Below are 226,437 nucleotides of genomic sequence, written 5' to 3' on the forward strand. Positions count from 1 at the left end.
GGGGGCGATTTGAAACCGTCCAACTAGGATTTTAAACAACTGGCTTTGGCTGTTCCTTTATAGACAATCACACCCTCTACCGTCTCACACACACACACACACACACACACACACACACACACACACACACACACAACACACACACTGCGCAAACAAGTCTCGCAAATACAACGTGCATTTGCATCACTGTTTATTTACCAAAGTGTTAAGATATCCATATGTGGAGCAGAGCATGTTGGAAACAGACAAGCACTACTAAGGGCCTGTAAACAGCACACCCAGCATGCACAGGGAGGGTGCACAGTGGGAAGATGTGGTCACAAAAGAAGCCTTCCTGTACACACATGCTTGAAGCACTGTCACTGTGCAGCTGCTCCACCACCGACAGGAAATGTTTGGGGAAACCACTGATACTTCAGTTTCAGATAAATGCAGTAGGACATCGAGGATCATCAGTAGAATGTAAATGGTGACCTGTTGAAGTAACTGATACGTAAGGGAGTTTGTTCAACAGGTGGAATCCTGTAAAGGCCTCACACATTGATGCGTAGTGCTGAAGATCATGGGACTGACACAGGTTTTTACTAAAACACAGAGGTCACCATGACTGCATAAAACATAGCCTTCTTTACAGAACATTGTGTGTGTGTGTGTGTGTGTGTGTGTGTGTGTATTTGGATATGCAGCAGGCAAGAAGTGCTATGTCATGCTGCTGTCCAGTATGGCAGCTAGCAGAGAGGAGGGTTCACTCTACTGTCACAATGTACTTATGGCAAATCTATTCAAGACCTGAAAAACACTACACCCTGTCTTACAAAACACTTGATTCCCAGACAACAATAAGCTCTGGAAAGACACAGTGAGTGTGTGTGTTTTTGTGTGTGTGTGTGCGTGAGCGTGCGTACATGCATGGATGCATGCGTGTGCTAAGGGCATAGCACAGGGGCAGCAGTGTTTATGCTTACGCAATGCTCCCGTGATGTGACCCAGTTGGAATGGATGCACACTGCCTCATTCTCTCCTGCTCCTCCGTCTCTCTGTCTCTCTGTATCTCTGTCTCTCTGTCTCTCTCTCTGTCTCTCTGTCTCTCTGTCTCTCTCTCTCAATGCCTCCCCATGTGCCAAATGAACCCCCTTCCCCAGGGAGAGAGGCAGAGGTTCTATTTCAGACAAGCAGAACTTTTGGTTTTGGGATGAGTCCCCTAGGGTTGATCACCATGACAACCACTAGCAGGCGATAACCATGTGTTCCAGAGGATGGCGGAGGAGGAGGAGGGGGAGGAGGTGGAGGAGGAGGAGGAGGAGGAGGAGGAGGAGGAAGGTGAGAAAGAATGAGGAAGAGAACTAGAGCTAGAGCAAACCCTGATCTGATTGGGTCACCTGTTTGTTGTTATGTTTCAGATGGTTCAGGTAATATCATGACGTTCATATGTGCATTTATTCAATGATCTGTCACCATCCTCATTACAGAGGCTGGGATTAGAAGGAGGGAGGAAGACTGTGTGATTAGATAGATAGATAGACAGACAGACAGACAGACAGACAGACAGACAGACAGACATACAGACAGACATAGATAGATAGATAGATAGATAGATAGATAGATAAATAGATAGATAGATAATAGGAGAGTTGTAAGTGGAGGAGGTAAAAATCATTCACCAGCCCATTTTCTATGCTGAGTTGACACGGTGCTCTGATCCTAATAAACAGTTAGCCTCTACTGAGTACAGAAATTAACTTCCCTTCCCCCTTTGTTTTTGCCTCCCCTCTTTGCTTTCTCTCTCTCACACACACACACTCATACATACACACACACACACACCACACACACACACACACACTCACATACGTACACCCCTGGTTTTCTGCTACCCCTTCATCCACTTAATTCCTGTGTGCAAAATTATGATTAAAATCAAATATCATGCTGCCTTGGCATGAATAGACAGGGACTTGCTCCCAAATTATGCTTATTGAGATTACAAAGCCAGTTGGCAAGGAAAAATACTCAAAAATCAATGAACATCACCAAAGCTGAAATGATTACTCGATAAAAGTCGATGGACAGAAAATTTATTAACAACAATTTTTATAATGGATTATTTTTCATTCATCAAGCAAATATGGCTATCCTCTACTATTATCACTTGCTCAAATGTGTGGATAAAATGCCCTTCTATGGTTTATATAGTATTACATTTAAATTATTATTATATAAATTACATTTGAAACAAAATAAATAAATAAAAGACATCACCTTTAGCTCTTTGGGATTCGGGATGGGCGTTGTTGACTGTTTTCTATTGGATTTATCACAAAAAAACAATGTTCAACAATGTAAATAAAACACAGTATCTTATACTTTACTTCAGTATTGATTATTTATCAGGTGTTTTTTACATTTTTATAAAACATAACAAGAAAATAAATGAAGAGAGGATATAGAATCTGCATCTTTTCCGTTCTCTTTTCGTTTTCCTATCTTCCTGAACATGGTTTTCCCAGGGAAAGGAAGCAGCACAGAGTTCATGGTGTCTTACTGACTGATAAACTTGGCAAGATATTGGCTGACTGATGGACTGATGGCCGGCTTGTTGACCAACTGACTGACTGCTGATGGACTGACTGACTAGTAGGTGTCCCAACTGGCTGGATGCCTGGAAGGCAGGCTGGCTGATGCGCTCCATCATAGGGGACTTAGCTCTTTTCCCATTGACGGTGGCTCCGTGGAATCTGTGGACCTGTGGTGACAATCAGAACTAAGCCCCAGCATGTTACACTCCATCACGGAAAAGCACAACTTCAGTCAGGAGAACAAATGATCTGATCCATAGAGCAAGAGAGAAAAAGTGAGGATGAGACTAATCATCCCACTAATTTTTCCAAATGTTATTTTAGGATATATTTTACAACATCACTGTTTGCAGTTCCACCTTTATACATTGCACTGTGAATGCTATGCTTCTGTTAAACATTTCCCTCTTTCTCACTAGCCTTGAGGACAAAGACTGGAGGACCAAGTCAAACTGCAGGAGGAGGAAGAAGAAACAGATACACGCAAGATGTTCTGGTTATTGCAAATCTGTTTATCAGTAAAAAAATGTGCTAGGATTGTTGACAGTAAAAGTACCACACAGTAAAACTACTCCATTATTAATATTGTTGCATCAATCTGAAACTCTTTTTCAATTACTTTGCAGTGGTTTCCAACCTCGGGGACAGACCCCCTCTAAAGGATCACAAGATAAATCTGAGAGGTTGTGACATCATAAATGGGAGAGAAAGAGAAAAAAATTGACTTTATTTTTTGGGACTATTTACCAAAGTTGAGTTTTGATATGAAATATTTAGACCATTTTACCTCCTTTGGCCCTGAGCAGTTATTTAAATGAAACAAGGATAATGTCTCTTTGGCGGAACTGCTAACAACTCACTGACATCTGAAACGTAAGGGGTCCCCAACTTTATGCAGTTTTTTTTAGAAGGTTTCACACATCAAAAGGAATGGTAAAAGCTGGTTTAAAATTTAAAAATTCACTGCATTTGAAAGATTATCATACATTTTATCTTAATCTGAAAAGTGGCTATAGCTGTTGAGTACAAAGCCCAATATTTTCCTCTGAAATGAAATTGAGTAGATGAATAAAGTGGCATTAAAATAGAAATACTCAAAAGTACAAGTGGTTCTTAAATACCATATACCTAATAAATGTTCTTAGTTACTTTCCACCACTGGTCATGAAAACAGCATTCATACAGTACATCTGTCAGATAACATCACTCTCGATGATCCCCTCCATGTCCTTCTCTTCCTCTCTCCTTTTTCTTTCTGTCTGTCTTTCAGCCCACCCGCCACTCTCAGTTTTGCATCGCCAAGCCATCTGTCTGAGGTCACCTACTGTATTCCAGTGTGTCCAGACGTCAGACTCAGCACTGTCCCTTACAAACAAACCAACATGTTCACTTAAGTCAGGTTAACACGCAATCTCTGTGGGCCACAGTCTCTGTCTTCTGTCACTCATTTTACACATAAATGCATGCAGACTCACACAGACAAATGATAGATGTGCCCCTCGCCAGCTTTACAACAACTGCTTTGGCAGTTTGGCAAACAGCCTTTGTTTACTGAGCCTGTCAATGGGCTATGTAATCGTATATTTCCACTGAGAGTGTCTGTTAGCAAGGACGCTAATTAGCAAACGATTAAGCTCTCACACAAAAGAGGTTCTTGAGATTAATTGGCGCTGAAGTTTACAAAAGCTTGTGGCTCAGTAAATAATTTAGCATTAACAGTAGTACACCTTGTCACATTGTGTTTTGATTGCAGATGAGTGATTGTTGGTGTCAGGACTGAGGATATGTCACTTTTCAACAATGACGCTCTAAAGTGGACGGCAGAATGCTATACATGATGATAGAATGGTGACAATGCCTGAGGACCACTTTTATTTAATGTGAAAAAAAACAGCACAGGTTAAATATTAGCATAGGGTAATATGTAAACAGGCTTTGAGCTGCAAACAGGTTAAAATATAGAAACTCCCCTCTGTTATTCTACTTCACACAGCATGCAGCTGCAGTATCCTCTGCACCTTAAGATCTTTACACCGCCTCACCATCTGCACCACCTCAACCTGCGCTAAAATGGACCACGTCTGTTCCCCCTTGCAGAAAATCCTCTACCTTGTGAAAGACTAGAAGAAGCTGCTTTACAGTCTTGTCAGCCCTGCAAGTCACACAGACACACACTGTATACACAGTCCCACACACAACACAGATGCAGACACATCACATGCTGCTGCGACACACGTAGTCAAGGAGGAATCACATTGTCAAATGTGTGCATGTAGGCTCACACATGTACAACACAAACACATACATAGTACACAGGAGAAAATAAACAAAAGTCTTTGGTCCCAGTCTACTCTGATACAGGGGTGTCTTGAAACTGCCTGCTCCAAACAACATTTGTGATTGCCTCCTCCCCCTCCTCTCCGCTGATGAAGATGGTGTCCCAACCAGGGGTTTTGTTAACGGTGGAAAAAGTTACAAATCCCACTCTAAGACTGGCTACACAATTTAGAAATTGCTTTCATAAGCACTTCTAATATGGGCTACACATGCAACTTGCCTCTGGGTGTAATTGGATTAGCAGTGTAAATAGGAATAAACTTACAAACTGGTCACACAGTTTATCTAACAGGAATCAACATGAAAATGTTGCAGCCTCAAGATCGTCCAGGCTGGGCTGTGAGATAAACCTGGCATTCAAGGAAAAAAAACATGTTTGCTTTCAGCCGCTGATGCAACAGGAAAGCAAGAGATGCAAACATCCTAATAAGCATGTCTAGTAACATTCTGTGTTTTGCTGATTTAACATACATCTAAAGTTAAGCGGTCCTGAAAATGTAGGCCCTGCTGTGCCAACTCTTCTTTCTTCTGTTTTGCTAGTTGACTCAAAGGATTAATGCCTGTTTGCAAAAAGCCTGTCAGTTCTTTGTAGGGAATCAACCAACCGGTGTGTGTTTGGCTCAAACTGCGATTCAAGAAGGAACTTATCAGAGATGCAATGATGTGTACTGTATGTGTTTTTCAGTGGTTCTCTATTGCCCATTGGTCACTTTTGGACTAAAATACAGACACAGTAGCAGTGTATATAATGGTGTTGAAAATTCTGCGCATGTGGCTCTGATTCAATCATATTTGTTTTCAATTTGGCCGACACACTAAAAATTGTAATAGGTTGTTAACATTTAGTCTTTCAGCTGCTCCAAAAGATGGAGACATAAGAAATTAAACTTCTACATTAGAGAGAAGAGCATTCCCTGTATTTGTTAGATTTGTTAGACATTTTATTGACTATGATGGTGATTCATACAGCTATTAGGCAGCTGTTAAATGGCTTATTCCGAAAAAGGCCTCTGGCATTCCTACTAAACAGATGTTCACAAATCATACAGATGATATCACTTTATTTTGATGACTGAGTTATATGCAGTGATGCCACTGAATAAATAAAATGAGATGTGGTGTTAATGGTTATGATGCAGATGTAAATATAAATTCTAAAAGCCATTGTAATAATCACTAAATAGTCAAATTTTGCCATGATGATTGAATATACGTAAGGGGGCAGAAAACAAAAGCACCCTGATTTGAACATGCAAAATTAGACTTTTCTTATGTATTGGAGATTTTACTTCTGCAGTTAATTACACTGGTGAGATGAAACAGCATTTCATCCTGGGAGTGTGTAGATAAAAAAGCACTGTTGAGCCGGGGTGGAAAACTCCATCACAATTAGATGTATGCACAGCCTTTTTCTGAATTCTGTGCAGCTTTTCCATCGGTGAGATTCCTGATGATCTGAGCTGGGTTGAGCGTGCGCTGGGTGCTGATGTGACTAACAGAACACTCCAGCAGCGGAGCGTCGGTTGGGCTGCTGCAGAGGACTCTGGGTAATAAGGCTGCAGATGAGTGCTACCAAAAAAACAAAATGGGAGAGTGGGGATTGGATGTGTGTGTATGTGTGCATGTGGGCAAAAGAAACAACACTTCTTATGCCGCCAGCCAAAAGCACACTCTCTGATCTGCAATACTGAGATGACCCCGAGCCAGACTTCTCCAAAGATGCTTAAATGAAAGAACAGACAGTACTGTGGGCATTCTTCAGGTGGTACACACACACGCACGCACGTACGCATGCACGCACGCACGCACACTTAACTCAACAGAAATGGGGGACTTTTTTATACTGTACACACATGTGAGGTATAGTGTAATAGTGCAAAATGAAATGCTAACTATACTGTAAGGTCAAAGTACAGTAAAGGATACATTTTTAAGAGAATGTGTAAAAAATTGTAAAGCTGCTGTGATCAATATTTTTTATACTAGTACTTGTATTTAAATAGGGTTGCTCATGCTGGTTCAATGTGGCGGACTCTGAGGAAGAGGACCCACTGCACATGTACATGTAGATGTAAATGATTCATTCTAAGGTTACAAAAACACAATTGCTATTTTTTTAAAGTGATTTTACACTGATGACATACATATTAGTATTATGTAACATTTTGTTGGATCAATATCTATCTATCTATCTATCTATCTATCTATCTATCTATCTATCTATATTCCATTGATGCCATCAGATAACCATACATCCTGGGCAGTGAACCTTTACTGTAAACTGCAAAAGTAAGAAGCATTTTTGCGAGGTTTGATGAAACTGATTACAAAATAATGTATGTAATATTCTCATATGCATGTAAATCTGTCATAATAGCATAAATCTGAGATGACCGAAAATTACATATTTAATGGGGTGATGAATTTTACATCAGTGTGGTGACATTTTTAAAGTTATTTTATCATAACAATAGCAGCACTAATTGATTCTCAGTCAGGAAAGTCGGGACAGAAGCTGAATACTGGCTAGGACGCGGAGGCTCTAACCTGGGTTAAGGTGTCCTCTATCTGGATACACCTCTCAACCTCATCCCCTTTTCTAAGCCTAGATGATGAATGGTCCTGCATCAAGGTCAGGACAGAGGTTGTGTGCCCATATTAACTACCCTCTTCCACTGATAGACTGTCAGACCCTTTGTGCCTGGAAGCCTCCCTTTGGCCCTGATGTAAACAACTGCAGCAACAGTGGCTGTGTGTTGAGAGACAGGAGGGGAGAGCGGTCCCTAACATACATCATGTGACACAACATATATCACAGGCAGTTTCCTGGAAAAAAGGACATTTTCAGTTTTTATTACAACTTGTCTTTTATGATGTTTTAGTGCCTCATAATGCGATCAAGCTGTATTCCCCTCAAACAGGAAATGAGAACACGTTTAATAAGAGTCAGGAGGACTACAGTGGTTTAAAGGGATGGCGTCTCTTTCTTCACTGGGTCATAAAGTGGAGTTAAGAGGGGAGATCAACTGGATTTGATTTCAAGGATCTCTGTCATAGGCTGGACGATTTGTTTTGAAACAGCTGGACAGCTCAAGGCAAATATTTGACCCAGCTTTGACAGACAACTCTCTAATTCTCCAGTTGCAATGCTTCAGGTTGGGACTTTAAAGCATGGGGTGCGTGTTTTTTGCACTTGCATTTTTGTGTTTGTAGGAAAACAAATACAATCAGTGCAGTCCAGAGAGCTGATGGATAATTATTTTCTAACATTTCACATTGACTGGCATGGGTGGATAGTTGCACGGACACACATATGTAGATCTTTTGTTTTTGAGTGACATGTCTTAACAACTATGAGATGGATTGCCATGAAATGTGGTACAGAATCCTCATGACTTTACCTGTATTGCCACCACGAGGTTGACTTTTGTTGTTTTGAGTGAAATGTTGGATTACTGAGGATCAGCACCTCTAAAACTGAGACCATGGTTCTCAGCCGGAAACCGATGGAGTGCCTTCTTCAGGTAGGGAATGAGTCCTTATCCCAAGTGAAGGAGTTTAAATACCTTGGGGTCTTGGGGTCTGAGTGAGGGGGACAATGGAGCAGGAGATTGGTTGTAGAATCTGCGCCACAGGTGTAGTATTACGTTCAATTTATTGCACTGTTGGGACAAAAAGAGAGCTGAGCCAGAAGGCAAAGCTCTTGATCTACCAGTCAGTTTTTGTTCCTACCTTCACCTATTGTCATGAAGGTTAGGTCATGACCGAAGGAACGAGATCCAGGGTACAAGCGTCTGAAATGGGTTTCCTCAGGAGGATGGCTGGCATTTTTTTTAGAGATAAGGTGAGAAGCACAGTCTTTCGTGTTGAAAGGAGCTAGTTGAAGTGGTTTGGGCATCTGGTAAGGATGCTTCCTGGACGCCCCTCTAGGGAAGTGTTCCAGGCACCTCCAGCTGGGAGGAGGACTTGACCAGGACTAGGTGGAGGGATTATATCTCCAACCTGGCTTGGGAACGCCTTGGGATCCTCCAGTCAGAGTTGGTTAATGTGGATCGGGAAAGGGAAGTTTGGGGTCCCCTGCTGGAGATGCTCCCCCGCAACCCAATGCCGGACATGCGGACGAAGATGGATCGATTGGATGGATTATAATTGCATTTCATACACACGGTAATCTTCCCCTCAGGATGACTTGTAATCACATTGGGGAATCCATAACTTTCCATTTAGCAACACCATCATTTAAAAATGTGCATTTGTCAATTGTTTGTTTATGACCAAATATCTGCAAAGCTAAAGAGAAGGTATTGCCTTCAGCCTCAAATGTATCTACTTTGTGTTTAATGCTAGCAAATGTAGCATGGTAACAGGTGATATAGGTAAATATTACCAGTTGGCAGTTAGCAGTTAGCATGTTAGCATGGTGACATTAGCAGTTGGTCATATTGTATGTTGGCATCTCATATCTCAAAGCACAGATTCATGTAGCCAATCAGGAGTAAGTGCAGAGTAGGGAGCTTTGCTGCCATGGGAAATTATTGTCATTTTAATGCAAAAACAATAAAACACATAATATATATATATAAATAAATGAGGTCTTCTTCTGTGAGATCAGCATCAGGAAAAGAAATTCTTTATTTCATGCATTACATTTCAGTACATTACATTACAGTTCACATTACATTTATTTGAAAGGGCCATTTTACATATAGGTTAAGTGGGCAATAATAAGATCCGGGGAAAGAGTAAAAGTAAGAGTTAAGAGTCACACAATGCCTGAAATTATACCCGTATGTCTGAGAATCAACATCTCTCTCTTCCTACTGTCACATCATACCATTCATTAGTTGTTCTGTATTAAATGCTAAACATTCATAGTCAAATACAGCTTTGTCTCAAAAAATCAATTATATTTCAGAAAAAATCCTAATCCAACAGCGACACATTCTCTCCATGGACAAAATACCTGCAGACACCAACAGAAGGGCAGAATCCTAACATTTTGTTCAAAGCTTACAGTAGAGCCAACTGAAAGAGAAGAGTGAGCGCCTGTGTCTTCATGCTCCACTGCCTGCTTTAAAAGAGAGAGTGTGGCTCTGTTCCTGGCTGAGGTCTTTGGAAGGTGAACGGTAATTGCTGAGGGAGGATTTAGCCTGACGATGGAACAAAGCACCTCTTTTGTTTGACTGAGGTAACTCTTACACTCTAAGATGCAGCACTACTTTAGACATGAACTTAGACATGAATATAACATGTGGGTTGACGGTTGACCACTTTGTGTTGTAGTGTGTCGGGGTGTTTGTGTGTTGACCACAGGGAGAGAGACACAATGACCGACAGACAGAGACTGATTTGTAGACTATATTTTGAGATTGCATACTGTTCCAGACTCAGTAGCTGCAGTATTGGCCCTGTGGTAATGACATCATGGTGGCAGTATTAGCTTGTAAAGTCTGGCCGCAGGGTGGGTTAACTATGATGCTCTTTTAAAAAAAGGATTCTTTCACTGTGACTTCATCATGTGGTAACATTTTTAAGGCAAACAAAGGTCTTCTCCTGTTGTTTTACTTCTACACAGCAGTTAAGGGATGGACAGACTGTTACTGAACTAACATACAGACAGACATGGATTTAGAATAATAGAGACACTCTTTCTCTCACACACTCAACAGATGATACACAAACAGATTATAAATGCTTTGGTCCTGAAAGAGAACCGTTTTACATACTTTAAATAAAAAGGAAAGAAGCAGAGAAACAAAAGAAAAAAGGGATGACGGTTTTACAGCAACTAAAATCTTTTCCTGGTAGTACATGAACATGTCTGAGTGTTGATCAGAGGATGACAAAGATCTTGGCTCTGCCTGGTTGTCGGGTCTTTCAACACCCCTCTACAGCCTCATCAGCCCTGACTGGCATTGTTTGTGGAGAAGAAAGCTATCAGAGGATCTGCACAAGATTAGGGTAGCCAACTGTTCCCTCTGTGGCTTCCTGTTTGGCTGCAGGAATTCTTCTAGTGGGTGCGAAAAAAAAATGCACATAACTGCACCAATCTGACATAGTTAACCCTTTCCTCTTGACATACTCCTTATTAGACAACTTGAATACTTAAACACAAGATACTTTTGTGTTTTGCTTTGGGTATCAAAAGATGCTTCATTCTGAACTGAAAAATTAAAGGAGAACTATGCAGTTTTTTTAAATCTTAATTTACCTTAATTGAGCAGCTTCGGAGTAATTGGAATAGTCATGTGACTTCTTTTCGAGCTGTATGGTGGTCGTCTTGCTTCCCCCAAGCGCTTGTGAGCAGAAGAACCACCCTTGCAACTTTGGCGAGTGGCCGACCGAAGCATCAAGAAGTATCGCGTGATATCCGGTCTCTCGATGTGACAAATTACTTCACGACACTGCACATATATGTCTATTCAAGAACTGGCTAACAAGGTAGCGATGGAGTTTTTCTACACTATCGTCATGAAAGAAACAGAATGACAATTGAACAGAATGACATTGACAATTAGAATATGTAGTTGACTATGAAGTTGTACATGAAGTTACATGTGACTTTTTCTACTGTAACAAAAAAAACACCTCCCAGTACCTCTGCTACCTTACTAATAAGAACATAATTTATTGTTTTTGTTTAATGAAAAATCTGAAAAAATAGGCATGTTGCCATTATTTTTCGAGGCTATATACTGTTGTGACCATGAGGTTGTTAGGCAACCAGAGGAGACTCCAGGGAAGTCATTGCTCCCAGCCTAGATAAAGTCAGGCAGATAACCCCCATGAACAGTGTTTGGGGAAAAAAAAAAGAAATGGGGAAAATCTTTTTCTTTCGGACAGAGCCATGCTAGCGGTTTCCCCCTGTTTCCATTCATTATGCTAAGCTAAGATGGTAGCTTCATAGCTATTAAATGGGCCAGAGAGAAGTATCAATATTCTCATCAATCCCTTGGTGATAAAGCAAATAAGGATAATTCCCATAATCTCAAACTATTCATTGATGTGCTCGCTTAGTAGTGATCGCTTAGTATTCATACTAAGCAAAAGCTTTCAAATGTATTTATTGTGAGTATTTATTGTGTGAGACATATCATAACCCAATCAGTAGAGTCTCTCACTTTCTGTCATTCAAATCCACCTATTTTACATATTTTTTTCTTTTTCAAAACCATTTTACTGCAGTGCACCCATCCTCTTGCTGTCTCTCTTCCGCCTGTTCTTTTTATCCCTAATCTCTTTTACCTCCTTTCCTGTAACTCTTTTCAGCACTCCTGTTCCTCTCCCGTCTCCCTCTTCCTTCACTTTCCCCACTCATTTTCAACTCCATACACCTTCTCCTCCTCTTCTCCTTTCTCTCTATCTAAATTGCAAATGGCAGCAGTGCCGACTGCCAGAGGAGCTCCTCAATGTCATTAGAGCTGACCCTGTAGATTAACTAGAGGAGAGAGGCGGTGTGTAGAAACTACAGATCAATAATGCGTCTTATCCTCTGGGTTCTTTTACTTCACTTTGGATTTAGATCTGATGAGGTGAAATGTCTACTGTGTTCCTGTAGCTTACAATACACAACAGGCTTATACATGGGTGACATAGTGAAAATATAAATTGTTACACAAAGATTGATAAATGGGTGATCAAATGACAGGAATTGATCCCCAATTAAGAATTGACAGGTACAGAAACATTGACGATGGGGGAAACATGTTGCACACACCAGCTGCCTCTTTATGGGAGCTGATGAGGACTGTTAAAGAGATTCAGAAAGTCAATAGAAATATTCTTTCCAAATCCATTTGGTAATTTGCAGTAAAGACAAACCACACAAAGAGGAAATTAACCATGACACAGAAAAATAAAGTTAAACCCCACCAGTACTGGACACTGCTACCCCCGCTGCTGTCTGGATGATCCAATTAACAACGTGATGTGATATCTATGAGATAAAGAGATAGATGGAAAAGATAGATGTGTGTGTGTGTGTGTGTGTGTGTTGTGTGTGTGTGTGTGTGTGTGTGTGTGCAGCCGTCATGCTGTGTCTGGTTGGTTTACCGAGTTGGCAGGCAAAGTCAAGTCACTGTGAGCTCAACTAAACCTGATAGGTGCCCTTATCAGAGACAGCTAAAGCCAAAGCCTATTATAAATGGTCGTGTGTGTGAGTGCAGTCGGCCAAAGTTACCCACACACATTAATGTCCAGCATGTAGATCCGCATGAAAAGATCATGTTGCTAAGACTCTTACTTGATAGCAAAATGTGCCAAACAGTTATCTACATCAGACTTCCACATTTACAACAACCAGCCGCCTTTCACAAAACCATGCTACCATTACCTCTCAGGAGCCAATGTTCTCACAGCACAAAAAAAGATTCACTACTTCAGGACTTTATCATGTCACACTACAACATAACAACTCAGGGTTTTGAGTCAAACGTTTTTTATTTCACATAAAATAATCTACGAAGGCATAAAGGCAACACAAATATCACACAATGTATTATTTCAAGTTGTCTATTGTTTCTTATTGCTGACTCTGCCCTGATTAATGAATGCAAGCAAATAAATGCTAAAGAAGTTATGTGACAATAAGATGCATTGTGCAGCTCTTTCTTGTCGACCTGTCAAACATAGGCTTTTGACACTGTTGATTGTCTCACAATCCTACGAAGACCATCAGATATTGGCACGGACTTTAACACTGAGGTAGTTTAGCAACTATCAGACGCACAACAGCTGGCCATGTAAAATGTGAGTTGTTTCCAGTGACAAGGGACGTTCCACGGGGTTCCACCCTAAGTTACAGTATTATTCACGATGTGTATTAATAACGTTGGCATGTCCATCAATTGATGTCATTTTTATTTTTGTGTCATGCATTCAGCAAGCTCTATCCAGTCGGCCACAATCTACAACTCTGTGTGTACAAAACTGTGTGCACTATTTAACATTAAACTTGTTTTAAAGGTCCCATATTTAAAAAGTGAGATATGCATGTTTTTTTAAATTATAATACAGGCCGAGGTTCTGTATTAATACTGTGAAAGTATAAAAACTCTTAATTCACAGAGAAAAGCACACAACCCATATTCAGAAACTGTGCCGCCTTTAAACGAACCGTTAGGATTACTGTGCAGTTGTGATGTCACATCTTTACCACACATAGGTAAAAGGTGCAGCAACAGTGTCATTACAGTTATCGACAGGGAATTAAAAAAAGTAGTTGGAAGTTTTATAGATTTTGGGTGTAATCACATAATATGCGTATATTTGTTCCTTGTTTACTCATGCCGAGGGTATTTCTGAAAGCATTTATTTATAATTTGTCATGCTGTTGTCTATGTAAATGTATATTTAATTTTTGTTCTTCTTTTTTACTATTCTCTTTCTGTCACATCATTAGTATTCATTTTTATATAGTTTAATTTTTCCCTGTACTCAGGTCTCACTTGTAAATAAGATCTCGATCGCAACTTCCTGAGTAAATAATGTATAAAAATATATGTCAATAGGCTTTCCAGGAGTGTTACGAGTAATACTTAACAACATCTGAGAGAAACAGCTGGGATGTTGATTTCTTGTCAATGCCGCTATCTGGTTCTCCCTGTACCATTGTGCCAATAAATTCCTTCCACTGTTTAAAAGCCTGAATGTTAAGTCTTTGTGTAGCTAATGGACAGTTAGATTAAATAACAGACGACGATGATTAAAGTTTGTTGATTGAAGCGACCTAAACTTGGAGCTGTTTCTGTTTTAAAATGCAGTTACAGAACATACAATTCTGACCTAAATGTCACATACTGTCGTGACAAACATAATTTAACTTAATAGAGTCCCACACAAACTCCCAAACACTTAGCAAACAGCAAATGAACCATAAACAACGGATGGTTTTACAAACCTTCTACCAGGGGTGTGGTGAAATGGAAGTAGTTCCAAAATAACTTCCTAAAGTTCTTAAGCTGAATTCTTTCAAAGTAAAGTTACTACTGATAGCAAATGTCTGTGTGGTTTAGTGTTTACAAAACCCCATCCTGTGTCTGAGTTTTAATGTACAGTGGAGCCGTGACACACGATGGTGGGTCTAGTGTTGCCTAGTAAGCAATGCACAGCTTCTATACGTCTGTAACAGGCCAAACATAATCTCTGACAAGTCATTTTTACAATGTGTTGTGCCTCACTACACTCCAAAGAAAATCTCATACTTTCAAGGAAACTGCTGGCAGGTCTATTCCCCTCTCAAATAGAGCGAGACAGCAGGTATGAAAAGATGTGTGGTCAACTTAACTTGTGCCAGGAGTTTTTATATGCCTTGTGCTGTCAGTTTTAATGGGTCGTTAGCGGCATTTTATGGCTGCATTGAGCACTGTAAACCTATCAAAGTGCACTTGTTATTAAAGCATTACAAAAATTATGTTTAAAATGCCACCGTTAAGCTTATTCCAAGAGTAGTTGTAAAATAATTGATCTGCATCTTGAAGAGACATGACATTTGGGATTGTAATAACAAGTTATGTTGTTAGAAAGTTCTGTATAGTGTATGCTGTATTGTTCATACTGTGTACTGCATAGTGAGCATCAGAATAAGGTATTGAGTGCCATCTAGTTGTTAAATGAGTTCTGGGTCAGCACACCCAAATTTAAAAAATCATATTTTCTCACTTACCTCCTAGTGATACAAAGATTTGATTTTATTTTCACTTTTTTTTTCTATCTCTGACATGCCAATAAAATGTAAATGTATATTTGTTTGCGCTACTGAAAGCATTAATGTCCCCAATCCTCCAACCTCACTGGACACAGTTTGGGAATTTCTTTTTACAAAAAAAAATTAGTCCCTGTGGAAATGGTAGACAGGATGTTATGTGGGTTATTAACAGCAACAGGGACATTATTTGGAGAAAAGAGATTTATGTTGAATTATAAAAAAAAACACTCCAGTCTTTAACCACAACAACACAATTCTTTTTATTTTATTTTATTTTCACCATTAAAAGCGGATAAAAGTCTATTGTCCTGGCTGATCGCAGAGCACAGACCACAGCAATTTGGATCAAACCTGTTTAGTGTTGAGTTTAGCAACACTGGATACACAGAATCCTGTTTCTTTTACAGCAGAAATTTCTTTTGAGCAACATATTTTTTTTCAGTAAGCCTCCTGGCAGAATGAGATGCTTTTGGGAGTTCACTGTTTACACCAGAATCTTGACTTTCATTTCAAAGACCTACATTTTTATTGTGATCATTTAGAGCCATGAAGTGTGTAAACCTGCATTACTTTTGAAATATGAAATGTGCTTGAACGTATTTAATGAGAAAACAAAATGTTCTACAATCTTCTCATGATAATCAAAAGATCATGATTTAGAAATCCTCAAAGAAATCCCATTCAGAACACCACATGTTTTGTGATAGCCTATACCAAATGTACCATAGAGTTTTAAAAGAAAATATGTTTGTGCTAAAATGACTCAGAAATTTTCACACAAATCACTACCCTCGGACCAGCACATCAGGATTATTCTTTATTTCGATAATGTTTTTGCAAAGATGAAGAACAGAAGGGAAAAAAACAAATCATGTTCATTGATGTCATCAGATGAATACCCTGTAGAGCATATCACACATATTATACAGTGCAGTTGAAATATGTACTGTCTCCAGTCTCTGTCACCAAGTTCTCACCTACTCAAATAAAAAATACCAAATTTACAAGTTCATCATCAAATTACCATCAACATTTTTTTCTTTCAATTCAATTAAATCTGAGATTAAACTGACCAGCAAATTGCTTGTATAAAGTGTATAAAAGCAGACTATTTAATAATATATTTTTTTAAATAGACTATAATTTGGGATGTAACAGAAATGATAGTGAAATGTGCAGAAATATGACAGACTACAGGTGGTTTAGTCTCATCCAGTGGTAAAAGAAGATCTCAATAGTTGTTTTTTTGAATATTAGTGCAGTAGAAGTGTAAAGTGGTAGACAAAAGAAACACTCAAGTAAAGTAGCCTAGAAATACCGCATCATGTAGGTTGTTAAGTTACTTTCCACCACTGGTTTTAGACTAATTTACAGTTCAATCCAGCAAATATGGACGGGGAGCTATGCTTGGCCCCATATTGTGACAATCTGCAGATTAATTCCCATGTTACTCAAAGATGTCGCCTGCACCCTCACTGCCCAGAAGCAATCCCCACCCAGGTCTCGGTCATGGTTCCACCAAAACATGTAGATAAACCTGATCACTAAATCAAACACACAACACTAAAACCCATGCAGGAAGGGGATGGGAAATTGTAATCTAAAAAGCAACTATAGTTGTCAGACAAATGTAGTGCAGTAAAAAAAACATTTACCTAAGATGTAGCTGAGTTGAACAACAAAATTGTCATCCATCCATCTTCGTCCTTTAATTCGATGTCGGGTCGCCGGGGGACAGCTCCACCAGGGGACCCCAAAACTTCCCCCTTCCCAAGCCACATTGACCAGCTTCGACTGGGGATCCCAAGGCGTTCTCAGGCCAGGTTGGAGATGTTATCCCCCCACCTAGTCCTGGGTCCTTCCTCCCAGATGGAAGTATATTTACCTTGCATTTGTTCTTAAGTACAGCACTTGTGTAAATGGTCTTGGTTACATTCCACTGCTAAAAACTAGAGTTTGACACAATGAACTTTTTCAAGACATGGCCTCATTAAGTGTGACACATTGTCCCAAAGTGCAATGCACAAAGGAAATTAAAGTTTCACTGCCATTAAAATCTAAATCTAACTAAATAAAATATTGAATATATGGAAGACCATTTCGCTTTTATGCATGAAGTTTACTTCTCAGTGGCATTCTGATGGTGCAGCTTGATAAAGTTGATTGAGTTTCCCTGTTAGTACAGATGGTAAGGAACTATACATCCCTGCATTAACTGCATTGCTCAGGTTGACTTATTTTTTCCTCAAACTTTAATAGCTATTTGATGAGATACAAAATAAACCAAATACGTTTTAAGATTCAACACATGCAGTTATGTTAATTGATTTACATGCTCTACTGTACTCTACCTCATTCACTGTGTTGTTGATACTGCAACAGAAACAGGTTTTCTACAGCCACAAAACAGGCCAATAGATGATGGCAGTGACAGGACAGCCCATGAAAGCTCACCCCTCTGAAGTGCACACTAGGATCATGCTCACCATTCCCTTGTTTGCATCACAGCATCATGGAGGTCCATTACTTTATTGAGGTTGGTACCTACGACAAACTGTCTGGTGGACTGAGGAGGGCAGGGCTATAAGATGCTGGAAGAAATCATTCATTTGGTTTTCACTTTAAATACATCTAAAGCTGATGTTAGTTCTTACATCTGTTTTGGATTTTCAGTAGATCAAAATTTCCAGTCTGTTTTATCTTGTTTTCTTGTAGGTACTATAGGTGAGCCGCAGCGTAAGAGCTCCCCCCGACCTCACAGGGCTGTTTCCCATCACCCTGTGTGACACCACTGTTAATGCCCACCAGCCGCCTTATTTGAGAGTTTCAATATGCATCTTAAACAAAAGGATGGTGGAATGCTTTTCTGTTTCTGGGAAAGATTATTATAATCGTAATAGTGTCAAACAAGTACTGTCTAAACAATAATGATGTTAAATGTGGTGGAAACTGCCCTACAGCAATATACTGCCTCCATTCAGTGGTCAGAGTGTCAGTTTTTTTAATCTATGAATTAATGTAAATGTATTCTGTTTTAGTTTATTATTGGGGGAAAATATGTTACAGTTTGAACATTTGTACTTTTGTATTTTATAATCTACATTTCATTTTCAATGTCTACTGTCAACATTCAGATACAATTCACCTGCTCTTCACCTGAAAATGGAAAATGTATAACTGTGCATCTGAATCTTCAAGGGATTGTCTCATATAGTCCAAAAAACATTTAATGTGAAGATCTGGAATATATTATTGTAAGTACATCTCAAGTTCCATCATATCTTTTAACTTTTTAACTGTTGTCATATGTGTGCTGTTTTCTTAGTAAAAACTTATTTTACTCTATAATCTGACTAAAATAGAAGTGTGGCTACAGTAAGATAATGTTCTCCATGATGTTGATGAAAATGATAATGATGTTCATGTGTGTACGTATGCATGTGTATGCACATAGACTTTTTATATACAAACTTACATCTTTACATAGTTCGTTTTCCTTGTTGTAGTCGTTTGTCTTATTTCTGTGTTGAATGCTTTGAAAGCAACAAAAAGCCAGAGTAAAATTTCTTGTATGTGTAAACTTTGACCATTAAAGCTGAATCTGATTCTGATAACAACAAAGACCTACAGGGCTGACAGCATAAATGCTAAATGGCCTGTATTTAATGCTTTTCTAGCTTGACACATGATAATATTCACACATACATTCACACAGTAGTGGCAGAGGTTGCCAAGGTGCCACCCTGCTCACCAGGACCTGTTTGTCTTGCTTCAGGACACAGGGATCAAACCAGAAACCTTCTCATTACTAGACACCTGGACTACCACCTCCATGTCCAAATGTGTCCCGTTTCTTCACCAAGGTCTCTGCCTTCTCTTATGGTGCTCCCTCTGTGATGTCACCACCTGATCCTTTAGTTCTTGGGTGTGTCACAACATATAATAATAATACTATATTGTCTTTATAGTTTTGTATGAAGTATTCTTCAATGTTGTCATACTATTGCAGTAGGATAAACATCTGTAATGTTTAAAAGAGGTGCAAAACATTTTTATATTTGTATGTTTTATGTCAAGAAGTTTTGTTTTATTAATCGTTTTTATGTCCAATTGTTATCGGCTTTTTACAGTAAAACAGATTTTGCACTTTTGCAACTGTGTCTTGGTTGCAAACATGGTGCAGTGCACCTTTGTTCCTGTAGGTGACAGCAACTTGCAGGGTTACAGCCACAGAATGTTTACTATAAATTAATTACATGAAGTATGTGGTTACAGCGTGGTTTCAGCTGCTAAATTTGGAGGCCTTGCTCATCATGCTCACTTTACCTTTTTTTGAGAAAAGTTTTCACTATGGAGCACTATGTAACGCTGGGTTTTCAAAAGTACTATGTAAAAAAAACTTTACTCTCAAGAACTGTTCACCAGAATAACATTTAAAGAAACATTTAAAATGATTTGGGATTCCGCAACACATTTGGGATTCCGCAATTTCTGTAAAAAAAAAAAAAAAAATAGATTTTTCTCAATGTTCATCCTCACACCTATAGACAAACCAAAGGTGTACTGATAGAATTTGCCAGAATACCACATAGTCATTATTTCCAGCAATGTGTTTAGCTTACATGATCCCTGCTTATGATGTGTTTGACAGGTGTTAGACACACACACACACACACACACACACACACACACACACACACACACACACACACACACACACACACCACACACAGAGCCAGCAGCAGCCTATGCTGTCAGCAGTTGCACACAGTAAGAATGAGTTCATTCATTAAATGGTGTTGTTTTCTTTTTCCAAAGTAACATTTTATATTCTTAGAGCCATGATTCTTCATCTACCAATCCGGTTCCAATCAGTAAGCAAGGTTTATTGAAGTATTGAGGTTTAATTATTAACAAAATCAGAGTGTCTATCTGCATGCAGAGACAATCTCCGTCCTCACTGTCTGACCTGAAACTTGCCTTGTGCTTACAGCTTTGCCTGGTGACACAGTATAACATGTCAGATAGGGTTAAGAGCTTTTCAGTGGGATATAATCCCATAAACCACAGTGACATCTTCACCAGTGGTGACTGTATTACAGGACACATTACACTAGAACTGTCAAAAGACTGCAAAATAGGTTCACTCAGTGTAAAGCTGAAGGGAAAAGCACAAGTCAAGTGGACTGAAACACATGGGAGGACAATTATAACGTATCGTAACAAAGAGAAGTACTTGTATTAAGCAAGTTATGATTCAGGAGGGCCAGGGTAAATGATGTCATTCAATTTAGAAAAAATGATTTACTTTATTCATTGTTTATTTGATTCCAGCGGCATACTTTAACAATACTTTTAAAGGCTTTTTGTGTTTTTTATGTATCAACTAGTGGTAATTTTCCACTGGTGAAAGAAATACAACATGCTACCATCCGCATTTAAACAAAAGTGAAAATGGATGTACTGTATATTATACATTATAACACTTTTAATGAGAGGATTTGGGTGTTTTTGAACCATTCACACAGACAGCAAAAAAAAGACAGCAACCTGTTGTTCTTAAAAAAAAATTCCCACTTCTGTCCTAGAAATGTATTATGTTCTAATTAATAAACATTGCCATAAGGAGTGCTACGTAAAGTTACTGTATTGCCTTTCAGGTAATAAAGTTTTGGGCCATGCCTCTCACGTCCACCATTACATCTTCCAGATTCCTGCTTATCAATGCCTTGAAACATAAACTAATTTAAGTGTGTGCTTCATTTCCACTTGACATGAGTAGCTACATAATGTTGTTGATATTGTTGCTTTGTAAGTAACAATCTGAGGTAACAACCTGATCTATAAATATAGTGCTACTGAAAGAGTATTTTCTGCCCATCATCCTGTGTGTTTTGTATATTGTGTTGTCATGTGCAAGAGACCAGCCAACCGTCTTCATAGGCTTCATAGACCTCTGAGCAGGTCGATAAGAGTAGACACCAAAGCTAAGGTGAACTTCACTCTCCTTTGCTACAGTGATTCATTGCTGATGGTACCCACCTTAAACATACAAACACACACACACACACACGCACACACACGCACACACACACACGCACACGCACACACACACAAGTGGCATCCAATGGGTTTGTTGTTTGACCTTGACTCTGCTGCAGTAATGAGACGTAACACTATCCATAACTAATTGTTCTTTATCTGTCAGACTCCACAGCACAGTATCACTAATGAAAAAATGACGCTCTTTACATCAGGGACAGATGGCATGGATGTAAACTTTGCACAAACCGGCTTCCACCGAGGTAATTTCATACTATGTGTGATCTACAAAGATGAAATTCTACACATACACAGACACTCCACAGATAATCATAACAGTGGGTTGCATTCAGAAATAAACTCTTTGAGGTTGAACCATGTCAAAGTCCTTTTGGAGTGTTTTATTGTCTAAAGATAAGACAAACGGAACACGTACCCATAGTATCGTCAGAGAGATAATCCAAATATCTTTTGGGTTCAAGGTTGCTGCTTTTGAAACAACACAAATGTATATTTAAAGCTATATTGGATATGCATGTTGACAGTAAGCTTTCCAATGCCCATTTGCTCCATCAGCACACTCAAGGCTTTTCTACTACAACTTTACTTGGTCTGGTATGACCAGTAGCCTATGGTGGCTAATGTTAGCGAATTTAAGATAGATATGGTTGCATACTTTTTTTTTTATCCTTATAGATTTTAATAAGTCTATTCCGTATTCCTCATTATAGACTTTTCTACAAAGCTGTTCAGCAAAACTTAAATACACTGGGTTAAAGTGATAGTTAATAATTTAAATAAGTGTATGATTGATATACCTCTAAACGGCAGGTTTCTAATTCGGGACGTAGATCGAGACAGATATGAGATACAGAGATGTGTCGACAACTACTGCAGCCACCTTTGATTTTGTAATATTGTTAATAGTTTAATATTTTTTATTCAGAATGAGATTATTGCTGTCTAAACTTACATGTAGGCATCAACTAGAGAGTAAGAGGGATCTTTAAATTTATGTGTTGTGTAACATGTTGTGTTTTGCAGGGGAAGGCATACAGGTTGCGGCATCCATTCAGAACAGATCATCTTGTGACATTAAGCCCAAATACTGTCTGTATTTAAAGTACAGTTACTTTGCAAAGAGGAAGAGGAAAGTGGAAACCAAAGACATCCTGAAAGGTCATCTGCAGGTCAGACTGTCACCAGGACCATCACCATCCCTCCCACCATCCGTCCATCCAAAACAGCAATCTCATCAAGGCAGAGTATAGACTCAGGGTGTGTATCCCTCTTCCCAAAACTAGAGGTCCTTATGACAACACGGGACGCATGATCGGTATGATAGTCTATCTGGATGTCTACTATGCTTCAGACCCCGAGATCAAGCTCCCCATAGAGATCCTGCCCGCTCCACAGGAGCTTGATGATGGGGAGCACCTGCCTGCTTATCCTACCTTCACCCTTTTTCTGTGTTATCCAGGCAAAGGGCGAGTATGATTTATTTTATGGATGAGTCTCATCATGTGACTCATTCATCACATGCTGATTGTGATCTAGTTAATTATGTAAATTGTTTCACCGGACTGGCGTTTTTTTCCCACCCAATGTATTTCAAAGAGAGTCTTTGCCTATCACAACTGATTTCATATGAACAAGACAGCTGTGACATTTAAGTGGTAATAACTGTGTGGACTTGTGGAGTTGATGGAAGGAATTAAAGAAGGCTGGGACGGTACACCTTCCCATCCTTGTTTTTTTCATATAAACTTTTATATCTAATAAAAAAAGCCATAAAACAGGTTAGCATTTTCAATAAAAGATTATTAGCTGTAATATTAACATCATTTATACACCTACAGCAAACAGTCCAATAAATTCTACCATAAAGAAACCATAACCAGAGTTATAGAAAAAGCTTTGTTGACACAACAGCCAAAATGTGAAAATAAAACACTGCCATTGAGTCTTAATATCATCACCTCTGTTGTAGGCCTATCCAACTCAAGTATAGCCTTAATGATTTAAATATCAATATATTATAGTAAAGAAAGAAAGAACCCGACTACATTTGTCTGAAAATGGTTCAATGGATCTAACTGAAACAAATAAGTGGATTAATAGCCTATAGACACAAATACGCTAGACCTAAGTAAAATGAGGGGAGGGGAAATATACCAGGGGTCCGATTCAGAAAGCAGGTTGAGAGACACGTATCATAAGCTTTAAATGATAATGAGCTCCACCCTGTCTTTTCCAAAGCCAATACATTTGGACTGTTGTCACCCAATTAGTAAAGAACAAGAACAGACCACATGAATTCAACTCAGCACAAGTATGAGCAGAGCTCGTGGATTTGGGAGAGGTTTTTCTCTTTTTCTACAGTCTGTTTTTCTATTAGTACCCTATGGCCATTGGTAAACTGAAATTGTAGGCAGTAGCCTACACTGTATTGTGTGTCTTGGTCTGATGCAGCAGTACAGACGATCAGGCCGCTGGAGGACCGAACAGCAAGTTCTGGTTATCATGTAGGAACATGATAAACCATGAAACCTGGTCTGGTAGAACTTCTCCACAAAGAGCTTATCCATAGCCATCTTCATGATGTGGATGTGGATTATCTTGCTATGCTGTTTATCTTACTTAGATTTTGTAAGTCCAATTATTTTTGAGTGAATCTAAATCAAGTGACAGCAAACCGTTATGCTACTTCAAAAACTCAGAACAACCAAACGGAAACATTGTGTGGAGGTACGGCGCTACCACAGGAGAAGTTACAGTTGGTTGGTTCTCTTAACGTTTGGGGAACGTTAGAACCCTGGAGGGAACGTTCCCTACACGTTTGTTTTTGGTTTGGTTTGAACTAACCTTTAGAGAACCATAAACTAACGTTCCCTAAACGTTCTGTGTTAGTGGGGGATGGACTTCCTGGCCTGTTGAAAGCTGGGTTTCCATCCACTTTCATCATTCTAAGCACATATTTGAAAATTTGACTGAAGGAAATGTTAGGGCGTTTTCACACCGACAGCCACAGTTCGGTTTAATCGAACTAGAGTTTGTTTGCCCCGCTGGTGCGGTTCGTTTGGGCATGTGAGAACGAGGCAATCGCACTCGGGCGCGCACCAACAGCTGACCAAACAAGCGTCCTGAGACCTGCTTAAAGAGGTGGTCTCTGTACGCTGTCAATCAAACTCTGGAGCGGCCCGTTTGTGGCAAGAACGTGATCCGTCCTCGAAACGCACCGGCTATTCAACCTCCGCCAGTCTGAGCTGATGTGTCCTGTAGTCAGGTGTGTTCAGCAGTCTGTGATGCAGCAGAGCAGCAAACTGTAGGAGCTCGCAGTGTTGCGGTCCAGCTCGCCGTCCATCATCTCCGTAGTCTAACCAGCTGCCGCTAAAGATGGGAGACAGACACTTGCGTCGCAGAGCGAAGTCTCGGTGACCAGAGCAGATAGTAACGTCTCAAACAACGTCTGATCATTTTAATGAAATGATCGAGCTGGTTTGACCATGGAGATGCAAAAAACACGCACTTACTCCGGAACACAGGACCTTATTGCTCCCGCCCCCAGAAACATCCGACCAATAACAGGAGTGGATTTGTAATGGTGCATTTTGGTACGCTTGGATTTTTCCAGGTGTGAAACCAAAACGACCAAGGGCAAATCGAGTTTATACAAGTTTACTAAACAAACTCACCAACTGATTCGGACCAAAGCAAACCAACAGGTGGGAAAACGCCCTTATTCCATGCATATTCCCTGCTGTATAACTGAAATAAAGGACACTGATCTCCTAATCAAGGGTGGAGTTGTAAACAGCTGCATGTTTAAAACTTGCAAACTAAAATGTCAAGGACTCACAGGTGCATAATAATATCATAATACAGTGGAAAAGTTGAAGTGAAACTTTCTTATTTTCTAATTCATTACACAGAAAAGGAAATAGGCCTATATATGACATTCTGCCATTAGACGACGTAAAAAACGGCGTTGTGACCGTTCATAACGGGCTACGTTAATGCTTAATGGAATACAATTTGGCGTTATAAACCTTTATGAAACGGGCCGCAGTTTCCACCAATCAATATACAGCCTATGGTTCCCACCTTCCTCGGTAGGCTACACTACACAACACACGACGCGGAAGTTAGATATGTTTTTTCTGCTCCAGGACGGTCAGAGTATTTCCTTGAGGCATTATGTCGCCCACCGTAAAGAGCCTAAAAGTTACCTATAACCCTATTAATGAGGAAAACACGTTTACGAGTGGCGACGTCGTTTCGGGTCAGGTCACGCTTGAAATGGCCAAAGACTGCCAAATTGCATCCCTGCTGATTAAATTCAAGGGGAAGGCACAGGTGTTGTGGACCGAGAGGTACGGACAAACTACTGTTGTTTACCACGCCAAGGACAAGTACTTCAGCATCAAACAGTACATCATACACGACAAAGATCTCACAGGTAAGTGTATCTAGGCTACATTTACCAAGATGTTGAATTCAACATAGACCTGCCTAACAGAGCCCAGCCCTCTTCTGCTGCTCTGTGGCTTGAACTTCATTCAGATGACACCCGGGTTACCCGGCATGTGGTTAGCCGTCTTACGTTACAACGCCAGGCCAAAAAGTTTTCCTCATTCAGATTGAGAAATGGGGAAGTTGGAACCAAGAGTGGCATGGTGATGGAGCACCCGTTTCAGACTAACGACGTCACGGAAGGTGATCATGTGTGTGGGTGTTTTGCCAATTTCCAATAGTGTTTTACTTTTTGAATAACAGTGTTTTCCAATGATTGCAATAGTTTTCATTCTTGAACAACTAATGTAAGCAACAACGTGTAGTGCAATTTGCAAGAAATATGTTGCAGAAATGCAAAAATATTTACCTGCCGTTTGCTCAGGTCATTTAACTGTTACGTGCCATTTTTTTTTTTTTTTTCTTTAAGGTTGGGTAGAATCTACTTCTGTGCTTGTGGCGCGCTTTATGTGTCAAATGTAATTGTAAACTGAACTGCGTTGGGTTCTACACCAAATGTTTAATAACATTAAACATTAAGTAACATTATTGCTGGTAATTTAGTGTGCTGATTTTTCTTTAGGAGATAACCAAACACTACTGGCAAACCAGAATGGAGAAACATGTAAGTATTTTTCAACAGCTGCTGGTAAAGCCCATTTACAGTAAATGAAATGGACAATGTGGCGCCGTACATTTCCACGGAGACCAGCGATAAGAAGCATTTTTCTGGTGATAGCTGAGCGTAGATGTGACATGAGCAACCTAGCTGAATGTTTTAAGTCTTCTGGTAGCTGTGCCAAGAGAAATGGAGCTTTTTATACATTGCTGTGATTCTTTAGAAATAAACAATGGACAAATCGAGTCTTTAAATGCTTCAGATGTAAAGTTATTCACTGTCAAAGTGGCGCACAAATGAACGGTAGTCAATGAAATGCTAACGGCGAGTGATGGCTTGATAGCATAAAAATGGTTCCATAGGAGATACGCTTTGTGGACACTCGCCTAGCCCCCTTGGGGGGCAAAGCCCATGCATTGAAAGGGCTAGTTAAAACTTAAATACAAGTGATTACTGGTGAAAAAACAGATATTTAAACATGTTCTTCTTTACAATTCATTGGTTTTCAGGGAGCAATGTTGTTTCCCCAGGATGCCATGTTTACCCATTCACCTTTCAGATCCCTTTTCAGTAAGTAGTTGGTTCCATTGTGAGCTGGACAGACCCTTATCCTCTCCAGACTTTGTTTTTCTAAACAGTGAAATTTGCATATTATATTCTGAAATCAAAATGCATAACCTTAGCAATCATAGTTTATTTTGATGTATAAACTATTTAGTCAAAGGTTGTAGTTTATAGACCTTCTCTAGCGTCTGTTTAATACTTTGTCTGCTCTCTTCCTGTATGTGTGGTGCATGAAAAATGTTCAATCCATTTATACTGTTCTTCTGCTCTTGTGCTTCAGGGTTATGCCCTCCTCCTTCGATAGCAGTATAGGTAAAATCGTGTACTTGCTGGAAACCAAGCTGAGCAGATCAATGAGAGTCCCTCAGAAAGATTCAACAAAGATCAACTTTGTGACAAAGGAAGATCTGAGAAGTTACCCTGAGCTAATGGTATTTGCTGAGTTACATCCTCATTCCTGTTAATATGATTAGACATAATTAGATGATGGAAGTTGAATGACTGCAATCCAGCCCTTCCTTAGTACTTGCCGATGTATTGAGCAATTGGCTTAATCACCAACTGCCTCAACGAGATATATCTAAGTATTTGTATTCAGCACTGCCACACTGTATGAACAAGCTTTAAAATTTACACAACATAATCAGTAACACTGTCACTTTGAGGCCAATTACTGAATTTGAATTTTTTTTTTAGTTTTCCTGTAGAGATATTATCTAATGGTTATTTTAGCAGTACACCTGTTGAATTGTCACAGCTTTGGTTGCGCTGGGAGGAACTGGAACGTGGACATGAGTGTTTGTTAAATTTAGCTTTTAATAAATCTGATCTTCATTCAGATGCCACAGCACGATTCTAAGGACAAGAAAATGAAATTTTTCAACTCAGGAACAGTAGCCATGGATGTGAAACTTGAAAAAACTGGTTTCTTCCAAGGTAAGAACCCTTAAAGTGATATTAACATTTGTTAGTCTCAGACTACGCTTACTCGTGGACGGCTATTTTCATAAATTGACATTTTAACCTCTTCAGTTTCAAAAATAACATTGTGCAAAGCTGTCAGTTTTCAGAAAAGTGTTTATTTACACGTACCCGTGTGTATATATGCCGTCAAGAGCATGCCAAACCTGTAGGTGGTAGTGTAACGAAAAGCTCAAGCCCACAATCAGAATGCCGAAAATAATAGAAACAAATCACTTCCTTTCTCTCCTCTTCCTCGGCTTCCTAAACCTCTGTTTGTCTCAGTTTACATGCAAACATGAAAATGAAGGTTTTCAAAATCACTCTTAGGAGTTTAAGAAAGACTTGTTTTCAGAGGTGAGTACTCCATTTTCGTGTAAACAAAGGGTACAAACAAAGGGAAATGTGTCAGTTTGTCTAAATAACCATGTACGTGTAAACAGGGTATCATACCTAGGGTTGTTTTGATTTTTCTGATCTGTTTTTTGCAGGAGAAGGATTGAAGGTTCTGGCCTTCATCCAGAACAACTTGTCTCGCCAGATCAGGCCCAAGTACTGTGTGTACAAAAAGCACAGCTTCTTTGCACGGGGGAAAAGAAAAGTATGGACTTTGGACCTCTTCAAAGAGGTGGGAGAGCCCATCGCACCTTTTACTAAAGAAAATGTCATAAAAGTCCTCCCGGTTCCATTTGATTCAGAGCCCTCAATCATCAACTGCAGCATCATCAAAGTGGAGTACAGACTCAGGGTAAGCATCTATATGGCAACAGAGATGTTTGTGCCCTGTCTTATGTGACTGTACACTAAAAGATGTCTCCTGAACTCGTCTTTATTGACAATTGTAGGGATTTTTTAATTCAATAAACATTTCAAGTTAAATTTTCCAATATAGTCCAAAATCACAAATGTGCCTGTAAGTTATTTACAGTCTTGAAAGCATATAACTCACACAAAACCTACCAAAACCTCAACTCTACTGAGAGGATGGGTAATTTCACTTTTTAGATCAATACAACTTAAATTTGCTAAAACATTATTGAGCAAATGGCATCAGAAAAAAATTAGCACATCTCTTAATAGCCAGTGAGTGCTAACTTTGTTTAAAACCATCATTAAGATGAGCAACTGCACCCACCCCTCTCGTCTTGTTCATGGTGTTATCTAAAGGAGTCATTTTTGAAGACAGGGTGTAAATAGACTTAGACTGTGACTTAGACTTCTCTTTATTGATCCTTTTGGGATGACTCCCGCAAGGAAATTGAAAATTCCAGCAGCAGTTTTAGCAAGAAAAAAGAAATTAAAAAATAGATTAAAAAAAAAGACTGTATAAAGACAACAAAATAACAATAATGATAATAACAACAATAAGAACATTTGTCAAATTTAAAACAAACAAAAGACCATAAATATATAAAGTGTCAGTGTTGGGGTCCAGTATTGAAGTGATAAAGTGATAAGTGACTAGGTGTAAATTTTAAGTCAAGGTGTGGATGTATGTATGTATGTGTACTGTTTTTGTATGTAGTATGTGTACTGTGTATGCATGTATGTGTACTATGTATGTATGTATGTATGTAGTAGTATGTATTGTCCTCTCTGCCCTATTTCCTCTCCCCCCTAGTGAGGAGTTGTTGGTCTGATGGCATGAGCGACAAAAAGGTCCTTGAGTCTGTTGGTCCGGAAACTTGGGAAGGAGCAGCCTTCCACGAAACCGGCCCCTTTGGGTGCTGATGACGGTGTGCAGGGGGTGGCTGGCATTTCAGTAATAGCCAGCAGTTTGGTCTATGTCTCCTCTCTGCCACCGTCACCGTGAGTCAAGCTTCAGCCGACCACAGAGCCGGCCCGCCTGATCAGTTTATCCACCCTGTGGGTGTCCTTCTTTGATATGCGGGCCCCCCCAGCACACCACAGTGTAGAAGAGGACACTGGTGACCACAGACTGGTAGAACATCCACAGCAGTTTGCTGCAGAGTTAAAGGAGTGCCCTCCTCAGGAATTTACAGCCGGCTCTGTGTCTTCCTGTACAGGTGGCTGCTGTTTGTTGTCCAGTCCAGTTTGTTGTCCAGCCACAGCCGAGGTATTTGTATGATGGACTGGGTCCCCCTCAACTCCCCCAACAGGACTGGTTGCGTTTTGGTCTGGACCTCCCAAAAACAACGACCAGCTCCTTTTTTTTTAGAGGTGTTGAGCTGTAGGCAGTTAGTGCGACACCCGAGAGCAAAGTCCCCCACCAGACTCCGATACTCCTCCTCCCTGTCCCCCCTGCGTACTTCTGTATGTGACACAGCTCTGAGTTGTAACAGAAGTCCGAGGTGTACAGGGTGAAGAGAAAGGGCCAGCACTGTGCCCTGGGGGGCTCCAGTGCTGCTGACCACAGTGTCAGACATGATGTCCTTCAGCCTGACGTACTGTGGCCTGTCGGTGAGGTAGTCTCTGATCCAGTCTACCAGATAGGGGTCCACTCCCATCCTGATCAATTTGTCCTGGAGTATAGGGGGCCGGATGGTGTTAAAGGCACTGGAGAAGTCCAAGAAGAGGACCCTCATTGTGCCATTCCCCTTATCCAGATGGGAGTGGACCCGGTGTAACAGGTAGAGGATGGCGTCCTCCACACCAACATCTGGCTGGTACGCAAACTGCAGGAGGTCCTGGGCGTGCTGTACCTGGGGTCTGAGGAGGCTGAGGAAGAGCCGCTCCAACGTCTTCATCAGGTGTGAAGTGAGCGCCACCGGTCGGAAGTCATTCAGCTCGCTGGGCCTGTTCTTCTTGGGAACCGGAACAATGCAAGATGTCTTCCAAAGGGTGGGCACTCTCCCTAGCTGCAGGCTAAGGTTGAAGATCCGTTGGAGCGGCTCCCCCAGTTCTGCTGCGCAGGTCTTCAGCAGTCTCGGACACACTTTATCTGGGCCTGCTGCTTTCCTGGGCCGGAGCTTCCTCAGCTGCTCTCTGACCTGGTCTGTGGTGATGTGGGGCGGGGATTGTATTGAGGAGGAGGACGGGGGTATTGTGGTGCTGGGGGGGAGGTGTGTAGACTGGGATGTGGTGGTGTCAGGGGGGAGGTGTGTGGAGGGAAGGGAACATGGCTGGGGTGAGGTTGGGGGCAGGGGGGGCAATAATTGTAGATCTACATAATGCTGTAGTATAATTCTGGTGACAAAATTAAATCCAACAATTTAACATCAACAATGTTTTCACAGGTCTACCTCGATGTCAAATATGCTTCAGACCCAGAGATCAAATTTCCCATTGTCATCCTGCCAGCGTCTCAGGTTCCTGCTGGGGTGGCACCACCACCGGCTGCTTCTGGGTTTGGATTCGAACCATTTGGGATCCCAAACCCACCAGCCTGGGGGCTTGTGCCACCACAACCACCAGCAGGAGCACCCCACCCTTCAGATCCCCCTCCTCCCTATGGAGCATATGGGATGGACCCTCCTTTGACGGATTTCGGCAATAAATACTAGTGTGAAAATACTTTTAAGGACAATAAATAAAAATGTTGTTCCACTATGTCATGACGTCCAGTATCTAATTAACTATTAACTGCTTCAATATAGCCTTGGCTGCTTTGTCCTTGACCATTCTTTTTTTTAAATTCAAATTTAAAGGGGAAGTTGGTGATGCTGCGAAAAGATTGTTGATATTTAAACTCAACTGCCAAACAACTCCTTCCCCCCCCGACACTGGTATTGATCAATACCAACGTTGGTATCGGTATTATCAATATTTAGATCAATCCGCCCACCACTAGTAGACGGTTCGAAAACGCCACTGACTGTTACATTTGAATTGTTACAGTAACTAACTTCTCAGCCGCTCCAGAACTAATAATAATAATACATTTTATTTATAATGCCCTTTACATTTCAAATGAAATCTCAAAGTGCTACAGTAGCAAGGAGTTAAAACAGTTCCCAGAATATAACAAAATCAACAAATAGCAATAAAACACCATAAGACTAAAATTAAAACTATGACTGTTAAAAGGCCTTTTGAAATAGTAATGTCTTTAGGCCCTTCTTAAAAATCTCCACAGTTTGTGGGGCCCTTAGGGTCTCTGGGAGTGTATTCCAGAGCCGTGGGGCGACTGCCTGGAAGGCCCTGTCTCCCATAGTAGAGAGTTTAGTCCTTGGTTGGTGCAGGCAGTAGGTGGAGATGGAGGAGCGGAGGTTTCGTGAGGTGGTGTGTGGGGTGAGGAGTTCACTGAGGTAGGTCGCGGCAGTTCCATGTATGCACTGGTGGGTAAGGAGACAGATTTTGTACTGAATTCTGTGTTTAATGGGCAGCCAGTGGAGGGATTTCAGGACCGAAGTGATAAGATCATATTTGCGCCTCCTCATCAGGACCCGGGCAGCGCAATTCTGAACATGCTGGAGCTTTTGCAGGCTCCTGCCAGGGATCCCGACGAGGAGGGCATTACAGTAGTCCAACCTGGAGGAGGCAAAGGCTTAGATCAATTTCTCAGCATCTGGTTGGGAGAGGGAGGGACGGAGTTTGGCAATGTACAATCAGTACATCATGTGTACTGGTCTAATGAGAACTCCCAGGTGGGTGATACTTCAAGTCGCGGAATGCTCGCCTGGTGTCCAGCGCTGCTTTCAGCCAACCATTGCCACTTTCCCAGTGGTTGGCTTAAACAGCGGTTAGTAAAAATTTCTTCATCAGCGTAGTAGAACGTACTAGCACAGCAAACATACTTGCACTAAAACTATAACCAAACAAATACTTTCCGTGTCACATTTACACCTGCAGTACCTTTCTGTAGCTTTTGGCCAAGAGAAGATATTAAGAGCCAATACTTGGTTCACTCAACTGTAAACTTTATTTGGACTTAAAATCTCATTATGTCAAACAGCATGTGCAAAATTTATAGTAGTTAGCGTGTTGTGTTCATTTGTCATGTAAGATATTTTTTTATTTGTTCAGTATACTGTGGTGAATTTGCATGGTTGAACACTACCAGTTCCCCTTTGTGCATGTGCTTCCTCCCACCTTCACGCACGTGATAAACCGGTTCAACAACATTCGCATGCCTGAGAACATATATAAACAGTGCTGAGCAGCTGTTCAGGTTTTACAAACCTTGACTTTCCTCATGGTTTCACAAGAGATTTCGATTTTTCATGAGTATTTCTCTGAGGAAAATGACCATCAAAAACTTCTCAATTGAATATGATGCCATCAACAGCAAAAACACCTTCTCAAATGGAGATACCATCAATGGTAGAGTTATCGTGGAGGTTTCCAAGGAAACGAAAATCCAGTCGCTTGTTTTTATAGCAAAAGGAAAAGCTCGGGTCTGCTGGTCTGAACATTACGGGGATAATCAACATCATGTGTACTGGTCTAATGAGAAATATTATGATGTCAAACATCATATTTTGAGAAAGGCAAGACAAGATGGTAATGTATTAAATGAATGCAATCATACCATAGCCTGCATTGTACTTAAGATAATGCAATGACTTTTAGATAATGAGCCATTATTGATATGATGTAAATAAAAGGTTCAGCAGGTAACCCAGAAGTAATCTTTTGTGATGTTTGCTGAAATGTCATACACTATGTATCAGTGGTTTTCAACCTTTTTGGTCTGGGGTATCCCCAGAGGAACTCATGTACTCCTTTATTGATTCCCAACGTACAGTATGTTAAAAATGTGTTCAGGTGTGACTGTTGACTTGTATTTTTTAATAATTAAATATATTCTTTATTCAAATCATAATTTAACATTTTTTAAACTAGTTGAACACTCTATTTTCACACACCCCCTTGCAACTGTACCCCTTGTTGGGAATCAATGTCATATAGGCCTATGACTATATGCTGACAGTATCACATGATACTGATAATCTGGGAAAAAGTTATGTTATGCCTCTCTCTAGTGCTTCTAATTTTATAAAAGTAATTTTACAGCTAAACAGTATACTAAAATATGTATTTTAGTAACGTAATCTTGATTTATATTTGACAGTTTGATTGCAGTTTTCTAGCAGTCATTGACACTGCTGGTTGTTTGTTTTCCTGGCGCCATTAGGAGCACCAGGAAGAGGCAGAGGAATGTGTTTTTTTCATAGATTATCTGATTCATGTAGTACTGTCAGGATATAGTGAGAGTTTGAGCAAATATGAAAAGGTACTTTCATTTTAAGTTACCAACTGTATCTTAAATAATTCCTAATTCTGTTCCAGGCACTGAAGTCATTTGTAAAGGAAGACATGCATTTCCCTTTTCCTTTAAGATTCCTGACAGGTGCCTATTCTTTAATTCTTTACTTTAGAATTGATGGTTGACTTATTTTCGCGTTCTTTAAATATTCTATTATTTGTATTTACAGAAAAATCCCATCATCTTTCAAATCCTCCATAGGCAACATTGTTCATAAATTAAAGGCAGAGCTTCATCAATCGATGAAGCTGAAAAAAAAGGTTAAAACCCACTTCACATTTGTGTCCAAAGCAGACATGGATACTCCCGGACTTATGGTAAGTAATCATTTAGGCTATCTTTAAAACTGCAACCATTGTTGCCTAAGCAAAAGAGACAATTGTCTAACTGTGTTAATCTGATGTGGGGTCTGTTCTTCTAGGAACCTCAGAATGGTTGCAAGGATAAATCTGTCAACGTTTTTGGCTCTGGAAACATTTCAATGGATGTTCACACCAAGCGGATGGGATACATGCAAGGTAGTAATATGAGTTACTTTTGTTTCGTATCACTTTACTCCTCCCAAACCTAAGCCAACAAGGTTGAACAGGTCCAGCAAGTTTTTGCCTTTGCCGCACTCTCAATGTAATCTACTCATGCCCCAGCCATGGAAATACATGCCAATCAGTACCAGGGCAACGTGACATTATGACATACACACTACTTTCGTAAGCCAAGTGGCGTGTTATCTGTATGCAATTTTAGCTATCCGCGTGTACGTCTACGCTGCATACATCGGGCGTAAACATACACACCACTTGCCGTGTTATCGCGAGAAGAAAGTGACGGTTAAGTTTAGGAAACGTGACACGTGGGTTGGGTTTAGGAAAAGAAGAATGGGGTTGGCTTTAGTAAAAAAAAAAGAAACCAACAATTGGGTTTAGGAAACGTGACACGCGGACAGAGATGGCAAAAGTACTCACTTCCCAAACTTAAGAAGAAGTAAAGATACTTGTGTTAAAAAATACTCTGGTAAAAGTAGAAGTACTGATTTAACTTCTTTACTCTAGTAAAAGTAACAAAGTACAGGCTTGGAAATTTACTTAAAGTATAAAAGTAAAAGTAGCCTTGTGAATGACCTGGACCACACACGTTTCTAGAGTACACGCTGAGAAACTTTAGTGGACATGAAAAAAAGGCTCTTTTTATGCCATTGCCTACATTGTAAATGGATGGCTGCCAATCGGCCTAAAACATCATATATTGTATATGATTATTGTGACAGAGACTGGGACTCCAGGTTAATGAGATTCTGAGCAAGATTCTCAGCAGCAAGATATAAATTAAATTGTGATTCTGTGAGAATTCACAGATCCAGTTTCCCTTTTTTAATTTTCCCCTTAACATTTAAAGGTATCTTCATGTATGCGTGTGTGCTCAAATCTGGCTTTTGGAAAGAAAATAAAGGATTAAATATGAATTACTAAACAGACGGCTGCAGTACCAGGAGCTCACCACCAGTGTTTCAGTTTGACTGTTTTAAGTGTTTATATAATTAAGAGGTATTTATTTAGAAGTAGGCTGGCTGCTAGTTAGCTAACGCTAGCTTCCGCGCTCAACTAAGGCAGCGCATCTATGACCGTGACACTGGTGTAATGATTCAGATGGACTCCCAAGACAAGATGGTGCTCACCCGACTGGACAATAGGAACGTGGCCCCGCCCATAACATTATTTTCACCTCGAGAAAAATCCTGAGGCGAGAGCAAAAATTTGCATCAAGAGCAAAGACTTAAACAAATGTTCACACTGATAGCCAAAAATATAATTTTGACAGTTTATAAAAGTATTTTGAGAGAGATTTTTTTTCTCAGAAATAGATTTAATAAACAAATTTCTATTTAAACTTTTTTTAGTCTCAAATATTATTTTTTGCTATTGGTATGAAAACATTTTCTCTCAAATATTTTTTTCTCTCATAAAATGCTTTTTTGCTATCAGTGGGATAAATTTTCTTTTTTTCTTCTTCTCTCAGATCATTTATTTTCTCGCCTGTAATAAAGAAACAAACCTAGCTCCATATCATTGTCGCTCTTCATACTACGTCAATGTACTGTTTCGGTTTAGAAATTGACTAGCTTTCTTTTCTCCATTTTTCACAGGCGAGGCTCTCCGAGTCACAGCTGAAGTCAGCAACCACTCAACTCGTTCAGCGAAGCCCAAATTCATACTATATGAGAAGAAGAGTTTCTTTGCCCAGGGTCACCAGAGTGTTTCCAAAAAGATTATCCTTAAGGAGAAGAGTGAGGCTGTTGCATCCTCCGCGAAAGAGACTGTGACCAAGGTTTTCTCCATTCCCACAGAGCTACCTCCCTCCATCTTGAACTGCTCCATCATCAAGCTGGAGTACAAGCTGAGGGTAAACTTCACTATATTGTCAAGTGATAGATCTTGTATTTGAGCCATTCTTCTGTTCATATGCTTGATTACTGTTTTACTTGAATAGCTAATAATAGGAAGCTTGTTGGCTTTTCTTTGCCTCTGTTTATATTGTTTAACATTTCTGATATGTGCTTTGTGAATGAGGTTTAATTTTTAAGTTACAAGTGACCTAAATAGTTCAGTTCATGTTTATTGTCCCCATGGGGAAATTATGTTGCAGTAAAAAATCATATCACATGGTATTAAAACATTAGGACAGATAAGGCAAGCAGGAAGAAAAACACAACATATGTACACTACCATATGTTGTGTTTTTCTTCCTGCTTGCCTTATCTGTCCTAATGTTTTTTTTTAAATATCAAATACTGATATTGCAAAAACAAATCCTGTGCCATGATCTGAAATAGATAGAAGGACAAAGGGAGCATTTTCTTCACTGACCGTTGGTAAAATAACAAAACAAATACTAAAAGTAACTTATAAAAAAAGGTAGAGCACACACAAACCTAATCAACTCAACATACTCTAGAGATAAAAACATCCAGTCAAAAAGAGGGCGCCTCTACGTACAAAACAAAGGAATAATGTAAGCTTCCTATTAGTAGCTATTCAAACAAAACAGTTATCAAGCATAAGAACAGAAGAATGGCTCAAAAACAGTCTTATTGTCTTACAGTCCACTGACTTGAATAGATGAATAGATTAGTACTGCAGAATATTTCTGGTGATGTAAAGAAGACAAATCCAACAATCTAACGTCAACAATGTTTTTCACAGATCTGTCTTGATGTCAAGTTTGCTTCAAACCCAGAGATCAAACTCCCGATAGTCATCCTACCTTCCTTTGAGGTTCCTGCTATGAAACCACCTGCTGCTGTAGGCTTTGGATTTAATGCATTTGAGGACTCAGACCAAGCACCCTGTAACACGGCATCACAAGCACAAGCAGCACCCCAAGAAGTGGATCCCCCACCTTCTTATGAAGTATATTCAATGTACCCTAGCGAATATACGAGTGCACTTTAAATATGCCACCGTTTTAGCATTGCACTGTGCTTAGATTAACCACATTGTAAGTACAGCACCATTAGTCATTTCAATCAGGAGAAACTATCGTAAAAAGATATATATATTTTAGAGGTTTACAATAACCCAGATATATCCCCCGATGGAGTCCAGACACTGGTGGTGGCGACTAAAAAAGGGAGCTGTGAGCCATAAGAAGACCAAGGACACTGTGGCTGTGCGGCTTGCACTCTCGTCTGAAAAGACAACTGACAGAAGCAGGGGAGAGAACCGATTTAAAATAAGGTTGTCATGCTGTGATTGGCTTGAACATACATGCCCTACTCTGATTGGTTTACACTAACGTGATTCCCCCAAAATAGCTGATCAGTATAAGAGGAGAGTGTTAACGTCATGCCACCTTGGCAGTTGCTAATGAGTATAAGTATATATATAAGTATATAACTATAAGTATATCCATCTATTTTTCTATCACACAACTAGTTTGCAGCGGACTTTGGCACCGCCCATGACAATTCTGATTGGTTTAAAGAAATGCCAATAAACTAGAGCATGTTTTTCCTCCCATCCCCGAATGCTATGCCAGACCCTCCTTCACCGTGCTTTGGAGGAGGGTCTGGCAACTTAAGACTTTGTAAATACTAACTTTTTATCAGCCTGCTTAAATCAATATCACAAGGGCCATGTTGAACAGAACTACTGTTGACATAACCTACAGTTACACTTTAATTTTTTTATCAATAGCTGGATTCAAAATGGTATACTTTATATCATTTTTTGGAATAGCTATAGTTAAGTTTATTTATTTATTATATCAAATATTACAAAAGGGAATTGGCTGTATATTCGTACTTGTATTTTGAACAATAAATATGCCTAAACTGAAACTTGTGTTTCAACTTATTGTTTTAATGATGTCAGTGTAAAAGTAAAATTCAATAAACCAACGGGTAAAATTTAATGTTTTAACTATATTCAGATGTGCATAGGTAGACAGCACTGTTATGGTCCACAGAAATCTTGATGGGTATTTTGTCTAAATCTGTAGCGCTAGAAGAAAGGAATATGCTCTAAATGCTTATGTGTATCTCCTTAATACGTACAAATTTAGCATGCATCATGCCTGCCTAAATCATCAATATATAAATGAATGTTCACACATATAGCATACTGGAATCTTTTGTCTTAGTGCATCCATGACGTCAATCTCAATTTATTTGGTCTAATTTAGACTGCAAGGCTGCTGGCTAGAGTTACCTGTGTGTAAGTGACACCTGCAGTTCATGATCAGGTGGTCATGTGAGACAGAACACAGCTTCTGGAGAGGTCCACTGCTACAGTGTATATGCCAGCCTTGCTTGATCCTTGCTCAATAGCAAAAGGCGCCACTTCAAAACCACCGTGGATCCATTCAAACCGGCTTCCAGTAGATTTACAGGAATCGTTCTACACAAAAAGGAGCAACGTCATCGTGCTTTGACTCCACAGCCTTTGGGAAGGTTATTTGATTTAGTATCATGACTGTAAAGCATATCTCAGTGGATTACAACAAGGCAAATGAACGAGGCACCTTCTCTCCCGGGGACATCCTGTCTGGCAGGGTGACAGTAGTGACCAGCAAGGAAACCAAAGTGCAGTGTTTATTGGTCAAAGCCAAAGGAAAAGCCAAGGTGACATGGCATCAACAAGAAGGACAATCCACAGAGATGCACAGTGACAAGAAGATCTACTTTCATTTTGAACATATTGTTCTTCAGGATAAGAACAAAGGAGATGGTTAGTATTGTCACTCATTTCTACCAAAAAAGAAAGAGTGCTTAAAGCTTTTGATTTGATATATATGTTATAGTATGCTAATAACTGATGGATGTGTATTTAACAACAACGTTTATTTTTGTTTTTTTATAAGGTTCAGAAATCATCCGCCCTGGGAAAAATGTGTATCCATTCACCTTTGTGATTCCAAATAAGTGCGTGTAAAGTATATATTCATAACCACAATATATACTTTCTAGCCAGCTGGTGAAATATAACAATCTCCCTTATGTATTTGGACTATTTCCCTACAGAGATATGCCTTCATCTTACGAGGGGAAATGGGGCAAAATTACATACAGTTTGCGAGCACAGCTGACTCAGTCAATCTGGCTCGTCCACAAAACCAAGACTGAGTTCCCTTTTCTGACCAAGTTCCCCTTTGCCTCTAAATCAGAAAGGATAATCATTGGACTTAAGGTACTTATGGAATTAATAATCATACTATGCTGTAATAATCTTCTATGCAGCTATTTGGTTTATTCGGCTTATGTTTCCATTTGGTAGGAGCAACAATATGCAACCAGGATTTCATTTTATGGCTCTGCAAAGGTTACGATCAATGTTAGTTCAGAAAAAATGGGAGTAAAGCAAGGTAAACAGATTTAAAAAGAAATACAAATTTGTATTTTCTGGATGGCCTTAACTTGAACATTAATGATGTTTTTCTCCTAAATATAAATAGGTGATGCGATAGGAGTCTCTGTAGAGGTACTGAACGACTCTGCACGCACAATAACACCCAAGTTCTACCTGTGTGAAAAGCACACCTTTGTTGCCCAGTCAAAGAGGATCATTCACACGAATGACACCCTCTTTGGTACAGGAGACCCTGTTCCCCCTGAGACCAGTCAGACCATGACCAAAGTTCTGAGCATCCCTCCACAGCTCCACACTACCTTCTTCAACTGCTGCATGATGAAGCTCGAGTACGCAATCAAGGTATTTACATTGTGTATGTTGTGTCATTGATGATTCATTTATTAAAAAAACACCTGGCTTGGATATACAGCGGCTGCAAAAACACATGACATTTTGTCAAGCTCAGAGGGAACATGACAACAGCACCACACCGTGGCTGTATGAGGGAGGAGCGACAGCGAGGAAGAGGGAGGAGGAGGGGTTAAGGAGGACAGGCCTCCTGGCTTGTCTACACACCAGTGATGGGTGCATGTAGGACACAGTGTCATATTACAGCCCAACCTTTTCTATCAGCTCAAAACTGATGTAGTGACAGAGAGCCAGAGCAAAGAAAACCTACAGCTCAATGAAAAATGGATATTTCTTAGGATGAATTATTAAAAGTTTTGTTTTATTTGGTTGCAGGTCACTCTTGATGTCCCTCTGGCAAGAGACCCAGAGATCAAACTTCCTCTGGTCATTCTGTTGGGTTCGCCAAAACCACATAAACAAAAACCAAAGAGATCCATCTGGTTTAGAAAGCTTCCTACTTAAAAAAATATCCATTAGATCAAGGGACAGTGGTGTGCATGTGCTGCTATAACAAGGAGCAACAGGACATAGAATAACAGTTCAATATAGCAACATAATAAATAAGTTTATCCTGCCTCAAATGCCTGAGAATTCACTGGATGTTCTCCTCTCCACTAGATGGAGATGTGTGTCACTAAGTAGCCTTCCAGATTCTTTTGAGTGTACAGTATGTACTTAATAAATCCAACTACTCAGATCCTTCACTTACAATAAGTAAACCAAGCAGTACCACAATGTAGAAATAATTCATGGAGTCACTTATGTATCTGGCATATTATCATCTATTACATTATTAAATGAATACTGATGCCTAGCATTTTACTGGTCGAGCTGGTTGAAGTGGAGCTAGTTTCGAGGTAGTTTAGTTTCCTTGCATCGGGGTAATAATGAAGAAAAAAATAAGTTTCCTGTAGAAATCTCTTCATTTTGGAATGTTGTCTAGTCTTTGCATTTTTTTGTAAAATATTTTATATCTTTGAGCACTTTTTAAAATAAAATTGTGTGAGAAGTTTAGGGAGAGGTCTCTTTGGTGGAACTGCTTAGCTACTTCCCATGACTGCACCAGAGTAGATACGACGTTTTTTAATAGATAAACTTGCTAAGGTGAGAAAGGATTGTTCTGTATAAAAGGCCTAGGCCTACTAATTAATTTGAACCAATAATAATAATAAACATAATATTAATGATCATTACATTTAAGAAGTCATTTTTCTTCTCCTCACAATCATGGCTGTTGAGAATACATGGCAGCACAGAGAGAAACGATGACTCAGTAGGATCTGAGAATCAGATGTTAAGGGTTTCTCACACTCATCCTTGTCCATGGACTCATTTTGCAACAGAGGGAAGTATTGAACAAAGGCACATTCATGATTCTAACAGTAGGCCTACATGTGTTACCCAACCAGTGGTTCTTAAGTGAAACCAGGCCCATGTTCTTGACAGAGACTCAGAGATCTTTCTCTGCCCAGGAGGGGAAACATGTTGAGCTGAGCATTTTATGGTTGGGATCCATCCTGGAAACATTAGATCTGGCTATGGTGAGAGAGAGAGAAAGAGAAAGAGAGAGACAGAGAAGAGTGTTTGGTTCTGGTACACAAAAACAGAGATCATTTAAATGTTCTACTATCAACAACAATGATGATACAAAAGCACAAGTCTTCAGATCCCACTGTTCTGGTATACATGTACTCTGCACTGCTGTTGTGGGAATTGAAATATTAAGCTCATGTTTCACCTCACATCTGCTGCAAATGACATGTCATCGTGTGTTAGTTGCGTCTGTCAGAAAATGTATTAATATTTGAGTGGAAACACATAAAATGTAATTGAAATAATATGTCAAACAGCCTTTAATGTATCACTTAGGGCAATTGTAAGTAGCTGTGATAACTTTGATAGTATAATGACTATGTGGGCAGAAAAGGACTGACAGCCATTGACATAACTCAGCAAATGTTGAAAAATGGAAAATAAATGCGTATGTCTGAATAGAAATTTGAGGACTGGTTTTATATAGCACAGTATGCAGTGCAGAGTTAATTCTGCCTGCTACACCTGCATAAAGATGTCTGCAAAGCAGCAGTGTGGTTTATGATCTTCAATAAAATAGAATAGAAACGTTCAGTGTGCTTTGGTATGATGCAGAACACAGCGTGACAGATTCCTCTAATCCTACACCTGCATGAAGACGTCTCCAGAGCAGCAGCTTCATGTCATCCTGCTCATTTTTGGCAGCAGTCGTGGTGTTGGCTGTGCTGTAGCAGAGCCTGCCTGGTAACAATCTGGCTCCGTGTACAGTGTGCAGACTGTCAGCCAGCTACCCCCCACAACCCCCCCCCCCCCCCCCCCCCCCCCCCCCACACACACACACCATAGCCTTGCTTGATTTTTGGAGAAGGGTAGGGAGGTGTGGCCTCTGGCACCTCCCTTATCCATAGCCAGAGCTAGTACCATGACAACCATGCGGGCCTGCTGGCGACTCCCTGTCTTCATCGGCCACGGTTGCTATGGTAACTCCCCAAAGGGGCTCCCGCAGATCAGCGGGATGGCCGTCCAGTTGACTAACCCTCTCCCAGCTGGGAACGGCTGAGAGAGCGAGCAAGAGCGAATGAAGGGGAAGGGAGGGAGGGAGGGTGTGTGTGTGTGTGTGTGTGTGTGTGTGTGTGTGTGTGTGTGTGTGTGTGTAGGATGGCACAGCAGAGCCTGAGGAGGAAGAGTGAGAGAGAGAGAGACAGCGTGCTACCTCAGAAAGAGACACAGAGACAGCTAGTCCGACCTGCTGAAGCGGCCTATCTTTGCCCACATGCAGCCTTCAGCTTGCCTGCCTGATAACAGAGTGAACAGAAAGGCTTTGATGAAAATACACATTGTGTTTTACACTAGTCACAAATATTTCTTAATTCACTTGTCCTCATCTCTTGGGAAAGCAGGGATAGCTTTGAGCCTTCACCCTCTTTTACCTAATTGTGCACATGCTGACTTACATGATTCAAATGAATGTCCTCAGTTACCCTTACTTTAACTAATTAGACATACATTTTTCTCCCAAATAAAGTTCCTGGTTTTCTGTCATCTTTCTTCCATTTTCCATTCATGTCAGTGACAAGTGCCACATTTTGGACCCAGTAGAGTAGGGCCACAGATGGCTCTGTGTAAGCAGTGCGGTTTGAGAAATAAATGGCACTACTAGGCCCGTTGGCTGCAGAGTACTGAGGGGCTTTTTCTACTCTCTAATTGCTGCAAGCTGTGTCCCCTTGTAGGCCCAGAGACACAGATTTCCATGTGAAGGACCAGGAGTAACCACCGCTGAGCCTATTTTAAATCAGTGTACATTTCACGCTCATCATTTTATTATTATAGTAACATATTTTCCTCTTTAAAATTACCTTTAAAAAAGTCCCATGGCATGAAAACGTCACTATATGAGTTTTTTTTAACATTAATAGGCTTTCCCCCAGCCTGCCTGTGGTCCCCCAGTGGCTGGAAATGGTGATAGGTGTAAACCGAGCCCTGGGTATCCTGCTTTGCCTTTGAGAAAAAGAAAGGTCGGATGGGCCGATCTAGAATCTGGCTCCTTGTGAGATCATCAGGGGCAAGGTCATCTCCCCTTTCTCTGCTTTGCCCCCCTAGAGAATTTAACCCACCCAAGGGAGAAAGACATCATGGCTTTCAAACGAGCAAAGTGGCAGTTGGTCAAGGCCACACGCCCGGCCTCCACCTTGCCCCCATCATCCCCCTCTCCTCCTCAAAAGCTACAGACTCAGAAATGGCACGTACTAAGGAAAGCTCATTATGGGACTGGCTCTAGTGGCTGTAATTATGCACCAAGGCAGAATTTTGGGAAAGAGCCTTCAGATATAGTATTAAGGGCTGTATAAAAGCATCCAAAAAGCACCATGTTATGTGACCTTTAATATTCACTATGGTGATGTTATCCATGCTTCTAATAAAACATAAATAAACAGGTGATTCAGTTAAGTACATCATAATGAAGTTTTTATTTTTGGAAAAGGAGAGAGATAAACTTCCCATAGTAAACATTTTATGATCTATTGTAAGTGCAGAACAGTTTGATTTTTTCTTTTTTTTCATATAAAATCCTTCTCATTATTTTAAACGTATAAAAAAGTGACACAAGGCAATTCTGTCAGTGTTACAGAAGGCAAGTTGCCAAATTCTATACTAATTCAAATATAATCTACAGTTTTTTAGTTTGTTTTCTCTATTATACGTGCAATAATACTTCTATCCTAAAACTACTCTACATAAAGTGTGTGACTATATTGTGCACTTGTAGTGGTAACCTTTGGAATTACAAATGTTTCATGTTTAAAAATGCCTTGACACAAGTCGTTTGATTACACAAAGTATATAAAAACAAAAACCAGTTCAATGTTATTTATGAAACTCAGAGAAGCAGCCTCCCCTGCATAGGTGGACATTGCATATCTTGCAGCCAAACACACTTTCGTGTCGCAGTCCCTTGTTGGTGCAGTTCCTGCAGCGACGAGAGCGCTCTGACATGCGCTCCAGGCGGTGTCCGTACTCTATGGGGGAATCTGCGTGTCTCTTGCGTGCTGCCCGCTCCATGCCCCTTGCCCCCTGGTAGTCCCCAATCAGCTGCTGCGCCAGGCGCACCCGGAAGTGGCGCTGGGTGAACTGCTTGCCGTTGAAGCCCGCCGGTGGCGTGCCCCCTCTGCTCTCCCTCAGGATGATGTAAGCGTTGACGATGCACAGATTGACGTAGAACCACAGGAAGAAGCGCCACCACTTCTTACATGGCCTGCCAACCTGGTAGCATTCCCTCAGCTGGTCGCACAGGTCAACACCCCTCATGTTCTCCTGGTACAACAGCAAGGGCAGAGGGCGGGGGACACCGTACGACAAACCGGAGCAGTTCATGCTGTCACTTTCGCCCTCCCCATCTGTCTCATGCAGCTGCCGGCCTGGACTGATACCCACAATCCCCGGAGCAGAATTGGTGGAGAGGCAACTAACCACCTTGACATCCCGTGTCACCGTAGCAACCAGATTGCCACGCTGGCATTGGTAGAACTCACCCTGTGAAAGCTTTCCGACATTACGGGGGCGCAGAACCTCTGGGTAACCTTTGCGCCCTGGCTGGGTGGGCCCGCAGGCGTACAGTCCATCCTTCAGCAGCCGCTGGAGGAGGGGCACTGAGGTGAAGAAGCTGTCCATGAAGAGATGGTGGTACTGACCCTCCAGGCCACGCACTAGGGAGGTCACCACCCTGTAGCTCAGGGAGGCCGTTGCTTCATCTTCACTGGGCTTGCCTACATACATCTTGGCTCGGTGGCAGTAGCCAGTGCGCGAGTCACACAGCATCCACACGGTCAGCCCTTTCCTCAGGGGCTTGGAGGGCATGTACTGGGTGGGGGAGAAACGTCCCTTCATGACAATGGCACACTTGTCTATGGTCAAACAGCGATTGGGCGTGTATGCATCCCACATGGTGTTCTCCACCACGTCAAGGACAGGCCTGATTTTGAAGAGGGCATCATACCCGCGCTCTCCACGCACAGGCTCAGACTCACGGTCACACAGCTGGAGATACTGGGTGAGCTTTTCGAAGCGCCTGGCTGTCATTGTTTTTTTAAAGCCTGCGTTGCCTATGAAAATGTCACTGGCCCAGTACATGCCAGTGTCTGGAAGCTGATTGATGCCCATAAGAATGTTCAGACCTACATAAGCTTTCATTTCTCTGACATCAGTGGGGTGCCAGTGGGGGTCTGATTTTCCACTCCTCCTTTGCCGATAGAGGGCGTATTTGTTTGTTTGTTCTACCATGTGTTCAAAAAGAGAATCTGGGAAGAGTATCCGGAAATAGTCACGGGTGTCAGCATCGTCCCCCAGCGAGTGCTGAGGGCCGCTGACAGCGGTGAATGGTTCGATTGAAATGACCTGATCAGGTTCGCCCCAGAAGTCGAGAGAAGTGCAGTCCTCGTCCGAGTCATCTTCCAAGCTGAAAAAACTCCTGCGCTCCTCCTCCTCCAAATCGGAGAAATCAATATCCGAATCGTTTGAGGTGGTATCTGAGCAGTTAGTGGAGGTAGAATAATAGCAGTCCTCTGCGTACTCCTCCTCGTCGTGCTTGATCCCATTGCTGCTACCAGTGACTAGAATTATGTTGCAGCCTCCTCCCGCGATGAAGCTGGCCGCGTCCGCAGTCTCCGCCGCGGCTGCTGCCGTGCTCGTGAATCCATTCTCCCCCTCGCCGTCCTCCTCCCGCACTTCGTCTTCCTCGTCCGAGTCTGGCTTTCTGTAAGGAATTTCAAACCACTTCACATCGGCTGAAAGATTAAGCGGAGAGTCTTGGCTGTCGCACGCCGTGCTACTTTCTGTGTCCGCGCTAGTTTCCAAAATAGTAAAAAGCTCTCTCCCTTTTCTTGCCGTCGCCATGTCGGGGTATTAAAGTGCCCCTGCATGAGTCTTTTTATGTATATTTTTTCAGCATGGAAAAATAAGCTCACAAACCGGTCATCCGAAATGAACTGATGAGCACTTAACGGCAGCCTCTTCTCAAAAACTTGCTGTTAGTGGTCCTATGCGGCGTATAAAAGCGTGATTCTCATTGTTTCCGCTCCTGGTTTTTCTGGGCTTTGTAGCGCAGTGTGGCCGCAGACGTCAGAAGCTGCATGCATGTCCTGCTTTGTAGGGCGTTTTGCGACTGCAGCTGGTGGGGTTGCTAGTTCGCTAGGCTGGCAGATGGCCGCTTGCTGTTCGAATGCCCGCTGGCATTCACCACTATCAATAAGCCGGATACCCATCTCTGAGGCCGCGGAGACAACAGAAACCACTGCGTAAAATGCAAACATCAAAATCATATAGGCCCACTGTCAATCAGCTGTCTAACCTAACAGTTGGGGATGCGGAAACTTTCTTATAGCTGCTCAACAATGTAAAGGCTGTCGTTTCAACCAAATCTCAGTTGTTTAAACGTGTATTAAGGCATTTATGTATGCATCCATGATAAGGAAATACGTAAAACGCACACACACTAATTCCAATGTAATGATGGATGTTTCCACATCACACAGGTTACACAGATTCATCCTTTTTGCTAAACAGACTACACACTGAATTCGGGAAGAGAAGCAGCTTGTTCATTCATAAACATGCTTCTTCCCTCTGACAGGTTCCTACATGATCTGAAGCCCTATAGGCTATTGTGGAATTAGGGACCTCCCTCTATTTTATGAATGTGGGCAGATACTCTTGTGTTTTACTCCAGGGCCTGAGGATGAAGAGCTTCCCTTGATGAAGTTGATCGATCCTCTGCCTGTTGAGCCTGCAGACCCACAATAGTCTGTACCAAAACCAGCCAGGTTTTAATTATCATTTGCATATTCACAACAAAGTCCATTACATTGGCACTGTTAAAGTAACACACATGTAACATTTGCCCACTGTAGTTGTGTTTATAATTCCATTATACACCTTTCAATATAACAATTTAGCTCTGTGTATTAACTGTAGTCATAGCTGTGTTTAATAATTACGACACATGTTTTTAGAACTATGTCAACTTTTTTTTTAACAAAACTCGACACACAGTTCCCAAAACTACACACACAAAATGTTTAATGCCTCATGTCTCCTTCAAAATTAAACGCTGCATTCAATATAACATTTTGGGATATACCATGTATGCACACTGTCGTTTTAAATCGAATGCACCTTTGTCTTTCATAGGCATCTACAGTTCCAAAGACTTTTCTAGAGTGAAAGTAATTTGCTAAGAGGGGTTGAAAAGTACACTGTAAAAACCAAAGCAATGTTGAAACAGAAAATAGTTGGCAAAACATTACTGTTGTTAACAGCAGCACAGTGTTGTATACCGTGTATACATACAAGAACACAAAACCATAAACATGTAAACGAAAATAATTATTTTTAGAATAAAGACTTTCCCAGAACATCACAAGCATTGTGCGTGTGTGTGTGTGTGTGTGTTCGCATTGTGAAAAGTGAAATTTAAAGTCTGATATTTTGCTGAAATTGTCATTAGATAGTTGCATACCTGTTCTCATTTCTGAAGGTTTGAATTATGGATTCTCAGTCTATCTTCTCTCATTGGTCTCGTCTCGTAGTTGATCACATGATCAATAAGTGTGGCCCTAATCTCAACAGAGGTGGCTCTCCTTCCTTCTGATCTTTGCCCTCCTCCTCCTCATCTTCAAACTCTTCCTCTTTGAACCTGTCCTCGTTGTCAGTCCCCTGCCTCTCCTTCCTACTCCCCTCGCTCTCTGTCCATTGTTGGCCTCCATTGTAAAAAACAAACAGGTAATCTGACCTTTGACCTATTTATAGCCCTATACTAAAGCAGTGGTTGGTTGGTCGGTTGGTTGGTCATCAGTTAAGCAATTAGTGTTTGGACATGTGAGAAATGGGTCTTTGACCTGGTGAATAAGTGTAGCATTTTCATTGGTTGTGTCTGAAAAGGAAAGCAAGTCACTTCAAGTTAGATTTTTGTGTCTTAGGTAGAGAATTGTGTGTAGTGTTATTTAAAGTCTTATTTTGCAATTGAAAACTGAATGAAAGACTGAGAACTATCTTATGGTTTCGGAGATTTGGTGTTTAGTTTGACTCTTTGAGTAAAAGTTTTCAAAAATCATGTGACATGTAAAGATGTTGTGTGCAAGCAGTTGTTAAAAAAATTGTTTAGCAGCGTTCTCCCTCAGGTGTAACATCGCTGTAATTGAGGGAGCTGTAAATAGCTTTTATGATGTGGATTGTCCACTTCATATACTGATCCAGGGTGTTTTACCATCACAATGTAAATTCATTGTAGTATCATTTATGTCTGCTGATCGATGCAGTGTCATTAACCACACATAAAACACGTATTCAATCACTTTCAACAACAGAGAAGAAAACGTAAAACGAGCGCTTGGGTTTGACTTCAAAACAACATGACTCTGATGGTGGATATCTTGCTTATTTGGGAGGAGACTGGTTAGGTCATGTCTTCAGTTATGGGGGGATGGGCTGCACGAAGGGTCCTTTCCAAATTCTTTTAGCTGTGGCCTGAGTCTGCATGGCTGGCTGGGCACTGGGTTGCTGCCCCTGGGCCCTGTAGCAGAGACACAATTTATGCGTCCTTCCACGCTCGCTTATTGCACAGATTCTTGTTGTCTCAGTGGTGTCATGTTGCCTGTCTGAGCTGCAGGCCTTGCTGCTGTTCGTATCTGCAGAGAAGGCGCTGAAGCTGTGCAAGCAGTGTACACTGGGAACCAGTACGTTGGAAAATAGTGGAAAATGAGGGAGGCTGTGGACCGCCGATATCCAGCCCAAAAATAGAAGTAAGGAAAAAAATGGCTCACTCCAGCGTTTCCAGGCCCCTGGAGCAGAGAGTACTGCAGCAGACCCCTCAGAGACTCCCGCGGTGGGGTGGAGAGACGCCGACCAATGGGGGCTCAGGCGTTCAGTCTGTGTGTGTGTGTGTGTTTGTGTGTGTGTGTGTGTGTCTCTGTGCGGCTAACTCAGCTCCTCCACAGCTCAGATCCTTTTCTCATGGATGCATTCAGAGATGGTGTGTGTGTCTGTGTGTGTGCAACTGCCAGAATGTGAGCAAATGGTGCAACCACTGCAGCCCCTTATAAAGACAGACCAAGCTGTCACCCTTACGTTTTCTGACCGTGCATATGTAGGTGTGTGTGTGTGTGTGTGTGTGTGTGTAGGTGTGTGTCTGTGAGAGGCTTATTATTATGGAATCTTTAGTTTTTCAGTAGCTGATTGGTATTGAGAAAGCAAATTATAAGCAGTGTGGTGGATTTGTTGGTTACCTCCACCACTTTAAACCGAAGAGTAATCATAATCTGTTACATAATTGGTCAAATGTATCAAAGTAAACTAATATGTGTTTTCAGGACACCTTTGACATGAGTTGGTCTTATTTAGAAAACCCTATTACCTGCCCAAATTATCAATGTGACGTGTAATACTGACCTTAAAACACTCACCTGGTTGCCTCCTCCCTATTAGACAACAGTGACATACTGCCCTCTGGTGGTGGTTGAAGAGAAGTAACTACTCATCAGCACTTGAAAGCAGTTGGAATAAAGATGGAGAAAGTGTTTCATGGTGTGTATTTTATTGTCATTGCCAAATTGTAAGTCTGATACTTTAGTGCATTTAATGATAACAAATAGGACCATGGTTGAGATAATCTATGCCATAAAACAAAAGTAGATAGTAAAGTAAAAACTCTATAGAGGCCCACAATCTGCTCACCAGTGTTCTTGTATGTTAATGTTCATTATACTCATATCTTCAAATGATCATAATGACAATACATATTCATTAATTATAATAATAGAAAACAGACTGTGGTTTAACAATTGCTTCTCTTTGTTTGTACAGTGTTTTCTTGACTTGGATTGTACTACTAGCATAAGAAAAAGCTATAAATGCAAACAACCAAATTATATCTTCACCCTGTTCCAGATATGAAGAAATACTTCATGGTATTCAACAGATTATGCTGCAGACCAATGATGCATTTACTTATAACCACTAGATGGAGGTATAACACAGAATACAGGGCAAAAGAAAGAGGCTTCATTGTATTGAATATCATGTTTTATGGTGATTTTTATGTTCACAAAGTTCTCTTAACAAAGCAGGGGATTAAAAGGCTTGAATGACACACACACACACACACACACACACACACACACACACACCACACACACACACGCACACACACGCAGACCTGAGATGTGATTTGGCTCTGAGTTGGCAGACCATGTGTTCCTCATTACGCCTGTAGTTCTGGACCAGGACAGAGCTGGTCACTGAGACCTTGGCTCCTACTCCTGGCACACGACCTCTGCCGGTTCTGGTCTGAGCCAAATTCAGCATGTAACTATCCTAATTACTAAGTAATTCCTCGATTTTAGCCAAAAAAGTATTTTTAAACAATTTTTCAGGTTTCAGGTTGGCTGCCTTTTGAAGGCACTAAGTGGAACTTGTTCTCCAATTAAAAGCACTGGTTCTCTGTTCAGAGGAAGGTTAGGTAAGTTACTGTGTAGGTGAGTTTATTATTAGGAAGAATAAAAGTAAACAAGATAACAAAGTTAAACATGCTGTTTAACCCTTGTATGGTGTTCGGGTCTATGGGACACTTTTTCAGTGTTTGCTAAAAGAAAAATTATGCTATTTATTATTTTCAAACTCAATAGCCTTGGCTCATTTTCTGTGAAGAAAATGAAAAATATACTTATTTTCAATGACTGCACATGGTACAAAAAACGTGAACACCACACAATTAATTCTTAGACTAGTTACATACAGTTTGTCTTTACTGACATTATTTCGGTTTTTGAAGGTTAAAAAGGTGGTTTGAAGGCTTACACTTTAACAGGGGAAGTCTAATGTTTTGAAGACAGGTGAACATTTTAGTGCATGTCTTTATCCTCATACCCAAGGAAACCTGCCGTAGAACAGCAGAGAGAGATCTGAAATCCATGAAGCAGACTCGGGGTACCATCCAAAATTTGGCCTTAAACTAAGCAGACAGGAGTAGAGATTCTTGCTGCCTTTCATACCAGTAGGACTAAAGTAAGTTTATTATGATAGGACCCTATGCATTAATAAAGACATCGTAGTGTCTTTTAATAGATACTTATCTAGCAATAGGACAGAAAATGAAGTTATGCTGCTGTCCCTTGTGAAATGTCTCCCTATGCCCAACACTTTTATTGGCAAATTTAATTTAAGTTCCAAGAAGTGCTGTGTTGCTTAGGGAATCCCATTTTTCCATCTACGTCTGGCACAGCATATTGGTGTTGTTATTGTTGTGATGTGACACCCAGGGACAGATTCCCACATTGACGCATCATTAACCACAAAATATGGTACATTTGGGGATTGTGCAAAAGGGTTTTGTCTGCAATGCATAGAGAATGACCGGAACACTTTCCAGACAGTAATAAACAAATACAACAATTGTTTTGAAGAATGTGGGACTAAGCTAATCTTGAATAGGGATGGGAATCATTCAATACCAATACCGGTTCCTGACGCACACTGTGGTCAAGCCTCTCAAAATACAACAACACACATTTGAGCTCTGTCACTGTGCACAACATAGATTGTTTCCTTCACGCTTCTACGACGTGCAACAATAGACAGCAAATCACAAGCATTATTAGATCTTGGTACAAGCCTGCTGCTTGCATACTAGTTTACTGATACTGATGAGATTTACGCCTTAGGTATTGATATTTGGTGGTGAATGACAATTTTTGATACTATGGAGGCAATTTGGTCAATGCCTAAATGTATCGAAGTAAGGTACCCAGCCCTAGTCCTCCAACATACTGTTATCAATAATTTACATCATCCTTTGTATGCATCTATGGGAAACTCAAAGTTGCTATTGGTTTGAAACATAATTAATATTAAGTCTGTATCATTGGCTCATCCCCTCCACTTTAATGCGTTGCTGTGATTTTATTATTAACAATAAATCATGTGTTTGCGTCGGAGTCTCCCAGATTGTTTACATGTTGCCTTTAATTGGATCCAAATGACCCAGATGGGGAAATATTTAAGAAAATGGATTGTGGGTGTTGTACCCAGTTATTTATCAGTTCTGTAAGTGACAAACAATGCTTTCATTTCACTGGCAGATGTTGGCGGCTCACACGGAAGATCCACAGTTTGTTGTACTAACATGGCATGCAAGAATCATTCCGTTATTGACCAGCAACTTTGAAAAACACAAAGCCAAAGCTATAGGCGAAGAGTTCCCTAGCAACAGTTTCTTTATTACACTTGTCTTGTGCCTAAACTCCATGGATCCATGTTTCCCTCCTGTTGGCCCTGTACTTTAGCATCATGTGTGGACATGCAGTACTTCTTATAAATATACTATGAGCGGATCTAACTAATAAGCTGACACCTGGGCAATGCTTTCCCTTGAAACTTTAAAAGTTGCAAATTCCCGACTAGTTCAGTTCTCACCACTAAGCACACATGACGGCATCAAGATGCTATGATCCTTTGTTACAAATATTTTTTAAGAATCTGTCATTTCTCCAAAATTTGAAATTCTTCCCCCAGCCATAATCTGACTTGTAGGAGCTTGACTGCAGATTCTGCAACATGTGTGGTTAGGCCATCCACTGCCAGGAATAAGTTGATTCACAAATATGCAAAGCACTGTAAATTCACCTTCTAAAAAATGCCATGGGATCTCCCTTTTCTTACAATTGTCCTTTTTCTTAAACGTCATAACAGTGCACCACATTGCATCTTTGTTGCAACTGTTAATTTTACAGACTCGATTTGGGATCGGACTCAACGGCAAACGGCAGATGTCAAATGCCAATTACCAATTACATGATCTATGATGGGAAGCAAAAAAGCTTTTAGTTCTGCTGCTTTATGTACATCCCTGTGTCAAAGAAAGTTATTGTGCCAGGAACCTTGTAAGTTTTTAGTGTCTTTCTTCTTCCTCTGGCGAGTAAATCAATGGATCTGTAGCCCTGTTAATACTGCCCCCTCATGTTAGAGCAGTAGAGGAAGGAAGTGACTACATATGGATCTTGTTACGATGCCTTGATGCACACTTTAGGTCACAAAACACAAGGGGTGTGTGTGGGGTGGTGCGCGTGTGTGTGCATGTGTGTGTGTGTGTGTGTGTGTGTGTGTGTGTATGTGTGTGTGTGTGTGAGTGAGAAAGGGACACTACAAAAAATCTGTAATCCTGTTGCACAACTGCTACCACTCTTTTAAAGTCTCACACATTTCTAGGTACTTACTACCAATGGTACCTCCTATTGGTAGGTACCTAGTGTGACCAGAGCTTCATCTTTTGATGTTCAAAAGAAAAGAGCCACATACATTATTGGAAATGACTAATGAACCTACTTGTACATCTGAACCTAAACCTTGTCACGACTGCAGCAAAGAAAAAAAGCAAAGGGAAATATTTCAAACTGAGGGAACAAACTCCCCCACAAACCATGTCTTGAGCTCTCTGTAAACCACAGGTGATTATTTTCACCAGTTATCATGGGCGTAAAGTTTTATGAGTGTGAGTGGTTAAAGGTCCCATGACATGATGCTCTTTGGATGGTTTTATATAGGCCTTAGTGGTCCCTTAATACTGTACCTGAAGTCCCTTTCCAAAAATTCAGCCTTGATGCAGAATTACAGCCACTACAGCCAGTCCCACAATGAGCTTTCCTTAGTATGTGCCATTTCTGAGTCTGTAGCTTTTGAGGAGGAGAGGGTAGGGGGAAAGGTGGAGGCTGGGGGTGTGGCCTTGACCAACTGCCACTTTGCTCGATTGAAAGCCATGATGTCTCTTTCTCATGGGTGGGCCAAGCAGAGAAAGGGGAGGTAACCTTGCCCTTAGGATGTCATAAGGGGCAAGCTTCCAGATCGCCCCATCTGAGCTTTCATTTTCTCAAAGGCAGAGCAGGATACCCAGGGCTCGGTTTACACCTATCACCATTTCTAGCCACTGGGGGACCAGGAAGGCTGGGGGAACGCATATCAATGTTAGAAAAAACCTCATGAAGTGAAATTTTCATGCCATGGTGGGACTTTTAAGAGAGTGAATAAGCATCTGCATGTGTCATTGTTTGTTTCACTGTCAAACAACACTTCCATAAGAGACAAGTGACAATATGGAGTGTCTTTCATGTTTGTCAAACTTCAGGTAATGTCCAGGAAGTTACATGTGAGTTATCAATGTCGTTGCTTCATATCTCAGTTTATTTTGATCTTTTAGCAGTTTTATGAAATAGGCATCAAAAAGTGAAAGAGAAAAAGAAAAATTGGAAAATACAACTAGAAACAATAAGATAAGAGGTGTTGCCTAGCCTTTTAATATATATGACTACAGTTCAGACGTATTAGTGCGCTCACTGGTGCTGTCACAGCAGAAAGCAGGGAAGCCTGTTACTACGAGACATCACCTCTCTCTCTCAGCCTGAGTCATGTCTGAGAGACCAGGAGTGGACAGAGGAGCCATTGTAGTACTCACTCAGTTCCCACATCTGACAAACTTATGTCATCTGGGCAAAAAATATTTCTCTCTTCAGCTGAGCACATGCAATATTAGCTGAATGATTCTCCTAAATCGTCAGTGGATGAACACAAACGATTAAGAGTTCTCTGTCAACGGACATCCTATCTGGGAATTACAAAACGTTGAGAATATGTGGAGGCTGTCAACATATATCTTGAAGACAACTGTGACCATTTTTCCCCTCACTCAGCAATATGAGCCTCTTTTTCGTCACTACATCACATACCAGTCACACCCATGGACTGACAAATATGTAATGGTGGTTAGGAGATTCAACAAAGCAACTGAAATAATAGAGAAAAAACAAATTAAGTTGTTAACAATTTGGAGCTGAAGATCTCTTAGACAAAGCACAATATCATGCATGCCCTATTTGATCTTAACATGCTCACTAGTTTAAGTTAAGTTTAAGTTTAGTATCTATGTTATTCATCAGCTGTACACAAAAACAATCCAGAAGTAGTCTATGTAATTTTAAATAAAAGGCAAGGTAAGGCAGCTTTATTTGTATAGCACATTTCAGCAACAGGGCAATTCAAAGTGCTTTACACAAAATCAGTCAAAAAATACAGTTAAAAAAAAATAAAAACCGATAAAACCCATGAATAAGCAAAAATAAAAACATTAAGACAGATAAAACACAAGAATAAAAGTTACAGTGCAGCATAAGAAATTTAACATTAAAGAAATGAACAATAATTTAAAGAAAGGCAACATCAAAAAGAAAAGTCTTCAGCCTTGATTAAAAAGAACTGAGAGTAGCAGCGGATCTGCAGGTTTCTGGGAGTTTATTCCAGATATGAGGAGCATAGAAACGAAACGCTGCTTCACCCTGTTTAGTTCTGACTCTGGGGACAGAAAGCAGACCTGTCCCAGATGACCTGAGAGGTCTGGGTGGTTCATAGTGTAGTAGCAGATCAGAAATGTATTTTGGTCATAAACCATTGAGTGATTTAAAAACTAGTGAAAGTAGCCTACTTTGAAATCAATTCTTTGAGGCACAGGAAGCCAGTGTAAAGACTTCAGAACTGGAGTGATATGAAAAGCATCACAAATAACAATAATAATAATTCATGATTAAATAAGAAATTGTGGTCTGTGTGAATTTAGGACTTACACAGAGGCCAAAGCTGGTTTTGAGGTTTTGAATACACCTTCATAGCAAATCATCATTGCATCATTAGTTAATTAGAAGACTAAAACCAGACTTTCACATGAAATGATGTGCCAAATGTGTAGTCATCACAACTAGCTGTGAGTCTGGTCACAGACAAGTAGAGGACCTGTACAAACCCAATGTGGCGTTCATGACAATAAGTGAGTAACATCTGATAGCCGGAGCATGTCAGAACAGCCGAGGACCAATCTGCTTTTCATCAGAATTTGTGAACCGCAATTACTTTATAAATTCTCTATGTCTGTATTTGAGGCTGTAATGCCAAGAATGATAGAAACACCTCTTGACTTCGGAATTTTATTGATGGTCTTAGTAGATCAGACATGTCGGATTATTGTTTTACTCATTGGGAGAACTGAGTATGAAGAAATCAAGTAATTTAATGACTGTTGAAAATACGCAAATGCATGTCACATCTGGTGTGTTTCTAACTTGCCTTTTTACACCCAATTCTTTATTAAGACATTAAATAGATACAAATTGAAAAAGTATTAGCCTTTACCCTGTACTTGTAGTACTCACTCAGTTCCCACATCTGACAAACTTCTGTCATCTGGGCAAAAAAGTTTCTCTCTTCAGCTTTTCTTTTTTGTCACTACATCACATACCAGTCACACCCATGGACAGACAAATATGTAATGGTGGTTAGGAGATTCAACAGAGCAACTGAAATATTAGAGGAAAAACAAATTTGGTTGTTAACAATGTGGAACTGAACTATTCTCTTAGACAAAGTACACAAGAAGGACTGAAGATACAATATATTGAATCATAACGTCTGCAAAGCACTGCTTTATTGATCCCACAGTAACATTGGACACCCTAGGTATGTCTCAATATAGTTTATCTTGTGGTGCCTATGTAATGGGCATGCCAGCTTGAATCTTGGTGTTATTTCAGCTTTCCTTACAAGTACAACACAGAAAGCTTTTGTGAAGATTTGTTTTGTGTTGTTTTTCTATAATCTTGCTCTGTTTGCACAATGATTTAAGACTGCCTGCATCCTCACCAAGCCACTTATTCTTTATCCCACCTCTCCAACTCCAAATCTGTCAGTGTTGCTTTTACATTATTAACTGCCTATTCAGATAGATGAAGGATGCACACCATTTTTCTCTTCATAAACCGCCTAAGCAGCTGCATGCTAATGTTCCACTTCCTCAGTATGGATGTGCTTCAAAATTCACATTCAAAATCACAGAACGTAGTGGCCTCTGTTGAGACATTTGGCCTCAGCTCAAGGCAAATACTTAACAATCAGTGTGGTTTCTCCTGTATCTGTGATTGATTTGAACTTTCTGCTTGAGCTGTCACTGTGTTTGTTCGGGAAGTGAGGAGAGACCATTCTGCGTGGTCTGTGCTGCACGATAATGTTAAGAAAATGTAGTTTATATTTTGGCTGATAACTCCTTTGAGTTGTGTGACCTGACAGGCACGTGTTGACAAGATTTATTTTGTCTAATTCGTTCTGCATAGATAAACAGTTTGAAGAAATAAAGTTGTCAGAGTTTGAGCGATATTTGGAAACTCCTTTGTGTGCATGGATCAGAGGATATCTAATCTGTCATCTGCATTGATTACTGTAATACTTTTAGTTTGACTGAAAGACACGTTTGTTATTGAAGAATCACAGTCCACAGATATTTTGTTTTTACAACTGCTGGATCAAGTCCTTTTTAAAACTTGTCAAAACAACGGAGTAGCTAATTTTAGTTACTGAGTGCAAGTAAACGATGAAGAATGGAAAACAGCGTTAGCCACATGTGTATAAGTGGCACTCTGCCTTTCTTTTCTGGAATATTTTAATGTGTAAATAAAAAAGGCAACATGTTACAGAAAATATGTGCTCTGTATTTAAGCCCTACCGCAATGCTTTAATTACTCAAACCTAGAGCCCTTTTTTCATTTCACTTATTCATAAAATATTTTAAGTTTAGCAGAAAAATACTGTGTTGTCAAAGGACATATTTTCCTCTGCTACTCAGCACCAGCCAATGACTCGCAGGTGGGGAGTCAGTGAGTTGACTCATTGTCCGTCTGCCCCTCAGGCTCCACCCTGCCAAATTTCCTCGTATAGATCCAGCCGTTGTGCTGATCTAATGACACTGCTCCAGTGTACTCCATCAGACATTTTCAGATTTTGACAACCCCACACAATGAGCCCAGGTAATGAGAGAGATGGACAAAGGGGGACTTTCAACTCCCTATTCTTTGGACTTCAGCTACAAAACTGAAACTTGCAGAAGTACTGTGATGACTACAGTTATCAATGGTGATGGAAGTTAAAAAGATTAGGGCTTTTCTCTCCATTATTGCCCTCTTTAAGAGCAGGAAGGTGGACCTATCAAAACCTGGATGTGTATTTGAACGACAAACTGGACAATGGTAAAATCATAGAAGTACATGAAAGCTTTATTTGTTGAGGAGGCTCAATCCTTTAGTGTTTACAAGACACTCATACTGACCATTTTCAACCAATTACTCTCAGGAATTATACTCAGGATCTTTTGCCCTTCTGTTTGCGTTTCCATCACACAACTCTCATCAGTTTTACCAGTGCAGCCGATACATGGGAAATTCTGATGCTGGTTTTGCCCTAAAGACAGAGGAGTTGGACTCATTTGCTCAGATACATAAACATGCTAATTATACGTATTAAGTGTGAAGATAGTGAGTCTCTATCACATACTCCCTGTTATTCAGACATGTTGTACAATTCTTGCACAGCCTCACTAAACTGTTGTTACTCAACAGAGAGGAGTGTCATTTTCGTTGCAATGCACCAAATTCTGTGGTCGGCAGAGTGTGAAATGGTCTTCTTCTGGCCCCCTTGCCACGTCCCTGTTTATTGCATTACCGCTGTTTTCATCATTCAGCCAAAGAACCTTTACTCTGAATTGAACAAATGCGTCAAAATGTAAGACCAATAAATTAAAGCAAGTGATACACTTGTAGACTTATTAGAAACACATATTTTCTGTTAAGTTTTCATCTGTCATGTAAACATGTTAATTCTCTGAATCCCTGCTGATCCACGGCATTGTGAGCAGTCTTTGATATAACAGATTATTCATGTTATTATTTCTCAATTTATGGTTACACCCATGAGCATCTGACAGAATTCTCATATGATTTTAAAGCTAGTTGGCATGTTTACATTGGCCAGATGTGCCTCTCCACAGCTCTCTGAGCAGCACTGCTGTCATAGGTGTTATGTGCCAGGACGCGCCTGGTGATGTCTACGACTGTGGGTACACTGCATTTGTCCAACACCAACTATAATACTGTACTGCCTCTATTTTATGGAGACCAGTAAAACAGATGAAACACCACAGCAAGTCAATTAAAGTTAGAACAGACTGAGAGAGATCTGTCCCAAGCTGCAAAGAGGATCATAGACTAATAAAGTGAGTTATGGTTTTGTGGGAGAGTTGCGATTAATCCAAAACGTTTGCAGACTCTCCTTGTGGAACGAGGAGAACACTAATTGCACTGTACACTGTACACATTGTATATTGAACTGCTTGTGCTAACTATGTTGCCAATGTTGGGATTTAAAATGTTATATGTGCTTAAACATCGTGTGTGATTTGCATTATACATTCAAGCTAAAAGGTAAAAGCATTATTCACACATCAACATCTGAGATTCTGACTACTAATTGACTGAACCCTGAGAATGGAGCAGGATTTAGCTCCGACACCACTCAATGCTAGACAGTCTTTGGACTGAAAATGCATTGCAGTGTAATAACAGAGGATACCGAATGGCCATACAGATTGATGAAGGACTGTCACACTTACCAATAAGGCAAAGTGCTATAAAGGTAATCAGATTTACTGATACATTAGGGTCTCTTGCTGAAATAGGAAAGGCCTGTAAAAACAAAAGGTTTCAATCATCACTTGAATGAGCCTTATTTTTTCAACCAGACCAGTCTGTTTTAATCTGACAAGCCTATTGATTTATCTACAAAAAATGATGATGATCATCAGTGGATTAGGCATAATTGTGTGTGACTTTGGACCGTGTTAAATACATTTAATTCAGTGAAAATAAACCATGTTTCACCGTGCTAATGACATTATGCCCTTTGCTGGACAAATAAGATGTGGACTGAAGGGTGAGACAGTGGAGCAGAGAATTATCCATGTAGACTGTGTTGTCTGTTGATGTTGACTTAATATTAATATTAATGTTATTAATGTTCTTCAACAGTTGTAAATAAAAACACTCTGGAAGTAGTCTATGCCATTTCAAATAAAAGCATATATTACAATAACAACACTAATTCATGAATAAATAATAAAATGTGGTCTGTGTGAATCTTGGACTTACACAGAGGCCAAAGCTGGTTTTGAGGTTTTGAAAACACCTTCATTGCAAAATCATCATTGCATCATTAGTTAATTAGAAGACTAAAACCACATTTTCACATGAAATTATGTGCCAAATGTGAAGTCATCAAACAGTTCTCAACAAACTGTGAGTCTGGTCACAGACAAGTAGAGGACCTGTACAAACCCAATGTGGCTTCCTTGACAATAAGTGAGTAATCACATCTGATAAGTGAGTAATCACATCTGATAGCCAGAGCATGTCAGAACAGCCGAGGACCTGTCAGCTTTTTATCAGAATTTATAAACCGCAATTACTTTACAAATTCTCCATGTTTGTGAATACTAGAAACACGTCTTGACTTCTGAATACTATTGATGGTGTTTGTAGATGCCGACACGTCGTATTATTGTTTTAATATTGGGAGAGCAGTGTATAAGTAGTTTCAGCAATGATAAAAATACGCAAATGCATGTTACATTTGGTGTGTTTCTAACCTGCCTTTTTACACCCAATTCTTTATTAACACATAAAATAGATACTAAAGAAAAAGTATTAATCCTAACCCTGAACAGCAGCTGGTATTGGTGTTAAGTTATTGTGCTGAGCATTTTCTTTCTTTTTAGAGTCATTCCCTTAAAAAGCCCTTCACTGCAAAATTGCACACGCCATTAGATGTTTGGAAGATGAAACGTTGACAAAAAACCAATGTTGTATTGAGATTGCCACACTTTCACATGGAATGTATGTGCCAAATAGGTGTTCATCAAACAGTTCATCAAACTGTGAGTGTGTTCACAGACAAGAACCTGTACAAACTCAAGATTTTTATTGCCTATGATTGAGTAATCAGCCATTATTCATGACATTTGATCGCCAGAGCATGTCAGAACATCCAAGGCTAAATTGTCACATCAGGACTATTCAACTTTGTCTCTACATTTATCTACTGTACATTTTTACTCAGGGTTATCTTAAATTCAGATCACAGTAACTTCATTCATCTATTTCTATCACAGACAAATCCCGGCTGGCATGGACCTCAAGCTCTCCAGCTTTGTGGAACTGCCTTGTTACGCAGAGACAACTCCTGCCTTGGGCTAATGAGCATGGAGCGAGATGTCCTCTGAACAAACTGCAAATGCCTTCAAAGGAGGCGTGCAGTGCCCCAGTTTTTGTGGCCACAGGGAGCTGTCTGCCCGGACTAAGTCTAACATTTTCTCTTGTTACCATAAAATCTCTGGTCAAAGATAACACATGGAAGGAGTTAGAGTGACCTAGAAGGCCTGGTTCTTAGGGGAGACTATATGAGCAAATGTACAGTGTGTCCAGTGTCTATTATAAAGTCAATCACACACATTGTCATCAGGCTTGCCGACCCAGACTTGCCCTACACGGAGGATATTGGTGTCTTTCAGCTGGCAACATTTTTCTTGTCGTTTGTTCCCTCAAAGGCTGAAAACAAAGGTTGCACTTTCCTAATGAGGAAGTGAGGACAGAACAAAGGCTTTACAGTAGGAATGTAATGTCAAGCATTTTTAATCTATCATACTGTGGCCTTTGTAATCCTCTATGTCTAAAGTGGAGTTTGGGGTTGTGGCTAAAACTAGAAGAAGCCACAAGAGAGGACTTGCCCTCCTAGGTATCAGTAACCTAAGAAGCCATAAGCTTTTAAATAAATAAATAAATAACCAAGGCATATTGGGAGGTTGATTGCTGAGATATTTCTGTGGTATAAGACAGACTAATCACGTCTATTCATGTATTTTTCTCTCCTCTTTTTCTGTTTCCCCGTCATCATCTTTCTAACCCGGTATCTCTTTTGCATTCCCTTTACCTCTGTTCATCTTTCATTTTCGCTAACAACAAAGAAAAGTGCAGTAGCAGTGATTCTAACAGGCTCCACTGATCATTTAAAAGGTCAAGTCCAGTTTGGATGCTCTGCTCAGCAGGATATGGTTGCGACTTTATCAGCCTCATTGCCTTTGAAGTACTCATAATGACTGCAAAAAACCTTCCTGCCTGATCAAAGAAAAAAAAGACACAATGACATCAGATTAACATTCTCTTCTGCTGGAACTGTATCGATGATGATGTGTTTGCCCTAAACACTTTGGATATGAGTTATTTTGGATATTATTATATGCTACAGTGTAGAGCTACACAAGGGACATCACACAGTGAGTGATTCAGGAACATTTGATTTAGCCTCAACATAAATGTCTTTAGCGCTCATCTGAGAATCCTTTTTCATCATCCCTGCAGGAACAGATACAAAAATAATGATCTGGAAATGAAACTGAATGAGTTCAGTATTGTACCAGTCAGTGAGGTTGACATGACTCCTGATCTCTGCATCAATCAGGTGCACTTCTTTACAACACAGCTGACATATTGATTGCCGTAATTATTCACGTAAATTAATGATGCATGAAACACCACATTATATTAGACGATGTGATTTGATGTCTAAATCTTTGGCTGCGCCTCTAATTCCTTCAAAATAAAAGGTAAGAAGGTGTAATGGAGAAAGGCTCTTTGGAGAGTATCATTTGGGCCTCATTTATAAAAGATGACCAACATTTTGCACATGATAGGCTTTTAAAATAATAAGGTTAATGTCCAGGATATTATAAATTCTGACTTCATGAGTTCCAACCAAAAGTAAGTGTTGAATAAACACCAAGTTTTTATATTTTATTCATGTGGTTCACTGTTTAATTACATTGTCTGTAAATGTTATTTTTCTTAATGGACGTCTAAATGTCTTCTTCGTACTACCAGGAATACAGTTCTAGTAGGTGGAATATTAATTTACTTGTTTGTTTGCATTCAAGTAGTCAAATGTAAATATATTAAGTCTAAATAAATACTGGAATTAGCCTATAAAATATCAATGATGTTTATTTTTTATTTTTGAAATGATCACAAATCAAACGTTAGCAAGAATTAAGACATATTGAACATCTACAGTGTACATCCCACTTTTTCACGTTTCAAAACCTATGGGACCCACGAGAAAGAAAGAAAAGGATGAAGGTTATAACAACATGAAAAACAGAGTATTCCTACACTGAAAAGAAAAGGGTCTATTTTCTAATGGTCTTAGCCATTTGGCGTCCACAATTTTTAACAGCCAAGCCAACTCAAACACAGAAATCAGGGTATTCAATCACTTTACAAACAACAGGAACAGTCCAAATGTTTTAGGCGTCTAGTCACTGGGTCACCGCCAGATTTTCGTCATTGCAACTGTGCCCACACATTAAGGCAGATTAAGAATAATCAGTTTGATTGAAAAAGTAAAAACAAAACAAAAGTTAGTCCATTTGACTATCCTTAAAAGGCCTTTAAGCCAGGCCCAAGAGTCAGCAGTTTCCAACCATCTGTTAACTTTCTTAATAGTTAGCAGGATTACTCAATACCACTGCACTACAAAAGACTTCCCATTCTGTTATGTTCTGTTTGTTAATTCTCTGTGAAAAACGAGACGGATAATAAAAGTATCTTTCATCAGCTGGAGTAAGCGACTTCACGTCTTCCATATCTTTTTCCTTTCATCATCCACCAAGACATTAGCTTGGTTCAATGATGTCCCTCCACCAGTATCTCTGTTTCCCAAGATAGAAGCAGATGACTGAGAGCGTCCTGCTCCTCTGTGTCTCCTGTATCTGCGTCACTGCCTGATAATCCAAACTTTACCGGCAGCCTTCACTTGATGCTTTATCTTAACCTGGGAGTGCCAAAACGGATGCACACCAATATGGGATCAACGTTCCCTAACAAGGGGCTGTGAGCGGGGGTGTTGGGATCTGGGCACTCATCAGTGATCAGAGTATCAAAGGTAAGTGTGTCAACAAGTCTCCATTATATAAATCTGTACCACACAGAAGAGAGAACATTGTGTCAGATGTTGTTATCCACTCTAGTAACGGTTTACCTTTCACGACAAACCCATTATGCAATTCTACTTCTTTCCTTAACAGTACATGGAAAAGGATGTGATAAATTTTGTGGGAGACATTAAAAATCAAGTGAGATGGCACATTCTGAAGTTATAACTTGTCACTAACCTTTCATAGCAATCATATAGCTTGTTACATGTGGTCTTTGGAATAATAATAATAATAATAATAATAATAATAATAATGTCACAATATCAGAAATTCTGCTTTTATGCTGCCCCAGTTGTCCCATTGAGAGGATTTCTCATCTAAACCAGCAATTACAGAGTTTTAGTTGTAGCCTTCTAATAATCATACTGGATATCCTCCACTCTCCTGAAATTCATCCAATACTTCAAGGCATAACATCAAAGGTCGTCTTGGATTGAATGTATGAAAGTAATTCTACTACTACATATCTGGAACTAAAAAGATATCTAGCAAGGTCATGTTGTGTGGTACAATCAGGTGACAGCTCTTTGCAGTAAACCCTGTGAAGATGAGTGCTGACTGCAAGGTTATAGAAGAGGTTATCGCAAACTCTTCACTATCCATCTCACTCTGAGGACTACACTTCCGTTGTAACCTAATGCAGCAATACTTAAAAAGGAGCTGTACTCGATATTCAGTACATTAACAAAGAAATAAAAAAGTATTTGCAATTTTAAGATATAGTGAAGTAATGGCGTCTTGAGCAGAGAATGAAGTCACACTGTCTCTGTGTGTGATGTTATCCGAGCTTTGCCGGTTTGTTTTGGTAGCCAGTCCGGCCACGCATGCATATTAGTGCCTTGTGCGTCGGTATCATACGCCAAGGGCCATGACAGAGCGTAGGTACAGTGGGGCTCGAAAGTTTGGGCACCCCAGGTAAAAATTTGTATTAATGTGCATAAAGAAGCCAAGAAAAGATGGAAAAATCTCCAAAAACCATAAAATGACAGATAAGACATTCGTATAATATGTCACAAAAAGTTAGACTTTATTCCTATCTCCATTTGCACTTTCAAAATAACAGAAAACAAAAAAATGGCATCTGCAAAAGTTTGGGCACCCTGCAGAGTTAATACCTTGTACTGCCCTCTTTGGCAAGTATCACAGCTTGGAAACTCTTCTTGTAGCCAGGCTAGTGTCTTTAAATTCTTGTTTGAGGTATCTTCGCCCATTCTTCCTTCCAAAAGTCTTCCAGTTATTTTAGATTTCTGGGCTGTCTGTCACGCACTTCTCTTTTAATGTCTATCCATAGATTTTCAATCATGTTGAGGTCAGGAGATTGTGAAGGCCTTGGCAAAACCTTCAGTTTACACCTCTTAATGTATTCCACCGTGGATTTTGAGGTGTGTTTAGGATCATTATCCATTTGTAGAAGGCATCCTTTCTTTAGCTTTAGTTTTTTCACAGATGGCATCAAGTTAGCGACCAAAATTTGCTGAAATTTTATTAAATCCCTTTTTCCTTCTACTCGTGAAATGTTCCCTGTGCCACTGGCTGCAATACAACCCCAAAGCATGATTGACCCTCCCCCCAATGCTTAACAGTTGGACAGAGGTTCTTTTCATTAAATTCTGTGCCCTTTCTTTTCCAAACGTACCTTTGGTCATTCAGGCCAAAAAGTTCTATTTAAACCTCATCGGTCCACAGAACTTGTTTCCACTATGCATCAGGCTTGTCTATATGTTCATTTGCAAACTTCAAACGCTAATTTTTGTGGTGAGGATGTAGAAGAGGTTTTCTTCTGATGACTCTTCCATGAAGACCATATCTGTACAAGTATCTCTTATAGTGGAATGGTGTACCACTACTCCAGTGTCTGCCAGGTCTTTCTGGGTGGATCATGCAGTCAAACGTGGGTTTTGACTTGCTTTTCTCACACGAGCTGTTCTGTCTGATATTTTTCTTGGTCTTCCAGATCTTGCTTCGACTTCCATTGTTCCTGATGACTGCCATTTCTTACTTACATTCCGAACAGAGGATGTTGACATCTGAAAACGCTTTGCTATCTCCTTATAGCTTTCTCCTGCTTTGTGAGCGTCAACTATTTTCAGTTTTCTAGACAACTGCTTAGAAGACCCCATGGTGCTGATTGTTGGGGCAAGGTCAGATGAGTCTGGGGATTTAAAACCTTAAGATTAACATCACCTGGTCTTTCCAGATGATGGTTGAGAACAATCCATGAAGCGGTCAGGTCTCAGCTTTCCAAAGGGGGCGGTGCATGCTACAAATTCTGTAGGGTTCCCAAACTTTTGCAGACGCCATTTTTTTGTTTTGTTATTTTGAAAGTGTAAATGATGGAAATAAAATCTAACTTTTTGTGACATTTGTACGAATGTCTAATCTGTCATTTGATGCCTTTTGGAGTTTTTTTCTATCTTTTCTTGGCTTCTTAATGCACATAAATACAAATTTTTACCTGGGGTGCCCAAACTTTCGAGCCCCACTGTATTTGGCAAGTTGGGGAAAGGGTTTGAGTTGTGTGGAGAAAAACCTTGCCAACGTTTTCCCTGTATTTCAAATACAGCCCCTTTAGGGTTGTAGTTTCTTCCTAACCACAAAACATGCTCTCTAACTCTGCATTTGCAATCTTACATGTACATAATGTGTAATCAAGCCCTTAAGAGAGACAGACAAAAGTTGAACAGGTTCATCAACATGTATTTTGCATGTCTGACGTCAATGACACTTCATTTTACAGTGTGGCAACATCACAACAAACACAAACTGATGTCAATAGCCAAAAATGACCAAAAAGGTTGTTTTTAATAAATAGCAGCAAACTGACTGACTTTAAAAAACATCAGTAGCTCTTTGAGGCAAACATTTAGCACTATTAGCCACCTGAAGAGCTATACTATCATTTTGTTTGCTGTGAAATAGGATCATTTCTAGATTCAACAAACAGGGTACAGGCAACAAAAAAGGGTGTTGAGATTGGTTGAAGTCACACCTTGCTTTGACTCAGTTTGCAAATATAAGCCTTACTGCGAACTGCATAACAGTTATGAACATTTATGAAGGTCCGTTTTGTGAAGAATTTCAAAATGATCGATGCAATTGTGACAATTTCAAAAAACATTGGTTTGAAATGTTTGGACAAAGAATTTATCATTTTGATCCCACCAGAATGACTGCTTTCCTTTAAACAAAATGGCAGATAACAAAAAAAACATTGGCCCCCCCACACACATACATCTGTAAGTAAACATTCCACATAAGCAAACAAGGACAGACCTGAGTCGGTGGAGGAATCTAGACACACTCTTGGGCTATCAGCTCATCCCTCCCCCCTACACAAGACACAGTTTTCTCTCTCCGTGTCTACGGTGAGTGGTGACGGCTCTCCGTTTTTTATATTATCTAAGTGATACCCTCGGAGGCCCTGTTGTGCTTCTAGGATTGTACTGTCCATGCCTTGTTGTCTGGTTCATTTCCCCAATGTTTCCATTTGTGGTTTTCTTTGGACTGTTACTGTAGAAACAGTATGCTAAAAGCCATGACGACACAGCAGCAGGCAACCCAGGGACTCTTCCGCTCACCTGGAGAAAATAAATACTGTTGAGCAACATTTCATTAATGTGAAGAAAAAATGACATAATGTAAAAAAAAAACACACACACACACACACACACACAATAGGCTTACCTATTCTGGCACACTTCCAGAAAATTCCTAGGAGCCTAAAATAAAAAAAATAAAAAAATTACAAACAGAAACAAATGTCTATATATCTGTCTCCATTTATTTTCGCTCCTTTGTAAAAGTTAATTGTACTTTTACTGCAATAAAAAAAAAAAAAAAAGCCTCTATTAGAAGTCAAAAAGAGGCTGGGCCCTGTGTTGATATGTCAAGGTGGTAGCCACAGTAACTGCTAGTCAGACTCCTGACACAACTTTCCAAGAGGATTGTGCTCAACTTCCTACAAAACCCAGACAGCAACAGATGTCCATTTCCATGTAAGGGGTGTTCACTTTGGAAGAGCGGGGGACAGCAGGCAAGTCTTATTATCTCTAGTGACAGCTGAGGCAAATGTTGCATTCCAGGCCTCCCCATTTCTGATGTGCTTGTCGGCCTGTGTGAGGGTGTGTCTGTCTGCTAGTGTACAAGTCTAAAAGCCAACTTTCAAACTGACCAGATGGTGGCAGAATCCCATTGTAATTTTTTCTTTTGTTGACTTCAGATAGCTCTGTTTTTAAAGTGACTTTTTCTACAACTTTGGAAAAATGTTTTTTTTGCTTCTTTTTTTTTAATACATGTACAAATATTTTCATGTAGAGAACATTAATTCTTCCGCTCAGATTCTAGACCTATCACTACCACTCACAAATCATCTGCATAATGTGTGGCATCAAATCAACACAAATAACATCTAGTCCCTTAGTCAATGAATCAATCCAAAGGGGAAATTATTAAATCATCCCATCTGCCACTCTGTCTCATTTGTTGTTGGTCTGAAGAGGATATCCCTCCCTGCTCTACTGGTGTTTGTGCGTGTGTTGTTCCTGGGCTGTGCCACTTGTTAAAAGTGAATCATGGAGTTTACACATCCAAGAATAATAATGATCCAGTTTTAATGAACATTTGGGCCTTCTGCTACTTAACTTGCTTCAAGGCTCTTTTAATTAGCTAAAATTGTTAACAAAGGTTGAACAGTGTTTCCCAAAGATAATATCCTGAAATGTCTGTTTTGTTCAAAACTCAAATATATTCACTTTACTGTCATAAAAGGAGTAAAGTGAGTTGCAGAGGGATGGATCATTTAAAACTGTTGGGCTTACATACGTACACTCCATTCTGATTCTACATGTCAAGCAGAATCAGCTTTATCATGGACTGTTTCTACTAAAGAAAGAAAACAAACCGCTCTAATATAAGTTGAAATACAGAACTGCTGAAGTACTTATAGGATGAAGCAGAATGTATAGCACTTTCATGAAAAACAAATAATTTGTGTCTTAACACTATAATAAGTGATAGTAATGAAGTGTATTAACAATCCAAGTATTTGGTTATGCAGTTTGATATAACATGGTGTCTCAATCTAAAAGACAAAGGCTCAATCAATCACTGCAAAGACATCAATTGCAGCTTCATTGTTAAGTATCTCACATAGTATCTGAGCATACCCGGACTTGTTCTTGTCTAGCATACTGGGAGCCAGCGCTCTGATGTAAGCACAGGTACAGATCAGGAGGAGAATCACTGTTAACAGTGACTGGAAGTTGAAAATGGCCGACTGCAAGATGAAAAAGAAATGATATATTTAGTAACAGACATGACTTAGTTCACCTCACCAGCATATCATACACAATAGAAACACTAACTTCCCTTTAGTTCATTTTCTGTAACCCTGGTGTCATGCTACTTGTCACAAGGAATGTTGTTGTACCAGCTGTGCATTCTGTGTGACAACGAACTGGGCTATAGACCCAGTTAGAGTCACACCATTGTCAAAAACTCAACGCCAAAAAAGCATGTTTTCGATGGCGTGCAAGTCAAAATGATCCTACATTTTCATATACTAATTTACAAATTCAAGTTTGTGGCTTAAGAACAATCACAATCTCATACTGCCATGTACCAAAACGAAGACCCAAGACTACTCTGACTAGCTTTAAGCTATGTAGCTTACTTAAAAGCCATAACAAACTGTAGGACCCAAATTCATCCCAAACAGTCTGAACTGCAGATTAGTGATTTGTGTTTGTTTTTGTGTGTTAAATGCATACTTTTCGCCAACTGTGTGTCTGTTGATTCTCCTGAAAATGGTAAGCAACGCTAAATGGAGGATGATAACTGATGACATTGGCTAAGTCATCCCTTCCCTGTTTGGGTATAAATGTGGCTCTGTCCTTGCCTGTCATCTACACTGGGGTGCATCTTAGTTGGCCAACAATACTGGACATCTCACAGTCAAAGACAAGGATCTTCTTGTCTATAATTAACTACTCTGCACTCCAAAGCGGAAACTACCAAAGGGCTTTATAATTATTTCTGATGCAACCTCTTCTGGAAACTTCCGTTTCTACTCCCAGAAATATGTGTATTAATCTTTAAGACTGTTAATGTAGTATCATTCTGGGATGTTCTTATATGTGCCCCCTGAAATCCAAATATTTAAATATTATACATTCCTAACATGGTAATAGACATGCCATTTGGATACTTTGACATAATCATGCATTCAAATATTAGCATGTATACTCTTTTTTGTCTTGTTACCTGATAGCAATAATTACACTCCTGCCACAGCTAAATTAGTACTATATTACTAAAATTGTATTGATGGCAAAATAGATAGCATTAATTATTATTAGACTCACGGTCCTTGAAAAAAAAAATACAGATACACAAGACAGACACCAATTAAAACAAGACAGCATTATAACAGTTTTGAATTTTAAAAGTTTGCATTTGGATAATATATTTTGGACATATGATTTCTGCCTGCGGCGATTACGCTTGTACGTTTGTTGTTGCTGCATGTTTTCTTGAAGAATACAGTTGTAATGCATTGTCCGCTTGTCATTAAGATTTAATATCAATAAGTTTTTCTGTCAAGATACCTACGTACTTATGAGTTTTGGTTTAAAATATTCCAGTTATTGCAAACTCAACTTTGTAATGCCAATCCACAATGTGTAGCCGAGTCACAGACACACATAATGTTACATGCTGCAGCTACGTGGCACACACCTCAAAACATTGCGATGCTAGCAGTGTTTGTAACGTTACTCATTAATTTGAAACATATTAAGCCTTTGTTATCAAACTACTCACGTTGACACACATATACAACTTAGGTAACGATATGAAAATTTAGTAAAGTGAGATTTAAGAATAGAAACATACATGTGAAAGATAGTTTGGCTTAACGTTTACCCTATTTTAGCTAGCCAATGCTAGCAAGCTAGTTTAGCATTTACTATGCGCCCTGCTTTACACCGAATGCAAGCATTAGTTGTTGTCACTGTGTTTTCCGGACACAGATTAGACGTAGAATGTGTGTTATAGAATATGCTTAAAATACACTATCAAATGGCAGAAGCACCTGATTAATAAAAAAACAACCTTACCATTTTTTGTTGTGAGTCAAAGCCACATCACAGTTCCTGTTCTCTGGAGCTTACGTGACGTAACCAAATATGTTTACGTAACGTAACGACGCATTGCGCGTGGAACCTCGTTTGCTGGTTGGCTGAAAATGTACAGCCTGACACAGGAGATGAAGGTTGACGTTCTTTCAAAACCTGTCAAGAGCAGCATGAGTTCAGTTTCATACACAAATGCCTTCGTTTGGACAACGTTGTAGTTAGCCCATACACTACAGTAAGTATGTTGAAGAAATATGTACGTTAAGTGTTTTACATACATGTGACCAAATGTAAAGTGAATTCCGACTACCGGTATTAGGGAAAACCAAGGCGTATCTGTAACGTTACCGACAATATTCGTTCCACAATAGTGCACTATAGTGACGAAACGGAACCCGGAAGTTAGCTTAACGTTATCTAAAATTAGTGTAGGGTGTAATTCATTAGGCTGTGAATTATAATACAATCTGAGTTATTATGGGAAATAGAAGTAAGTCAACATCTCTATATAATAAGGCAGACATTGCTAAAAGAGTGCTTTAGTACTATCACTTTGGGCACTAAACTTGAGATGAAGATTTATGACATGTTGCAGACTTTACAATTAAGCAATTATAAAACAGATCCTTAGTTTTAATCATATAGATTCATTTGACTGGTATATTTATCTTTATATTTTCATACCCTGATAGATAACTATTCGCTTTTTTGGTGACGTGAGACTGACATTTGTGTGGTCCACTTTTCCCTGAAAGTTTTTACAATGAAGGCGCCTCCCCCCAACCAGTCACGGCAGCATCTTGATTGCATTGAAACCATGTTTCATAAATTCCCCTCAACCATTTAACTGACAACCCTGCAGAGCTCTTCATGTAAGAAGAAATCTGTCAGATTATAAACCACACATGAAACGTGTTTTGCATATTTTTTTCAACAAGAGGATAATGTGGATGTGGATAAAAACTTAGTGTAAAAAAAGAATAAGTCATCAAATGGAGAGCAAGAGATGAGCAAGTGTACTTCAAACAGATGCACATTCCTCCTAATGTTATTACGGTTTACAGTGCACTGACTTATTTAGGCAAGTGCACGCATGCCTGATTACTGCAGTCCAATCAAGGCACAATGTAGCCTCAGTATGTGCAATCTTTTCTTATTTCTATTAGAGAGAACATCAGGTCAAACTCTTTAGAATAATATTTATAGTTTGATGCCAAAATTAAAACTTTCTTCAATGAATGGATGGAATAATAATAATAATACATTTTATTTAACAGCGCCTTTCTAACACTCAAGGACGCTTTACAGAGAATAAAAGACAGATATAGGGAACATAAAAGTGTAAGTAGTAATAACAAAACAGATAAAACAAAAAACAAAACAAACAAAACAAACAAACAAAACAAAACAGGAACAGTGTATTTACAGATAAGCGAGCTGGAACAGATGGGTTTTTAGTCTAGTTTTGAACAGAGGGAGAGAGTTGATGTTGCGGAGGTCGGGTGGGAGTGAGTTCCAGAGCTGGGGAGCAGAGCGGCTGAAGGCTCTGGTCCCCACGGTGATGAGTCGAGCATGGGGGACAGTGAGGTGGAGGGAGGAGGAAGATCTGAGGGAGCGGGAGGGGACGGCAATGTGTAGGAGTTCTGATAGATATGGAGGGGCAAGGTTATGGATGGCTTTGAAAGTATGGAGAAGGATTTTAAATTGTATTCTGAATTGAACCGGGAGCCAATGGAGCTGCTGAAGAACCGGGGTTATATGATGAAATGAGGGGGTTCTGGTGATGACACGAGCTGCTGAGTTCTGAAGAAGTTGAAGTTTATGGAGGGATTTTTGAGGAAGGCCAAAAAGGAGAGAGTTACAGTAGTCAAGGCGGGAGGTGACGAGGCTGTGGATAAGGATGGAGGCAGTGTGAGTGGTAAGGGACGGACGGAGGCGGTTTATGTTGCGTAGGTGGAAGTATGCAGACCGGCAGATATTATTTATGTGTGACTGAAAGGAGAGGGAGGAATCGAGGATGACGCCCGGACTCTTGACCTGAGGGGAAGGGGAGACCAAGGAGTTGTCGATTGGTAGAGAGAAACTATTGATTTTGGATAGGGTGGACTTGGTGGCTACGAGGAGGAGTTCGGTTTTATCACTGTTTAGTTTAAGGAAGTTTGTGGTGAACCAGTCTTTTATTTCAAGTAAGCAGTTAGTAAGGGACAAGGGGGGGAGCGAGGAGGTGGGTTTGCTGGATAAATAGAGCTGGGTGTCGTCTGCGTAACAATGAAAATGAATGTTGAATTTGCGGAAGATATTGCCAAGGGGAAGTAGGTAGGTGATGAAAAGGAGGGGGCCAAGAACTGAACCTTGAGGGACGCCAGTAGTAACAGGGGAAGGGTGGATGTGAAAGATTTGAGGAAGTACTGCAGTAACTGGTCATGTGGCTTCTGCAGTATTGACCCTCAGATGGGAATAAAAGTTAGGCTTATTACGTCACAAATGTTTTGCTGTCACAGGTTGTATTGTGCCTTGATCTCTATACTTTTTACACTACCACAATCTTCATTAAGAGTTGCTTTACATTTGTGACTGAGCAAGTTTTAACCACTGTAACTTATTCCTATGTCAAAATTGGCGATGTGAAAATAACCTGTTATTGTGCGGCTGAGTCCACGGTTAGCAAGATGTTGTGTACAACATTCTACAGAAGAGCTGATGTCATGAGGGCAACCCTTTCAGGCTAGCTATGTATGTTTGTTTTAAAGGATTGTCCTCTTGTTGAATTTACTCATCTCCTCAAAAGCAATGGTGCAAACAGGACAGTTTCTATTCTAAAATGGGTTACTGACCGTGGTTTCACCTAGAAAAGGTGTCAGGCCAGCTGGCAAGTGTCTTTTTTTTGACAAGGACCCTCCTGGTGCCAGGCCCAGACTGATAGCAGCATTAAAATAGAGCCAAATAGTTTCTGTGATAACCGAATCATGGACGGAATCGTGAAATTGAAAATTTAAAAAAGCTTAAGACAGATTTCCTAGGGCTCTACATTATGTCAATGCTAAAAGCTAACTGGAGATTTGAAAATATGACTTAGTCTAAGTTTCCAACCAAGCCGTCCCACTGTATCTAGTTTAAAAAACGTCTTAAAAATACATTAGATTTTCCTCAGTTGCTTCGTTTTTCAACTTCTGTTCATATTACATTTTCACCTTGTGTCATCACAGTAGTAGATTTACAATTCTTTCCCCTAATAATGTTGATAAAGGGGGTAAGCTATGTTGACGCTGAGTAGTAGAGAGGCTGAGGTAATTCACCAAGTAGATGTTAAATGTACTGTAGGTCTGAAACTTGTCACCAATCTCAAATGCTTTGCTACCTGATACGGACAAGACATCTTTGAATCTAGCCTATGTATGTGGAGCACTGCACGTCAGAGAAGGCACATTTTTTGTCACTCAGCACAAAACAAAGCTTAACCCTGACCCATCACCACTTCATTGCAGTCCCTGCCAGCAGCACAAATATAAGTAGTAAAAATATTCATGGTTATTAGAGTAGTTTTTCAAACCTGTTCTTTGAGACATGCATCAGTCAATTTATGGTCACACACACACTTTACTCTTTAGGCCTTGATTCATTGTAGTCAGTGTCATAATTGCTCATACTGATTATATTTGTCAACTGGCTTCAGGTAGCCAACACGTGGAAAGAACAAAGAATAAAAGGCTATGGCATGCAACAGTCTGCTGCTGTTTAATCCCTGACTCATCCTATGATATATCATGGACTAGCCAAAGAGTTCTCCTTTTTATCTTAACTCCATTGTATTGGAGAAAGCATGAGGGGAAAGTCAAGTGAAAGGACAGTGAGAGGACTTGGTTTAATAGTCCAGGCCCATTAAAGAGACAGTTAACTGCATTGGCTTGTACTTCTCTGTATGGACTCCTCATTGAAAACACAAGCTGCAAAATTACAGTAGAGGCTCTCTTTGTGACTCATTTGCTCAGTACTTCCTGCACAGTTCAGTCTTTTTTCATATGCAGCAATGCTGAAGAAATGACAATGAAAAGGTTGAGCAAAGAAATTACAGAGGGAGTAAGAGAGGAGGATAAGGGTTGTGTGTCAAAGCTGTTGGGGATCTTTTTTTGTTGATGATTTAAGCATTCCAGTGATGTGTCCGCCGATCGAGGAACGGAACAGGTTGACTTCGGGATTGACTTTGAAGGTTTTGCGCAGCTCTCCATTCCTGACAGACAGCGCTGTTTATTTAATTGGAGTGTCCTTCTGTCATTACCACAGGGTTATCGTCCTGCACAACAGATGTTACAGTAACTAATGAGTAGCTGGGCTCTCTTTATGAGGTTAAAGTTGAACCCTTCAGCTCCCTCATCTTTTTCATCCCCTTTCGTCCAGCCACACCCCTTCTTGAAGCACAAGGGGTCAACTTCAATCTGTTTCTTCAGGGTCTTTGTGTGTGTGTGTGTGTGTGTGTGTGTGTGGTGTGTGTGTGTGTGTGTGTGTGTGTGTGTGTGTGTGTGTGTGTGTGTGTGTGTGTGTGTGTGTGTGTGTGTGTGTGTGTGTGTGTGTGTGTGTAGAGAGGGCACATGTTTGTCTATGTCAAAGCTCTGCTGTACGTCTCATTTTGAATAACCTTGATCACCTGCTCTGTCAGCATACTGTATGTGGTGGGGGATGCAAAAACAGAATAAAAAAAAAAGTGTTGTCACATCCTAACTTATTGCACAGTGTCTGGAAGAGCTCATTTTCATTTTTCAAACATGTCCAGCTTGGCTAACTGCCAATTTAGCCGTCCTTTTCCCTCCATCTCCACATACTTTGCCCTGTAGTTAAGCAGGGAACTCACCTCTCACTTCAAGTGGAAGCAGTAATCACATGTTCTGGCCCTGGACATCCGTAATCAAGTAAAAGTTTCTCAAGCCAGCTGAGAAGGAAAAAACCTGATGAGTAGCCAAACCAAAAGGACATCAGGAACCATCTCATGGATCATATTGTAATCCTTAGATTAACATCTTTTGTAACTGATCTGTTGAAAGTAGGCTGCTTCTGGCAGGAGACTTAACTTTAACTGCAGCAGTGAATCAGTTATCAAAGGCATTAGCCTGAGGGCAAGGTGACATTACCAAACGAGGACGCTCAGCACACTCATTGAGCAGCGTTGCATTGGCAAATAATGTTTAGTTCCCAGTATTAAGTAACTCTAAGACCATGGATCCCACAGGTTTTGCCGCAATAGAAGATTGGCAATTATCTTAACTCACATCAATGCAATACCTTACATGTGATTAAACGATTGACAGGAATGGCTGTCATTGGGACAGTATTTGCTTCATATTGTCAAACATGATGGCACTTCTTAAAATGTAATATTTCTCCCAAACTATCCATTAAAATCTAAATAACTTTGAGATGAGAAACAGCCCATTCAGCTGAGGTTAATATATCCCCTACAGTGCAACATGCACTTTTAATGGTGGTTACGAAGCTTTGTGAGTTTAAAGAGCTTAAGCTTGACCGCAGTCTCTCAAGTGGATGTGTCTAGAATCTTGTTTTTTTAATCTTTAAGTCATGCAGTTACCTTACTGGTGGTCAGGGAGCCCACACTCCTATGCAAAAACCTGCCAAACTCTCTGTGTGGTTCCACTGAGTCCGAGAGACCCCTATTGAAGACACACAGGGATGTTCATTACCAAATCCAAGAAGTAAAACAATTGACGCAACTGGAAGATTAAGACAACCTTACAGCATCAGAATGGATTGATAGAAGTATTGTCTTTGAAGGAAGTCCTATGACCAAATTCAAGCAGTTGGCCTACGAAACATCCTGAACACAATGCCATGGGCTTGTTGCAGAAACAGTGAATCATAATTTCACCTTGTTTCTTAATTCCTATCTTTGTTTTTTTTTGCAGATTATGAGTGGTACAGTCCGACAGATCACTGTAGCTACTGATCCAAGCACCCCCTACATCCTGCGAGTTGACTGGGCTGTAGACCTGGGTGCTGGGTTCACAATAGCACTCACTGATGGCAACTCGGCATGGATTGGAGAAGGTAAAGACTTCAGATATGCAAGAACAAAAATACATTAAGACTCATGGACTACTCAAATAATTCCCAATGCACAATCTTTGGCTCATGCCTTCTGCAATGACTGAAGTCTTTTGACCATTGACTAGACTGGGTTGTCACCAGGTATACCATTCATCAGGGCTCCCAAACTGTGTAGGCACCTGGCTGAACCCCATCTCACAGTATTGTAACTATATTAATATATCCTTTAACCAGAGGGACAGCCGTGACCTTGTTTCACCATCCCCCTTCACTTCTGCGCTGCAGCTTACAGGTGTAGAAAGTAGATTGAGCTCTACAAGGCTTGTCTTTGTATGTGCAAGTCAGTGTTCAGTGTGTGTGTGGTTACATCTACACATAAGTACATTTTCTCTGAAAGGACACCTGGAACATAACCGCTCACTAGTTTTCTATTGGTGTCCATCTGCAGAGTTGACAGGCAGAGATGGGGTTGTGACAGCTATGTGCGGTCTTCTGGGTCCTCAGTGTTTGATGTGTTAATTGGGACCCTCAGCCTCGCGTGAGCAGCTGTGCAGCAGCTGACGACATTCCCCTAGGTTTCTTGACATGCTTTCTTTTGAATCCGCTTTCACATTGCTACATAATTAATGTTTATAGTTTTGCTCTGCAGTCTGCCATCACCTCTTTGCCCTTCTCTCAACTGTACAAATTTAAATGATGCAAAAATTAGAAAAATGCCTTCTTTGTGTCTAGTTTCAGAGGATGAGGTGACAAGGGAAGTCAACGATATGGGAGCCACAAGGGAAAGATATGTTAAGGATCTTTTTCAAGCGCTAATTGGAGGCGAAGGAGGAAGGAGAGGAGGTGACAAGGAGGCGTATTCTTTTCACATCACTCCAGATCACTGTCATCTCTCGTATCAGAAGATCTGCAATGAAATCTCGGTGAGCAAAAGCTTTGGGCGGATTTTTACTATAATACTCCAAATGTGTGTAGCCAGTATGGTCTAGTTGGCAAAACCTTTACATTTTTTAGGTTTTAAAGTTAATATAATAATATTTTCAATTAGCAGCTTTGAGGCTGTGTTCAGACAGACAACAGTATTGCATTAATGGGACTGCTGCCTTGGCACAGCAGTGGGGGCTCCGGTAAAAATAACAACATTCCCTGCAGGTGGCACGAGTCAGCATTGCAGCCGGTATTAACTTACCTACCTGTAGATGGAGAATATCAACATGTCTGCAGTTCATTCTCATTGGCAAATTTGGACTGGAACTGCAGTTCTTAAACCGCTGTGGCTCCTCCAGGTCCTTAGTTCAATTATATTTGCTGGAATTGGTTTTGGTTTCTTTGCATCATTGTTTAGGGACACATCACACACATATGGTAATGAACCAAAAGTTGTTGAGAAAACTGTTATTGAAGATCAATTTTAGAAAGTTCTGGTTTATTCTTCATGATGGAGATTGATCAGTAGTTCACCTTTAAATTCCACATCAGGCACTTCCCCCTTGTCACTGTTCCCTGAGGATGAACTCATCTAACGACATACAACAAAATAGAAAGGAAGTCTTACTTTTTATAGGGGGCTGTTAAAAAGAGAAGGGTTATAGTGTCCCCACATTAAAGCAGAATTAGAACGGCGTGGTTGCCTTCAGGCCACTGTGGAATAAAGCCAGAGATAGGAATCATTCAGTCATCCAATAGCAACAATATAAGGCAGTTGTTGAATGGCTACAGCTCATAAATGTTTAGAGAAAAAGGTTTGCTGATTAAAGGTTTGTTAAACGGTAAGGTGGAGCTAGCTTGCTTTAATGTAAACAGTTCCCTACATAAAATCACCTCTTTTTGAATTTATCCAGCATTCACAGACAAAAACACATATTAGATTGTGTTCTAAGGAGATTTTTACATAGTTAACAGAGAGTGACAACTCTGATGGAGTACAGGTCACTATGCTTTCAGTGGATTTGGTGTTATTCTTTGAAACTATGAGAGGATGCTGTTGCCTCCAGGGATAAGGTCACTCCGGGTCATGGGGCTGCTTTTGGGTAGAGGAAACCAGTGGGAGAAGGCCAAGGGGTTAGGATCACTGTAGAGACCATAAAACCCTTATTTATGGACAGGGCTGTCCCCATCTTACAATTTAAAAAAACAACAACAAAAAAACAGTTGATTAGAGCCATTTTGTTTGATTCCAAATTGCCTTTGCTTTCTTTGTGTCTGTGAGTGTGAGCTGTGTATACAAGTGTACTTACAGTATGTGTGCATGTGTACAGACGTGCAGACATACTGTTGGTTTAAGATGAGGTGACTGGGCTAATTTAAACAATGTAATGATCTCAAGAATATAAATACAGAATGGCTATTCTAAACAACACATGTTGTGTTTTTTGTGGATGCTTTCTTTTTCAGACTAAATAATATAGAGGTACACATGATTTCCCCAAATGTAACTTAGTTTAACTGTAATGCTATATACAAATCACAATGATTGACTAGTGGTACTACTATGGATGTAGTAGGAATGCGCAATATGGACAAAAAATAATATCTCTTTTTTGACGATAGCGATAATTAGACGATAACCTTTAAAAATGTGTTTTTAAATGTTACTTAATCACTGGTGATAATAATGGGCACAGTTTTGACTGAAAACAGTTCTTATATTTAAAAAAAAAAAAAAAATTAAGTATTCAAGTCAAAACAATTCAAAGACATACAAAATTGTCTAGGAACATTGACGTCTGAGTAAGCAGTAGTTGTACACCTCTGCTGTAATGTAAATTGTGCAGCATACAAGCAGAAAGAAATCATAGTAATAAACCGAGGGCTCTGTTCTGTAACATATTGCACACAACCATGGCCTTATTGGAAGCAGTCCTGGAGCTGGGATAGGGCAGTGTTAGGCCAGGTTTTGATAGTCCTTCTACTTGGCTGTTTAGACCTTCTGACCAGGATGTATGCTGGGCTCAGGAGTAGTTGGATCTGACTAGCCCAGGTCAGGGAGAGGTTCTGTATGCTTTCTTGATGTTAGAGAATACATGGTCTAGTGTGGTCTTCCCACTAGTAGCACAATCTACATGCTGGAAAAAGCTGGGGAGTATAGATTTTAAGGCCGCCTTGTTAATGTCCCCAGCTGCAAAATGTATCTCCTTCAGGTGATTGCGCTGCAGTTTGTTGACTATAGTTAGCAGGTGAGCCAAACTTGTGCCAACGTTAGCATCGGGGGCTATGCAGACAGTGCCAGTAATAATCACTGTCAGGTGAGCAGTGCTGAGCAACAATCCTGCTGTTGGTACACCATTATGAAAATGCAAATCCTCCTCCTCTGGTCTTGCCAGAGATCTGCTCTTGATCCTGCCAGTAACTAGCTCGGCCTGCTACCTGCACCGTGTCCGGGATGAGGGTCTTCTGCCAGGTTTTGGTGATAATCATCACGAAGCAGTTCCCTGTGTAGCGGTTCGTTGCTATGCTGAGTTCCAGCTCATCCATTTTATGTGCGATGGATCTGGCGTTGGTGAGCAGGAGGCTTGGCAGTGGAGGTTGGCTAGCAGGCCTGACTGGCATCCTCACTTCTGCTTTCTCACCGCCTTTGTCTCTTCACTATCTGCGGGATTGCCTGTCCCCAGAACACACTGTAAAAAAATGCAGCCTCTGTAGACAGCCCAGGGTCTACAAACAGCAACAAAAACAAACTGCTAACCTGCACCACGAAACATACACAAACAGTGTTCTAGCATTCCAGCCAATAACCGACAAGAAGGATTTGGGGGTGGGGGGCTAGTGCGTGGAAGCACAGATGGGAGGGGGAGGGGATGGGATGAGAAGGAGGGAGGGTCAAGCTGGTCTTGTTTTGTTTGAAAATACTTTGAACGTCAACAAGAAGTAACGTCCCCCAACATTGCTTAGAGCACCTTTAACACAGCAATGATGATATTATTGTAGACTATATATATATCTCATAGCTTGGTCCTACCAGACTCTTGTATATTTCATTTATACAAAGAGGCCTCCATTGACAAGTGATAACTTCCTTGAAGGTGGGTACTCTGTTGAATTTTAAAACTATTTGATCCGAATAATGTGGGTAGTACCAATGGAGAGATGTCAGAGTGAGTGGGCTGCCCATGGAAAGGCGCCCCAAGCAGTTGAGGGTTCGGTGCCTTGCTCAAGAGCACCTTGGCAGTGCCCATAGGGGACCATACTTTGGTCCCTACGGGGACTTGAACCAGCAACCCTCCGGTTCCCAGCTCAACTCCCTACGGACTGAGCTAATGCCACCCCAATGTGAATGTGGTTAATGTGTCAAGTAGGGCACGGACACAACGTGCACTGGCTCGGGGAGGGTCGGGCTTGATTTTTTTGGCCCAACCTAAGCTCTAGGAAGAGGGCTACAACATAATGGCCACCAACAAAACTCAGCAAAGATTGTTCTTGCTCGGGCTTTAACTGCTGGATATTCTGCAGTGCTGCCACAACAGGCCGCATCTTTCTCCGCCGCCATTACAGAACCTATCAAAGGTTACCGAACCTCACCGTCATTGTTCTCAGCCGCGCCCTCTGTTTGCTGATTGGACCGGTTAGGATTTGACCGGAGAAAACCCAAGAATATACTGCAAACCCAGACGGGGTACGGAAGGACAATGAAAATTGAGCAGAATTACTTAGAGAGGGCAAAGCCAGGCTATATATCGCACGCCTTCAGTAGGAATACAACCAGATTAGGTTTATCAGGGCTTTAAAATGGCAGTCATTGCTGTGTGCAGTATGTGTGTGGTAATCACAATTCTAAGAATTCAGGGAGACAATTTGCATGAAGTGCTAACTACCACTCTTGTCTAACACCTGCTTCTTTTCTTCTTCTTTTTCTTCCCTTGTTTGTCTTTTCTTTTTCAACACGTCAGAGGATAAAAAGTGGAACATATTTTCCCAGCCAGATAATTTCAGGGTGTAGAAATGACCAAAAATGAGGCAAGTTTCCTCTGGAAATAGAAGAAAGGAGGCTGAAGACAAAACAGGTGGCGAACTTAAACTGACACTAATATTTTATGAATATGACCCCAGAAGTTGTAATGATGAATGTAATTTGGGAGTTACTTGTAAAACTGCTACTAAGCAGGTGTTTTACATGGCTAAGTCAGACATGGTCTCCTCCTTAATTGCCTTTTAAGTACCAATCCATCATTGGTGGAAAAATAAAAGTATGTATGTAGGCATAATTGTAATTTCACTGACATAAGTTGATTAACACAATTTTACTAAGCACACACGGTCACACAAATGTTTGATCAGTACCTTAGTACTACTAAGCTACACAGTTCTTACTTCAGACCAGCTTTCTCTACTTCTTGACAGTTGTGGTAATTGAAGCAGCATGTGGATGGGTCTGGTTGGATACATGTGACACTGATTGTCAATGTTTAAGTTTGTCAAATAGAACTTGCAGCTGTGCAGCATGACGCCAGTAGTCCATGCTTATCTTTTTCTGATTGAATTATCCCAAATACTAAAGTGTGAAATGATTCAATATATAATTGTGAGTGTAAATTCACAGCCTGCGTTTGTCAATTATTTACAACTCTGATTTTTGTAAATGGTGTGCATGACCATGTTTAAGTGTGGGGGCCAAAAGCAAAAACGTAATAGATAAAATGATTACAGTACTTTAATAGGTGACCTATTTTTGTTCCAGCTACTTTTAGCAACTTTAATGTGTTGATTCATTGTTTGGTTTTTCACTTCCCTGTCTTCATGTAAGTGGATTTTCCGTGTTTGTTGATTGATCGAGTTATGTATTCATCTGTTTGGTGTCATATTTCCTCTCTTTTTAAACTTTGCAGCTTTTCCACCCTGCTTGGTGACACATCTCAAAGCTGTCTTATTTTTATTTTTTCTTTCTCTATTTTTGTGTCCCACTGTACCAAACATCTAAACCTAACCTCTGCACGCTGTAAATGCAAATGTCTGGTTCACTGTACATATCATTTTACGTAATAATATGTTTCAAAACATTTGGAGAAACTGCTAACTGGAGATAAATGACAGGATAAGAGATCCCTTCATCAGGGTTTCCTTTTGGTTTTACAAGACAAGTACTCCTTGTGTATTGATGTTCGGCCTTTTCTAATTAATCAATTGTTAAGCTGCTAATGCTGAATTGAAACAGAAGTGATACTGGCTCAGGGTTGCAATGGGTATTTTTATTGTTGATACATTTTTTTTTAAAGTAATGTAAAAAAAACTGTTAAAATACCCATAATAATTTCCCAGAGTCCAAGGTTGCCATAGGGCCTCCCCTATGTGATTTTTCACTTTATTATTGTAGATAATTTGCCAAAGAGCATCATCTGCCTGCATGAGACTGATCTTTTTTTTTTATCACATTAGTCAATGTTAGCAGTGGCCATGTTTTGAGAGGCCCAAATACAAATGGCCACTAAACCCATTGTTGGTGATACAAATTTTCAATCCCATGATGTGGCCAAAAAACATTTATTGTGGTTTCAGAAAAAATAAAATAAAATCCGTAATCCTCCATGGTTAAATGTTTGGCTTTTATAGTTGTAGTAAAGCTTTGAACGGATTGGAGAATCTGATCCACCAACGCATCACTCCTTCTGTCATCACCAGGAGGTTCCACATCACAGTAGTTTTTTCACTGAGTTGTAGTTTGTCTTTCTGGTTGACAGTTAATGTTAATAATGCCTTTCTTGCATTAAACATCTCTAAACCCAAAAGCGAAATTAACTATTTTAATTCATTATTTTCCCTCCGCTACCTTTTCTGGTACTGTGCCATTGCATGCCCTTTGTTTATAGGAACATTCATATCAGGGGCAGACTGAGTGCTGTCGCCCCTCACTTCCTGCTCTTTATCTGGCCTCACGCCTCCGCATGGCGGATGAAGGAGCTGATGGGACAAGCTGAACTCTGCTCCATGCCCACACTTTTGAGCACCCGTGCCCACCCATGTACATAGTGTCTTTGTCATTATGCACACAGTGCTCACCCACTCACTTCCCTGTTCCCTTGGACACAATAATAGAAAAAAGGAGATTGGACCACTGACTTCATATTTTTCCCTCATATAAAATAAATTGTTTGATCTTTATTATTATGAGCTGGACTTTTTGTTTGCAGCTGAGATAAATAAGTGCCAGAGATATTTAATCTTTGAATTCCAATAATGCTAATTTACTATAATATTATCTAGTTATTGATTAATGGGGGTAATTGTCCTCGAATCCATGGGAATAAATGGTGGGTTTTGTCTCCAGCGATGTGTCATAGTGTGACAAGGACAGCTTTGTGTCCTCTCTGCCCACAGAATGTGTTTTGTGGTATCTTTGTTACTGGGACTGTGTTATTTTGGCTTTGTCCTCCCCACCTACGTCCCCTCTTCTCCACGGGTTTGACCTTATGGTCTGGCTAGCTGTCTGGAGACACAAACAGTTAGACCACACACACACACGCACACACACATCGGACCGTGTTGTAATGTCCGGCAATTATCCTGAATCCGGAAGGATTTTACATTCCCATGTTTTGTTAAATCTCTTTTGACTTTTTTGATGATGTTCTATACAAAGTGATTCACCTCAAAAGGTTGATCTTTCAGGTTTGCAAGGTCATGATATTTATCTCAGACTCAGAGAGTAAGCATCTCATCTTATTTTAGAGTTTAGGTTATTTCCTTTTCTGTCTTTCTTGTCCTCATCTTAGCTGCATTGATGTTTTAATTGTCATAAATCAGCCCACCCTGTCATATAAAAGTCATAAGTCTAATGCTGTTAAAGGCTGAAACAACATCAACAAACAATTTGTTTATTTTATTTAGCACAGTGGAAACATGTGGCAGTGGGTTGTGGATCACAGACCAGTCTGACCTCCCACACCTTTGCATAGGCTGGCAACAGCGTCTGACCTTTAACTTTATCTGTTTGTCTCAGGAGAGAAGCAGAAGCTTAGGAAAATAATGGGAGCTTTGTAGCCCTTTTCTGTCTTTCAACAAGGAACTTAAATCAACAAAAAACAGTCATTACTATCTATTAGTGGTAGGTAAAACTCAGCATGCTGCTTGCCTACATTTCCAGATTTATATTTTGTTTAGTGCACCCTTCCTCTTTTCATGCTGCATAACAAGCTAAAGGTAAACCTTCGGTTATCTGGAAGTCTCATGTTTACTGCAGTAGGTTTCCTTTGAAAACTTGAAAGTAAAGATGGTGAAACACACAACCTTTGCTATTTAAAAGAAGGAACAGAATAAATAAACAGCAGCTGCAGTGTAATTTATAATGTTAATCCAAGAAATAAGGGTTGTGCTTCCAGCACTTTAGATGTCTGTATCTGGTGTCTTAAACTGGCAATATCATGTTAACACACTGGTCAGGAAGATTTACGGTTTTGAACAGTGTCAGTAGGTAAAACATTGAAGACAAAGTTTGACATTATAATGGACTGAGACTTGTAAATGTAGGACATTGAAACATCCTGTGTGGAAACATTAGTGTATTCAGCATTTTAGACTTCAAAGCCTTCACATTATCCTTTCTAACAGCGCTGATTTATTGCCAAATTTCCTATCCTCTGAAATAGGGCTGGGCAATTTATCGATATTATATCAATATCGTGAAATGAGACTAGATATTGTCTTAGATTTTGGATATTGTAATATCATGATATGACATAAGTGTTGTCTTTTCCTGGTTTTAAAGGCTGCATTACAGTAAAGCGATGTACTTTTCTGAACTTACCAGACTGTTCTAGCTGTTATTTTCCTTTTTGCCACTTAGACTTTATGTCCGCATTACTGATGATTATTTATCTGAAATCTAAGTGTGAAGGTATTTTGTTAAAGCACCAATTGTCAACCCTAGAATATCGCCACAATATCGATATTGTGGTATTTGGTCAAGAATATCGTGATATCTGATTTTCTCCCTATTGCCCAGCCCTACTCTGAAAGCACAGGGGAGATTTAGGCACAGGTAGTAAAAGGGAGATGATGGGTTTGTGGAGAAGATAGAAGAGAGTAGATCAAAACTTCCACAGCTCGTCTATGTTATTCATTTTCATTTTAACAGGCACAATGTAGGCATTGTTACATTCAAACAAAGTGCAACCGATGCCAGGCCTTGTCCCTAGTTAAACTTTGAAGAATTAAAAGACATAATACAACAGTAATAAACCAGCTAATTCTAATAATAAACATCAGCTCTTCTTACTGGGCCTCTTCCTACCTCAGTCACACTGTTTCCTGTTAATGGTAGACCATCTTGCACAAACACAGAATCACCACCAAATGAACTTGCCGGTGACTTGAAGCTCAGTATCACACAAATGACCTCTGAATCCACAAGAGGAGCCTGCACTGTATCACTGTGACATCCTGATGTTCTATTTTTATGAGTTCTTAGGAACATCATCCTCCTAAAACTTTGGGTGGTCTCCTCTGTGTCCCCACCCTATTAAGAATTTTGTTAAATCACTGATTTTCTTGTTTTGATCAGACTGGCAGCACTGGCACTGAATGAGCATGTGACTATTCAAAGAGATTTTCTACAGAACTATCACTTAATCTATATTGATTGTATTGCGAAATGGTACTAAATAGACCGCACGTGAGCCCCTGTGCCCATGTATGGTGTGAACTTTTTCTATTCCAGAGGACAGTGTGACGAATGACGACAGAATGGACCCACACTAAGGCTCACCACAGTTTTATTTGAATAAGCACAGGGGAAAATACTCGTAGGGAGAGGCAGGATGGTGAGTACAGGGAAGGTAGGATAGGCAGGCGAGGGAAGCACAGGGAGACGTGGGAGACCGGAGCGAAGGAAGCCGAGGAGGAGACACTGAGGCACAGAGATTCAGGGAGCCGATGAGAGGAAGACCGAAGCAGAGGCAGGGTGAAGCGAGGAGCCGTGAGCCGTAACTGAGAACTTGGAGCTTAAGTCACCCATGTGGCAGAAACAACGATCAAGCTAAGATGATGAGAAGATCCGGGGTTTAAATACAGAGCTTGATTGTAGTTGATGTCAGGCAGGTGCGAACGGCGGGAGAGGTGATGAGCAGATGAACAACAGGTGTGCGCAGTCAGCTGGCTGGTGAAGGTAGGCGGGGGCGAGTGGAGCCAAACAGAGAAAGGAAGAAGTGGAGCCAACAGTAAAACAGACAGGGCAAAACAAACCAAAAAAAGAAACAACAAAACAAATACTCACAGCCAGCCAGCCCCAACCATCACAGACAGCAATGTATCAAAGGTTAGTGGTGTCCACGCCCCTAAAAGAACAAAAAAGAGGACGAAATGTAAAGTTAATAGTTATGCTAACGGCTCTCTGAGACTGTATTTAGGGACAGTGGTGCTTTGAGCTAAACACTAGTTTTAGCACAGGGGTGGGCAATTAATTTTCCCAAGGGACCACAGGAGAAACACGGACTGTTGTGGAGGGCCAGACCATTAGGCTAAATGATTTAGGCTAAGTAATTAATTATTTTATAATTAGTTATTATCAATTAATTGTATCGCTTAATAAAAATCAAACTGTAAGGCAATTGATAGATATAATTGGTAAGGGCACAAATGTTATGATTACGACATGAAAAAAAGTGAAGCAGACATAGTACAAAATGCAATTATGTCACTATTTAATTATCTTCTATGAATGCAGTTGTGACCAAAATGTGCATGTTTTTTGCCATTTTTCAAAGAACAGCATTCAATTTACTTTACAAAGTGCTCTTACTATTTCATTTGTAGCCTTGCTACAGAATTTTCTTTTTTAAACTTTTTTCTTAGAACATGAAAAAGTGAAGCAGACAAAACAAAATGCCAACATGATGTCACTATATTGCATTTCATGTGCAAATAAAGACCTTGCCTTGCAGTTTGGTGTTTTGGTGTTTAGTTCATTCATTAGTGCAGTCACATCAATGGCAAATGCAAGATCAGCCAGCCAGTTTACATCTGAGAGCTCTGGGATGTCTTTGCCTTTAATATCACAAAACTCGAATCTCTGCTCTCAGGTCCCATACTCTTTTAAGCACCTTGCCCAGGCAGCGGTGTGGTAGCCTATGTCACCATGTTCAGTTTCGTGGTCTTCAAAAGTGACACAAACTGCCTGTGATTTAATGCTCTTGCTAACTGTTAACTGTAAGTTAACTCTTTTAGTTACAACATCAATAACATGGTTCAGTTTTAGCACTGACTTACACAACACCTGCTGATGTATAATACAGTGCAAAATTACTAATTTCTGTTCTGAAACTTCAGACTTTAGTCACTTTATCTTGCATCCGCTTCCAAAGTCCCACAATTTTTCCTGTCAGATTCAGACACCATCGGTTGTAACACATGCCAGTCTGTTCCTTTTAAGTTCCATTTTGTCAAAACATTTACCTCAGTGAACAAATCACTTCCCGTCGTAGTTCCTTTCATTGACCGCATTGCTGCCAGATCATCCGTTATCTCAAAGTCTTTTGTTATTCCACGTACAAAAATTAGTTACTGGGCTGTGTCGCGGACATCAAATCTTTTGTCCAGTGCCAAGGGGAAAAGTTTGAAATTGTCTACCTTGCATTGCAGCTGAAGCTCCAGGTTTCTTGCGATGTCCTCAATCCTTCTTGTTACAGTTCACCTGACAAGCGGCCCGTTCTCAAACGTCTCTTTTTTCTCTGGGTAAATTAGCGCAGCAGAGTCCACCAAACACTCTTTAATAAATTCCCCTTCAGAAAATGGCTTACTGTTTTTGGCGAAGCTGGACTTAACTGCTGCATCCCTGGATGTTCAACGCTTAGTAAAAAAGCCTTGTTGCTTTTGCAGTTTGACTATGCATTTGCACTGAAAAAGCAAAAAAAAAAGCAACAAAAAAAGACAGTAGACTTCAAAATAAAAGCAATGCAATTGTGTTCCATGCATGATGTACACTTATTTACGTTTGATTGATAACTTCACGTTGACCTCACGCGGGCTGGTTAGGGCCGCCCAAAGGGCCAGATGTAGCTCTCGGGCCGTACAATGCCCAGGTCTACTTTGGCATGCTAACATGCTCACAGTGACAATGCTAACATGCTGATGTTGAGCGGGTTTAATGTTTACCATGTTCACCTCTTATTTTAGTGTGTTAGCATCCTAACATTTGCTAACTAGAAGGGCCATCAGAGATTGCGGACCTCTGCCAAAGCCATTTCCTATCTCAATTATAAATATAGAACTGCAAGCAGTTATGACAGGGTCCAAGCCTCCCCGGCGCGAGTCACCCCCGACAACCGGGGAGCATGCGAAAGTGGAACCAAAAGTGTAACGGTGGGGATGCAAACATCAGGAACTATTGCAAGGTGTGAGCTGCAAGGTTTGTAGCACATTGCCATTGCACATATCCTATTTACATTGATTGTGTTAAGTTTCGTGCAGATTGGCTGCATGGCCTAGGAGGAGTTAGAAAAAGTTGGTCGTATACATTACGCAATATTGAGAAAAACGTCTTAGCCGAAAAGGGGGTGTGGCCTATATAATCAGATTCAGCTTGATTCAACAAACACATGCTTGTAAAGTGTGCCGTCTATAAAGTGGGAGTTATAGGCAAAAACACGTTTGACGTCATTAGCGGCACCTAGGGGTCCACATGTGTGCATTTTGGTTTGTGAGGTCCCTGAACTATTGTAAATCTGCCCTGTAAATTGTTGTTGTTGAAAGTAGTTCACATTAGTGTAAGTGATTAATCCAAAAGTGGGTTTAATGTGCAATGTACGGTTTGAAAGTTATAGGGCCAAACGCGGAAGATGGAAGTGGGTGAATTTTTGTGTCGAGGTCCTTGCATTGTTCTGGACCAGTTCTGAAAACGGCACCTCCCACCATGCACGGGTACTTCCATTAAACAGGGAAACCGCATGCAAGGTATTGTGAAGGTGTGCAGCAAATTGTTGGCACACCTTAATGACCTCCACGACCTTACAAGGCCAGATCATTGAAAGGCGAGAGCCTCCTGGTGATCCAGTCATCCTTGTGGGATCAATTCAGGCTGATGCCATCCGGGCGCAGGTATAGTCTGCCACAATGCAACAACAGACTAAAAGGTCATTCATCCCGGCGGTTATTACCATGGTTAATATACTCTGTAAATTAATTAATTTAATTATGCTGTACTGTGTTGTGTTTATTGTTGTGGGTTGATAAATATTGTTACTGCGCTGTAATTCAAATTGCCCTTGGGGATAATAAAGTTACCTTGAACCTGAACCTTGAACCTTGCACGGTTTAGGCTGTAGAAACTGTTTTAGAGGTGGAAAAATAAGAATCCTTAGGAAAACAATAGGATTCCACTGCTCCGCTGGATCTGGGAACTGCGTAGCCTTGCAAACGCGGTTCCCAGCCCCCTCGAGCTTGGACCCTTAATAATTTGTGTATCCACCTCTTGATTCAGATTCACCCGGAAATTTAATGAGTTCTTCTTTTGCATGTGCCACACCCTTCCACCAAGTTTCATAAAATTTGGGCCAGTACGTTTTCCGAAATCCTGCTGACCAACAGACCTAACCAAACCTGAACCGTAACCTAGGTAATTAGCACTAAATGTTAAGTACAGCTGAGATGAGGATGAGGAGCCGTGGCTGGTTGTCATAGCAGGAAACTGCCATGACCTAACGCGACACACACCGAACATTGGAAGCCATGTTGTTTTTGATTCTCTATGTGTTGCCACAGACATAAGGCAAATTAGTTTCTAATAAACCTTGAGGCAGTAAAAAAAAAAAAGCTGGGTAAATTATTTACCGGTAAACACGGCAGGTTTGTTCAGGACACCCCCCGCCCCCGTCTGTTGCTAGCCCCGTCTCTGACCAATCAGTAGTCTGCAGGTTTTCACGTCACCTTTTGGTATTGCCTCAGCTCGCTTGGAACCTCAACTGAGGTAGTGCTACAAAAAGTACCTGTTAACAGGTACCAGCGATTTTTTTTTTTTTTAGTAAGGGAAAACCAAAAAAGTAGAGTCAAGGCGAGTTGAGTAGATACCATGCAGTGGAAAAACGCAAATGTTTGGTTTTAGAAGTGTCACTGGATGAGTGAAACATTTGAGCTGCTGGTGGCTTTAAAGAAAAATTCAGGGAGGGAGAGAAAACATAGAGTAGAGAAGACAATTTGACATTGAGAGAAAAAGACTACCAAAAAAAAAAAGAACATAAGGCCAAAGTAGTGAAGCTGTGGCAGCGATGTGAGGCGAATGTCCACTCAACATCTTCAGGTTCACTAGTGGAGGGTGAAAACAGCTGTGTGGCCTGCCGGGACAGCGGACAGAAATGACAAGTATTTTATGAGATCTTTTGAAGATGGCGGCCTTATTACAGTGGGTCTACGTCTTCGAAACAGCCCAGTGAAGATTTAGCACCTCATAACCTTCTGGTTTTTCAGAGCACCACAAGAATTGTGTTTGTGTGTGTGTTTGTGTAAGTGTGTGTGAAAGAGAGTGTATAAGTGTGCGTGCGTGCGAGAATCTCCAAGGCAACAAGCAAAGTTTGATGAGTTTGGGGTGGCGGCTTGGATTTTTGACACATTAACTAAATGTTCAAAAACGTCCACATTTGCAGTGGCTCAGCCCCGCTCTGTGACGTTGTGCCAAAATGCGATCCAAATGAGGAATGTTTTATTACATCTGAAGCCTCGCTGTGATTCCAAAGAGTGACAGACAAGAAGCAACAGAGGGGAAACTGTGTGCATACTTTACTGGTGACCAATGAATCCATCCTGTATTTCTCCCAGACAGAAGAAAACTCGTCAACATCTTAAAAAGCCTCCCACTTGAAAGAAAATATGATGTAATGGTTTGTTGCACCTCTATATTGCAGAGCTTCTGGGATGGCATTAAGGTGCAAATGCATACTCATTTTTGACTGTAAACAGGTTTTAGAAGCTGCGTTAGATGTGAGATTATTATCAGCCCCTTACTCAAGATTGAAGTACCAGATGTTCTTTTCCTGGGTAATTTCCATCAGCTTCTTTGAGAGGATCCCCTGGTACTCCTAGGGCAGCTGGGATATATAGGCTTACATATGTTCTGTGGTCTCCTCCTAGTCGGTTATGCTCAAAGGGAGGCACCCAGAGGTTATGCTTACCTCGTGCCATGAACTATCTTAACTGTCACCTGTCAGTGCAGAGGGAGACCAGTTAGGAATCTGAGGTCATCCCCCATTGCTGAACCCCTCAACTGTTCATGAAATATGAAATCTGACAACCGATATGAATGCTGATGCTCATGCAATTTGCACTCTGATCTGATGTTGCTCATTTTAATGATGTCTCATTTTCCTTCTTCTTTTTCTACTCTTTTTTTCTTCAGGTGCACTTGGGTTCCGTGGAGCTCCAGCCAGCTCCAGACCCTCTAGAGCTAAACCGGGAGATGATTTGCCAGTCCCTAAAGCGCAGTACAGGTCTGAAGTCAAAAAACCACCAGCTGTTAGAGGAGAGCCGTAGATTGAAACAGGAGCACCAGATAATACTCAACAGTAAGGATGAGGAGAAAAGCAGCCCTGTGTTTTCTGCTGATGGATTTAAATGTGTGTTTTTTTAAAGAATATGTGATGAAGAGCAAATGTCAAGATTGAATGGAAAATACCCAGAGAGACTGCTTTTTAAGTTGCGCTGCCAGCTGTTTTTATGTACAGCAATACCCCAGTATGACATCACTGGTCGCCTATTTGGGAGAAAAACGGGCTCCACCCAATGTTGCAAACTGGGCTTCGGATTTCTAGGAACTAATTTCAAATGATTCACTTGTATGTCTTTCATTTATATATCGCTGCTCTTCATCAGCATAATTCCTTTTAGCAAATTTCTCCCAGAAGGCAAACAAACAACAACCTTGAAGCTTTTAAAACATGCATTTGTCACATGTGTGCCCATGTGCAAGTGGGAGTCCATTTTCCTGCATGTATGTTTTTGTTTTAATTGTGGTCTTGTTATGTACTTTCAGTATTATATTGTACTGTCTACAAACTGATCGATTGGTATTAAATGTATGTGTTTGTATGCACCTGTTGTCAGTACTTTTTGCCCAAAACTAATTTTCTTTGGGACAATAAAGTTTATCTTATCTTATCTTTTCTTTTCTCAACAGGCTGGAGCAGCAAGTTGAGGATAAGGAGATGTTGGAGGGGGCGCTGTACTCACGTTTTGTCATGGTGCTGAATGAGAAGAAGGCCAAGATCAGATGCCTGCAGGATGCTCTCCGCCAGCTCCAACAGCAGAGAGAGGAGGACGGGACACAAAGGTCAGCAGACTTTGCATAACTTCAACTAATCTGTGATGCTCTGGTATAACTTATAAATGCAGGTGAACCAGTGAAATACGTTTTATTCTATCTGTGTGTGTTCACATATTTTCACAGTTTTTATACACAGTACCTGTTATAGTCCAGATTGACGACGATTTATTTAGGGGATTACTCCGGTGCCGCTGGCAGATTGGTTGGATGTCGCTCACCTTCCGCTTTCTTTTGTGTTGGCATTCTAAACTCTGGTGGATTTATGAGGACTATGGTTAACTAGCTAGACTATCTGTCCAATCTGAGTTTTCTGTTGTACGACTCAAAACTACTGAACGAGCACCTGCCACCAAAACAAGTTCCTTGTTGAGGCTGTTTTGCAGAGGCACCATCATTTCCTTGGCGCATAGCACTGCCCAAATCAATTGTGATTGGTTTAAAGCAGTGCTGTTAGTTAAACGCGTTATTAACAGCGTTAACGCAAACCCATTTAAACGACATCAATTTTTTATGCAAGATTAACATTCTTTTTAGCCTTGCAAACTTTGTGTTTTTTTTCATGCTGTTGCAACTAGTAACGTTAGGAAAACTACAACACCACACCGGATCTAGCTTGACCAGAAACAAAACAACAGGCACACCACATACACATGTTTGGGCTTGCAATCCATTAACTTTACGTTTTGAGTGGCTGTCGAGTGTGAGATGCCGAAATGGATGCCAATAAGATTCTGAATAGAAAGTTTACTTTTTAAAAGTTGCCAAATGGTTCCATTGACAAGACCAAAGTGATCTGCGTGTTTTGTGTTGAACTGAGCTATCATTGCAGCACGTCCGGTCTGAAATACCACCTGATGGCCAAGCACACAACTGATGCGAATTCTCCACCCCTTTTGTAGTATTTCTTTCACCCTTTTATTGATGGAAAGTGTTACACTGTGTGAGAGATTATTTGCTCTAAGTGAGAATGTTACGTGTGACATTGAACACTACAGTATGCCATATGCCAATGTTGTTTTGCACAAAGCAAGCCGATCCACTTAGCCATGTTGATAAGAGCATTAAAATAAAAATAATAGGACAAAAAGAAATCAAAGGAAATTTAGAATAGATAAAAATGTACAATTGTGATTAATTGCGAGTTAACTATGACATTAATGCAATTAATCACGATTAAATATTTTAATTTTTGACAGCACTAGTTTAAAGAAATGCCAATACACCACAGCACTTTTTCTCACATTCAAACTGCACACATTTTGTAGTCATTCAAAACGCTGTGGTAATAAATAAATATTTTAATCTCAGATGTTATTAAATAGTTCCTAAATAAACCTAGTTTATTCTTTATAGCACATATATTCTTGATATAGCATCTATAGTCTATCTTTATTCCAGTGTTGTCATCTAGAAGCTTTGCAGAAATTGGTCTACATCAGTGCATGTGGCAATCAATTTAGCTCATTTACTGTTAAGCAGTGAGGATTTAGTTTTAGTATTGCTTTAGTTGCATACTTGCAGGTTTTATTTCCAAGCAGCTCAGCACAGTGCTGTCAAATCTGTGTTTACCACACCTTTGGCTTTTGCAGAACACAGACGGTTGCTAATTTGTGTTATTACATCTTCCATCATTGCAGGCCACAGTTTATGGATGGAAGATTTAACTCATAATCACTGCGTATGTTTCTGGCCTTGTGGTTCAATAATATAATACTTCAATACTTCATATTATATAATAATAGTAAAAATATTAAAATTATATATATATATATATATATATATATATATATATATATATATATATATATAATAATATATATATATATAATATATAATAATGAGGTTGAAAGGTGATTACTCATAGGTTTTATAAGTATAGTAAAATGAGTTGCTGAATTTTCTAGAGCATATTTACACCGTAACTCGTTTTTTCTGCTTTGTTCTACACACACTCCCTCACACACACAGTTTGTTCTATATGAAACATGTTCTCTTCTTCTCTCAAATTTATGTCATTTCCTTTAGTGACAATAACACAACTCACTGTAAAGACGACAGTCAGGACACAAGACAGGAGGCAGTCGGGAGCATCCATTCATCTCAAGAGCCGACTATTCTCATCACAGGTGTGTGTGTGTGTGTAATGTTAAGAGTGCAGCTTTTTTTTTTTTTTTTTTTACTTTTTATTGGGAAAACTGCTCCTAAGCCAATAGATATTTTCCCCTAACTCAGAATAAATAATTGTGTATTACAAATTAACAACATTTATAAGGGGGAAAAAAAACGATTTTTTTCTTCTTTGCCTGCGTCAGAATATGTCGCAAAATCAATGACAGCAAGACTGGAACATCTCCTTGCCCTCTAATTACTGAGAATTAAATAACAAAGGCTTTTCTCTCAGGGTAAGGCAGAGCTTAACAAATGCAATTCATAACATGATGGGAATTGGAAGGTTGCTGTGTATTTGTGAGTATAAACTGAAGGATCATTTTGGCTCAGGTGACAGGATTATGTTTCATAAAGTAATTTTAAAATTTGGACAGATTACTGATCTCTGACTTTCTTGTAGGTCACCTTTATAGAAATGTACTGTTACCATGACACACCATCAGCGCATTGTGCTCCAATATTCCATACACTTACACATGCACCATGGTTTGGTGGATCTGGGTGTGCAAGTATTGAACATGGCAAATGTTTGCCCATTCCCGTTACTCCTTGTTATGTCATAGGTCACAATGTGACTCAGTATTGTTGCAGACTGTAAATGAGACTCTTTTAGAGATTTTGCTTTCCTCAAACTGATTTTACTGTCTAATAAAGTTGACAGTTGAATGTAATTGATCATGTTAGCAGGGAGTTTTACCATAAACTTAAAAGCACACACATGCAGAGAGTTTACCCTCGGGTAGCCAGGTTCTAGGAAACACTTGCCAGTGAGTCATGAACCCACCCAGCGAAGTCTGCTTTGATTGCGGCAACGCGGCTGGCCACGAGGTGGTCTTCCCCTTCCTGTGTCATGCAGTGATGTCACATGTCTTGAGTCATACCCCCCTGTACTAGATTCTGTTGGGATAACCCACTGATCACTCTCTCTCAATGGCTGTTTGTGTGTTCAGAGCCAAACTCAACACATTAACATTATGGGTGTGTTTCAAAGGTTTTTGTAGTATTCACACTAACTCAGCTGTCCAACAAATCCATCCCTGGGTGGTGTCTCTTTTGGCCATCACTTGGCTGTGGTGGAAACAAGCCATCCCTTCATGTCAATAGTTGTCACTACACTATGCTAATGTATGCCTAATGCATTGTTATTCCATCTTGTTTATATTGTGCGGCCTTAATCTTGTAACCCCAGCAACTAATCAATTCGTGGCAACCTTCATAGGGATCTAATGACATTAAAACATACGACCTAGGGCAATATCTTGTTTACAAATACACTTTTGCAATTCAGTCCCCACCCATTTAGCTGTTGCAAAATTTGACCTAGATCAGTGCTCAATAGCAAATTGATGTTTTATTTGCATTTAGAAATCTACCCAAACTTTACCCTTTGAATTGATTGGCCCCATTGAACCCTCGTGACTAGGGGTGTGTTTTCATATTACCTAATAAGAAAGAGTGATGGCAGGGTAGAATTGGAGACAAAAGAAGAAACCCTTTGACGTGTTCCCTCTAGTTTAGCATCTGATAGTGACAACATAAGGACGCATATCACTCACAATGGTGAGACTGAAGCTAGAAGAGATAAAGATGAAATAAGGGGAATGAAAGGAGAGGAGGGGGACAGTGTGACTCAAGGGATGAAGGAGTGTCTGAGAGAGAAGAAGAAAATTGATAAAAACTGATGGAAGGGGCCCTTTTAACATCCAGATGGACTGTAATGTCAGACTTTCTAAAATATTGTTTTATTTTTTATTTGCACAGTACAAACAAGACAATACAGTCAAACAACGCAAAACAAAAAAGAGAAAGGGGGGGTTGCAGAATATTTTACAGAATCTGTAGTACATTTTTATATTTATTCCACATGTAATGTCAGACTTGAATCACTCTTCAGTCATTTTACTGTGGATATCAACAGCGTTCATTCTTTCAAGTGTTATCTCCCGATCAAACAGCTAATAAAGTATTCTAAGTACCAGTAGTTTTTATCTCACACAACGGCTCAATCTGTCAATCTTTGAATTTGAATGGGCTATCAGCAGTGTTAAAGGGCAAACTGGTGTGTTTGTTTGTATGTAAACCATCCTATGACTGAGCTTGTGTGGAATGCCAGATCTCTATTCCCGATAAAGGTCACTGGTCTTTTGGGTGTGAAGTTGTCCGGGGTTAACAGAGGTTATCTGAAGCAGTTTGTCCTGAGACAACCACAAATGTGCCACAAATGTGTCACTGAAGGAGAATTGGTTTAAGCAATGGAGATGGAGAATTTCGGCTTCAGTAATGAAACCAAAAATCTCAAGAATTTGGAACAAGACAAGACATCAGCATGCAAGCATTAAGAAAGAGGCCATCAATTTGTTTAGAGTTTTTTGAGGAACTTGGAGTCCAAAAGTTAGAAGACAAAATATAATTAGCATCTACAATAGTACCTTTGATTTACAGTAGACATTATTTTTATTTTTTCATTAGTGACATAATTTATTAAAGATGCATAGCAACAATATTGATGTAGTAAGACCCCCAGTATCAGAGGTGGTTTTCTGAACAGTTCTATGTTTGTACATCTATATCTATGTGTTGTCTGCAGGCCGTAATCTGGTGTGCAATGGCATTCCTCAGGACCGGACCTTTTCTGATGAGGAAGATGAACAACCGAGCCAGAAGCGTAGATTGTGTCACCCTGTAAGCTCGGAACCTTCCTAGCAGGAATAAAACCACAGGTTGGTCAGATAACCAAGCAACCAATCAATGACCCGTATTTTGTATCATAGTTGTTCTGGCCACTGCTTCTTCTAGAGGACCCAAATGTTTTTGTTCCTAGCTGTTCTGTGGATCATTTTTTCACATACAGTAGCAGTACAACACTTATCATAAGAGAGATTAGATGTAACAACAAGATTATATATTACAGATCTTCTATTAAGATAGTGTCAACATAACACACAGTCCAGTCCTGTGTTCTCTCAGTTAGAGAATAAGCTGTTCCGTGTGGCCTGTGGCTCCAAACCAGAGTTTAACAAATAATTTCAAGCTTTGTTTTATGGCACTGTAAAACATTGCTGTCATTTCCCTACTTTTTTATTTTTTCCGTTTTCTGCACTCAGACAAACTTCTTAAAAAACACTGCAGTAACTAAATAATAAACGTGTACACTTCCCAGAATCCAACAGTGTCAGCTCTGGGCTCTTGCACATTTATGCATAAATATCTGGTTTTATCGATGTATTGATTGTACTGATTACCCATTAGCGACATACAGTACAGTACTCCTCATGCTGCCTCTGACCACAGCACTGGTTTCAGATCTTCAGATCTCCTCCTAATTAACAGGGCATACAAAACGGGCTTGTACTAAAAAAATAAAAAAATAAAATCAATACAAATGTACTTTTTTATATTCTATCCATGGCATTTAACTTCTTAAATTCTTCTGATTTATCCTTGCGCTCGTGAGTAGAATTTAGAAAATGCATGTCTATGGGTGTGAATATCTTAACAACATGACTTTAGAAAGATGGACTCACTGGTGGGTCTGACAGAGTTTAAGAAATTAATCCGCTTCTGTTTGGATTCTCGGGTTCTCCAATGTGTAGTGCAGCTCGGTCCAACTAAGCAATGACAGCAGCAGCCTTTTGAGTTCCAGTGATACATGCACTTCTTCTCTCATTTGCACCTTGCTATTACTTTCTATCATTTTCATTTCATCTGTACATCTTGGGCAGAATACAAGGTAATGTTATTCAGCCTTGGCTCATATCAAGATATTTAACTGTATTTCCCAAAGTGCATCTCTATATTGAGGGAAATGTCACATTTCAAATGTGACATTTTCTTTATTTATGCAATTTATACACACCCTCAAACTTTTTCACTGTCTTTATTCCCCTCTGTCTTTGCATCTCTTTCTCCCTGTCTTGTCTCCACCCTCCTCCTCAATGAATTGATGACTTCTGGGACTCATCATTAACACAATTAAAGACCTAAATCTAAGGCTTTCCTTGATAACATGTTTTCTTGATCTCACTTCAGGTATATAACAAGTTAGTCAACCTCCCCATAATACAAACAACCAAAACAGTGACAACCAGGCAACAGTGTCCTGGAGGTGTCTCCAGATTTTGTCCCAGATTGAGAAAGCTATTCCCTGAACGCTTGAGCAAATCACTGCCATCTGGTTTGCTTTAACTGTGACAATTACCTGCCACAGCTCTCATAAGAGACTTCAATAACTCATAAGACAGACAATTAACAACGCTATCTTTTTCCAAACAGTCCAAAGACTGCATGCTCCATTCGGAGCTGCTGCCAAGACTCTGCCCAGATGCGTTAGTGGCCATGTGATAACAGGCACTTAACGCCATTCAGTGCTTCCTCAGGCACTACTGGTGCTAGTAATGAAAATCTGGACCAGGAGTATAGAAGCAATTTTGTAAGAGTTTGACTTTGGCTGCCAAGACCCTCAGCCTTGAGACCAGACAAAGAGTAACAGCTGGCTACACCCAGAAAACAGGGTGTCACCAACAACGAACCAAAGCTTCTTTGTTGCTGCTTATTCATCATGTCTTGCTGATGTTTTCCTCCCTCTTTTCATTATGAAAATAAACTGTACACCATGTCTTTCATTTCCACTTTCTAAACTAGCATTTTACGAACAATAATTTGACCTTCCCTTTGTTTCTCATTTTCATCTGGCCTTTATTCCTTACATGTTCTGTGGCCCAGACTACATGAGGGGTGTTATGCAGAGGGTTAATAGGTTTATGTTGTCTCTCTGTCCTCACCTCCCACCTCTTCCTTTACTTCTGCTACCAGCTTCAGGTCCTGAGGTCATCACAGTGTGGCTTCACACTGACAGTAATGAACCTATGGAGATCTATTCAGAGTCTTCATCTGACCATTCTACCTTTTGACTTCTGGACCTTCCTGCTGTCTTTTATGATTTTGATACCTAAATGTCAGCTGAAGACCACGGGTGGCCGTCAGGATAATCCCACAACACGTGCTTGCTGGTATATCAATCCCTACAAGAATGTCACACTCTTTTCCTGTATACAGTGCAGTCCATAATAAGGAATTTTCCAAAGGGAAGACCCAATCAATTTCTAAGGAACATTTACAATGCATGATGACAACGCGGCCAATGGAAAATGAGACCAAGTGTGAAAGATTAAGAAACTATACTAAATTGGAAATTAATGGATATTGTATTTGTGATTTTTCCTTATTTTGAATAGAACATGATATATTTCTTTTCAAATGTAAAAGACATTTTAAATTCGGTCTTCAATCAGTTGATTCCAGAATACATATTTGTATTTGATTTTAGCAAATGTTTCCCTGGAAATGTATTAAATATGCATGAAGGAGAAAGTACTATTTCATTATGTGAAATATTGTAAATGTTTTTCAAATGTTGTCTGGGTTAATATCTATTTTGAAATGTCTCACAAGACATTTGTTAATTTCAACTTGACTTAAATAAACATTTAACTTTGCAACTTTGCTTTTTCAGCATTTACTAAATCATAAAGTCATTGCCCATTTTGGTAATTTAAGCTACAAAACATGATGCGTCTTGGGTTTAACATGTGACACGTTTCTGTCATGAGAGGTTTTATACTGTACAGTAAAAACATAAAATGTAGACATTTTGGTAAAAATTAACACTATGGAGATGCTTTTAATTTAGAGGTGTACACTGAAAAGAAGTTGTGTGTGTGTGGTGTGTGTGTGTGTGTGTGTCTGTGTGTGTGTGTTGTGTCTGTGTGTGTGTGTGTGTGTATATATATATATATATATATATATACAGATACTCTAATCATTGTTTAAAGCATCCAATTAATTTGAATGTTAATTAGGAAAAGTGACTGTTGGAGCCATGAAATTATTTCACTTTCATTTCCAATAGGCTCAGATGGATTCTAGGGGAAAATCCCACTCTGTGTTGGATTGTCATACTAGCTTCAATTCAAGTGTAACCAATCAATAATTATGTGTAAAAGCTGGCAACTGTTGAATTCCTGTTAATCTATAGATTTTCTTTACATGTTATAGCATTTTGTAATAAAACAGCAATGTTGCAAAAACATGACCTTCTGGCAAAGGCAGTCTAGAGATCAACGGGGCCATACAGCAGCCCATGCAGTTGTATGGGTTAACACTGTTTGTGAGAGAGCAATGAAGGCTGTGCCAGGCTGAAATTAAACGTTCAGCCTCTTGCTTATCATCGTCATTCATTTACTGCGTGCACCTGTAGGATTCCCATCATCCAGGGGAATGACAGGAGTCGTCCTGCTTTCCCGCCACAGAGCTGCAGTGAGACAGAGTGGTCATTGTCTGTCGGCCTGTGCTGTGCTCTCACTGCTCACCGCCTTACACCGTAATGTCTGAAACTACCAGGCAAAACATGTTTACAAAATGAAGATGACAACTCATTGGAGAATATGTAATCAAATACCATGAGTAACAGTATACTAACCCTTCATAGATGTGGACCAATATGTGAATGCTTCCACTTTGGATGATTGCACTACAGCCCCTTTGCTGCTTGAATCAAACACATTTTGTGATTCAATAAAAATCAACTAAGCAATAAACATGTTTTACTTTCTTCTTCATCTGGTGATTTCTCTTTCTAACTCAGAAATGTTATTGGTTTTAATGTGGCAGTTGTGTCAGACTGTATTACCTGTTGCTCCTCTTGCTCACAGTGGGCAGTAGCGCTGTTTCTGCTGGGGGCGGCACACATGGAAGTAAAGCAGTGGGCAGGCTGTTTAAAACTGAGGGAATATATTTCAGGGCAATAGAAAACCAGCAGTAAGACTTCCTGCTGGAGCACTTTGAATTGAATGTGTAAACTGTATGTGGGAAACCAAAGAGCTAGTCTATGTACATACATCTGACGTCTAGCATGGCCTTTATCATTTATTAGTATAACAGAAAGACCATCATACAACAACTTTCCAGATGTTGAATATCCATTGATGATGTGGCAAGAACATACTGTGCATGTGAGATAACATTTCTTACACTTATGCATCTTATACCATACAAGTCACATATATTGCAGCAATATTCCACAAACCTCCACTTCACATTTAGTGCTGACTTGTCTTGCAGTTGTGGAGCCTTTTCTGCACTGGTCTACAAGTTTTACCAGTGGCAAATAGTATCTTCTTTGTTTCAACCCAGTCATTAAAACAGTCTTTTGATCATTACAAACAAAGAGTGGTTTCTCTTTGAGATGCTGGTGCGAACTGATTGGCCTCATTATTTAATTAAAGCCAATGTTCTGCAGGGTTTAAGAGGATGGTAGTTGAACATTAAGTGTGGGATAATTAGAACCTGCTGCAGAGTGTGCTCAAGGCAAACTTTCACTTTTTGGACATTATAATGCAGTTTGTAAGAATGGTTATACATAAATATATATGTATTTTTTTCTTCTTCTTTAGTTACTCATGTGTAGACAAAACCTTTCAACCAGGCTTTAACATTGTGTACTGCTTATATTGTTACCCTGCTTTAAGAATGAAAAGATTGAGATCTGACTCACATGTATGTGTGTTAATGTTAGCAAGTGTGTTGGCTTGTATCACTATCAATGGTTTTGCATGTGAGAGTTCTACTTAGAAATACACCAATGTATAGTTACCACTTAGCAATTTCAAATATCAGTGTATGCCACCCAAGCATTTCACAGATGACCGAAACAGAGTTTTATTGCAGTTTTACCAAAACATCCTTTAAATTGTTAATTGAAACCAAAGAAACCAAAATGACTTTCAACAGCTGATTTGATTTCTCTCATGACTGGGAATGCATTATGTTATTATCTTGACTTTTTCTTGGTCAGAGACCAAAGGATCGACAAGCAGTCCACATTGCCTACTCTTGTGTAGGCCTAATTGCTGCCTGGCGGAATAACTGACTGTCTCACACACCCATTTTTTCTGTGGTTGAAGTACAGTGAGAAGACTCCTCTGGGAGACTTTATAGGGAGTCACGCAAATGTCACAGATCAAAATTTTTTATACATTCTCGAATATGACACAAACTCAATTTGAAATACTGTAATTCTGAGTCCCCAGAGGTTATGTATAGGGTGATTACAGCAGAAGGAATGGGGTTAGAGAATGAAATGGTTCCCACAATGATGCATTTGGTTAACTGCAGTTGGCAAAGATCTGTGACGTGGGAATCGTCTGGTTCTGGTTATCAAACCATTTTCTCCCCCCTCTCACATCCTGTCCTTGTTTCTTTGAACAAAAAAACAATGTAGCTCAGTCCCTAGGGAGCTGGGCTTGAACCGGAGGGTTGCTGGTCCCCCCCCCCCACCCCACCACTCAGGGTGCTAGTCGCAGCTCACTCACTCTGACATCTCTCCATTAGTGAATGCATTGGACCTGAGCATGTGTGTGTATTGCAGGCCTGTGTAAGGTGTGTTCTAACAAACGTAGTGTAAATTGTAATTTCAATACAAAAAGTATAAATTAAATTAGTTAATTAAACAGTCACCATCAGAGCTTGGTCCTTTCACAAGAGCTTTGACGCTGAGGTTTGGGGTGGTTTGGCTCAATCTGATGAAAATGTTCTTGTTTCAGAAGGAAGACTCAGCTCGATTTGTTCCAATTCTCATTAGTATTTAATAAGCTAAGCTGATTGATCTGATTCGCTAACAGCTAGCCAATCAGCATCCTTTACCCAGCTCAACTGGGCTCATGAATGTGTTCATGAATAGCAATGAGCTCAGGCAACATGACATCAGACTGACCAGCTTTGATAATTGGCCTGATTTCTCCTCTTATTTCTTTTCAGTGGCTAGAGCTGAAGGAGGAGGTAGCAGTTCATTTTTACATTCACAAAATAATACAAACACATATGGACTTAACATGTTTAAAAAAATACAAAGAAAAAGCTTTTTTGTGGCAGGGCACCTTTAAAGCTTGGGTATTGCCAATAATTTATGTTAAAAACATTATGATACATACTTTTTATCTGATTATTATTAAAACTGTTTGCATAATAATACCATATTATACTGATCACTCTAAACAAGATAACAACGGAGCCATCGTCTGTCCTTGTGAAAGGCACAGGATGTTTCTGGGGCAGAGCAGGCGGAGGAGATTCCCAGACTGAATGAGATAAACTGACAACATCAACGTTGTTATGACTTTGTATTAACATCCACTTTGTATAAATAAGCAGATGTAGAGAGCTTCCAGTTAGACATTTTCTGTACAATTCTAGTGTGGAAACTGTCTCCTTGTGTTCACAAGTAAAAAGGAACTATGATATAACTTCAGTGGTTCCTGTCTATTCTTGATTATAAAATTATTTTAAAATTTCCCACATCCCACATTTGATTACATTTTTCGACTTAATTCAATATCAGGTTAGTGAAATTTCAGTTACAATACCAATATTGCTTGGATATAAGAGAGATTCTCAGAGAATTTATGCTGTACATTTTACAAGCAAACAGCAACCCTCAAATATTTTTAGAATGCACCAGGTTAATGTTTACTTTAGGAATTAACCCCCAAAATGTTTCTGGTGGTTTACGCATCCATGGTGAAAAAGCATATATTAAAAGATTGATTTCAGAGATTTTATTAATCGATATCAGATCAATCAAACAAAGATCCATTTTAGTTAGGGAACCGATTATTTGAACCCAGCCCTGTGTGTATTACGTTTTACAGACAGGCCTTATTGTCTTAGTGATTCAGCCTCATCACAGCACCAATGCTGTGATTTTACCTCTAACTTCTCATGTTTAGTTTAGTTTATTAGTTTATAATGTTGTGGACAGTCCCCTTTTATTAACTTCACAGTAAAAAGAGCAGCTTTAGTCCCCGGCCAGCTGACAATAGGCATCCTAAAATACAATGGTTAACAAATTAAAATCCCTTACATTACATCTATAATGACAGCAGGCCTAGGCAAAAGAGATTAATACAAACAAATAGCACACAAACAAGCAAGCACTGATGATGCCAAAGGCATTAAAGCAGTCCATGCAGTAAAAACAATACAAAGGAGTCAAGGTAAAGTAGAATAGTCACACTGAGAGCACATACAAGGCATTACAAGGCAGGTAGCTACAATATTCATGTCAATATCAATCATTGTTGTCAAACAGCCATGTTTTAAGGTGAGTGTATAGGTGTAATATCCTTGCCAAGTTTAAAATATCAACATGTGATAATGTACTGTATGTATAGTACTGTACTGCGTTACATTTTACCCGTGCTCACGTGTGCTTATTGAATTGACATGGAGAACATAGGGAGAAATTTGTCAACCAAAGTAGAGCTGAAGTAGAAATTCATCCCTTTAATAAAATGGAGCCTTAATCTGGTCTTGTAGCATTTGGAGTTTGCCAACACCACATGACTGAAGAGCAGAGCAGTGTAAAACTGTAAAGGAAAAAAATGAAGCACTCGATAAATAAATAAATAATAGGTAAAGTAGGTTGATGGCTCTCACTAGAGGCACCAATTAGTGGACAGCAGGGCAAACCTAAGTATCTGTCAAAGCCGTCAGACCGACTGACAGGCCGCCAGCTGTCAGCACCATGACTGACACCTGCCTGCTGATTGACACCTGGTACTGAGGACTCCAGACAGTTGTGCCACTTGTGCAGTCGTCCTCACAATGGCAGTGTGCAGCTTCTTTTAATTTTTTTTAAATCTTTTTTTCTTTTAAATTCTTTTTATGTTGTTTGGATGTCGTACAAACGGGTGTGTGTGGCATTGAGCTGCTGCTGTCTGTTTCTATTAAAACACAGTTCATAGTTTACTGCTAATTTGTCTAAAATACTTCTAAAACATGTTAGACTTGACCAGCAAGGTTAGTTGCTATTGTGCAGATGTATCCATTATTTTCCTTTGGAATATGAACAATAAATAAATTTAAATACAATTTCATAGACCTGCAGAACAGTAATAGCCTGTGTTAGAACCAAGCCAATATATTAACATGACTTATCGCAGATATATCAATATTGATGTCCTGGAACATAATGAATATACATTGTAGTAGATACATCTTGTATAGTGTGCAATTTTATTTATTTGAACATTTTCCCCATCTGTGCAAGTTCAATATTTAAAATCCTTTTGTTGTATTTGTGTTTTAGCTTATAACAATTGGTTTACTTTTAATAAACATTCATTTTTTATTGCTAATGTCATGTTTATTAGTGAGGTTATTGATCAACTGTGTGTATGTATTTTTCACAATTCTATTATAACCAAATGCCAGGATTGAATATGCGATGATATATTGCTTTCTGTGTGGCTAGCGAATACCAAAATCCTGTTTAGCCACACTGTAGCCTGTACATGTACAATAACATTTTCATCAAGCTACTTTTGTGGTATGACAATATTGCCAAAAATGGTGCAATATCTGATTTTGGTCTGAATAAACATGATTAAAATCAGTTATGGTTGTCGCTTACTATGTCTCGCCCAAAGGTTCATGTCTGTCCTGAGGCAACTTCACTTCCCCACACGTTCTGCTCTAAACACGGTTCACTCACAAAAAACATACACACACATGCTTGTTTTCCTGTACCTTGCGAAATCACAGCAAATGCATTTACTCCCTATGTCACAGGTTTGGCTTTTATTTGACACTTAAACTGTACATCTTGTTTCACACTGCCCTTTATTCATTTTGTATATTTCTACAGGAGCAAACATTTCAGGTGACTTCACAGTGATTGCAGATTTCTTCTATTTGTCTTTAGATATATAGAAGATTTCCTTATACAGAATCAGAGAAACATCCTGATCTAGATGGAAACTGTGCAGCTTGTAATCAATAAAACACATTAAAATCAGAGCAGCATTCAAAATTGTGACTTTCAGTAGGACAAATTCCTTGAGGTCAGAGAAATTTAACGCCCCTTTTATGTGGTATGGGGCCGGAGGTAGACCACCTTTATAGGTTATGTGATATGTGGGTCATCTTGGGGCCCTCACAGCAGATCACCAGGATCAAACACTCTTTGATTGGCTCTTTGACTCATTGAGTTATGGGTACTGAAAGGCAACAGGAGATCCACGGTTACACATAGAGACGTTTTACATGGTAGTAAGTGACTTGCAACTTTTAACTTAACGATGTCTCAAGTGAAAAGGTGAACTAGTAAAATCATTAAAAATTCCTGTAACTGTAAACTAAAACTGAGTAGCTGTTAATTATGCTAGGGTCAGGTGGAAAATTCTACCCAGAGTCAGGTCAGTTTGAGCTCTTTGTCAAGTTCTTTGGTGAAAGTATGAAACCTGTTTCCTTACATTTTCACATCAGAATGCAATCTGTCTTTGTCAGTAGTGGCAGGTTGTACTGTGTGAAATAGGAAATTAGTCAAAATTGACAAGCTGTTAACTCCAGCCTTCCCGCTCTGTCTCACCAGTGCTTCTCTGGTCTCCTCTCTTTCTCAGAGTCCGACTGTCCAGACGAGTCCAGCCTTGTAAAGGAGAGCTGAACTGTGGGTAACTGGTGCGGAGCCCTGAGATGATTACAGTGCACAAAGGTATGGAAAAGGCTCGTAGGACTTTTTACAAGGCCTTCGGGCTTTAAGGGCAATCTTCTATATGAGTGGCTTATCACCTCTGCTCCGGCTCTCAGCTGGTGCGAGCACCTTCAGAAGGCAACACCTTGATTATGAACAATTAGTCCACTCCACTAGGATCAGCATCCAGACCCATCCATCAGTTGGATTCACATGCACAAGCCTGTATGTCTCTTAGGCTGTCATTTACGAACGCTATAAAAAGGATACCTTTCTGCTGATGTCGTTCATTATTTTGAACTGTTGCTCCTATGTCAAGTATGTTGGAGGGAAACAATATTCAGTTGCTCTTAAAATGATCTAAGTTGAGATACATGTTGATTTGTTTATAGACTGGACAAGATTCATGCATCTTGATAAGTTGTGGGTACCTTTTGCTCTGCAGTTACTCTCTAATGTGTAAGTGTAAAGCAAAAATGATAGCAAAATTGCACACAGCTAAAAAAAAACATAATTTGTGCACTGAACACACCATTCTGGATTTACAACAGATTAATTTTTACAACAAATTGTGTCCACTTTATGTTCAGTCCAACTCAATATCAGATATTTTCAAACATCACACACACACACACACACACACACACAAACACACACACACACACACACACACAACCAACAGCTGAGAAAAGCCAAGCCCTCCTACCTTTCTAGCAGTGTCCAATTGTGTTGATTCTTAGGCAAGAGTGGATAAATGGTGGTCCATCCTCTCCCCCGTGTGGAAAAGCCAAGCACAAGGTTAACCACTGTTTGCAGTCTCCCATCAGGTAGTCGTCATGATAACACATTTTGATTATTATTTTTTGTAAATTTGCGCTATACACACAACCACAGTCCAATTAAAACTTGTGCTTACAGTTAAAGAACTTTTCTTGAGACGAATTTTATTGATACAATATATTTTTGAAGTCAGACAAGCAGCAGAACTGCGACTCTAAAATTGGCTCAATGGGGTGGTTGGGAAGAACTCAACTCACAAATATTGACAGAAATGTGCTGTTTGAACAAACAGTTGGTTATGACTCAAAATCAACCAGAGACATGGCTGCACCACCCCGTTTCCATTGCGCACCCTTGCAAATGACGGGTGCGCTCCTCACTGAGACAGCATCAATCTCAAAGGCTGGTGATTATATCCAGCAAGCGATAGAAGCATGCAGTACTTATATTATAATAAAGGTTTGTGGTTGGCCTAATTAATTTCTCATTTGATATATGAAAACATCAGATTTGGAACTTGTCTAAAATGAAGATGCACTCACAGTAAAACGACAGATGTGTCACCTGCACAAATAATCCACGTGATTTCGGAGCAGTCCGATTGGGTGAGAATGCCCCTCTCGGGCACAGCACAGGGCCAAATTAGTTTTATCCCCGCCTCCCCAAGGTGTCTCATTCACTTTTCGAATGGAAACTCTTCCCCTCCTCTCTGACACTGACGAAATAACAGTGTGTGTTAGGCAAAATTGTAATTGTTGCTTGCCAGCATTTAACGCTTTCTGTCGCTTGGTTCAGAACTCCGGAGTGGGACTCAGCAACTCCAGAGCATCAAGGAGAAAAGAAAAGCGCACCGAGAGATAAGTGCTGTTGCGCCGATTTGGAGTGGACACATTTGGGCACTTTTACGCACCCATGTTACGCACTGGGACTAACTGGATTTAAGGACAGTATATCGGTATTTGTTTATTTTATGGAATAAAACAAGTTTAAAAGTAAGTATTTCTTCTGTTTCATGAAATATGAATATTGCTCGCAATTAATGCATCGTTGCTTAGCCTATTGTTTTCGTGATACTAACAGTTTATTATGATACGGAATAAATGACTAACATCAACGAATGAATATATTTCCGTTAACTTCTCAGTCTTAAATTGTTTGACATGACTCCCTCAGTGATGCCGCGTTGTCCTTAGATAACCTACACTGGTGTGTCCCGCTGCTGAGTGAAGTTCCAGAGACAGCCATGCGGGTTGGAGTTTCACAAACTTCACTTCATTTACAATTTTAAATATAAATAATTAATACCATGCATGAACAAACAGCATGTGTTTCTGTTAAAAGAAAGAAAAAAGTCAAAGAAACGGCACAAAAAATAAGTGAGAGTTTTCTTACTGGATGACAATATCAGTGTTTCAGCTCCCAGTAGCGGATATATTAGTATATTTATATTTATTGTGCTGATGTTTCTTTGAATGACCTTTTGCGTCTGTAGTTCACGCACATCGTTCACAAATTTTTTTACATACATTTCAACAGACTTATTTCTCTTATTCTTTCCCCAAAGTCTCAATTAATTAAAGTCCATTAGGGTGTTTCCGTCTACCTAATCATAGACGATACCCGCCCTGAAATATTTGAGATGATAGTCTTTTGATCTTGCCAGTTGTCATTGTATAGTGTGAGTGTTTTGTTTTTATTTTTTAGAGAAGTCTATAACAGTTTGCAGCTCCCACTGTGACCCACCACTCTGTGTGTATGTGGGTATGTATGTGTGTGTGTGTGTGCGTGTGTGTGTGCGTGTGCGTGTGCGTGTGCGTGTGTGTGTGTGTGTGTGTGTGTGTGTGTGTGTGTGTGTGTGGTCTGGGAGGGGGGAAGTGGGGGGTGAATCAATTCATTCCAAGAGAGAGATCAATTCAATATTATCTAGAAAATAAATTGGTGGAAGTTTAGGTTGAGTATTCATTTCAAGATTTTAGGCTCCACTAATGTCTGGACATTTCAGATTTATTTATCATTTTTATATAAGGAATATATATTTTCAACAATTCTTCTGCAGCCCAGGACAAAAAACAAACATCAGACAGACATTTCTATTATAACTCACCAAACCCTTGTCCCCTATGGAACACGTTGATACACTTAAAAAAACTAAAATAACTAAAACTTAAAGACCTTGTTCAACAAACGTATATTTATTTTTTATTTATTTTTTCAACAGATGATACCATACATAAAGTATATCCTGTGGTTATATTGTCTCTGTGAAGCTGCAACTGCAACAGGTATGTTTTGAATGATTAAATGCTTCTCCTCCCTCCCTCCCTCCCCCCATCTCATCCTGTCTTCTTATTCCCAAATCTCCCCCCCCCCCTTTCTTTTCTTTATCTTCTCCATCTCTCCCTTCCCCTTACTCCTTCTCTTCCTCTGTCCACCTCCGTGAGTTGCACTACACGTAAAGTCATTTGACTTGGTCTCATTTGGCTGGCGTCCATGCTCTTTAGCTTATCTGCAGAAAAACTGACCGATGTGTCAGCGGTACTTCTCAGCATTAAAGTTTCACTCTGTTCTTAAAGTAGTAGACCAGGATAAGCCCCAGTCTTCCTGTAAAATCTGCGAGACTTTACTCAATGGTTAAGGTGACAGTGTAAACCACATTAACAATGGCCAATGTGGTTTACATCTTGGGTCCCCCAGGCCCCCCTGGCTCTCATGGTTCCCTACGGATGGACACCTTTCAATTACACTCAGCTCCAAGTCTGGAAATAACAGCTGGTTTCACCCCCCCCCCTCACACACACACACACACACACACACACACACACACACACACACACACACACACACACACACACACACACACACACACACACACACACACACACTCATGCCTTGGGGCTGTCCCACCACTGTTTCCCCCACACCCAGACCCAACCCCAGACTGTGAAGCAAATCTCCTTCATGTAAATATCTATCTGTATTCAAGATGTGGGATTACATGAAATATCCTTAACCCAGAGCGGCAGTGTAGGTGTACTGGTGTGCAACATCAGCAGCAAGTGTTTAGCTGAGAATACAGTAGGAGGTCTTGAAAAGAGAGATACATAATATTGTCCAGTGTGCAGCACACTGATGACATATTTCACATCTTTTCATGTGGGTTTACCTGTTGGCATTTTGTAGGCCAAGGAGGGATTATTTGAGAAGGAGAACTGACATGCACAGAACTCAGCAGTGGCCTAACAGAAAGTAATGTAGTCATGACTCCGCTGTTTAACCAATTATCTTTAACTTCATACAAACATGCTGTACATACACTGCAGTCAGTGTTGAATGTGTTCCCACACCCAACATTTTAAGGATGAGGTTTGACTTTCCAAGAACTGTTTTCAAGCCATGATGCATGTTTTCTTTTATTAGGCTGGGTGTAGTTGTCACACGCCATCAATGTAAATGACTCGGGCAGTTTATTGTGTTTATGGTTAAAATGAGAACAGACATGTTTTTGTAGGGAAGAAAAACAATAAGAAATCAAATCGTGGCAAAAAATAAACAAATGATACAGTTGTAACTACATTTAAATGATTTGAAAATGCTTTGCTTTTGCCTTTCAGCCTCCAATGCATTATCGATTATTAGACCAGTCACTGGGTCCCTCTCAGGGAAGGTAAATCTTCCCTGCTTCTTCTCCATCATCCCAACCTCAGCACCCGAGATCAGTCCCAATGGAACGGCTATTTACAGCAGAGATTACTTACGAATTAAATGGACCAAAATAGAAGGAGAAGTTGAATCCACAGTGCTGGTGGCACAAAATGGAGTCATCAAAATAGGCTCCAGCTACAGGAACCGTGTATCAGTGCCCAGTCACCCTGAGGATGTGGGTGACGCCTCATTGACAATGGTCAAGCTGCTTGCCAGTGATGCGGGAACTTATCGGTGTGAGGTCATGTATGGAATTGAGGACACCCACGATACAGTAAACCTTGATGTCAATGGTAAGAAATTCATGATATCCTTCCCACATCATACAAAATATTCTAAAATTGCTTCCCCAAGTTACTCTCTCACTGTAGAGGGGTGTTGCTGCAAGGTTTTAATAATAGTGAAATGCGATACGAGTGGTGATAGAAATGTAAACGTAGTGAGAAAACTATGGACGCCCTTCTATAGTACTTACTTTGATAGCAGCAGCTACCCAGTAGTTACACAGAGTAACCACAGTTTGCAGTTCTTTTTTTGGAGGCAATGTCCTCTTAAAAAAGATGAGACTTTGGGTCCCTGTCCATTCAAATACTACAATGTTTTAATTTCAGTGTACAGCCATCAACCCAATACACTTTTAAAGCCCAAATATAGATGGTATTCACTATTCATCATGTTGGCAGAACAAAAGCTACCTATGTCTTTACCTTATCCATTCCTGTATTCTTGGGTGCCACCTTGTCAGTTTTTCTCTTGGTGGGGCACTCAGTGGGTGTTACCATGCCTTTACTGAGTAAAAACAGTATTCCCCATTATCCCTCCCTTAAATTTACACATGTTTAAATTATGTATTGTATCCAACAACAATGGTGCTGCACTCTCCTTGGTGGAGGGGGTTCTTTACCTAATGTCATTATGTGCACTCTATGTGTCACACGAGAAGTATTCTGTTAGATATAACTCATGTTTTGGGGATGTAGAAAACATGGGTGGGGTGGGGGGATACTGGGATAGTTTTGGTTTTCACTGGTTTACAATCTGCACAACCTCTCCTCCAACTATCTGCAATGTTAATTAGGTCTATCAATCTTATCTTCTGCGTCTGTTTACTGTCCACAAATATGGGGATTTCAGGGCCATGGCATCAGCTACAGTTATCTTGTTCATTTGTGGTGAACTGTAGAGTACTTTGCTTATGCTCTTGGTGTATTGCAAAGTTCCTTCTTTCCAAATAAGTAGAGAGACTCGATTATTTCACCCATGGTGTGTGCTTTATATGACATTTGACGTAATTTATAGCACCAAAATTATGCTGATGAACTCCAGATCACTATGTTCATGTTTATATGCAAAATTTCATGGAGTTTTATCTTTGGATGGTCATGTTCTTCTTCTATTTGTTTTCAGGTGTCGTTTTTCACTACCGGGCAAGAACGAGCAGGTACACTTTGGACTACCAGAAGGCTGTCCAAGCTTGCCAAGACATTGGAGCAACCATTGCTACATATGACCAACTGAAAGCAGCCTATGAAGACGGCTTTGATCAATGTGATGCCGGTTGGATTGCTGACCAGACAGTGAGGTTAGCTGCATTTTAATACTCTGCAATAAAGCAATTTCTTTTAAACAACACTGCCATTCAATTATGTACTTTGATTGTATTTGGAGGTAATGTAAAATTGAATCAATTTGTTTTTCTGTCTGTACAGATACCCAATTACAAAGCCAAGGAAGGGCTGCTTTGGCAACCTACGGACTAAACCTGGTGTCAGGTCATATGGGCCCAGGAATCCCACGGACACCTATGATGTATACTGCTACGTAGACAAACTTGATGGTGAGTCAGCCACAAAATGAAGATTTTGTTAGTTCCCAGCAATGAGGTTTCGTTTAGAGGCCCTAAACTCAATTAAAACCTCAAAATGAGCACATTGCCAATGCAAATTAATTTTACAACTTATAAGGACCCCTGTGGAAATAAACTCTATAATTTTTTCTTGAATACTGCATTTGTGAGAATGTGTGATCTTATCTTATCTCTTATCTTATATATTTTGTTGGCGGAAAGCAATTCCAGATGTTGTAGAAAGGGGCTTAGGGTTATAGAGAAGCTTCTGATAATTTGATTCTTTGAATCGAAATTGATTCTTCACCATAATGGTTTTTGAAAAGTCGGCAAACAAAATGTGATAACGAGGGTTTGAAATGTCTTTGGCACTGTTTATGGGAAGTCCTCACTTCTCAGCCAACAGTCTTTGTCTGTCGGTTCATTATTCAGCCTGTTACTGCTGATGGACTTCACTCCACTCAGAGTGTTTTATGAGCGTTAACATCTGTCTTGACATATCTTTAACTCCAGTCAGACCTCTGAAGTTGCTCTTTTATCTGGGATTTGTGCAGCTACAGAATCATATTACATCAAATCATATCATGTTTCATTATTTTGGCACAATTTGCAAATCATTTAGTTGTGAATGAAGCTATCAGTCAGTTTTGTGATATGTGTATTATTAGTGTTATGATCAGATGTATATACTGGTGCAAGGGAACAAACATACGTCTTCAAATTAGCGCTTCAACCCTTCCAAGAAACTTTTCATGCATCTTTGACCTCGCTGTATTCTGGGCCAATTACCCTACCTCGGCTAAAACACTCTACCTAAGAGTTACAGTAATAGTCTTGTTTTATTGTGTTGGGTTGCTACATTGTGTATTGATTTGTGATGTCAAGTTGCCAAAATACATCTTTTGTCTGGCATGTTGCCTTCATTAGATAGTTTGAAGTGGAGAGTTACCCAAAACATGGCTGAGAGAGAGGGGGAGGGGACTGGGGACATTGTGGTTGCATTGTTATGTGTCTTATAGTGCTGGCACACCCCAATGGTCTGGATACTCATTAGTATAATAATGTTAATTAATGCCAGACAATGTGTAAATAGTGAAGTTTGGTTGTTGTAAGTCTGGTTGTAGAGTATTACACGTCTCTCGTCTGCTCTTAAGAGTGAAGACATCTGCAGACATCTGGGTGGAAAGCATCTCCTAATCTCAAACCCGTTGTAAATCAATGGTATAAAAATTATCATGAGATATTTGAAATGTTACGCCCAAGACTAACTAAAAAAAACATGTAGTCAGTCAGTCAGTCATCTTCTCCTCTAATTTAGTTTGGTTCCGATCAAGATCCCACCCTTCTTGTTCATGTTTAATTTATGCTACCCTGCAGGCAGAAACAAATGTTTATAATTGCCATAGTGCAGTGACCTTTTTAAAGGTAAAACCCCTTGCAAGAACAACATGTAGGAAGGAAACATAGAAGGTGTTTTCTTGTTCACTCACCCCAAAGGAACACCTAATGTTCTGAAGAACAGACACATTCATTGACAGGCTAGGCACATTGTCTGCATTGTTATCCCACTTCAGATTGATTTAATGAATGACCTACTGTTGTCCTAAATATGATTGGTGGGTGATGTTTTGGGGCAATGCCTTGCACAGCTTTGACCTTTGTCAGCTGTTTTTGGGCTATATCTCTTCTGAAAGGTCAAAATGATTGAAAAATCAGTAGCTTGAGGTATAATATGCTTTTTAAATCGTTTTTTGTTTTTTTCTATGATGACTGATGGTTTGTTGTCATGTTACCTGAGTTAGTTCTTGAGTTAGCAAACTCTTTTTGTTTTGATATCTTTCATTCAGGTGAAGTGTACTATGCTCCTGTGACCCATAAAATGACTTTTGAGGAGCCAGTGCAGAGTGTAAGAAGATGAATGCTCTCCTGGCAACCCCTGGCCAGCTTCATGCTGCGTGGCGACAGGGTCTGGACAGATGTGACTATGGTTGGCTCTCCGATGGCAGTGCACGACACCCTGTTGCAGAACCCAGAGTGCAGTGCGGGGGAGGTCTGCTCGGCGTCAGGACCATGTACCGCTACAGAAACCAGACCGGCTTCCCAGAACCAACTATGAAACTCGGAGCTTACTGTTTCAAAGGTAAACTCTCTCACAAGGTCTAATATATTACGTCATGAAACAAAGTGTCACCTGCACATGGTCGGTTGTATGTGTTTATATTTTGGTTAAAACAGTGACAGACAATGTGTGAAGGCACAGACCATTCCCTGTCAAAAGCAGGCCTGGACTGTGAGAAGCTATGATCTCATCTCCCCTTAACCTCTGCTTCCCCACCCTTTGACATTCTGCTTCTTTGCACTGCTGTACACATTCCCACATCTGAACCAGACCAACATTTTGAAATGTTTACAACCTGTCTCATCTTCTGTCCATTGTTTTGGAGGACTGATTTTCTTATGAGCATCACATGTTACGTGTCAGAGTAGTCTTACAGATTGAAGTGTTGAGTTGACCTCACTGTCTCACGTTTTAGTTTCCCGCCCATTTTTATGGCCACAATAATTAGCCAAGAGGAGAGTAAAATCCTACTGGTGGCCTCTGTTTACTTTAGAAAGCATTGGACAAGGCAGTTTCTTATTCAAATAGCAGGACTAATGACTAATAGTTTGCTCAAGAATTTGTGAACAATCAGTTTCTGTCTGTTTCTTTATCTTTATTACTTCCAGCTGGGCTAATCCAGGCTTCTTAACCTTTATCCTTATACTACCCAACTGGTGGCGAGAAACAAACATTTTGTGCAAACCATGGTGATTACTAAACATTGGAAGACAGGAGAATATAGCTATGGATCCTTATAAATAGTGACACTTCATGGTTCACTGGAAGTTAGCAAAACTATGCTAATCCCTCCCCAGAATAAGAGTGTTCTTAACTAATTTCTATCCCCAGGGTAAAACCAGATGATAGTTGTCATTTAGAGAAACAGCAAAAGCAACTAACACCTCACCTGTCAGTCTTGCTATCTTACTCCCTTTTTTTCCTTTCTCATCTTGTTTCCGCTGTCAGAGTTTGCCTGCCGTCATTCGCACTTGTACTTATCAGAGCAGACGTTTAGATAATGGACAAAGCTACTGCTGGACTTCTAAATTCAGTCATCCTCGGTGACCCCTGACCTGGCCTTTCCATCTTTACAAATGAGAGGTTGAACAGATAAGCTGTCCCCTGCCTGGCCATTTACTGCCCCTGAGCTGTGCTAGGTCTCGCGGTGATAAGTCCCCATGGAGTTCAGAGGGCACACAAACAGGCCACCCTCACCTCCTGCTCTGTGTTTTCCACGTCAGCTCTCTCAGTCCTGTTGTATTTACGGCCCCGTCTAAGTGCTTTTCAAGTACCCTTGTTTGGTTGGACTCACTCCATCATATCCTGCTTTCCCACTGTCAGTAACATCCCAGAAAACTATGTAAACCTATGTCAGATAGACTACACAGAAACACAGGGAGAATAAAGGGTTGGTGCAGAGGGAAAAGTGCAATAATTGGTCTCTGATTGGTCTCTGCATTGCCCCAGAGAAAACAAAGGCCTCCGTGACAGCATCTGTGAGATAATGCACTCTCTAAGAGCAGGCACTATTTTTCCTGTTAGGGAAAAAGTGTGTCTCACACTTTACATCAGAGATAGTTTTGTGAAGAAAGAGGGCTAGTACGTAATGGTCAACAGCTGGCTTTACACAATCTGTCTGCATCAGCGAGGAAAGCTTTCTAAGTTTCTTTTCATGGGTGTGAGAAAATGAGAGAGCATGTGAGGTCAGAGAGGAAGTAGCAAATCTAAAGATGTAAATTAAGGGATTAGTTAATTAGGGAGCATTTGAAGACCATCACTGAGAGATAAAACAAATTCATGGCTGCTGTTCAATGACAGGACGAAACCCAAGTAAACACTCAAATTGTTGGAGGAGAAATCGAGCACAATGTACAAGAGAGAAAAAAAATAGTCAGATCAACTCGGACCAAACCACAATGCTAGATTCCTTCATGTTTAATTTCTCAGTTATAGTAATGTGTATACTTTCAGGCAGATCTGGACATGTTTGGAGAAACATTTAGAGTAGGCCAAACTTGGTTTTTCACAGAAAAAAAGAACACTTTGAAATGACCTCATCTACCATAAACTGACGTCAAACTATCCAACATCATCCGGTACAAGAGGCAGACTATTAAATTGAGAATCAGCATGATTATATTGGCCTCACTGATACCTTAAAATAATTGAGATTATTTGCCAACAATTCTGGTGCAGATAAAAACTTTGTTCCATAACTAAGCATTGAGTCCACTGTTTATTTGAGAACATTGCGTAAATGAATGTTAATCCAGGTCATAAACAGCATTAGGAGTTAAGAGAGGAAGTCCTTGCACATGTTTCTAGGAAGCCTACCTCTGTGTACTTCAATGTTAAGTAGCACACTTTTATTGCAGCTGTGGCATATTGTTCTTTGACTGCTATTTGACTCAAAAAGCTTGTCTCACAAACTTCCTGTTTTACATTCTAAAAACGTATGAACAAATTTAGTATATAAAAATTGTATCTGTTTTACACACCATTAGATCAAAGTGAGGTGAGGCCAATTTGACCGCTGGATCTTTTTGTTTATCTTGGCATCTTTCCACACCTCCGCATTTTGTCGGTATTCTTAAAGTGTTCTAAACAATTCTGCTTTATATTTGATGGAGTTATATTTTTTCAGATTATTGTAATCATTTTAGATTTTTTTAATTTATGTGTTTATGTGTGTTTCTTAGGAAGGACCAAGTTGATAAACCAGACTTCCTTTGTGGATATGTCTGTGGTAGGAACCACCACCATCAGCTCTCCCGCCTCCATCCCTTTATTGGAGAGTAGCATCATGACGCTAAGCCCAACATCTGAAACTGTATCAGAGGAAGACGAGTCTCCAGATTCTGCAGTTCCTACAAAACCTCCATTTATGTTCTCTACCAGCATGACACCACCTCGCTCCACTCCAGCAGACCAAGAAGAAGAGTTAATCACCACAGTTGGACCCACCATCAAAGAGGAACATGAAGATGCTGATCATGTTTCAACGGCCGCACCAGACGTTAATGTTGACGACTTTGTAAGTGAAAATGTAACCTATGTGGAAACCGCTCCCCACCGCGGTGACACATTTTCAGAACCCCAACACTCAACAGAGAGCACTGATACCACAGAGTCAGTGGTTAAACTCTTTGAGGAGCCTGACGATCAGTCAGTAATTGAGATCAGCACAATCCAACCTGATGTCCCCATACCAGACGCCTCTCTCAGCACAGAGCCCATGTTTGCAGAGGGGAAGACCGAGGAAGCAATTGTGGACTCTGGGATCACCACAGCCATGACCTCCGACCTCACCGACACTCCAACAGAATCAACTGAACTGACCAGCGAGGAAGTGTTCAGCCCCTCAGAATCACCCTCAACCACTGGGCTTTATTCAACAACACCATTCCCAGACTATGTTGATGAGCTTGAGACTGATTATGGTGTAGAGGGAGTGCCTTCTCAGCCACCCCAAGATGACTTCTCATCCAGCCCATCCGACAGCACTAGTATAATTGATGGAACAACATTCCCCACAACTATTCCCACAACTGTTCCCACTGACACCACCTTTATGTGTAACACCCAACCTGGCAGTGAGGTTGAGATCACCACCACAGGACCGCCAGAGACTACCAGCACTGAGGCACAGACCACACCTCGAACCCAGGATGTTGAGACACCGTCTGTCGTCTACAAGGAAGAGAGCACATCTGCTACTGCGATAGCCGTCACCGCTCTCATAGATGTTGGAACCTCAGCTGAAGATGTGACATCGCCAACAAGTGTGCATGTCTTTGACGAGTCCACTACTCAGGTGCCAGAGCACAGCAGTGACTCCTTGACAGAGGACAACACAGCAACAGAGATTGGCACAGAGTTCTTTGCATCCACTCACGTGCCTTCAGGTGTGGCTGACACAACCACCACTCCAGGTACAGTGGTTGCTGGTGTCCAAGTGACCACTGCCATGCAGAATCTATCAGGTAAGACATTCCAAAAATTAATTGAATCTTTCAAAGTTTCAACTTTGTAATCAGGGCAAATGGTTCTAATTTAAGTGTAGTTGTGCAAATAGGAAATGGCATCTTTGTTTACCACGACAATGAAATGGTAAACAATTGGAGGAGGGCCTGATTGAATGAAAACAATCCTCTTGGAGATAATTACAGCTTTCCACATTAAAGCATTGTTTTAGGCTGGCCTATAATTTACTCATGTTCAATGAGCTCTGCAATTTGGTCTATCCTCAAATAGTGTGTGTCCACTATACTGGAGTGTGATACGAATTTGTTTTATTTGTTGCTCTGTTTTTTTACAAGTTGATGCACTGGTTTGTTGAGACTTTGGTATTTCTCATGAACAGCCGTGTTGCTCTCTTTAGCATTATTTTGCATTGTACAATAGCTGGAAGTTGGGGAAGCTGTGCTGTCCGGGGTGCTGAATTAGAGAGAAAGTTTGATTTTAACTGTGAAATGTATTAATAGTTGGAGTACACTGATGTAATGTAAACATAACAAAAACAATGTGTTGGGCCTCTGCTGTTAGACAATTGGATTTTTGTCGTTTAACCAAAGCAGCTTAAAACAACTCTTGTTCTTTTTTCCTACCTGACTTTACTATTATTCCTAGATAAATTAGACTGTTAAATTTCAAGGATTAGTTAAATTGCAGGGACGTGCTCTCTAAATTACTATAATATTTTGTGGTAATTGTAATCTGCAATTACTGAACAATGTACTGGTACTCAGTTTTGCATGGCGAGTCAACTCCTTGCATGTAAGTTCTTCTGCAATTAACCAAGTTGAAGTGTTTTGTTTTCCGGTTCCCTAAGGCTCATGTTTGTGTTTGTTCTCAGTGTGAACTACTGCAGAAAGACTGCTTAGCCTCAGGACCTTCTCAGTCAGTCCAGCTGAGCAGATGTCCTTATAATTATTGTGACATAGACAAGCAAGAGAAGATGGGAAAGAGAGAGGGAGAGGCGAGAGACAACAGTAGAGAGAGAGAAAGAGAGAGCGAGAGAGAGAGAGAGAGGGATCAGAATCATATAATTTGTGATGTAATGTAACTAACTACATTTACTCAAGTACTGTACTTAAGTAGAAATGTGAGATACTCATACTTTACTTGAGCCTTTTCTTTTCATGCCACTTTCCATTTCCTCTTCACTACAAAATTGTACTTTTTACTCCACTTTATTAATCTGACAGCTTTAATTACTAGTTACCTTACAGATTCAAATTTTTGCACACAAAACACATGTTTATAAAAATACAATGTATTTTAAATAAATTTCAACAATAACGGCCTACAAGTCCAGCTAAAATGATTAGCCGATTAATCACAGAACAGTTTTGAATGTGAGTTGTTGTTTTTTTGCATTGAGTACTTTTACTTTTAATAATTTAAGTATACTTTCCTGATGATACTTACTACATACACACTTTTACTAAAATATTGTTTTAAAACTCAATAGAAAACTATAATATAATTGTATAATCTGTATTTCTCATATTTGAGTTATGTCAATTATGTTATTGTAGACATGACTTCAAGATATTTAGTTACAGCAAATTGAGCATTTTTAAATACATATTTAGGCCATGACTTTCAGGTTGAGTGGCAAACATTGCCATGGTGACTCATTCCTTGTCCCTGAAGAGCAGCTCCTAGAGAGCAGAGGGATCTGTTGAATTGGAAAGGACACAAGTGAAAACATTGGTCATTTCACAGTTTTTGGAATTTGGTCTGATTTATTGCATAGGTGCATGGGAGAGCAGTAATCTGTATTTCAGGTTATAAACACTCTGAACTGCTTGTGTGTTCATCAGTACTGTGTATATGCAGTGTGGTCAGTTTGGTTGCCATGAGTATACATTGCATAATAATATGTATGTTTGTGTTTGCACTTACAGTACTATATATCAAAGAGATACAAAATATGTCTTTGTGTCTTTGCACATAGTGTATATTTGTACTGCAAATTTCCATGCATTTGCAGTATTTCTCTCCTTCTGTGTGCATGCACCGGCTTACTGCCAGCCTGGCAATAACAGCGTTGTGTTGGCAGTCTACCTGAGTAAGCGTAGAGGCTTTCTTTCCACACAGACTGGACACCACCTCAAGAGGTGATGTCATTGCTAACACAAAGCCTCCCCTCTGTATGTGCACAGCTGGAGGCTGCCTGACCAAAGCGACCGATTATAGCTACATTTGCTGTTATCATGTGATGTAGCTCAGCTGAGGCACTCAAGGGTTTTTCTGCCCTCCCAGTTTGTTTAGGAAAGGCTTGTGGAAAATATTGTGGCAATGGGAGGATATGTAGCAAGCTGTTGACAAAATAGCTATTCCATTGGCAACACAAAAATCTCGTAAACTCAGATTTGTGACCAGCCCATACTTGAGTGTGTTGCCTGGCTGCATGCTAACAAATTGCTCAATAATATCAATGAATGAACATTTAGTAAGACCCAATTTTTGTCAATATTATTGTCATTTGAAAAGTGCCCGTTTGTTTTGGATTATATCAAGACAATTACATATCAAGTGTTTGTAAAATACAGTATATTATGAAATACTGAAAACCTACAATTCACTTAGGCTTGCTAAGGCAGAGCCAGGCTAGAAGTTCCTTCTGTTTCCAGTCTTTATGCTAAAGTAAGCTAATAATTAACCACTTGAAGCTGATTGCTTGCTCAGGTAGTTATTTGTCCTATCCAGCTATGGTACTGCCTATGCCAATTCTACTGTGAGCTGCTTCGATTCAGTCATTCATTTTTAATGTGGTGTTGGGAATCTCAGCCCAGCCGACTGACTAGAGAGTGTGTTTGTGTGTGTGTGTGTGTGTGTGTGTGTGTGTGTGTGGTGTGTGTGTGTGTGTGTCTGCTGGTCAGGTGGGTCCATTGCCTGAATTCTCAGGCCTGGCCTAGGTTTGAAACAGGTGTCTTTCTGTAGAGCTGAGCTGGTACAGGTGTTCTTGTTTGCAACCAATAATCTTTCTGAATCACCATTTATGGGAAACAGAGAGAGAGAGAGAGAGAGAGAGAGAGAGAGAAACCAACATGACCAAGCCACACACACACACACAAACATATTAAGCCTTGAAAACATTTAGACTTATTATTATTACTTGAAAAGCTTTGTCTCATATTAATTTGATTATTACCATTGCTATATTGTTATTATTATTACTTTGGGTTTGTTACGATTGATTATATTGTTGTTGAATTTGTAATTGTATTAATTTGCGTGATGCTTTGGCAATATTTTCATGCCAATAAAGCTAATTGAATTGAATTGAGAGAGAGAGAAAGAGAAAGAGAGAAGAAAGAGAGAGTTTAAAGTTTGTATACCAAAGGATTTCATGTTGTTGGCTGTGAACAATCTTTTCCTCCTCTTTGCTTGTACTACATTAGCAAATGCCGGTAAATAATTCAGGCGCGACAAGACCAAACTGTTAATTTTAGGATTAACTATTACCTGTTAATTTTGCCAGCTGCCCAATGCATTTTATCGGATTTGCCGCCATGGCTCACTCTTAAGGCTTTTCTTTATTAATTAAGAGATAAAGGGCTGTTGTTTGGGCCAGTTTTCACATGTGACATGGTCCTTTCTACAGACACGTCATGTGGACATTCAGTGGGTGTCATCAGGGTTTTTTCCTTTCATCAATTCTTTTATTTCATGGCCTCAAAACCTTTTCTTAGTTTCAAAGGTTATGAATGCCATCTATTAGTTACCTAAATTGAGCTGTAATATAACATTCAAATCTAATATCTAATATCTTGGTGGTTGGGTTTTGTGTAGTAGTGGAAGGCAACTATCTTCTGGATTTGGACTATTTTCAGCCATACATTTTTTTTGTTGATATAAATACATAAACCCACTTGAGGCAGCATAGCGTAGATGAAGGATGATCAAATTGTAACATTGCATGCTGAAAAGGGACTGATATTCTGCTTCTGTGTTAGACTTAAAATCAAGAGCAGACAGCTGCTGACATTTAAACTTGGTCTTTGGAACTCTAATTAGATAATAAATAATGAGTGGACACAATACCATGACTAATTCTACAATATATTATCCAAATTATTAGTCCTACTATACATTTTACCTTTGTGAAGGTCATGATATGTATTAAGCATTGGACGCAGTTGTTTTGATTGAACTCCTACTAATATTTAAGCAGTAGATTGTGATGATGTTTTGTTGGGTTGTATTGTGTGTTCATGTTTTAAATCCTACAAACATAAGAATGAGTTCTAAAATAGTTGCATTTGATAGTGTATATGCCATTAATGTTGTTGACATACTGATTTACTACAATTCATATTTTCTGTTTTGAATGTGTTAACGTGTTTCAGTGAAGACAGGGCCGTTTTACCATGTGATGGATCTTGTAAATAATAATAATAGTAACTTTAATAAATCAACAGATCAAAACATTTTGTAAGTACTTGGCAATGTCTATGTTCAACTGGCCTCTTGATAATATTTTATTTTTTCACAGAAATTTAGAATATAAATCTTTGAATTATGGTTTGGATGAAGTTCAGACACACATGCTGGAGAGAGATTTATTTGCAGTCTTTTGCAATGTTTGTTTATTTCGAAATGTTTTTAGAAGGATTTTGTGAGAATACTAAAAACAAACTGTGAATGCTTGTTACAGTGATATCCGTATTGTTTTCATTCTAAATCACAATTTAACACATAGAAATTCAGGTTCAGCTTTTACTTGTAGTTTTCTTTTAATCCATTGACTCATTAAAGCAGTTGCAGCATAAGTAGTTCATACACTTTGTTTCGCAAGTGTTTAGAAACAGAACCCCTTGATCAATTGATGCTTTTTTGGGGTTAGACCCTCTCTGCCTGGTAAATGTCCATGTCTCTCTTTTTATTAAACATATGCTGTGTCATAATACAAGCTGACATAACCTTGGTGACGTAGAGGTATTTTCATAGACTTGATAAAGCTTCTTCCAGAGCAACAATCCAGAGCCACCATAGTCATGTAGTGGTAATCCCTATGTCTTGTAAACTCAATTTAATGTGAAAGTCTTTAACAGCTACCCCATACAATAAATCTTTAAAATAGCCTTTACTTGGTATCCTTTTTCAGTGATGTATTTGGTGTTTTTCCACTGACAATGAAAACAGCATCTCTAAAGTGTGATGTTTGTGATAGTGCGACTATCTATAATAGAATGTCATTCCTACCACTCCTGGAACTAAAATGTAAAGTTGTAGTTTTATTTTTTTTATCCATAAGCTACACATTTATAGTTACTTTGCAATCAAATTGCCACAATCTGCCCTTATGTTCATTTATTTTCTTTGCAGTTGACCAAGCTCCACATCCACAAGATTCTGAGTCTCCTGCCATACCAGTTGTGCCTGACCATCCCACCCCCTCCATAGCAGATGGTGAGCCCATCCTGCAGAGTGGGGACCCAGACCTTTCCTCCCAAGCTGCGGTAACCATCACTCCAACTGTTAGCTTTTTAAATGGTAAACATGAGATCACACTAGAGCCATCCAGCCCGGAAGACAAAGAAGCCAAAGGTACCCAGATTTTGACAAATGTAACAACTCTGGGAGCAAGCAATGAAATAACCACAGTGTTTAATAATAGTTGGACTGATTCAGCTGTTGATAGATCCACTGAATCACCAACAGAACTGACAGCAATACTGACCTCTACAGAGATCCCAGATGTTGATGTTGATGAGTACAACCCTGACATAATTTCACTAGTTGTATCAACACCTCCTCAGATAATCCCTGAAGCAGATAAGATGACCACAAAAGGCTACACACAGAAAGACACAACCTCTGTTACAGCCTCAACAGTAAAGGAAATAGAATTGAAAAGCACACACAAAATTAAAGTTGCCACAGACGCCACAGAGGGGATGAGTGATGTCACAGCTACCTTTGCTGACTTTTTTCCCTCAGTAACACCAGCTGAGTTACAGATCACCAAAGCAACTAAAGAGACCCAAACCATGAGGTCTCATGAGGAAACCACCTCTGTCATAACCACAATTGTACAAGAAGAGGCCGGGGAGTCAGGGAGGACTCCCACATATGTTAGAAGTGACTCCAGAGTGACTCAGACAGAGAAATCTAAGGACCAACCATCTGTTACTTCTGCAACTGAACTTTACACAGCCAGCGATAAAGTTGGCACCAAACAGGACACAAAGAGCACATTTGCGAGTCCAGCTGCTGAAGACAGCACTCAGACTATGTTGCAAACTGTATACACTCCTTCCTCTGATGACGCTGATGGGAAAACACCAATATCAACAACTAGTGACTCACAGACCTCCACTCAAGACGAGGAGGGTGGGACCAAGACTGAGATAACACCGGCTATAGATGCAGGCAACACTGAATCATCAGCATCTGCAGCACCTACCCTGGCTGAAACTTCAGAGGCTACAGTCAGAAGTCAGGGAGGGAATACAGCCAGCAAAATGCCTTCCGTCTCACCTAATGAGAAAGTTTTGACTGATGCAATGTCTATACAGGAGGTGGGTTCAAGGGTTAAAACCGTAAATTTCTTTACAACAGGACCACCATCACATACTTCAGCAGGGACAACATCATCTTCAAGTTTAAGTGCTGCAAATACAATGGATCAAGCTACATGGGAGAGTGAAGTAACGTCACAAATAGTAGAAACAGCAGGCACAGATAAAACATCATTTTCTGCCACTCGTAAGTTGGAAAAAACTTCAACACAGACCACTATGCACGAGGAGTGGAAACAAAATGAGACAACAACTCCTCCTTCTCATAAATCCACCACAACAACTGGTTCCCCCTTATACAGTGCTATTGAAATTATCAAGACAACAATGGCCTCTTTCACAGAATATTTTAGTCAGTACTCAACACAAAGTGCATCACTAATGACTGAATTATCTGAGAAAACCACCAGTGGTGTCAAAGATGTGGAGCCTTCAATAGATCAAACTGCCTCACCTGTGGTTAGTTCTTCTTCTCCAGTCATTAGCACAAGCAAACCAGATGAAAGCATTTCAACGGTGGAAATCTCAAGTGTGACTGAGGACGCAAAAAAGATACAAACTCTTACCGTGACCCAGGTCAGTGTCATTACAGAGACAGGGTCATTGCATCCTAGCATTGCTGAACAAATTACAGATGACCAAACTTCTGGTACAACATCAACAGGAGCTAGTGCAGCAGCTACCATGCTCATTACAGAGGAATCAGCTATTGGAACGACACAATATGAAACAGCTCATGGTTCAACCACAGCAAATTTGGTCACTTCATTGATTAACACAGCGACAACATCAATGACAGCAAGGCATGAAACTGAAACAAGTGACTCTTCAAAAAAAGCTGTCACTACAGCCTCAACATTATACACTACTGAAAAACCAACATCAGTATCACGTGAAACACAAGAGACTGTAACCACAAGTCAGACTGAGAAAGCATCAGTTACATCAGAGTCAATTTCTACTTTCCCAACAACAGATGAAGAGAGTTCAGGTGAACAGACAACTGAGATGTCTAGCAAAGATTCTAAAGGTCCTACAGCTTCATTGTTGTTTAGCACTGAGAAGCCAACAGCATTTCCAGTTGGGGAACAAGAAAGTGCTCTCACAGTTCAAACAGATAAGTCCTCACTCTCTCCTGACACAAAGAAAAGTTCAATTTTCACCCCAGCAGATGACGAGGACTCAGCTGACCAAACCCCTCACATGTTCACTTCTACCTCTTCTGTCACAAGGACATCTTCTCGTTACAGTACTGAGAAACCAACCTCAGTGTCAGCTGAAACACAAGACTCTGTAACAACAAGTCAAACAGAGCAAGTACCAGCTACAACAGAGATAAGTTATTCTTTTCCAACAACAGATGAAGAGAGCTCAGGTGATCCAACCCAAGAAATGTTCACTCAGACCTCCTCTATCACAGCTAAATCGTCTCTCTACAACACTGAGGCATCAACAGCAATATCTCCTGTTACAGCATCTGCTGTTTCAGACACTGACCCTAAAGTTAATAGTAGTGAAACTACAATGTTGGAGTCCATGCCTTCATCCAATGACTCAAGCATGGAACCTGATACATCATCTCTCCTCATTACCACAGATTCAAGGAGTTCTGAAGCAAACACTAAGGATTTCACAGAAGAGTCCATCATCACAGCAACTACTGTCTCTTCATTGAATACAGAGACACCATCAGTGACAGCAAGGCATGGAACTGAAACAAGTGATACTTCAAAAACAGCTGTCTTTACAGCTTCATCATTATACAGTACTGAAACACCAACATCAGTATCAGGTAAAACACAAGAGACTGTAACCACAAGTCAGACTGAGAAAGCATCAGTTACACCAGAATCAAGTTTTACTTTCCCAACAACAGATGAAGAGGGCTCAGGTGACCAAACCCCTCACATGTTCACTTCTACCTCTTCTGTCACAGGGACATCTTCTTTCTACAGTACTGATGCACCAACAGCAATGTCACCTAGAACAACAGAAAGTCTTGAAACGCATAAAACAAAACTGCCATCACTTACGAGTGAACCATCGGTTTCTCCCATCTCTGATGAGACACTCACAAGCTCAATAACAATGTCTCCAAGTTCGACTGCTGTTATATCATCCATTGATCCAGGCATTAAGGATGATGTTATCAGCCGTGAACCTACAATGGTCCAGTCCATTCCTTCATTGAGTGGATCAACCATGAGCCCTGAAACAGCATCATTGGGCCTTCACACTACCAGTGAAAGATCTGGAGACAGCAGTGTGGATTTCACTGGAGAGTCATTTCTTTTGGCAACCACTTTGTCCTCAGTGTCTAGCACTGAGACTCCATTAGTGAGAGCATCACACGAGACTGAAATAAGTGTTACTTCAAAGCCAGCTGATATTACAGCTTCATCCCTCTACAGTACTGAGAAACCAACCTCAGTGTCAGCTGAAACACAAGAGTCTGTAACAAGTCAAACAGAGCAACTACCACCTACAGCAGAGATTGGTTCTACTTTTCCAACAAGAGAGGAAGAGAGTTCAGGTGATCCAACCCAAGAAATGTTCACTCAGACCTCCTCTGTCACAGCTAAATTATCTCTCTATAGCACTGACGCATCAACAGCAAAATCTCCTGTTACAGCATCTGCTGTTTCAGACAATGACACTTACCTTATTAGCAGTGAAACTACAATGGTGGAGTCCATTCCTTCATCCACTGAATCAAGCATGGAACCTGATACATCATCTCTCCTCATTACCACAAATTCAAGGAGTTCTGAAGCAAACACTAAGGATTTCACAGAAGAGTCCATCATCACAGCAACTACTGTCTCTTCATTGAATACAGAGACACCATCAGTGACAGCAAGGCATGGAACTGAAACAAGTGATACTTCAAAAACAGCTGTCTTTACAGCTTCATCATTATACAGTACTGAAACACCAACATCAGTATCAGGTAAACACAAGAGACTGTAACCACAAGTCAGACTGAGAAAGCATCAGTTACACCAGAATCAAGTTTTACTTTCCCAACACAGATGAAGAGGGCTCAGGGTGACCAAACCCCTCACATGTTCACTTCTACCTCTTCTGTCACGGGACATCTTCTTTCTACAGTACTGATGCACCAACAGCAATGTCACCTAGAACAACAGAAAGTCTTGAAACGCATAAAACAAAACTGCCATCACTTACGAGTGAAACCATCGGTTTCTCCCATCTCTGATGAGACCTCACAAGCTCAATAACAATGTCTCCAAGTTCGACTGCTGTTATATCATCATTGATCCAGGCATTAAGGATGATGTTATCAGCCGTGAACTACAATGGTCCAGTCCATTCCTTCATTGAGTGGATCAACCATGAGCCCTGAAACAGCATCATTGGGCCTTCACACTACCAGTGAAAGATCTGGAGACAGCAGTGTGGATTTCACTGGAGAGTCATTTCTTTTGGCAACCACTTTGTCCTCAATGTCTAGCACTGAGACTCCATTATTGACCGCATCACATGAGACTGAAATAAGTGTTACTTCAAAGCCAACTGATATTACAGCTTCATCCCTCTACAGTACTGAGAAAACAACCTCAGTGTCAGCTGAAACAAAAGAGTCTGTAACAACAAGTCAAACAGAGCGAGTACCAGACACAGCAGAGATTAGTTCTACTTTTCCAACAACAGATGAAGAGAGCTCAGGTGATCCAACCCAAGACATTTTCACTCAGACATCCTCTGTCACTGCTAAATCGTCTCTCTACAGCACTGAGGAATCAACAGCAATATCTCCTGTTACAGCATCTGCTGTTTCAGACACTGGCCCTAAAGTTTTTAGAAGTGAAACTACAATGGTGGAGTCCATTCCTTCATCCAGTGAATCAAGCATGAAACTTGATACATCATCACTCCTCGTTACCACAGATTCAAGGAGTTCTGAAGCAAACACTGAGGATTTCACTGAAGAGTCAATCATTACATCAACTACTGTCTCTTCATTGACTACAGAGTCACCATCATTGACAGCAAGTCATGGAACTGAAACAAATGATACTTTGAAAACAACTGTCTATACAGCTTCATCATTATACAGTACTGAAAAACCAACATCAGTATCACATGAAACACATGAGACTGTAACCACAAGTCAGACTGAGAAAGGATCAGTTACACCAGAGTCAAGATCTACTTTCCCAACAACAGATGAAAAGAGCTCCTCTGAGCAGACTACTGAGATGCCCAGCAAAGATTCTAAAGGTCTTACAGCTTCATCATTGTTTAGCACTGAGAAGCCAACAGCATTTCCAGTTGGGGAAAAAGAAAGTGCTCTCACAGACCAAACAGATAAGTCCTCACTCTCTCCTGTTACTGATGAGACAGAGCAAAGTTCAGTTTTCACCCCAGCAGATGATGAGGGCTCAGGTGACCAAACCCCTCACATGTCCACTTCTACCACTTCTTTCACAAGGACATCTTCTCTCTACAGTACTGATGCACCAACAACAATGTCACCTAGAACAACAGAAAGTCTTGAAACACATAAAACAAAACTGCCATCACTTACGATTGAACCATCGGTTTCTTCACTCTCTGACAAGACACCCACAAGCTCAATAACAATGTCTCCAAGTTTGGCTTCTGTCATATCATCCATTCATCCAGTTATTGGGGATGATGTTATCAGCAGTGAGCCTAAAATGGTGGAGTCCATTCCTTCATTCAATGGATCAACCATGAGCCCTGAAACAGCATCTTTGGGGCTTCACACTACCAGTGAAAAATCTGGAGACAGCAGTGTTGATTTTACTGGAGAGTCATTACTTTTGGCAACCACTCTGTCCTCAGTGTCTAGCACTGAGACTCCATTAGTGAGAGCATCACACAAGACTGAAATAAGTGTTACTTCAAAGCCAGCTGATATTACAGCTTCATCCCTCTATAGTACTGAGAAACCAACCTCAGTGTCAGCTGAAACACAAGAGTCTGTAACAAGTCAAACAGAGCAACTACCACCTACAGCAGAGATTGGTTCTACTTTTCCAACAAGAGAGGAAGAGAGCTCAGGTGATCCAACCCAAGAAATGTTCACTCAGACCTCCTCTGTCACAGCTAAATTATCTCTCTATAGCACTGACGCATCAACAGCAAAATCTCCTGTTACAGCATCTGCTGTTTCAGACAATGACACTTACCTTATTAGCAGTGAAACTACAATGGTGGAGTCCATTCCTTCATCCACTGAATCAAGCATGGAACCTGATACATCATCACTCCTCGTTAGCACAGATTCAAAGAGTTCTGAAGCAAATACTGAGGATTTCATTAAAAAGTCAATCATCACAGCAACTACTGTCTCTTCATTGACTACAGAGTCACCATCAGTGACAAAAAGTCATGAAACTGAATTAAGTGGTACTTCGAAAACAGCAGTGTTTACAGCTTCATCATATTACAGTACTGAAAAACCAACATCATTATCAGGTAAAACACAAGACACTGTAACCACAAGTCAGACAGAGAAAACATCAGTTACACCAGAATCAAGTTCTACTTTCCCAACAACAGATGAAGAGGGCTCAGGTGACCAAACCCCTCACTTGTTCACTTCTACTTCATCTGTCACAGGGACATCTCTCTACAGTACTGTTGCACCAACAGCAGTGTCACCTAGAACAACAGAAAGTCCTGAAACACGTAAAACAAAACTGCCATCACTTACGACTGAACCATCGGTTTCTCCCATCTCTGACAAGACACTCACAAGCTCAGTAACAATGTCTCCAAGTTTGGCTTCTGTTATATCATTCATTGATCCAGGCATCAAGGATGATGTTATCAGTAGTGAGCGGACAATAGGGGAGTCCATTCCTTCATTGAGTGGATCAACCATGAGCCCTGAAACAGCATCATTGGGCCTTTACACTACCAGTGAAAGATCTGGAGACAGCAGTGTTGATTTCACTGGAGAGTCATTACTTTTGGCCATGACTTTGTCCTCAGTGTCTAGCACTGACACTCCATTATTGACCGCATCACATGAGACTGAAATAAGTGTTACTTCAAAGCCAACTGATATTACAGCTTCATCCCTCTACAGTACTGAGAAAACAACCTCAGTGTCAGCTGAAACACAAGAGTCTCTAACGACAAGTCAAACAGAGCAATTACCAGATACAGAAGCGATTGGTTCTACTTTTCCAACAATAGATGAAGAGAGCTCAGGTGATCAAACCCGGGAAATGTTCACTCAGACATCCTCTGTCACTGCTAAATCGTCTCTCTACAGCACTGAGGCATCAACAGCAATATCTCCTGTTACAGCATCTGCTGTTTCAGACACTGACCCTAAAGTCTTTAGAAGTGAAACTACAATGGTGGTGTCCATTCCTTCATCCAGTGAATCAAGCATGAAACTTGATACATCATCACTCCTCGTTACACAGATTCAAGGAGTTCGAGCAAACACTGAGGATTTCACTGAAGAGTCAATCATCACATCAACTACTGTCTCTTCATTGACTACAGAGTCACCATCATTGACAGCAAGTTATGGATCTGAAACAAATGATACTTTGAAAACAACTGTTAACAGCTTCACATTATACAGTACTGAAAAACCACATCAGTATCACATGAAAACACAAGAGACTGTAACCAAAAGTCAGACTGAGAAAGGATCGTTACACACCAGAGTCAAGATCTACTTCCCAACAACAGATGAAAAGAGTCTCTGAGCAGACTACTGAGATGTCCAGCAAAGATTCTAAAGGTCTTACAGCTCATCATTGTTTAGCACTGAGAAGCCAACAGCATTTCCAGTTGGGGGAAAGAAAGTGCTCTCACAGACCAGACAGATAAGTCCTCACTCTCTCCTGTTACTGATGAGACAGAGCAAAGTCAGTTTCGCCGCAGCAGATGATGAGGGCTCAGGTGACCAAACCCCTCACATGTTCACTTCTACCTCTTCTGTCACAGGGACATCTTCTTTCTACAGTACTGATGCACCAACAGCAATGTCCTAGAACAACAGAAAGTCTTGGAAAAACAAAAAACAAAACTGGGAACTTACGGGGAACCATCGGTTTCCCATCCCTGATGAACACTCACAAAGTCAATAACAAGGGTTTAAAATTTGGGGTTCTGTCAATTTTTCCATTCACCAAATTTTGGGGATGATGTTATCCCCAGTGAGCCTAAAATGGGGGAGTCCATTTCCCTTTAAAATTTAATGGATCAAACCTTAGCCCCGAAACAGCAAACTTTTGGGGGGGTTCACAATACCATGGAAAAAATTTGGGGGACGATGTTGATTTACTGGAGATTTTTACTTTGGAAAACCCCTCTGTCCCCAGTGGTAGCACTGAGACCCATTAGGGAGAGCCCTCACACAAGACTGAAAAAAAGGGGTTTCTTCAAAAAAAGCTGTTTTTACACTTCCCCCCCTATATACTGAAAAAACAAAACCCCATGTCACTTTAAACCAAGATCCCGTAACAAGTCAAAAAAACCAAAAACCACCTACAGCAGAGGTTTTTGGTTTAAAATTTTTTAACAGGAGGGAAGAGAGTCGGGGGATCCAACCCTGAAAGGTTCCTGACCCCCTCTGTCCCAGCTAAAATTTTCTCTCTATAGCACTGACGCATAACAGCAAAAAATTCCCGTTAAACATCTGCTGTTTCCCGACAAAGCCCTTTCCCTTTTTAGCAGTGAAAAATTTCAATGGGGGGGCATTCCTTATCCACGAAATTTAGCCGGAACTGATACAAAATTTAATCCCCTTAGGCACCCCGATTCAAAAAGTTCGAAACAAATAATGAGGATTTTATTAAAAAGGGCCTTACACAGCAAAATACTGTTTTTCTTCATTGATACAGAGTCCCCCATCAGTTTACAAAAGTCATGAAAATGAATTAAGTGGTACTTAAAACCCGCAAAAGGGGTTTTCAGCTTTCCCTATTTCATACTGAAAACCAAACCCTTATCAGGGAAAACCAAGGGCACGGGAACCACAAGTCGACAGAGAAAAAAATCCCTTTTCACCAAAACAAGTTCTTTCTTTTTCCCCAAAAAAAAAAGAAAAGGGCTCAGGTTTTACCAAACCCCTCCTTTTTCACTTCTACTCATCTTTCCCAGGGAAAACTCTCTACAGTCTGTTGCCCAACCATTTTCCCCCCTAAAAACCCAAAAAATCCCGAAACACTTAAACCAAAAATGCCATCCCTTTGCCCCGAAACCCCGGTTTTCTCCCATCTTGACAAACCTCCCCAAACTCATAACAAAGTCCCCCCAAGTTTGGTTTGTTAATTTTTCATTTTTGGGAAAACCAGGGATTTAAAGGAAAATTTTTATCAGTAGTGACGGAAAAAAGGGGGGGTCCCTCCCCTTTATTTATGGTCAACCATGACCCCGAAACGGGATCCCTTGGGGCCTTTTCAACCAGTGAAAATCTGGAGCAGCATGGTTTATTTCACTGGGAGTCCTTTCTTTTTTTGGGGGATGACCTTTTTCCTCAGTGTCTAGGGACGGGCCCCCCATTATTTTTCCGCACACCGAGATGAAATAATGGTTTCTTCAAAGCCAAATGATATTACGCTTAAACCCTTACGTATGGAAAACCAAACCCCGTGTCAGGGTGAAACACAAAGCCTAAAGACAAGTCAAAAAAGCAATTTCCCCGAACCGAAACGATTTGGGTTTTTCTTTTTCCAAAAATAAAATGAAGAAAAGGGTAGGTGATCAAAAACCCCGGGGGTGGGGTTCCCCTAGACATTTCCCCTGTCCCCTGCTAAAGTCTTTTCTCACCCCTGAGGCATCAACGGGAAAACTTTCCCCCTTTCGCATCTGCGGTTTCAGCCCCTGCCCTAAAATCTTTTGAAGGGAAATCCAAAGGTGGTGGGCCTTTTTTTTACCATTTAATCAAGCATGAAACTTTATACATCTCCCCTCTTACCACAGATTCAAGGAGTTCTGAAGCAAAACACTGAGGATTTCATAAAGAGTAATCATACATAAACTACTGTCTCTTCTTGACTACAGAGTCACCATCTTTGGACAGAAAGTTAGGATCTGAAAAAAAGGATACTTTGAAAAAAACTTCTATACATTCATTATACAGTAGAAAAAAAAACCGTATACAGAAACACAAAGACTGAAAACCAAAGCAGACTGAGAAAGGATCGTTAACCAGAGTCAACCTTTTCCCAACAAAAGATGAAAAGAGCTCCTCTGAGCAGATATGAGAGCCAGCAAGATTCTAAAGGTTTACAGCTCATATTTTTTAGATGAAAGCCAACAGCTTTCCCCTTTGGGGGGAAAAAAAAAGGGCTACAGACCAGCAGAAAGCCCCCTTTTTCCTTTTACTGTGAGACAGAGCAAAGTTCAGTTTTCGCCGGCAGATGAGAGGGCCGGGGTGACCAAACCCCCCAAGTTTATTTACCATTCTTCAAAGGAAAATTTTCCCCTTTACAACTGAGGGCACCAAAGAATTCACCAGAACAACAGAAAGTTTGAAACAATAAACCAAAAATGCCTCACTTAGGGTGAACCACGGTTTTCCCCTTTGAAAAAAACACCAAAAAGCCAATAAAAGCTCCAAGTTTGGCTTTTGCATATCATCCTTTTACCCGTTATTGGGGAAAGAGTTATCAGCAGTAGGGAAAAGGGGGAGTCCTTCTTTTTCAGGGGCAACCTGACCCGAAACAGCACTTGGGCCTTTACACTACCATGAAAACTGGAGACAGCAGTGTTGTTTACTGGGAGTCACTTTTGGCAACCACTTTCCTCGGGCTGCACTGAGACCATTAGTGAGAGCATCCCAAAAGACTGAAATAAGGTTAAATCAAAACCAGCTGATATTACAGCTTCACCCCCTTTAAAAACTGGGGAAAACAACCTCAGTTCAGCTGAAAACAAAAGTCTGTAACAAGTCAAACGGCAAAAATACCCCTACAGCGGATGTCTACTTTTCCAAAAAAGAAAGAAAGCCGGGGATCCAAACCCCCAAAAAAATGTCCTAGACCTCCTCTGTCACAGTAAATTATTCCTTAGCATGACCATCAAAAGCAAAAAATTCCTGTACGCACTGCTTTTCAGACAAAGACATTACCTTTTTAGCAGTGAAATCAATGGTGGGTCCATTCCTTTACCGAACAAGCATGGAACTGTAATATCCCCCCTCGTTAGCACAGTTCAAAGGTTCTGAAGCAAATACGAGGATTTCATTTAAAAAATCAATCATCACAGAAAAATTTCTTCATGACACAGATCACCCCAGTGACAAAAAGTCATAAAAATGAATTAAGTGTACTTCGAAAACGCGTGTTTTAAACTTCATCATATTTCGTACGAAAAACCAACATCATAAGGTAAAAAACAAAAACTTTAAACCCCAAATCAGACAAAGGAAAACATCAGGGAAAACCGAACAAGTTTTACTTTCCAAAAAACAGATGAAGAGGGCTCAGGTGACCAAACCCCTCACATGTTCACTTCTACTTCATCTGTCACAGGGACATCTTCTCTCTACAGTACTGTTGCACCAACAGCAATGTCACCTAGAACAACAGAAAGTCCTGAAACACGTAAAACAAAACTGCCATCACTTACGACTGAACCATCGGTTTCTCCCATCTCTGATGAGACACTCACAAGCTCAGTAACAATGTCTCCAAGTTTGGCTTCTGTTATATCATCCATTGATCCAGGCATCAAGGATGATGTTATAAGTAGTGAGCGGACAATAGTGGAGTCCATTCCTTCATTGAGTGGATCAACCATGAGCCCTGAAACAGCATCATTGGGCCTTCACACTACCAGTGAAAGATCTGGAGACAGCAGTGTTGATTTCACTGGAGAGTCATTTCTTTTGGCCACCACTTTGTCCTCAGTGTCTAGCACTGACACTCCATTATTGACCGCATCACATGAGACTGAAATAAGTGTTACTTCAAAGCCGACTGATATTACAGCTTCATCCCTCTACAGTACTGAGAAAACAACCTCAGTGTCAGCTGAAACACAAGAGTCTCTAACGACAAGTCAAAAAGAGCAATTACCAGATACAGAAGCGATTGGTTCTACTTTTCCAACAACAGATGAAGAGAGCTCAGGTGATCAAACCCGGGAAATGTTCACTCAGACATCCTCTGTCACTGCTAAATCGTCTCTCTACAGCACTGAGGCATCAACAGCAATATCTCCTGTTACAGCATCTGCTGTTTCAGACACTGACCCTAAAGTTTTTAGAAGTGAAACTACAATGGTGGAGTCCATTCCTTCATCCACTGAATCAAGCATGAAACTTGATACATCATCACTCCTCGTTACCACAGATTCAAGGAGTTCTGAAGCAAACACTGAGGATTTCACTGAAGAATCAATCATCACATTAACTACTGTCTCTTCACTGACTACAGAGTCACCATCATTGACAGCAAGTCATGGAACTGAAACAAATGATACTTTGAAAACAACTGTCTATACAGCTTCACCATTATACAGTACAGAAAAACCAACATCAGTATCACATAAAACACAAGAGACTGTAACCACAAGTCAGACTGAGAAAACATCAGTAACACAAAAATCAAGTTCTACTTTCCCAACAACAGATGAAGAGAGTTCAGGTGAACAGACTACTGAGATTTCCAGCAAAGATTCTAAAGGTCTTACAGCTTCATCATTGTTTAGCACTGAGAAGCCAACAGCATTTCCAGTTGGGGAACAAGAAAGTGCTCTCACAGACCAGACAGATAAGTCCTCACTCTCTCCTGTTACTGATGAGACGCAGCAAAGTTCAGATTTGTCCCCAGCAGATGACGAGGGCTCAGGTGACCTAACCCCTCACATGTTCACTTCTACCTCTTCTGTCACAGAGACATCTTCTCTCTACAGTACTGATGCACCAACAGCAACATCTCCTGTTAGAGAATATGCTTTTTCAGACACTAACACTTACGTTATTAGTGGTGAAACTACAATGGTGGAGTCCATTCCTTCATCCAGTGAATCAAGCATGGAACCTGATACATCATCACTTCTTGTTACCACTGATTCAAAGAGTTCTGAAGCAAACACTGAGGATTACACTGAAGAGTCAATCATCATAGCAACTACTGTCTCTTCATTGAGTACAGAGTCACCATTAGTGACAGCAAGTCATGAAACTGAAACAAATGATACTTTGAAAACAACTGTCTATACAGCTTCATCATTATACAGTACTGAAAAACCAACATCAATATCACATGAAACACAAGAAGCTGTAATCACAAGTCAGACTGAGAAAGCGTCAGTTACACCAGAATCGAGTTCTTTTTTCCCAACAACAGATGAAGAGAGCTCAGGTGAGCAGACAAATGAGACGTCCAGCAAAGATTCTAAAGGTCCTACAGCTTCATCATTGTTTAGCACTGAGAAGCCAACAGGATTTCCAAATGTGGAACAAGAAAGTGCTCTCACAGACCAGACAGATAAGTCCTCACTCTCTCCTGTAACTGATGAGACAAAGCAAAGTTCAGTTTTCACCCCAGCAGAGGACGAGGGCTCAGGTGACCAAACCCCTCACATGTTCACTTTTACCTCTTCTGTCACAGAGACATCTTCTCTCTACAGTACTGATGCAGCAACAGCAATGTCACATAGAACACCAGAAAGTCTTGAATCACATAAAACAAAACTGCCATCACTTACGCGTGAACCATCGTTTTCTTCACTCTCTGACGAGACACTCACAAGCTCAATGACAATGTCTCAAAGTTTGGCTACTGTTATATCATCCATTGATCCAGACATAAAGGATGATGTTATCAGCAGTGAGCAGACAACGGTGGGAACCATTCCTTCATTCAGTGGATCAACCATGAGCCCTGAAACAGCATCTTTGGGGCTTCACACTACCAGTAAAATACTGGAGACAGCAGTGTTGATTTTACTGGAGAGTCATTACTTTTGGCAACAACTCTGTCCTCATTCTAGCACTGAGACTCCATTAGTGAGAGCATACATGAGACTGAAATAAGTGTTACTTCAATGCCAGCTGATATGACAGTTCATCCCTCTACAGTAGTGAGATACCAACCTCAGTGTCAGCTAAAACACAAGAGTCTGTAACAAAGTCAAACAGAGAAACTACCAGCTACAGCAGAGATAATTTCACTTTTCCAACAAAAGATGAAGAGAGCTCAGGTGATCAAACCCAGGAAATTTTCACTCAGACATCCTCTGTCACAGCTAATCGTCTCTCTACAGCACTGAGGATCAACAGCAAATCTCCTGTACAGCATCTGATGTTTCAGACACTGACCCTAAAGTTTTTATTAGTGAAACTACAATGGTGGAGTCCATTCCTTCATCCAGTGAATCAAGCATGAAAGTCGATACATCATCTCTCCTCGTTACCACAGATTCAAGACTTCTGAAGCAAACACTGAGGATTTCACTGTAGAGTCAGTCATCACAGCAACTACTGTCTCTTCATGAGTACAGAGTCACCATCAGTGACAGCAAGTCATGAAACTGAAACAATTGATAATTCGAAAAAAGCTGTCACTACAGCTTCATCATTATACAGTACTGAAAAAACAACATCAGTATCACAAAAAACACAAGAAGCTGTAACCACAAGTCAGTCTGAGAAAGCATCAGTTACACCAGAGTCAAGTTCTTCTTTCCCAACAACAGATGAAGAGAGTTCAGGTGAACAGACTACTGAGACGTCCAGCAAAGATTCTAAAGGTCCTACAGCGTCATCATTGTTTAGCACTGAGAAGTCAACAGGATTTCCAGTTGTGGACCAAGAAAGTGCTCTCACAGACCAGACAGATAAGTCGTCACTCTCTCCTTTTACTGATTACACAAAGCAAAGTTCAGTGTTCACCCCAGCAGATGACAAGGGCTCAGGTGACCAAACTGCTCACATGTTCACTTCTACCTCTTCTGTCACAGAGACATCTTCTCTCTACAGTACTGATGCACCAACAGCAACATCTACTGTTGGAGAATCTGCTTTTTCAGACACTAACACTTACGTTATTAGTGGTGAAACTGCAATGGTGGAGTCCATTCCTTCATCCAGTGAATCAAGCATGGAACCTGATACATCATCACTCCTCGTTACCACTGATTCAAAGAGTTCTGAAGCAAACACTGAGGATTACACTGAAGAGTCAATCATCACAGCAACTACTGTCTTTTCATTGAGTACAGAGTCACCATCAGTGACAGCAAGTCATGAAACTGAAACAAATGATACTTTGAAAACAACTGTCTATACAGCTTCATCATTATACAGTACTGAAAAAACAACATCAGTATCACATGAAACACAAGAAGCTGTAACCACAAGTCAGACTGAGAAAGCATCAGTTACACCAGAGTCAAGTTCTTTTTTCCCAACAACAGATGAAGAGATCTCAGGTGAGCAGAGAACTGAGACGTCCAGCAAAGATTCTAAAGGTCCTACAGCTTCATCATTGTTTAGCACTGAGAAGCCAACAGCATTTCCAGTTGGGGAACAAGAAAGTGCTCTCACAGACCAGACAGATAAGTCCTCACTCTCTCCTGTAACTGATGAGACAGAGCAAAGTTTAGTTTTCACCCCAGCAGATGACGAGGGCTCAGGTGACCAAACCCCTCACATGTTCACTTTTACCTCTTCTGTCACAGAGACATCTTCTCTCTACAATACTGATTCACCAACAGCAATGTCACCTAGAACAACAGAAAGTCTTGTATCACATAAAACAAAACTGCCATCACTTACGACTGAACCATTGGTTTCTTCCCTCTCTGACAAGTCACTCACAAGCTCAATAACAATGTCTCCAAGTTTGGCTGCTGCTATATCTTCCATTGATCCAGGCATAAAGGATGATGTTATCAGCAGTGAGCGAACAACAGTGGGAACCATTCCTTCATTCAGTGGATCAACCATGAACCCTGAAACAGCATCTTTGGGGCTTCACACTACCAGTAAAATACCTGGAGACAGCAGTGTTGATTTTACTGGAGAGTCATTACTTTTGGCAACAACTCTGTCCTCACTATCTAGCACTGAGACTCCATTAGTGAGAGCATCACATGAGACTGAAATAAGTGTTACTTCAATGCCAGCATATATGACAGCTTCATCCCTCTACAGTAGTGAGATACCAACCTCAGTGTCAGCTAAAACACAAGAGTCTGTAACAAGTCAAACAGAGAAACTACCAGCTACAGCAGAGATAAGTTCTACTTTTCCAACAAAAGATGAAGAGAGCTCAGGTGATCAAACCCAGGAAATGTTCACTCAGACCTCCTCTGTCACAGCTAAATCGTCTGTCTACAGCACTGAGGCATCAACAGCAACATCTCCTGTTACAGCATCTGCTGTTTCAGACACTGACCCTAAAGTTATTAGAAGTGAAACTACAATGGTGGAGTCCATTCCTTCATCCAGTGAATCAAGCATGAAACTCGATACGTCATCCCTCCTAAATACCACAGATTCAATGAGTTCTGAAGCAAACACTGAGGATTTCACTGAAGAGTCAGTCATCAGAGCAACTACTGTCTCTTCATTGAGTACAGAGTCACCATCAGTGACAGCAAGTCATAAAACTGAAACAAATGATACTTTGAAAGCAACTGTCTATACAGCTTTATCAGTATACAGAACTGAAAAACCAACATCAGTGTCACGTAAAACACAAGAGACTGTAACCAAAAGTCAATCTGAGAAAGCATCAGTTACACCAGAATCAAGTTCTTCTTTCCCAACAACAGATGAAGAGAGTTCAGGTGAACAGACTACTGAGACGTCCAGCAAAGATTCTAAAAGTCCTACAGCGTCATCATTGTTTAGCACTGAGAAGTCAACAGCATTTCCAGTTGTGGAACAAGAAAGTGCTCTCACAGACCAGACAGAAAAGTCCTCACTCTCTCCTGTTACTGATTACACAAAGCATAGTTCAGTGTTCACCCCAGCAGATGACGAGGGCTCAGGTGACCAAACTCCTCAGATGTTCATTTCTACCTCTTCTGTCACAGAGACATCTTCTCTCTACAGTACTGATGCACCAACAGCAACATCTCTTGTTAGAGAATCTGCTTTTTCAGACACTAACACTTACGTTATTAGTGGTGAAACTACAATGGTGGAGTCCATTCCTTCATCCAGTGAATCAAGCATGGAACCTGATACATCATCACTTCTCGTTACCACTGATTCGAAGAGTTCTGAAGCAAACACTGAGGATTACACTGAAGAGTCAATCATCACAGCAACTACTGTCTTTTCATTGAGTACAGAGTCACCATCAGTGACAGCAAGTCATGAAACTGAAACAAATGATACTTTGAAAACAACTGTCTATACAGCTTCATCATTATACAGTACTGAAAATCCAACATCAGTATCACATGAAACACAAGAAGCTGTAACCACAAGTCAGTCTGAGAAAGCATCAGTTACACCAGAATCAAGTTCTACTTTCCCAACAACAGATGAAGAGAGTTCAGGTGAACAGACTACTGAGATGTCTAGCAAAGATTCTAAAGGTCCTACAGCTTCATCGTTGTTTAGCACTGAGAAGCCAACAGCATTTCCAGTTGTGGAACAAGAAAGTGCTCTCACAGACCAGACAGATAAGTCCTCACTCTCTCCTGTAACTGATGAGACAAAGCAAAGTTCAGTTTTCACCCCAGCAGATGACGAGGGCTCAGGTGACCTAACCCCTCACATGTTCACTTCTACCTCTTCTGTCACAGAGACATCTTCTCTCTACAGTACTGATGCAGCAACAGCAATGTCACATAGAACAACAGAAAGTCTTGAATCACATAAAACAAAACTGCCATCACTTACGCGTGAACCATCGTTTTCTTCACTCTCTGACGAGACACTCACAAGCTCAATGACAATGTCTCAAAGTTTGGCTACTGTTATATCATCCATTGATCCAGACATAAAGGATGATGTTATCAGCAGTGAGCAAACAACGGTGGGAACCATTCCTTCATTCAGTGGATCAACCATGAGCCCTGATACAGCACCTTTGGGGCTTCACACTACCAGTAAAATACCTGGAGACAGCAGTGTTGATTTTACTGGAGAGTCATTACTTTTGGCAACAACTCTGTCCTCACTATCTAGCACTGAGACTCCATTAGTGAGAGCATCACATGAGACTGAAATAAGTGTTACTTCAATGCCAGCTGATATGACAGTTTCATCCCTCTACAGTAGTGAGATACCAACCTCAGTGTCAGCTAAAACACAAGAGTCTGTAACAAGTCAAACAGAGAAACTACCAGCTACAGCAGAGATAAGTTCTACTTTTCCAACAAAAGATGAAGAGAGCTCAGGTGATCAAACCCAGGAAATTTTCACTCAGACCTCCTCTGTCACAGCTAAATCGTCTGTCTACAGCACTGAGGAATCAACAGAAACATCTCCTGTTACAGCATCTGATGTTTCAGACACTGACCCTAAAGTTTTTATTAGTGAAACTACAATGGTGGAGTCCATTCCTTCATCCAGTGAATCAAGCATGAAACTCGATACATCATCTCTCCTCGTTACCACAGATTCAATGACTTCTGAAGCAAACACTGAGGATTTCACTGAAGAGTCAGTCATCAGAGCAACTACTGTCTCTTCATTGAGTACAGAGTCACCATCAGTGACAGCAAGTCATGAAACTGAAACAATTGATAATTCGAAAAAAGCTGTCACTACAGCTTCATCATTATACAGTACTGAAAAAACAACATCAGTATCACATGAAACACAAGAAGCTGTAACCACAAGTCAGTCTGAGAAAGCATCAGTTACACCAGAGTCAAGTTCTTCTTTCCCAACAACAGATGAAGAGAGTTCAGGTGAACAGACTACTGAGACGTCCAGCAAAGATTCTAAGGGTCCTACAGCGTCATCATTGTTTAGCACTGAGAAGTCAACAGCGTTTCCAGTTGTGGAACAGGAAAGTGCTCTCACAGACCAGACAGATAAGTCCTCACTCTCTCCTGTAACTGATGAGACAAAGCAAAGTTCAGTTTTCACCCCAGCAGATGACGAGGGCTCAGGTGACCTAACCCCTCACATGTTCACTTCTACCTCTTCTGTCACAGAGACATCTTCTCTCTACAGTACTGATGCAGCAACAGCAATGTCACATAGAACAACAGAAAGTCTTGAATCACATAAAACAAAACTGCCATCACTTACGAGTGAACCATCGTTTTCTTCACTCTCTGACGAGACACTCACAAGCTCAATGACAATGTCTCAAAGTTTGGCTACTGTTATATCATCCATTGATCCAGACTAAAGGATGATGTTATCAGCAGTGAGCAAACAACGGTGGGAACCATTCCTTCGTTCAGTGGATCAACCATGAGCCCTGAAACAGCATCTTTGGGGCTTCACACTACCAGTAAATACCTGGAGACAGCAGTGTTGATTTTACTGGAGAGTCATTACTTTTGGCAACAACTCTGTCCTCACTATCTAGCACTGAGACTCCATTAGTGAGAGCATCACATGAGACTGAAATAAGTGTTACTTCAATGCCAGCTGATATGACAGTTTCATCCCCCTACAGTAGTGAGATACCAACCTCAGTGTCAGCTAAAACACAAGAGTCTGTAACAAGTCAAACAGAGAAACTACCAGCTACAGCAGAGATAAGTTCTACTTTTCCAACAAAAGATGAAGAGAGCTCAGGTGATCAAACACAGGAAATTTTCACTCAGACCTCCTCTGTCACAGCTAAATCGTCTGTCTACAGCACTGAGGAATCAACAGCAACATCTCCTGTTACAGCATCTGATGTTTCAGACACTGACCCTAAAGTTTTTATTAGTGAAACTACAATGGTGGAGTCCATTCCTTCATCCAGTGAATCAAGCATGAAACTCGATACATCATCTCTCCTCGTTACCACAGATTCAATGACTTCTGAAGCAAACACTGAGGATTTCACTGAAGAGTCAGTCATCACAGCAACTACTGTCTCTTCATTGAGTACAGAGTCACCATCAGTGACAGCAAGTCATGAAACTGAAACAATTGATAATTCGAAAAAAGCTGTCACTACAGCTTCATCATTATACGTACTGAAAAACAACATCAGTATCACAAAAACACAAGAAGCTGTAACCACAAGTCAGTCTGAAAGCATCAGTTACACCAGAGTCAAGTTCTTCTTTCCCAACAACAGATGAGAGGTTCAGGTGAACAGACTACTGAGACGTCCAGCAAGATTCTAAGGGTCCTACAGCGTCATCATTGTTTAGCACTGAGAAGTCAACAGCATTTCCAGTTGTGGAACAGAACGTGCTCTCACAGACCAGACAGAAAAGTCCTCACTCTCTCCTGTACTGATTAACAAAGCATAGTTCAGTTTTTCACCCCAGCAGATGACGAGGGCTCAGGTGACCAACCCTCAGATGTTCATTTCTACCTCTTCTGTCACAGAGACATCTTCTCTCTACAGTACTGATGCACCAACAGCAACATCTTTGTTAGAGAATCTGCTTTTTCCAGACACTAACACTTACGTTATTAGTGTTTAAACTACAATGGTGGAGTCCATTCCTTCATCCAGTGAATCAAGCATGGAACCTGATACATCATCACTTCTCGTTACCACTGATTCGAAGAGTTCTGAAGGCAAACACTGAGGATTTCACTGAAGAGTCAATCATCACAGCACTACTGTCTTTTCATTGAGTACAGAGTCCCCATCATGACAGCAAGTCATGAACTGAAACAAATGATACTTTGAAAACAACTGTCTATACAGCTCATCATTATACAGTACTGAAAATCCACATCAGTATCACATGAAACACAAGAAGCTGTAACCACAAGTCAGTCTGAGAAAGCATCAGTTACACCAGATCAAGTTCTACTTTTCCAACAACAGATGAAGAGAGTTCAGGGAACAGACTACTGAGATGTCTAGCAAAGATTCTAAGGTCCTACAGCTTCATCGTTGTTTAGCACTGGAAGTCAACAGCATTTCCAGTTGTGGAACAGAAAGTGCTCCACGACCAGACAGATAAGTCCTCACTCTCTCCTGTAACTGATGAGACAAAGCAAAGTTCAGTTTTCACCCCACAGATGACGAGGCTCAGTGACCTAAACCCCTCACATGTTCACTTCTACCTCTTCTGTCACAGAGACATCTCTCTCTACAGTACTGATGCGCAACAGCATGTCCATAGAACAACAGAAAGTCTTGATCACATAAAACAAACTGATCACTTACGCGTGAACCTCGTTTTCTTCACTCTCTGACAGACACCACAAGCTCATGACAATGTCTCAAAGTTTGGCTACTGTTATATCATCCATTGATCCAGACATCAAGGATGATGTTATCACAGTGAGCAAACAATGGTGGGAACCATTCCTTCATTCAGTGGATCAACCAGAGCCCTGATACGCACCTTTGGGGCTTCACACTACCAGTAAAAACCTGGAGACAGCAGTGTTGATTTACTGGAGAGTCATTACTTTTGGCAACACTCTGTCCTCACTATCTAGCACTGAGACTCCATTAGTAGAGAGCAAACACATGAGACTGAAATAAGTGTTACTTCAATGCCAGCTGATATGACAGTTTCATCCCTCTACAGTAGTGAGATACCAACCTCAGTGTCAGCTAAAACACAAGAGTCTGTAACAAGTCAAACAGAGAAACTACCAGCTACGCAGAGATAAGTTCTACTTTTCCAACAAAGATGAAGAGAGCTCAGGTGATCAAACCAGGAAATTTTCACTCAGACCTCTCTGTCCACAGCAAACAGTCGTCTACAGCACTGAGGAATCAACAGAAACATCTCCTGTTACAGCATCTGATGTTCAGACACTGACCCCAAGTTTTTATTAGTGAAACTAAATGGTGGAGTCCATTCCTTATCCAGGGAATCAGCATGAAACTCGATACATCATCTCTCCTCGTTACCACAGATTCAATGACTTCTGAAGCAAACACTGAGGATTTCACTGAAGAGTCAGTCATCAGAGCAACTACTGTCTCTTCTTGAGTACAGAGTCACCATCAGTGACAGCAAGTCATGAAACTGAAACAATTGATAATTCGAAAAAGCTGTCACTACAGCTCACATTATACAGTACTGAAAAACAACATCCGTATCACATGAAACACCAAGAAGCTGTAACCACAAGCAGTCTGAGAAAGCATCAGTTACACCAGAGTCAAGTTCTTCTTTCCCAACAACAGATGAAGAGAGTTCAGGTGAACAGACTACTGAGACGTCCAGCAAAGATTTTAAGGGTCCTACAGCGTCATCATTGTTTAGCACTGAGAAGTCAACAGCGTTTCCAGTTGTGGAACAGGAAAGTGCTCTCACAGACCAGACAGATAAGTCCTCACTCTCTCCTGTAACTGATGAGACAAAGCAAAGTTCAGTTTTCACCCCAGCAGATGACGAGGGCTCAGGTGACCTAACCCCTCACATGTTCACTTCTACCTCTTCTGTCACAGAGACATCTTCTCTCTACAGTACTGATGCAGCAACAGCAATGTCACATAGAACAACAGAAAGTCTTGAATCACATAAAACAAAACTGCCATCACTTACGAGTGAACCATCGTTTTCTTCACTCTCTGACGAGACACTCACAAGCTCAATGACAATGTCTCAAAGTTTGGCTACTGTTATATCATCCATTGATCCAGACATAAAGGATGATGTTATCAGCAGTGAGCAAACAACGGTGGGAACCATTCCTTCGTTCAGTGGATCAACCATGAGCCCTGAAACAGCATCTTTGGGGCTTCACACTACCAGTAAAATACCTGGAGACAGCAGTGTTGATTTTACTGGAGAGTCATTACTTTTGGCAACAACTCTGTCCTCACTATCTAGCACTGAGACTCCATTAGTGAGAGCATCACATGAGACTGAAATAAGTGTTACTTCAATGCCAGCTGATATGACAGTTTCATCCCTCTACAGTAGTAATATACCAACCTCAGTGTCAGCTAAAACACAAGACTCTTCAACAAGTCAAACAGAGCAACTACCAGCTACAGCAGAGATAAGTTCTACTTTTCCAACAACAGATGAAGAGAGCTCAGGTGATCAAACCCAGGAAATATTCACTCAGACATCCTCTGTCACAGCTAAATTGTCTCTCTACAGCACTGAGGAATCAACAGAAACATCTCCTATTACAGCATCTGCTGTTTCAGACACTGACCCTAAAGTTTTTATTAGTGAAACTACAATGGTGGAGTCCATTCCTTCATCCAGTGAATCAAGCATGAAACTTGATACATCATCTCTCCTTGTTACCACAGATTCAATGACTTCTGAAGCAAACACTGAGGATTTCACTGAAGAGTCAGTCATCACAGCAACTACTGTCTCTTCATTGAGTACAGAGTCACCATCAGTGACAGCAAGTCATGAAACTGAAACAATTGATAATTCGAAAAAAGCTGTCACTACAGCTTCATCATTATACAGTACTGAAAAAACAACATCAGTATCACATGAAACACAAGAAGCTGTAACCACAAGTCAGTCTGAGAAAGCATCAGTTACACCAGAGTCAAGTTCTTCTTTCCCAACAACAGATGAAGAGAGTTCAGGTGAACAGACTACTGAGATGTCCAGCAAAGATTCTAAAGGTCCTACAGCGTCATCATTGTTTAGCACTGAGAAGTCAACAGCATTTCCAGTTGTGGAACAAGAAAGTGCTCTCACAGACCAGACAGATAAGTCCTCACTCTCTCCTGTTACTGATTACACAAAGCATAGTTCAGTGTTCACCCCAGCAGATGACGAGGGCTCAGGTGACCAAACTCCTCAGATGTTCACTTCTACCTCTTCTGTCACAGAGACATCTTCTCTCTACAGTACTGATGCACCAACAGCAACATCTCCTGTTAGAGAATCTGCTTTTTCAGACACTAACACTTACGTTATTAGTGGTGAAACTACAATAGTGGAGTCCATTCCTTCATCCAGTGAATCAAGCATGGAACCTGATACATCATCACTCCTCGTTACCACTGATTCAAAGAGTTCTGAAGCAAACACTGAGGATTACATTGAAGAGTCAATCATCACAGCAACTACTGTCTCTTCATTGAGTACAGAGTTACCATCAGTGACAGCAAGTCATGAAACTGAAACAAATGATACTTTGAAAACAACTGTCTATACAGCTTCATCATTATACAGTACTGAAAAACCAACATCAGTATCACATGAAACAAGAAGCTGTAACCACAAGTCAGTCTGAGAAAGCATCAGTTACACCAGAATCAAGTTCTACTTTCCCAAACAACAGATGAAGAGAGTTCAGGTGAACAGACTACTGAGATGTCTAGCAAAGATTCTAAAGGTCCTACAGCTCATCGTTGTTTAGCACTGAGAAGCCAACAGCATTTCCAGTTGTGGAACAAGAAAGTGCTCTCACAGACCAGACAGATAAGTCCTCACTCTCTCCTGTAACTGATGAGACAAAGCAAAGTTCAGTTTTCACCCCAGCAGATGACGAGGGCTCAGGTGACCTAACCCTCACATTTCACTTCTACCTCTTCTGTCACAGAGACATCTTCTCTCTACAGTACTGATGCAGCAACAGCAATGTCACATAGAACAACAGAAAGTCTTGAATCACATAAAACAAAACTGACATCACTTACAAGTGAACCATCGGTTTCTTCACTCTCTGACGAGACACTCACAAGCTCAATAACAATGTCTCAAAGTTTGGCTGCTGTTACATCATCCATTGATCCAGACATAAAGGATGATGTTGTCAGCAGTGAGCGAACAACGGTGGGAACCATTCCTTCATTGAGTGGATCAACCATGAGCCCTGATACAGCACCTTTGGGGCTTCACACTACCAGTAAAATACCTGGAGACAGCAGTGTTGATTTTACTGGAGAGTCATTACTTTTGGCAACAACTCTGTCCTCACTATCTAGCACTGAGACTCCGTTAGTGAGAGCATCACATGACACTGAAATAAGTGTTACTTCAATGCCAGCTGATATGACAGTTTCATCCCTCTACAGAAGTAAGATACCAACCTCAGTGTCAACTGAAACACAAGACTCTTCAACAAGTCAAACAGAGCAACTACCAGCTACAGCAGACATAAGTTATACTTTTCCAACAACAGATGAAGAGAGCTCAGGTGATCAAACCCAGGAAATTTTCACTCAGACATCCTCTGTCACTGCTAAATCGTCTCTCTATAGCACTGAGGCATCAACAGCAACATCTCCTGTTACAGCATCTGATGTTTCAGACACTGACCCTAAAGTTATTAGTAGTGAAACTACAATGGTGGACTCCATTCCTTCATCCAGTGAATCAAGCATGGAACCTGATACATCATCACTCCTCATTACCACAGATTCAATGAGTTCTGAAGCAAACACTGAGGATTTCACTGAAGGGTCAATCTTCATAGCAACTACTGTCTCTTCATTGAGAACAGATACACCATCGGTGACAGAAAGGCATGAAACTGAAACAAGTGATACTTTGAAAACAACTGTCTCTACAGCTTCATCATTATACAGTACTGAAAAACCAACATCAGTATCACATGAAACACAAAACACTGTAACCACAAGTCAGTCTGAGAAAGCATCAGTTACACCAGAGTCAATTTCTTCTTTCCCAACAACTGATGAAGAAAGCTCAGGTGATCAACCCCAAGAAATGTTCACTCAGACCTCCTCTGTTACAGCTACATCTTCTCTTTACAGTACTCAAGCACCAACAGCAACATCTCCTGTTACAGCATCTGCTGTTTCACACCAAACCCCTGATATGTTTTCTCAGATCTCTGCTGTACTAGCTTCCTCTGTTGCCAGCACAGAGTCCCCAGGTGTCACATTATCAGTACAGCCAGATGAGGAAGTGGACAACAGCATCACCGGCGTCTTATTAGTTGATGCCCTACCTTATTTTGCGAGAACAACTCTCGAGCCTCCCAGCAGTGCTTTTACCACAGATTTACAGTCATTATTCACTGATGAGGAGGGTTCATCTGATTTTGGCAGTACTTCTATTTCTTCTATGTTTAGTACAAATAATCCAACAGCAGCATTTGCAGAAACAACAATGAATTCTGCAACAGATGAAACATCAGTTACTCCTACAGAGGTTCTCACAAAAGCACCAATGGGGCCATTATTGACAACAGCATCTCCTGAACCTGAAACAACTGAAGTTTTAAAATCTCATGTAACCAAAGCTTCTTCTCTCTTCAGTACTGAGAAACCAACACCAATGCCACCAATTTCCTCCAGTGAATCTCAAAGCAATCGTCCATTCTCTACACTAACAGATGAAAGTCCGATAGCTGAGACTCAGAAAACATTGCTGCCTGGTGTTGAATCAACAACCCAAACCTCATCACAGTTCATGCTAGAGGAGTCTAAAGATGCTACCCAATTGTCTATCACAATTGAGGCAATAACAGCCGACTTGTCTGAGTCCGGAAGTGGGGATTTTACTGAACTTGAGGAGTCAGGAGATGAAACATCTGCATCCACAGATGAAACCCCCTTCAAAACACAGACAGTGTCTCATCAACCCTCTGTGGAACAAACAACCTTTGCAATAACCACATTTAGAACATCAATTACATCCACAATTGCGGAAGGAAGTTCAATTGATAAACAATTCACAACAGTCACAACAAGTCCTTATACATTTGAAACCTCTCAACCCATAGCAATTCCCAATGTCACCATGTATACCTCAAAGGAGACCTCTACTTTCAGTGACATAGAGAGCTCTGGTGGCTCAACTGACGAGGATGATTTGGAGTCAAGTCCAGACGGATCTGGTGCAGAGGTATATATTGTGACTACTACAAAACCACAGGATGAATTCACTGTGGCCACAGATGAGACTGAAATAGATGGCAATAAGAGCACATCTGACACGTCAAGTGCTGCTTCTTTGACTCATTCAAGTACACAACTTACCAAGGAATTTATGTCAACAACCCAATCACCACAGATGACGAGCACTGAGCAGGGCAGTGGGGTCTTGACAGATGACTCTCCAGTAGAGGATGAGAGTTCAGGTGCTGATCGTTTCAATGGATCAACTACATTTGTACCAGTCACAAGTTATCCGGTTATGTCCACGACTGTAGCAGCTACAAAAAGAATTGCTTTGTCATCTATTGCTGTTGCTGTCACTGAAGAGAGATCAAGTGACAAAACAACAGCTAAGTCCACTGACGATGTTTTTACACAAAAACCTGCTGACACCGCAGTTTCTTCTCTTCACAGCACTAAGAAACCAACAGCTATGTCTCCTGAAATGCACACATCAACAGTTCCGGAACGCTCAGATGATATGTTCTTTCAGAAGTCATTTTCAACTGTTTATAACACAGAGTCTCCTGCGGTCACTTGGGTAACATCTTCAGCATTAGTGGATATTGATGATAAAGAGATAAAGAGTACAGCTTCTTCCTTGTTTAGCACAGAGAAACCTAAAACAACAACCGCATTGCATGAAAGTGGACCATCTGATAGTCCAAAATCTGCTGTAACTGCAGCTTCTTCTCTCTACAGCACTGAGAAGCCAAACATAACAACATTATATGCTGTCACATCTGCCCAGTCGGTTAACACTATATCTGTAACTGATAAATCAACACCAAGTTCAGCCTTTACATTAACAGAGGGAGAGAGTTCTGGTGACCAGACCACCGAGATGTTCACCACAAAGCCATCAGTGATGGAGAGCGTCACATTTGGAGAAGCAACAGGTGAAACCGAAACCTTTGTATCAATGACACCAAACGTTGATGAGCAAGTTTCCTCACAAAGGGATGAAATTACTCTAGATGCAGAAAGCCCCATTACACCTGAAGTGACAGAGCCCTCTGCTTTGAGCATTAGGAATGAAAGTACTATAGCTGAGCACATAACGCAATCCTCCTATATAACTACGTCCCCCCATACAATTGAAGCTTCAGAAAGTGATCATTCTACAGTTGACTTCACCACAGTAAGCTCTAGCAGTGAACATAAGCAAGATGGATTCTCAGCAATGTCCACCCCTATTCCCTCCATTATATATCACAGCGTTACAGACCAACAGGTTGTGATCATTACTCCCAGTAGCAGCCAAGCTAAGACTGACCAAACTGAGCAAACCCCAACCATGGTTCTGCATGTGTCTAAACCATCAACCAGCACAACTATCATATTCACAGAGAATGCAAAAAATGAAGATGAGCTGTTCTCTGCAGTTACAGACAGTATAAAGGAAGGCAGCTCCACTCCTGAGCTTATCACCAAAGATGATAATATCATTGATGCCGATACTATCTCCATTGTTCCCTCTTCTCCCTTTTACCCAACCATCCAGACAGAGGAAGCTGGAGGTGTCACACCATTTACAATGACACAAATGCTGGAGATAACAGAAGAATCAGAGGGTTCAGGGACTGATAGTACCACCTTCCATGCAACCTCAGCTATTAATTCATCATTAGCCTCTGCATCTTCTGAATATTTATCGTCCACTTTAAAACCATTAACTGTGGAAGGTGTGTCTAGTATGGAGATATCGAGCGAAGAGACGGTTACATTTGTACCACAGGCCACCCCAGCTACAACTCTCTCCACAAAGTCAGGCTCTGAAGAAACATATGATTTAACTACACCACATACAGTTTTCCCTATTGAGACTCCTTCCAAACCAGTTCCAGAGCTAGTGAAAGATGACTTATCAGGGGAAGACACTGCTGATAATGCCACTGAGTCTATCACGGAAATTGCCACTTCCTCACTTTTGCCTTCTCAAACTCTAACTAAAACAACAGACCCAAGCTCTGTCACTCCGGTGTCCAGTGAGGAGTATATGGTCAGCACAGTTGAAAAAGAAAAATCCATGACATCTTCACCCACAGCCGTTACAGCCACAAGTCATCACACAACAGAAGAAACGTTAAGTTCTACCATTTCCACGCAAACGGCTATACCTCCAGTTGCTGTCACATCAAACACACCAGTGTCGACGGAACATGGCACAGTAAAATCAACCAGTAAAGCATCTCGTGGCGAATCTTTAGATGTCATTGACTCTGAAGAAAGTTCTGCAGAAACAACTTCAGGGTACTCTGTGGATGGACGGACAGTATCTGAAAAGCCAGTGACATCTGCAGCCTCTTCACTGTTCAGCACTGAGAAACCAACTGTTGCCCCTGATACAGGACATGCAGGCGTTACTGATACAGACACTTCAAGTGGTCAAACTTCTGGTATAGTGGCAACGTCAACAGTGAAAGCCGAACTGGTAACATTTTCAGGTACCTCACCTACACCTGAAATTGCAGTATCAAGTCCTGCTTCCAGTCTTTATAGCACAAAGAAGCCAACGGTCACGTCATCTACTGATGTTACTGAGAAGGATATATCTTATAATCCCACTCATGTGACAGAGCCTGTGACAGAGACAGCTGCCTCTCTGTACGGTACAATGAAAATGGACCAAATGCTATCCACAACAACACTATCTCCTCCCTACAGCACAGATACATTTTCAGTGCCAAGTAACACCGATGTTGCAGGTGAGGAGGGCTCTGGAGGTGATATATCAGATACCACAACTGCATCACCTAAGACAGTGACATCTGAGGGTGAAAATACTGTAGCCACTTCAGTCTCCCCTCAGTTCAGCAAAGAGAAACTCACCACAATGATCCCAGAGGATGAAACTCAAACGAGCAAGACAACCACAGAGATAGCAAGAGCATCTTTGTCAGAAACAGTTTCAACCCCTACCGATGGTGCATCGTCAACCCTAGCACATGAAGAGAGCACAAGGGACCCCATGACCTCCATATCTACAAAAGAATCCATTTTTACAGTGTTGCATCTACAAAGCACTTCACAGCCCAATCTTATGGTTCAGTTTGTCACAACATTTGTACCAGAACTAGATACAACACCATCTGAGGTGTCCATTCAACAGGCCAGGTCTGAAATCACGTTCACTCATCATCCCAACATTGACATCTCCTCTGAGAAAACTGTGGTGGCCACAACCAGACCAATTTTTCCCGGTGAAGAGTCAAGCCATCCCGTTGAACCCAGGGATGTGACTCCTCAGACTGAAGTGACAGCCATGTCAATGACAGCCATGTCAATGACAGCTGAAGCACCAAGTCAAGCACCTATACCCAAAGAAGTTTCAACTGATGCTGAAGGTAGCACGCAAAATAGTATAATTCAGGAAACATTTACTGATACTGCGATTACTTCACATCCTACAGATGAAACAATAAATTCTAAAGAACCTGCTGCGGTTGAATATACAACTCCAATATCTGCAACTGACAGATCTGCCAAACCTAAAGAAGAAACTGCAGCTATTGGGACTGCATCTGCTACAGACTCAAGCTCAGTGGAAGCATCTGCAGAGAGTTCAATTGAACAAACTATAGAGGCAACAGCTGTGGCACTTTTAACACAAACAAAAAAGATTCAGTCCTCAACTGTGTCTTCACTGTTCAGCACTGAGACTCCATCGGTGGCTTCCATTTCAGATGATACTGATCAAGTGGCCTCTAAAGAGTCATCAACAACATTAACCAAAATGGTGACAGTAGAGAGTGAGCATACTGCCACATCCCCCTCTGCCACTGATACATCAACTGCAGTGTCACTTGAAACAGACACATCAATAGATAAAGAAGGTTCAAGTTATGGAATGACATCATCAGAGAGTGAGGAGACCCCTGGATCAACAGAATCAAGCATTATCCTTTTAACTGAAGAAGAAGGTTCAAGTGACATGACAACTAGTATAGTAAATCCTGACTTGGTCACTCCAGCTATGTCATCCCTGTCCGGTACTGTTGACTTGGATATTATCACCAGCACGTCATCAACTGAGATGGAAAACACCCAAACAAATAAGCCATCTTCACATTCTCAGGTCCCCAACTCATTGACCCCAACTCACCCTATATTTACAAGTCATGAAGCACTCCAGATTACAGAGGTAACAACTGTGCCTGCTGCCTCTTCTTCAATGGGTGAAGCTGTATCTGCTTCGGTGGAAGATTGGACCATTGAACGGGTTTCAAGTGGTGCAAAAATTGAACCATCTTCAAATACAGATGTCCAAATAAGACCTTCTCCAGAGAATATATATAACGAGAACATAGATTATTCGACTCCAGATTATGAAACAACAAACATCAACATGATTGAATCAGTTCCAGAAAACAATGAAACTGAGACAATAAATGGAGTAGCAAGGTTCCTTAGTACACCACCTGTTGTTTCACAAACATCTGAGAGTCAGCCTGTTGACTTAGTCAGTAGTACTGAAAGCAGTTTAGAAGAAATGCCATCCACATCACCTGTAGTAGCAGCAGCAGCTATGACTTTGCTGCCTTCTGCCTCAACTCCCATCAGTGCAGCACCCTCTTCTAGTTCTGAGAGTGGTTCAGAAAGCACCAGCAGCTCAGAGGAAAGCATGTCCACAGTGCGCACTGTTAAGCTGGATGGCGATGAGGTTGAGAACATCACCTCTGAACTTGTATCTGCCACAACTAAGTCACCCTTCATCCTTAACACTGGGGTTGAAAGTGGGTCTGTCAGCTTTGACAGTGTGTCTGGGGAACTGACAACTACAAAGAAACCAAAGATCCCCATTATGGAGGAACAGTCTCTGTCCCCAGATGAAATACAGACTGTATTCAAGGTAGATGCTACCACTGTTTCAAAGATGGAATCCACAAGTGGTGATAGCACCTCTGAGAAAGAGGAAGTTCTGGGAAAAATTCAAACTGAAATACCCACAAGTACCCTTATACAGTTCACAACAATGACACCAGCTCAAGCACAAAGCCAACCAGTCTTAGTTATATCCGCGGCAACCACTCCATCTTTTTCTGCCAAGAATGACAAACCGGGCAGTGACATACCACTCATTGAAGGAAAACCACCACTAATAGGGGAGGACACAACTGCAACAGTTGACACAGGACTCGATTTGGGGCACACTGTTGTTGGCGAAACTGTTGATATTCCAGGTACGTTTTTTAAATGGCTTTCATTCGAACATGACAAAAGGTTTAAGCTCAGAATAATTTTTTAAATACTTTTTATACAACTGTTTTTTTAATCTCTTAACAGGACTTTACTCATGTACAGACAATATTTGTCTGAATGGAGGATCTTGCTACAAGAGTGGCAGCATCTATACATGTAGCTGTGCTCCTGGTTATAGTGGTGATCGCTGTGAAACAGGTAGGAGACCATAAATAATTCCTCTCACAATTTTTCAATGCCATAACTTTTACCCAGGAAGCATCAAATTAATCCTAAAAGTGTGTTTACTGACATAGAAGACTAGAAGTTGTTTTGGCTGACTTTTGTTATTCATTATATTTGTTTCCTATATAGATACAGATGAATGCCAATCAAATCCTTGCCGCAATGGAGGTACATGTGTCGATGGGCTGGCTTGCTTCACATGTGTGTGCCTCCCAAGCTACTCTGGGCTTTATTGTGAGGAGGGTAAGTTTGTGGTTATTTTGATTGATTCTTTCCATAACTTATTTCTAAGTATTCTTTCAGACTAACACAAGCTTATGATTTCATTAGTGTTGTAAGTGGTTCCAACCATTCATCTTGTTTAGACTCACCTTATACTATTATCAAATGACAGAATAAAAAATTGGCACCTCATACGCAGGACTAGCATTTGGTAATATGTTTAGACAGTCATTGGAATCACTCACCTGAGTCCCTGGGAAAGAAACCAGAAAAGACTATGAGTCATTTCAATTTCAGCCAAAGCCAAAGAGATACAATTTAAAAGTATTGTCTAAGGTTTCTCTAGGGCATTATTGGAGTCATAAACACAATCTTTATCTCATCATCAAAATCCCTTTTTATTAGTCAGTTTTAGTATTGCCTGATGATCTGTCATGTCAGATAATACTTCAAACACCCTTGAGCTTTAGTTTCCACAAGTTTCAGACACGCAGACATTTGACACATTTCAGTGTACCCTATTTCAGACATTCATTTCTCAGTGCCAAGCCACATGTGATGTACACTACTTCGCAAGTATGCTAGACATCAACTCACTTCTTGTTATTTCCATCTAAGACAAGACAATTAGACTAGATGTGAAAGTTCCTTGTTACTCTCCAGGTTACCAAGCTCATCTACACAAGGCATTTATGGAATATTGTACAAAAATGAATTTATTCTGAAGTTCTCATATTCACTTTAGCCTCCCAGTTGTGCCCCCCTTTCAACCCAAGTATGTTAAACCCAAGGCATGCATCATCTGCTTTGGCGGATTTCTCTTGACCAGTCTACACCCTGAATTTTGTCAGGATCACTCATCAGTGAATCACACCCATTTACTGTGCTCAGACACAGCTGTAGTCTTAGAAAGATTTGGCAGTAGAAAATGAAAAAAGTAACTTGAAGAGGAACAACCCAGAGAAGGATTCTTCCTCTGCTTTTGTGTGTTAATGTTTGGAAGCTGGAGTGAGGAGGGAAGGAAGGAACAGACAGTAACTGAGCTGTTGCAGTATATGTTGGGAAACATAACATCAGTAGGGTCAAGATGAGGAAGGTATCAAGGTTTAACAAGAGAAAATCTACAATCTTTGGTGAAATAAGATAAAAATCTATACCCATTTTATCAACTCAACTTATACAAAAAAACATTTTAAATCTCATCATATCTTGAGTTTCTGGGTTACACGTACATTTGACATGTTTGCATGCCCCATTAATTTAATTTGACTGTAAATAGGAATCTTAATGTGCTGATTTTGGGTTTGCATTCATGAATACCTGTGATTCACTCTGAGAAGAACCATCTGTCCTAGCATTTTAATCACACGTGATATTAGGGGGTGCATGAACTAATATGTTATATTGTTCCTCTTTCATCTGGATTAGAGACAATAGTCAGTGATAACAGCAGGCCATGAAGGGTCAGTATACTCAGGTTTTAGGAGTACTGTAGGTGCAGTAGATTATATGATGTCATACATATTGAGGTGGTGAGGTAAATAGATGCATGGATGAATGTAAAATTGTGTCCTTTGAAAATGTAAATGTCTGTTGATCTGTAGCAAATCAGTTTTTCCTGTATACCTCATTCCCTCTCATATTTCTCTCCCATCAGATACAGAAATATGTGAATATGGCTGGCACAAGTTTCAGGGCCACTGCTACAAGTACTTCCCCCACAGAAGAAACTGGGACACAGCAGAGAGAGAGTGTCGCATGCAGGGGGCTCATCTCACCAGCATCCTCTCCCACGAGGAGCAACAGCTTGTCAACCGTAAGTTAAAGTTCACCATTGTAGATAATCAATAAGTACAGGAACCTGTTCATGTCCTACATCATGAAACTTATATGATAAGACTGAAAAAATACAAGAGCTCCTTTAAAGCCACTTCAAAAACAAATATGCAGCTTTACGGTGAATGCAGGAAATGATTCATGCATTGCAAATTCCATTGCTATCTCTGTCTGCCTTATGCACGTTCTGTAATTGAACAGTCTTAAAAAGGAAATACAACAGAGGAACATGACCTGCTGTGTTGCACTCTACCCTGTATGGCAGGTCTTGGACAGGACTACCAGTGGATTGGCCTGACTGATAAGATGTTTGACAGTGACTTCCGCTGGACTGACGGCAGGCCATTGGTAAGATAGGTTTCTTTCCCACACATTTTTTGTCTTAACAAATGTGGCACAGAGAGAGTGTAAATATTTGGAAAAGATGCCGGTGACAGATACAGTCATCTAGGGAGAGTCGTTCTTTTCAGGGGCTGTGGTGACTTTCTCATGACGTACTCTCCTCTGCCTCACATTGCTACACCCTGGTGGGTGTCTGCTCTGGTAATAAATCGGATGTAGCACATACTGTAGGTCACCAACTTTTAAGCAGTGTGAGTCCAGAAAACCAATAGCTGCAACAATGCAAGTGGATGGCAATCCAATGTAAAAAAGTAGGCAAGATGGGAAAAACACACTTCTCACAAATGCAGTGTTTATTAAAACAGCACACAAGTGGGAACATGTTTGGCATATTGGTTGAAGCTGCTGAAGATCACCCTCACTAAACAGGAAAGTGGCTAATTACTATGTGCATCCGTGTCATACAGATTGATGTCCTCACTTCAAAGATAATGCTCCAGGGCCAGAGATAGGGGAAGCATAGTGGCGGCCTGGGGGTTAAAAGATAAGAATGGGCCAGCTATGGAGTCCCTGGCTCAGCTGAGAGATTGAGGGGTGATGAGGGTGTGAGTGACGCTGTGTATAGGGCAGTTTGGCAGGCGTAGACAAGTATGGTCCCCCTTCCACCCCCACACCCATCAGAAGGTCTGGCCAGCAGGCAGCCACCCAGGGGAGGGCCACCAGGCAGGCAGACACACAGATGGACAGCACCTGTGCTCAGCTGCAGAAAGAGAAAAAATCCCAGGGGGTCTGGGCTCACATCCAGTGGATTTAAGTACAATACATAAGACTGTGTGTGTGTGTGTGTGTGGGGGGGGGGGGATGATCAAAGTTTGCTTGATTATTTTGAGGAGGATGCAGGCCTGCTGTGCAGTTGATGGGTCACCCGTTTGTTAACTGGAAGTAAGTTGAGCAGGAAGTCGGTGTGTTTTTTTAACCATAATGACAGAGTAGCAGAGCCTCAGGGCATGATTGGAGGAGTGAGAGGCTACAGCTTTGTAGATGCTGTTTGAACCTAGAATGCGCTGAAAGACTGCAGGTAGCATCAACTCCTGTTTGAATACCCCACAGCACCACAGCTGTGCGTACTGTATACTGTACAATTGTGTATAGTATACATGTACATCTCTGTTTATGTGGATTTTTGTGCCGGCAGAATTATACACGTAATGCATGCAGACGGTGTGATATAATATGTGATATAACACTCATTAATAATCTTGGTAAAAGTTCAATGAACACCGTCTTTTAAAAACCTTTTTAAAAGTACTATTATGGTTTCTCATTCTGTGGCTTAGTGTGAGATTGGCTGAACACAGTTTACAAGCCCATTTTATAATTGTGTTGATTTATGTGCCTGCAAGTGTCCCTCACTACTGAACTATGATTAGGTCACTAGGTTGCTGAGTTTAAATTGGCTCCTGGAAACATCCAGTTGCTCCCTCTTGTGGCCATTCATTAGAAATACTGTGATGGGAAACTTGTGTCAAAAACAGCACAGGATCTTTGTTTTTGGGATCACTTCTGTGAAAGAAGATAGGTGGTAGGAACAATACATGTGCAGATTTGTTCACCCCACTGGTGTCTTCAGTGTGATGTCATGCACTTTATCAAGCAAACTAAATCTACATAATAGAAAACTACAGTAGTTTATAATGCTGAATAAAATACTAAAATCATCTGTATCACCTAGGTCTATGGGGGTTGTGTCTATGTTAGGATTAGTGTCCATGTTAGGAAAAGGGTTATAATAATATGCATTTACATTCCATTAATGGTTCTCTAAAGGGCACAAAGCCATCGTAATGTCTTACCCTTTATATTCTGCTCTTATTTCAGCAATATGAAAACTGGAGGCCCAACCAGCCTGACAGCTTCTTCTCTTCTGGCGAGGATTGTGTTGTGATGATATGGCATGAGGATGGCCAGTGGAACGATGTTCCTTGCAACTATCACCTCACCTTCACTTGCAAAAAGGGCACAGGTAGAAATACTTTTGTCTTTGCAGAAATTTTCTTTTACACTACTGAATGCGTGGATTTAGAGCAGAGAAAGTGCAAGTGTTCTGTTTCTGTTAAATTCCTCACTTCAATGTTATCTTCACCTCTGCTTCTCAGTGGCCTGTAAGCAGCCCCCTCTGGTAGAGAATGCACGTACCTTTGGTAAGAAGCGTGAGAGGTATGAGATCAACTCGCTGGTAAGGTACCAGTGCAGGACAGGCTTTATTCAGAGGCATGTCCCAACTATCCGTTGTCGAGGGGATGGACTATGGGATAGCCCTAAAATCTCCTGCCTGAACCGTAAGTACAACAAGTATGGCTTTCAATAGATAGTCTAGTCTCTCACTTTTTAGGATTTTGACAAACACTTAAAAAATTTTAGCGCTAATATATGCTTTTACTTTAACAGCATCGAGCTATCAGAGGACATTTATCAGAAGACATCAACACAATAGTCTCTACAGCATTAATAACTTCAAGAGATGGCCGGACGAGGCCTACCGTGTTCAGAATCAGCGCTACCGGGGAAGAAGAGACAGGACTGAACATAAGCGGAAGAGACAGTAGATGCCATATATCTTGGCAAAGTTTTCCCGAGACGAGAACACATGGCTGGTGCTTGTGTTGAAAGAGGAAAAGGATTCCCCAAGAAGAAAAAGCACAAGAGAAAACTCATCAAAGAAACCAAGAGGATAACCTGCAGTTTTCTTGCGTTTTGAATGACGATGGAATCTTATGAAGTGCCTTTTAAAAAGATGTTGATACAAGACTATTTTTTTTTTTATCAAGGGGCACTGATTTATGACAATGCCAATGTGGATAAAACACTTTCAGCTGGTCACTGGAAAAAGCAAAAAATACATTCATCATTTTTTTTAAACTGTGGACATTTTTTCTTTGTCCTTAGCAAATAATCAAATAATATAATCATGACTGTCTAAAACCTTGTACACACTGGTATTTAAAATCACCATACGTTTTCCTTATTCATAGAAAAAAAGCTGTTGTGAAATAATAGCGCTTATGTTATGTAAAGGAATTCATTATGTTTGTGCTGTTTTAAGCTGGACTTCATTTCAATAGCATGCATAGTCATATGTATTGAAGTCTTCTTCAAATGTTTAACTGTGCTTATTTGATTTCAAGAAATCCATGTTCACCGAACTGAAATGGAGACATCGGTGGCAGTGATTCATCAAAAAAGGACTCATAGTTTATATACGTGGAATATTATACAACATATGTACAGAACTGTAAACCTTTGTAATTAATTAACGGCTAGAGACCTTTTTGTGGTGGCAGCTTTCAAAGTAGCAAATTACCACCGTTCATTAGCTCCTCCCGTTAATGGATGTCATTAATGACTTGTACAGACACATGTTTATGGATAGATTTCTATACAGAGAAGTTAAAAGAAAAACACATTGATATTTCTTCAGTGTGATTTTTTTGCAAGTTAATATGAGAACTTGCTCTCTTAAGTACTTACCGACAAAGCCTTATTCACTGATGGATATCAATATCCATCAACAATTTTCAAATGAAAGTAGCTTACATTTCCTGCTCATGTGTGTTCAGTGCATAACTTACAGTTAGTTGCTGCAGCATGTTTACAATAACTGTAATGTTGTTCATAATTACACACTAAAGTGTCTTGCTCTCACCTGTTGCTCTTGTGCTTTAGCCTGTTATGGTGTTCTAGGTAATGCTTTTCTTCTGGACTCTGTTATTGTGGTCAATTGAAATCAGCCTTTGAGAGAATGTATTTTGTGAAACACTCAAAAAGACTTGAACATAACGGCTGTTTAGGCACAGATAATTTATTTTCAAGCTGCTCTTGATCTCCTTACTTGTAAAATACAGGTAAAATATGATGCTGTCACTAGTCCCAGCCGCGTTGTTCATATATTTGTGTTGTATGTTTAACAGGAGACCAGCCACAACCACAGCCTGTCTAAATGGGATGAAGATGAAAAGTTACTTTACAATACAATGGATTTTTGTCATATTTTTACATCTTTGATGTCAGCAGGGGACCAAAGATTATAGAGGGCCCCATGGCTGCAAAAATGTTCTGTAATATTATCAAAATATTTGTACATGTGGTTATGTATGTCTCCCGCATTTTCTTATGGAAAGATTTGTTAAACTTGTCTGCCTGTGAATGTCTGTGTGTGTGCCTTAATGTGCATATAATATCATTTTATATTTATAACTGTTTTTTTTTTTAATTTTACAATGTGAATGTCTGGGATGTTTGTGATTTTTTAAAGAGATCAAACTGTTTCCTTTTTCCTGCTTTAAATCACCAAAGAAATAAAAGAAATATATTTAAAAAAAAATTCATTTGGACTTTTTAAGGAAGTGTGTTGAAAAAACTGTATGTTTGAGTGTTGTTCATGTCCTCTCTGGGTTTGTAAACTTTTCTGCAGGTGTTGTGGTTTCCTCTTTCCTCTTTTTTGAAGACATGAATTTGTCTTTCTGTTTTGTAGGCTTTTATCAAGAAGCAACCTTTTAGCACTATCTGGATTCAGTATTGTAGGCCAGTAAAGAGGCTGAATGAATGAAAATGTTAGGTTCTCTTAAGGTACATTTTTTGCAAGGAGTAGTGAGTTGGTTTCACCAGCAGGTAGTGCTATCAGACTAAGCCATTACCCTAAACTGTTGTCTGCCAAAAACCATTGACAAGGGTAGACATTTAATTTCCTTCACCCACAAAACTCATGGAAACTCTAAACATAATGTAAGGGATTTACACTGAATTCTGTTAATTACACTCTGTAGAACGTCATACTAATGTTGCGTTTAGTCTTGCAGTCTGCCGCATAAATCAAACACTTCTGAAAAATCCATCGGACGTGCTCTACAAGCCTCTTGGTGGATTCATAGGGAGCAGATAGGAGAGTTATAGCAAACATATGGAGTAAGAACTGGATTAGGGAAAAGTAAAAGCTTATGCTGCAATGGCTGATGCTGCAGAACTGTGGACATGCATAAGTATACCACACTACAGTTTATTTTAGTCAATAGTGTGGCTGTAGGTGGCTCCTCTTGAATATCAAATACTTTGGATGCCTACATGCCGGTGCATAAAGGAAGCAGATGAATTCCCTTGGTGGAAAAACAGAAGCTTTTTCAGTACATTACAATGCACCACTATTCCCAGAGCGCCTCCTAACGCAGCAGTGATTTAAAGTTGACATTGACACTGCCTCAGAGCACAAAGCACCATTACCAAGGTAATGACATCAAGTTGGTCGATGTAATCTTTGTGTAAGTTTGGATTGCTGTGGTTTTCACTGTGACTGCCCACTCTGTAATTAGAGTGGTCTTGACTTGTGATTAAAGGCTGCTCCGTGGTGCCCCAGCAAGAGTAAAACCTACATTCTTACCTCATGAAATGCAGATGTCTCATGGGGGATCAGCGGAAAAACCTTGCCCTCTCAGCCCAGTTCTCTCTGGGATTTAACAGGCTGTCTTGGTTTGTTTTGGAAAGGAAACCCACCATGGCTCCTCTGATTTCCAAGGTTTGACAGGCGTTTTAGACTCTGTCTAGTCAGTTTGTCTATCATTCACTCATTACTCTGCTACTTTTTTTTCAAAAGTTACTTGGTCTGAAGCATTATCAGACTTTCTGAAAGTCAGCACAACATTTAAATGGTTGAAACCACAGAAGAAAACCAAATTAAATGTTAAGCAATACTCCAACAAAAGCAGTCAGCAATGACACAGTGGTTGTCCACAAGAGCAATGTTCATCAATTTAACTGTCTGCTTCCAGCATAAACAAACCCAGAGACAAAGAAAAGCTCACTTTATGCCACGATTGTGCAGAAAATGAGTTGTTAGCTCAAGTGTGTTATGATATAATGTACTCCGCAGATTTTAGTTGAGAATTTGACATCATTATACGTTTATATGCTGAATTTTTTTTGAAAAGTTCTGCACAATCTCTCTTTTTTCTCTCTCTGCTACATTGTCCACAGAACAAAAAGCTTGCTTCAATGGACTTTTCACAATCACACACATTTACATTTCACTGCTGTATCAACCTAAATCTGACCCCATTCCCATGCATTCCCACAAGGACTCTTAAGCACTGTGTTACTGTTCCCTTTGTCTAATTTAGGAGTGGGCTGGCAGCCTGGCACTGAATAAGATAAATGCCAAAGAATAAATAAATGTGAGGAGAGTCTAATCTTAAATCCTCTCAACGACATTGGTTTATGCCAGATACATGGCCCCTAATTTGGCAACGTAAACAATACTACTTAAATCTCTGCTTAAACCTCTGTATCTTCACATAGTGCTTGTTGATTTGGTTCCAGTGGAAATAAAACAGTTTCAAAAATTGATTTAAAAGTCGTAGTTCTTTATTTCAAACTGCTTTGTTGAAAAAGGTACATGGTGATACGATGCAAAAATACCTTTTTTTAATGCACAAGTGAATACAAATGCACAAGTGTGAGAGACATTTTTAAGTTTTGCTTTTACAAACAATGCATCACCATATTACTACAGCCTGCAGTAAGTACCGTATGTCAGTGCCCAGGGTTAAAAAAGGTCTAACACAAATATATTGTTTTTGTAACAGATACCTAAAAAGGTTGCTGTCTTCTGGTCGTGTCATACCTTTAGATTAACAGCTCTGTATGTCCAAAACATGCTCACTGTGGTCCACAGGACACTATTATTATGATTTTCTGTTGGCTTTGATTTTTTATTCCAAAACATGTCTTAAGACATTATTAGTGAATCCTTAGGCGTGATCGTCAGTACGGCTCAGGTCTTTAAAACAATAGAGTACTAGTGGAAATGTACCATTACCAGCTCACATCCTCAGCAAGAATTTGTGAAACTGCAGTCATAGTGGATTTCAGCCCCGACAACATCCGTTGCAATTGTAGCTACTGTAGTATTGGATGTAGTCTATGTCTTACGGAATTCCTACAACTGTCAAGATAAGATAGTTACATGTATGTTTTTTAAAAAAGGTTGTGTTCACAGAAAAAGGGGAAGATCTGTATGTAATCTGAATTCACTATCTGGCTAAATGTTTTGTTAATATTTTCTAAGAACTACAAATCTACAATTGTCCGAATCTGTATTTTTCTTCTCTAAAAAAAAATTACACACATTAAACTATAGTGACAAACATAAAAAAAAAACATTTTTAAAATAAACATACTGCACTAGGTTACAAAAGTTAAACTGTCTTTCAAATTGGAATTAGAAGTTTATCTGATGGGAGCTATCAATGGAGAAAAAGTCACAGTCCATTGATACATTTACATGAATTTTCCTGTTAAACAATAAATGTGATCACAACTCCTCGGTTAAAAGACATTCTGCAGGGTTGCCCACCTCTTAAACTCTGATTAGAGAGGGATCAAGTTGAATACTTTCTGCAGTAAAACACGTTAATATCCATAGCTCAACAGTGGTACTTATGTTCATCTAAGGTATTTTATTAATGTGGTACTTGATAAATGAATAACATGTTACTTTGTTTTGTTCTTTAGATACATTTTAAAGCAGCAAATATCATCTGCACATGAGCATAAATGCTCTAAATCTTAAACTTCACACATTTAATCATTCTGTGGAGGACAAACCAAACTTAGATCGTGTTTTACAATCATCAAGCTCTTGTCTCTGTCATTTCACTCATACATTAACACTGTTGCCTTTTCCCAACAGTCTCTGTAAATGTAATGAATGCACAGTTAGAAAAAACAAAACTTAATGGCTACACATATGTTGTCATTCATTGCATATGGAAGTAAGATGTACAGTATTTGTTTTTAAAAGTTAAGGAGGGTTATCACAGTTTCAAAGAAAGTATTGAGCTCATGCTAGTTAAGATCCAAAGCTTGTCTGCTTTCTTGTGGATTTTATTGGTTGTGGTTGTTGCTGCTCTTTGGTGATTATGGCTTCCCTACTGCTACCTACTACCTCACTACTCAGCCTTGTAGCAATAGACACCGTAAGACTTTTGCTTCTTGTCTGGGAATCCAATAAAGCGCACTGCAGCTTCTGTGGGGCTGCAGTTCTTGCGGGGTCTGGAAATGGGGTAGCGCACACTTCCGTCAGCCAACCAGCCAGCATCGCAGCGATCGTAACCCTCGAGCTTCCAGGCGGAGTAAATGTGGCCCACCTTGGCAATCTCTGCACCATCGTCTAAGCATGCCTGCACAGCCTCGTCAAAGGTCAGCCTGTCGGGCTGGACCAGCCAATAGAAATGTCCTGACAGCAGAGTGAGCAACACAGACAGTCAGAAGAAGAAGAACTTGCTCTTTTTTTCATTGATTTCTTTTTGTATTGAATACCAAAAATAATAAATCAAGAAATTGGATAAACAAATAAAAGCAACTCACCTTTGAGTTCAGAAGCATAGCAGAACACGTCAAAGCGACTTATTTGTTTGTCAGGATAACCATAGCTTCTGATGCCAGGCCCGTTTTTGGTGCCTCCACAATTGTGTCTGGGTTTGGTGATGGGATACTGTACTGTGCCATCATTCAGCCAGCCAGCATTGCACCAGTCCAGGCCGCCCTTCCAGGCCTCAAACATCTGGTCAAAGGTGGCGACAGAAGCATTCTGTTCCAGACAGGCCTGCACAGCTTTGGGGAAGTTCAGGTTGTAGCGGCCCACAGGGGGGGAGTATGGGAACACAACACCTGAGCGAGGCAGAATACATGGAATTAATATAGTGATATGTTAAAGCGCCCATATTTTGCTCATTTTCAGGTTCATAATAGAATAGGTTCCAGAATTTCCAGGTTTCCAGAATAGGTTTACATGGTTTCATTTTCAAAAACACCATATTTTTGTTGTACTGCACATTGCTGCAGATCCTGTTTTAGCTACAGAGTGAGACATCTTCTATACTATCTTTGTTGGGAGTTGCACATGTGCAGTAGCTAGGTAAGATCACATCAGCTAGATAACTCTTTCTCCAACTTTGATCAGCAGAAGGCAGGATTAGCTGGGAGACTTCTTCTAAATTAGGGTCCGCTTGTGGAATACCTGCAGAACAGGGACATGTGAGTAGTTCTTTTGTAGATTATGGTGAACTAGTGTGGTGTAGCACTTTAAGTTAGTCTGTGTTTAGTTGTAATTGAATGTAGTCCTATTAGTCTTTGAAGTCCAACAGTTTGCAAAATGTCGGCAGTTGTCTTTAGAGGCCAGACTTTGCTTACTCATTAGTTGGTAGTGTGCTTGTCCCTCTGCATGGAAGAAAAGATCATATTATGCAAACTAGGTGTTACCCATCACAGCAAAGCCCTCTAAACTGCTGCATGAATCAACTCAAAAGGGAATCTACACATTAGTTCAATCCAATTCAAAAGAAATATGTACAAGATGCAGCAGACTTAATTGAATAAATGCTCTGATAGTTTCTCACCATAATGCCTTCCTTACAAGAATTTATCTCAATATACTATCAACTTTATTTCATGATTACCAAATTTCTAATTACATTTGCCTGTCAAGCCTACACCCAGATTTATGCTTGACACATGTGAAAAACTATCAACAAACGGTAGGTGGGAGCCGCCCTTTAGTGGAGAGGAACTCAAACACAGTGCAGTGATTTAGTGTCACCATGCAAGGTTCTATGAATCAATGAGGGGTTACACTTTACTTGAAGGTATCTACATAAGAGTGAAAGGACACTGTCATGAACGTGTCATTGAACATTACAAACAAGTTACAAACGTTTATGACATAACACTTCTTTTAGTAAGTGCCATTCGGTTTTTGTCATGACAAGTTATGGTTATGGTTAGGGTTTATGCGTCATGTGTCATGTTTTCATGACAGTGTCATGTCACTCTTATGTAGAAAACTTCATGTAAAGTGTTACCAAATAAAGTAATGACACTAACTTGCAGGAAAAGCAGTTTCTCTCTGTAAGGCACATTTTTAAGAAGACAAGAAGGAAGACAATTGTTGGATCATAAAATCTGATGAGTCAGTCTGATGAATAAGGATATGAACCGGAAAAGATGGAAAATGTGTTTCTGTTTACTGATGTTGAACAGTATTCAAATGTGATCATGGCTGAATTATTACGGTGGTTTGGATAAATCAGCACAAGCTGTCTGTTCTTTTCCTTTTCCAAACGAAAAGGAAATGTGGATGTTTTCAATAACTAGAAATAAAAATATTGCTGAGAAAGATGATTGATCTTGAACTATTCATTTTTACAAATGGAAAGGACACATTGGTGAAAGAGCTAATGTTAACAGCTGGTATGTTAACTTATACTTTAATCCCTGTGCAAAGTTTCTGAATAGATAAAAAAAACGAATTACCATCAATAAGACCGCCTTGCACTTCCAAAGTAACATCTTGCACGGTGTCTTGCACCCCGTCGATTATCTCACAGCGGTATTTTCCCATGTCATCCATGGAAACGTTGGTTATTATTAGGGAGGCATCTTCACTATCATGCTCCTGCAGAAAGACACGGTCCTCGAAGCTTCCATAGGTTTTCTTGTGGAAACCCATTGAAAGCAGCACATTCTCATTCAGTGCTTCATCATCTGCCACCTTGGTCCATTTGACTCGAAAACTAATGGTACTAAAGATCATGGGGTCTTTGGACAGGAGCCGACAGGGCAGGGTGACGTTGGCACCTAGGTCAGCAAAAGCCTTAGCTGGAAAAGAGGAAAACATAATTATAACTTTGTTGTGGTTTGGTGATGGTGGTCAGGCTTCTGCTACTTGGACTTGCACCGGAAAGACTATAATGTAATGTTTATATAAATTAGAACTGTATTTTACATTGATTCCAAAAATTGCATCCAGAAATGTTTGATTTTGTGCTTGGCATAAGAATGAAGGTCTGTTTGAGAAAAAAAAAAAAAATTGAAAGTCCCCAAAGCTGCTTCTCCAAAATTTTTCTTTATTGTTCTTTCATAATTGTTCCACAGCGTGTTTTGGCATGTGTGTACTCTTTGTATTATTGTACAACATGGCGCACACACAAAAGCTTTCTCTCGCACAAAACTATCAAAGAGTCTGGGTGTATCCTGTTCACTTTATTAGATACAGTATTGGACAGCAGCCAGTCTTCAGCCCCTGGAGCCAATCATCCTCTTCATTCGCCTTCCTGCTCTTGTCAGTCCTGGCACTTATAAACCTTTGGTTCCTCAGAATTAACCCTTAAAATGAAGTGCTTATTTTTCATCCGCTCCATCTGATATGTGTAAAGTGTGTCAGGCACCAAATGAATAACAAGTAAAGAAAGCAAATAATATTGTTAATGACAAAATCTAGCTGTCATCGTTATTTTTCTTGTGTGTTTCCTCTGGGCACCACTGTCCAAACTTGGCCACCCTTTAACTCTAAACAGCAGGTCATTTGTGTCTCACCATGGGTTCCCACAATCTCCCTGACCTCCATGTTTAGACCTCACAGGGCTTGCTTAGTTAAGAGGACCCCAACCAGCAAGGGGCCTCCTATGCCAGGCAATAATAAGCACCAGATGGATAGATGTACACAGCCTCTGACCACCACCATCACAGGTACAGCCTTCAACAACCAGCCTTGTAAGTGGAGTAAAACTCTGCAATGCACAAGACTAACAAGATAATATGGTAATTACCCAACTGAACAAATCAACTGGCCTTATAGCTATAAGTAGTCTAAAGGCCTAACTATTAATCTTATGCAACTAAACTGTTTTTGGCTGAATCCTGGTTCAGTGTCGTTGCCAAATCCCCGTTTCTAATTTATTGCCCTCCCACCTTTACTCAATAAGAATGAACTGTGTCTAAACCAGACTGTCTTTCCTTTCTAACTGAGGAGGCCAGCATTGGTGTTATTAACACTAGAGCCATGACTGGAATACTGTCACTAGCTTCTCAACAGTGATACCTTTTCCACATGGGAAATGATACATGCCACTGGCTTGCTGCCTTCCGCAGAGATCAACCCATTCCTCACACACACACACACACACACCACACACACACACACACACACACACACACACACACACACACACACACAAAAACACACACACACATTGACACTGAAACGACTCCTCATCAAGCCCATGCTTAAACTGTTCCAATCCTCCGTTCTAACTCCACTGCACACGCATGTCTGGACTTTGTTCAGTGGTGCTCAGATCACTAGTATTGAGCTTTCCTGCAGAAGGATTTAATTAGCATTAACATTGCTGACAGACATAATCTACACTTCAGTCCAACCTTGTGCCATGTTCATGAATGACATTAGACTGTAAACCTTCTCATATGCCTGAGACTCCTTCTATTACCCTATCACCACACCCAGTAGCCTCACTCGCCTCTTAAATGGTCAGCAAGATGCCAGGTACTTTACGAGCTAGGAAACACTCGTTTAGCCTCTGCTAACTACAAAAGTCTTTGAAAGCAGAGTCTAAAAGAAACCTCTTTACCCGTTCTGTCAGCAAGGAATGACTCACAGCGTTACCGTGCCTCATAAATTCTCTGCATCAGTAGCAGTTTCATGAAGTGCGATTGAAACCTGTGGGATCCAGAGTGACTAAGCTGCTCAAAAGCTATGGCCAAGGTGAAGCTGATGGTGACGTCAACACCAGCTCACCAGAAGTGATACAATCCAACATTTATGTCTAAAAATGTCAAAATTTAGAAATCTCACTCAAGAAGTTAGAGTAGATAAGGGGTTCATTGTACTGTCCAATGGAAACATTGCTCTGTACACAGAAACCAGCCGCTGGATGTGGTTTGTAATCCTGAAATATGAGATGAAAGGAAGGGATTGATCAGACATTGCAGTGTCAACATAATGCTGAGAAAAGCAAGGTATGATTTACTTCATACATACTAACCTAATACCTTAGATCACTAAATGAAAGCATAATAAAGAACTCTGTCTCTTAGATATATACATTGTGTAAGCCAGTAGCAGCACACAGAGAGACAGGCATGTTCAAAGTAATTTCACACTCTTTCCTGCTCCTGCGGTTACCAGCAGACATGTCCCACAGGAGACTGTGGCCCCGACCATGTGGGGCACACTACACTCATAAAGCAACAGCCGGTTGTGTGTACTTAGCCCTTCAGGAAGAGAAAGAAGTCTTTTCTTCTCTTTGTCACACCTCACCACCATCCTATTTGTTTATGTCCCCTGAGGTCAAAGGTGGTGCCAAATTGTCACATTTAACATAAAACGGGGTTGTCAAATAATTCTTATAAATATATGCAATAAAACGACTTCTATCTGAAATTGTTGTAGAGTGCAGCTGGGAAAAACACAGCAAAGAAATAAATGAACACACGTGCATGACTTAAAAAAGCTCTGCAACTGCAGCCATTTTATGACCGAGCACAATTCTCTCTCACTCTGTTAGAGGTTGTAATAGCAAGTGATTGGAACCATCTGCTTTGTCGTAACACCGAACTATAAATTACCAATAACATTACAGTGGGTCAAGTCTACTGAGTGACCTATATATTCTGAAACTACAACAGTGAAATTATGCTGTTAAACACTATAGCATAATTAGTGTTTTATTATTGAATAAACAAAATGTTTAATTGGCTCAAATCCCCCCCTTTATTAGGATGGAAATCATCAGAGAGCAGTCACTGCCTGTTTACAGCGGTGTGTGCCACAATGTGCCACACCCTCTGACAGAGCAGCTAGATATGAGATGCTTTGCAATATCACAGCTTTGTTCTCTTCTGCTGCTGGCCCGCTTGTGTCAATATGGAGAAAGGATTAACAATCACAGCTGGGACAATCACACAAGGCCAACTCCTACACGCTAATTCCAATAAACTCTTTCCTGCTTTCCGTCTTTCAGAACAAGCACAAATGCAGAATGTGGGTGTGTATCACTCACATGGGTACACATATGTGGTCCTCACACATATACTGTTCTGTGTAGCAAATTGTCTTTTGTGAATTAACACAAATGCCAAAAAACAAACATGGCTCCATCAACATCTCATCTCCAAGTCTAAACACCAGCCCCAGCCCCAGCCCCAGCCCCAGCCCATTTCATGCCAAGTTCCGGCCAAGTTCTTTTTCCCACCCAGTCCTAGCAACAGAGCCAAGCCTCACTAACCAACAACTACAGTGAGCGTTAGACTTAACAGACTATTACCTCACAGGGAAAGACAGAGTCATTGGCTGCTGTTCAGAATGGGGCTCTATACGTTTGGCTGCGAGTCATTAACCTTTACTTTGCTCCTGTCAGACTGCCTGTTACCATGGAGGATTTCCAAAAGCTCCCAGTGCCAGACTGAGTCAGTAGGTTTAAGGACAGGCAACGCCCCATGAGCAGACAGAGAATACACAGCTCATATGGCTAATAAAAGCTATACTGTATGGAACATTGATTGGGCTTGCCTGACCCTAGCCAATGTTTTGACGTAATGTATACAGTGATGTCATGTACAAACATAGTATGCTGTATAGACACATACATAGTCACACACCTGTGGCATCACTGGCTAATGGGAGAAATTCCAATGTTTGGATAAGACAGCAGGATCTCCTCCTAGAGTGAAATATTTCTCCCAACAGACAAACCATTTCCTCCTGTCTTGAAAGAGAGATAGAGCTGAGATACCCTTAATTCTACATCTACTGAGTCAGCTTGCAGGGCTGCTGAAGGCGCATTAAATGTCACTCATATAACATTAGAGCTCCTACTGCTGGCAGAGCTTCTACCAATCTGGTATTTGCAGCAACCATCTCCATTTGTCAACCTGTATGCAGGTGTGAATTTGAATTATAATAGCATCGTGATGGGGTGCAGGTTCTCTGTGATAGAACGTCTTTTATTTTATGTCTGCTACAGGAAGAAAAAGACAGACAACTAATAAAATTACAAGGTCAAAACTTGTGGGAAATTCCTGACCATTTTTGCAGTCTAGTAAGAATTGAAATCCAAAAAGGGAGAAACATGACTAGCCCAGTTTCAGCCACAGAGGATCCTGTGACCCATTGAGTAAAAGTGCAACCCATAGTGTTAGTGGTGTGGTTTTCATTCAGTAGTGCGGGCAGTGAGCCTCTATGAATGGCAGTGTAATTTAAAGTTTTCACCAGTTTTCAGTTCCTGCTGTGCTGGTCTGTGTGTCAATGAGTCAATGGTGAGTCACACTGTTTGGATGTGAGTGTGTGTGTGTGTCTGTGTGTGCGTGCGTGCATGCATGCGTGTGTGTGTGTGTGTGTGTGTGTGTGTGTGTGTGGGTGTGTGTGTTACCCCAGAGACGCCTCTTTTACCTACTGATACAAAGACCCTGTTGTTACACAAGCCTGAGCTGTGGTGCCACTTAGCTCTGGTCCCTAACACAGCTCATCATCCAGTTCTTCTTTTCTTAATTCACAGTAATATTCTTGCACACACAGACACGTACAGACACAGACCCACATACCTATAGGTCAAACCTTTTTACATGATTTCGAATCTTACCTGTTGGTTGTGAGGGAGAGCTCGGCATACTGTATGCACTGCCAGCCAGGGTCAGGGAGATCATTGTAATGCACAGCAGACTTGTCATTTTCTCTTTTTTCCACACAAAGGGCCCTCTCCAATAAAGATATAAGTATAAAACTGAAAAGAAAAAAACTGCACTAAGTTATCTTATTTTTAAATATTTTAAAAGAGACAAATTTTAGCTTTAACTACTTTTCTTCTGTTTTAATTGTTATTCATCTAGCTGTCCCTCTTTCTGTCTGTCTTTGTACAGCAGCTGCCTGTGGTGCTACTGGAAAGTTTGGGCTCCTCAGAGGTCCAGACAAGTGCCTTTTATTGTAGCCTTACATGGTTGAGACCACTCCCCCTCCCCTCAGCCCATCACCATCCACAGCTCTATACTGGCTCCCATTTGCCACATTATTTATGAAAAACTCCCTCCTCTCCTCATTAGAGACAGTGAGTTAAACATAATCCTAAAATATACAGATTATTTGGCTTCCCATCCATTGTCTCATGACCTGCAACCTTGGTATGTTTTCACTTTATGATCTCTGATTCATTCTGGTTTACACCCCATTTAATTAGGTCTGTTTTTTTTATCAGGATTCAATTAAAGAACTCAATGTTAATTATCATAAGTTAAACATTGTTATCATGGCCTGAACTCTTCTCTCTGTCCATACCCACACAGACACACTCACTTGTAATAAAAGCAAGTCACTTAACAGCCTTGTTGGCTTATACATATATTTAATGCAAGACCATTACATGTAAAAGGGTCATAAAAATGAGGCAGGCCTGCCTACACGTCATACTCTGCCTTATCCTCCTTCCGCTTTTTTATTTAGCATTTAGTTATGTATACATTTGAGGCTACGCTTTTTCTATTTGAAAGTATTTAAAGTTGTGTTATAAACATCTGTTACTAAGATAACAAGCAAGCTGATACCCACCCTCCCCAAAGTTAGACATGTCCACAGTTGCTGTAAATTGTGAGAGCATGTTTCACTCTTCTCTTCTGATGCTGTTGAAGAGCAGAAACAGCAGAGTAGCTTTCGGAAGGCAGGACATAGATTTGCGACCAACCTTAGACCAGGGAGGCTGTGGGGTCTCTCCTAAATGTTTTCTCAGCCATCATTATTGTCCTTTAAAGATGGCAAGGCTGGGAGTGGAGCAACATGTTGCAGATGCTATTCAGGACCTCTCCATCACTGGAGGTTTTACAGCTGGGAAAACTTGAGCTGTTTTCTTTTTGTCTGTCTATCTTTTTTTTCCCCTCTGCCCTGTCTGCCAATCCTTCTAACCCTGCAGAGATGTCAACAGAGTCCATGGTGGGACTCAACTACAGTCTTGCCCTGGGCACATCCTATCTGCCCCTGCTTTCAATCTTCTGGAGATCTAACGAACTGTTACATAAGGTAAGGTGACCATAGGCCCCAGAACACACAGGGAAATTATAAACATACATGGCCCCAGCGTAGGGGTACAGAGACTCATGACTCAGACTGTGAGCTACATTCACCTATGGCAGCATCTGTGAGACACTTTGAGAATATCAAAGCCAATGTAGTCCCCAATTTAAGCAATTTTACTGTTAACGGCAAAATTGCTGCTTAAAAGCACTTCCCCCCCCTTCCCTCTCCCCATCAATCAATCACCAACCACTTGTGAGCACATTATGTGTGAACATGTGTTTGAAAGAAAAGACTTTTGTGTTACAATATCCCTATTTGGTCCTGCTTGATAAAATAATCAAAAGAAGAATAGCTGTCAGCAACTTTGGCAGTGAAGGTAGATGTCGTGTGCATGCATGATGGAGGAGTAACAGAAACCAGTACAATGTGCTGCCATTCCATCAGATACAGATATCAAAGCCACATAAGAAAACTATGAATATGTGAGTAGTCAACATAATTATTTTTGAAAGACATGGCAGTTAAAAGAACCACAGTGCGGTTTCAGGTTTGGACAAACTGTATAGTTTGGTTTCTGCTCAACATCAAAACTCCTCAGTGTTCTCCGCTAATGAAATGTGAGTGATGAAATGTTATATAACTGCTGTAAATTACCAGCTGCATGAATATATATATGTACAGATAGATAGATAGATAGATAGATAGATAGATAGATAGATAGATAGATAGATAGATAGATAGATATGTTGATAGATAGATAGATAGATAGATAGATAGATAGATAGATAGATAGATAGATAGATAGATAGATAGATAGATAGTAATAGATAGATAGATAGAATACTGTTTTTTTCTTTTTCCATCTGCATGTCTTGCTATTTACAAGAGCCAAGTAAAAGCTCTTTTACCATAACATGTTCTTTATGAATCACTTAAAGGAAGTTCTTTTTTTGGGGAATAATTTCCTTTCTGACGTCTTTTCCAGACAGAAACATAGCTGTTAAACTTTGACTATAGCCAGGTTTCCTTTTAAATATAATACACATGTTATTATGTTATTAATGCTAATTCAAAACGCATTTCCACCCACTACGGTGATGCAAATATTAGAAGGTGTTTCATCAACATAGAGTTGGCGCTATTTCGCCCGTCAGGTGCTATTTATACCTTTAGAGAATAAGGGGGTGATGTAACAAGATGATGTAATTGAAAGACACAGTACATGATGGAAATATGGTATTTTTGTTAGTTTCATGTATTTATTTGAGAAATCTGGTGTTTTTGTCTGACGACTCTCTTTCATCTCTTCCATCAAGAAGAAGCTTCAGTAATGTTTAAATCATGCTGTAAGTACCTTACGATTAACTTACCAACTCTATTTCCCTTCCATTTGGTCGCATTTTGCTTTCACTTCACTTTTTCACATAGACTGGGTAAACCTTGTCCACTATGCCGACGATTTGATTTTGCCTTGCAGCTCGGTCTGGAAACCTGCACGTTTAATTCTCCTGCTTCAGTTCAATTTTGCGGGAACCAATCACAAACTAGCTCATCTACCTGGCGCACTATTGGCGGGTTTAACACGATGCAATGGAGAAGCGACCAAGCAACTTCTTGTTTACATCATAGACTGTTATTATTTAATTTAATAAACAGTCTATGGTTTACATTCAACATAGCGGCCACCGGATGCCACAGAAGCGCAGCAAATCCGCTGATGCCTGTCGCTTCTACGTCACCCGGATCATTGGTCTGATTGGTTGAAGGACTTTCCAATTGCGTACAGAGTCATTTGAACTACAGTATGCCCACTGGTCACGCCTCTTGTGCAGAGAAAATACAGAGCGGACTCACCAGACCAACTCTCAATCTTAAATCTATTGAGCTTGGCTTGGTCTGGTGTTAGCCAGACTACGTTTCCACCTCAGTCAAACTCGAAAATGTACATAATTAACTGGTAGATGAAAACTACTTACTGAAGATAAAAAATTCAACAAAAACATATTGGAATCCCTACATTTAGGAACTTACACACTGAGTACTTTTAAAATGTAAACATTCATCAATAAGCAGACCTAGGCCCAACCTTAAACATGCAGCATACTTGAGAGTCTCTGTTGCAAAATAAGCTGAAAATGAGCATTGGCATCTCCATGAATTGCACTTTTCCGAGATTGGCAATGCTGTTGAGCTAGTAAGTTTGTTCATACAAGACTTGTGTCTACTGTATACACAAGAACATGTGTCAATCTTTTGCATATTGATTAATATGGTATTGTCAAATGCATCTGAATATGTGCACATTTGGGAGAACAGAATGTACTGGCTTGTATATATGTATATTGGATGTCTTGTGGCCGAGGAGTCCACCCAGAGACTCCTTCATGGGTCTGTTGTGTCAGAGCCAAGTCTCACGGCCATGAGCGCATTCACAGCTGGCTCTCTGCAGTCTGAGCTCCCAGCTCTTGGATGGGTGGTACAATTCCTGTTAACACATAGAAGCCCTCTGGGTCCAGGCCATCAGGGGCATCATATGGACATGACGGACCTATGGGAATATCTTATATCAACCTTTCTGTAAGGCTGAACAGGAAAAGGTCAAAGCTGTACAAGCATGGGTTATGGCACGTTGGACTAATTCACAATAGCCACCGCCAAACATGTGGTCCTCATTATCTGCACCAGTACAACATGTGATTAAACTTGGAAACCATTCCTGCAGATGACGAGGGGATAATACGCTGTTCGCTCCTGGTAGTAAGGCAGGGATGAAACAATGAAGTGAGCAACTGGGGCTTTAAAAGGTCTGGGCGGGATGAGAAAGCAAAAGGAATACATACGTGAGCAGAGTAGTTCAACGTCAAACAAAGGAGCAGGCGTGGTCAACCCAAATCTCTTGAGTATTTCTTTTGTGTATAATGGGTGCCTACCCAATTCTGAGGCCACACAGCTGGTGTGTCACAATCTTATGTCATCCATTCAGATCAGGGAAGAATTAAAAGAGCATGTCTTATTCTGCATTTTGTAAAGAATATTCTCTGTCATCAGATCCTGATAGAGATGGTTCCACACATGGTAGCCTTTGCTTCACTGGCCGTTCTGTGTGCCATTTGTTTGCAGTGACTTAATGGTATCCAGGGTGGAAGTGGCAGCAGGGTAGCAGGACTGTGCTTGGGAGTTAGCACATGTTATTCATCTGCTGCCTTTGACACGGAAACACACACTTCCAATGCAGCAGTTACTGTAAGAAACCCTACAGGTTCAAATGATTCTTCACAGCCAAGTGAATCAAAAGATCATGAAACAATTCAATGTACATTGACATGTATGTCTGGTACTGGTGACTGGCTTGGATGCTTTACATTATTTTCTGTTGTGATGGGAATTTATGTTTGATCTTTTGCCTTTGGTGTCTTACCATTAGACATCAATATTCAGTGGTTCACTGTAATTAAATACATTTGTTTTAGTACGCTGTACATCTTCTCCATTACATTTAGGAAGAACTGTACTTTTTGACAGCTGGGGTTACTCTGTAAATCAAACTTTTACATTTATAAAGCACATGATCATCTTAGAAAAATGTTGCACTGTTATAAAATACAGCAATTTACAAAGTAGCCTTAAAATACTGCCCATGCAGTAAGGCATTTAGTCTAATAAGTCCAATAATGATAACACTCTTTAGGAACCAGTCTTAAAAGTAATGAGTACTCTTCCTTTTAATACTATAGATACATTTTACTACAAATAATTCTGCCTGTCTACCAAAGAAAAAGGTAGATTTTTTATTAGGGTATTTCTTTTAATGAAGTACATTTTTCTTAAACCTGCAATAATTGATTTTGTTGGCCACTTTGGGGAAGCATAAACAAGCTGTGAACTTAACATTAAGAACATCCCATGTTCCTTATTTGATTGCTCCTCAACTTCTCGGAAGGTGTTCTGTCCCGCCTTGGTGAAGGCCATCTCAAAGCTCTTATTTCTGCTGCGAGGACTGAGGAGCGAGCATCAAGGAACTATAGGCGAGGATAGCCGCTTTCCCAGAAGCCTTGCAGCTTAAGGAGTGGCTAACTCCACCCAAACAGCGAAGACAAAGTAATGTGATGCTTCAGAGGAAAGGACAGCTCATCCTTCTAAAACACATTTCCTAGCGTCTCTCCCGTGCCTCCTCGGTGGGAGGGACTAAGATGCGAGGAAGGGAGGCAAGTGGAGAAGTCGGGCATCTTCTGGGCATCTATTGGCGTTTCTCTAGTGCATGGTATCTCCTCGACTAGCCTCAACGCTACTCGCCTTTTTTGGTTTTCCACATCAAAAAAAGTCCCTGGTACCGGCTAACAGGTACTTTCTTTAGAATCACCTCAGTCGAGGTTCCAGCGAGCTGAGCTAGCTTTGCTTTCAATCTCCACCAACTCCTAAAGGAATATCTGGCTGTATTGCTGCTTAATGTTTCACTATATGTTCACCAGATAGTTGAAAATCAAAGTAAAAATCATCTCACTACCTCTTCTAACACTGCCTTCATCCAATTATTTTTGAGATGAGATCTTACATAGAAAAAGGACACCAACTCTGAATCAGTCCTCATGGTGAACCGACAGAAAACATAGTTTACAGTGGTAGAACACACATAGGATTGCTTTTACAACATAAAGTAATTGTTTAAGTATTTAAATACTGCTGTGTCACAGGCAGCCATTTGTTTCGGCTTTTCTATTTGTTTCCTTTTTCTCCTTCTCCCATCAGATGGTTTGCCTTCTTCTGTCACTTGCCTGCCAAGCTCTCATCAGGGGGGCATGTGGGTGTATGGCTCCATGTTAGCCACAGCTGCAGAGGACTGTGGGAGAGTCACTGCAGTTACACAACTTAAGACATTACGCCAGTAATGTCAGCTCACAATATTAAATCATGGTGTTAAAGGTGGTTGTTGGCAGGGTTTTACTGTCAGTAACCAAAACGTTATTTTTTTGACAGAGATAAAATAATTCAGTTGCATCAATGTATATATCACAATGAACAACACATGTGATTATTTTTAGCATTGACATTTGAAAAAATGAATTTTTATGGAGCCACTAGGAATGTCCAGAGATGTCTATTACTGACATTTCTTGCAGACATTTTTGTCTTAGCTTTGCTTAAAACGTCTTCTGTTTAAAAAAAAACGTCCCAAGTGAGAGTGTGCAGCAGTGTTGCAGTCTCAACACAGTGTTGCAGTGTATCTGTCAGTTACAGTGTGTGTAAATGTGTACATACACAGAAATTTCTTAGTCACACATCACTCAGAGCAGTATACGTACGTCTGAGTCACGCCTCACAAAACAAACAGCCCATGATCTGAATGCAGAGTGAGGTTTAACTGAAAGCTGTAACTGAATTGATTTCACCTGTGTTTGAGGTGAGCTAATGGAGTCTGGGCAGTCATGAGACAGTGAGTAACCCATGGAGGTTGCCATGCAACAGTCATACAGAGCAACAGAGCAAACTCTAATATGGTCTCCATAATTAACAAGAATCAGGAAAGAGGAAAAGATGAGAAGGTGATATCTGAGTTCCTTAAGACTTCCATGATAATGGAACATTCAAACACTGCTTAGTTTTTTATGCATTTTTTATCTTAATACAAATCATGAACACTAGTCAAGTGTATTAATCTATTTATATTGCCCAAAACTACAAATCCAAAGGGCTTTACTTTACAATCTGTGCAACAATCCCAGACAGTCAAGCATGCTTTAGGCACCCATTACAACACAGTGAACATTATGTCAACTTCAACGTTAACTTTATTTGAAGTTATTATGTGTCCCCGAAGGGCAGTTGACTTTGCAGCATAGACTGCAACATAATAAAACAAACGTGAAATAACATAAGTCATGGCAACACAGAATCAGCAGCACTGCATCATTGAACAACACAATCATCGGAACAGTAAAAGGAACAATACATGATTGCTATCCTGTAATCCCCTTACAAGTATGACTAGCACAGCATTATAATCCAGATTAAAACCTTTTTTAGCCATAAGAAGTTTCTCCGTAACTGTTGTGTCCAGAACCTCACTTAACCTAACTTATTTTAGGAAGCAAACTGACATTTTGCCTACATATACTTATTTATCAAATGGAATGAGTATATTTAGTACGTGAGTGGGACTATAATCAGTGCAGTTCTTTTAGATGGAGTAGCTATATCTCAAGCCAAAAGCAGAGAAGTGCAATAAAAAAATAATTCTTTAACAGAACACTATGTTTTTGAACAAAATTGTTAGCACTAACATGATTCAAGTAAATGGGTTGAAAGATGCAAAACCACTGGTGCATGGTCCTTTAAAGCAATAACAATTTTCCTCTTTAAATGTTTTGATTGGAAGCTGTAAATTGGAAGCTGTAAATTCCATACTGATAGAGTTGTGTAAAGAGAAACAAAACAGCACCATGGAAACCAAGATGTAATTACAGTATGTTGTCAAAGCCCACACATTTCTCTTCAGGTTTTCTGGGATGCATTCACAGACCACATTGGCAAAGTTAGAGAATTTACAGTTGCCCCGGGAAATGTGTAAATTCATCATCTATGGGAAGCCGATCTGCATTCAGTTTATTTCTGGTAAAAGTTCAAAGAAATGTTAGTGCTAGTGTTACCTATAATGTGTAATCATCTATAGTATATTATTACCAGCTTTCCCTTTCTTTACTGGGTCCTGCAGCCTAGTTTCTTCATTATTTCTCATGTGCACATCACACTAGCGTTCCTGAACTGTAAGTTCTGGAGAAAAAAAACTGTAAAAGTTGTGCAGTTAAAAAGGAGAGCGGAGATCATATCATGCAGGTATGAATGAAAAGCCTTTTTTAAAGAACATACAGTATTAAAGTTTTTAACTTAATTTCCTAAATCATTATCACCCAATTTAATGTATTTAAAGAGATCTACATTTTGAGTTAAGATAAAAGAAAAACATTGATTTGTTAAATGGCTTCTTGAGCCACAGTGAGGCTGGACGCCAGAATGTGGTTGAAAACAGCTTTAGTTGAGAGGAAAATTCTGCATCAAATGTCAATTGAGACATTAAGGGCTGGAGTATAGGGAGATAGTTTGGATTTTGCATTCATGGCAATATATTGCACCCATACCAAATTCATAAATAACACAGGAGCCACATGTGGCTGTGTTCATGATTGATTTAAGGAGCTATAAAAAAGTCATACAATCCATGCAGACTTCAGGGTCCCAACCGGAGCTCTGGCCAAGGACACAGGCGGGGTCATTCAACCACCTGGCATTGTGAATAAAAGACAGCTTTAATCAGTTAACTAGCATGCTGTTTACATATAACTCGAAACTTAAAAAAGTGGGCTTTTAGCCTCCATGAATTGGAAACAGATGGTGTCCAAACAAGACCAGTTGATCAAAACTATAAGTACTTTAAAAAAAAAATGAAAAAAATATGTCACATTTCAAATTACTTTGACTTAAGAGAATCACCCGCACATTTAACATATGATGGGCTGAAAACTCTCAGCTAACCAGAAAATCTTTAGCAAGAAGAAATCATTTTAAAGAACAGCTGGACAGGCACGTGTGACGTCAAGACTGGTAGTACAGTGAAGTTATAGATACCATATGTTGTCTAAGGCTGAAGGTGAGGACTTGAAGAAAAAATGGCTTCAAGATAAACTGAAAGATTTTTTTTCAAGGCATCTGTTTAATAGAGAGCCGTAATTATTCCAGAGCAGTTCCTTCCTTTGTAAACGATTACACATAACAAACCCATTTAGAGCCAAAAGCAAAGGAAAACCTGCAGAGCCAGAGCCCAGGTCTCTGATGAAGAGTGCTTCTGCAGATGTTTAGAAATGTCTGTTACTTATTTGCACTCAAACAGCTTATTTCAAACAAAATAAATGCCAAAATTCACACATTACCAGGTATTCTAGTTTAGAAAGCAATGCCTTGCCATAACTACAAATATACAATCAAATACATTTAATACACAAACATTGTTAAAAACTGTTGCACACAGGGCTGATAGGCTACAGTAAATGTGCAGAGAAACGTGTTAACATATTTTTTAAACAAAGACAGTTTACAGCATTGTGTTGCAAAAGCTACATATATTTAACTAGCATGAACCCCACCACAACCATGTGTTAGTTAAAGATTTAATGAACATCATGAATGTGCTGATGAACATTATGAATGTGCAGATACATAAATTGATGTGGATGTCATCCGATGGCCAGTCTGGGAGTATGTATGATGACCGTGTGGAGGAAACTCAGAGTGGGGGTTAAAAAAGTGTCAGATTGTGCAGAACTGAGTTGTGCGTGGGCTTGACGGAGATTGTTGAGATTGTTTGTGAATGTAAGATCGGTATGCCTGGGATGACCAGTAGCCTGGGAACTGAATGGTCCGTGCAAATTCTGGACACCTCAAAAGCTGAAAAAAGATTGAATGGAATGAGCATGGGGGATGAAATTGCAGATAGACGTAACTTCCAGAGAGGGAAATGGAAGCCGATATGTGGCTTGATGTGCCTTAAAGCAATTCTAGCCAGTTAAGTAGGCTGAGAGAGTGCTGGGGAAGACTGTTGATGATGGCGTCTTGTGAGGCGTAAGAGGTTTCTCAGCTGGTGTGGGGTTAATGTCCGATTCTGGAGCCGAGTGTCTGAATTTTTTTATTTAAGATGTCTACTACTGCTGTGTTGTCGGAGTAAATGAGTATGGACATGTGACCATTCGTGCCCCCAAAGTATGGCAGCCACGACAATGGGGTACAGGTCATGGAGTGTTGACGAAGGAGACCCGGACTCTGTGCCCAATCACAGAATTCCGAAGGCTGAGTGAAAGCGAATCATCACTCCTGCAGCAACCGCCAAACCCACGGAGGGAGCTGCGTGGTGTACAGCTAATTGACAAACTCCACGTAGAAAAAAGGAAATGATGTTTCAAGAAGCCAGGAAATGCAACCACAAGAGGGGATTGCAGCGGCATTGGACGAAAGGTTAGACAAGAAGGAATTTGCCTACAGAACTAAGCAAATGGCAGAATTGAGATGCCAAAGGAGCACAAATAACAGGCACTTGGAGCATCTGACTGTGAGAAAAAAGTTTGAGGAGCAGAATGATGCGCTTCCCCTTCTCCGAGGGCGGCAACGCCAGGAATGACAATGAATCAGGTTAATGCCCGAGAACTCGATGTAGGTGCCAGGCCCAGAGGTTTTCTCATTGAAGAGAAGGAAGGCGAGATTGTGGAAATCATTAATAATAGCACGTAGCAGTAAGTGAGGAAGTGAGGATAGATGAGTGACAAGGAGGTGGAGCATCCAAGGAAGTCCGGGGTTATTAAGCAAGATCCGGCACAGGGCTGCGGACAGAGAGTAGACTAGATCTACCTAATTGCCAGAGAGAATAAGCTGGTGCAGAGCGGGGGAGACCGGGGGAGACTCACAGACAAAGATGGCCGAGTGACTGGAGCTGCCATGGCTGGAGAAAAGGAGCAAAATACATTTGGGAGTTGGGGAAGGGAGGGGGAGGTGATGGGGGGATGTGGGGATGGGGAAAGGAGGGAACGGGGATAAGGACAGACCAGTTTGAAAGCAGAAGGCTAAGGATTGTTGAGCATGATATTAGGTAGGACCCTTTGAGCTGCTGGATGTGGTACTGGAATTGCAGTGCGGCCAGCTTTGAAAGGGATGGAGCAGAAGCCGATTGACCAGTTACTGCTGAAGGAAGGGTAGAGGAAGGGATGAAGGGATGAAGGGATGTATGTGCACGGGATCGAGTGAGGCCTACGAACACAGGGATGAAAAGGCAGAGATCTCCTGAGACATGACAGACAGAGGGAACAGTCACATGGGGAAACACGACCTGACCCCCGCCAGTGGGAGCTGGTGATGCATGCTGTGGCTGACAAGGCCTTATGACGTTAGGCGAGACGCTGCTGGCCGTGGCCAACGCTGGCGGGAGACCCGGAAATGCTGGAGGCCCGGTGGTTGTTGCCGCTGAGGGTAGCGATGGAGGCTGACAAAGCATCTGAGTGACCGGAATTGCCGAGGCCAGAGAGAAGTTGTCAACACGTGAGCAAAAACAGTTGGGTGTTGGGGAAGGGAGGGTGTGGGGATGGAGGGAGTTAACCAGTTGGAAAGAAGAAGGCTTATGATCGACGGGTATGATGTCTAAGTCTATCAGAAGCCATTGTCCGGTGAGCTTGAAGACGTAGCTGGGACTTGAGAAACCTGTCTGAAAGATGTACGTCTTCTGGTAGCTGTGCCATGAAATCAGAACCATACCTGATCTTGCACAGACAGAGAGCATAGGTACATGGTAGGAGATATCATGCCACAGGCGTACTAACTAACATTCTAGTCAATTCAATTTAATTTACACTTAGTATCAAGTCATTACAAGTTATCTTGAGACAGAGTAGGTTCCGGCTCCAATTTCCCGACCTTACAGACTGAGGGGAAGAAGCTTAAAAGCCGCTGGAAGCTGCTGGAAGCTGAAGCTGCTGGGAACTGGGGATCGTTCAGCGTAGGAGAGGAGATCCGGACGAAGCAGAGGCCTGGTGACCGTGGACCGCAATCGGCGCAGTTGAGACAAATGACAGGATCCGACTGCTGCGCCGTGACTGAAACATGCCCTGTTTTGAATAGATCGTTGTGCAGATTGTCATTGACATCAAGTGAGCTTAGCTATAGCTCCGGATCCATGACTGAGAGCATGGAACACTGACCCTCTTACGTCAAACAATCAGAGACACGAGCCTGGCTGCGCAGCACGGTAAACGCAGGTTTGACTGGTGATTAGACGTGTGGTTTAGGCGTGGCCCTGCTCCCGAACCTAAGTTAACAAATTAATTTCATTTGTGGGCAATAATAGCCATTCTATTGTTAAACCCATAATTGAAGCACCACATGTATAGAAGCATGTTATGAGAACAGTGTGTGTGTGTGTGTGTGTGTGTGTGTGTGTGTGTGTGTGTGTGTGTGTGTGTGTGTGTGTGTTTTGCAAAAAAAAGCACACTTTCACAAATGGGTTGTTGATTTTAGTGTACTTAAAAAACAAAAATAAAATGTGCCAACTCAACGTCCAGAGCTGATGCCCTGATTTGGGTTGGAAAATTAGTTTTATGAAACGTTCAGCAAAATACCAAATTTCTGTTAGCTTACAGTAAATTGAGACAATGTTCAGTCTGATTGGGTTTCCTCAACTACAGGCTGGATGTTTCTCTATTATCATGAGTTGCAAATACTTTGCCGGTGTGACTGATAATTGACATGATATTGAGTTGGCACTTCAGGTCTTTATAAAAGATGGGTGTCAAATCTCCTGGCATTGAAACACAAAAAAAAACGAAAACACAAAATCAACGATACCTACCTTTGAAAATCTCCTAAAATTGCAATGTCTCTTTTGGTTTTCTGTAAAGACATTACAGGCAAACACTGTATGTGCAGTCTTTGTTTAGCCTCACAGAGTTTCTTAGTTTGATTTGTCTGTGGGTATTGTCGATTACTTATGTTGTTGAGTTATTTACTTTATAAAACCAGTGTTAGAAATGGATTTTGTTGTTACATAGGAGAATTACAGCCATCGGTCTGATTGTCTTGCTGGCTGCTAACCTGTGCTAATTTAAAAGATGAAAATGTTTAAACAAAAATCAATTACGAGGATGGGATGACCCTCACAGGCTACGTGTTAGGATGGTTAAAGCTTCAATAAAATCCCACTGAGTTTTGTGCTAGCTATCTTTGACACATCTGTGAAGGCAGAAGAAGTCTTGAGCATTTTTTTAACCAACAACGGCATCCAACTCAGTTCCCCCTATTACCCCCAAACCAACTCCCTGCCAACCCCCTCCCCTGCCACACAACATCTCTTCTCACAGAGGATCCTTTGTGTAACAGGAAGCAGTGTGAAAAGAGAGAAGAAACGAGAGAGGGATGAATTTGTTCCATCCTCTCCTCTTGTCAATCCTGCTGAACAAACCCCTGTTTGACAGTAAATAATCTTCGGATGGAGGGATGGTTGTAAAGTTATTATCAATCCCTCAACATTGCTGAAGTAATCATTACAGCTCAAGTCTCTCTTTGTCTCTCTTGATGTTTTTTTCCAGCTTCAGTTAGATGTTGATTTGCATTTCCATGCAGGGCAGGACACATGCTGTGGCCTCTTTCTGTAAAATCATTTACTACTTCTCTGCTGTCCTAGGGGAACAAGGCAGAAGGAAGCATGAGGCACAGCAATCACAAAAAAAGAAATCATGAAGAGGATAATGAGAAGAGAAGAAGAAGAAGAAGAAGAAGAAGAAGAATGGTTTAACACCAAGGATTTTTACTATAAACATACACCACATCTTCTTTATTTCAACCTTTTCTCATAACTGGTATTACAGCAATGCTGGAGCTTTTCCCAGCCTTTTAGGAGACACAAGACCAGCAGTGTTGTATTTGCAGCAAAACATGTGTGTGGCTGTGATCACAAACCAAGGTTAAGTATGTCTAGGGTCAGTGATTCATAGATACTTTGACGTACTTTACACAACACGCCAGACAATAAAGTGCTCATAATCAATTTTGAAGTATTAACAAATCAAAGGAAAAAAAATCCAATCCAAATTCAACTTTTACGAGGGTGCCTTAACCCCACCCACCCAAATGAATGACTAAACTCGCAAATGAGTTTCTTTTGTGAATTTCCTCAGTGTTTCACTGTAAAAACCTTCCAGCTCTGCACTTACAGAACAAGATAGATCTCATTGTTGTTTTCTGTCTATGCTGATATGTAAACACTATTTCAGTAGAAGTGCTTTTAAGCAGTCCCCGTACAGGGACCAGGGGTGGGCCAAGGGGGTCGAGGTTTGAGGACCACACTACAATTCTCATAGACAGGAAGGCCACCCCCCCCCCAGAACCTCAAATGGGTTCAGGAACAGTGTTATGGTACGGTTCCCAGCTGTTCTTATTTTCCACTGAGGTCCCTTAGATATGCAACAACTGAAGAAACAATTGGGTTTAACGGAGTGTTTAAACATGTCGCTGTTATCTGTTCTCCTGTGTTTTGTATAGCATTGACACACCCTACACACCCTGCTGCTTAATGTTTCATTGTTTCCCCACAAAATGCAACAAATCACAAACATATCTACTAGAATTCACTCAAACTGTATTTGGTGCCAACTGAAACATCCCAGCTGCGTCCCTCCGTGCTACACGCTTTTTTTTGTTCCTGACAAGAAAGGGACATTTTGTGAAACAAAATATAAAGCACTGGAGCTATGATCCAGAAATTGTTCAGCAATCAGATCCAAGAAAGTTCAGATTTCCACCATAGCTGTCCAACACTGGTGTGTTCTGGGCGAAGTAACAAGTAACAACTTTTATAGCCAGACTGTGTAATGCTCTCTTCATGCCCATTCCCTTTCATTCTCCTTGCAGTCTGTTTCCCATTCACCCATGCCTCTGTATACCTCTATTCTTCTCTACCACTAAATATAACACCCTCCCTCAAAGTGCTCCTCCTCCTTTGCTCATTAGATGATCACTACAACTCAAAACAGTGTCATTTGATAATAAAAAAGGACTGTGAGCCACAAAGATCACCTATGGAACATACACATGGGTGCAAAGGGAGGTAAAAATTGGACACATGAGTCATGGGGTCTTGAGTACAACAGTCTTTTCATTCGCTCTTGTCCTGCCCTTGAAACCGTTTTACAGCTAGTGTATCTCTGTTCTAAATCAGCCTGGCTCAATGCGTTGCCATTTTAACAATGATGTGCAGCTGCTTCCCTTTTCTGGGGGTCTACTCTGCAGCATGAGAATAGCTTGCATTTGTCCCCTACAGAGAAAGGCAATGAGAACAACGGAGGGACAAAGAGAGGGGAAGAGAAATAGTAAAATGCCCTAAAATGTTCCCCTAAAAATACTTTAAAATTTGTGTTTTGTCCTTCACAGAACAGCTGCTGCAGTCAGTTTGAAGTTGTGTCTGTTACATTGTTTGACAATAGACAAGGTATTTAGGCATTTACTGGAGTCTGCTCCAATCTACTCCTGCATCCATGTTTTTCATGTTCATCTGTATGCTCCAGTATGTGTCAAACACCCATATTTTCTCCAAATTATGGCCCAATGCACTGCATGTGTCAGCTGCTTCTGATGACTGCATGTGACAAATGTAAGCAAATGCAGTCAAACCACATCTGTGTTAAATATTTACATGAAAGAAAAACACTGCATCACTACACGTATACTAGTACTCTTTTGAAAAGCATAAAACAATGAACAACCATCATTGCATTTCTATATAGGGCATTTAGTGCAGTTTTAGCCAGTAATATATAGAAAAAGATTTCAACAGGAATCCTGGGGAGACACATGTGTATCTCCACGTTCACTTCACATGCAGCAGTGGCTTAGCAGCACATTTATCCTCACCTGCTGCTTTTTTCATGAGAAAAAGAATTTGCAGAATCAATCAACAACTTGAAGATCCATGGGTTGAACAGTAATGCTATTTGTGTAGTGCTGGTATATACAATATGCAAGAGCTCCACAGTTCACTTCAAAGAACCACTGAGAAAATGTAACTTTGTGTGCGTTTGAATGGGTGGTGGTCGGATTTGTGCTCACAGAGTTCACATTAACAATCTCTCATCTGTCTTGTGTAATAATCCAGATGCTGCAGCTACAGAAAGCAAGGCACATCGTACTGACAATAGAGGCAGCCATAGGATGAAGTTACCTCATGATAATCATTAACTTATCCCTCATATACAATGACAAAGTTTGTTAGTAAAATCGTTTGCGTTGATATGATTATTTTCCTCTGTGCGGTCTATACTTTATAGAACATTTTCCCTTGGACTGGACCACATGCCTGCTGTAGTCCCTGCTGAGCAAAAAAACACATTGGCTGCTGAACACCAGTCTGTTTCCGATCTGTTCTTCTGCCTTTCCCAGCAGCAGGTAAGTAATAGTGACAAAAACACAGTCATAGAAAAACAATGCATGCTCAATGTTAAATACATTATTGAAAAGTGTCTGAGAGAAATGGAGAATGGCGAGATATTAGTGCCTGCTACTGTCATCTGTCTTGTTTCATTGTCAGTTATGGTAACAGACTGTACAGCAGTGAGTTTTCTTTCAGAGTCATCTGATGCAATGTGGAATCTCTGAATGTGCTTTTTGGTTACCATCATCTTAATGTATCAAGTAAGACAACATGCACCCCAGTGTTTGAATTTGGTAAGTAAAAGCTGAAATGCTCTGAGTCACAATTTGGGCTGAATATCTTTTTCCTATTTCTTATTTCTCATGTCAGCCCTTGCACATGCATATTTTTTTCCAACTGGGGCATTTCAACACCTCCACATGCTAGCATCACAGCAATCTTAACATGATATATGTTAAACGGTATAAAGTTTCAGTGCATGACACCTAGCAAAGATCCACTACTGGTGATTACCTATCACAAACACTAAGTGAATTATGAAATTATTAAACATCAAGAGAAATTTCTTGTTACAGCTGGATGTATTAAGTTGTCACAGTTATGTTTATAGTCAGATTTATTCATTTTGGAGTCTGCTTTAGGTTGACGCATGACACTTTTTTGTTATACTGTAGACATATGTGTACAGGATCCTTTTGCAAGTATTTGTCACCCCTCCCCCTCCAGCCCGTCACTCACCAACAACACCAACACCAACTGCTTATTGTAGAAATTTCAAATTCCTCTCACCTCCATGGGAAAAAGCCAGTCACAATGTTGGCTGGTCTTAAATTATGTCTCCATGCTACACATCAAATGTGCTCAAATATAGAGAAGCTTGAGTCTAACTGACTTTGTCCAACTTAAATTGTACACGCTGACCTTGTTGATGCCATTGATTAATTTAACTGCCGCAGATCTAATCTACTGCAGTGAGTGAAAAGAAACCTTTTTGCACAGCAGGTCACAGCAGGAAATGGGTCATATCTGTAACATAAAGCTGAATCAGCAGAGACTGAGGTCATAACTGTGTCAGTTTGTTTCTGAGTCACTCTCAGCGTGAGTTGCTCTCAGTGTGGCCCGCTTTCAGGGAGGCCCAGATTCGCTTTCAGTAACAAGTGGACCCCAGTAGAACTTAGCGAGATTACGTAACCCAGTAGTTTTGCCAATGACTACACCATCAAGGCTATGATGTGCATCCCTTGTGTCCAGTTAGCAGAGGAGCTGGAAATCACATGAGTAACATATGGATAGAAATATATAAAGACTACTTGATTAATCTTTAACTGAAGAATTAAGAGCATACAAAACATGATGAATGTGTACTCAAAATGTTGATGCCCAATCCTTTATTTGAAATGGATTCAATCAATGTGCACAAAAGAAAATTTAACATATGGGCACATAAATGTATGACTTTTAAACAGCTTGTCTCTTGCATATGTTTTGAATTGTTATTGCCCATTGATGCCAACAAATTGATGATAGGGGGCTTTTTTAGCTTTTAAGATTTGTTGGCTTAGATCACAGCCTTAGAAACAACCACTGGTCTGCTGCAAATGATTGCGCTTAACACTGATCCATTGTTACCAAAATGGGTGTGGGGGGGGGTGTAACATTTGGTACCACTTATTTCTGAGGGGTCCCACATGTTTCCTCAACATTTAGAGCTGCTGGGAAGGACACCTGAGATTTGCCTTTATCTGATGTGTTCTGTGGGAATATGTATGTATTAGGTTTTAAAAACAGAACAGGGGATGTAGAAATAAGTAAACTAATCAAAACTTTCATTCTCAAGTCTAAAACATGCCCTACTACAACATGTCCAGGAAATCAAATCTCACAATCCAACAACAGCTCTTTCTGGCTCATTGCCTCCCCCAAACCGCCTATGGCCTCTGTCCATTGCCAAGGTAGCCACCACAGACAGTATGCAATGCAAACTGACGGCAGACTCAATCTAATATATTGTCTGACAAACTGTTTCTGTGGCTTACTTTGATTGTTGTGGTTGCTGACATGCTGTGCATTTTTTTCTTTTAGAGCTTCCCGTACAAACTCACATGCATGACGCATATGCTGGAAACTATAACCTTACTGGTGTGCTGACAGCTTAAAGAATTTTCACATGACACACAAACTCTCTACAGCAGGGGCACAGCACCCTTATGTTGGTGAGGGCTGCAGTTTAGTGATTCATTCATGTACAAAATACTGGCACATGAAGTTCCTTTAATGACTGCCTGCAGATATTGTGCTGCAGGATTTGGGAAAGGCATGTTGCTGTAGTGCCAGACATTTCTCATTTATGCTTCTCTCATAATATAAAACACAAAAGCATGGATGGATTTTTCTTTATTGGGAAAATAATAAATACACAATTCCTCATCTCAGCCAGATTATCATGGGGCCTGGAGCGTTTCTCAACTCATATTGTGCGAGGGGTGGGGTTGGGGTTGGGGTGGGCGGTGACTGGGCACCAGGACCTTTGTGATGTGACAATCAATACACAACCCCATAATAAATCTAAATTAAAATGAAATACATAAAAGAAATACACATGTGAAATACAGACAACCAGGTAAAACAAAGCACATGTTATTTCATGTTTCACCAACTAATAACAGCATAATGTATAACAGAAATCATACATTTATTGAACTCCCAGAATACTTTCTGTTAATGCAAACATAAACTGTTAATGTGCCCTGGCCTCTACTGGCCTAATAGGGGCACAACACTTAATTAACTAAGCTAACTCACAAGTTGGTCAACAAAATCACTTCATCAGCGGACTACTGACCAAAGCTGATCTTTCAGCAGTTTTACTGGTACGTCTTGTCGTGGCTCATATAGATCCCACTCACTAATTCTGCAGCAATAACACACTGTGTTGCCTGATTCTAAACAAAGAAAAAATATATAAAATACTTCTTGGATACACGTAAAACCTCAAAAGTACCACACAATGTTCTATCCATGAGTAAAGATCACAGGGTTTGGTGGGACACTGGCTCAGTGGTCAGCACTGCTTAAAACAGGCAGCCAGCAAGTAGGCATCGCAGATTCTGACCCACATTCGATACCCAGTCTAGGCTGCCCTTTGCATTACGTTGTTTTCCACATACTATACTATGACTTTATTCGACACACCATACCATGACTTTAACAGTTTTTTTACATACACAATCAGGACTTTTCTGGTTGGACACTGGCTGAGTGGTTAGCACTGCTGCCAACAGACAACCAGCAAGTAGTCACTGCAGACACTTACACAGCTTTGATATCCAATGTCCAATGTCCTTTTCACAACATTTTTTTAGACAAACAACACTATGACTTTTTTCAACATGCTATCTTAATGAAGATCCGTTTCCTTCAAGCCTTTGGCAAATAGGTTGCTACAAAGCTAATTAAGACTATCATCTCCACACAACTCTCTTTATTTCTCAGTATGGCTATGTTCCAAAGATTGTGTTGTCCGGTGACTTTCCTGCGCGGAGGCTACCCTTCTTTTTTTTTTTACATACTATCCTATGTCCTTTTTATTACTTTTTTTTGACATACTATACTATGTCTTTTTCGTCCCTTTTTTTGCATACTTATACTAGGACTTTTCAACATGCTAAATTATGACTATTGTTATTGATATTGTTAAACATTTCAAGAAAATGTATACTAATTAAAACAATTCCCACTTTTCTAACCATTCTTACGCAATTATGCCAGCAATACAGTTTAGCTCAAGCAATTTGGCTTTTCAGCATTCATAAGCAATTTCTGAAGGAAAAACATTCTCCAGTGGGTAAATGTTCCACCGAATCTAAAACTCTTTTAATTGCTGTTTCGGAGTAATTGAACCCAATAATATAGCCCAAATATAAGATGACCCTGATTGTTGCTAAACCTGATTTCAAATATAGATGAGAAGCACTTAGAAAAAAATGAAAAAAAGTATCCAGACAGTTTTTTTTGTAACATTTGAATAAAAAAACAGTAAATCATCAAAAACAAATCCAAATCCAATAGCAAATAAAGTAATGAAGTTATAAATACAATACAGTAGAAAGTACAGAGACTGAATCACAGTGTTGAATGATGACTTGAAGAATGGCTTAACTCTGCTCATGTTGTCACATGACTTTTTTTTCAAATATCACTAGCTTGCAGTAAAACCTGACCTGAATGAGCAGTAAATGGGCTCCAAAATGTCATTTTTCAGAAATGTTTGGTAATTCCTTTGAAGTGCTTCGGCCAGGGGACCCTGCTGTGCAGTGTCCCTTTTGGGTAATTGTCTTGTGAATTATTTACAGTATTTTGTGTCACTACTGCAAATACTGAAGTTCTATGAAAGGCCCAGATGATCTCTAGCAGCCAGGTCAATTTGAGTGTCAGGACACCAAACACATCATTTATCATTACAACTCACTAATAGAGTAGTTCTAACCAAGGCTGCATAGTATTATTATGATCAAGGCATATATTAGTATTGTAATGCTTAACTCTATGTCTAAGCCTTTACCCCAGTTGCCCTGTTCGATTGGCTTCAAGCTCTGGATGATGCAGTAATGCTGATGCCATTAAATTAACACCTACCAACACCATGTAATGCTGATAAAGAACCATACCAATTACTGCAGACCCTCAGAGGATCCTGTTGTAGATGTGACACAACGGTTTAACATTATGCTATCAATGTAATGTTTATCTTTGGCTGTCTTCAGAGAGCAGCATGAGTCATTGTACTGATGAAAATAAACTCCTGGCTGAGGAAATGGCGATGTATTGGAGATGATGACAAATGAAGAAGAAAGATTAAATGTATAGCACATGTCATTCTTGCCCCACCAAAGCATTAATATGATATAGTTGGCAGACTACATGCATGCAGCTGTGATCTTTATCAATGTCTTCTTCTGTTCTGTATACTATGTATAATAATGCCAACACACAACTCACACAGTAGATCTTTGCATTTACAGTGAGTGCCCTTTCACATACTGGAAATATTTTATGAGTGTATAATATTAAAGAACAAAGACTGATTTATACTTGGAAGACGCGAGGATCCATAAACGCAAACCTGGGGCATAAAGAGTAGATAAGTTTATTAGCTTTGCATGGTGATAAAACTGCAACACTGACATTTTGAGTGTTTCTGTGGAATAAAATATGTCTCAAACATTGTCCAGTTAAAGCAAAGCTACAGTTTGGGATTGGGAAGGCATGTAAAACGTATGCAATGGCAACTGACCCTTAATATATTTGGGTTCTTTGTCAAACAGTAGGGGAAACCACATAGCCAGCGCATTTCTTTGTGATATGCTGGTTTGTCACTGTCATTAAAATAAAGAATTTTTTTTTTTTTCTCACAACCTACCAAACTAAAGCAACGCACTATAAACAATCTTCCGCAAAAAAAAATTGTTTTCTTTCTTTATTGAGTTTCTAATGTTGCAGCACTTTATATTTATTTTTAATTGATTAACCATACTATTATAGATTCTTTCCCACCAAAAAAGCTTCAGCACTCTTCCTGAAAGTGAACCCAAGTGACGAAAACATTGGTTCACAGTGTTGCTCAAATGAAATATGGCAATTTTATGTCAGATTCCACCCTAAGCCCCAGAGTATTTCCTTGAGCAAATTCCCAGCGTAGCTTGTGGCAAATCAGCAGCTGGATAAGGAGACAAGATGAATCGCTGAAATGACAGCTAGCAAAACACCCACAGAAAAGCTCAGTAAGACTCCATGACTGCACAGACTTTGCGACGCAAACATAGATCTGCACACTGACACACAGTGACAGATGCAGGCATGGATTTAACATGTGTGTGCCTGTGATGCACACACACACTTTTATATTATTCTGAGGTCCTCCACTGATGTAATGAAAGTTTAAATCCAACTTAAACCCTTACATCAAATCAATTTTGGTGCAAACATCCTGTTGAAGAAGTGTACACTAAAACAAACACTTTTTTGTCAAACCATTTGACCCTCGGTCGTCCTCTTGCTAATAAATCAGAAAATGCCAGCACGTGAGCAACACAGATGTGAAAGAAAAACAGGATTTTCCAAGCTGTGAGCATATAGTATATATAGTATAATGTTTATTAACAGCAATACAAGCGTACCTAATTGTCTTAACACACATGCATGTACACATACATGCACCAAGCACACAAGTGGTGTTTAACAGTGAAGCAAGCACAGCCCATTAAGACTGTGGATTCAGCTGTGCACCATCTCAGGGTAGAAGACATGCAGTACAGATTTATTAGTAATGAGAGAATTTGAATTTACAGTACTGTAACACCCATCACGCAGAAATGGCACATGTGGTCTCAAAATATGTCCACCTAGCAACTATATATTAATAATAATAATAATATTCAGACAGAATGTCTTTTTCTAAACACCTTTGATGTAGGTGCCATGCATGTCTTTGAAATCTGATCTACAGTTACTTGCTCTAAAAAGTATTGAAAAACTCATTTCCCAAAAAACTAACAGAATGCAGTCCAGAACGAATGAGCACCAGCTTTGAAGATGTGTGTGTGACATGTTCACGTTAAATACCAAATGTTGCCCCGAGGATGTGACTTAGTCATGATAATTGGAAGCAAACTTCAAAACAAATGCAAAAAGTTCAAAAAGAGACCCTCCCCTGCTTCCTCTGTGAATGTAATGACTCGCCTTCACACTCCCAGGGCACAATGTGACATTCATACCAATCAGACTCAGTGTTGCACAAAAACATTTACGCTGTTTTGCTTTCTTTCACCCATTTCTGCCATCCACCCCTTTGCATTTATATTTTGTATTATTTCCAGATTCTTCAAAAGGACTTATGTTATAATGTGCACCCATAGGGAAACATTTCAGTCCTCACAAAAACTGATATCCCTAAACATGGATATGCTCTTTCCCTTTTACATATCACCTAAGTTAAATGGGAAAAAGCTGTTGAGTCACTGTAAAAGTAAATGTACAAAGTTGAGAGAGCTGTTTCCAGACATGGACCAAGGATCCTTGGCAAAACAATCCTGAAGGCTACAAGGTTGTTTTTCAACACGAAAACGAAAAACTGCATCAGCAACATTAGTTTATTGTACACCACAAAATAATGACAATTATGTAAGTTGCCTGTTCTGTGAAGTAGAGTCATGACAAATGAGGGGACACTGAGAGGAATCCAGGTGACATTCTTCGGCTGACTGCCTTTTCTCTGCCCACCCAGGGGAGTAATTTCACACTGCTGAGAGGCTTCTGCACACATTTTTCAAACGGAGAAAGAGAGGAAGCAGCTCGAATGAATGGTAACATTTGATTTCCCATGTGTGCACCTGATGATAGGTCCAGTTTTGAGAAGTTTCATATAGAAGTCTGTTTTCTGAAGATGGCTTCACAAGGTGAAATGAACTCTCTCTGGGCAAAAAGAATACAGAAAGCACATCTGGTACGTTAGTTTAAAAATGAATCTCAAAAGTATTCTTTTGTTTTTGCCCGTTTTGCTCTTCCACTTCTCTCCTCAGACAGTGGAGGAAAGCAGGGGGGAGACGACAGAGTACCCGCAGAAGCCTCTGATGTAGGGACAACAACAACCCTATCTTTTCTTCTGGGTGAATTCTCATAAGGATTATCTATGGTTATTCTTCTATTTTATGACAGGTCGATTGAACAGCATTCGCTTGTTTTCTCTCCTAAGATAAGACCCAGAGCCATGGAAAATACTTTGTCTGCTATCATCAAAGGCCACAAAAATCCCCTGTGCTGAGATATACTCTATAAACTACTGTCATGAGAAAGCATAGAAAAAGCGAGTAGACATTAGAGGAATACAAGAACATACAGCAGCAGAAAAAAAGGGTTTTAATATTTTTTAGCACAGGCCTGTCTTGAATGTTCTGATTATTTTGGCATGCTTCTACCATACAGTAGCTTTCCGATATGATCAAAGCTCAACTATTACCATAAATAATGCAGAAATAGAATTGTTGCTGATTAAAGAAAATTGCTGTTTGTAGACTATAAAGTAGCTCCTCAGAGCCTCTTTAGATACACCACCCTCGCCATGTAAAGACATGCCCTGGGCTGAGAAGCAGCTGAAAATGAGCTGGTGTTAGATGGTGTTAGAATCATTTAAATCTCTTACTTTTTAACTACCACTAAGGTTTTGGCTCTCACACTAATTTATATATGTCAGTGTTATAGAGGAGGGGAGAAACACCACGGGTGTGTGTGCTTAATGACTAAGCCCATTCTATTCATGCATTTTGGTCAGGGTCAAAGGTCAAACACAAACATTTTGAGCTTGCATGTTGCATGCAAGCAAAATAGTGTGCAACGGTAAGAAATAATTATAATGAGTTGGGGAATATTGTACTCAATTACTCTTATTAAACATGCATAAGAATCCATATCAGTATTTTATTGATTATGAATGTGATGTTTGCCTTCGTCATGTACTTTCACAATTAGTTTAAAACATAATTCAGTTACCCTTCTTGCAGCCTCTTCTATCAGCTCATACTTTTGAAATCCCTTTATGGCCTCTGTTGACCAGCCCAGTCACGTCAACATCTGAGAAAGTTAAACTCCAAAGTTATAGAGTTTACAACCATTCAAACAAAGTGCAAGGCAGGTCAAAGGTCAAAGGCAACAGTATCATTCAGTGAAAGTGACAAAGCCGGAAATTGGGTCAATGTTGACTTTTCTGTCTACCTACATTCTTCCTACTGGGAGACATGCCGCAGACAATACAAGGATGGACAGCTGATTTCCCTGGACCTTCCATCTCCCTGTACACTACCAAGAGTAATAATGAAAGGAGGACGGACTCAAATTACTTTTTTACATGAAGACTACTACAGCCAAACCACATGAAGAGTTACAGAAAATGAATAATAAATACATCAGCTTCATCCACCTAACAATATATATTATAACAATTTTTACATTTTCTTTTAACAAATTGAAACCCATGTCACTTGCTGAAGAATTACTTTGAGAAGAAGGTTGTCACAGTGAAGACAGAAACTTGTTCATCATAGCAAACGTTAGGTCCTCTTCTTGCTGGCTGTGATAGGTGTGTTTGAACAAGCAAATGACAGCACTGGAAAATCACAGACATCCTGTGAGTTACATGCCACAAAACAGCAGGAAGCAGACAGCTGTGTGGATGCAGGTAAACTTTATTCATCTCTTCCTTTGCTGATCCACCATGGGTTTTGGATTTCAGCAAATATTAGTCTTTGGGTACGACGAGGACACCAGTTTCACTTGCTGGAGGTTCAAAATTGTGAATAACCACATTCAAACTAAACCATTACACCTTGACAACTTCTTTTTCTCACCCACATAGGATCATTCCTGCTTAGTGTTGGCCTTATTGAGCTATGATTGGCTGGTCACACTGACCTCAGCACATCATCAATCACTGCCGCCTCCAGGTGCCCCAGTTTTTCTCTCCTCTTACTCGTCTCTGAAGGCCCACTGCTGTGATGGATATCACCATAGGAATATCGTTTATCTCTAAAGGGGCTGGTAATGGCGTGGGACCACCCCCACATTCAGGCTCTGAGACTTAGGAGAACATAAAGAATGTGTAGAGAACAAGGAGGGAGGTTAAACAACAGACCATTTAGCTCTCTATGTGATGCATCACAGACTGATGCTCTGCACTGAGTAACATGTTTGTCAGCCTACGCTGGGAGGAACACGCTATTCTATGTTGGATATTTTCCATCCAGCTTTGTTTAATGCTTACCAAAAAATATTCTATTCAAAGGCTCTGGGAGAAAGATAAATGCAGTTGATTCATCCAAGACAGGATATCTATTCTGCCCCATTTGTCGTTCAACGTGCACCTTAACAGAGCTGCTGAAGAAAATAAATAAAGACTAAACAGCAGGTGGAGCTGTCTGTACAGTTAATGGACCCTGAAAAAGGCTTTAATTTTCTTTCAAAATGAAGTGTATATATATATACATATACATACATATACATACAGTATATGTATATATTCTATGATATCCAACACTGGATCATGTTATAAACAATCCTACAAAAAAACATGCAAAAAGGACCTGCAACAATGACAACTTTTAAGTAGCAGTTGTAACTCTGGAGCACTCTCGGACTAAAACCATATCATACATGCAGTTGGAATTAATATGACATCAGGTTAAATTTGACAGGTGAGCTAAGAACTCTTTGGACAGCATCTAACTGATACTAAAGTGAATGTGTTTTCTTCAGGACGTGGTCAGGTGCAATGTGACCCAGTGAACAGCAGATAGCACCATTAGACACATCATGCTCCACCTATAGTTCCCCCCTCTATACTTATTCAAAATGAGCTTGAGTAAGGAGGCGGTTGGTGCAACCCCTGCTCTCTGTATGCTCATAAAATATGTACATGTACAGTATATGCACTAGTCTCTCTCCTACCTTTTATACCTTAAACATCAGTTTTCCTATCTAAAATTCCCATTAAAAACTAATGTGCAGCCTATATTCTAAACAGGTCCTTTGACACCTGTAGTTCATGCCTGTTCTCACAGGAATGCAATATACAATACATCAAAGAAGCATAAAAAGAAAAGTGGGTTGGGTGGAGAGGGGGGCACTTATCTCAGGCAGTGAACTGACAAACACCCACTATGCAGTGCATTGCATAATGTTACACTGGGGTGTCTGATTACATAAATACATGTGCTGTAACAATGTTGCAAGAAAGTCAAAGTATGATGGCTATACACTGTAAATGCACTACAACAGATTATCCGAATTATTGGTAAGGTTCAACGGAGGCTCAATGTTTTGCATTGTGCAACTCAAAAATGAGGATTATTGTTCTTTCTGTTTCTCACAGACATACACAAAGTTCCAATAATTGCCAGATCAGACAGTAACGGAATTAACATTTTCTCAGGGACAATTTTAGGTACTTGTACTTTACTTGAGTTTTCCATTTTATGCTACTTTATACTCTCTACTACATTTATCTGACAGTCATAGTTATTAGTTACTTTGCATATTATGGTTTTACAAACAAAAGATGTAATCAGCTTCTAAAACATTATTTATTGCCCAAATGCCCAAAATCTGCTAAAATGACCTTTCCCTCGACGAGCTACGTTAAAGTCTTGCGTATGTTAATGCATTAAAAAGTAATGATCAAATAACATAACACTGACATGGGCTATTCTGCATGAGTGCTTTTAACATTTAAAAAACTTTTGCACATTTTGTTGCAAACACTTCTGGACTTTTACTTAAAGCTAGAGTGTGAGTGTCGGCAGCTGGCAGGCTGAAGAACAAAAGACAACGTAAACAAACATCTGCGGTTGGCTTACTAGACATGGATAGGCATTGTTTGGTTAGTGGTAGCCTACTGAAGATTAAGCACCTCACCAGCATTTAACCGGACTGAACAAAGTACTATTTGGTACATTTACATGCTGTTTAATGTGCTGCAACTGAGCAGCTATTGACTGAAGCTAGCTAACATTTCACAAACAGCTCGGCTGGGTAATGTCTAGATCACTTTAGCTTTGCAGTGCATGTGTGAAAGGGGCGTGAGTTAGATAAGAAGGAGACTTTAGCAGAAAAGTTAATGCAGTTTGTTGTTCAAAGTCTGTGGCCCGTGGGTAGTGTAGCAGCCTGCTGTCTGGCTGAATGATTGAATGCTGATGTTACTGCTCTATGCAAATAGCCTATGGTTCAAATTGAACCCGTTTTTTTGGCTGTATGGAAAAGGGTTCTCAATCTAACTAACAGTATTCTGACAAATTCATGCAATGATAGGAAGTATCATCATGAAAGATTTTTCCCATCTGTTCTACATTGAGAACGCAGAGATTTACAGAGCAGACATGTATGTTGTAGTAGATAAAAGTCAGCAGGTGCTGTATTTCATATGGATTGATATATTAATATATATATGTATATATGTATATATATATATATATATATATATATATATATACATAAATAATACTGACGAAAAAACTATTCTGTGCAAATGTCCATTCACGATCCCCGCATCAGCTCTTTCAAACCCCTAACAAAGGCAAATTTAACTAAATACTTGATAAGTGAAATCACTTAGTGATAATGGCTTCTAATTCCCTTCCTTAATTATCATGAACAGAGAAGGTGACCCCAACACTTTCAACACTGTCTGAGTGAATCTTTAACTTTTGAGATGGGTATTTCAGTTTTGTGGCTCACTGAGTGTAAGACTGGCAGTTTATTATTCTTCCATTTAATAATTTTTGACATTCATTGGGGATAATTTTGGACATTCATTGGGGAGCGGTGGCAACACACTTGGGAGTGAAATATTGTGTTGTTCAGTCTGCAGTATTTAAAGTGCTACTGGGCTGTTACTCTGCGTTTGTGTCCTCAAGAGACAGAGACCACACGACAAAAGATGATAATAATAATTTTATTTAAAAAGGAATAAAAAGAACTGAAATGGAAATAGCCTTGATAATAGCAAATGGATGACTAGGCAAAGACGCATGAATAGTGGATGTGGGAAAAAGTCATTGGTGTCTCAAAGTAAAAATCTTCCACTGGAGCTTTTAGTTTGAATCCTAGACAGATGAAAGACTGGATTTAAACATCTAAAGTCTGGAAATGTTCCTCTCATGAGTAGAATCTAATGGGGGTAGGGAAAGGGATTTGTTTAGGGAGCTGGCATCACTTTTTCTCCCAAAGAAGCCATTTTATTCATGGACCACAGAAAAAAACAACTGCATCAACACAAACTTGATTTTTTTTTTTTTTTTTTCTCAAAGCACCACACCAATCTGATTAAAATGTGTCCAAAACAACAGTTGTCTCCTGTTACAGCATTAAAACCAGGTGATTATAGATTCCATTAGCTGATCTTCCGCTGTGAAAATCCTACCTAATGGTAGTGATTAAGCCCACTGGGTCTTTGGTCAGTTTGGAAAGCATCCGGCTACACTCAGTGTTCACACTCTTCCCACAAAGTCCCCCGCTGCTCAGTCCAGCTGCGAGGTCAGTGAGCTCCAGCTGAACCTCAGATGGTCTGGTAAGAGGAAATTACTTCTTTTTTGTTTGACCATGATATTAAGTGTACACGGTTGGTTGGATTTTAAAAGCATCCTTTCAGACTCTCTGCAATGGACTGTGTACTAAACACACACAGGAGAAAATAGTCTTTTGGTGACTTAAGGCAACCTTTTTCAGCTTCTCGATACCCTCCACATTCTTGGACATCAAGGCTTCCTCTATTCTCTATATCTTCTCTTTAGTTTGTAAAAATCCCCCCCCCACACACACACACACGCACCACCACCATCCCCACCACCGCTGCTGCCTTCTAGCCCTGCATTATTGAGCATGCTGCAGCGCGGCCAGAAGGCAAGACACCAGGTCAGAGTCACAGAATCAGTTGTAGTGGACAAGCTATATTTAAATCAGGGTCAGGGCTATTGTGAGAAAAGCGTGCAGCACATTACCATTTGCTAATAATCTTTGAGTGAATCCTGTCTGCCTTTTAACATCATTGATGTTTAGGTCAGGGGCCCTAATCCCTATCAACAAAAGTTAATGGGTAAACAAATTGCAAAGAAACACGCCCAGATTAAAGAACTAATGCAATTTGAATAAATCATAAACATGGACATTGATCATGAAAAAAACATGTTCAGACACCACTGTATTGTGAGTTTGGTTTCTTTCCCCAAAGACAGATCTATCATATTATTCTAATGGTTCTATTGATTCTTTTTGAATCGTATTTTGAGTCAGGAACATTCAAACCCAAGAAGAAATACTTGCTTTATCAGTGCTGCTGCCAGGCTAAACCATAGGCCTACAAAACATGGACCATCAAGCATTTCCTCCTAAAGCCCCCAGAGTTCTCCTATACTTTCACACATGAGTAGGCAAACCATCCAATTCCTGCATTTGGGCAGAATTCTAAAGTATCTGCACTGCACAGGTCATCTAATGTCATAGTGTAGCTCTCCTGATGTCTAATTTCTCTCCCGTCTTTTTTCCATCTTGGTGTTTTATTTGGGAGGTTTCAGTCTTTCCGGATCATGACATTCCAGTCTGCTGTGTGATGCCAATACTTAAATAACCTTAAGGTGGGAGAGGGATCAACAGGAATGCCAAGGCAATTAATCCCATGACCTGCTCTAGGTCACATGGGGATGTCCATGGGCAGAATTTTATCACTACAAAGGAAAATGGTCCAGAACTTGAAGAAAAACTGTAAAGGGACTTTAGTCCATGCATTTTTGTATTTCAGTTACGGCTATAATTTTCCACTGTGTTTGCTGTTTTGTGTAACTTTTTGGTTTAATTCTATTTAAAATGATGCAAATGAAAACCTCCCATAACACAATAGATCCTTTATAATTGTGAGCCATTTGTAAAATGAATATAAATGTGCCATCTGCAGAGTTTGGATCATTGGCCTCTGTTCAAGAGCAGGCAAAAAAATGGGTCACATTGTGTCACACTCTCCTCTAGCTCCGATAAGTCACTGTGCTAACTTGTGCAGTATCTACTACAGCATGCAGAGCTGAAAAACTTCAGCCTAAATATTCAAGTATTTACATATGAGTCATTATCCAATCACTGCCACACACCAATGCACAAGATGATGAGGGGTTTGGTGAGGTGTACTAGCAGACACTGAGCTGGAGAGCGGGTGCGATAAGTGAGCGGGTGTGTTTCTGTTCGATGATACCAGCAGCAGTGAGTGAGCTGTTCAGGATGACTGGAAGACCAGTTGGAGTTGGACTTGAGATCGGATGTTGGATTTTTCCTTGTTTTTTTCTCTCCAGGTGTTTTAACAGCATCACTGTGTGCACTTTCTCTCCCATTTTGACTGCCATATATCACCCATCTCCAAATAACGATGAGGAAAGAGTTGAAAACCAAGCAACTAGATCTCAATTACATGCCGTTTGTTCTACTGACTCAGAACGGAGGTATTTTGTTATTATGAGAGCTTTTCTGGTGTAATACACAAGAATTAAGGAAAACAGGATTTTGGCAAATGGAGGCATAACAAATGTAATGTGTTAAGGCCTTGAGCGGTATGCCAAACCATAAAATAGCAGGGTTTGATGTAACAACTGGGCTCCACCTCCACCCCTCTTTAAAAGAACATAAACTACATGTGCATGTTAAATTATTTATGATAAATCTGAATATTATAATGAAATGGACACTTAATACAATACGTTGTTAACAGAAACAATCACATTTAAACTATTTTAATGTTGCTGTGGGACAAAGTGAGACTAGCCTCCAATCAAATGCCATGTATGTAGATATTATGTGTAGTGGATCGATCCAAATAACAATAGATGTTTTGGAACTTTTGACATTTATTGCCCCTCAACAGGCCACAACTGGGCAAAATGAAATAATGCTTGTTAAGCACTATAGCAAAAATGAATAAATATATACACTCTTTGTAGTGCACTTAACGTAAGTGGCCTTATGTTCATACTTTTGCGCTGGTGTGTGTGTCGAGCCGGTGTGTGTGTGTGTGTGTGTGTGTGTGTGTGTGTTTGTGTGTGTTTGATAGAGTGAGGGAGAAGTGAGCTGTGACAGCGATTAACTTTGGAGCAAGTAGCCACTCTAGGGTCATAGTGCCTCTGTTTTCTGACCACGGTGGGAAATCTTCAGCAGGAAAATGTCATAACGTTGTATCTGTCTCTCGTTGACTGACTCGCTTGTGTTGTTTGTTGTGTCTTACTAAGTATGCTTATGAATGTCCATGCATTGTTTCGTATCTAAACCTATGATAAAGTAGCATTTGCAATGCTGGTTCACAATTAAATGTAGGTTTTTGTAATTCTACGCTACAGTAAGCAGAAATTACCTTTATTTTACAAACTCATAAATAGCAAAGGAGCTCTATCACCAAAAAGCTTCACATGAATAGTTAAGAAATATTGCTATTTTTTAGTTAATCATGGCTTAACGGGGGAAGTTTTATGTCATCATAATAAGAGGTTGTCTGAAATAATGAAATGACAGACAAAAATGTCCCAAGAGAAGATAACATCTTGAATGAGCCAGTGCCTCAACCGAAGAGAGAAATCTCTCTTGATAGAGAAGTGGAGACAGTCCCATGGCATCTGCATACTAATCACAGTCTCAAGATTAAGACTGTATCTAGACTTGTGTTTTAGCCCTAAAAAGAAGGATTGATCTAAGGCTCAAACTAATTCCTGCTGTATAGCAGTGGCAACACTGCTCTTAAAGGCAGGGTTGGTAACTATTTCCAATATAGACTTTTTTTATAGTGTATATTGTTTGAAATGGTCTTTACAGCCTGACAGCAATAAATACGTATGAGCGAAAAAGAAATCTGTCATCTGTAGCTGCTGTAATCCGGTAAAGGCCCACCCAAGGTATTTCTTTCATGTAAAGGTGAGACTATGTCTTCCACATAACAAAAATGCTTTTCATTATAAGACAGCTGCAATATTTTATAGTTGTTATGCACTGTTGTGTATTATAAACAATCTCCTTGCAGAAAAATATATTAGATCAAGTAACTTTTTTCAATAAACAATTTAAAAAACATCACACGTTTTTTTTATTTTTATGCATGGCACATCTAATTGAGGAAATGAACAGCATCATACATCTTGGTGCAGCCATATTTTGCAGTTGGTACACATGTGAGAATCCCCGAAGGTGTAACACAGCCTAGGGGCTTGAACTGTATTTCAACCTGTGAGAGAAAAACTCCACCAAAAAATGTCTAGAAGTAATAAAAAACTGCAAATAACACAGCCAGCATGGAGGCTGAGTGAAAACCACCTGAAACAGAGAAATAAATAGATATTGCTGAAAAAAAAAATGAATTAATTGAGACTGACTTCATCAAACTACTGTTGTGCAGGCAACCAGGTGTCTGTATTTGTGTACTTGTGTGTCTTTGCTACCAGTTTTGAAAAGAAGCACCCTACAGGTCATAAAATTCTTTGATACAGAGAGAGTAAGTCGCTCAGACACAGCACAGGTGACAAATATGCATTATGCATGGGAGGGGAAGGGAGGCCTACAGCAGATATAAAAAGCACACTTAGATATTCACAGATACACATACAGTTGAACAGACTCATACTGTACTGCTGCCTGATGTGCAACTTTATTAAATAGACCAACATAAAGTACAAAGCACAGCCAATACTGTTCTATCACATGAATAGGAGAGAAAACACAAGTATACATGCAGCATATATATAGGACACAGACATATTCGTGTGAGCTTTGTGTACATAAAAACAGTCCTAAACCTCCACCACAGCAGACCTAGTGCTCCTTCTCCCTCAGGCTCAGAAGGCAGTCTGAGGCTGCACTTTAGTGCCCAACGGCAGAGAACAGCTTTAAAAGGAAGGTCTCAGGTCCCTCCATCTGGTGTTTTGTTCTGGACCAGGCAACAAGAGCTACAGTAAAACCGCTTCAGTGATCAAAAATTACAAACCTGATGTCAGCAGCAGCACAGTATACCCAGCAATCAGCTGCTTACATCTCCCAGAGTCCCACAGAGAACTCCTTGCAAGTCCACGTTTGCCTTCTTTTGTGTTAGTGATTGATACTGCAGGTAGAGAGTGTTAGCTATCCTCAGTTGGTACAGGTGTTGATGATGTCTCTAATTAGCAGCAGAAGATTAATGATGCAGATTAATTGGCTGTAGGAACATATAAGTGCTCCTCAGAGGCAAGTTCGTTTTATGGAAATCAGGGTGATTTGGCCACTTTATCTGTTGTGCCAGCGTCACACTAGAGGATAATTGGGCAGATTTTGGGGTCTGATTCGCCCCTCCTGAGTTGAGTGGCACATTTTTAACCGCTTTGGGGGCTTTCTGTTATTTAATTCCGGCGTTATAATACTAACATATTCAATATTTTTTTCATATTTAAATATCATAATGAATCTATTGTGTTTGGGCTCCCAGTGCTGTAAAGTCTGCTCTTGGTGTTTGTTCCCATGAACCAGTGTTTTTTACCTTTGTTTCTGATCGAGAGAGGCTGCGACATGCCCGGGTATGTGAGGCGACTATGTCATGGCAGGTGTATTGCTCAGAACCCTAGGACGCACGGTGTCTAGTTTGTAGTTGTCTGGATGAGCCAGTCTTGAGAAAACTGCAAGCAGCAACACCACAGGCCAAACAAATGGCCGGTTTCGAACAGGCATGTTATGAACGGACAATGCACTAGTAATATTAATGTTACTTACTGGATCAGAGTCTTCCTGATTTTGAAACGTAAATATCATGATCGACACCCAACTGTGCAGTTCTCCTCAGCTCCTCAGGGTGTTTCAGTGAAAAGCTCTGATGAACTACCTGCCCAGGACCAAATGACAGCGACTAGCGGGTAAACATAAAAACATTTAGCAGCTGAAGAGCTAGACATGTTTGCCTCAGAAGTTGGTGTAGATCAACATAGCACAGGAAAATCTTGGACACTATGTGGCTTGAACCCAGTTACGAACGAATGCTAATGTTTCCCCATTACGTCTGCTGGATGTGTATAGCGGCAACTGTTTGCTAACACTTTCCCATGTGAACTTTATGAGATGATAATTTTGGTTGAACTGCTCTGAAGGGGTTATAATAATAATAAAGGTTTAAGTTAAAATGAAATTTAATGTATTTGTGTTTTCTCAAGAAGCAATGTCCAGCTACCTGGTTTCCCTTTTTTGAAACAAAATGAACTGGCATCAACAACTTTAGCTAAACCCCAACTACCTCCGATGGTCATAAACTGATAAAGTCAGCTGCCAGTTATCTGTCTGTCTCTGATAGAGAATGAGAGTAGCTGAGTTACTGTGTGAAGCCAGTCAGGGAGGAAATAGCTGACATGTGAAACCAATGAAGAAAGAGGCTTAGGTAAGACTCCAAAGACCCTGAACAGAGGATTTAAGAGAAAACAGAGCGGACACACCTACACACGCTTTCAAACCACAAGTGGACACACTCCAGGATGCCTTTGTGAGGTGCTACCTACAGTACAGGAGTTAGCATAATTAGTCTTTCAACAGGCTGGACACTGTTAATCTTAATCTGTCTCTTATCTCCGGTTCCAGGCAAGGGGAATTAGTGGCCTTCACCCAGCCACTTGGCTTCTCTTCATGCCTCAGCCATTTCTCCTCATTACAGCATTACAGGACCATGTGGCCCAATGCGATACCGCTGTCGTCCACAGCTAGCTCGTTAGCCCTATTCACGATTGCCTGATGAATGATATGTGCCCTCTGTGGCATTGGCATCTCGACGCCATTGATTTTGCAACTGGAAAGGTTCTTTATTCATGTTAGAAATTATAATAGAATGTGGTCTTTCAGTGCACATGAGCACGAACATAGTTTGCATTCATAAGGTAAAATACTGTAAATGCCCACACACACAAACACACACACACACACACACTCACAAAACACATTTATGCTTGACACGATTCACATGTTGAAGCTGGCCTATAGCGTTTTGGTAAAATCAGATAGCAGCTCATGTTCATTCCAATCACAGCAGAGGAATCCCAGAACGGGCTATGCCAAAAACAAGAGCTAAATAAGTAATGAAGAAGCGAGTAGAAAGAAAAACAACAGCAAGAATGGAAAACGTTATGAAAACATTGAGTAAAAAAGACGGAGGCACTTGTGCATCTTATCTTTCAAATGTTTTATCCACCTTTCTCTATTCAATTAAAGACATAGCCCTGGACTCGTCTCAGAAGGATAATGCTTTCAGCATGGCCCTGTACCATCTGATTGCTACATCACTAATGTTTTTTATGCAAATGCAGGTTTTCCCTTGTCTTCCTTATCATGTCATAATGACATGTCTGTTATGCTGCCAGCGTTACCTTCTCTGGCTACATGGAGGGAAATCACCAGGTACATGTCTCCCCACATCTGAGCATCGTCTCCACTTCCATGATGTTGAAGTGGAGACGAGCAGGACACGTTCAGGGTAAAGCAGTTCTGATGATACAAGGAAAAGAAGTGAAGCTGTTTCCGTATCAGATGCTTTATAAATATTTACAATGTAAATATCACAACAAGGGGATTACAAAAATACTACAAGTAGCAATTTCCTGCCATCCTACAGTATCTTGGCTCCCAGTCCTATGATTCATTCAATCTCCTATAGATACAAAAACACAGTGCCCACCCTTGTTTAATACTGACGCTAAATTACTTCACCAAAATGTATATTCATTTCACTGTAAGCAATGCTAGAATGCCATGGAATTTGGTATAAATGTCTGTGCCAGAAGATGAAAAAAAATTACGTTTATGATCACCTGATTACTCCTCTGGTGCAACCAGCAGGTCAAATGTGTCACTTACCTCGAGAAATATATCAGCATGTACTTTATGGATTGGCACAACATTTTGTGTTTTGTTAAAGCCTGTTCAATTTGGTGATGATTTTCCCACCATCTGTTTAACTTTTTTTTTTGCATTTAGATTGAAGAAAAACTTGTTTATTACGAAAGTTACATTGCTGATGCTTGAAAAGTGTCAGTTTGCTTCTTTGACTTATAATGTGGCACCACCTGGTCAAAATGTTAATATTTTCCAATACGTTTGGATTACGTAAGACCAAATACCTCCAGATAAATGATCTTCCCATCCGCCTCAGCTGGACTTAGCAAATGCTAACACGCTAAACTAAGACGGTGAACACAATTCTACCTGTAAAACATCAACATGTTCATTAAGAGCATTTGTCCATGCTGATGTTAATAATTATCTCAAAACACTGCTGCGCTTAAATAAGCCTCACACAAGCAATAGCACGGCTGTAGACTACTGAGAACAGCTTTTCATGCTCAAACTACACAACGCCCTGTTGGATTGTTTTTTAATGATTTATCTAATCCATTTGCAATAAATACCTGGAATGAAAACAAAATGATCTTGTAAATATCAACGTAACTAGTTTCAGAAGTAAAAAATAATATAATATAGTCCATAAAATATCAGTATTAGCATACTGATCTAATACTTGTTTATACTTTTTCAACGTTCACTATAATATAATATAATCAATTTGGCTTTTTTTAAGCAACACAAGAGACTCGACTCAGAGTGTTGGTGCTAAACCACAAAGAGAGGATGAAAAACAACATGGAGCCACTTCACATCTCATACACCAGCCAAAGAGTCCATTTCATGCTGGCACTGTTGTTGCAAATGGCAGAAAGGTTGGAACTGAAAAGGACATTCAAAATCTTTTATCACAAAGTTGAATAGCTGCAACAGAAAGACACCAGCCCTGCCAAAAGAAAACACTGGGCCCAATAAAATTTACTTTGAACTTCGTGTTTTCACAGAGGTAACACCATTTGACAGAAATCAACACATTCACATGTATTGAATCCTGAAAAAGGACATTTCTCCACACATCTCTTAATTAACATACTGCTGTTCATACTTGCGATGAGTGACTGACTGAAAACTACGAAGAGTGTAAATTGTGTGAAAGTTGCATAAAGGTGTAAAACCAAGTGAAATAATTTCAAAGTTAGACATGCAGAGACATGCAGAGATCATAACACATGAAAATGAGATGATGGTGTATTACAGAAAGCTGAAAAAGGTTGTCACATATAGAAAACATGTTGATTGGATAACAAACACATATCCTTTTAGTCACACTTGTTTTCTGTTTTACCAAGCCTTCCCTTTGATTAATTTTAACAAGATATGTTAACATCGCACCCTACATTGCTGTCTTTTGTTGGACAGAGGGGCTGCAAAGATAGGGTGAAGCACTTCAAGCATCCTAACGGTTATTTTACTGTCCTTGTTATAAAACAAAGGCAGAGAATCCAAATGGCTCAGTAATTAAAACATCATTAATTTGTGGTCTCTTATCAGACCTCACAGACAGGGTTTAATGCAGGCCTGCAAGGAAGATAGAGCTTGCATGTTCCCAGACAAAACCACATGCTGCCACCACTCTCACATCAGCTATCTCAATAATGTGATATATGTGGCTGCAACAGACTCCACAGCGCCTTAACAATTAGCCAATTGCTTTTCATCTGTTTAATACTGGGATAGGTTTGCAGGAATATTCACCACCTGCCAATATCTCATTAAAAAAGTAAATTAGGTTTCATAATCACTAGCCTTGATGATTCCCAACCTTTAGACTTACATTACTGGCACATGCTTGTGTACTCAAACATGTAGCAATGCACATACACATCTCCTATCAGATGCATATTAAGTAGGCCAGGCCAGCATGATCATTTTCAGCAGATGTTTTAATTTCAATGTCACAAATGGACTGATATGTTCTGCTGTTTTCTCAGAATTATTTGAAACATATAATTGAAAATAATATAGATACACTGCTGAAAAATTGCAAGACAGAAGACATTATGCAGCTGAACATGAGAAGAGAGAGAGAGGAATTGGTAACATTACACTTGTTCAAACAATTAACTTTCTAAAGGTCCAAGTTGGTGGCTTTCATCCTTTTAAACCCCAGATGATTTTCTTCTTTCTGCCTCATGTGAAATAAAAAAGTGCAACTTTGTAGGCCTGCAGCCCATAAATACTAAAACAAAAGAATAAAAGAATCAACAATTTAGTTTACTAACAGTAAGTTAGCTAGCTGAAAGAGGGTAAGAAACACAGACGTGTTGAATAAATTAATAAACTAAACAAAATGACTAACATCTGTGATTCATGTTTATACTGGCAAACAAAACAAATCAATGCAACATACAGTACCACAAAGTAATGTGCAACATTTGAATTCAGTTTTATTCAGGTCTCAGTAGTTCAGCTTTTACCAGTTACCAATAACTTATTATTTTTTACTCACAAGCAGAATGAAGGTTGGCGTCCCTCTCTTTAACCTGTGCTGTTAGAGACGTGAAATTGAATCAGAAACTGAAATTACACAGCCACATTGAGTTAATGGAATAACTTGGATGACCATGGTGATGATACTCTGTGATATAGCTGCATTTTTATTACCCAGCCAGTTTGACATGGTAAAGCAAATGAAGAGTAGAATCAGACTAAAACCTTTAAATGATCAATCTTGTTTAACAAATCAGCTCAATCTGAGAATTTCAATCTGTCCGTCGTTCTCATCTATTTGACCCCTAAATGAGTTTAGCTGCTTGTGCTTGTGCTGCTTGCGCCTACTGGTGAGCAGAGCTGGCTGAATGCGCAGTGTTACACAGATGGGGCTCATGATGCAGATCAAACCGACTGACTGGATGCAGCCAAGGCACCTAATCTGCCCTGGTGGCTAAACAACTGGCAGCATCAGTCCTGCTGATGTTTGAACACAAACCAGCCAAAAGAGGTCGCAGTAGGTGGCGCGACCTGAGCACATGAGAACACAAGCCGGGGACAGATGCCTGGGACAGATGCCACCATTTGGAGAGCGATAGTGGGTTTTTAACCGCCCGTGTTATTAGGCTGGGTTGTCGACGCAGTGGAGTTGCTGCTCAGGCAGCTACCATGCATTGTTTTCAAGCTCAGACGATGTAGATTCGCTGGTTCTGCCCCAACAGGCTGCTATATTAAAACTACTCTATTTTCTGTGTGGAGGAAGACAAGTGCTGTGCTGTTTCTGTCAATGTTTTTTCTTTTTCTTGTGCTTACTCAAGAGATTTCTCTTTCCCCCAAACACATGCAAACAGATGCCAACATACTTAAATTACACACAGGGGCATACTATTGTAGCCTGACTGGTGTTTTCATCTGGCATGTTATCATCTACGATATAACGACTACTTTAACAAAAAACAATTTACATTCAGCATTATTACACATAAATAAATAAATGAAAGGAAACTTCTTTGCTGTTTGATGAGCTACGTGTACTGCAGTATCACTATTAGCACCCAGATTGAGGATTTTATAAAACTGCTTCTCTCACATTAGAGACTTCAGTGATGTATAATAATATCACTTCTGCTGGTCTGCTACCTTCCCCTGATTCTCTGATCATACCTGTAGGAATACAATGTTTTCTCTCTCTCAAATAACCCTCCAAGTGAATCGCTCTCCTGTAGTAGATTTAACTGTCATATCACATCTGCAGCAGCAGCAGTGGTGCTGACTCCTATGTTGAGCCCCTCATTAGTGTTTCAGTGCGCTCTGATTGCTGATTGACCAGATTGAGATTGCACGCATCAAAGCTGTTTCCTCCTCCCAGTCACATCCTGCCTCATATTCCCTTCTTGATCCTCTCCTGTCTCTTGCAAGCTTTAAGGGTTTCTTTGGGTTGGGTTTAGGTCTGACCTGGTTGCTCTTTATTCTGGTCTGCTGTCTCCATCTGACTGCAAATTTTTTTTAGATAACATCAGAGATCAAATTAAACTCTGTTTAAATGGCCCAATCCCAAAGTCCGGACTCACAGACTCACGGACTTCGGTGTTCATTCTCGTGAAATTCGTAAGGGCTTAGGGTTCTCCCAGTGTAGAATTTTAAAGGGCATGAGGGTTTGAGAACACACTCACCAAGCCCTTTCAGTGAGTCTGTGTCTATTATATACCCCAGTACACACACACAATGTCATTTTACTGAAGATTTAGAGATGATACTTTCTCTTCGGTTTGTGGCCTTCTGACATTAAAATGAAAACACACTTTTCTGATGTTAGTAGAATCATATTCGCCACCCTTATGGCTATTACAATCTACCTGCTGTTTCCAACCATTAACCAGCAATCATCTAAAGGTTTCTTTCACAAGATGAGGATAACATTTCCCGGACACATATCATAGATCCATTCATTTTCTCTGAACTCAATTTCAGCACTGAATATATTCCATGCAATGAAAAACATGCATAACTGCAGAGATGAGCTCAGTGGTTATTCCTTTTCATTTCCTCTTCATGTCTTTTCTCCATCCTGGATTTCAAGTCACAATTTTTCACTCTTGATAAAACTACTGAGTTGCTTCCTGTGTTTTGACATTAAGTTTTAATGACATGCAGCATTCATTGGCAGAGATGAGAGGGCGGTTGGTTTGAAAGGCTCTCTGAAGTGTAACACTGCACCCAAATGGTTCATTGGGCTTTCATGCCAATTTGGTATGATCTCTGCCATCTTGAAATGTAAATAAAAAAAGCTTATGCAAATGGAAAGGATTTTATATTTCTGCTCGGATTTGACTGTTTGTTTACTCATATGACTCCCGGGGAAAATATGTGTGTTTTTTATGTGAAGCTGTGGGGAAAACACACTGTATGAATGTGCAGATAGTGTTGGCTTCCTTTTGTATTTTATTAATTTTCTTGGACATATTGTGTGTTAAAAAAAATGTGCAATTCAGCAACAGAATGGCATGATACATATAATACATTAAATTGTTTTGTAGGAGGCCGCAACAGAATAAGCACATGAAATACAGATCATTTTTCCTTCAAGGGCAGATGTCAGACAGCACTGTTTTCAAAAGCTAACTTCACAAGTTAGTCAGAAGAAGTTAGTAAAAAGTTGCAATCTATCTTATTTGTTAAACTTTACTTTATTTTGTTTAATTCCGAAGATCTGCCTTTACAATCAAAACATGTCAGACTATCCGACAATCCGATGTTTGTAGATTCTGAACATTTCAAAAACTTGAGTATTAAAACATTACAGAAATTCACCAAATGACACCAAAATGCCATGTGCAATCAGTTTGTGTCTATTCACCAGCATTGTGTAACTGTCTGTTATCAGCAAAGAAGTCACTGCATCCATCACAGCGACCCAGGGATTTAATCTCTGTAAAGTTAAAATGTCCTTGAGGTTCCGATCATGAATGAGATATCAGTAGAGGACATGAGTATGTTTACCCTCTAGATAACAATATCAGCCTTCAAATAGGCTCAAAGGACATGCTTTCAGCTCAGATGTTAGAGGACAGGATCGGAATGGCACATTTACAAGAAAAAGCTTCCTCATTTCAATGTGACCATGTGCTCGGCTATTGTAACATTTCATACACTGGCTCTAAGCATTGCCCTTGATAGCACATGTACACACACATGTACGTGTACCCACACATACATGCATGCTAGCACATGGCTGTTTCCTGCTGATGGTCTCGTACAAAGATCACTAGTCCCTGCTAAATGAATTCTGAGGGAACCATCCCATTACAACATTTTAATTACATCTGGCTGAATACAGTCCGTTGGCAAAGTGGAGCGAAACATGGGATGAAATGATAATGAGATCATTCAAGCTAGTGGACACTAAGAACTGTGTGAGTCACACAGCCTGCAGATCAATATGAAAATAGAACAGCCAGATATAAAGTAGTAAACTATGAAGAAAAAAAAAAGTACCATTATGCATGTATGCATAACGGTAATGATTCCTTAACTTGACAAAACCAAGAATACAGTACACAGTACAGTCAGAATAATGACCACACAGAATAATGATTTATTTCCTATCAGCAATGTGGAATAAATAATAGTTGAGTATATGTATGTATAAAATCTATTCCGATTGAACTGTACTATTAGTCTCATGATGATATCTTTGCCAGCTTGACGAGTTGATTATGCATAGAATAATGAATTATTTTACCTTTTTATCAAATTATGATTCAATTTTACATGACTTTAAATCTGAAGTATGTTTTGGTGGAAGGAAAGAGGAGCTTTTTATTTCCACACGTCCAACTAGTCTTGTTCAACAGAATATTAACAAGACATTAAGAACATATAAGATTTAAACAAATAAAAAGAGGTAAAAACAATATAGTCCCTTTAATTCCCATATCTAAATGATGCAAAGCCAAAGTATAGTTACAGAATATATGAAGTGAAAATGCTTTGGGCTACAAAACACATAATATTACTGCAGATACAAATATCTAAACGACTATTACTACCTTAAGGGATTTTGTTTGTATTATCTGATTCTAATTGGGTCCACAGAGGGTCCGCAAAGCATGCATATTTGAACTGCCAGACAAAGAAGTAATTTAAACATGTTGGCTGGGTAGCACAAGCCTACAGGATCAACAAAAGATACGAGCTGGCATAATTATTCCAAAACTAGTTGTATGTACAGTATATTCAGTGATGGCAGGGTGCATGGCCTTCAAAGTACTTTATTGCTCAGAGCGACAGGAAGACAGCTAGGTACAAAAAATAATTAAGCAGATTTTTTGAGATATCAAAAAAGGTTTCCCACCACCATGCCCTCAACATTCCCTGTGATTAAATTGGCTTTTAGAAAAGCGGAGCTAGTGGACATGAGAAACAAGAAATATTTACTTGCTTAAACAGGATAGCTGTATAAATATACACACATACAGTACTTTGTAAAAGAATACACTAACCCTTACAAGCGAGACTGTCCTCCCCCGAGAAACGCTCCCATAGGCTGTTCGTTCAAGCAGCAATTACAAGTCATATTTACGTTTATATTGCAATTATGATGGGAGCAAAACAGAAAGTAATGTAACAAAGAATAACAACGCAGGACGAACAACCACAGAACTCTAATCCAGGAGATTGGGATTCATGTCCCGTTTGAAAATAGTAGTAAACAAACAGAACAAATGGAGCTCTGTCACGTTCAGCATCACCTGACATACTTTTTGGTCTTGAGAAGGACCAAAATAAAGAGTTTTGAAAGGAAAAGGTGACATGTAAGTTGACAGAGCAGACAGTGTGAAATGCTGACTTGAGGCAACGCACCTTGCCTGGGTCTCCAAGGACTATTTGCCCTAAGTCTGAAGCTTTCACTGTGTTCTCAAAGCTTTAAGCATTAGTAGTTTGGATCATATTTCTGCTTAGGCTGTGTGCAAATTGTTTAAGACGTGAATCTTACAGGCCGTAAACTCTCACGTTGCTTTTTTACACGGACCGGAGGCTCGTTGGAGCTCGGCTCATGTATCTTTTATGGGCTCTGCTGCAAAGTTCTTGTCAATGCCATCAAACAGTCACACCATGAGGGACAAGGACCTTTTCTCCTGACATCTCATCTATCGTGTTCTGTCTTGAAAAAAAAGAAAAAAAGAAACACTTTGCTTACATGTATACTCAACTTAAAATGAGAAAAGAAGCTCAAAGACTGCCATTTGGCTAAGGGCAAAGCACTTAACTAATCCTAGTTTGTTTCTATTAATGATGTAAAGCTAATGCAATTTAAGCAAATACCTTTTTGTTTTTAGCTGAAAGATGCTAAAAGACTTGTAGAGCTGAGGGGAACTGCAGAGCCGGATAATTTTCTGTTGGTTCACCACTACAAATGACCCCTTAACATTACACTTTTAATCAATTGTTCATATGAAAATGTGGATTAATAGGCTTACTTGACTCAGTTGGGTCATTTAAAATTAACTTGCTTTTATGCGCTATATGACGTAAGAAATATTTATTTAATTTTCTAAACGTGTTTACCCCCAGACATATACTGTGTTTTCAAATGTAAAATCGTTACCCCTGAGTTGTAAACTTAAGGAATATAATAATAACCAATCCCCAACATATTGGCTGGTAAGTCATAGCTCTTTCTGAATACATTTCCTGTGACACAATGTAAAATAATGACTTATTGGAGACATCAGGGAATGCATGTAGTCTAAATTGGCTTGCAGACATACACCTTTATGAAAAGGTTATTTAAAATAATACATAAACCCTCCTGACTTGGAGCAAAGATTCTACCCAAGATGCCTCTCAGATATCCTTGTCATCAATTTTGACAAAATTAGGCTTTTGTTCATGACCTCTTGTTCCACTCATCCTGAACTTGTGTTCGGTACTTCTGGTGCCAGAATGACGCACAGATCCGGTAGCAAATACTAAAGAGAGTTACAGACATAAAGTTTTTATTTTTATGTCCCACTGCTTCCCAGTACATATAACCCAAAAAACAGCCCCAGACATGGCCCGCGCCAAATACCAACAGATACAGAGGTCGGACTGAGTCTTTGCCTCAAACTTTTGTGACACGAGCGCGAACGACAATGTATGCTTGACTGAGGAACTATTAGTAAACTGTTGTGGTTCCATTGTCAAATTCTGGGAGTGTGTGTACTATCTGGGGGAAAGGTCTTAAGAGTACTTTTTATTTGGAAGATGATCCAAATAAAATTAGATTTGAATTGATCTTCTGCACTTTCGTTTCTTGTTATATTCTACTATTAATTGTTTCGAATACTTCTGGTGCACAGAAGATAGAAGATACCGGAGCAAAATAAATGAAGAGAGTGACAGTTTGATGCATTGAAAAGCTTTTTAGTTGTAATTACTGTCCCACTTGCATGTTCCACAGGTACAATATATAACCAAAATAAAACAAGCCCACAGGACTGGCCCAGTTCTGCCAAAAACTACACAAACAAGATAACAAGAAAGATATCACAGGGCACTTGAAGCTCATTTGCCCTCAATACTTATTGTGACAAACAGAGCGCGGAACAGACAAATGTAGTCCATATGATAAGTGACACTATATATAGCTCAAACATTGGGTGGTGTCGTAATGTTCCAGATTTCAAACGCTCTGGCTGAAGCATGATGAAATTTGTCATCACAGATTTTTCATATGGGGGTAAAAGGTTAACTGTAACAAGAGTGTTTATTTTAATTGGCAAGATGATCCAAATCGAGCAAATTAGATTTTTGTAATACTTGGAGACTGTCCTTACTGCAAAAAAAGACTGTGGTCGATTTTTGGAAATGTATGTGTTCCTGTATGTGAGCTCTTGTTTAAATTATCTCCAGAAAAAAACACCTGCACCGGTTGTAACCATCATAGAGAGTTGTACAAATCCACTGAGTTTGACATTAAACATAAATGGTTGGTCTCCTGCTGATAGAGGCACCAGATCAACAAAATATGTTGTAAAAGGGCTGTATAAAATAAATGGATATTTGTTTGATATATATTGTTCAGCCAATGGATATAAGTGTAATTGCACTAGGGATGTATTGAATTGGTTAAATTGTTCATGTTGCCCATGTCATAATTTGTTATCATGATATGCCACCTTTATAATTATAGGAAGCCACTCCCATGCAACGTACACTATGTAGCGGTCATACGGACCCGAAATCCAAATTAATGTTTCATCTTAAGTTAGACTTATAGATTATGTAGGAGGTGACCAGTTAGTACACTATACTGAAAACCCATAAGCCTTCACAAAGCGCGACTGTTGAATTCAAAAAGGTTCACCAACAATCAGAGATGTGTGATTAATTAAGCAAAAGGAGATATTAGTTTAACTTGACTGCATTAAGTTCCACTCGATACCATCCTTTTCATTAGCCTTACATTTTGAAACAGTGCATTTCCCATCACTCTAACCCATGGGTCAGAATGATACAGTAACATCAGTGGTGGAAATCATTTTATGTGTAAAATCTGCAGCATGAAACAGGGATCTGCCAATTTTAGTTCTGAAGAAAATCCTGTTAGGATACCTCAACCAAGAGAGCTGTATAAAATGACCCCATCCTCCCCTGCTGTATATTCATGTTAACACACCCCCAGGCAGGGGAGTACCCATTAACACAAGCTCAGAAGCTATCCAATGGTGGATTTACAAATGAATACAACCTATTATACGATCAGTATAATGCAATCCATCTGCATCAGAATTGGCTTATTCTCCTTGACATTACATTTATTGCTGTAGATTTACTGGATTTTATTTGATGCACTGAATGGTGTGCAACACATACTGACATGGAGAACACGTACAATGAGTATTTAACAGGTTAATATATGACAAGTAGAGCTTTCAACCATGTCACACAGTTCTGAACTGAGTGTCCTCAGTTGTCTATTGTAATTATATTATTTTGTTCAGAATAATAGAAAGTTCCATTACACTGAGCAAACTTCATCTGCAGACAGTTTTTTTTTTCTCTCTCGAAATATTTGAATATTTCCACATCTGAGCTATTTCTGTACTGTAGGAGGCAGCTCTTGTACTCTTCCTCTTTTCTTTGGTCTCCTTTACCGATCCTGTTACGGCCCTGTCAGTCAAACATGGGAATAGCAAGAAAAGTATTTCATGTGATCCCTGTCATTTCTGTTCACTTGATAATGTAACACTTTACATCACACGGGTCGACACGCTCATGATGGGAACAAGACCTCTAATCTCTACATGTTTCTACAAATAGTTTCTTCTTCTACTATACTATAGACAAAAAGCAGGGAGACTACAAATTACATTGCACATTTTATTCCTTGCCCTTCATTCAAGAATAACCTTTCTGATTTTCATAGTGTGCTCCTCTTAATATCTCTCAGGCCGTGTCACATCATGCCTGAAACCTAAAGAAATTCAGAGGGAAAAGAAAGTGTTTAAAATGGATGCTTGCAATACCTTGTGCATATTATTAAGTTCAATGGTAGCACTATAAGTACTTTTTAAGTGAAGAAGTCAATACTCAATTAACACTGCTTATAGTTGACTTTGCTGATCTCTCTGGTCAGTGTTTAGTGTCATAATCACACATCTTTGTGTCTTTTTTACACAATGCATTGGCTAATGCTATACCTTTAATACACACACACACACACACACATATATATATAGACATAGACTGTTTATACTGTATATATAGTGTGTTACAATTCTAGTAAAAGAGGTTAAAAATAACAATCTCTCAGTTATACAAGCACCTAGTCAAGTTTTAAATGCCATCAAACCACCATATTATTTTTCTCAGTAAAAAGACATCTTCTCTTCATCAAAGACGTTTAGTGAATGAATGTGTCTGACTTCTTCCACCTCAGGTTTACACAGTGCAGTGATGCTTTAATCTGTCGACTCATTTAATCAGTTTTGCAAAACTAAATTTAATCAGCGCGTCTCCAGAATAAATATGGCCTGCCTTTGGATCACAGTAACAGCATTATGCTCCTTGCGTGATAAAAGATAAAAAGAAGTGAAATTGGAAAGGGAATAAAAAGGTCAAGAAACCAATATGAGTCGAAACAGCTACACAAAGTTGAAATTAAGATGGCAAACAATGTGTGGCTGCTCTTTACACTGTGAGCTTCTTGCAGGAACAAGTTCTTGAAACAAGATGAAGAAACCAGTGATTGTTTTAGATAGACAGAAGGTATTTCATATTGTTTATTGTTAAAAGGATCCCCATTAGCTGTCACCAAATTGGGACGAGCTAATCTTCCTGGGGTCCAACATAGACTACTTTGAAGAAAGAAAACAAGAGAACAAAAGTAATATACAGTAATGGTTGTAGCAATGATATAAAACAGATCACAGATAAAGGGAGCTGTTATTAGCAATAAGTGCAGCAAGATACAGATAAATATTACAAACATTGGTGTTATTTTTATGCAAGATATTATTAACTTAAAGGTGCCCTGCTACACATATTTCATTACTTTGTGTTAATGTTTGAAGTTCTACCAATTTTTGTAGAAAAAATGCCTTGGTTACCTTGTTTTAAGCCATTCTAGTGTGGTATAGAAATCTGCAGAAAGACTCAGCTTGATTTGTGCCAGTTCTCATTAATATTCAGCGAGCTATGCTGTTTGACTCTG

The 226,437-nt window shown here is 40.2% G+C and overlaps 7 protein-coding genes, 3 long non-coding RNA genes and 1 pseudogene across 11 annotated transcripts; 6 read left to right on the forward strand and 5 right to left on the reverse strand.

Annotated features, from left to right (window-relative positions):
- The first annotated feature begins 25,765 nt into the window (after nucleotides 1-25,765).
- On the forward strand, nucleotides 25,766-31,820 carry LOC116689816 (arrestin domain-containing protein 3). Of its 2 annotated transcripts, XM_032516449.1 has the most exons (7): nucleotides 25,767-26,119; nucleotides 26,756-26,797; nucleotides 27,301-27,361; nucleotides 27,636-27,786; nucleotides 28,195-28,291; nucleotides 28,807-29,063; nucleotides 31,513-31,819. In XM_032516449.1, exons 1-7 carry the CDS (start codon nucleotides 25,858-25,860, stop codon nucleotides 31,777-31,779), a joined length of 1,137 nt encoding a protein of 378 aa, XP_032372340.1. In that variant the 5' UTR covers nucleotides 25,767-25,857; the 3' UTR covers nucleotides 31,780-31,819. The 2 variants fall into 2 exon arrangements, with proteins under 2 accessions (XP_032372341.1, XP_032372340.1); XM_032516450.1 differs by lacking the exon at nucleotides 26,756-26,797 and having other exon boundaries at nucleotides 25,766-26,119; nucleotides 31,513-31,820.
- A 1,529-nt stretch (nucleotides 31,821-33,349) lies between these two features.
- LOC116689817 (arrestin domain-containing protein 3) lies at nucleotides 33,350-38,813 on the forward strand. The gene is made up of 6 exons (XM_032516451.1): nucleotides 33,350-33,718; nucleotides 34,508-34,568; nucleotides 34,654-34,801; nucleotides 34,906-35,002; nucleotides 36,625-36,881; nucleotides 37,682-38,813. The coding sequence occupies exons 1-6, from the start codon at nucleotides 33,439-33,441 to the stop codon at nucleotides 37,928-37,930; spliced, it is 1,092 nt and encodes a 363-aa protein (XP_032372342.1). The 5' UTR covers nucleotides 33,350-33,438; the 3' UTR covers nucleotides 37,931-38,813.
- Nucleotides 35,165-41,271, reverse strand: LOC116689819 (uncharacterized). The gene is made up of 3 exons (XR_004332106.1): nucleotides 41,261-41,271; nucleotides 40,949-40,960; nucleotides 35,165-35,249 (listed from the first exon to the last, which is right to left on the reverse strand). It is a non-coding gene; the product is annotated as an uncharacterized LOC116689819 (long non-coding RNA).
- LOC116689818 (arrestin domain-containing protein 3) lies at nucleotides 39,068-41,753 on the forward strand. Its single transcript, XM_032516452.1, has 6 exons — nucleotides 39,068-39,706; nucleotides 39,840-39,900; nucleotides 40,000-40,165; nucleotides 40,253-40,340; nucleotides 40,431-40,687; nucleotides 41,072-41,753. Exons 1-6 carry the CDS (start codon nucleotides 39,448-39,450, stop codon nucleotides 41,198-41,200), a joined length of 960 nt encoding a protein of 319 aa, XP_032372343.1. The 5' UTR covers nucleotides 39,068-39,447; the 3' UTR covers nucleotides 41,201-41,753.
- A 3,383-nt stretch (nucleotides 41,754-45,136) lies between these two features.
- Nucleotides 45,137-47,161, reverse strand: LOC116689364 (piggyBac transposable element-derived protein 4). Its single transcript, XM_032515900.1, has one exon. It carries the CDS (start codon nucleotides 47,159-47,161, stop codon nucleotides 45,137-45,139), a length of 2,025 nt encoding a protein of 674 aa, XP_032371791.1.
- Nucleotides 47,162-67,898: 20,737 nt separating this feature from the next.
- On the reverse strand, nucleotides 67,899-72,521 carry tmem167a (transmembrane protein 167A). Its single transcript, XM_032515958.1, has 4 exons — nucleotides 72,335-72,521; nucleotides 70,385-70,494; nucleotides 68,904-68,938; nucleotides 67,899-68,797 (listed from the first exon to the last, which is right to left on the reverse strand). The coding sequence occupies exons 1-4, from the start codon at nucleotides 72,335-72,337 to the stop codon at nucleotides 68,727-68,729; spliced, it is 219 nt and encodes a 72-aa protein (XP_032371849.1). The 5' UTR covers nucleotides 72,338-72,521; the 3' UTR covers nucleotides 67,899-68,726.
- Nucleotides 72,440-99,521, forward strand: LOC116689365 (DNA repair protein XRCC4-like; annotated as a pseudogene).
- Nucleotides 99,522-100,308: 787 nt separating this feature from the next.
- On the reverse strand, nucleotides 100,309-110,945 carry LOC116689433 (uncharacterized). Its single transcript, XR_004331988.1, has 3 exons — nucleotides 110,935-110,945; nucleotides 106,110-106,120; nucleotides 100,309-100,381 (listed from the first exon to the last, which is right to left on the reverse strand). It is a non-coding gene; the product is annotated as an uncharacterized LOC116689433 (long non-coding RNA).
- A 1,830-nt stretch (nucleotides 110,946-112,775) lies between these two features.
- Nucleotides 112,776-165,432, forward strand: LOC116689366 (versican core protein). The gene is given in 13 exon segments (XM_032515902.1): nucleotides 112,776-112,869; nucleotides 113,727-114,110; nucleotides 115,225-115,399; nucleotides 115,527-115,654; nucleotides 117,511-117,555; nucleotides 117,558-117,803; nucleotides 159,451-159,564; nucleotides 159,721-159,834; nucleotides 161,471-161,629; nucleotides 161,915-161,997; nucleotides 163,870-164,014; nucleotides 164,148-164,330; nucleotides 164,440-165,432. Coding segments are annotated over 13 exon segments (2,028 nt in total). The 3' UTR covers nucleotides 164,598-165,432.
- Nucleotides 165,433-168,380: 2,948 nt separating this feature from the next.
- On the reverse strand, nucleotides 168,381-177,797 carry LOC116689731 (hyaluronan and proteoglycan link protein 1). Its single transcript, XM_032516338.1, has 4 exons — nucleotides 177,474-177,797; nucleotides 172,351-172,695; nucleotides 170,407-170,709; nucleotides 168,381-170,275 (listed from the first exon to the last, which is right to left on the reverse strand). The coding sequence occupies exons 1-4, from the start codon at nucleotides 177,559-177,561 to the stop codon at nucleotides 169,989-169,991; spliced, it is 1,023 nt and encodes a 340-aa protein (XP_032372229.1). The 5' UTR covers nucleotides 177,562-177,797; the 3' UTR covers nucleotides 168,381-169,988.
- Nucleotides 177,798-183,038: 5,241 nt separating this feature from the next.
- LOC116690126 (uncharacterized) lies at nucleotides 183,039-201,079 on the forward strand. Its single transcript, XR_004332176.1, has 3 exons — nucleotides 183,039-183,111; nucleotides 198,262-198,271; nucleotides 201,065-201,079. It is a non-coding gene; the product is annotated as an uncharacterized LOC116690126 (long non-coding RNA).
- Nucleotides 201,080-226,437: the final 25,358 nt, after the last annotated feature.

Source organism: Etheostoma spectabile, chromosome 5 (assembly GCF_008692095.1).
Source record: "Etheostoma spectabile isolate EspeVRDwgs_2016 chromosome 5, UIUC_Espe_1.0, whole genome shotgun sequence".
NCBI classification, from domain to species: Eukaryota; Metazoa; Chordata; class Actinopteri; order Perciformes; family Percidae; genus Etheostoma; species Etheostoma spectabile.

Bases quoted from the DNA above. Each gene is read 5' to 3' on its own strand.
- LOC116689817 (XM_032516451.1), top strand. From the start codon at position 33,439: ATGAGTATTTCTCTGAGGAAAATGACCATCAAAAACTTCTCAATTGAA. The intron at 34,569-34,653 runs GTGCCTATTCTT...TTGTATTTACAG, and splicing joins TCCTTTAAGATTCCTGACAG to AAAAATCCCATCATCTTTCA. The intron at 34,802-34,905 runs GTAAGTAATCAT...CTGTTCTTCTAG, and splicing joins TGGATACTCCCGGACTTATG to GAACCTCAGAATGGTTGCAA.
- LOC116689816 (XM_032516449.1), top strand. From the start codon at position 25,858: ATGTCGCCCACCGTAAAGAGCCTAAAAGTTACCTATAACCCTATTAAT. The intron at 28,292-28,806 runs GTAAGAACCCTT...TGTTTTTTGCAG, and splicing joins AAAAACTGGTTTCTTCCAAG to GAGAAGGATTGAAGGTTCTG. The intron at 29,064-31,512 runs GTAAGCATCTAT...ATGTTTTCACAG, and splicing joins AAGTGGAGTACAGACTCAGG to GTCTACCTCGATGTCAAATA.
- tmem167a (XM_032515958.1), bottom strand. The intron at 68,939-70,384 runs GTATGCTCAGAT...TTTTTATTTTAG, and splicing joins CTAGACAAGAACAAGTCCGG to GCTCCTAGGAATTTTCTGGA. The intron at 68,798-68,903 runs GTAAGCCTATTG...TATTTTCTCCAG, and splicing joins CTGGAAGTGTGCCAGAATAG to GTGAGCGGAAGAGTCCCTGG.
- LOC116689364 (XM_032515900.1), bottom strand. From the start codon at position 47,161: ATGGCGACGGCAAGAAAAGGGAGAGAGCTTTTTACTATTTTGGAAACT.
- LOC116689818 (XM_032516452.1), top strand. From the start codon at position 39,448: ATGACTGTAAAGCATATCTCAGTGGATTACAACAAGGCAAATGAACGA. The intron at 39,707-39,839 runs GTTAGTATTGTC...TTTTTTTATAAG, and splicing joins GGATAAGAACAAAGGAGATG to GTTCAGAAATCATCCGCCCT. The intron at 40,688-41,071 runs GTATTTACATTG...ATTTGGTTGCAG, and splicing joins AGCTCGAGTACGCAATCAAG to GTCACTCTTGATGTCCCTCT.
- LOC116689731 (XM_032516338.1), bottom strand. From the start codon at position 177,561: ATGACAAGTCTGCTGTGCATTACAATGATCTCCCTGACCCTGGCTGGC. The intron at 172,696-177,473 runs GTAAGATTCGAA...CCTCTTTTCCAG, and splicing joins CTCTCCCTCACAACCAACAG to CTAAGGCTTTTGCTGACCTA. The intron at 170,276-170,406 runs GTGAGTTGCTTT...CTCTGCTGTCAG, and splicing joins CTATGCTTCTGAACTCAAAG to GACATTTCTATTGGCTGGTC.